This window comes from Panulirus ornatus, chromosome 69 (assembly GCF_036320965.1).
Source record: "Panulirus ornatus isolate Po-2019 chromosome 69, ASM3632096v1, whole genome shotgun sequence".
Classification (NCBI taxonomy): Eukaryota; Metazoa; Arthropoda; class Malacostraca; order Decapoda; family Palinuridae; genus Panulirus; species Panulirus ornatus.
The window spans coordinates 19,895,484-20,176,212 of record NC_092292.1 but is presented as its reverse complement, the minus strand read 5'-3'; the positions used below and the strand labels follow the sequence as shown (position 1 = coordinate 20,176,212).

Genomic DNA, 280,729 nt, shown 5'->3' with positions numbered 1-280,729 from the left:
TCCTGGTGCGGGAAGACCTGTTGAAACTACTGCCTGGCTTCAACATGCTCGCCTGAGGAGAAGATAAGCTTTCAGATTATGGTGGAAATTACTTCAATTCACTTGAAATATATCAAATAGCACAAAGAACTGAGAGATGTTGTCTATAAGAGAGCAACGGGGATATTACCAGACTTTAGAAAGATGACTTACAGTGAGAGGTTAGAGGCCATATAAATCTATCCATCATGAAACAGAGAAGAGTAAGAGAGATGACTCGACCAAAACCTTGAAGTTTCTAAACCAGTTTGATGATGTCGACAGTGAGCAATTCTTCGGAATCTGCAAGGATAGTGCACCCAAAGGCCACAACAAAAGAAAATAGTGAAGCATTTTTCAATGAAATAGACAAAGAAATACTTTCATAGAATGAGATTGATGGATGAATGAAATGAGCTAAATGATGAGATTGTCGTTGAAATCTCCCGAGAGGAGTGGAAGCCCGAGCGGTTAGGGTCCTTGGCGAGTCTCATCTGCCTCACAGTCTGGACGCTCTGCCACATACCCTCCACATTGATCTCCTCATAACGACTAAACACCCATCATGGACCTCCCCTCCTGGAAGATTACACATTAAGTAACTCAACAGACTAAGTTTGACACCATATCTATCATACAGATTGCCAAGCTATTTTGCGCTATTCTTTTCATCACATTATCTAATTACTCTTAAATTACAAAGTTTATATTTCTTTCATGTCTGTTTTTATCTCATAGAAATTGAAAAAAGATCATTTATCAAAACTGTAATTATCTGTAGACAGGTTAATGCCTCCCCAGGTATCATACAAGGTTTTGATTTTCATGGTTATGAATACCCTCAGTAATCAGTGGTTGCTCAAAATTCAATGATGAATAAAAATTCTATATGAGAATTGCGTCCATTTTGCTCGCTGTGAAACATTTAGGACAAGGCTAACTGAGTGACGAGAGTGGATGGGTGGCCGCCCCGGCAGTGATGCTCAGTATTTATGACCATCAAAGATCTCCGTGAGAATTCCGAAAAAAAGAATAAGAAAGGATCCTTTGAGTCTAATTTGGTAATAAAACTACCTCTTAATCAGCTTCCCCCATTTATTTCCCATTCATTTATCATTTAATTAGTGCTTCCTCAGGCGGTATGTTCTGGAGATTTCAACGCTATAAATAAGTAGTTATCCAAATTCTTTTATTTTCATTTTTATTTTACCTTTAATAATTTCCGATCTGTTTTCTCTGAATGAGTCCAGGTGTTACCTAAGAACTCTTCTTAAAGGTTTCCTGCAGCCCAACCTTCCGCTACTTCCGGTAGGAGCGAAATATTGACTCCTTTAGAGTCAGTAAGTTTAGGAGATTTCAACGCTAAAATAAATAGCTATCCATATTGATATATTATATTTTCCTTTTTTTTTTTTTTTTACAAGCTCATTTTCCTCTGCTTTAGAAAAAATGTATCAGAGACTGAACCACTGAATAATAATCTTCATTTTCATCCCTTTCTCTGTCCCTTTGAAAAGCAGTAATAGAGGAGGGGAGGATTTCCAGCCTCGCGCTCTGGCCTTCTCTGACAGGCAAGACATACAGTAGTAATCTTTCTCTCCTATGTATATATGCACGTATAGAAATTGTGTGTGTACGTAACTTACGATTAATGTTTAAGGAGGATAACTTTATACTTTTATGTTGAAACTTCCTGGAAGACTTAGCGACCTCTGAGGTAAAACTCCAATACGAGCCCGTTGAGCCTCACGGTCCTAGCGCTATCTTGAACATGTAGTGTTGTGCACGGTACTGCGAGTTAAAATCCTTTATCAGATGCTTTTCTCATCGAGCGTGATACAAGTGGTTCCTTATCTATATTGATTTCGGCCCACCTTCCTATGTGACTCGAAATACATGACCCTTCATAACATACATACAGACCTATTTGAATACTTGGTGAGTGATATCAAATAATAGCTTTCTGAATCTTACGTCCGCAGGGTCTGTAAGCAAAGATTGTTAGCCTGTGGATTTTCGAGGTAGGTCAAAGGTGAATGTTTCCCTTGTCTTGGTGATCTTATCAGGGAAGTTCAAAGGTCATTGTTCTCCATGTACATGTATCCTCACACTTGGGGGCAGAGATCAGCAAAGTTTAGATATTTGTGTTGTAAGTCAGTGGGATAATCAATGGAAGGAATAGCAATCAAATTTTATCATATTCATTTAATATCGATTCACCTTCCAGATACTTTTTATAATGTAGTGCCTATATAATGAAGCTATATTAAACGTCTTCCTCTTCATATATTCGCAATTCTCCTCACTTTAAAAAGAGTTATCAGTAACTATACATGTACTGGGACACGTCTCTAAAGAGCTTACAGCTATGCAAATGTGCTCAACAATTCGTGGGACGAACAGGATGCAAGAACCTGTAAAATTATGATAATATTTCCTCCAGCTTGCACAGTTAGTTCAGCTCTGACCGGCTATCATAATCAAACTAAAATGCTAATTCAAAAATGGATGGAAAGGAGCTTAGGTATTGTAGGTATAATCACGTCATTATGTCATTATGTTTACAGTGGTGGAAAGAATGGCCAGTGGCCTCCGTATTTGCCACATAAGCCAAGTTAATTCACAAAAATATTATAGATATAAATTAGGTCCTATGATAACGCACAACTTTGAGCAAATCAATATTTTAAGCAATTCGTAAAGCTAAAAGGATTATGCACACCTGTCTGAACTTCAGACAGCTAATTATCGTAACATAAGAAATATAAGGTACGCAGGCGTAAGCTACAACAGCGAAGGAAGGATTCACACAAACACGAGCAAGTATCTTCTTGACTTTTACAATGAGACTACCTGCAAAGGTTTATGTGTGCAAGCAATGGATGTCAGGCTTTGGCACCAACAGAGGTGAAGAGGTAGTATATTAGTATTCTACAGAATAGTCTACATATCTATCGATTCATATATAAATATATATATATATATATATATATATATATATATATATATATATATATATATATATATATATATATATATATATATATATATATATATATATATATATATATATATATATATATATATATATATATATATATATATATATATATATATATATCACATGCATGATGATGAACAAAATATTCAATTCGATTTGAAGTAATAATTCGGAAGATATTTTGAGGAACAATATTAATACCAGTGACTCCGACATTTGCATGAAACTTATGGCCTCAAAATCGTCTTTATGCAATAACTTGGCCGTGAAGCTGGTCATTAGGGAGACGAGGCCTGTGTTTAGCTGGGCAGGGTGTGTGGTGACTCCACCCTGCCTGCACGCGCCAGAGATACTGGATGTTCTCTCACTCCCTACTACCCTATCCCTATTTCTCTCTCTCTCTCTCTCTCTCTCTCTCTCTCTCTCTCTCTCTCTCTCTCTCTATATATATATATATATATATATATATATATATATATATATATATATATATATATATATATATATACCACGAAAATGTAGCCATAGACAGTTGTCACACACACACACACCGCAAGATAAACAAATCCTGGGCCCAGCATGGTGGAAGACATCCCACAAGTTTGACACTAAAGAGGGACTGTTATGGAGATGTGAATATTTGGCTTACAAATAAAAAAAGATAGTATGGACGGTGCTAGACAGACCTCAATATATCAAGCTTTTGTTCACTGAATGAGCTGCAAAAGAAACCCTTATACACGTTCCTGCCTCTTACATAATAGATTTAATATAAAGTCTCAATTAACTGTAAAGAATGGTACTAGAAATGAAGCATTAAGATCGTAGAGGTGCGATTACCAATACGCTTTAAAGGATTTACACCTCATCATGACACACCACTTCAGGTACATTTCTTATCAATTTTCTTCATTACATTGATGTATTCCTGTACGCAAGTATAGTAATAGAAGATAAAAGAATAACTGAGCTTTAGTTCATCCGTCGATAGAAAGTATACACACACACACACACACACACACACACACACACACACACACACACACACGCACACACACACACACACACACACACACTATCTATCTATCTATCTATCTATCTATCTATCTATCTATCTATCTATCTATCTATCTATATATATATATATATATATATATATATATATATATATATATATATATATATATATATATATATATATATATATATATATATCTATATATATATATATATATATATATATATATATATATATATATATATATATATATATATATATATATATATATATATATATATATATATATATATATATATATATATATATATATATATATATATATATATATATATATATATATATATATATATATATATATATATATATATATATATATATATATATATATATATATATATATATATATATATATATATATATATATATATATATATATATATATATATATATATATATGTATGTAGGGTAACAAAATCAAACTGAAAATAAACCTTTTGCAGTTAAGCCGACAACTCCTTTTAAACAACACATTATGATGAATTGTTCGACAGCTAATCATAAGGTTTATATGATAATATTAAAAGTTTACAACTCAAAGTGTAGCGAAGGCTTAGAATATGTTAATGGTTATGTGATATACATTTTCATTGGCTTTAGCTTCTTTCTTATAGAATTATATTTTAAAAGTCAATTCCATTATCTTATATTCTCTAAGTCCTAGAGGATGCAGTTACTAATATGATATTTCATCCTCCAGAATGATATACTTTGCAAAGTTTTACATGAAGCTTTCATTTATATGAGAAAACGAGGCACAGATACAGACATTTCGAAAAAATTCTGAAAATGATATTTCTGTTTGAGAATTATCTGGATAAATCACCAAAGTCAATCATGATCAAGAACCAAGTAAGTAAGGTTAGTGCAGACATGAGTATGTCTCTCAGGATGAAAAAGACTGAAACACCCTTGATCGAATTATATGTGAAGTGCTAAAACAAGATGAACGAACAAGTTTATATACACGCACACACACACACACACACACACACACACACACACACACACACACACACATATGTATATATATATATATATATATATATATATATATATATATATATATATATATATATATATATATATATATACAAATCTATTTTCTACCTGCGAATTTTCTCATGAGTTTGTATAGAATGCGATGATAAAAGAATACCTGATTATTTTCTTACATTAGTCATATTCTTTGTTTTATATAATTATTGATTTTCTGTATGTTCCCTGAAATTTAGAGCCACTCGGGTGTTCCTTTTTGGAATAATTGCTTGGATAAAAATTTCACTTAATCTTTTGGAAGCTGGATACTGCTTGTGTGGCTGAAAGGTTGTTGTTTTAATGTGAACTTTAATATTCTCAGATTCTAAGATTTGTTTTTGGATTTCATCTTAAAATAGTTTTCGATCGTAAACATCCTGTGTCATGTAATTCACAAATAATTTGGTGCAAAATTTATTCTCTTATAGCTGATGGCCACGACTGGTTTAGGATAGTATGATTGTTTTCCTATACTCAGAATTTTCATTTTGTACATGTCAGCTTTGATGTTTCCCCTAACTTATATAGCAATAAATATACGACAGAATATCACTGAGGAAAATCAGTTTTTCACAGAAAAATTCAATTGACCAGATAAAGAACCTGTTCACTTTGATGTAGGAGTTAGTGGGAGTGAATATTCTAGTGACATTTCATATGGAATATAACAGAGAAAGACCACATCATAACATGGACATTCAAACGGAGATCTGTGTTGTCTTACCTTTCCCTTTGTCGCCAGGCGAAGAGATCAAGCCATTTGCATCCTCTGCCTGAATGGCCACGACCTCACTGAGCAGACACACCATTTGTCAACAGTACCTTCAAAAGAATAAGTCGTGATAAATACTGAGGTTACATAGTACAAAAAAATATTTCTGGGAGACTCATTGGACTGTAGTAGTCGCTGAAATGGTTGACAACATAATTTTGCTTCAGAAAATGATACTAGAACAGGTAAGGCTATCAAACTTCTGATCATATATCATGATTACTGAAGAGTTAGCTGACTTATTATTGTAGTGTTCTAACAAAGTACAATTGCCAAGTTCTCATTACCAGTTCTTTGTTCAGAAATTTTAAACATCTATAACCCTTTCTATGTTCCACATAATTTTTTAGAAAAAAAGGTCTTATTGATAACCTGGAGTAAAAGAGTGAAGTTTGAAACGAAGACAAGATTACTTTTCCCCCTTTATGTTGACGCGTTCTCTCCGGAAACTGATACTACGAGGCAGCAACAGGAATATCAAGGCCTTGCTTGCTACAGACATATTACTTTCGAATCCATCTTTGCGGGTATCATTCTATGCTTTTAAGTTTGTATACATGCTGACATATGTTCTTACATACTATACTTTATGATATATTCCTCTGCCCTATCATAAATCCTTTAATAACCTTTCTAATGTACGAAGTATACTTTCTGATGTCTCCATCTTGCATTAGTCTTGGTTTAGGCTTGCCACTTTCACAATAATTTCTTACCTTTTCCAACAACTTCACACAACAGCAAGCATAGTCACAGGTATTCATTCTTGTTTTCATTCCTCGGTATTAGACCCGAGTGCAGTATTGATTTTGTTTCCATCCCAAGGTTGGTTTCGCTACCCATATTTGGCGTCCTCTGAAACGACGGAATGAAACTGCGAACTCCATCTGAGCAACGATTCATTCGCTTAACCTGATTATTTCTCAGCTAAAAGTCACTTGCTCTTCGTGGCCTCTTGTCAGAAGTATTTCATACACATTTCGAAATATGAGGAGCTTGCCTGTTGCCCATCAAGCCGGCCCACCAACCCTTTACGGCTACACGTTTAGCTCAGCTTCTCATGACTCCTGCTTGCTCAGGTAACCTAAGTCCCAGGTGGTTCTCTCTAGAGTGAATTATGCCAATGCTAAATTCTTAGCGCGGTTTGACATTTTCTGGTAATTGATATCAACGTTTCTGAATCCATGGAGGTCTGGTTCGAGCTACTGTTGACATTTCATCACATGAATTAAATTTGTCTTCATAGTCACAGGCATCAAACCCCTTAGACATTCACACAAAGTCATGTTTACTTAGTGTCAGTATTCCATTCACTGCCAGCAAGTTAGTGACCTGGTATGTACAGAAAATCTAATTTACGATTATGTTTTAAGTGAATTTCGGTCAGCAAATAATTCTTAAAGAATACGCCTGATCAGCAGGTCTCTGAACATCATATGTCATCTAAAATTCCTGCAGCTTACCTAGGTGTTGGCCTAAAACCTCCCCAGGTGCAGGCCAGCAGCCTGCTCTGATGCTGGCCTACAATCTGCTTCGTGCCAGCCTACACTATGCCCTGATGGTGGCCTGCAACCTGCCTAGGTACTAATCTGCAACTTGCCTGGGTGCTGGCTTGCAACCGGCTCTAGTCCTGCCACCCAACTTTGCCTAGGTGTTGGTTGCATCCTGCACGGGTGCTGGCCTGCATCCTTCCCAGGCCCTGCCCTGCAAACAGTAGGTATAAGCATATGTTATGATACGTTGATATTCATAACTATACCAATATTCTCAAAATCTTTCTTGATATTTCATTACACCCGATACACTGCGAATTAGTTGATAGCAGAGAAAGTCATATCTTGCGTGTACTCAGAAATCAATCATAGTTAAGTATCAACTACTGCATCTGCGTGAAAGGTTCGCAGTCAGAGATCCTAAAGAGAGGTCACCAGAGTAACATAGACTGTAAAAAAAAAAGACAAAATTCCACATTCCACTCCAAAAAGTATGTCAACGCAGGGGTACTGGAGGTTGCCATCGTCAGCAGTACCGAGGAGGTCAATTGGGCGTCTTCAGCAGCACCCAGCGGTAGGTCGGCTTTCCTCAGCAGCATTTAGCAGGTGGATAGCCTTTCTAAGCAGCACCCACCAGGTAGGTCGGCCAACCCAGCAGTACCCACCAGGTAAGTCGGCCGTTCTCAGCAACACCCACCACGTGCGTCGGCCGCCCTCAGCAGCACTCACCAGGTGGGTCGGCGGTCCTCAGCAGCACCCAGTGGGTGGATCAGCCGTTCTCAGCAGTTCCCGGCTGGAGATCTACCATCTTGAGCAGTACCCAGCAGGTGGTAGGGCGTCGGTCATCCTGTGCTGACGTAGAAGGTAGTGTAAATTCCAGCTTTTCCTCGACGTAATGTACAGTTATCACAAGGCGTGATGTAGAACCGTTTCTCAGCGTCCGTGGGCGTGATGTTGAGTCATTCCCCAGTGTTGATATCGGGACCTTGATTTCGGAGCATTTTCTCATCTTGGTATCGGGCCGTTCAGCATAATGTCTGTCCTTTCCCCGTCGTTTTATCAGACCGTTCCAGAACCTGATATGTAAGACCTCCTCCAAGCGTGATCTTTAGTTGTTCATCAGTGTAAAGTTGGGCCGTTGCACGGCGTGATGTTAAGCCGTTCTTCATCCACCATCTAGGGTCGACGCCCAAAGAGATGCGCCAGGTAAGGCCCCCTCGTGTGTTTTTGCTGGTTGGCAAGACCACACTTGAAGCTACAGCTCACTTTAGTGGGGTCATTGGCGCGGGCGTGTCCCTGGCATGGGGTCAGCGAGGGTCTCTCAAGGTCCCACCTCTCCATAATCTCCTTCTAAGGAATCCTTCAAGGATTCTTTAACTAGATATCCGTCGTTCTACAAACTGAACACGTCATTGGTGGAGCACGAGGATTCAGACATAGAGGGTAATGTTTGAAATCATGAAGGTTAAATTGATTTTTCTGTTATCAAATCGTACATATGTTCATCGCCTGGCACAATGCCTAAGATATTGAAAACAAATGAGACTCATTATGAGGAAGAATTCATCATCTTCCTGGCAGAGTGTATCCTTAGTTTAAGTCCGTCTGAAGAACTTGAACAATTTTCTCCAATTATCTGCATCAAGTCTGCCATTACATCCAGGTATCAGTTACGACTTGAGCGACTAGCCGACGAGAAGATAAGGGAGATGAGGCTACATCCGTGAACACGACGACCCTTCTATGAGGACGAGGAGGATAAGGGCAACGACCCTCTTATCGGGTGTCGTGTCCTGGGGCGTAACAGCGACAGCCTGTGATACGAGGAGCTGCAGCTCCTCCTGAGCTCCGGGGTTACCTCTGAAGAGATATCACATACGTTCAACGCTGCCTGTGCCGTCCCACGGGTATTGGCGAAGCACCGGCCATCACTACCAGGTAATAAAAGACGTCAAGCCTTCACAACGCTCCCTGGCCACTCCCCTCCATCAAGATATATGACCATCACACTACATTCTGAAGACGACGTACATTGCTACCATAAAAACAGCAGAGCTGATCCTCCTCCTCTGTTTTATAGGGGCAGGTGAGTCAGACCCACACCTCCGGAATCCCGGGACAGGTGTGTCATCCCCACATCTCGGGGATTTTAAGTGAATAAGGGGAATTAGACCCACACCTCAGGAATCCTGGGGCAGATGTGTCATCCCCATATCTCCAGAATTTTAAGTGAATCAGATGAATCAGCCCCACGCCTCCGGAATCTCCAGGCCACGTGTACCAGGGCGAGGGTACAAATGTTAACCCCACACCTGCACGACCATGGCCACTCGGCTGGCCGGGTTTGCAGCGAGGCATGCGCCAGTGTAGCACCAGTGAGGCGAGGACATCTGATTGGGTGAGCTGGGTCCCGCCCCAGGCCACCACAAGCACACTACCTCCTTCCCCTTCTCACTTTTTTTTTTTTAAGAATTAACATATACATACGATTCATAATTTTCTTGCTTTACCATGGACACAACATGATCAAGGAAATCCAAATGGTTTATCCAAAAACTATATAACTTTTTCAACAGTGTAAAAGAGAGAGAGAGAGAGAGAGAGAGAGAGAGAGAGAGAGAGAGAGAGAGAGAGAGAGAGAGAGAGAGAGAGAGAGAGAGAGAGAGATTGACAACGTTTAGAATAGAATTAAGAAAAGCTTTTCTCACTTTCAATATCAATATTAATGAGGTCTGTTGAAGGACAGAGTACGCTCCCCAGCTTCAGGTTTCCAGGGTAATCATCCATCCCGCTGGTCGTCCTGGAAGATGAGGTCCTCTCCGGCCCGGGGGTCCAGGGACCCAGTCTCATTTGGCCAAGTACCTGGTGCTGTGTGAATCAGCAGCCTTCCGAAAATTAAGACGCTTGTTACCAAAATGCTTGAGATCCAGTCGGATCGTTTCGGACACATTCTTTGAACATACGTCTACCACACACACACACACACACACACACACACACACACACACACGCACACACACACACACACACACACACACACACACACACACACACACACTATAATAAGTATGTACAGACACAAAAGTTTAAAAAGTTGTGTGATACTAGTAATGATATATAGATAGGCAGGTCCAGAAGCTTACTATGTAGATCCCTCTATTTTGTATCTAAACTGTCCTTAATCAAATCTCAATTTTCTGGTTGTCATCCAGATTGATGTGGAATTTGCTCCAGAAAGCTCTCTAAGTGTAACTTCATCACGATTCTCACGGTAGCACAGTGAAGGATTGCTGGATAAACGAAATCTGTGGTCAAGATACGACGAATTTGCAGCGCACATTTCATGTCGAGACACCCACGCCCAGACAAGTTCTGGAAGGATAAGAACAGATCGCTCAGCAGAGAACACTGACACACTCGGACAGCCAGTGATCTAGAGTCCAAAAATTGCCACTTCGCAAACGCTCAGAAGAGCTAAGTCCGTCTTAGTCTTCCGTTAGGCGGATCCCTCTGCAAGAACTAAAAGTGTATCCTGAAGGAATTTAGATCATTCACCCTCTCACACATCAGGACGAAAGGAAATTGACTATAGGAACTACCCACGTGCTATCCAAGAGCTCAGAAGAGAAGGTGGGTATTCTGTCAAGGGAATTCTCCATCAAAATATGCCATGCACACATTGACAACTTTGTCGTCAGAGTGGCTGTTTACCTTACTCGACGTGTTGCCCACATTGACCGTTATATTAATACGGATGATCGTCTGTAATCTACTTTATTTATTCAGTCGGGGGTTATGATAATGAGATCTGTCATATCAATATAATCTAAGTTCCCAAGTATACTCTTAGCCTAATTTCAGATGAATGATGCTATGTTCGTATCCTTTCAATTTTTCTTTCAATAAAAAGTATAGATGTCAAATTTTGTCTACCATCCTAAGTGTTTTATATATATATATATATATATATATATATATATATATATATATATATATATATATATATATATATATATATATATATATATATATATATATATATATATATATGTATATATATATATATATATATATATATATATATATATATATATATATATATATATATATATATATATATATATATATATATATAAATCATCATCTAAGATATAGTAATCAGATTCTCTCTCTCTCTCTCTCTCTCTCTCTCTCTCTCTCTCTCTCTCTCTCTCTCTCTCTCTCTCTCTCTCTCTCTCTCTCTCTCTCTCTCTCTCTCTCTCGTGTTACCACCTGACCCAACCTCGGGCTCTGCAGAACCTTTCTTCTCTGCAATACAGATCATAAGAAATTAGAGCAGCTTTCATCTATCATCATGCTCCTTTCCATAATGAACGATGGTAATTCATTATCCTGGTGATTTCGTTGTTTTTCGTTAATCTTCCTCAAGTTTTCTATGACTTTCTAGTCTATTGTTTGGCCAGTGTTGTCTCTAAGGTATACTATCAATTCTGACCCCATTTGTTTTGTGTGGTTCACTTCATCTGATAGTTTGACTTACGATCTCTTTCTAGTTTCTTACCTTCTAATTCTTGCTTTGTATCAGGTACTATAATTTTCTTGTGTGTGGTTTATAGTTAGGCTTTGAACACAACCGGCTCTTATCATACTTGTCTTTCGGTTAGCCTCTTAGTCCGGCCTCCACCCATGAAACTCTTATCTCTGCTCGATTATTATTCATTAGGTTAGACTCTTCCTACAGTAATTCTTCGGCGAACTTTGCTGCATTCTCTCCTTTCCATTAGCATCTATCGGCTCAGTTTGAAAACTACCTTAATCCTCTCTATCTTGATAACCTTCTCACTTCCTTGATGAAGCAAGTAACTATTTTTGGTGTAGAACGAATTAATCTTTCATTTTCCTTTGGGCTACTTTAGCATTCTAAAGAAGTTCGTATACATAATCTTTTAACAGGAAGAAATGTATATGTCATTTTTTTTTCCTTCAATATTCCTTTGATCTTTATGTTGAGCTACGCTGATACCTGTCCAACCCACTTACGAAGAGCTTAGAGAATTCATTCTCTTTTACTTTCTTATGAATTCCTTATATGTCCAACGCGGTCAACCATGATGGAAATTTAATTGAGGCCGTCTCTATGCATGATCTCAGCGAACAACACACCAGAAATGTAGTTATGAACGCCAAAGTTTCAGGAATCATAGCAAAAGATTTATGTTCGTGTGTATCCTGTCTTCTTTCCACAATGTTTGTTATTTCTCATACAAGCAAGTCACGACGGGTACACCTGCCATTGTCACCATGACGAACATGAGAGACGATCATGACGATATGCTTGTACCTCTGCCTCAACAATATCTTTTTATTTTCCTTGGTTTCCCTCCTTCTCAGAGACACACGTATTTTCTCTGTGGTTATTAGACTATAGTTTATTTCAACAGACTTGTTATTTGCTTCTCCGGTCGATGAAATTGTTTATCCTCGGTGAGAAACCTGTTTCTTTCTCCTACATCGATGGTCTAGCGATTGTTACCAGCACCTGTCTGTGGCTTAGCCATCCTTCTGCTTCATTCACCTAAATGGTGACGGAGATTGTTCCAAGTTTGGGGGGGGAGGGGAGGCGATTGGAGGTAGATGTCAAGGTTATCTGCTCCTCCTAGAAGGTTGTGCGGTTCTTAGTATCTTCAGAATAGAAAGTTTGTCCTCCTCACCATACACTGCAAAGGTCCAAACACTATTAAGGTTTACCTTCAGGAACCCCACCCATTTAGCCTTTGATCTCAGCAAGGACGCCTGCTGTGAGACTGCAAGAGTTGAGGTTACTGGAAGGATTACCTCCACCTCTACTCCCTGACCTGAACAAGGAGTGACCTACGAGCTAAGGGAATGTGGGTGTACTGGAGAACGCACTGGGGCATGACACAAAGATCCAGCAGATGCAGGAGGAGGAGAGGGGGGAAGGGGGGGGGGGGGCAAAAGTAGGCAATGGGTGGGTTTGTTGGGCGAGGGAGAACACACACACTAGGTCAACTGCATGCTTGTTCGAGCTGAGTGGGGCAGGATTTCTACATCAGCTTCTGGTTTTACCCTATATTTCGCAGGTCAGATGAAAATATTTATATAAGAGCAATTCAACAATATCGAAAACCAGAACTGGGTTTATTAATGGGTTTGAACATCTACAAGTTATGATTTTTTTCAGCTCCTTTTGAGAGTTTCTGTTCTTTGTCTTGTTATATCTTATGCTTTATATTTCATATTTTCTGGATTTTTATCATTTTTTCACTAAAAGTGAGTTCTGAATCATTTTAAGAATTTACCTTCTCACGGGAAATATTCATTCTTACTGTTCGAAAAAGTGTGTGTGAGAGAGAGGACGATAACAGAATCTAAGTCCACAGTCATCCATCACCTTCATTACTCTATAACACCATGAACCTGACAGAAGTAGAACTGCTTCTTTCTGACTATTGCAATAGAGTTTGTACAAAGTTCATATATTAAATTTTCATAAAAACAATATTCCTCGACCAGGGGAGCATTGTACGAAGTCTCCTGGGACAAAGGTGTATGATTATTGGTGCTAGTCGTCTGTGCAGGGAGGCTCGTATGAAAATATATTCTGCAACTGGTTTCAAGATGAATGATGATGTGCGAACATTACCGTAGCTCAATGGAGGTGGAGTTTGCCATGTTCTGTCGCTGCTAGCAGAAGCGGTGTTGGCGAGCTCCTGTCGCTGCCAGCAGATGTAAAGTTTATGAGGAGCTGCTGCACCTAGCATAGATGGTGTTTATAAAGTGCTGCTACTGCTAGCAAATGTGGTGTTTCATATGTGCAATTACTGCTAGCAGAGGTGGTGTGTGCAAGATGGTGTTCCTGCTAGCGGAGGTCGTGTTTACATAGTGCTGCTGCAGCTGCTGCTAAAAGCGGAGGTGTGTGTGAGGTCCTGAAGCTGCTTGCAGGAGTGCTGTGTGCAAGGTCCTGCCTCTATTAGCCATTTGGAGAATCCCCGCGGTGTGAGACCCGCTGAGCACTGTCGGCCATGTTGTCTCCAGCCGTGTTACAGTTAGGGATGTCCTAAATTCATGCCTCTCCCATGTTGCCGTCGAATATGTTATTATGGCAATTATGATCCATTCCTTTTGCGTTTAGTTTCTCCTCGAAAAGATAATCCTGGGAGGCTACTACCTATCTGCTGGATACCGTGACATAAATCATACTTGTGATCTTACAAAGGACGTCATACGGTGGTCTGAGATACATTGGCGATATTTGTAATGAGAGAATTAAAGAGGTGGGGCGATGGTGAGGAAGATACAGGATAGATATCCTGAGAATGGTATCTAATAAGCCATTCTCGACCATGACTTTTACTATGAATATCTGAGACCATAATTCATCTTGTTTTGGAAGTTTCCTCCTCTTATGTATGAGGATGCCTGTTTATAGTCATGCATAAAGAGACGTGTCCAATAGTTTCTATCTTTACTACTTTACTTCTAATGACTGTAGCATTTGTAAATTCGTTATGCTTGTTACTTTCAAGGACTGAAATACATAAAACATCCTTAGCAACCCAAAAGTTTGGATAATCCTTATTTTTGGATAACAATCAGTGAGAAGTCAGTCGCTGTTATAGAGGTTACTTAATTATTCTTTGTCAGGTGTCGATGGCCGGTATCGTAAGGCTAGCCGTAGTCTGAACAGTGTTGAGGGCCATACGAATAATAACAACACGTACAAACTCTTCACCAGTCACTCACCGCCTACATCTCCACGTCATAGGTAAGGCGTGACCTTTGACCTCACCTGTGGAACCGTGCCAATTGCTGCCACCCTCACTTTATGACCAAGAAACGGAATCTTCATGCTCTCACCCACTTTCCCGCCTTCCTACTTCATTTTAACAAGTTTTCTTTAACCATTTTCTTTTATCCTCTCTCTCTTAAAGAATTTATTCATATATATATATATATATATATATATATATATATATATATATATATATATATATATATATATATACTCATTTGTGTGTGTGTGTGTGTGTGTGTGTGTGTGTGTGTGTGTGTGTGTGTGTATGTGTGTGTACTTATTTACCGTTTTCCAGCAGGGCGCTGGTATAGATGGGATTGCAGTTTAATTTCCTAAGAAAGTGTGTGTTTATGTTGTTGATTGGCAAGTTGCGGTTTTCAGCGTATGTATAGCTCGTGCCGAGGTTCCTGAAGATTGGTGGAATGCTTGTCGAGAACCATCACATAAGGGCAAGGGAGACAAAAGTTCAGCATTTCAGACTGATGAAGGACAATGTGGCTTCATGAGTTGTAGAGAATGTATGGATAAGGTGTAAGAAATGCCCAGAGAGAAAAAACGACTTATATGTGGTGTTTAGGGATCTGGGGGAAGCGTATTAGAAGGTTGACAGAGATGCCATGTGGAAGGTCTTACGAATATATTTGTGGGAGGAAAGCAGCCAGAAGCAGTGAAGAGCTTTTATCTAGACAGTAAGGCTTATGTGCGAGAAAGAAAAGAGGAGGATCAGTTTGATCCCTTTTTCCAGCCATAGACCGTAGCTTCGTCCAAATCAGTTCAAACTCATGGAAAACTGACACTGAACATCACCTGATAGATATCGCACAACGGCCTCGATTCAGAAGTTATTCAGCAAAATATTCTGGAAAATGATTGACTTATTCGTCCTTTGAGCCACTAATGGTAAGAATGATAGTTCATCATCCAACCACTGCTAAAATCTCGAAAACAGAAAAAAGTACACAGTAGACAAAAACAAGATGCAGGGAGATGACGCCAGAAAATCATATGAAAATAAGTAAACATGTAATGGAATGAAAGGAAAATAGGTAAATGTAACTAATTGCAACCGAACACAAATTCACAGTAGACTGTAAAAATACTTAATACTGATACGGTTGGGTGCCATGAATACTTTTGAGAAATGTTCTTTTCGTAATAGTCTAAGAAGAGGTAGACCAGAGCAGAATCTTAATATGCTTCTGGGACAAGAAACTCGCTATCATAGTATAACTGATGGGAATTAAAGCATCCTTGCTGTACCTTTATTCTTTCGTCAACATTGTTTACGTGTTTCCATATGAAGATATTCAGAAAAGCATACACATAAACGTATAAACGTTAACCAGACTTCACCTGGATGTGGTGATACACTGAGTGAAGAATCGCTTTCAGTGAGGTTGTATCATCCTCAGCAGAATATGTGGAGTGTACTCTCGACGAAGACCTTCTCACTCTAGTAGGGTCTGTCGTTTCCCTGATACTGATTACAGCTCAACCTTGAATTTGCAGAAGCTTCAAAAAAGGAGACGTGGTCTTAAGATTGAAATAGGCAATGATCAATCATTGCTCAGTTACTACGCACTCTTCCCATATGACACACACAAAAAAAGAGGAAAAAATCAACGTACCCTATTTCAATGTAGAATGCGTCTTTGAATCAAAGAGAAGTGTGGTATCAATACGATGGCCATACTTTTTAACATGAGTATAACTACTGTGTTGACTGGAATAACGCTAATTCAGTCATCAAATGTAATTACTTGACCAACAGAAATATCGTTGAACTTTCTATTCTGAAATACACAAAGAATTGTAACACGAATATTAGTAAAGGTCTATATAAACTGGATAGCTTTGTCGTAGGCAAAATTTGTGAACAGTTCCCCGTCCTGTCCACATAATGAAATTTTAAGACAGGCATGATGCCAGACCCGAACACCACCAACCGGAAACACTTGTATACTAATGGTGTCTTAACTTTTCCTCTTCTTTGTATATCAACTGACTGTTTTAAGTCTTCTATCTCATTCTTGTGTCTCCCCTGACGATGTGATCATTTCACGAAAGTGCACTTGGGAACTTATCGTGTTATCGGCAAATACTAGATCATGCGCACCACTGTGAACTTCTGCAACATGTATGTATGTATGTATGTATGTATGTATGGGTGTGTCTGTTTACGTGGCTGTGTTTATATCAAACGTTAATCTTTCACAGCTTCACAGTAATACGAAATTCACATCAGTGAGTAACCCTCTTGGCTCTGTACCTTCTAGGGTTAGGTCAGCTACCATCATACAGACAAGCAATGTTCCATTGCTAAATGATATTTTCTTTATGTAAAGGTCTGTTGTGCAATCCTTGCTCCTAACAGTACAATTGCTAAGAGCGTGATAACAGCAGTACAAATATTATATTGTAAATTGCCATGTTATCAAAGTTATAACGAATATATGTTGGCGTGTTTGTGTACATTTCTTCATGAAAACGGAACTTGAGTTACATGATCTGGAAATCTTTAGACAAAAAAAAATATATATTGTAAAACACTATGGACAGATCGACTCCTGCACATGAACCTCAAAAGTTCGGAACGTTGATTAGACTGATATGTACCTAACAGCAAACTTTCTCATGGCTTTTGTCCAGCTCTTTTTCTAACAATACAGAACATATATACATATATATATATATATATATATATATATATATATATATATATATATATATATATATATATATATATATATACATAAAAAGTAGTCGATAATGACAAATAACCTGAATTTTAGTGAAAATCTTAATTTGCTGAGTTTAATGGTTTGACTTTATGAATAAAGACTTTGACAAATAGAGGTGATTCAGGAAATAATCGATTTTAAATCAAAGTAACCAAAGCAAACATAACGTATCTAATCCCATCATGATCTACGGTTTACATCGCTACCTTTTAAACCATCAAGACGTATTATAGCCAGGGTTAAGCTTGAATGTAGTTTGCAAGCTTACGTAAAACAAAGTCTTTTGTGGTAATTGGTTTTAGACTAGATGAACATTTAGTTAAACTCAACTAATTTAGATATAGGAAAATCGGCTTATTGGGCAAAATGTGAATTATTGATCATTACAAACAATTGTCACTATGGAAAAGAAATGTTTGAAGATGGTATGTATATAGTGTGAGGTGGGTAGACTGGATAAAGGACAGCAGAATCATCAAAGAGAAGTGTGGTATCAAAGTTGGATAACGAGCCGAGAAAAGTGTACTAAAATCATTCCACAACTGAGGATAATAGTCAGTAAAACGACCACAATGGTTGAGCTGTCAGAAACGTAGGGACTAAAGGAGAGCAGAAGGCCAAGAGGGAAAAGTTATGGACAATAGAAAGGAGGCTTTGTGAGCATCAGGTCCTGAAAAATCACGAGGGAGGGAGACACTATGGAGGGAAAGATTTCGATTCATATGGTCTATGGGGGGCGACGTGTAAATAGTGACCTGACCCAGCATATGAAGCTGTCAAGGTAAACCATGTGGTGCGCGGTAGATGACAGGCTCTGGTTTCGGTACATTATACACGACAGCTGGAGAGTGAATGTGTGTGCAAATGAGGCCGTGGTTTGTTTTTTGCTGGCACTGTCTCGATAAAGAAAAAAAGCAATTAGGTATATATATATATATATATATATATATATATATATATATATATATATATATATATATATATATATATATATATATATATATATATATATATATATATATATATATATATATATATATATATGTGTGTGTGTGTGTGTGTGTGTGTGTGTGTGTGTGCGCGTGCATTAATTATCCCTAAGGATAGAGGAGAAAGAATATTTCCCATGTATTACCTGCGTGTTGCAGAAGGCGACTAAAAGGGGCAGGAGCGGGAGGGCTGGAAATCACCCCCGCCCCCCTCCAGTTTTACTTTTCCAAAAGGAAGGAACAGAGAAAGGGGCCAAATGAGGAGTTTTCCCTCCAATGCTCGGTCATCTGTTCTCGAAAGCTACCTCGCTAATGCGGGCAATGACGGTTATGTATGAAATAATATAATGTATGTGTGTGTGTGTGTGTGTGTGTGTGTGTGTGTGTGTGTGTGTATGTGATAGCTATCTGTGATTTCTAGTTGTGTCACCTGGTAGCGAATGGAACCTTGGAAGCGGAAGTCATAGGGTGGGGTAGGGGGATAAGGTTCAGGGAGCGATGAAGAATGTATGGAAGGAGAGAACGTTATTTCGGAGAGCAAAAATGGGTATATGTGAAGGAATGATAGTCAAAACATTATGTGGTTGCGACGCATGAGCTATAGGTATGATTGTGCAGAGGAGGGTGGATGTGTTTGAAATGAAATGTTTGGCAGACGATATGTGGTGTGAGGTCGTTTTATATATATATGTGTGTGTGTGTGTGTGTGTGTGTGTGTGTGTGTGTGTGTGCCTATATGTATGTGAGCAGATGTGTCTTTCTTCGTCTGTTTCCTGGCACTACCTCGCTAACACTGAAAACGACGATCAAGTATGAAAAAACATAGATAGACAAATAGATAGGTAGATAGAGGAATAACTAGATAGGTAGATATGAATGTTTACATGTATGGTGTACAATCTACGCTAAGGCACTCAGTCTGACAACCCTTTATATGAAACCTTATAGATAGCTGCAGACACATATTCACATTCCCTCACAAACTGAAACATAGATTATGCACAGGCAAAATATAGACATACGCTAATATGCTTTCTGTTGTTATTTTCAGGTTTTCTCACCACACGTTTTGCTCCATAAGATGAAGATTGCAGTAATTGCCCCATAATCATTTTCATTTTATTCTTGAAATACACAAGACGTTTTGGCCACAGTTTCTAACAGAAAGCTAGTGTTGAATATGGAATGGGTTTTAACAAACAGTGTCTTACAGAAAATGTTCTGTCTGCATACACACACATATATATATATATATATATATATATATATATATATATATATATATATATATATATATATATATATATATATATATATATATATATATATATATATATATATATATATATATATATATATATATATATATATATATATATATATATGCATATTTATGTATTTTTATCAGATATAACAGGAGACAAACCTGAACTGGGTATAAACCCACAGTGTTATCACCAAACCTCGCACACACACACACACACACACACACACACACACACACACACCGCGCCGTTTGCCGTGTCAAAATGTTTATCTAACTGCATGACCATCCATGTTGGTTGTTGATTTCCTTACACACCGTTCATAGAGTCAGCAGCAGCAGCAGCGGTATCCTGACTTATGGCTCAGCATTTAAGAGCCTTCCAGTGACACATCCCTGTCCAGTCTCGTTCCTTGGCTATAAAGATATACGCATCGCAGTAAACCGTTCGCTTACTACAGTTCTCCTTCAGTAGATAAAACGTTCGACGTCCATGGAAGATGAGCAAACACACTCTCTGTCTCTGTGTTATCTAAGAAGTTTCTTCCGCGGTCATTATGTGGAGAATTATCTCAAGAATTCAAGCACTAAACAGAAATATTCAAACACTAGAATGAGAGAATAAATTTCCGAAAGGTATTTTCCATTGTTGACACTTGTTAACTTGATCAGTCCATCCTGCTATAACGTAAAAGTAAAGTACATTTCTGAAGAACATTGTTTTTCCAAAATTTTAGCAATAAGATTTATGAAACTCAGCCAATGTAACAGATCTCAGTACACAAATAATCAGTTTATAGCATTTCAAAACACTTAGTCTCACTACCTAGAGGAAAAGAACGAGCCATAATGTAATTTCACTTTACTCATGACAGTTTTGGATCAGTGGAATTCGAAACGTCTCAGCATCCATAAATCTGACTCTCTGGAGACTGGCAGGAAAAGAGTCGCGAGTGATGAATTGTCTTCGATTGATCAAGTTCCACGACCTCTAGGAAAGACATGACTAATCGTCAATATACAAATGATGTAGAGGTTTAATATCCACCGTGACCTCCTTTCCCTGCGGCCGTGGGGACCCACAAAGGACAGGCGTCGCCTGCTCCCACGGTGATGAAGCCGGTGTTTTACCGTACAGTTTTGGGTGAGATCTCCCAACATACAGGCAACTCGAAGGAAACAGCGTTTGCCTATGGAGGAGTTCCAATGAATATAAAGAGAAAGCGCTGAACACGTTTTCAGAAATTGTATTGAGAAGCGCGAAATTTATGTGTGGCGTCATCTGGCAACTCACCGGGTCGCTGTTTCTGCCGCCTATATATACTGAGGGCGTAAAGACCTGAAGGCATCAGTTCCTCCAGCTCGCACAACATGAAGCTCGTAAGTAGAAGATGACTGGGACGAGCATTTCCTCAGTGAAGCTTGACTATATACGGGTTTAGGTGGCGTGGTCTGAAAGTTTCTTCTTGGCATGGGTACAAGATAACCATGTCTTATGGCTTCTGTGATTGCAAGTGCCTCTGTTAACAGGATCGTTATCATGACATTCACTCTGAACTTACCTGATCTCAAGAGATCTCTTAAGTCTTCGTAAGTTTTAAAACCTCTGTGTGACGCATCCTCGTTCACCGAAAGTATATCATGTTCCTCAATCAGACTTGTATCAAGTTTTGGTTTTCACGAAACCAAAGACTTCTTCAAAGACTTTATTCGCAGACCAAAACGTGTTGCAGATGCCCACCACACAATATATATATATATATATATATATATATATATATATATATATATATATATATATATATATATATATATATATATATATATATATATATATATATATATATATATATATATATATATATCATTAGTATTATTGATTCAGTAGATCACCAGTCTCCTCCATACGTGTTATCAATAAGTAATGATGAAAAGATAAAACCCCTCCTGAGGAAACCCGTTGTCACCATTGGTAGAGAACCAGTCTTGTTTACATCCGAATTCATCTGTTTATGTTGAGTCTCTCGCTAGCACGGGGGGAGGGGAGGGAGGTTAATTTTCCGTTAGGTTGAGTTCTCAGTTGGGCCAGTTATTTCTAGCTGGGTCGAATTCTTTCTTAGGTGGAATTCTCCGCCAGGTCGAGTGCTCAGCTGAGTCAGGTTTCTCAGCTGGGTCAAATTCTTACTTGGGTCAAATTCCCCACTAGGTCGAGTGTTCACCTGAGTCACACCTGAGGTCACCGTCATCAACTTTCCATGAAGTAATTCGAAATTCTTTTGTTTGGCACAAAATAGATTTAATCTTACAGATCAGTTGATCATGTTGTTGGGTACAGTTTTGCCTCTCATTCCCTCCATAATTTACTGATGGAATATGATAGAGTAAGAAGTAGAGTAACCTTTAAAGGAAAATCACGATTCATTACATTTCTGGAAACAAAAAGAGGTGAGAGCATAGGTCAAGTTTCAAATCCCACAAAGGAATGTGGATGTATCTAATATTGCGTCCAATTAACCACACAGTATTAATCAAACTTCTCGGTTGTTGTTGATGCCTTAAATATAATTACTCTTTTTTCTCTTGCTTGTTTTTGTTGATTATGTCCATATAATCTCGTCTGACGTAACAACACTACCGGTTCTACTGGTCACAGCCACAACGACCACGAGTAGAACGGCATGACGACCAGTAGGACGACTGAATTACTCTTTGCCCATCTAGTCTATGACTGGTCACAAGACTCGAGGACAACTAATGGCATGACACAAGACGAACACCTATGTTGTCGCTGATGTTTACAGGCACGGTTGAAGAACTGCTGGTTACGACAACTGGTACGAACATACAGGCAATCGAAGGAAAACCAGCATACAACAAATCCATCAACCGTAGAAGGATCCTTGTCGTGATTACAACCGATTTATAACCAAATTTCTTAATATCACAACTCATTCTTGACAATCAAACATGCACGTTAATCCAGACACCATCTTGTGTTGATATATACATACATACCACTGACTCCAGCACCCAGTGTACAAACCTCAATCATAACGTATAAATGTCGACTATATATCCACATCGGGCGGGATGCCTTACCCACTTGTCTATGTTTGTCAGGTGATCCTCGTCGCCTTTGTCGCTTTGGCTGCTGCCGCACCCGACCGCTCCTACACAGATGAGAAGTTGGCGCCTATCCTGAAGGACGAGCGGATCCAGGAGGATGACGGGCGATACAACTACGACGTAGAAACCGGCAACGGCATCATTGTTTCCCAGTCAGGCGCACCGAATGAACAGGGAACCATCAAAGCGGCTGGACATTACTCGTAAGTGTTGTTATTCCCGAGTTTCTTATAACCTGTTAAGATCACTGACGCTGGCCGAAAATGAATACTGAAATTCTCACCATCATTCTATGACGCTTCTTTCATACTGTTTTTCGTTCCTTGTAGCTACACATCACCTGAAGGTACCTTCGTGGAACTGAAGTACGTCGCCAACGAGGACGGTTTCCAGCCTCAATCTGACCTCCTGCCCGTGGCTCCCGAGTTCCCCCACCCAATCCCTCAGTTCGTGCTGGACCAGATCGCCTTCGCTGCTGCAGAAGACGCAGAAAAAGCCCGCTCTGGGAGATACGACAGTTAGACAACCACTGAGCACCGACTTGCGACGACTTTCCACCGACATCGCTCCGACCTACATTGCTAGATCATAGGCGACCGTCGTGCACTTCATGCGTACACTTCAAAAATGTCCATTTATGCCTTCTTTAAATGTATAAATGAATAATTAAAAGTAGAAGGATATTCACATTTCGTATCTATTAACCTATTTGATACATTTAAGATATTACCGAAATAGCATTACCTTTACTTTATATATATATATATATATATATATATATATATATATATATATATATATATATATATATATATATATATATATTTATATATATGTGTGTGTGTGTGTGTGTGTATTTCTACAAAGTTTCTCCTTCATTGTGTAATTTATTTGCGACTGATAAGCTCAAAGGAAAAGAGATATGTTTTCTAAAGATATTTTCGATACACACACACACACACACACACACACACACACACACACGCGCGCACACAACACACACACACACACACACACACACACACACACACACACACATTAAGAAATAGATGCACACACATTTGACACATACACTATCCCAAGCATATAATAAACACTCAGAGATACATAACAAAAGCGTTCACATACAATATGTATTGATACGTGCAACTGTGTATATCTATGTGTGTGCTACTGTATGCTTGTTTGTCATTCATTTGTTTATGTGTCTTTCTGTATGCAGTTATGTGTGTGTGTGTGTGTGTGTGTGTGTGTGTGTGTGTGTGTGTGCGTGTGTGTATGTTCCCCTATCTCAACTTATCTGATAAGATAAATGATTTAGTGTCAGAACTATAAAGGTTACCCAGCACTTGCTGAGGAGGGATCTCTCAGGAGGGTGTACCTAGCACTTGCTGAGGAGGGATCTCTCAGGAGGGTGTACCCACCACTTGCTGAGGAGGGATCTCTCAGGAGGATGTACCCAGCACTTGCTGAGGAGGGATCTATCTAGAGGATATATCCAATGTATTTATGGCCATGGTCGTCAGGAGCCACTCCAGGCCCAGCCAGCTGCCTTCTACAAGGAACCGGTCTTCTGTAAGGTAAAACCTCCAGGGTTCAGGTCCTCCCTGAGGTCTTGTGAAGCTTCATTATGCATACGAGGCGGGGGAGGAGGGGTGAAGGGAGGGGTTCTGGAACCCCCCTCTTCCCCCCCCCCCTCTCTCTCTCTCTCTCTCTCTCTCTCTCTCTCTCTCTCTCCTTGACGTCTAATTACTATGAAGTGATTGAGGATATCAGTTAGCGTGTGTTCCTTAGTCCAACATCTGAAAAGCATAACGGTACGACCCTCGACCGCGATGAGCATGACCTTTGACTTAACCCTTAGGGGCCATCATACACAAGAGTCTTAACTAAGTGCTCGAGGATCACAATCTGGTCTTCAAGAAGTCGACCTCAAACATCCTCAACATTAAATATTAAAAGCCCGACTCAACTAATTATACAGGTGATTCTAGTGTAACTGATAGCTACACATATTTAGAACTAATCATTACATTTTACAATGAAAAAAGAAAAAACGCACCACACATTTGGCGACCGGGACGAACTCTCATTTACGAATTCGTTAATTAAGGGTCGTGTCTGGTGTGGGCGAGGGACCCCTGTCGGTAGGTCAGGGAAGGTCGCCATACCCGGACACTTTTGCCAGTAGTCTAAGAGGCGCCCCCTCAGCGGTGGGGTCAACGATCATTCGCACCATTGATCGTCGCTTACTCGACAGGAAGAAGAGGAAGAAGAAGACGAAGAAGAAGGCAGAGAGAGAGAGAGAGAGAGAGAGAGAGAGAGAGAGAGAGAGAGAGAGAGAGAGAGAGGCATAAAGCTTTTACACTGGACGTATGAGAGTATGTAAGCGTCTGTGTGTGAGTAACTACCTGTTTGTAATTATCCATTGGTACTGTAAGTGAAGGGAAGAGAATTCGGCGCTCATGTGTATGTATATGTTGTGTGTGTGTGCAGCTAAATTCATTAATGGTCATACGAATACAAAGAATTAAGCAATGAATAAATGAATATATATTTTTGATAAATCAATGTAAAAAGAATTAATGAATGTACGTTTTTTAATACACATATGCACACAGTTAGATATATATATATATATATATATATATATATATATATATATATATATATATATATATATATATATATATATATATATATATATATATATATATATATATATATATATATATATATATATATATCAGTTTGCTAAAAGAACTGGAAGATGATTACATTATGATTTGAGATCAGATAGCAACTTGGGCCATTCACTTGATCACATAAATGGTTGGCATCTGTTGAGACATTTTGACATGACGGATGACGATTAACTTCTGGTTAAACAGCAACAAAGTTTGTCTAAAGGGCTGTAAAATATATAGAGATTATTTGAATCCAATGAGGCATGACACATTGTAGAATAATATACCATAAATATATTCGTCTTGCTTATGCAAATTCTTCTTCTTCTTGTGTCAGTAAAACTGGAAGTTGTGGGTGACCAGTGTGAGATCTCTCATAATTCACATGACAGTGCAAAAGAACATACGTCTGGCAGGCACAGGTCGCATCTGGTACAAATTTGGTGGTATGGAATGAGGATGATGATAACGTGAGAATTGCTGGAAAATATCATCCCAGACAATATCAGGCTCTGAACTCTTTGAAAGAAAAGTGACGTTCACGGGGCAATTTGATGATTATCAAAAAGTTTTTCTGCATTTTTAGATACATGTGATCTGAAATGGTTTGTGGTCATTCGAGTTATTATATAGGAAAACCTCATAGGAACCTATAGGAAAACCTTATAGAGAATCTAGTATCATTCAGTTTTTCATGCTATAAAAAATGTGATGTAGTTTGGTGAGGGTGTGGAGGTCATTGGGTGACGAACAAACACTGTCGATCTCGAGTGCTAGGGTTACATATGTGCCCCAAGCATTTATACAAACTCTGGCGTCATGGCTGAAGATTCGTCATCATCTGTCTATAAAACGATTTTGAATCATAGTGTAAACATTCCTTTTAAAATTCTTCAATGTAATATTTGGCCAATGTAACATTTACTGTCTTAACAGGTGACCCAGCCCCTCCTTGCTAATTACTAAGCTTCATATATAAGTCAGACACACGTATCGGAACCGTGACTAGCACTGGTGCAAATATTTATCATAATGAGGCAAATGTATATTTATATAACACGATGTTACATCTAGAAACGAGAGAGAGCAGCTGTATTTGAAGATAGGTCATTGAACCTCTTCTGTGAAGGTAGATAAAATCTTCAAGTGATGTATAAGCATAATTTTCGAGCGTGTTAAGTATTCATCTATACTTATCGTGAATATTCATACCTACTGGTGCCCGGGAGCAGTGCAATAAATCAACCAATAATCAGGTTGTATCTGTATACATGTTAAGATAATGTGCACCAGTAGTGATTGATATACAAATATTGTTTTTCGTTATTGGATGTTGGTGTAGACTTGTAAATCTAATACCCTGATCAAGATGGTACGACCCTTGACCTCCACTTACGGTGCGACCCTCGTTATGACCCTTGAGTAAGACGGTACGACCCTTCAGCAGTATGGTCCGACCCTTGAGCACCACAGTACGACCCTTGAAAACAGCTATACGACCCCTGAGTATGATGGGTTAGTCTTTGACTTGACTTTCATGAGCCAGGTCAAAGGCTAACGGTCTATATCGCATATAAGGGTTGTATTCAAGGGTTGTGTTCGAAGAACTGAAGTAGAAGAGGCGGCGGCTGGATATGTAATAGAAAACTGGAGCTGACATACTTATATCTATGACGTAATACTAGTTTGTAATATTGTGTTTGGTGAGAATATCATCTCAGGAGGGTACATGAGAGAGAGAGAGAGAGAGAGAGAGAGAGAGAGAGAGAGAGAGAGAGAGAGAGAGAGAGAGAGAGAGAGAGAGAGAGAGAGAGAGAGAGAGAGAGAGAGAGAGAGAGAGAGAGAGAGAGAGAGAGAGAGAGAGAGAGAGAGAGAGAGAGAGAGAGAGAGAGAGAGAGAGGAACCAGTTCCTTCATATACCAAAGTTCCCTTTTGATAATAGTATTGAAGCAAAGGTTATCAATTTGTCTCACTCGTTGGATCATGTTGAACGTGTACTAAGTATTCCTAAATTGCAAACAAATGCTAAGAGCTCCTTAGGTTAAGCTACTATATATATTCCAAAAATTAATCCTTTGATAAGTGTTTTTATCTGAGATAGATAGTAAGTGTTCCTTAATCTAGATATTTAGTTAAGTGTTCCTTAACTCAAACTATGGATAACTCACCCGGAAATAAGAAAGTTATATATCAGAATAATATTTGTTCATTCTCATAGCACTCCAAACTCGGTATTACAAATGCCATGGGATAGGTTCATTGACTGACTGTATGAATTATTGTCAAATTCTTTTGATTATTCAACATGAATATCAAATTATATAAAGTATAAGGGCAATATGAAATCGAAACGAAGACAGAAAATTATGCAACGTGGTATCACACAAGAACGAGACGATAATTCAGGGACGGAAAAATAACTAGTGTAAAATAGATTTAAACTTAGGTATTGAGAAGTCTGACTTAATAACATTAGTGACCGTGTATAGTGTACTTGTACTGCTAGTCATCCTTAGCTGGTGAAAACAGCACTGCAAACACTGAACTAAATCAATTAACAACAGATGTTGATAGCGGCAGTAAGAACAGTGAAGTGGATCAGGTATCATGAATTGTTACAAGCGGCAGGGAGAACAGTAATGTTGATCTGCTATAATGATCTGTTACTAGCGGCAGTGAGATCAGTGAGGCAGATCAATATAAAGCCGCTTGATACATCATCGCAAAGGTAATGCGAGCAGACCAACCTTGACTATTTGATGTTCCTAGTGGGATTCAGCGACTGGGTGGAGTGCAAGGCTCAGACTTACGTATGAATCATCTCTGTTGAATATCTGTGACGTTTATGATCATGGAGAGTTATAGGTGGTGTTGTTGAGGGATCGTAAACACCAGAAATGTCCCTGGTTATAGAGGATTTCTTCCCAGCACTTAGCCTGGCTCGGAGGCCCACACGCGCTGGACAGTGAGCGACTGCCGGTGGCTAGGTCGTAGACACAGAAAACTTGCATCATGCTGTTTTACCACTAGTTTACAGGTTTATGAGCTACAGTTCCGGGTAAAGTTAAAGAGAACTCTTATGCCTCAAAAATCTTAAGAAAAGTGTGCATCATTTAACCCTGGCTTCAGACCTGAAGTTTAATAAATTAGTTATCAACGAATAAACAGGTTATCATTTCGGAAGGTGGGGATTAAGTATGAAGATTTTTGTGTCGTTTTTCTGTGTAATTTGTTACCTAACACCATTTCCACTGCTTAACATTGTTAAATATAAAATCTTCGGTGTCTCTTACGACAGGTTGGGCACCATTTGCCTGGCTTGTGATGGTCAATTAACTTATAGAAAATATAAGATATAATGAAAATGATTACAGGGTCAAAGACTGACATATACTTAGAACATCATGAATTACAGAAGGTTCGAAGAGTTAGGCAAAAGTGGTTGATAATGGATATTCTTACTTGGAATTCTCACCCCTGGTAACTTGAGCATGAATGATCACAAACAACTTAGAGATAGCAGTCGACTGAGGGCAACTTAAGCACAAGACAGAATCTAATATTTGCGATAAGAAGGACAGAAATGAAACAACATGAAATAAACATGATATGAATGAGGAACATAAGAGAACACTTCGTGCCTATATCATGTGACGCCCACAAGACAGCACCTGGTACCCACACTATGCATGACAACAGTTACTAACTTTATCATGACAGCTGGTAACTTTATCGTGAACATGAGTCCATGGGGAAAATGAAACACGATAAGTTGCCAAGTGCACTTTCGTGTAATAATCATCATTATCAGGGGAGACACAAGAGAGAAATATAACAGTCAGTTCATATACAACGAAGAGACGTATCTAGGACGCCATTTGGTAAATACGTATATGTTACATACCCTCAAGACAGTTTGCACAATAAGGGGGTTCTTCAACGTTCTTTCTCGACTGATTACAGGCACTTGGTCTTATCAGCTCCCAGTCTCTTGCGCCCCACAATGAATCCCTTTCTCCCTGCGGCAGAGTTGCTTCTCCCTGTCTTTTGCAGCTATTACTTTGGAATTATCTCTGGAAAGCAGGCTTCTCTCATGTCTTCTCCACTGGCTTCATCACGCAAATACCCAACAAACCACTCTGTCCCACACCTTGATGCAGACCTCTTGATCTCTCCAAGATTTTCTTGAATTCCTGCAGCTTTCCTCAAGAGGAAGGTCTATCATCAGTGGAAGAATGCCTGAAATATTTTCTCCCAACCACACTCACATTATTTAGATAATAATTCTGGTGCGCGTTCATATGCACTTTATTCGTATATATATATATATATATATATATATATATATATATATATATATATATATATATATATATATATATATATATATATATATATATATATATATATATATATATATATATATATTTGCTTTAGTTCATGTGAAAGAAGTGTTGTTTGAAAAACTATGGTTTTTTTTAGATAATTTGATGTAACAAAATAACTGCTCTTATTACTATCGCTATCTTATTATCCGCGTTTTAAATTCATCATACTTAGTCCTTTAATGATGAAAGAAAACTAAAACGATAATTGATTATATCTCATTATATATAAATTTGACATTTTCATCATCTGTCTTACGAAACCCAAAGAAGTCTACCATTTCCATCAGTGGATTCAGTCATGTCTCGTGTCAGCGATACATCACTCATTATTGCTATACCCGTAGACGTGTGTTGCAACACAACAAGTCGGTAGCCTCTCATGGTTTACACTATCAACGACTATGATTCTGTACCACCACAAAAATGGTTTCCTGGTTCTGTTCTATGGAATTTTATTTATACATACGTCACTTTACACACTGCCTAGATTTGCATTACTGTAGTAAACACAAACACAAACACACACACACACACTGCGATAAAGCGATTGTTTCTTTGTTGATTTCTGCAACTTTTTTATCTCACACGTTCTGGAGTGAGCGGCAACACAAGAGAATTGCGCTTAGCGAGGAAGCGCTACATTGAGTGACCTTAATGCTGCGAGGAGCAGAAGAACCCACGTCTGGCAGATAGTGGCCGGGGCACTTTTTTGGGGCGGAGGCTAGTGTCTCCGGGGCGATGGTACGGGAATTAAAGCATCGAAGTAATAATGATTCCTTTAAGAGTCTCCCACACAAGCTGCGTCATCTGTGCTTGTGTCATCTTGTTCATAGGTGTTACTTTGACCTTATTTGTAAGGTCACCTATACCTGTTCTATATATGTATATATCCTGTGTAATTATTATCACTGTCTCCCTCTTCTAATATTCTCATTTTTATCACATGCTTTGTGTTACCCCAGACTTGAAGCGTCGTCCACTCCTGCAGTGTTGCACACTGGCCGTATCACCAACACTTACAGTGTCGATGATGTATTTCCTGACGCCCACACTTGCTCAGCGACTCGAACCTGTTGTATTCTTAGTATGATTTTCCACATACGCTTCCCAGAAACATATGTGTGATGCTTTCATCGTTAAAGCGTGAAACGGCTAACGCAGTAATCTCTCTCTCTCTCTCTCTCTCTCTCTCTCTCTCTCTCTCTCTCTCTCTCTCTCTCTCTCTCTCTCTCTCTCTCTCCACCATGCACTAATCATGACCTCCTCGAGTGAAAAAAGATTTAAAACATAAGTGAGATTAAACTATGGTTCCTTAAGTGTTTGAAGACCCAGCTCTGTGAGGTGGAAAGGTTACAGGATGAGAGAAAGACAAGAGAAAGAAGAAAATTCCACAATCTCTCTGTGTGAGAAAAGACAAAGGCATTGTAGCAGTCAATCCTCGTACGGCAGATTGCTACAAAAAAAAAAAATCTATGGGAAGCAACAGCCACGCGCTCTCCACGGGACTATGGCTTAGTCACTTGCAGACAGCTCAAGAGAGTAGTGACCGAAATACTGCCTCTGGAACAAGAGGAGGGCAGCAAAATTCAGGCAGATGGAAACGTATGGTTGAAGAATTGACAGGAATTCATAAAGCGGTAAATTTCTGATTCAACTCTGGGTAAGAGGAATATGGATGAGGTACATCCCCCTCATCCCTAAGATTCGTTAACAGTGCTCCATATTCTGACGAACAAAACGCTTGTACAAATGGAAATGCTGCTCACAAGATAAAATGACTATGGCATCTATACAATACTCCCCGCGTTTGGGAAACAGGTTTGCACTGTTCATTATGCGGGGTTTGCCAGATAGAGTGGAGGGTAGGGTCAAGGTCCACGATGTGCGCAATGTGTGTTTTCATACTGCATTATGTAAAGTGTCCTTAAAGCGTGGGACATGCAGATGCTGAGTTCTCAGACTGGATACCTATAACGAGTTGAATAAACAGAACTCGACATATGACCTAAAATTACGTTAAAGCATCCATAGCCCACGTTCAGATATGTGTTTATTTTCCTTACTAGTAATGGTAATGTAATAAAGACCTTATGTCTGACATTCTTTCCCTCTTCTTTTAGTAAGTTCCTGACCTTTAATATGTCTAGGAATGTTGAAGCAGAGAATATGAACATTTGTATCAATTTTTCTTTCGATGAACCTTAGTACAAGTGGCTTGCGAATTTTTCAGTCAGTGTCTCAGGAAAGATTCAAATAAAGTGTAATGGTATTCTATTCCTTATGTAAATCCCTTAATTGATTCACAACCGTGTACACCGCGGCCCATTGTGCTCAACCGAATGTCAAGGGCAGCTCGGCAGACCAGCACTATCTGGTGTCAGACCCTGACATGAACAACACAGGTTTATAAGGTTGAACTGGTCTCACTGACTATATAGAATTCTAAGTATAAACGACATTTTGAGATAAGATTGACAACAAACATTTGCCATTTACATGAACTTGAAAATAATAACTTGTTTAGAAACTTACTGGATCATCATTGTTTGGTGAAGAATCTAGGTGTTTACTCCCTGTGGATTTATGGTTTGTCTTGACGATGATATCACCAAAGTTTATAAATAGCGGAACATAACATCCACGTAGACTATCAGTGGTTAATGCATTTAGGGAATTCTGAACTTGCCTATGATACAAAATTTTCTCATGGAGGAGATTAAAGCCTTATAGGTTATTGATAGATGCCAATAGCAAATAAATCATCTCAAATACTGGAAGCATTAAAACCAGTTTTCTTCCAGTATTTCCCTCACAAGAGCCAGAAATTCCTTAAGGTAAGTCAAGAGAAAAAGTAGTATTAGTCTCACTCAAGGTATCTTACTGATGATACACTTACAATACTTTACATATATGGATATATATTACTAAAAACCAGGAAGTGTGACATTTGTTTCGCAGTTTTGAATTACATTTTGAAATGCTCTCACACATTTACCATCAACCAAAGTGACACAGAGACGTTGTTTTGTTATAATACCTTTAACTATACATTCTATAATCAGATATTTCCTGTGTTTTTTATGACGTCCCATATTTCTGTGAGGTGATCGGTGGCTCCACATTTACTGTAGTGTTAAGTTCGAACGACGAATAACATGAAGTCATAACAGAGATCTGAAAAAAAAAAAATTGACCTTTACTCGTAGCCACCGCCGCTTAGTGAAACTTACCCGAGAGCATCACACCCACTCCCATCTGATCAACAAAAACCGTAATGATACACCGGTAGATGATGGAAGGAGGTTAAAGGTCATGGTAAAAGTGGTGACAGCTCGTCCAGACACAGCTGGAAGTAAGGTCATGTGAGGTACTTCATCCCCCGAGGTCAGGAAATAGCCAGGGTCGTGTGAGTGGCGAGGGTGACCCAACTATCATCCAGCACTGGAATCTTATATAGGAATATAACTTTCGTGGCGAGTGTGTCATGAGAGCACACTGAAACGCTCAGCATGGCAATGTATCTATGACGATGACTGCAATGTGATAACATAAATATTATGATACATCTACAGCGAGGGCTATGCAATGAGACGTGATTGGATGATTCTGTTAATACATGACGAAAATAACTGTAAAGTGAGAGATAACTGAGAGACTGCTTTCTACTTAAAGGGCTTCTTATTTCTTAAGTATTTCATGATACTGTGTCCAGAGACAATAACCTATATCCAATACTTTCTGCTTAGAGTTTGATTACAAGATGTTAGCTACATCTTTTACTGATAAACCATTTAGTAACTTTAATATTCTTTCAAATAGGTAAGAACTGAAGCTACGATTTAGCTTTTGACAAAGATATACTAACGGCTAAAAGTGCCAATTAATCTATATGACAGTGATGGAAATACGACATAAAAAATCACACACTCGACAACCACTCAGTGTCGACTGATGATCACATGCTCGACCATCAGAGTGTGTCGATCGGTATTGAACCCCAAATGACACTTGGTTTCGGTCGTTGCTCTGTGATCATGACTCAGCTCAACACAGTTCTGAACTCCCATGTTTATCCCTTAAATTAAGAGAAGTGATATGTATTCGTGACGTGTATATCAAAAGTCATTGAAAATATTTATGAAAATATCGTCCACACGAATGTAAGAAAAAAATGCTTCCATGGGACGAAATACGATCAAAGATTTTCTATTCAAGGTTCAGCTGCCTGTAAAGGCCTTACCCTCTCAGACTGTCAGCAGTTTGAAGGTGAATCTAACATTCTTATCAGAAATCCGTCAGCGTTAGAATTAAAGGCCTGTAGCGTAATCGTGCTCACCTGAGTGTAAAGTACTTTTCGATATCAATAATTCCTCTTTCCGAAAGAAGAATAAATGGTCTCCTATCGTCAAGACATGATGAACGAGACGAGATGTAGTTACATGAAGCCTTACTTGAGATCCAGCTGACTGATGCCTTTCCTTCCCTTACAAGGCACAGTCATGCTAAGCTTCAGGTCCACCTCAATCGCGATTCTGGGAAGTTGAACCCAAAGATTGAGATGAAAAGCGAGATAATGGCAACTGGTCCTCCCGCTGGGCTTAGAGCTGTGTGCAGCAAAGCACATCATTACCTTGGTCAAATGTCATGGAGATATCTGAGACACTACGATGAATAATTTTGATATATATATATATATATATATATATATATATATATATATATATATATATATATATATATATATATATATATATATATATATATATATATATATATATATATATATATATATATATATATATATATATATATAGGTAGATAGATAGATAGATAGAGATAGATGAATAGATAGATCGTACTGAATAGATTTCCCCCTTTACTTCAGACATATCTAATATCACAGAATGTGGAAGGAGTAACCAGGTTCAAGTAAATGATTAAAAAACACAATTATTACCCACATATCTTTCTCTACATTTCAATTTCAGTACCACAATAGAAACCTGAAATAGCAATGGATATGTTGATAGTAACCATGTACTCCTCTCTTTCCTGGAAAGTGGACGTAACGACTATCATAAGATATGATTTCCAAAAGCTAGGTGTCGAAATCGTTTTTCTCTCGAGGAGCAATTTTGTATATGTAGGAGCCTCGTCCTCCCCAGTATGAGGTACAACATGTGTGTCAAAGATGGCTCTTCTCTCTCTCTCTCTCTCTCTCTCTCTCTCTCTCTCTCTCTCTCTCTCTCTCTCTCTCTCTCTCTCTCTCTCTCTCTCTCTCTCTCTCTCTCTCTCTCTCTCTCTCTCTCTCTCTCTCTCTCTATCTCTGAGCCACAGAGGAATCAGAAATCATCAGCCTTATCAATACTACTTCAATAACAAAATTTTCCTTCCAGGCCTTCTGTCTGTTCCACAGGTATTGTTTCGGCCACAACTCTCATGAAGTGTTTCCTTGTATCCCAGCCACTAAGGTCTGAGCCCCTCGGCATGAGCATGGCTGCTGTTTCCCATAATTTCTATATGAGGATCAGCCACACGAGACGTGACCGTTACCATGTCTCCGTTCATCGTACCTGTGGAATTCTCTTTCTTCTTTCGTCTCTCCTTCTTCCTCAAATCCTAATTATTTCTATCTTTTAAGAAGGCTGACATTAGGGCATTTGTACAAGCTTAGGATCCCTTTATGGGGCTTCTACAACTTTGAGGCTGCGCTATAGCCAGAAGCAGAGAAATAAGTTACTCCTTTGAAAATGGAACATAAAAAGAGAGACCTGGAAAAAAAGATATTTTCTATAAATATTCATATCTAATTCTCACATAAGAGGAAAATGCGAATCAGTTTATCATGGCGTCAGGAACAATCTCGATTATAAGAAAATTATCTCAGTTCAATTTCAGCAAGTTCAGTGTTTGATACCGCTGCCCTGGGTTGTGGTACTCCTGCAGATGTTCATCAGCGCTGCAGCTCCTGAAGATGAATGTATCACGACTCAAATACTCTTAGTCATAGGTTAACAATGGAAAAAGTAACTTTAGGTCAAAGTCAGTGTCATGTGGGAAATCCTTTCATACGCATAAAAACTATAATGACAAAGTTGAAAAGTGTCATGTTTAAGGTCATAGAGAAAGTGGTACGAAATAGATGGTAAAGCCACAGCTGGCAACTACCAGGCTATGTGGCACTATAAAGAAGATCGTTTTGGGCACCTAAGGCATCAGAAGCTCTCCAGATCAGACAAAATGAAGTTTGTAAGTTCATAGATGGTTCCTATGTAAGGTCAGAACTGATATCTTTGTAAGTTCACAGTTGGTGCCTTTGTCAATCATAAAGAAGGAACAGGTTTCGCCCTCCGAGTTCATCTTTTTATATTCTCTTCACTTCATATTACTAAAGTCTCATAGATAATGATAAAAAACTATTACACGTATCATATGATTCAGTAGGCTTGTCATATGTAATGTCTAATCTTGCAAATGACAAATGAGTGTGTTCTGTGGACGTAGAGGAGTTATCCACTAAACTGTCACAGGATGTTCGTCCATCACTAGGATCATCTTCGTTAACACTATGAGTGTTTCTTGTGCAGGTGGTTCTCGCCCTGCTGGCCGCTGTGGCCACCGCTGCCCCACAGTACTCCGCCCCTCAGCCACCTCGCTACGATGACTCTCACGAGGTCGTGGCCATTCTCAGGGACGACCGCGTCATCGAAGACGACGGCAGGTACAACTTCGACATGGAAGCCGCCAACGGCATCGTTGTCTCAGAGTCTGGTGCTCCTGGAGTGAAAGGCGCCATTGCCAGCTCCGGTTACTTCTCGTGAGTACTTGGGTTGTTGCCCAAATATTTGTGTTGCATACCCATTTCTAAGGTAGACATTCCAATGGAGAATATTCATTCGATTTTAGATTATGTTATCAATACAAATTGTTCATTTTCTTACATTAACGCAATTTTGTTAACGACTTTCTGCTAAACTTGGATAAGATATAGATTCATTTGAACAAAATGTTGAAGTGGACTGTTGCACACAACACAGAGTATGACAAGAACATGTTGTTGTAACTTCCATATACAGCTCAGTAATGTCTCTGATTCTCAGCAGCTTTGAATGATTTCATCAGTTTGATATACCAGTTGTTTCCTTACCATCGCATTGAAGTTCAGTTTGAGACGTCATTTGCTAAAACCAGTTTATGGATGATGTAATCTATATATCCAAAGGTGGAACAATTGCGACATTCTGTGGTCGCCTTAATGTATTACAAGCCGAAATTTCTACTACTCTTTTCAAGGATATCAACTTAGATTATCTTCCCATCGACAGTTACACCTCCCCAGAGGGCGTCCCCGTCCATGTGAAGTTCGTCGCCGATGAGAACGGTTTCCAGCCTCAGTCTGACCTCTTGCCAGTGGCTCCCGAGTTCCCCCACCCAATCCCTCAGTTTGTGCTGGACCAGATCGCCTTCGCTGCTGAGGAGGACGCTGCCCGCGCCCGTGGAAAGTCCTCAGTACCTTCTGGCAGCTATGGTGCTCCATAAAAAAGAGCTACGAATGAAAAAATATTGGTGTGCCATCAGCCTACAAACCAGACACACTCGTCCTCCTTTCAACACAGACTTTCCCTGAATTGTTTATTCATTTCATCTTTTATTTATATGTCAAAGCAAAATAAAATAATTTAAGCTCCTACTGTGTTTATCTTCGAAGAATATTTCAAACACATGCAGCTAAAAGGGTGAAAAAAAGCATTGCTTCATGGCACTGAACCGGTTCGCCTCAGTCGCTATGGCACACTGCAGCAGGAAAAGTCAAGGGTTCTCCCTCCTGCTCACATCTAATATCTTCCTCCAGCCACACTCACACTGCATCATCGTTCCTCTGCTAAATAACCTTTATAAAGAGTTGTCTCCCCATCTATGTCATATTCATTCTCCGTCTTTAGGGGTGCTTTAAGTTATATACCTTATATCTTCTTATTTTTATTTCATTGTGCAATCAAGTGGTACTTGCTTCTTGTATATATCAACCAGACCAGAAGGTAAAGGTCTCCTTCAGGTGATGCAAGTGTTGGTAGTGGGACCTCATGCTCTCAGAGATGTGATGGATGGGCTTCCAAAAGCGTTTAGTCGACCCTTCACAGACAACACTGAAGGATCTCTGGGTATTATGTACACACATGATGCAAACAGACAACACCTAAGAACTGAGAAGGTTCCTTCTGTATTATGTAATACCACAACAACTATATCTATGCTGCTTTACATATCTGGTATTCAAGTCTTCTATCCAATAATCAGGATGGTGTTAAAAAAGATACAATTATCATAAGGAAACTGTTGCTTGATCTGACAAGAGAAAAATTAATAACGAAATTATGTGCGGTACTAGGGTTTCATTATCACTTGAAGCACTGAACTAAAGCTTTGTCTATTAGCAAGAAATAGTGTTTACAAATATGCACACCTGAGGAGAAATGATAGCATAAACAATATTTCTGCAAATTCGTATGTATCTGGTGATACATTCTGAACTTTAGTACCCATGATAATAGCTTGAATAGCAACTCTGGAATACGTGAACCATATCATTCTAGCCTTCATATATGGAACACCACAGTAGTGTCGGAACTGAGCTTCGATCCCTCAAATGTCAGAGTTCGAAATAACGTTGCTATCGAATATCCTAAGCAGCATTATGTTCAGTGTGATGATGAATATATAAATTCTTGTGGTAAAGGAGTTACAGTTTATAACTGAATTGCCATTACTCCAGTCAATACAATTGTCATAATTTTTAACATGATTAAACAAAGCACTTGATTCTTGTCCTCTTCTTATACCATATCTATGTTGCTTAAGTCTCACATAAAGATCCATACTAGTCTGCCCAACATAAAACATATCAAAATTTTTACAAGGTATTGTGTAAACACAGCCTGCAAAATTTTCTGGTGAGTTTTTGATTAAAATAATCTTTATAGTATTGTTATTGCTGAAGGCTACATCTACATCAAAGACTTTAAACAACCTGGGAAGTAATGCGAAAATGTCACTAAAAGGGCAGACCTAAGATTCTTGTTATCAAGGAGAGGTTTAGGTTTAACTCTATCAAATTATTTCTTTGCCAATTTTAGGGATTTATAATTGAAAGATCTAGGATACTTGAACTTGGATCCAATATGATATAGAGTGAATAATTTACAAGATTTCCTTTTTCTTCTTAAGGATGTGTCATTACAATAAACAATTATTCAACAGTTGGTCGTCAATATCATTTTCTATCTACCTGCCAGGTGTTCTCTACTCACCAGTAGAATGAAAACCTGGAAGAATTGATGTTTTAGATAAATTGTTTAAACAAATGTTAAATTCCAGTGGCTTTGCGATACCATGCCAAAAAAAAAAAATCAGTTTTTGGTTTTCATAAGTTCATATATGCATTTTTCTACGAAGTGAAGAGCAAAATGACAATAATTTCTTTTGCCGTATGCAAAACATGAATCTTAGTGCTTATTGTTGAACCCTATACATTACCCTTGAGACTTCTATATGTTATTCACCCAAGCCTTTCCATATACAAATGCATATCTATCTAATGTTGTAAACAACCGATAACAGCGTTCTAACCTCGGCAATATAAGTCACACGTACTTCAAAGATCAAATGTAGTAACTAACTGACCTTATCACCCCATGCTAGAAAAAACCATTGATCTCAAAAGTGTTGATCCTTGTTTTCTATCTCTTCCATAAATCTGATTTATATTCATGACAGAGTTATACTAAGTTCCTAAATCTCATTAAGATATAAAATATTCATTATGAGCAGACTTTGGCTGACTCTTCAACCACATGATTTGTGGACTGGGAAGCACATCTGTTTAAGCACCCAAGATATATATTTACTAAATTGCACTGAAAGGTAAAGATAGGTTTGAATAAAAAACAAAAACCACTCTGGTCTAACATGCTACACCGTAAAATCTTGACAGCATAATTCTTATGTGAAAGTACTTCACAAGGTCAATAACATAACGTAAGAAAAAAGTATAGCAGAAGACCTTGCACAGTGAGCTTTGATAAAGTTTGAACCGGAAAACTTTTACCTCCACCGTGTCATGAATCACGAAGCTGCTAGGAGGAATGTGTTGGTTTTGTATGAATAAGATTTATACTTCCCTATGCTTCATGCTTGACTTACTGCCGTATGGAGCTACAGAACTATGACAGGTTTTCACCTGGAACGATTATACCAGCGGTCTGACGTGTGACATCAAAGGTCAACCTGAAAGGAAATAACACTGAGACGACGTCAGCCGTCATCTCTAGCACATACACCGCAAGCTGAGGTCATCACAGATAGAAAAACTATAACGACCGGGTTGATATTGCAAAACAAAATAGAAGGTCACAGACAAACCGGATTGAAAAGGGCTGGGAAAAGCATGACTGGTAACCGCATGGCCAGTCAGCACTATAAGTAGGGTCGGTCATGAAGGCTATGCACCAGAATCCTTTAGCATCCAGCAACATGAAGTTTGTAAGTCCAGCACCTGCCTTACATAAGTGGAAAGGATGATAAGATAAAGCTTTTCACCTTTGACGACATATTCGATAATTTGTTTACGAATATGAGTTGCCTGCTTCTAAATAAACTGGTTTCATGGTTATATTCACGAATTGTTTCTATCGAGCTAAAAAACAAATGTGCAGATAATTAAGATGATTGGAACACCTGGCTATAGATATTTAGAAAAGCCAAAGCATATTTAAGTATAACTTACAAAAATTACGAATGCATTATCTTAGTAGAAAATTATGCAGTGAAGTAATATTTTCCTTACCAACATTTCCTCCGTACATAAACCTGTTGTCATCTGATCCAACATCTGCTTCTGTGTTGTGTAGGTGGTTCTCGCCCTGCTGGCCGCTGTGGCCACCGCTGCCCCACAGTACTCCGCCCCTCAGCCACCTCGCTACGATGACTCTCACGAGGTCGTGGCCATTCTCAGGGACGACCGCGTCATCGAAGACGACGGCAGGTACAACTTCGACATGGAAGCCGCCAACGGCATCGTTGTCTCAGAGTCTGGTGCTCCTGGAGCAGATGGTGCCATCGCTAGCTCCGGATATTTCTCGTGAGTACCACCTGGGTTGTGGCCCAGACTTGGTTTTCATGTACATGGACAGTAAGTAATATGAGCCACGAAGAGATCTCTAAGCCTTATAAGGTATTCCTCATATGTTTGGTAATTACATAGGAAATGATCAAAGTTTAAGATGATATACCCATGATAAGGAAAATTACAATATGTTCGATATACATTTCCAGGAGAAATGCAGGAAAAAACTAGCTATTTGTTACGGATGGTACGCTATTTGTTTCTACATCACTGAAATATAGCATGCTTACTCCATAGCTCTGTAGCATTATCAGGTTTTACATATCTATTAGTGATAACCAAAGCCAGCTTAGTGCCACCACCGTGACAATTCCTCTGATGATGCGATATTTTCATAAGTTACTCTTTCTGATGATAATGATGTGCGTGTTTAACTACACTACATATGAGACGCTAATTGTATTCGCCGTTTCATCCATTAATTCATCCTGTTTAAATGCATATAGTCATAATCGACTGAAAATGTCCTCATTTATTTTCGTATGATGCATCCTGCATCTATTGTCTTCCAAAGCTATAGTATATATCTTTCCTTCACCACAGATACACCTCCCCTGAGGGCGTCCCCGTCCACGTGAAGTTCGTCGCCGACGCAAACGGTTTCCAGCCCGAGTCTGACCTCCTGCCAGTGGCTCCTGCATTCCCCCACCCAATCCCTCAGTTCGTGCTGGACCAGATCGCCTTCGCTGCTGAGGAAGACGCTGCCCGCGCCCGTGGGAAGTCAGCGCCCTCCGGCAGCTATGGTGCTCCCTAGTCAATAGTGATGGATGCCGTGTTGTCTTCCTGCATGTTCATCGATCGTGTACACATTGTATGAAAGCATTTTCTTTGTATTATTTATCTTTTATGTTTTTGTGGCATTTAGAATAAATCTATGATATTCCACTTTGTTTCACTTGGTTCAAATGGGTGTCATCTCCTGACTCGTATGTTAGGATGGAGTCTGAAATGAAAGAAATATGTTCTATTGTATCGCACTAATCCAAACACCGATCACCCACCAGTAAGACGCTAAGACAGGATTTTTTAGTGAGTTCTGACATGCCACAACCGGCCTCTGTCTAGGTAACAGCGTCCATGACACGAGCAGCCCACATAACGTGGCTGCCTTTGATTATCAAAAATGTTGACATCGTTGAGAGAAGCACAAAAATCTTAGTTGCATATCACACACACACACACACACACACACACACACACACACACACACACGCACACACTATATATATATATATATATATATATATATATATATACATATATATATATGTATATATATATATATATATATATATATATATATATATATATATATATATATATATATATATATATATATATATAGAGGAAATGTGTGTGTGTGTGTGTGTTATACTTTGTAATGACTCCAGTTACACTCAGATGTACAATCCGAAAAATATTAGATGATCAATAATCCTCAGTGATCGATTTCAATGATCGTGTTTTTTTGCAATTTCGATTTACTTCGGGTCTTGAGGGCAACAGAAGAGGTCGGTAGTGTTGTGACTGCCTTGATGTCAGCGCTGACAACCGTAAGAAAAGAACATATGTAATGAGGACAGCCACTGACAGCGGAAATGGACAGCATCTACCTGCATCGGTGATGACACCAGCAAACGGCACTGGTGACAGTGGAGGGAGAGACTAGATAACGGAGATAAGTGAGGGCAGCGTTGATGACGAGGGTGATGCTGGCAGGATGTGGAAGGAAGACGAGGAAGCGACAGTCCTGATAGCAATGATCATGTTAACAGAAGGTGGAGAAAGTCAAGGAATCGTGAGGTGGTGGCAGCCATGGTAGCCAGGATGACACTGGCAGGAGGGAGAGGCAGTAGGAGGCCTCGATCTCAAATCAGTCTGGTAGGGTCGATAGCACATGTTTACTACTAACCAGTTCCAATCCCGTTGAAGGTGACCAACAAAGAAGCTTGGACACTGATGAGGATAAACCATCAGTCATGACTTAGGTCAGACAATCAGAGTTAGGAATCGTGCTCTAGTGATACGAAAAATATCACTTAGAAAAAAAAAAACGATGATAGATATAAAGCAATTAATTCGAAAACGTTGATTATTGAGATAAGATCATAAAGTGCAATGATTATCTTATAACTATTCACCTTGTGCACATTACTGAATTATTCACTGTCACAGTCCGAAATATATCAGGAAAAATATCTTTAGGAATTTCAAAAAAGTGATTTGTTTTTTATGAAACAAACTGTAAATCAGGAAGAAATTTCATCTGATTATATAGAATGCCCAAAACAATATAAAAAGGAATTTATTAATATACTTTTGAATGCATTCTGAACTTTGAGTGGTTTGAGCATGAGAAACAATCGGTAGCAAATAAGTCCATATGATCCTAGGCGATCTTGATTAAAATGTAGTTTATTGAATGAATCCTACTGTATAGCCAGGTGTTCTGGCTAAGCTACTGTTGACTATCCTCTCTGTGCATCAGTGTGTTCGTCCATCTGTGTGTGTGTTCAAAATATCTGAAAGAATCTTTTAAGTGGATTTTGCCGACAGACATCAAGAAAAACAATGTAGAACCCTATAGTAAGTTAGACTTCTTCCTCTTCATCATCATCATCATCACCATCATCATCATCATCATCTTCTTCTTCTTCTTCTTTACAAAAGTGATCTCTTTCAGAATACCAATATGTCTAAGTCACGGTTAGCTTAGAAATCTTTTCTTCTAAGTGTCTTTAAAAACTTATGATAATATATATATATATATGATGGAGAAGGGTGAAATATATCTTTCTAAAATATATAAAGAAAATTTTTTAGCGAGGAAATGAACAGCGATGTTTCATATTATATCATGGTTCATCCTTTCCAACTATATCATGCTAAAATCTGCTATACAGCAAACCTGTAATGTATGTATAATGATATCATTCTCAATGCATGCGATTCAGTAGCTTTTCAATCTATAATTTGTCACAGGCTTATAGTGAATCCTTACTATGGCTCTTTGATGTTGCAGAATTATAATAGAGATCTCGCTGTATGATTGACGTCATATTTCTGTTTCATGCGCCATGCTTTCTACAGAAAGTGCTGTATAAACTTTGTGTGTCATCTTTCTGTGGATATCTTTTCACATTCTTACAAAAGTTGTCTGCCTGTCAATTCAGATATAAGCACTATATGATGGAAAGTAATCCTTAATGACTCTCACCTCTATCCTTTAACTTAAAATCATATATATATATATATATATATATATATATATATATATATATATATATATATATATATATATATATATATATATATATATATATATATATATATATATATATATATATATATATATATATATATATATATGTTTGTGTGTGAACAAAAAAACATTCGGCACACAGATGATAAAATGTTACTGCAATAAGATAATGAAGCAATGTCAATGAACATAGGTATACTAACCTAGACACCTGGTACCCTACTGCTATGGGATACGCTGATAGAAGAAAGAGAACATTTCGGAAAAGTTAAGAAATCTTACGCAGAGTTAGCATGAAGTACGAACGGCTTTCGTCATTACTACAAAAACTATAATAACTGTAACGGCAACGATATCATTACTAGAACAGAAGGCCATGAAAACCGGATTGTAGATATCCAGTTCAGTGATACATGGCAACTCGTCCGTCGACCGTCAGTATATATAGATTGAATCATGGAACTTTAGACATCAGAATCTCATAGCATCAAGCAACATGAAGTTTGTATGTACCGAGATTACTTTGGTTAGAGAGTCAAGAACATAAGAAAAATTGAAAGGATTTTGTACATTCATAAATCAGATTGAATACCCTATACGTCAGTCAGTGATAATAAGATCAACTTTCAGAAGAACTTGAAAAGAAATTCATTTCAGCCTATTTGTTGTTTATTGTTTTTGAGAACTATATTTTTGGCTCGAATTCTTTTTAAGAAAACAACCTGAAAACATATTCGTAGAATCGTAGAACATGATGATTCTCAGAAATCTTTCATCATCACCTAAATGGTTTCTATGTGACGGAAGGTGAATGAGCATCAGTCTATTTGATAACACATACAGTATCTTTATCTACAGGTGATCTTCGCCATGCTGGCCGCCGTGGCCGCCGCCGCCCCCGACTACACTTCCCACTCCCGCGAGGCGGCCATCCTCAGGGACGACCGTGTCATCGAAGACGACGGTACATACAACTTCAACATGGAGTCTAGCAACGGCATCGTCGTCTCAGAGTCTGGCGCTCCCGGAGCAGAAGGCGCCATCGCCAGCTCCGGATACTTCTCGTGAGTTTTTGGTACTTGCTCTGTCGCATCCTGTTGATACAGGGAGATTACAAGACATGATTTTATCTTGATACATGACATGTAACCTAGTAGACACAACAAGAAGGCAATATCTCTAAAAAAAAAAAATCTTCAGGTTCGTTTTTTTTTTCTTCTATTCACTTAAGTCAATATCTTATCAACTTTTACGATGAGCCACATGGGAATTTTCATAATGATACATATAACTTGATCCTATAACAATTGTAAGGTGTCTTCTTAATCTCACGTTAGACCAAGTCTTTTATGCGTCTGTATGGTTATATTTATATTTATATCCTTAATTTCAGCTACACCTCCCCTGAGGGCGTCCCCGTCCACGTGAAGTTCGTCGCCGACGCAAACGGTTTCCAGCCCGAGTCTGACCTCTTGCCAGTGGCTCCCGCCTTCCCCCACCCAATCCCTCAGTTCGTGCTGGACCAGATCGCCTTCGCCGCTGAGGAGGATGCCGCCCGCGCCCGTGGAAAGTCAGCGCCCTCCGGCAGCTATGGGTCTCCCTAGTAAACTTACTCATGATGGATGATGTGTCGACTTCCTGCAAGTTCACTGATCGTGTCTTCACTGTGTGAAAGCCTCATTCCATTTATTTATTTTGCTTTATAGAGGATTTAGAATAAATGTATGATATTCAACTTTGTTTTCATTGGTTCATGATTTGCTATGACTAGCATGTAACGATGATGTCACTAAGGGGAGCAAGGTCGGCCGTGTTTCGGTGATCTAGACAATGATCACCTCAAAGATCCTAAAGTATGGTGTGTGAGTGAATTATGAATAGTTTGAACTAGTCTCGTGCGTTAAGAGTTGGATGCGATGGAAATGAAATACTTGAGGGCAATATGTAGCGTGAGTATGGTTGATAGAGTATGGAGTGATTGGATGAGATAGAATCGTTGCAGTAAGTGGAGTATATTTGTGAGAGCTGAAGAGAGTGTGCTAAGATGGCTTGGACGTTATCAAGAATGAGTAATGAGACACTAAGATGGGTATATGAGTCAAAAGTAGAGGGAATAAGGAAACTGGGGAGACAAGAACGAAATGGAAGGATGGAGTGAAAGATGCTTTGAGATTTTGGAGCATGAGCATGCAGGAGGAAGAGTGATGCATGAGATACAGAGAATTGGAATTATGTGGTACACAGGGGATGACGTGCTGTCACTGGGCTGAACCAGGACAAGAGGAGTGGTTAGAGAAACATAGCAAGGTCTGTGAGGGCTGGCTGTGGGAAGAGGGGCTCTTGTTTCGATGTCAAGATTTCCATATCTACTTAAGATGTAAAAGAAATCTTGGTCCACAGAGTAGGGTTAGCTGGACCTGTTAAAGACTAACAAAAGGTCTGATGCATCGCGAACTGATGATAAATTTGTAAGTAAAGATAGACTGAAACACTAAACACATAGTAAATGAGAATTCTTCAGCAATCATAAGTCAGTTATTCAGAAATGGGAATGAGTTCTCAGACAGACGGAAATGTTAGAAAGGAAAACAAATGAAAGATGGAGAACAATATAAAGACATCTATCTTATATACATGTAAAGGTAGAAAGCAAGACAGGCTCTGCATGCAATGCTCTTTCTGTTATATGATGCTTATTCACAGTCTTATTCTACGATACATAAGAGAATAAGTAACTTATGGAATTCATTTCCTTTTCTCTGTATGACACAGATTAAGAGAAAACGTGAGCGAAATGTCAGTTGATTATATAGAATGACCCAGGACAATCATTGTGAAGAATTTATGATTATATCTGTGAATATATCATTAACTCTCTTTGGCCTAAGCATTCAGAAATCATCACTGCTGTTTAACTGATTTTCAAAGCCGGATTAAGGTGTAGTAGGATGGATGTCACGTAGTTTTCTGTGCATGTAAGAAAAAAAATGAGCTTGGCCATAGGTTAAGGTACTCGTGTCTGTCTTTTCTGTATATTCATATGTCTGTCTGTCTGTCTTATTGTCATCAAGATGTCTCAGATACTGGTATGAAATATGCTGAGATATTTTATTAACATGAGGATCGATGAGAGTTGGTGAAACTTTGAGTTGGTGACTTAAGCAGACTTTATCAACAAAACGAATTTTGAAATCCTTAACAGATAATTTCTTCTTCTCCCTCTTCTTCCTCTTCTTCTTCTTCTTCTTCTTCTTCTTCTTCTTCTTCTTCTTCTTCTTCTTCTTCTTCTTCTTGCAAGTAAAAATGTGTTTTGTAGAACTTCAAAAGAAATTTGATAATATGCATAAAGCATAAATAATTCAAAGACGTTTTACTCTGAGAGCTTTTAAAACCTACCCCAAAGATTGTATGAATGGAATATAAGTAATATCATTCCAAATTTATTGAAGTCGAAAAAGAGAAAGAATCATTTACTCCATCATGAGATAAGCAACAATACTGCATATTACGGAGCAATTCATTCTTCATTCTATATCAATCTAAAACTTTGCTATACATAACATGATGCAAATGACTCGTATCATGACATTTATAATCCACTCTGGGCCTTAACTCCGCAATTTATATCTTGTTACACCTTGTAACGGATTTCTTGCTACACTTGCCATGCTGCAGTCTTATGTATATAAGTCTTTTTCATTGGCCTTGGGTAAATTCACGTGGATATTTCTCAACACGTTACCAGGAGCTACGCAGAAAAACAATAACCTACTTGCACAGGAGACAAAAACGTAGACATATGTAGCAGAATGTTTGGGTGGCCATCGTCACTGTCATAAAAACTTAATTATCTCACATGATGTCATTACCAGAAATAAAATGGCATGAAAACCGGTTTGTTGATCCTCAATAAGATGATACATGGCAACTGTCTGGTCTGCGGATAGTATATATACATTGGTTGCAGCAGATACTGACATCAGAATCTCACAGCACCAAGCAACATGAAGTTTGTATGTATCGATATTAGTTTGGTTAGAGACACTAGCTCATAAGAGAAGCTCATAAGAAAACTTAATACACTGATATCTTATACTGAATACAAAATCCGTCAGTCACCCATACAAATTTTCGTCTTAATCTTTTTTTTTTCAATTACTTTGAATCATACGTGCGCAATATTGTAATTTCCAGAACTCTTTTATCATCACCTAAATGGTTTCTATGTGACGGAAGGTGAATGAGCATCAGTCTATTTGATAACACATACAGTATCTTTATCTACAGGTGATCTTCGCCATGCTGGCCGCCGTGGCCGCCGCCGCCCCCGACTACACTTCCCACTCCCGCGAGGCGACCATCCTCAGGGACGACCGTGTCATCGAAGACGACGGCAGGTACAACTTCGACATGGAGTCTAGCAATGGCATCGTCGTCTCAGAGTCTGGCGCTCCCGGAGCAGAAGGCGCCATCGCCAGCTCCGGATACTTCTCGTGAGTATTTGGTACTTGCTCTGTCGCATCCTGTTGATACAGGGAGATTACAAGACACAGTATAATGTTACAGATGATTTGTGGCCCATCAGCCATGCTACAAAGGATATAGCCTTTGAAATAGATGAATTAGTGCAATTGGTAGCAAATGTTAAAAGAAAAAAGTGCTTTCAAATTATTTCCGTGAATAGATTACCTAATTTCAAGCCGTATTTCTACAATGACGGTGTTATGGTACTGCTCCGACATATCACTCTTTTTGTCAACTTTTATTAAGTGCCATCTGCTTAATCCCACGACGATCCTTCATCAGATCTCGATCATTACACTTCTGCAGCAGTTCGTATGTAATACGATGCGTTCATTTCAGCTACACCTCTCCTGAGGGTGTCCCCGTCCATGTGAAGTACGTCGCCAACGAACACGGCTTCCAGCCCGAGTCTGACCTCCTGCCAGTGGCTCCCGCCTTCCCCCACCCAATCCCTCAGTTCGTGCTGGACCAGATCGCCTTCGCTGCTGAGGAAGACGCTGCCCGCGCCCGCGGCAAGTCCTCAGGTCCCTCCGGCAGCTATGGTGCTCCCTAGAAAGGACTCTCATTGTTAAAAGATTTCGGTATCTTGTGCGAAAATGTTTCCCCTGACTATTTATTATTGCGTATCTTTGCATGTTCGTTGTAAAAGAATATTCGTGTAAAATAAATATATGATATGATATTCTGTATAAATACCCATGCCTTTCTAAGAAGAATGTTTTATGATGAACTAGCACCAACGGCTCACAGTGATTTGGGTAAGTGAGAAACATTTGCAGAAGCGCTGGACAACCGACTCCTCCTCAGTACTTACGCAATGGATATTCAGATCCTGGGCATCGTGGGCGTCATAGCTTTGGAGTCATAGGAGAAAAATAACATGACCCATCTCTCTTGTAATTAACCTAAGCCAGATAGAGTAGCTTTATTCGAGTAAATGCATTTGGAATTCTCAAGGTGTCTCTGAGAAATAGCTCTGCTCCATAATATAGACATTCGGTATCAGTTTTCCAGTATGTTGGGTTAGATACTATCTTTTTTAAGGATAATGTTTCTCTCCCTTCTTCAAGTTCTTTACTAATTAATAAAAGACTCCCAGTCCATGATACACCATACCCTGTCAGCCATGAAAGCTCCTCATTAACCTGAAGAAACGGACGAAATCTTTGTCCACATTCAGAGGATCTGAAGTCTTTCTAGCCACATGCTAATCCTCCGTCCCGTTGGTTATAGCTAGATATCCTCTGCTTGCTGGACCTGACGATAGGATTATCTTACCAACGCCTTCACACGTTGGCAAGTTTTATAACCCAAGTATTTCGATCTATAACACGCTCTATTACCCGCTGCTCACTTGTAGCTCATGAGACCATAAGAAATTATCATCACCACAAATGCATTATTAGACCAGTCCCGTCACAGACAACTGAAGCAGCTGAGGTAAGGTATACCAAAGGCCATCGTTTACACCAACAGTGGCACACTCTATAGCAGAAAATCCTCCTCGGTACGACGGCTTTTAAGCTGCCTCCTTATCCTTCATCATCATTCCACTATATATCGATCTGGTCGTGGAGAAACCACACCGTACATTTAATAACGACGCATGACAACAGGTGGGAGCTCATGAACCAAGTTTGGTTCACAACATCGAGCAAAATGAAATTAACATGACATGAGGTCGGTTGGGTCATACACACACATCAGAATCAATTACGAGAGATGTGAGGCTTTAATCCAACTACATATTATTTTGCGTACAACACACATCATTAAGGTATTAAGAGTGATGCTTCCAGACTCGGTAGCTCGAATATCTTATCAATACAGGAATGAAGAAGGGCTATGTGTTCCTGCATTCCTCTGAAGAACAAGATCATAAGGTGAAATTCTTTAACAAAAATAGATTTGAATGATCTTGTGTAGTGATTTATATAAGCTGTTCGAGCATTCTTTACGTAGATGATATTCATACAGTAAACAATATGTAAGAAGCGTCTGTCTAGCATGAAAAGTGAAAGAATGAAAGTTGACATACAAGAACATTTGTCTCTTTCTGAGATGTGGTTCTCACTGTGCTGGCCGCTTGGGCTTCCATCACCCCTCATTCAGCAGACCTTAAAGGCAGCTCGCCACGTTGGTTTTTTTCAGGAGGTTCAGGGCTGTTCTCAGCAACGACCATGACATCCAGGACTGCAACCCACACTACGTCAACTTGGAGACCGGCAGCGGCAATCGTTAGAACTCTGGTATTTCTCGGAAGTCTGCTGGACTTGATCTGCTGGTTATGTTCACGCCACGTTGCAGACGAACGCTCTAGGTCACGACTACTGGCCAGGTCTTCTCAACGAGAGAGAGAACAGCTTTTTTCTTTTTAAGTCGACAAGTGTAGAGAGTGAGGGAAAAGATGGCTCGACGATCATTCTGATTATTCCTTTTTAATCAGTTTTACACAGAGTTTTACAGACTTAACAAACTATTCATTTTGCTAAACTTGAGCTAAAAGAACTGAGCTATGAGAAGAAGACAGCAGTATTACATCTACCCTTAAAAGATAAGGAGAAAATGATAGTTTTCCTTACATTTCATAATGACTGGATGATGGCGATGTAGAACACTTCTTGCAAACAAAGAGAAGGCTCTCGCCCAAGAGGACATAACAAGAAGTTAAAGTAACAGTAGAGACAGCTGGGAACATTGTAAGAAGATTACAACAGCGAAGAAATGAAACAAATTTAGTGAGGACGACATGCTTTATTCGACACCACTGAAAAATGAAATGATGAACTTTTAACCTCATACACTACATGGGCAATTATGAGAGGTAATTGTTCATATCTCTCTCTCACACACACACACACACACACACACACACACACGTACAGCAAAAATAGAGACAAGTTAATCATGAGACAGCCAAGGGACGTCAGGAATCAGGCCCAAATAGGTTCGAATTTTGGGCACAGCAATCAGCAACGACCAGCCCAAGTGTTCATCCATCGGGATGGGGTACCTGGCTTAGTCTGGCGTGTGTCTGTGTGTGTGTGTGTGTGTGTGTGTGTGTGTGTGTGTATGTGTGTGTGTGTGTGTGTGTGTGTGTGTGTACACACATATAATCAAAGACATGGATATATATTCAAGGTTAAGAGACGGGCAACATGAGCGTAAAACTCTCCTGTAACACACAATTAGTAAATAGTAATCACTTTTACACCGCTGAGTTTTTCTGCTATCGTCTTCCTGTAATGTTCAGAACACTACCATCCTTCTTTGGTACATAAGGTCCTATTTTCTCCTTCTCTACCCCATTCCTCAGTGAGGATTCACCCTCCAGGGGTCGAAGAAATGTAACAAAGCAACAGTCAGTGAATTCCACAGTGGAATGATTACAAGTTTCATGAAGACGCAGTCACTATCTTGTTCTTCTTGTTCTCCTTCTTCATCCTTGATGTTATCATTACTATTATCATTGTTATTATCATTATTATCTTATTATCTTATTTCTTTATCATTATTATCATCATTATCATTACTGTTGTTGAAAATTATCATAATCATTATCATTAAAGTCATTCCTCTCATCATCATTATTATTATTGTTATTAATAATATTATCATTATCATCATCATTATAAGTGTACAGAAGATAACATATTTCTCGTGTGGATGTGTGTAGTCATCTTTTTTTATTTTCTCTGTACATTTAGGTGTGAACCCTCATATTTCTACATAATCATCTGTACTGTGCAGTACTAGACAGGTGGAGATTTCTACGTGAGATGACCGGCTGTCTGCACCATGTAGGTCAAGACTACACCTATGCCCGACGGTGGAGCACGTCTTATGAAAATAGTTATCGTCCCTCAGACTTAATCTTTCTCACATCTTACGTTTCTCCTGCTCCTCTCCACGTCCCATGAAGGCTGTATGAATGATACCTCGATTGTATGAAAGATACCTCGGATGTATGAAAAATACTTCGACTGTATGACAGATACCTGGACTGTATGAAAGATACCTCAACATACCACGGTTGTTTCATGGAGAGCGTCCAGTTGCGTGCAGGATTTGGTTCTGTTTGACCTTTGACACAATTCGGACGGTGCGCTCGTTGGATTCCTCACAATCCAGGCTTAGCGTAATTGAGCTTTTGTAGAAAGGACTTCCAATCTGAACCTCAAGTCTGGCTATGAGTTTATCTCCGCTAATAAACTTCCTTAATTGTACGACCCGCTGGCTACCCCTTGATCTATGCCTACCCCTGCAGAAGGAGGACCTTGCCGGAGGAAGAGACGGTCACTCTTGAGCAACCAGCTGACTGATCATTTGTGTGACTCACTTTTTTTTTTCTCTTCAAACTAAAGCAGGTTTGTACCCAGCCTTTCATGGGAACGTGTGTCTCTATTCAAGGTGAAAGTACACACACACACACACACACACACACACACACGCACACTGTATCACTCTCCTCTCTCATCTCCTCATTCCTTTTCCTACCACTGGCACTCATCGTCTGACATAATCGTTGTAGTTTAGCGCTACGTGATTAATTATCACAGGAGGCTCTCATTGTTCCTTGATTAAAGATTGCGAGAGATGAAAACTTCAGAACAAAGTTAGGGCATCTGGATGTCTACAGCAAGATACCCCATGATTCTTTTGCATCTTAGTTCCTATGCACCAAATGCACACAGTATACATTCTTTATAGCCGAAGGCAGGGTTCTTAGATGCCCTAGATTTAGATAAGGCATAGAATAACTGTATTCTTATCTAAGAAATTAAAAATGGGCAGAGAAATGCTAAGAAACCTGACCTAATTCTATATAACTAGCAGGTTAAATGTTGGCTAAGAAAGGAAGGAAAAAGCCTGTTCTCAGTAGGCCACAGTAGGTAAATAGAAAAATTGCTGTTCATGTCAGATGTGCTCCGCGCTCAATAGTGTCTATAAAAACAGAGATGATAGTATAATGACAACCTCGACATTTGTTTCCAGAGATCATCAGGTCAAGGAGAGGCCCGATCACAAATCATCACAGCGTTCACAGCCGGCAGCTGTTGGCAGACGTCCTATAAATAGAGTTGTCTACGGTGCTACAGGCATCAGAAGCTGATAGAAACAGACAGCATGAAGTTCGTAAGTGCCTTAGTTCCCTTGGTCAAACAAACTGAGATTTCATCGTAATTCATGTATAGAAATTGTGGGAGGATTTATGAGGCGGGAGTATAAAAGCCTCTGTAGCTCATATTAATAGTCTGTACATATTGAATTACCTCATTTAGTCTGATACGAGAAAGATGATAGTAATGATATAAAAAGGTTGTATTCCTAAAGACCTCCATTGATATTTCACACAGCATATTTGTTTCTCCTCTATGCATGTTAGATATGAAAGTGCTTTCACTTAGCACTATCGTATGCATGGCACATCTCGAACTGATCATGAACAGATTTAATTACAACCTGCCTGTGTTGTGCAGGTGATCTTCGCCATGCTGGCCGCCGTGGCCGCCGCCGCCCCCGACTACACTTCCCACTCCCGCGAGGCGGCCATCCTCAGGGACGACCGTGTCATCGAAGACGACGGTACATACAACTTCAACATGGAGTCTAGCAACGGCATCGTCGTCTCAGAGTCTGGCGCTCCCGGAGCAGAAGGCGCCATCGCCAGCTCCGGATACTTCTCGTGAGTGCTAGATTCCCATATTTTGTGTCTGTGAATAATCCAATAGTAAGACAGGTTCCTTTTCAAAATGCTTTTCTTTCCTATTATAATGGATCTTTTTAACTTATACTTCGTATTTCTAGCTATGTTTCTCCTGAGGGTGTCCCCGTCAATGTAAAGTTCATCGCCAACGAGAACGGCTTCCAGCCCGAGTCTGACCTCCTGCCAGTGGCTCCCGAGTTCCCCCACCCAATCCCTCAGTTTGTGCTGGACCAGATCGCCTTCGCCGCTGAGGAGGACGCTGCCCGCGCTCGCGGTGAGTCCAGGTCACCATCCGGTAGATATAGTGCACCTTAGTAAGCTCGTCCTCCAGTACCTGCGATGCTCTCCAATAAAGACTTCCTTATTGGAGACAGAGAACGACCCTCGTACAAAAACATCAATTATACGCCGTTGTATAAAATCTATTTATGAACTCGCTGTCTGTATCTATCACTCATTAAAAAGAATATGATAACAATTCTATTACCCTATTGTCAACAGTACTCGGTTTCATTACTGTGTTTTATTTGATCTAAAACTTTTGGTGAATTAACAAATGATTTGAAATCATTCTATTATTTGTTGCATATATATATATATATATATATATATATATATATATATATATATATATATATATATATATATATATATATATATATATATATATATATATATATATATATATATATATATATATATATATATAACCTTATATATCCCTTAGACTCCTTTTACTGGGCTCCCTCGGCTCTTCGGCTATAATTACAAACAGATTGATGACAAACTCTACAGTCAAAAGCTCCTCAATATGATTACACTTAAAGTCTTACCACTGACGCCATTGTACACAAGAATTCATCAGTATTTCATAATTCTCTCTGTCACTGGATGACTGTGGAGGCTTTTGTAAATGAAATATCCACTTATGTTATTAATGAAATGTGATGAGAGTTTCTTGTTCTGGGCGTTGATGCTTCGTTGGGTATTATATCATACTGAGTTAGTTTTCTTCCTTTCTTGAAAGCTACGATTTAAGGATGATGATGATATGAAAAATCTTAATACTCTCTTTACATAGATGATTTAGTGTCCTAAACTATACATCAGTAAGGATTTTTCAGGCAGCCTCCCAGGGCAACTACCATCCACACTTAGTACTGATGATATTGTTCCTAGTACCATCTTGCATCCTGAGTGTCAAAATCACTGGAAGTACATTTAGTTTCGTATGAAGAGCTAAGTTTTAAAGTTAGTCTTAAAATCTTCTAGCTAATTGCACCATACACCTTTCTTGGTCTTTTCTACTTCCCAGCTTGGTATTGTTTCCCATTTCATTCCTTTTCTCCTTTTTGATTAATCTGCACAAATAGGAAATTGCATCATAAGCTCAAACACTCCTTTTCCTGGCCTTCTGGGATGCGAAGAGTCGCCGGAGCCCTGCCTGTCTCCACTACCCATGAAAGGGAGGGTTCAGGCAGTGTCAGTAAACGGCCCCTTCTAATACCCTTGCCCATAATGAACGAACTTTTTGGATTATTCCCCATCCCTATTGTATACCTTATCTTTTTAGCTAATTTTTCATTAAAGTCTCGCAGACGACATCTGTCTGGATTCTTTAACGCAGTTGGGTGTGTATGTACAAGATGCATCAGATAACCTAATAATAAAACTTATCTGATGTTATATGCATTCTTTTATCAAAGACATCCTGCCTACCTTCCTAGCGGTCGACACCTTTATTTTCTTCTTATTCTTGAGTGCTCGTTATTATACCTACTGCACTCTCCATGGCAACTTTCATAGAGTGAAGATTCTTAGTCCTTCGATTGAGATTTGCTTTTGAAGTATCCAGTACATTAAGCTGTCGACACGCAGCACTTCCTGGCCATCAGAGGTTCATCTGTAGACGTGACTGATGCTTACTCATCCCATAAACCTTAATCATACTGAATCATACAGGACGATCCTTCCTACGCCACACCTTCCACGGTACACAAGCTACATATGCAAGGGAGTAGATTTGTTAGTATAGACAGCGACGTAATATAATCGTTACTCATTAATTCATATCTAATGCTCATAATGATGATTATTGTCACCAGTTTCTTTATCATCATTACGGTTACTATTATTGTTCATCGGATTATCAGCGCCTCTATGATGATGGTTATTGTGAGATTTTCGTCATCATTTACAGGAAGAGCAGATACGTTTTGAGATGGAGGGCCTACTTGCTGAGACCATAGCCCCTCAGGGTCTACGACCCTTCTCACGTCAGGGAGATACGACGCCCTTACGTGCGCAGGAAAGAGCGTATGGACCTCCCGTACATCATCATGGTTCTTTTGGGGTCTGAGACAAATATCATGTCAGGTGGGGTCCATCTTAGATTTAGATGAAGCTAAGTAATAAGAGCCATTTCTTTCGATTTCATCATCTTTAGACACTGTCAGCATCTATAGGCGTTGCTGGACTTCACTTGCTCGAGACGATACCGCGCATGAAAAGTCACTTGGAGTACAATCTTGTCAAAAAAAGATAAAAAATCAAACGTTCTACATTTTCCTGCTACTGGAAGTAGCGCATCCTAGAGCTGCAGAAGCTTTCTTGAAAGGTCAAAGATAAAACGAGGACCTTTTTCTTAGATTTTGGTTCTGGGATATATATATATATATATATATATATATATATATATATATATATATATATATATATATATATATATATATATATATATATATATATATATATATATATATAAACTAGTCTGAGCCAGGTACCCATTTTATAGGCCAACCACTACTGGTAAATGAACAGCTGGGTTGACTGTGGACCGACTATCACAGCCAGAAATCGAACCTATGCGTTCGACCCTGGGAGGCCCGTGAATGCGACACGACTAGGAAGGCTAACCGCTACACCACGGGAGTTTATTACAATAAGACACGACGCACACAGCATCCTCCCGAATCTGATGGTGGCCCGTCGGGTGCTGACTGACACAGCCAAAACGTTTGAGTACTTATAAACACAAGTAAGAAAGTATTCTCTTTCTCGCTAGACTTTGACCTTACACTTCTATTCACACACATTTGCCAATCTTTATCATACGTTGCACTTCTCTCTACATATGATACCAATCATTAACATATAACAACATTCACATGAATCGTTATTTTCTTATCCAACAAAAGCATGAATTTATATAAGTTTAATATTAAGCTCAACACAGTTGTTGCCACTTAGATAAAGCGCCCTTTTGTTTCAGAAGAACGGGATTGCTGCCATGACAATACTTGATTATGCAAACAGAATTATCAAGCTCTTATCCTTTTCTGGAAAAGTATTTTTGGAATACTTAGATGACATCTTTAGAAGTGATGTTGGCACCATGTTCATAATGCTTTATAGGTATGTACCTGGACTAAATTCAAAGTTCAAATATCACAACCATGATATAATTATCGGTAATCTTATATGACATTTGAAAATTATTCTTGAGTCTGGACATATCATGTAACGCGTGTGCATCCGATGACCTTAGAGAAAGGTTTTTGTTGCATGTTATAGACGTAATTCAGAGCACTGGATACACAGCGTGCTGCCCCAAGACCCGGAAATCACCCGGAGATTAGTTAAAACCTGCAAGACTCGGTTCCGGTCATGCAGCAACGTGCAGCCTGCATTATCCGGGTCCGGCCATGCAGCAAGGCTGCAGTAGGGTGCCGCCTCCTTGACCCGGGTCCGGTCATCTACTTGACCCCGTTCCAGCCATGCAGCAGGAGTTAGGAGGTAGGGTGCAGCCTACATGACCCAGGAGCAGGCAAGCAAGCAGTGGGTGACCTTGCTTTTAGGGGCGATACTCGCTCCGTGTCAACAACATGTTTTTACTCTCATTTTCTTCGTTAAGTGAACCAGGTTAATAGAGAAGCCCGGAGCTAAACTATCCCCAACAGTTGAGATGGCCTATTGCACCTGATGAGGTAGACTGTCTCCACGAGACATGTAGTGCTTTATGTATAGAAAAATTACGTGTTACATAAAATTATATGAACTCCTAGTGAATTGTGATTTCACCTTAACAACTATCATCAAAGACTATTGTCATCAATATATATATATATATATATATATATATATATATATATATATATATATATATATATATATATATATATATATATATATATATATATATATATATATATATATATATATATATATATATATATTCATACGAACAAAGTGCATATGACTATTCGAATACTATGTGCTCGAATACCCTTCATCTCACGTTGGTGATCAACGGGGTCTACACCGGTCTTTCCCCTATTAAGGGGCGATCATACCTTAGAGGTATCGCCTGTTGCACGGGGGTCCCGGGTTCGATCTTGGCTGTTGGAGGTTTGTATGTTCTATGAAGGTGCGCGTTCATATGCACTTGTTCGTATTCATATACCTCCGCGTTGTACAGTTATGTTCGGTGAAATGCTATCTGCTGGCTATGTGAGCCTGATGGGAAAAGACCGGTGTAGACCCCGTTGCTCACCAACGTGAGACGAAGAGTATTCGAGTACATAGTATTCGAATAATCATTTCCCTATTAAGGGGCGATCATAGCCTAGCAGCAGCGCTCCCGCCTGTTGCAGAGAGGTCCTGGGTTTGATCCTGGCTGTCGGAGGTTTGTATGATATATGCATTTAATGTTAGTATACTTGGACATAGAATTTTTATTCAGTCATGTCTCATCATTGATTATAGCACAATTTACGCTAATGAACTGTTTTGTTTTCTGATTTTCTGATACATGTTCCTTGTTATTGAGAAAGCTGGAAAAATAAGTTACCAAGGTTCATTTTCACTAGATTTTCTGTAGTTACACAGTGGACTTTCGCCTTTCTTCTGGCATCGTCAGACATTTAAGAATTAATCTAACAAAATCTTGAAAAGACTAAATAGATTAATCCTGAGAGGGAAACTAGAATCCTAGATCTCACAGCTTTCTTCACGAAAGAATTTTTAGAGTCAAGAATTAAAGAAAGTGTCGCGCGTCGGAACAGAACATGAATAATGGTACTTTAACCTTCAAATTAAGAGTCAAATGAGCTTTTAAAACTAAACTTTACCTTGTAAAGTGTAACTGGCAACTGAATGCAGGTCGAGGTTTGCTATATATACACTGGGTGGGGATGGTAGAGCATGCAGTCCTCTCGTGCTCCATCCAACATGAAGTTTGTAAGTTAATGATTTAAACTAAGACTTCCTCAGTGTTCCATCTACACTGAAGATCCATCACAGAGTCATGACTGAAAATTGATTTTTTTGTGTATATCACATACTTAGATGCTTCAAAAACATATCTACCGTTTCTGTTACGTTCTAAAGTGCTTGACAGATGAAAAAAGTAGGATAGTTACCGTAAATGTTTATCATCTCAACACAGGACATAAAATCAACGTTTTATGATACGTATCACCCAAACGTTAATGGTCTTTACAGTAAGTTATATCCCTAACTGTGTTTATTATCATGAACGATGAAGTAGCTTGTTACTAACCTTCTGATATCATGTGAAGTAAACTTACTCTGGCATCCATGTTTCTTGGACAGGTGGTCCTCTCCATGCTGGTCGCTGTGGCCTCAGCCAGCAGCCTCTACGAAGCCCCTTCGGCTCGCCATGACTCCTTGGAAGTGGTACCCATCCTGAAACACGAATTTAATGCTGATGACGACGGCAATTACAACCTGGAGGTAGAGACTGGCAACAACATCGCTGTGTCAGGGTCCGGCTCTGCCAGCGGCCCCGATGGCTCCGTGGTCGTGGCTGGACAATACTCGTAAGTATTGTAATTGTTTTCCTATTTCTGTCAAATCTGTGCCTAATGTGATACAGAGGAATCTTTACTTCGTGAGATACATATTTCCTCTCCACAGTTACGTTGCTCCTGACGGCACTGATGTCGTTGTCAAGTACGTCGCCGACGAGAACGGCTACCAGCCTCAGTCTGACCTCCTGCCAGTGGCTCCCGAATTCCCCCACGAAATCCCTCAGTTCGTGCTGGACCAGATCGCTTTCGCCGCTGAGGAGGACGCCAGACGCGCCCGTGAGGGACCCTCCAAGAGATACGATGCTCCATAGGAAGCTTAGTCAATGATGAAGGATTGAATGTCTTCTGAAAGGATAAATGTTACAGACCCACTTTAGTGAGCTAGTATTTATTTCTAATTGCATTTTGTTATGAGAAAATTAAAATTTGCATCATTATATTTTGTTTGATTATCATCGGATGTTTGACTGTGGGTAGCCTGAATCTGTTGCTATGAGGATCTAAGCTAATCATTTCATCGTTGCTCTTGTCGTCTTCCAATCATCTGACAATCTGTGACACAAGTCTAGCTTCCTTAACCTTTCTCATTTGGTTTTTCTGCTTCTCTCTGTTTTTTGTTTATTACTTCATAGCATAATTTCTCTTCCTTCATCCGCGGTAGTTGTTGATGAAGCGACTTTCTCCTTCTATCTTTTCATCATCGGTATCATAAGAGATTCTTCCCTATCACTTATCATTATTCTACCCATTGATCATGTACTTCCTTGCGCTTTGAACTATATTCACTCTTATGTCCACGATTCCACTCTACATATGTCATCTTATCTGACCTTCACTTCTTACTCCTCTACTCGATTTTTATTTCTTGCACTAAACAAATTTCTACTCTTAGTTCTCACCTGTGCAACACCTCGGAATGTGGAAGTAATAATCCCTTGAAATTTAACGTGCAAAAAATGCAATTTCTGTCTATATCTTTCCCTAACTCTTTCTTGTTTCCTGCTGTCAAATGTCAAACAATACAGTCCAATCCAGCAATAAAATAAACATGTTGGCCTAACTGTATCCTCCCTTATGTCTTGGACGGTCAGTATAAAAGGTTCTATAAAATTTGTTTTTCAGAATTTGAGCCTGCTGTGTGTCACAATATATTTTTTTTTCTATGAGAAACAATTTCATACCTACAGAGGTATTATCCGCCACAGAGTAGAGTGCTGCTTGTATACCAATGGTGTTCATTCCTCAACCTCTCTGTTATATAGGCTGGGATCTTGAGACTTCCGGTTTACGAAGTCTTCATCTGTCACCTCCCCATCTACCGTGATCTTGCTACCCTCCCTCTACACTACAGCTCTCGTGAGCACCACCTCTCCACCCCCTCATGTGTTCCAGACCCCTGAGACCTTAACCTGTGACACACAAGCGGCCGGTACTTCTCGTTTCCAGTTTCCAGTTTTTAGACAAGAATTAATTATTGTATCCCTTCTCAAAATGGTGCCAGCAGTGCCAGGAGGAAACATGTATACATGTCTAGTTTATCTTTGCATTTGACGGACCTAATAGGCTAAGGCCACTTAGTGATCTTACCAGTTAATCTTACAATATATATGGTTGGAAGAGAAGAGTCCATCTAATAAATCAAAACTTTCTGCCGTGTTTTTCCTTGACATAATCATCATCTTTGCAAATACGGTTGTTTTTTCCTCCCTCAACAGGAAGCACTGTAATTATTTGATGGTTTCTGAAACTTAGGAAAACTTGTGTGTTTAAGTGGAGTCAGAAGGTTCAAGGATATCCTTACTTGCTCTGTTGAACACCTCCTTTAGTTCTCCCAGCTGTGTCGTTATAAGGTGGAAAACCAAGCGGAGAGGAGGCAATGGTGAGTTTTTTAAGAATATGTATACTCTTCATCTCAGACACAGGGGGGCAAAGAGTCTTGAGATAACAAAGGTTGCAGAAGCAAAAGCCAGAAGACCTTATCAGTAATGGTATTGACTTGTTCCCTCCGGCTTATTTTATTTTATAAAGTAAGACCGAGAAGCGTAATGAGCCGGACAGGCTAGCTGGGTTTGGGGTCTAGTGAGACAGTATTATTGGTTCGGTTGATGAGAACGTTACTGACGGTGGTCCACGTCTGGAGGCTATTGTTATCATCATCATAATCATCATTGCTATTATATTATGATTATTGTTATGATCATCATTATCATCATTACTATCACCATCATAATATTTATCTACTATCATTATCATTGTTATTATTAATAGCATTATCATATATATATATATATATATATATATATATATATATATATATATATATATATATATATATATATATATATACATATATGTATCATTAGGCCACATTCGTTCACACTCAGTCTCTAGCTGTCATGTGTAATGCACCGAAACCACAGCTCCCTTTCCACATCCAGGCCCCACTTTCCATGGTTTACCCCAGACGCTTCACATGCTCTGGTCCAATCCATTGACAGCACGTCGACCCCGGAATACCACATCGTTCCAATTCACTCTATTCCTTGCACTCCTTTTGCCCTCCTGTATGTTGAAGCCCCGATCACTCAAAATCTTTATCTTCTGTTTCTCCTTTTAGAAAGTTAAATACAAGGAGGGGAGGGTTTCTAGCTTATCGCTCCTGTCCCCTTTAGTCGTGGGAAGTATTCTTTCTCCCATATCCCTGGGGATAGGGGAGAAAGAATACTTCCCACGTATTCCCTGCGTGTCGTAGAAGGCGACTAAAAGGGGAGGGAGCGGGGGGCTGGAAATCCTCCCCTCTCGTTTTTTTTTTAATTTTCCAAAAGAGGGAACAGAGAATTGCGCCAGGTGAGGGTATTCCCTCAAAGGCCCAGTCCTCTGTTCTTAACGCTACCTCGCTATCGCGGGAAATGGCGAATAGTATGAAAAAAAAAATATATATATATATATATATACATATATATATATATATATATATATATATATATATATATATATATATATATATATATATATATATATATATATATATATATATATATATATATATATATATATATATATATATATATATATATATATATATATATATATATGAATGTGTTGAATGAAAGATGGGACCGTACTCCTCCCTGTCTGACTCCTGGTTTTACTTGAAACCACTCACTGTCAGTCTCCACAGCCTTGACTTTATACCCTTTTGGATCGTATAAACATTTCTAGATTAGGAGGGAAAATATGTTCAGGGCAAGAAAAATAATGAATATATATATATATATATATATATATATATATATATATATATATATATATATATATATATATATATATATATATATATATATATATATATATATATATGTATATATATATATATATATATTGTTGAAGAGTTTTGATTAACGTAAATTGCTAATTCAAAATCAGTTCCGAAAGAAAATAGATTTTATAGGCCAAAGGTTAAAAAGCACATCGCTCTCGTGAAAGAATACAAGTACTGAGCCTCTGACCTTCATACTGAATGCTAAATTAGTTTCTAGAAGTAACCAGTGTTTCATAAAGTGCAACTGGCAACTGAATGCAGGTCGGCTGGCTGCTATAAATACTCTAGCTCGGGATAGTTCAGCATTCAGTATCCTTCAACATGAAGTTTGTAAGTTAAGAATTCTAACACTCTCTCACAGAGTTCGATTTAACTAAATGTTCATCACATAGTCATGACTACAGTTACCTTTTCTGTGTGCATAATGAAAATCATATCCAACAGTACTTCATTAAGACACTCTCTGTTTCTCTTATGCTTTAGATATTTTTCATTGCTGAAAAGTCAGAATTGAATAGCTTAGAAGTTTATTACCGTATCACCAGGAGGTATGTACATATTTCAGAACATGACGGCTTTGAAGGTAAATGGTCTCTAACGTGAGATACGTTCTACAGTAGAATATGTTACCTTGAAAGTTGACGTAATTTGTTATCAAACTTCCGGATAATGTGAAACAAACTCTCACTGTGGCATGTTTCTTGGACAGGTGGTCCTCTCCGTGCTGGTCGCTGTGGCCTCAGCCAGCAGCCTCTACGAAGCCCCTTCGGCTCGCCATGACTCCTTGGAAGAGGTACCCATCCTGAAACACGAATTTAATGCTGATGACGACGGCAATTACAACCTGGAAGTAGAGACTGGCAACGACATCGCTGTGTCAGGGTCCGGCTCTGCCAGCGGCCCCGATGGCTCCGTGGTCGTGGCTGGACAATACTCGTAAGTATTGTAATTGTTTTCCTATTTCTGTCAAATCTGTGCCTAATGTGATACAGAGGAATCTTTACTTCGTGAGATACATATTTCCTCTCCACAGTTACGTTGCTCCCGACGGCACTGACGTCGTTGTCAAGTACGTCGCCGACGAGAACGGCTACCAGCCTGAGTCTGACCACCTGCCAGTGGCTCCCGAGTTCCCCCACGAAATCCCTCAGTTCGTGCTGGACCAGATCGCCTTCGCTGCTGAGGAGGACGCCAGACGCGCCCGTGAGGGACCCTCCAAGAGATACGATGCTCCATAGGAAGCTTAGTCAATGATGAAGGATTGAATGTCTTCTGGAAGGTTAAATGTTACAAACCTATTGTAGATAATACTATTTATTCCCATTCATATATTTTATGAGAAAATTAAAAAAAAATATGCATCACTATATTTTGTTTTATTATCAGCAGATGTATTACTTTTTCTGTTTTCAAATCTATCGCCATTAGGGATGTAGATGAATCTCTCGTCGTGGTACACGAAATCTCAAAGCAATGTCAGGTTGTGGCATAAGTCTTTGCCTTATGAACTTCTTTACTTGACATTTTTTGGTTTTCCTCTTTCTGTTACTACAATGCTTCCCTTCTAGCTATACAATCACGGTAATAGCGACTTTTTGATCTCAGTCTTTGAGCAGCGGTGTCCCTCAAGGTTCTTTCCCGTAGCCTACTTTCTTTCTATCCATAAATGATCTTCCTTCACCTCTCATGCCATCCCTCATGTCACTTTCTCTCCCCTCCTCATTCCATTCTTTTTCTTGCCCTGAACATATTTTCCCTCCTAATCTAGAAATGTTTATACTATCCTTAAGGGTATAAAGTCAAGGATGTGGAGACTGACAGTGAGTGGTTTGAAGTAAAACCAGGAGTCAGACAGGGAGTACTGTCCCATCTTTCATTCAACACATTTTTCGAGAAATGTCTAAGAATATATATGCGTAAGAAAAGATAAAAAGGCAACATTGGCATATGTTGATGACGTAGCTAATATGATTGCAAGTAAGATAGGCTTTCAGGACGCAATGGACAGATGGTCAAATTGTTTGAACAGAAACGTTATGAAAATCAGTAAAAGTATAATGACAGTGATAGATATTCTAAGAAAAAGAAAAGTCTGTAAAGACATCTAGATAAGAAACTACAAGTGAACTTGATCATTAATGTTGGAAATCCTGCAGCAAATGGAAATAACATCAGAATTATCAAATGCAAAGCAAGAGTCAGTAAGTTTATGCTGAGATAAAACTCTCCCATCGAAATGCAAAACACACTACACCAGGACCCATCCAAATTATGGATCTGAAACATGGGTCACTCACTACCAAAATAAGATTTCAAATCCAAGCTGCCGAAGTGAGAGAACTGTGGTTAATCAGAGAAGATACAAGAATGGATAAGATGAAAAACTTCAAGATAAGAGAGGATTCAAACGTTACATCTGTGTTAGGTATAACTGAAAAGAGCAAGCTATGGCAGTATGGTCATGTACAACTAATGGAAGACATGAGATATGCCAAGAACTGCTTGAACTGGATTACCTAAGGAATATATTCAGCAGGATATCCTTGAATGAAACGGATCAAGGGTATCTAGACCCGTTTGAAAGTAGAGGAAAGGCACTGTCAGAAGTTGAAGAAAATACAGAACAGAAGGACAGGAACGAACTGTGAAGATTGACTTGGGAACTGACGATTGACAAATAGGTATGGGGTAGACTTGTCTTTCGAAAGCTGAAGAAACTGTATCCCGTCTTGTGTCCTTTCACATCATCAGTCGCTGTCAGATAATAAGATATTCGATGCTGATTGTCATGATTCATTCTAAATCTGAAACTCGTAGTTATTGATCTTTAAATACCCAAAGAAGGAGAACCCATTTAGTTGAACCACATACGTAGATACAAATCCCACGAGCGACAAAAAGAAATCAAGCTAATATTAATGTTGATTCAGTTATTTGATTTGATCACTGAAAGATATCTTCCAATAAGGTATAATTACCACCATACCTTTCTAGACATCATAAACTACTTACACAAAAATGTACGAAAATGGTCAATGAATATAATGCATTTAAATGAAAGAGTTATGCATTTCGTGAGGTAATTCTACAACATATTGTATGATTACCCCACCAAATACATAACTTTTTCCTTTAAATGCGTTATATTCATTGTCGTGTTGACCAAGAAGGCAGAACTTGTCGAAGCGACAGTGTAACACATTACCTTTTGTTTTGAGTTCATGTTATGAACATAGAATGAGCAGGTATGTACACTTCTGAGAGCAGGAGACGAACCCATGACATGTACATTGTGCATGACTAACCTTGGCCTGGGTCTGGCCTGGCAGCTAAGCGACCTTTCCTCTAGGAGAGACGGTCACCCACGGAAACAAGAACAAGTTAACTTTGGCATCAATGTCCCGTTTTCTTTGATACGTAGAGCATAAATGAACAATGGATTTGACCACTTGTGCAGGCAAGATACGCCATCAGGGGCATTTAGATATCTATTCACTAGCCTGAGTAGATAATATATACATATATATATATATATATATATATATATATATATATATATATATATACGAATATGGAAAGCATAATGCTCTCCAGCAGCCAGGACTTGAACCCAGGATCTTTTGAACTCCTTTTAGGGTGAGGTTTTCGACGAGACTACTCCTCTCCGGTCACTAACGATAATACAACCCCACCGGTTGCTTCTCACCTGTGGCGTAACCACCTGCAGGCGAAGACCGGCAAAACCAAAGGTAAAGGAGGGCAACACGTGGATCAAAAACTTGTTCCATACAGTATGACCTCGAAGCCGAGTGCCAGCGGCAAAACTTTCAACCAGAAAGTTGTCTTTCACGGTGTCCGTAGCAGGCGTCTGCGTGTCGGTTGTTGCTATAAAGTCGGTGGCTTAGGTGGCAGAACCGTCATTCCACCCACCACTATCCAACATGAAGTTTGTAAGTGACTCAGGAAGAAGTTATTTCTTTGTTGGAGAGAGATAAGGATATTCCTATTTATAATGATATTCATAGCATGTACTGCATGTGTAGATAATCTGGGGAAAACTCACATAGTGTCTAATACACAGATATATAAACATATATGCAGAGATATCAACAATAATTGATAAAGTGACTTTTAGTGTGCATAAGTTGGTTATTCAATAACGTTACATAAACTTGTGGCTCCAAGTCACGAGAAGTTTTCATCAGTGATGCAAATATGTTTATATCCCATATCTAAGTTTATACATCCCCGTGTGTGTATAGCATATATCGGGATATAGTCACTTGATAGACAGAGGGTAAAAGTAGAGTTATATTGTGAGGTATACAGCATGAAAGAATACATAACGACCTTGACATTCAACTTCAGAAGTCTAGTCAGATGGCAGACCCACTAACGAACGCTCCGTGTCTGTTACTGCAGGTGATTCTCGCCGCCTTGGCCGTAGTGGCTACCGCCGCCCCTCAGAATTACGACTCCTCCTCCTCCAGCGTCGAGGTGCCCATTCTGAGACAGGACTTTGTTCTTGGGGACTATGGCAAGTACAGTCTTGACTTGGAGACAGGCGACGGCGTCCTCTGGTCTCAGTCCGGCTCTCCTGCTGGTCCCACAGGCGCTGTGGCCACGTCTGGACAATTTTCGTAAGTACTGTAAATATTTTGGTATTTCTGTTGGTTAAATTCTTGCCTCAGATGTTATATGAATATTCTAAACTTATGGAATACATGATGTGTTTCTCCACAGCTACACTGCTCCTGACGGTACACCAGTCAAGTTGATATTCGTCGCCGATGAGAACGGCTACCAGCCTCAGTCTGACCTCCTGCCAGTGGCTCCAGCGTTCCCCCACCCAATCCCTCAGTTCGTGCTGGACCAGATCGCCTTCGCCGCTGAGGAGGACGCTGCCCGCGCCCATGGAAAGGTCTCCGCGTCCTCTGGCAGCTACGGTGCACCCTAGTGGACTCTCGATAAAGAACAAAAAGTACCATCCCACTTAAAAGTCAAATATCAAGAATGTATTGGAGTGTTATTTATTTATACTGATATTTTTCTCATGCGAAAATATAAACACATAATTCTGTATCTTTGTGTTATTACCTTCAAACGTGTAAGACATCCTCAATCCGCCTCTGCATAACTCTGAACATAAAGTCGTTGCTGACTACACAAATGCCAGCAGTTTTATGTACTGGTTTTTGCAGACGACTTTAAGATAGTCATGTTAAGTGATTCATCCACTGTTAAACTGCAGAGGAAATAATGTTCAAGTAAAGAGATTTCCCGTGCCATTCATACATTCGCTCTATATATAAACTGGTATGAACATGACATTAAGACAACAATTTATGTTTATAAGCGGATGTCTATCATCATTGGAATATGATTTAGGAAATATGAAATATATATCTTGTAGCACGTTTGAAGAGGTTCTGTATGATTCAAAGTGCTAATGATACATTTACAAAATCATTAACTTCATTACTGTGGGACCTAATGATATCAGACTTACCCAACTTAAACGTTAATAAGACCATTATGATTGAGTAGGTTCAGGATGAATTTCATCATTGCTAATCTTATTTTGAAAATCTAAACAAATAGAAAAAGAATCAAATATATTATCTACTTAAACAGTTGTCTGTTGCGAATCCTTCACACCGTCATTCAAGTTCATATTCACTGAATCAATGAAAGTTATCCACGTTTTAGCACTCATGTTTCACGGTAATGTTTCACACCTTTCACATTAACTGAGCTACGGTTTTGAATCAGAGTTATGTTTTCGACGGCAATTTCAGGTTAGCAATCTATCAATTATATGTATGATTACCTCACGATCTCTGTGGGAGTACCATTGTTGGCTTCCTCCTCCGTCCTTGTGGACGGAAGGATATTCCTCATCATTAACTCTGTGCTTCTACTGGTATCTGATGACACTTTCATGCTGTCGTATGTTACATGATACATCGTAATGTGGTCTTGTTTTTCACTTACTGAATCAGTTAATGTCTCTCCTGCGTCACGACACATTCAGGAATATTTAACTCTCGGGTTATGTGTCATATATGGTTCACTGAATATCCAGTTCAGGTCGGTTTTCAACACTGGATGCTTCTATTCTGGCTCGTGGATGAGACATTTTGCCTCCCATGAAGGATGTATGTGACAGTCTCAGGATGAAAAGTATCAGTTAAATGGTTAAGGCGACCGACTTATATAACAGGTCATTAGGCCAGGCATCTTTTCTTGTTTTTTTTCGATCGTGTGACCAGATTGTCATCATATTCAGCACAGAGCACAGACAGTATAGGAGACATACTTACGTGTTCTATTTACATGTATACACACACACACACACACACACACACACACACACACACACCTACACACACACATCTTAGCCTAAGCCAGGTACCCACTCATCGATCAGCCTGGAGGGGTAGATGAACACCTGGGTAGGGTGTGGGTCGAGTACCACGCCCAGGATTTGAACCCATGCAGGTCTGAATCATTGCGGGCCCGTGATGATTCATGTCGAGTGTGTATCCGCCTGTCTTCCTGTGTGTGCTTTGTGTATGTGTGTGTGTGTGTGTGTGTGTGTGTGTGTGTGCGTGTGTGTCATGTGGCGGTGCCGTACGAAAACGTGAACACTTGCACGGATAAATGTACGGAAGTCCATCTCACTCTTGTCTGGCAACCCTGACCAGAGTGCCCGGCGACCCATGACCTGCAACTGGTCGTGCAACGGGTGGGTGACCTCCCCCGCGGAGGAGATGGTCGACGTCGGGCAGCAATTTTAATTATCCTGGACCTTACTGACATTTTCTGTGATAAGTAGACCAGTGTGACACTCGATACTGGATGCAGTAATCTCTCTCTCTCTCTCTCTCTCTCTCTCTCTCTCTCTCTCTCTCTCTCTCTCTCTCTCTCTCTCTCTCTCTCTCTCTCTCTCTCTCTCTCTGTTCAGTGGACCTGGAGAAGCTGAGAGTGACTCGACCATGAAAGGAGTGAAATATAAGGTAGGACTCTCTCATGCACGATACAGTCTCTCCCATCCAGTCTGCCGTTCTGTCTGGAGCTAAGCTTGTCTCTACGAACTACTTTGTCCATTTAACAACTCTGTATTTTGACGTCGTCAGTGGAACAGTTGCGCTGGAATATGAAGCATAACGTATCGTGAGACGAAAACAATAGAATATACGTTTAATCAGACGAATAATGACGACATATTTCAGGCTAAAGTGAGTTTACTGATGACTCAAATGGAATGTGGTGAGAAAATAGTTACCTTAGACAAAGGCCCATGGCTGATCACTTGCTACAGAGAGCGGGGTATGAAGTGGCTATCTATGGTCAGCTGTGGAGTAGAGATTATTGTCTATGGGATAATGTTATGGATCATTACACCATAATGTTGACGACACGATGGATGGGAGGAGATACGCTGTGGTATGAGGGTCTTCGATTTTCAAAAAACTCGTATCTGTGTGAATCACACAGCCAGCTTGCTTCATGAAGCTGAGGAATGTAGACCTGAAGAAATTTAGGTACATGATATACTGGATGACCTTGCTAATAACAAAGGTTTGTATTCTGATGGATGGCTCTAAGAAATGCACAGATATGCTTGGTCCAGGCCAGCTCAACAAGCCCTGCAGTTACTGTCATATATTATATGTATGCATTCTTCACCAGTGCAGTTTGAACAACTTAGGGAGTGTGATTATGAAATCATATATATATATATATATATATATATATATATATATATATATATATATATATATATATATATATATATATATATATATATATATATATATATATATATATATATATATATATATATATATATATATATAAAGGCCACATAGGTAGGTGAATCTATGAGAGCAATAGTTCCTAACCTTGACTCACACGGGAGTGATGTGGTCAGTGTCATGTCTTGCCTCCTTGGGCATAATTATTGAGCTCATGATGAGCTGTGAGTAATGAGCAGTCGGTCCATGTAGAAGATCACGTATAATCATGCATAGCATTTAGACCAAATCAAGGTCTACATCGTGAGGGAGCCATCATGTATAATGCAGTGGAGTCAAGGGAGGCCATTACGAGTGAATCTGATAGATGTTCTCGTATGTCTATTTGTTATAATATTACTATGAATGATGTAGGAACATCTTGAACAAATGGGATAAACGTCTGACTCTCTACAGCCACACTGCCCCAAACGGCATTCTCACACGTGACCTCCTGGCAGTATGCTCAGAATTCCCCCAGTCGGTATTTCAAGGCCAGGATGGACCAAGTGGCTATTGTTGCAATTTGTGTCATCTTGGCTGATCTGGCAATCGAAGAAAAGTGAACTTGTACCCTCTAGTCTTTTTAATGATTCTGAAAGCATACTGCAGGAAACTTTTTTCGTTATTTCAAACTTATATATATATATATATATATATCAGCAACCTCACGGTTGCTATGATCTTAAATTCTCTTACAGAGACTTCAGTTCATCTCCACCGAATCATTTATTGACACAAATCACACAGTATGACGAAGATTCCTCAACATTTTACAAAGAAATGTAACAGACTATTTCAAGGCTGGATTTTGACTATGGATGACATCAGAAACACGAGAGAAGAACAACAAACAGATGAATTATGAAAAGCAAAATTCTTTCATACAGCCAATATCTTTAACTGGTCTCCATCTCATCAGGTACAGCCAACCTACTTTGCTCGTAATAAATGTATCTTACTGGTTGATCTACATATTTTTTCCTACGTTTCCTTGCGACATCTTCCAACACACATCAGTGGAACGTTAATGTAGAACATTGCCTTCAGATCCATTTCTAATGAGTAATATCAGTAGGTATTTCTACTGCTCAGAAAAGAAATTTGTCACCAGATCAGATGTGAAGGTGGTGTGAATAAAGATCTTGGTGTTCTAAGAGAGTCCTCTTCATGTGTGAAGAAAATGAATAAGATGTGCATATATGAGTGAGTCATTGATTTTAGAAACTTTAAGCTCCTCAAACTTACCATGAAACTTGGGAATGATGTGAAACCTCATGGAAAAATTTGGCTACTCAATGTGGGCCACTTTGATAATTGTTCTCTTCTTGCACCTCGAAGCTTTGGAACTCTCTACCCTCTCATTTATCTCCTAATACGTATGACCCGGCACATTCTGAAAAATTAAGTTTTTCATTTCCCCAAAATTCGTGAACATTTTTCCTTCTCTCGTATTATTCCCTTTCATTAACCTCAATATATTTCATATAAGGCCCGGCCTTGTTGTGGACTTTTCTCCGCAACTGAAACCTCCAACGTAAAAAGAAATAAAAGATAGACGAATGAATAGAAAGATTTATCTATTGATTGATTGAGAGATAGATAGATAGATAGATGGATAAACATTGTCCCAAACAATATTCACTACACATTTCATTAGTTTTCCGCAAGACCCCTTACAGCGCGGCTCAAAAGTACACCATAACTCCTGAAAGCTGTTTTACATTCCTAATAGAACCATTCACTTCCTGCAACTTAAACACAACATCTTACGAAAATTGGAAGACTATTTTTTCAAACACTAGGAGATAACCTAAATATTACGACTTGTGTGTGTATATATATATATATATATATATATATATATATATATATATATATATATATATATATATATATATATATATATATATATATATATATATATATATATATATATACATATATATATACATACATAAGAAAGAGAGTATCATCATATCCAAAGAATGCTAAATGAAAGTAAAGCTTGATACTTGCTTCACATTCTTTCATCGTGTGTCGAAGTAGTATAGTTGAACCATCCCCCCATTATTAATTAGAGTAACATATATTTTAATCTATCATCCTTGCCTTTATCAGACCGACGTAATTGAAAAGCAAGCCAAGTGTCTGAAGCTTCACCAGTGTAAAAAGATGATTGTTCATGTGAAAGGGGATGACTCACCTTGCAGTCTCTAAGGCTGTCTCACGTCGGAATGTTTCGAAACACCACCTGAAGTGTATCGAGCAAGTGAATCTGACTCTTTGCTTTGGTAATATTCGGATTGTAATTATGTAACCAGACGTCTTGACCTTGTATTTCATGACTGTGAAAGCGTGAGAAAAAGTTGGCTAAAAAGAATTACTGGCAACCATAAGCCGTTGGGTGAAAACCATAAATATTGAGTTTGAATCTTTTCATTGTGGATATCCACAATGTATGTGTAGATGGTCTTTTGGGTGTTTAGATGTGCAGATAGCAGAGGAGAATACAGAGACATTTCAAGAACGCGTTCTGTTAAACCTTTTACAAACTTACTCCTAGTAAAGTTAAGTAAAATAATGTAGTTTCAAACTGTGGATTTGAAATATTGTTTCTTAGGAACAGCGAGGATAGAGTTCTTAATCATAATGTACTTATTCTCAAAGACTTCCAAGAAGTTGAATAGTTTTGATATTTAGTGACATCTGACACATCACGATCATCTTGGTTAAGAAAAAAAAAAAAATGCAATACAAGGTAAACGTTCTAGATAATAATGGCTCACAGTTCAACACTTTAAGTCATTACACACTTGGTGATAAAGAATGAAACACTCGAGAGTTGGGTCAGCGACGGGGGAATGAAAGAGTCTACGTGTGTTGGAGGTGACGCAACAGCACGACTCGAGGCAGTAATTGGACCAGTGACGTATTTCTGTTCCAATATCAATAAGATGATCTGTTGCACACACACACACACACACACACACACACACACACACACACACCTATATACATGTATATGTATCTACAATTCTTTAAAGACAGAGATGACACAGACAAAACATGCCCAAATCAAAGGTCATCCCAGATGAAAGAAATAAAGAGCAAAAGAATGTAGACATTAACCAATGTTCTGCAGGTGTCTGTAGGCCTGACCCATAAAAGTAGAAAGGTTCAAGGAAGAGGAAGAAGACAATAGGAGGAAGAAGAGGATTCCACAGATCGAGGGAAGACAGAGGCATCATTACGGTCAACCCTCCTGTGGTCTGTGTATATTTGTTCTGTGAGAGGAATGATAAGCCAACGTGAGAAAATTTTCACAAACACCATTTTGCAGCTACGTGAAGATTATTGGAGTAGTCTGTATCATGATGTAATTACACCTAATTCATATATATATATATATATATATATATATATATATATATATATATATATATATATATATATATATATATATAGAATTTATGAATCTAAGAATATTTCTATTTTAGTTATACCTAAAGTTCATCAAATAGCAGGACTCACATTACATTGATCTTGTGCTGAACAAAATTCCTCATCACATTCTTTCGTGCAATGATATTCATCCTCTTGAAGTAGTGGTGTTCACATTTACTTGTACATATTTCTTCTGTATTCATAATAGTGCTTACGACAATTTTGTGCTGAAAAAAAGGGAAAAATGTAAATCATACATTGTCGACAGACTATTATGTTTCAGGAGCCAATCTAACTAGTGACATTTCCAGAGCAAGAGGGCCATAGTGATGTAACGGAAATGTTAATCAAAGGGGAATGGAAGATAATGTGCAGCTCAAACACGCAAGCTTTGCTCTCGGAACCGTGAAAATCAAGTTCGTTGGAAATTCTGGTGTAAAAAGTTGCCTTCCAAAGTGAAACTGGCAACCCGAGTGCCGGCGGCTGGGGACTATATATATGCCGACCCAGGAAAACACTAGGCACCAGTCCTGCACTGCACACATCATCATGAAGGTCGTGAGTAGATCCACTGTATCACTCTTATGCCTGGATGGAAAGCCAGAAAAATGTGATACTAATATATATATATATGAATTTCCTTTGTGTTCAATCTTTATTTCTTCGTGTTAGTAGAAGATTAAGACACTATCGTAAAGTCTCGATAAAGCTCTTCCTTAATCTGAGTCGTTAAGAAAATATCAAAACCCGAGACTTGCATAAAGTATATTTTTGGTTGGTAAACAGCCGAATGGACAACGAAAGGAAGTCAATCGCCTTCGAAAGAGATAACTCGATAGGTAAATTATTCATAGATATAGGAGCGTGATCCACAGACAGCCTCTTGTGTCCACTACCGTCATTCATTTCTGATCTTCAGGTAATCCTCGCAATGTTGGCCGCCCTGGCCACCGCCGCCCCTCAGTATGAAGCCCCAAGAGCTCCTCGTTACGAGTCCCGTGAGGTGGTGCCCATCTTGAAGGACGAGCGCATCCGTGAAGACGACGGCAGGTACAGCGTGGACGTGGAGACCGGCAATGGCATCATCTTGTCTCAGTCCGGCTCTCCTAGCACCGCCACTGGCGCTGTGGTCAAGGCTGGACAATTCTCGTGAGTACTATATATGTGAATGTCATGATATATCATCATTCTTACACTATCATCTAAAGATGCAGAACTACACTGTATTTCTTTGATACATAACATTTGTCAACAGCTACACTGCTCCTGACGGCACTCCTGTCCACGTGAAGTTCGTCGCCGATGAGAACGGCTACCAGCCTCAGTCTGACCTCCTGCCAGTGGCTCCCGAGTTCCCCCACCCAATCCCTCAGTTCGTGCTGGACCAGATCGCCTTCGCTGCTGCAGAGGACGCCGCCCGCGCCCGCGGCAAGTCATCCGCACCCTCCGGCAGCTATGGAGCTCCCTAGATGTCCAACTAGTGTAACAACAACCCTGCATCATTATCTTATACCTTACATTTCTAACTTATTGAAATGCATCTATATTTATCTGCATTTGTTTTCTACACAATACATGAAATAAATTCCCAACTGCTGTTTTTGTTTTTTCTCATTTCTGTATTTTCTTAGTTTGTTTTTTTTGCAAATTGTCTGAAATATGGACAAGAAATTCATTAAATTCATCATTTATAGGATAACAGGAATGATGACAGCAGCTTAACGAAACAAAAATAGCTGTTCTTTTCCTAATGGTGAATATAAAGAGTGAGTCTGGTGCCAGAGGGTAGGTGATTACCTAATTGTACTTGCCTATTTGTGCTGTTCGGGTAGGGTGTTTTACTTACGTGGGGCCCCATCTCTCGAACATTTTCAACCTTCATAAAACCCTTTAGGTTTATGTATACTGTCTGCATCAACCATGCCCTCAGGCAATATGTTCCATTCATCCACCACGGGTTAGGGAGGTAACTCGAGTGTGGTAAAGTGGGAGCAGCAAGTGACATGGTCTGAACTGAATGGAGCGGTGTTGCACAGAGTAAGACTGAATTATCGACTGTAAAAGCCTGATTTTATTTGACGTATTGCTATAGTTTAAACAAATCTGAATGGAAAATGTTGATACTAGGTAAACTACGGCTGAGCGTAGTGCCCCAACGAATGACATCTACTAAAGTGAGGCCAAAAGTAAAAATGACAACGCCATCCCGCAGTAAAATCGAGGCCTTCCTGTGAAGATCTGGTACCGAGAATTACGACTTCCTTGAAGATCATTCATTGTCCCTGTATACCTAATGTCAGTCAGGTGAGTCTGGCTTCGTAATGAAACAGCTCCTACGAAGTCTTATTGATCTGAATATAACTTTCTTATTTAATGAAAGGATGAAACAACTAAATGAACCCCTCGCTTGTACCTTATGCAAGGGACTGACCTGGGTACTCAGCTACATCAAACCACATAAGGTAAAAATAAACTTAGGTATCCAGTGTAATGCTGATAGCAGTGAAAAAGGTGAAGAAATATGACTGTGGCAGGGTACAGGGGATGATATACTATGGGCGTTGGCGTGCAGAGGTGGGAATATTAAGGAAGTGATAGGCAGAGGGTCAAGTGACGAGAATTGAGGCCACAGTTCATCGCGAAAGTAAATGAAAAAATGTGAATTTTGTCTCAAGAATTCCTGTAAACCATGATGACCTCGTATGGCAGGACGACTTTTTCTTTATATATATATATATATATATATATATATATATATATATATATATATATATATATATATATATATATATATATATATATATGATCGATTATCTATATGGTATATAAATGAATTTATGTTAGGAGCTACCATAAAGATCTTCAAGCACTTATCAGATTTGTACTTGATATTCGGAATATATATATATATATATATATATATATATATATATATATATATATATATATATATATATACTTATACAGAGAGTGTGTGTGTGTGTGTGTGTGTGTGTGTTTGTGTGCGCGCATGAACTAGTTCCTGTTGATGTATGTGTGAGAATATTTCATGTGTTTTCAAAAAACAAGGTACAATTCATCCTCATCGATCTATTTAGACGAAAACCAGATTTTTTTCAACGTGTCTCTAAAGAGAAAATAGAAAGTGAGTTTTTCGTTGCCGTGTACACACAATTTCATAGAAAAAGTCAGGTGAAAGTAAACCTTAATGTTATATTTGAATATTATAAATATGCGAAAAACTCCCTATCTCAAGGTAAGTGTTGTAAAAAGTCTTTCCCATAATCCTACCAGCATTGATTAGGTTACTCTTGCATGAAGTTAAGTGGAAATAGACTAAGTAGCTTAACAAAACAATACCTTTTTTAAGAAATGGCAGATATAATAACTGAATGAACAATCGATCTCGTATAATCTATATGGATTTGATAGGTTCAGGTGAAACATGAAAAAGAGTATAACCAGATTCTGAAACTTTTGCAAGTAGGGTTCTTTTGCTATACATGCCGTAGGTAGTTCAAAGTGCATATACTTTTTAGAAATCTTTGATGTGATCTACAACAACAGAAGTTCTAGGAGAGCATCTTATGTCACAGATGTATTTGACAGATCCCTACTTGAAATTTTATCATACAAAAATATTTTTCCATGCCATTCGTTTGAGCCAGTGTACTAACTGTGGGCTATGTAGGATCATAACTCCAAATGGTTTAATGAAAATATCTAATATCTTAGTATCCTTCTCAGCCATATATATATACACACATATGTATAAATATATATATCTATATATATATTGCTAGAAAGGATTATCAGGCTTACATAATGTTTACTTCTAAAATTGAACGATATAGTGTTATTATCCTGTATGCACACTGTTATGGTCTATTTAAACCCAAATAAAAACCCATTAAATGGGTAGTTGCTATGATCGATATAGAGACTGTACTACAGTAGTCTGGCCATAGCCATTTTTATTCATTGGACTTTACTGGGGATATCGAGAAATCTTAATACAAGAATTTCTTCCTGTAAGATTATCCTTTAGACTGAATATGTCTGCTGTTGCAATGAATGTACAATTTTGAGTTGAAAGGCAATAGTGTGGGCGAGACATATGACCTGTTGTGACCTGACCTTGAAAATATGATATCATTGGGAAATATAGGACAAAGGTTACTTCATAGGCAGCAAGTGGCAACCGCTTGTGGGTGGCTAGACACTATATATACGTTTACTTGGGTCCTGCATGCATCAGTCTGCAACCACAACAACCATCATGATGCTTGTGAGTATTTGAATAGTTGGTTCTACATAGAAAAAGTGATATATATATATATATATATATATATATATATATATATATATATATATATATATATATATATATATATATATATATATATATATATATATATATATATATGTGTGTGTGTGTGTGTGTGTGTGTGTGTGTGTGTATTGCCTTTCTGACCCAGGATACCCTAGTACCATAGGACCCCTGCAGTCTTCAGTAAACCGGTCACGTCTCACGCTCGGTGGGCGGGACCACAGGTCAAAGAGTGTGATGACGTTGCGTGTATGTCTGTGCAGAGTGAGTGGAGGACAGTGTTCAGTGTATTCAGTATATGATATACGCAATCTAAGCATGAGGGATCTTGTGATATGATGATTTAGTGTTTGTAATTTTTGAGAAACTGGTAGTGTCCAGATGACAGACGAGAAAGTGTAACTCACACATGCCTGAGGAGTGTAGGTTTAGACAGGTGTATGTCTGGTGGACTGGGCTGGGATAGCGTATCATCTATGGCTTATCGAATTCTTACGGTTTATATATATTTTGCCAATGCTGTGCTTGCTATTGTGAGGGAGATCTGTAAGTATAGCTTGCTGAAGTGTGAAGTAAGCGCTCTGTTTTACGTGGTTTGCAGCTTTGTAAAATTTGCCTTTGAAAATCCCCAGATAGGTGAGGCATAGTTTAGGGTGGAGCAGACGAATCCTTTGTAGTTTTAGAGGATAATAATGTTATGGTAAAGCAGTACAACTATTTACGTACGTTTGCCATGGAATATTCAGCTTTATTCTCAACATGTTCCATCGTACTAAGCCCCACTATCTTTGGTGTGTTTCACAGGTCGTCCTTGCCGTGCTGGCCGCCGTGGCCACCGCCGCCCCCCAGTACGCAGCCCCTGACCCTCCAAGTCGTTATGAAACCTCAAGGGAAGTGATTCCCATCGTGTCGGACGACCGCATCCAGGAAGATGACGGGAGGTACCACTTCGAAGTAAAGACTGGCAACGGCATCGAACTGTCTCAGTCCGGTTCTCCCGACGGCCCTGAGGGTTCTGTGATCAAGTCTGGACAATTCTCGTAAGTATATTGATTCCTCTATTTTGGAGTATCGATTAGTTTATCCTTCCTTGGTAAGACGTGGATATATCCTCCTGTGTGCGATACCCTTATTCTTTTCTTCCTTCTCTCTCTCTCCACAGATACACTTCTCCTGAAGGCACTCCCGTCGTTGTGACATTCGTCGCCAACGAAAACGGCTTCCAGCCTCAGTCCGACGTCCTGCCAGTGGCTCCCCCGTTCCCCCACCCAATCCCTCAGTTCGTGCTGGACCAGATTGCCTTCGCTGCTGAGGAAGACGCTGCCCGCGCCCGTGGGAAGGGATCCGTACCTTCCGGCAGCTATGGCGCTCCTTAGTAGATGTCTTCCTGATGTTGAAGTTGAGATGCCTGCATAGAAGTCTCTTGTTTGAAGCAAATCAAGTTTTAGGATTTCTCTAGATGTAAGAGGGAATGTTTATTTATATATTTCTATTTGTTATGTAATGCATAATAAAATTTCAAGCTTCATTCTTTTTGTAATTTCTTACCTCCTGTAGCTTTTGATGTTGTTTGCGACTACATGATATATGACCTGCAGGAATTTATCTTCCCTTTCTTTTTAAACATACTGACACAAGCCGGAAGCTACAGGAAATGGAGGACTTTCGTTCGTCAAACAATTTCAGGCCAAGAGCTGCTCCTCACTACCAGCCCATTCCAAAAGTCCAAATTCTCATCCAGACAGAGTCTCGCCGATTATCTAAGCTCCTGTTACCTCCATATCGAAAAGTGAAAGGAGGAAGTCTGGCTTAGGGAACGTACCTAGAGTTTTTGCTCGGCATGGAAATCGATCCCAGGTTATCTTGCTTTCAAGGCTAGTCCATTGATCACAACTCAGAGGTATATTCATCATGATTAAGTCCGAATTCATCCGCAAGCTTGATGAAATGATGAACGCTAAAACTCAAGTTGTGTGACTATTACCTCCATCAACATCAGCTGAATTCATGTTACGATACTTGTTTGTATGGGAAACAAGGATAAGAAACCCATTACATTAAGCAAACCATTAAGCAAACAAACTCTCTCTCTCTCTCTCTCTCTCTCTCTCTCTCTCTCTCTCTCTCTCTCTCTCTCTCTCTCTCTCTCTCTCTCTCCATGGTGGTCATCACAGTAAAGTGATATTATGGGGAATCGGTTTGCCTCATCCCGGCTTGTATGGTCTTGTATTTGAACACTAAACCTTGCAGGAGAGACCTTTATTAACAGTCTTATACAATAAACTTTCTAGATAAGGCGCTGCTAAGAATTCACCTCTGATATCATTATCAACCTTGTCCTCATATCTGTACGTTAGCGAGAACTTAAAAAATCAAAGACCCACTCAGCCTCACTCAGCATAACAGTTACACTATCATCTTGAAGGCAATAGTGAAACGTGCTGAACTAGGAACTACAAATGTATATCGTTGTAGAAAGGAATATTGATGCCATGATGATAGGCATGAGTGTTATCGTATGTTGAAGGTTTTATGGAAGATAATCAGCCAGCGATGATAGGTCTTTGTAAAGGTCCGCCAGTGGCAGGGTATAAGGTGCTACTCGAGTTACTCAAGAGAATCTTATGGATCATATATCCTCGACCCAATGTGGATATTTCACAAAAAATGTACCAATGGGAGCTGAAGGTAAGCAAAAAGAGGTCTGTACGTTGACAAACTACTCATGAAGTAAAAACAATGGAGATAAGAAACATCTGGAGGATAAAGCATATTCTAAGGATAACAAATGACTCTAATACCTTTAATACCTCTCGGTGTTACAGATATACTAAGGTCTATGGTCCTATATCCCGGTTTGTGTACCGATGATACATCAAGCGAACCGATAGGATGGAAATCTCCCCAGAAGCAATCCTAGTCATACCTCAGGGGACAGCTTTGTCCAGTGTTGTGAGCAAGTTTAAATCGAAATCGCCTATTGCAGAAGTAGTGAAGGCAATGACAGTTATCTTGCTCATTTCACTGTACTGCTGTTATCATATGGTAATCGATTGGAAGACTTCCTCGTCCATGGCGAAATTCATAAGCTTTGGTTAGGGTTTCAAATGCACTTACTTTAAAAATGATAAGAAGGTAAAAGATCTTGTTGGTGACTGTTTTCAAGCATTAGAAATGTCTCAAACGTTTGTGAACTCATGATCTATAAGGCCTATCAATAGCACGTAATGATACGATGGTGTTGTCAAAGTCTCATCCAAGTTAATGTGGTAATATCTCGAAAGTGTCACCAGATCGATTCTTGATTATATGTCCCTAACAAGAGCTCCTGGCTCAGAACTGATATGAAAACCAATAAGGGTTTGGAGGGACAATGCTGAAGGTCAGGGTACGTAAATCCTTCTTTCGTGGGTTTCCATGTTACGGGACATCAACAAGCTGATATTATCGAAGTTTGCATACAAAACTCACTAACTCAAAGATGAACTAAGTAAAATATGTTTTTCTAATGTACCACAATCAGGTAAAGACGCTGGAAAAATTACAGAGACCATTTTATGATGAATGATAAGACCACGACTGGATAACCATCAAGAGTACAGTGGGACGACCACAAAGACTACCAAGGGAAGACTGCCAAAACAATGATGAGAAGACTAGTAAAGCCACAACTGAAAGACTTGCAAGACAACTACTGAAAAGCATTTAAAGATCCCTGAGACTCTAGAGAGATGTGTGGTATAAGTGTCCTTCACATTAGCCAAATTTAGAGCAGGTTGGGAAGGAAGAGAGGAAAGGTCATCTGCCATAATGTCTTTAAGAGTTGAGGAAATATGAGTGTATGTGTGTGTGTGTATGTGTGTGTGTGTATGTGTGTGTGTGTGTGTGTGTGTATGTGTGTTTGTAATCCAAGTAGGAAATTTAACTGAGTAGTATTGGAATTTACAACAGTACTGTATTGTGAAATTTTTATTCCATTATTGGTTATTATCCTCATGTCATACAGGTCACATACAGCTACAAATAAAAGAAATGCATGATGAATGAGACATTAAGTAATTCAAGTTTTTATTTTGATTCTATAAATACTTACATGACAAAGAAATAAACACAGACTAGTTCAATCAGTTCGGTAAAACAGACCAGCTTAATCAGTTCGGTGACAGACTGCATATATTAATCCGTTGAAAAAGTGGACTTCGATGTGAACATTTCACAGTAGTTCGACTGGTTACTGAGGAGCATTATAGCTGGCGGAGGGTCCTCTGGACTCGCCGCGGGCGATGGCGGCGTCTTCCTCGGCAGCCTTTGCGATCTGGTCCAGCACAAACTGAGGGATTGGGTGGGGGAACTCAGGAGCCTGTGGCAGGAGGTCAGACTGAGGCTGGTAGCCGTTCTCGTTGGCGACGAACTTCACAACGACGGGAGTGCCGTCAGGAGCAGTGTAGCTGAGGAAGGATATGAAATGGTTTAGACACGTTATATACTCTCACATACGAGCCAGTGCCAAAATCAACCAAGAAGAACCTGAAAACTCAGACTTCACAATACTCACGAGTATTGTCCAGCCTTGACCACGGCGCCCTCAGGACCATCAGGAGAGCCAGACTGAGAGAGCGAGATACCGTTGCCAGTCTGTACGTCGAAGCTGTACCTGCCGTCGTCCTCAAGGACGCGTTCATCCTTTAAGATGGGCACCACCTCAAAGGAGTCACTGTAGCGAGTAGGAGGGTCAGGGGCGGCGTATTGAGGGGCGGCAGCGGCCAATGCGGCCAACATAGCGAGAATCACCTGCAGAACGAGACAGAAATGCTATCACAGAGGAACATGATGTGATATCGTGAAGTATATTATCATATTGATGCTATCACAGAGGAACATGATGTGATATCGTGAAGTATATTATCATATTGATGCTATCACAGAGGAACATGATGTGATATCGTGAAGTATATTATTATATTGATGCTGTGTTTATCATGCAATGCAACTGCAGGTGGATCAGGTCTGTCTTATGAATGATATGTTCCATTTTGAAAAGTTAGAAATGAAGCAGTCACCATATGTACCAGGTTGTGGTAATGCCACCTAGTTTTTGAATGGATGGATGTGGGTTAAAGAATGGTGTAGGGAAGGAAAAGAGACCAAAGCTGATGAAGAAAATACTAATAGGACGACTTGTGAATGTGTTTTCGAAAGAGAAATGGGCGAAGATAATCTGTCCCAAATATCTGAAGGAAAATGTAAGTGAAGAATCAACACAATGAACATACACACACACACACACACACACACACACACACACACACACATTCACACACACAGACACATTCACACACACAGACACATTCACACACACAGAAAGATGAAAAAAATCCGTTACCGTATTTTAAGCATTTGTTATTTGCTTGTCACCAGACACATATGGTGCAATACTCACAGTCTGCATGGTGTCTGGTGCGGAAATACACTGACACCCTCTGCGCCTGAACCGACATATATACGTATTCCCAACCACCCACACTTGTTGCCAATTTGCCTCTGGAAGGGAGATCTTATCCTGAATTTCTCAATAACCAATGATTTTCAGGGTCATGACATTTAGGTCCAGGTTCGTCGCCAATTCACTGCCCTTCTTACTCTTTAGAATTCATTTTTTCTGAGAATCGTATTTTACTTTCAAAATACAGTGATCCAGAAATTCAGAATATCTACATGGATTAGAGGACTATGGACATTCTGAATACTAATTCTGTTTCACTTGAATATGATACAGATATCAAAATATTCATTTTAAGTCTGGTAGAAATTTCTTTATAAAATCCAAACAGATGACCCGCTGAATAGGCCTCATGATTATAACAGATTAGTTAGATTATTTCATTTACAAGTTCTACCAACCCTTTTGTTAGAATATAAAATATTCGTAACTTTCCATCATTCAGTCCTGAAATGTAGCTAGAGAGAGAGAGAGAGAGAGAGAGAGAGAGAGAGAGAGAGAGAGAGAGAGAGAGAGAGAGAGAGAGAGAGAATGCTTAGCCATAGCCACTTCCTTTCCAGTCAGTATACCGTAGAACATTTTCTACGTTTACAAGTAATATTGACTATAGTTAATGATATTTTCTACGAAAATAAATGTGAAATTAATTTGTGCGTCTTTCCCCCGTTCAAAATCTTACATCTCATGCAACGATGTATGTCCATGTAGCATTGCAATGATAAAGTTTACGAGATTACATAGGTAGGCAGGCAGGCTATAGCTTGACGGAAGGCTGGGTCACAGGTTCAGACAACACAGTTCGGAGATATGACGAAGTACAGTTTCACAGGTCAAGATTACACAGGTCGGCAGGTATGTCAGGACGTGGTGGGGTACCAGGTCACAATTCAAAAGTCCATTTCATATGTATTGTTTCAGTTCAACTGATGTTCCCACCTCGAGCTGTGAACTTCCTATAGATCTTCTTCCTATGATGTTCTTTTTATAACACATTTGTTATAATCAAGATTTGCATTACGTGCGATTAATAAAAAATTATCTGAGGACATAGATACTATGAAATGATTATACCGTCAGATGCAAGGAAATACATTTTTCCAACATGAAGGGCGACAATGGAAAACAAAATAGAAATTAAGTAGTTACTAAACAACGACAGCAAGAAAAAAATCATAAAGGACATCTGGAAAAGGTTGAAACTTCAGCTGTTATTTACGAAAAGACAATCAAAAGACAGATCGACAGTGCCGATCATTAGGCATCGAACCTCTGATATGAGAAGCAAAATTTCCTGTAAATGTTAAAAGGAAAATGGTACTGACTGGTCCAGCCGAACAACACCTCCATGTGGTTTTTACTCTGGCCAACATAGCCACCGCTGCCCCACAATACCTTGCTCTCAGGCAGGTACAATTTCAGCGAGGCTCACCTGCAGCGGCCCGACCCAGGGAGGGAGACCTGGCAAATCTAATGACAACAAAGTCTGTGTCGGCTGCTCTCGCAGTGGCTCGCCAACTCAGGAAATTATTTTCTCGGCAGGATTATCTTGTTGCTTTGCATACTAAAGATAAAGCAAGAGTGAAAGGATATGATTATACATTATCTTACTTTCCAAGAGTCAATTCGCTGTCCTATCGAGGTTGAGAGTTGCAACATAAGGGACTACTTTCACTGTTATTTAATATCTACCTACATATGCACACACAGTTTTGGGCTGTCTTTCCCAGACCTCTGCTGGGAGAGTGGTGGGCGTGGCTAGAAGGAGGTCACAGCTGGGTCAGGTGAGAGGATGCAGGACCATTGACTCAAGTCTGTCAGCAGAGTTGTAAGAAAAGGGTTTCTTAAGTATTGTTTCATGAATTACAAGCTGCGTTGTTTAAGAACCTGTATAAACGTATTTACTAATCTTTTGTATGATCTGTATTTCAAATCTGTTGAGATATGATAATATTGATGCAGTAATTCATTTGCTTATTTGAAGAACACACACCAGCCACAAAACTACAGTTATTTCTATGATAAGTTATGCTTCTGTATGTAACTGCCTGAAAACAAACTTGACGCATTTCACATCGGAGGACGTCCATCCGAAAAGTGGTAATGCGACATTTGACTCGCCAGAAACGAATATCAGTCATCCACTGAGCGTGCAGCAAACCTTAAACATACACACGTTTCGTCCGTCTATTAATGGCCAGAAGGAAAACACTGGTAACGCCGACTGATTCGTCAGGTGGACAAAAGACGGTCGGGTTTATCGAATTAGTGACTGGCTTGTCTGCTCCGTCAACGCCTGCATAACACCGCAGTGCAATAAACTTTCCATGATTCTACACATCAACATTTTTCTCTAAGGTTAACGAATAACTTAAGTTTCTCATCCCATAGGAATCCCATCTTTGATTTAAGGCGGAGGACAAGGGGCAGTCAGGCCTTGGACATTTCTACCCTTAAAGTGTTCTCAAAAAGAGTCACCAGTTGGGTAAACCATGAGACTGCAACACTATGATGATATCATTAACCAAGAGCAAAAGTTTGTATGCGATGCATTACACTGTATGAGCCTCGTAAGGGTTCGTATGAGATCCACCCCTCCGCTTGTACCAGGCAAACACCGAGCGGAAATACCACAGTGCTAAGGTTACTGGGACCATTAATCTTTCCTCAGCCCTATCTTATAATGACCACCAGCAGGTCACTTTCTCTGCGGCGTCCCTTTCATGAGGAGTCAGCCTTTCATTTGTTACTTCTTGCATACTCTTCATCTCGCTCTTGATATTCTCAGAAGCGCTAAATCTTACGAGAGCCGCATCTCTGCCTGGCACCGAGGATCATCATCACTGTGGACTTGTTCACCAACATCTTACCTATACCATCTTATGCATACTCGCATACACATAGTATATATATATATATGAATATATATATATATATATATATATATATATATATATATATATATATATATATATATATATATATATATATATATATATGAGTGTGTGTGTGTGTGTGTGTATGTCATTCTTAGACTCCTCTTCGACCTAAGCGAGGTAACGTCAGATACAAAAGAACAATGGTCTCATTTGCACATATCCATTCTCTAACCATCAGGTATAATGTACCATAACCGTAGTCTTTAATCCAGAGCCAGAAACCAGAGACTCTTGCATGGCTTGTCTTGACATATTCGGCATCTTTCCCAAGCTCCCTCATTTTCGCTATCTCTCTTCCACATGTCATTTCCTCCTTTTCGGAGACCATCATTCGCCTCCACTAAGACATGATCAAACACTCTTCTCAGCACTTTCACATGCAACAAGCTCTCCTGTGCAAATCTTGTTAAGTATCACATAATACACTGATCCCTGACTACGTCCAACCCCACAAACCCGCGTAAACGAATGTATGCCTCGTTTTTAAACCAGTTATTCCCAGTCATTATTTCCCTTTCAGCACACAACTCTATAAGATCTTTCCTATTTCATTTACCCTAGATAATCCAACCCTTCCCTAATCATTTCCTTAATAGTCACAGTTAGTAATTTAGCATTAAGATTCTCTGGCAACAGAATTCGATACCTTGCACCCAAACTGCCGAAGCACTCATCCAACTGTTCGCAAATAGATCTCCTTTCTTCTTCCCTCCTCTCACTTCCAGGTGCACAAGCGCTAACAATCACCCACCTCAAGTAGTCTACTTTCATTTAACCACGACAGTTCTCAATGCACTTCCTTACCCTCCTTAAGATAGTCCCAAAAAAAAAAAAAAGAAATATATATATATATATATATATATATATATATATATATATATATATATTTTTTTTTTTTTCTTTCAAACTATTCGCCATTTCTCGCGTTAGCAAGGTAGCGTTAAGAACAGAGTACTGGGCTTCTGAGGGAATATCCTCACCCGGCCCCCTTCTCTGTTCCTTCTTTTGGAAAATTGAAAAAAACAAAAACAAGAGTGGAGGATTTCCAGCCCCCCCCGCTCCCTCCCCTTTAGTCGCCTTGTACGAAACGCAGGGAATACGTGGGAAGTATTCTTTCTCCCCTATATATATATATATATATATATATATATATATATATATATATATATATGCTCGGGTGAATAAAGGAGTTAAATGTCTATACGTTCGACGATAAAAGAATATGAAAAAAAAAATTGCTTGATGGTGGGTGCCAGTGTCAGGCAATTAGATATATCCAGTGTGAATTATGTACATTAGATATCACGTTAGATATATATATATATTTTTTTTTTCTTTCAAACTATTCACCATTTCTCGCGTTAGCAAGGTAGCTTTAAGAACAGAGTACTAGGCTTCTGAGGGAATATCCTCACCCGGCCCCCTTCTCTGTTCCTTCTTTGGAAAATTGAAAAAAACAAAAACAAGAGTGGAGGATTTCCAGCCCCCCCGCTCCCTCCCCTTTAGTCGCCTTGTACGAAAAACGCAGGGAATACGTGGGAAGTATTCTTTCTCCCCTATATATATATATATATATATATATATATATATATATATATATATATATATATATATATATATATATGCTCGGGTGAATAAAGGAGTTAAATGTCTATACGTTCGACGATAAAAGAATATAAAAAAAAAAAAATTGCTTGATGGTGGGTTCCAGTGTCAGGCAATTAGATATATCCAGTGTGAATTATGTACGTTAGATATCACATGGACGGTGAGAGAGAGAGAGAGAGGCCCACAACGTGTAATCATATAATGCATTGCTTGCCTTACGAAAAACTATTCCATAGAATAACATTATAATGACTGCATGAAAGAGTGGCAGATGATGGTACCTGCCAGTTGCATTGTAGAGGCAACTCGACTCTGAATGTTTTTTTTTTTTTCATAACTTTACGTCTCACACCAATCTATGCCTCAAGCACTACGGGGTATAACTATGTTGAATGTTAGTCTCTTGTGTTTTCCAGGGTAGAGAGATGTTGCAACATTGGGCTTCTTACTTTCCCTGTCATAAACTTTACTCATATATCCACACGCAGTATCTGTTTACGAGTGCACAGCAGGGTAGGTGGCGCGCATGGTGGGAGGAAAGTGATAGGTGGGTCAGGTCAGAGAATGCAGGACCAATGAACTAACTCCGTCTGCTGCTGCCGTGTGTGTGTGTGTGTGTGTGTGTGTGTGTTGCAGATATATGATACTAGTAGTTTTTATTGTTTCTTGCTGCGTTTCTGTAACTTAGTTCCTTCATGTTTCTCTTTTCTTCTATGAATTAAAGTTGTAAAGTTTCTCTTGTGAACTTGATGAATGAACTGAATCACTACTGCCAACTGGTTCCGGATAAGAGAAAAAACGAGTGTCTGAGCTTCATGAATTTTACGTCTTTCTCTTTCTCTCTCTCATATATATATATATATATATATATATATATATATATATATATATATATATATATATATATATATGTAAATTGATAGAAAGGCTGATACAGAGACATGTTTTACACACACAACTAACGTTTCGTCAATTCAGACTGCAACACTCATTGCCTTGGACAACTGTTTACATTATAGCACCGACCTACAGTATTTTTGTTCAGCTTTGGAAACAAATTAGAGCTTCACACTAACACTGAATTATGAACAAATCCAATTAACTCTATATGAAAACGATAACACGATTAGAGATTCAATATAGAGGCAAAAGCAAAGAGCATCTGGGTCACTGACTACAATAAGAAAATTGATTACATTTGGCTTAATGATTGATATAAATCTTTGGTAGATTACTTCTCTCTCGCCAGCATAGCCTAAATATCATCATTATCGATAGAAGTTAACAGGAAGAAAAAAAATAACCAATTATAATTATGTGGAATGTGCAAATACTGACGCTAGAGTTGATTCTAGATACAAAATCATAAGGATTGTCACACCTCTAACCTTTCTGGCCGATAGTCGTGACGCATGATCATGACCCATTGACCTGTGAAAACTCAGTATTATAATCTGTATTGTATCCGATGATAAATTATAATTGTTCTTAACGAATGCATTATCATTACTATAATTAGATATTCTGTTTCCTAGACTATACATGTGAGAGGCAGCAGATCAGCATGTTCATACAGAAACGTGTGAAACATTATGTAATAAATTCAAAGTTATTGCGTTAGCTTCCAGATGTCTTGATAACACAGTTGTCTCATGACGGTACAACCCTTGAACACGACGGTACGATACTCGAGTACGATGGTACGACCCTCGAACTGCGGTACGATCCTCGAGCACGACGGTACGACCCTTGAACACGACAATACGACCTCAAGCACGATGGTACGACACTCGAGCACGACGGTACGACCTTCGAGCACGACAGTACGACCCTTGAACACGACGGTACGACCCTCAAACACGACGGGACGACCCTCGAGCACGAAGGTACGACCCTTAAGCACGACGGTACGACCCTCGAGCACGAAAGTACGACCCTTAAGCACGACGGTACGACTCTTAAGAGTCAGATCAAAGGCCAAAACACCATCTCCAAGAGCCATGTCGTCGTACTTTAGGGTCGTGCCGTCGTGTTTCACGGTCGTCCCGTCGTACTTAAAGGTCGTACACTCGTGTTCAAAGTATCAATCAGCCACATTTTACTTGAGTGGCTTTGGAGTGCATCACTGGTATCTTCCTAAATATTTTAAAGAACATGTTACCAAATACCTTGAAAGTATTAGATAAAATCCACGATGAATTTCCAAATCATTCGTGACGTCTGTGACAATATCTCGATGTTTTTTCAACGATCCTTTGAAATTCATGAATTGTCATAATATATCATTATTTTCCCTAAAGTACACATTGCATAGATTGTGAAATATGAAAGAATCAGTACGTAATTCTAACAGGCTGAGGAAACACTCTTGACTTCGTTCTAGAATGTAAACTTTCGGGACGAGTTATAATAAAGTTTGGAAATAGCACAACTCACAACTCCCCAAAAAGTTATCAGACATGACAAGAAATATTCCCTGATGCCCTGGAAAGATCCAAATAATCATAAGTATTTCTTTTTCCCCTTCCATTCGACTATGTTTCAATATACTCCAGGATATCATTCTGGCAATATTCTAATAGTGGTAATGATAAGAATCTTAACCACACACGTGTCAATAGTCCACTAGGAACCAAGTGCCACTGCCGCTCATCTAACTTCATATAACAGTCTACTTTCAATCGCATGAAATTTAGGTTATTTTCTTAATTTCTTCTCTTTTACCCTAAATGTACCATGTGATATTTTGATACACGATGTGTATAAGTTCTTGTAAGGAGATAGAAGAATATCACCTCAGAAACGAAAAGTAATGGGATGAAACATTAGTTAAGCAATAGTTTTGACAAGCGGCTCACCCAACACTTGTTGTGCACCGTGTCAATTTCCTCATACATTTTGAAACATAGTTCACATAATCCATTGCTCTCCTTTGTATAGTTACTGCTTGAATTCTTGTGCTAGGGAAATGTAACATGAGGCACTTGCGGTATGTGTATGAAGAATTCTTTGAATAGAAGTCTCCAATTTTCTCTTTTGAGTGACATAATGTAGACTGGTATTTTTGACAGACAGCTTTGATAGATTGGGTCAACCTGTGTGACCTAGCTCTCGCTTTCTCTCTCTCTCTGGCTTACTACAACTGAGGACTGAAAAAGAAGCCATTATACACATGGTCTATACACAATACATGTGCAATATATATATGATACATGAGCAGTATACATATGATGCATGTGTAGTATACACATGATACGTGTGCAGTATGAATTCAGTACATCACCGATGGCATTTGCACATATCACATTGTATTGAATAACCAAATCCATAATAATGCTTGTATTCATAACGCAATGAAAATTAATGGTGACAACTTACCTATTTTCTTTTCACTTAAAATAATAGGATACACTGAGACTAAACACAGTCTCTTAAACACTTAGATCATTACGTCAGGAGGAATATCCAATGAGGGTGATCTTATATTTTTCCTCTAATAGTACCTCCTGACGCCTAAAACATCATTCATATATATATATATATATATATATATATATATATATATATATATATATATATATATATATATATATATATATATATGTATATATATATATATATTGTGTTTTTGCGTGTGAGTTTGCCTTTGTGTATATAGTTTCATGTTATTATGATAATAGTGCAAATATTTCATATCAACGTTTACTACCTAAAGTAATTTCAGGTCGCTATTGTAGTGATTGCCAGAGTTGCAAAGATAAATGATCCTAGGCACTGACTGACAGTGCTGATCCAAGACACTGACGAAGGGGATGATAACAGTATTGACCCGAGAGCCTAAACAGTGGTATATCAATCGGTGATTTAAACTACTGACTATAAACTGTGATGTAGGGAATAATGACCCCTGAATGATGTAATGTAGTGACCCCAGATGATGATGTGGAGAGTAATGGCTCTAGACTGTGATACAGAGAGTAATAACCCAAGATCGTGGATATTGACCCGTAGTGAATGACAAAGCAGAATAAACCAGACCAGAAAATTTTTCAGAAGTGTTCGTCTGAAGTATCAACCTATCGATTCAGTTTTTGTCACAGCGACCAGTCTCTCATGCACGGTTGAATTGCGTCATTGTCCCGGTTCTGGCCAGTGGAGGTTCAGGTAATTCACTTTATATCTGGAAATATATTTCGTCATTTTTCTTTCTTTTTTCTTTTGTAGGAGAGAGAGGAGGCGGCTACCCTCTCTCCTTTCCGTAGATACCACCATCCTCCACCCGGGAGCTCCTGTAGGAGGGTTCCTGACGAAGACGTGTAAAATATTTGCGATGATAACCACTCCGAGATTCATAAGTGGAACGAATAATTTCATATTCAGTTTCATTCTTCTGACCTTGATTTTATAAAGGTCACTCTGGATTTCCAGTTTTTCCCTACTTGTAAAGAATTTTGAATTTGCACAGGGTTTAGATTGTGCACATATGTATACATATATACATATACACACATATATGAAATTTGTCATCGCAATTAGGAAATAATGCCACAGACATTTAAAATATCAGGATTCTTCATGGGCTTGTATAAACAGCGATACACCGTTACGTCAGGTTTGGCGTCACAATGATCATCCATCAAGGTTTACGATATTACATGAATCAAGATGCGCTCAGCCTCCCTTGGGGACAAGACAGTGTTACCGTTATAACCGGAAAGTTGTGTCGTGAAGAAATCCTGGAGCAAAAAGTTGTTACATAACTCTAACTGGCAACTCATGACTGAGTTTGGTGACTATATATAAGTCAGTCCAACACTGTGCAGATATAGAGCAGTTGATCTTCTATATCAACAGTCATGAATTTTGTGAGTACTACTTGCTTGCTTGCCTTCATTAGATTTGGCAGAATGAAAATCATTGTGATGGGTTGCCAACACCTTTGAGACTAAGAAGATTCACGGTTGAGATATTTATTCACAATAATGGTTTATGTCACTCCAATATGAAACGATTTGTTTTTGTATCATTGTGGGTTTCATACGTAATGTTTGAATATCTGTATAGTCTTAATCGCTTAATATCCCCAATCATTATCATTTGCATGATGAAAAATACTCATGACTGATCGGGTCACGAATTCTCCCGCCGTTAGCTCTTCGTTTTCGACTATATTTCTAAGTATCTCATGTCTCTTCATGTTGAGAGGTTGCTGCCTTTTTTCTTGTATAGTAACGGATCTGGAACGGGCAAAAATTAACTTGCTCTCCTGGTGGCCACCTCAGACAGAGGAATATGAATATTTCATAAAGGGAATAAAGAGATTGATTAAAGCTCTGTATCCACTGGTAGACCTGGCCTCATGTGGTGTTCAGACATACAGAAATGAATGGTTGTTACAATTGGCACATTATGACGCTTCCTTGACAAGAATGCTTAAACGCAATCTATTATTCCTTTATCATCCTGGATTCGTAAAGACATTCTTAACACTGTTTTAAAGTACTCGCGTTAAAAAATGTGATTGTTCACAACCACAGAGAGCGTCCTATGTTAAAGAAGCGACTCATCTTTTCATGGTATAACTGTTGTGTTTCTCACATAGGTGGTCGTTGCCTTGTTGGCCGCCGTGGCCACCGCCGCCCCCCAGTACGGCGACTCACCTGAGCGTTATAGTTATTCTGACGAGGTACCTATCCTGAGGGACGAGCGTGTCCAAGAGCCGGACGGAAGGTTCACAGTGGACGTGGAGACTGGCAACGACATAACATTGTCTCAGTCCGGCTCTCCTGCCGGTCCTGATGGTTCTGTGGTCAAGTCTGGACAATACTCGTAAGTAATTGAGGAGGGTTTGATACTGAGATATTTGGTGATATGGTTCTAGACTGACAGGATACACGTATATGACATTTTCGTTTGAAACTCTTCCTCTTTCCAACAGCTACACTGCTCCTGACGGCACTCCTGTCGTTGTGAAGTACGTCGCCGACGCAAACGGATACCAGCCCGAGTCTGACCTCCTGCCAGTGGCTCCCGAATTCCCCCACCCAATCCCTCAGTTCGTGCTGGACCAGATCGCCTTCGCTGAGGAAGAAAGACGCAATCAGAGATCCGAACCCTCCACCAGATACAGCTCACCTTAATAGAAAAAAAAAACTGCTCTTTCGCTGGCTTTACGGTGGACTCAATTATGCATGAAACCCTCCTACTCTTGCTATGGTAGTGAAACACACACAGGAAAATAACCAGTTTCGTAACTTTTGCATACATGGGGTCTCCTCACTCAACACATAAACTGGTGCACACAGACTGGTAAAGCCCACCCTTGATCAACACCTCAACCAGCCTCAAGACGCTATTATACACCATCCTCCTGTCAACTGCTTACACTACATACAGACGCAACAAGTTAACAAAATTACAAACTTCCGTAAACAGTAAAACTTTTTCAAAGTATCTACGAATGTTCACTATAGACTATATTTATTACAAATGTCACATTCCAAATCGTAATCATTTTTATCTCTGATCATGTCCACATGTATAGTACCTGTTACATTATGTAAGCGAGCTTTGAATAAATCATATCTGATTTCTCGAATTTGAATATATTCAAAAGGTTATGAAAGATAAGTTTTCTAGATGCCTAGATGAAGGACAAACACTGACACTCGCATACACACACACACACACACACACACACACACAAATATATATATATATATATATATATATATATATATATATATATATATATATATATATATATATATATATATATATATATGTTTAAAGGGTATGTTTGAAGAATTGTGGTTCCAACAATGTTATATGGTTGCGAGGCGTGGGCTATAGATAGGGTTGTGCGGAGGAGGGTGGATGTGTTGAAAATGAGATGTTTGAGGACAATATGTGGTGTGAGGTGGTTTGATATAGCAAGTAATGAAAGGGTAAGAGAGATGTGTGGTAATAAAAAGAGTGTGGTTGAGAGAGCATAAGAGGGTGAATTGAAATGGTTTGGTCACATGGAGAGAATGAGTGAAGGAAGACTGACAAAGAGGTTATATGTATCAGAGTCCTGGATGTGGAAAGGGAGCTGTGGTTTCGGTGCATTACACATGACTACTAGAGACTGAGTGTGAAAGAATGTGGCCTTTGTTGTCTTTTCCTAGCGTTACCTCGCGCGCGCGCGCAGAGGGGAGGAGGAGCCATTTCATGTGTGGCGTGGTGACACTGGTAATGGATGAAGGCGGTAAGTATGAATATATACATGTGTATATATATGTATGTGTCTGTGTATGCATATGTATGTATATGTTGAAATGTATTGGTATGAATATGTGCGTGTGTGGGTGTTTATGCATATACATGTGTATGTGGGTGGGTTGGGCCATTCTTTCGTCTGTTTCCTTGCACTACCTCGTTGACGCGGGAGACGACGACATAGAATAATGAATATGTATATAAATATATATATATATATATATATATATATATATATATATATATATATATATATATATATATTGATTTCGACAAATGCTTGTTCTCTGGTAGCGTCTGTGTGGTAACAGTAGTGAAGATGGTTGACCAGTGGTATCATTAAGTTGTCTTCCTTATTCAGAGCTGCTTCCTGGCCTCTTGCAGGAAGTACTGCAGCAATCTAGACATGAGCGCTAGATCTAGTTTTTATGACTGACCTACACCGTAATGGTAAGAAGGATAAAGATGCGTCGTTTAATCTTATCTGTGGGTTAAAAATTCTTTCCTTCCAATATAGCAACATATATATATATATATATATATATATATATATATATATATATATATATATATATATATATATATATATATATATATATCATAAAAACCTCCAACAGCTAAGATCGAACCCGGGACCCCTATGCAACAGGAGGGAGCGATACTGCTTGGCTATGATCGCCCCTAATAGGGAAATGACCATTTGAATCCTATGCACTCGAATACCCTTCGTCTCACGTTGGTAAGCAACGGGGTCTACACCGGTCATTTCCCATCAGGCTCACACAGCCGGCAGATATGATTTTACCGAACCTAACCTATTAGGGGCGATCATAGCCTAGCGGTAGCGCTCCCGCCTGTTGCACAAGGGTCCCGGGTTCGATCCTGGCTGTTGGAGGTTTATATGTTCTATGAAGGTGCGCCTTCATATGCACTTTGTTCGTATTCATATATACATGCGAGTGTGTTGCAATCATTATCTCCATTATCCTGATTACTCTAGTCAGGTTCATTACTATGTCAGTGTTTGGGATTTCAAATTATAAGAGAGTAATTTGCTGTCAACTATCATCATAATCATCATTATCATTGTCAGTGTTATCTGTGACGCTCTTCAATTTCATTCATGATAACACAGTGTAACTGCTGTCATTATCATCATAGTGGCGAGGCTTTCATTGTTAAAAGATTCCTGTCACTATTATCATTGTCATTATCATCATCATTGTCATTACGATCAGTCTGATTATCGTTACTGTCATTATGATTAGTTATATCTTTATCATCCTTATCTTATAATCATTACCACTGTTATTATTTTCATTGTTTCTGGTATCTTTACGAAGATCTTGTTTTTCCTTTACTAGTATCATTAATACTGAGCTTTTGATATTGATTCTCATTCATTTATTTTCTATCAATAGTTTCACTGTTATAACTCCATTCATGCTATTATCACTGATATCAATATTACATTGAACATGATACTGGTACAGTAACTGTTGTCTTTTTAGAGTACTCCCTCCCTTTAAACTTTCCAATTTGAATGTAGATTTCATATGTTCTGTAAAGGTTTGGGAGTTCCTTACTTTCTGCCAGATACCCCAACACTTACATACTGTGCCAGTCCCTTGGCAGTGCGAACTTTGAGGCTTGGCAGACGCCGGAGAGCCAACACCCTGTGTAAGCTGTTCGAAGCTGCTCGCCTGGTAGGGGCCGAGTGTTGCGACACGACAGTCCTGGGCGGGAGAGACTAGGTTTCTCCATCGCCTGGCACATCACATAGAGTTACACCCACCTACCTCTTCCTCCTCCTCCTCCTCCTCCTCCTCCTCCTTCTTCTCCTCCTCCTCCCAAATCCTTTCACTGCAGACCTTTCACTGCCAGTGACCCCACGTTACACACAAAATGTCTCGTGAGATATGTTTTTGAGGAATGCGGTGGAGAAGTGTTTGCTGGAGATGAGCAGTTTTCGTATCACCAACGGGAAAAAGATTTGTTTATTGGAAAAGAAACTGTGATTGAGGTGCCCCTCCAGGTCATGCATGGATGATGTAACTTTTTTTCACTTTGCTGACACTCTCGATTTTGGAAATGTGTGGGAGATTCATCCCAAGAACAACACTTCATAGAATCTGATTGCGTAACTTGGATCTAAGACTAATAAGCTATCTAATCAGTTAGAGTTAATTAGAATACTTTATAGTTCTTAACGAAAGCTATGAAGTCTCGTGCAAGGGAAGGACTCCGAGTTAATATCACGTATGTTAGATGGAACCCTGGTTTGTGTACAGTATGAAAGGTTCCTATTTGGGAGTTGACGTACAAATACACTGACTGTCAAGAATATAAATATAAATGAATGAATAACAAAAGAAGGATTTGTAAATATGAGAAAATACAGAAAAATAGTATAAGATGCAAGAACATATGAATAATGTAAACAAACACGCACGCAAACACATATAACCTACACACACACACACACACACACACACACACACACACTCACATTCACAAATATGAATATCCAAATGCACGTGCATACAATTATTCATATCCAACACACACACACACACACACACACACACACACACACACACACACACACACACACACACACACACACACACACACACACATTTTATATATATATATATATATATATATATATATATATATATATATATATATATATATATATATATATATATATATATATATATATATATATATATATATATGCACAATCAAGTACACCCACTGATAAATCTTTTAAACCTTTCTATATATCTATCTCTTATCTTTATCAATTCATAATTCATCTCTCTCTCTCTCTCTCTCTCTCTCTCTCTCTCTCTCTCTCTCTCTCTCTCTCTCTCTCTCTCTCTCTCTCTCTCTCTCTCTCTCTCTGCAACGCTATGCTTGACCACGGTTTCGGGACATCACACCTGAAAGCTGGAGAGTGGGTATGTGCAAATGAGACCATCGTTATTTGTTCCTAACGTTACTTCGATATGGCAGTAGAGGGAATTAGGTGTAGAAGAGAAAAAAATGTATAAGTGTGTGTGTGTGTGTGTGTGTGTGTGTGTATGTGTGATAAACTTACACATATACATGTAATTTCCATACGTCTCTTGAATCATATCGTATTATCGTATTAGATAATGATAACCAGTAACCTGTCTCTATCCCCCTAGTTAATCTTATGGTTGACGTAACTCATATAATGCTAGAGATAAGAGGATATTCAATTTACGTACTGAAATATATATTAAAGCAAGTGTTAGAACATGTTCTAAAGCCTCCCTTGGCTCCGAGCCTTGAAGATTACAGGTCTTGACAAGATCTCCTACGAAAAACTTGATCCATTTGGTGTAGCCGGCAACTCATGGAGACGAGAAGAAGACGCTATATATAAAGAATAGAAATCCATGAAGCTACAGGCGCCAATAAAGCACTGACCTGCACGCAAAAAAAAAAAAAGAAGAAAAAGCTCCACACCTCCGCTGACTTCCAGGCTCTAAAACGCTCTTACCATTTTTTGTTTTCAGGTTTCCAGTCTTTCTCTTTATCCCCTCACGCCCAAGAACCCCATAAAAGACGGGCAAACTCTTCCAGTTACTAAAGCGAGTTCCTGCAGCCTCAACACTGAAATGCAGCCATTGTCAGAGACCCAACAACTGGGTCTAGACCAGCATCAATACCGTAGCACCACTCCTTGAGCATTTGTGAAGATTATACGTATTTACATTTTCGCTGAAACGTATATCAACTGAGGACTGGCATTAGAGCTTTGCATAGAATCCACATGTTTTTTTTCAGTACAATTAGCATGACAAACCAAGGTGATTTGCATATCAAGAAGGCAAGTGATAAGCGTAAAGCTTACATTTCATATTCGATAATTGCCATGACACTGATCAAGTCGGTATCTGAATAGTTGCTCCACACTTTAATTTTACTGTACTCTCTCTCTCTCTCTCTCTCTCTCTCTCTCTCTCTGAAGAATCAGTTAAGTGATCACCGCCAACGTCTCACAGGAATCATAGTTTTTGTGCAGATATGCAACGCCGCATTTATGGTTATTCATGTTACCTGAGACTGGATTTAGTACGGCCAGTCTCAAGACACTTGAATCTTTTATGGACGACCGTGTAAACTAGATTTCGTTCTCTCTGACGGTGAGAAATTTTGAGAAACATCCTCGTGCAGCAGAGGAAGTAAAATCAGGTTTCTCAGTATCATCAGATTCGCTCAGGTAACAAGCGCCAGATGCCACCGCGGCAGAAGACACTGAATATAAAATGATTCCTGACAGCTTATGCGATGTATCGTCTCTTGTGCTAGTTATGAAGATGGCTTCAACCCGACATGGTGGCCGCTATCGCCCCAACTACGTCGTCTCAGACCCTCCAACTTACCTTAGGAGATTTATATGAAGAATAGTTCATAATGAGGGGAGACAGTGTCTGTCCACGAGGGCGACAGCAGGTACAGCCTGGTCATGGAGACTGGCAACGGTACTGTCCTGTCTGTCATCTTCACCAAACGTCACCGAGAGTATTGTGGTGAAGGCTGCACAACAACTGTATCATAACTCAGGTTTTTTTTACCGCAATTCATATCTCTCTAGTCGACATGATCAACTTATGCGTGACTCTTTCTTGATGCACTCTACAATTGGGCTGCTCGTGACAGGAAACCCATTGTTTCGAAGATCTGACTTCTTCCCATTGGCTCCAGAGTTCTCCCATGCAGTCCCTCACTTCGTGCTGAACCAGACCGTCTTCACTGCTGAGAAGGAGGATGCTCCTACCCGCGATGATGCTACTGTGCCCTCTGGGAGGTGTAGTTCTATATGAAAACCGCGAAAATCTACCGACAGATATTCCCTACCTCAGTAATATGCGAAGAAGGTAATAGTTACAGAAATCTAAAATCTACATCTCGACTTTATGCAGTCATTTTCGTATCATTCTTTTCTGTCTGTGCGTTCAATTGCTAGATATTGAAAAAAGAACTGTATTCATAGGGTATAATCAAGTTATATTTCTTGAAAAAGAAGAAAGAAAAGTGGGATCAAATTTATAATGAAAACACAGATCACTTGTTGCAAGTATTTCTCGTTCGTTGGTAATCTCCGTCTTACAGTAGCATAACTTGCTCAGATCAAGGGTAAGGTTATACATGCAGAATACGATCATCATAACTAATATTGCCACAATTACCGTCATTATTAAAACTGTTGCCTCTGTCATTTATCATTATTATCATGGTACTGTTATAACCAATGTCCTGATTATATTTTTGGCCATCGCGGTAGCTCTTCCTCATACATTGTGTGTGTGTATATATACAGGGTGTCCCCCAAAAAATGTACTCACTTTTTGACACCCTATAACTCACTGAATTTTTTCTTTTTTCAGATCCAGTTGATCCTGAAAAAAAAAAAATCAGAGTTATACGGTGTCAAAAAGTGTGTACATTTTTTTGGGAAACCTTGTATATATATATATATATATATATATATATATATATATATATATATATATATATATATATATATATATATATATATATATATATATATATTACTGTATGGCGATGACGTATCTCTTATTACCCAGTTTTACACTAGAAGAAGGAGTTTAACACTCTCTTAACCATTCTTTTCTGTCGTAGTCTCTTTTATTGCCATCTGCATTCACTATTTCTTCACGAAGCTTGTTTAGCTCATCCACTATTCTATTACTGTAGAAGTATTCCTTGACATATTTTCTGACTTGTTTCTTGCTCATTTACCTATTGTGTCCTCTAGTTGTTTTCTTCCTTCGTGTATTAAATTACAGTGCAATATCGACATCTTCAAACAGAGTTTGGAAAGTAACCTCCTCTCTCTTTGTCCTTTTCTGTTGTGCTTACGTCTGTTGCTGTTATCTCCACTCGACAGTTCAACTCTCTCACTTCAAAGATAAGCCATTCTGACAACACGTATAACTTTAACTAATGCAGCCAGAAATGCATAAATTGATTCGATTTTAATCTGAGCCGCAGACGTAATGCCTGTCATGTCCCACTGCATGCATATGAAAGCAAATGCATGATGATAATCCATAACCTGACCTCAATTTACTGTGATTCACCTCTTTGGCTTTGATATGGTCGGATTTCGTGTCAGGCATCTGACTTAAGCATAAACCTTTCTATCTCTGTCGAGAAAACACAAGAGATAAATGAATGAGAGAGAGAGAGAGAGAGAGAGAGAGAGAGAGAGAGAGAGAGAGAGAGAGAGAGAGAGAGAGAGAGAGAGAGAGAGAGAGTGTTCGCATGTTAAGTTTGCCTATCTGTGGTGAGTGTGATCGTCAATGTGTTTCTTTTTGTCTATGATTAAAGTATGTGTACTTGCCGTTTCGTTTGTACGTGTGTGCCTGTGTATATATGTCTGCATACAAATGTATGGAGTTCATGGTGTGTGTCTGCGCAAAAATGAGGTGTGTCCGTCTGTTTGTGTATACTCTGTACACATCTATTTATTTTCATTGTCATACACATATACAACATACATTTGGTTACAGCCTCCAGTCATATGTATAATGCAAGTCTTCTCTTTTCATTCACATGAATTCCTCCACAAGATGAAAGTGAGCGAATAACACTTGAATGCAAGAACCGGTTTAGGAGTTCATTTCCATGTGACTCATACCACAGACCATGCTTCATGCAGGAACCTGAAACAAATCCATCAAATATCAAGGCATCTTTCCACCCCATCGTCAAACTTGATGCACCAGTTAAAGAATAGAAACCTTTCCTTAATAGAAATAAGCATGAAATGCCTCATGTGTTCGTGTAATCATGAACTGAAAATAGGGTCACGGAGAAACTGGTTAGGAAGGAAGACCATCTAAGGCAAAACTGGCAACTGACTGCCAGCAAACCTCGGCTATAAATGCAGACGATCTTCATGCCACATGTATCAGTTCTTCCCTGAACCAAGCAGCATGTACTTCGTAAGTATAAGAAAAATTTCAGGAGTTTAAAATCACGGGAAAGGATGTTCCCGAGCAACATCGTGAAGGAAAGCCCGACTCTCTACCTAATCTGACTCAGTTTCTTCCTCCTGTGTTATTACCACGGGGCTCCTTAACCCAGCTTATCAGAGAATCATCTGAGATATCTTAGTGACTATATGGACAAAAATATAGTTTATCATGATTGAGAAAACAGAAATCATATTCCTATCATTACGGAGTTGATTTTGTGTACAAGACAAAATAGAAGCATTAGTCCAAATATTGCCAAGTTTCAAATACACATCATATTTATCAAGCGCTTTCTCTATACGATAAAACATATGTAGTCACGTAAGTTCTCTTACCTCTCTTTTACGAAATGTGAACAAAATTACTTTATCAAGAAGGTACTTCTCATGAAAATACACCATGACGGACATAATTCTAAATTTATTGCCAGAAATCAATTTGCACAGACTGATTCGAGAGTAGAGTCTGGCTTACACTACACCTGAGGCATAGAGCCAGAATAAGTGTGTGTTTCATTTTTTCAGGTGGTTTTCGCCTTGCTGGTAGCCGTGGCCACCGCCGCCCCACAGTACTCTGAGTCGTCTGATCGCCGCGAACTCCCTGATGAGGTGGTGCCCATCTTGAAGGACGAGCGTGTTCACGAGGAGGACGGACGGTACAGCTTGGACGTGGAGACTGGAAACAGCATTTTCATTTCTCAGTCTGGCTCTCCGGGGCCTGAGGGTTCTGTGAACACAGCTGGAGAATATTCGTGAGTATTATTGTATTTTTTATACCGTAGTCAACATCACTCTAGTCCGCCGTGATTATTCCCGATTAATAACACTTTTTTTTTCTCTTTCTCTACAGCTACATTGCTCCTGACGGCACTCCCGTCGTTGTGACATTCGTCGCCGACGAAAACGGCTACCAGCCTCAGTCTGACGTCCTGCCAGTGGCTCCCGCGTTCCCCCACCCAATCCCTCAGTACGTGCTGGACCAAATCGCCTTCGCTGCGGAGAACCCCGAGGAAGAGAGAAGTGAAGTTAGAGATACATATAACTAAAAATGGTGATTAGAAGAGCGGCTCTTTTGTGTTCTCGCATGCAATGCCATTCATTACAGGAACAGGCACTATGTACTCATAATCACCCACTGTATCTATCATAATATTTACTGTATTTATGTATGACAAAAGTAATGAGATGCAATAACAAATGCCTTGTGGATTTTCTTTGTTTTCCTGTAAGGATCGCACCTGAACTTGGGCTATGATGAAATAAACCTATCAGTAAGAATTGTTGCTAACATCGAAATCTTTGTTAGAAACCCTGATGCAAGAGGAGGTCGTTAGTAATATGTATACTTGCTATATGGCTGATCAGCGTTGAGTCTTGAGTGATGAAGGCCTGATATGTAAACTACCATCAGAATGGTTGGCTTTACCGGACTCGCTGGCATCAGGCAACACCTTCAGTATAATTTCCTGGTTCGAGTTCCCACAATCGTCAAAGTAAGAAAAAAAGTATGATATCGTCAAGGACCAGCTCACTCCTCCCTCTAAATTTAGCAGTCTTAAAGCTGCAATAACTCCATATGAAAATTGTATAATAGTGTTAGATGATCTTTGTAAATGACTTAGTATCTTAGTGGAAAAAGAAATAAAAGAAAAATACAGCGAGCAGGTGCAACGAGGTTTAGGCTGGTAACAGGATATACAATAACAGACAGCTGGTGAGAGGAACTCAGGGAAGCCTTTCCAAATAATTCAGTGAGGGAGGGTCGAATGATCGTGGTGACAGGTGAGGACATTGCGAAACCAGCGTTAGCAATGTTGTGGGCAAAATGCAGTATAGGGTTTAAGGTGCGACATTAATTTTCTTGGGCGACATTAATTTTCTTGGACTTACGCCAGAAACAATGCGTTACAATAACTTTTTCTTGAGCATAAAATAAGCCATTTTCACACATGTTACATTCGTGACAACAGACAATGGATATGTTTAAGGGTCGATGGACTGGAGAATATATGATGTAAAACAGTAGGGGAAAACTTCAGCCGAAAATCATAAGATATCGAAGAAATGCACAACGCCTGAAAGGGACATCTGGACTTCTGGAATACGCAAGAAGTAAAGCGGGAGGAAGCGTTATGGAAGGTGTGGTTAGAAGGGAGACTTTGTATGATGTGTCGCAAAATATGATGAATCAAATGAGGGATAATCCTAGAGAAAATGCTAAGCACGGAAGAGCAAACATATATCGTCTGAGAAATAGTTGTGTGAAATTGCTAGCAAGTTGAATGGAGGAGGAGAAATCAATGAGAAAATCAAACAGAATTGAACAAGTGAATGAAATGATTAATGCAACCAACTGATAGCTATGAAAACAGAAGGCACTTATGCTTGTGAAAAATTAGAATGCAACGTCAAAAGGGAAACTTAAATCAAGAATGTGAGACCAGTTTCATTAAAATATAGTAACATGTTGCACTGTAGTGAACTACCAAGAAGGTTTGTGAGGCAAGTGGGAAACAGCGGGCTGTTACAATATGTTGTTGGTAGATTATCATAATCTAAGCTAATGATGTGTTCAGGAAATGGAATAACTGTTCTGATGAGCGGGTGTGTCAAGAAAGGTGAAAAATATACAGATGTACGACGCGGAAACGAGGGGGCTAGAATATTGCAAGGGTTGTCTAGGGTAAGCGCCCTTTATAAAAGCAATGATAGCATCTTGTGAAAGAAAAGACTAAAGGATGAAGGGCCTTGTTCGTTATATCTCTACATAATGATAAAGGCGTTAACGTTAAGTATTATAATCACAGAAGATTAATCTGTTACTTACGGATGTGTCGGAATCTGTGGGAGGACAGCTAAGCTTGCCCTCATCTGTGATAGTAAAAACCTGAGTACTGATTAAAGGAATTATGATGTATCAGAGTATGATCAGTGGTGGTGTATGAGTGAGGAACATCAGCAATAGAAAGAGAAGAGAACAAAATAAACAGAAACATAGGACAGGATAAGAGCGTTATATGAAAAAACTTGAAAAGAATAGATGCCGGATGAGAATGAATGAGGAAGGGATAAGAGGAGCATGATCAAGTATGAAGAGGCGGTGTACAGTGAAGGAATGAGGTGGATCAGCTGGGTATTAGTGTGAAGAGGAAAATAGAGTTATGCCAAGGTGTGAATGAGCGTCTGTATAGAACTACTATGGTTTCATGTCTCTACACTTACGAGGCATCAGAGAAAAATTTGCTTGCAGAATATTTTTTATATTACATTGATTTTTAAAGGTTTCTGTTCCGTGTTTTCAATTTGTCTGTACACGTTTTACTTTATCAATAAAGCGTGATTTGATTGTCTTCTATCCATTTCAAATCTATCTTTGAGATACATGACACGTTTCGGGTACACAAGCATTGCCCATCTTCAAATTTGATTTTAAATGATGCAACACCATATAAAGAACAAAACAGAAAAGAATCGCATCTTGAAGCGTTACAGATGAGAGCGGTGATGTGTGTGTGTGTGTGTGTGTGTGTGTGTGGGTTTTAGGTCCCAGGTCTAGGTTTCCTCCAACTCGTTTGTCCCACCGATGTCCTCCTAAAAGGAAAGTGTATTTGTGATGTTTGTTCATACCGGTTTGGAAGTTCATGGCAATCCTATCAAGTTCCTTTATATGCATTTTCTTAAAGACACTATGATTGCTACTGCAACCTCCCGCATTAGTCTTTAGTTATATATCAATGTAAGATAAGCGTTGTTAGTCTAAGGAATACTAAATGACACGCAGGTCAGGAGAAGATCAACATATCCTTCTCACGAATGATAGGAAAGTAGACTCAGATAAAAACTAGTCATGGTTGTATACGTTACAAGGTACGCTTGGCAACCCTTGCGTCCCTCCAGACGCCTGCTATAAGTAGTGATGGTCCTCACGTTTTGGGCATCAGTTCTCGTCCCAACCAAACAACATGCAGTTCGTAAGTGCTTCAGGTGCCTCTTAGGCTATAGCATGGTACAGGAAAGATGTTATAATACTAAAGTGCATGCAACACACACACACACACACATTACGGCTCAGTCTTCTGTTCCCATGCTACCTCGCTAACGCGGGAAATGGCGATATTGTATGAAAAATTTTTTTATATATATATCTATATATAACTGATAGAGGTCATGAGCTTTTGGAATGTTGAATGTTGGATGAGTTTGCTGGAGGGTTTTTGCGAGAGTGATGAGGAAGGGAATGAGAACAAGTACAAGGAAAGGAAAAAGGTAGCAGCTACTGGGGTCAAATATGAATTACGTTTGTTATCCTAGGTATTTCTGGCTGTGTTGGTCGCCGTAGCCGCCGCCGCCCCACAGTACTCAGAATCACCCGCTGCTCGTCATGACTTCTCGGATGAGATCCCCATCCTGAGGGACGACCGTGTCCACGAGGAGGACGGACGATACAGCCTGGACGTGGAGACTGGCAACGACATCGTCCTCTCTCAGTCTGGCTCTCCCACCGGCCCTGAGGGTGCTGTCGTCAAGGCTGGACAATACTCGTGAGTATTGTTAGAAAATTAGGTATCAATGTCTTGAGTGATATCACTTGTCCTATAATATAATTTCCTTTGAATAAACATTCATCCTCACTCCACAGTTACACTGCTCCTGACGGCACTCCCGTCGTTGTGACTTACGTCGCCGACGCAAACGGCTACCAGCCTCAGTCTGACCTCCTGCCAGTGGCTCCCGCCTTCCCCCACCCAATCCCTCAGTTCGTGCTGGACCAGATCGCCTTCGCCGCTGAGGAGGACGCTGCCCGTGCCCGTGGTGAAACTAGAGGCTCATATGATTCAAAATAAGGAATGATAGCGCGGCTTATATGTTTTCTCATGCCCCGTCGGTCAATATACGAACACTCTATTCCTGAAATAATCCTATGTATTTATTACCATGTTTTCTGTATCTATGTTTGACAAGCGTATTAAAATGCGGTAGCAAATGAATAATGTCTTTCATTCTGTTTATCGTTTCGGATCGCTAGTGCTCTTACCTCTTATAATATAAGAAACAATAATCATTGTAGTGAAGCAAGTATCCACAACAACTATGTTGATACAACAATCTGCTGCTTTCAGCATCTCTTACCTTTACCTGGCTGATCTTCTCCCCTTAGATATATGTTAGATATACACAACCATCTCATCTGATGGATATCAGAATTAACAAGACGGAATGGTTTCACCTGATTCCCCATAGTGATGATATTCTTATGAAACAACAGGAGAAGAATGCCTAGATGTACAGAGGCCAGAGCAGAAGAGAGAAAGAACCATACTTATCAAATCTCCAAAAACTTGCGAGAAAGTAAGAATCAAAGTAATTAATCGAAATAGTCAAAGTAGCGATACATGAGAGAGAAGAGCAGGATTGGGAATTACAAATTAAGTGATCAAGGATTCGATGGGTTTACAACTTCAGATACATCAGAGATGATATTACTGAGAATAGGTAAGGGAACGTTCATCTGCATGGTTTGCAAATCTAGGGATGTTTATGAAAAGTTAGAATTTCTGAAGATGTGGCAGAGGAAAAACATGACGAATCCAAATATATGGAAGCTAAAGTTAAGTATGGTATTATGATTATAAATGGCGAAATTTATGCTAACACCTGAGAGGAAAATGAAAAAGAACGCACGGTACGAACCGAGTTTATAAGAGGGACATCAGGATTAGAGAGAGATAAAATAATTAGAAAGTGAATTCTCAGACGAGAGGGCATATACGAAGCTTGAACATTAAGATGAATTAAGAAATCATCGACTCTAAAAGTGATGAAGGAATGAATTATAGTCACCTCTGTTGATTTTCATAGTGTTGCCATCTTGGTGAGTCCCGACGTTGCTGGAGGAGGCGAGATGCTGAATGTTGAAAGTGCAGCTTCACTAGAGATGTTACAATTAATGATAGGAGAGGAAAGAAGTGAAGGAGGTATATGGATGAGTGACGCGTTAGTGTGAAGAAGCAAATAAATCTACACCAGGATATAGACGAATCTATAAGATACCTTGGCTGAATATGGAGAAGTAGATTTACTTTGTATCAAAGGCTAATCCTACTTAATCATTTATACGATTGACATACACACTTATAGTTAGGAGACTGCATACGACACCTGCAAGTGGTAACACCACGATGGAAAAGTCACCCACGGCAAGACCTTCATCTTCAGAGGAGGGAAAACAAGTCAGCTCCGTCGAAGGTCTTTTTTGCTCCAAAGCACGACTCTATCCTCCCGCTGGATGTGTGATGTCGCTATGGCTGTAAATAAGAGGCTCAATGAGCGAGGTTAAGTTGCATAATGAGCGAGGGTAAGTTGACATAATGCTGGGAATAGGGAGACCATGGAAGTGAGTCACTTACTGTTGTAGATGACACAGTTCTGTTGATAGACTACAGAAGATAGTGACTAAGTTAGGAGAATGTGTAAAAGTATGAACTTAAGAGTTGATGCCAACAAACGTAAGGTAATGAGGCACATTAGGGGAAGAAGCAGGATGGCCTGACTGTGATTTTGAACTCGGAGAACCTGGAGGAAGTAGGTACTTGGGAGTGGCACGTTTCAGGAGATGGAAGATGAAGTCAGTCATGGATTGAGGCAGGGCGCAAAGGTCGTAAATGTAATAAGTAAAAGTGTAAGGAGGGAGAGATCAGTTATTGTCTGGTTGAGCAAAGGTGGGCATTGTTGACTTATAGAGCACTGATGGTATTGTACTCCAAATGCAAGGAATTGAGAGAGGGCGGACGTGTTGAAAATGAAGTGTTTTAGGATGACTTGTGGTTTCAGGTGATAATTAACGGAATGACAGCATAAGAGCGATATGTGATTGAGAGAGATGACAAAGATGTGCTTGAATACTTTGGACTTGTGTGTGTGTGTGTGTGTGTGTGTGTGTGTGTGTGTGTGTGTGTGTGTGTGTCTGTCTGTCTGTCTGTCTGTCTGTGTCTGTGTGTGTGCGCGTTTAATCTAGTTTTGAAATTTCCAAAGATGACCTCAGATAATAGAATGTTTCTAACTCTCCTGAAACTAGTTTGAATGTTCATAGCAAATTTATGGGATTTTTTAGAACATTCTCATCTGCATTTTCATGAATGCAACAACAACCTGGAGTACCTGTAAAGATGAGCTCATAAGAGAACCGCCCTTCATTTACTACCCCAATGACACGAATGCCTAAAACAGAACAACAAAACCTTGTTACCCAAAAATACTAAATTAGGATCAGACAAAAACTTGTTATGCATATTTATTTTGCAAAGCAAGTCTGGCAACTAACGTCCATCAGACGCTCACTATAAATACTGTCGGTCTTCACGTTGTAGGCATCAGTTCCCACCCCAGCTAAACAACATGCAGTTCGTAAGTACTCAAGCAAGAAGTCACCTTCTTCGAGGCTGTATCATCTTCAGAGAGAAAAAATGAAACATTATGTGTCGTCCAAGAGATTTTCCCCACCAAAATAGCCGACTTTATCATGCCTCCGTCAACTTAATGATAGAACACGAGAAAATTAAGTCAAATGTGTTTGTTATTCCAGGTGGTTCTCGCTGTGTTGGCCACTGTGGCCGCTGCCGCCCCACAGTACACCGAATCTAAAGCCGCTCGCTTCGAAGCCTCCCCCGAAGTGGTGCCAATCCTGAAGGACGACCGTGTCCAGGGGGAGGACGGTACCTACAGTCTCGACGTGGAGACTGGCAACGACATCGTCCTCTCTCAGTCTGGCTCTCCCACCGGCCCTGAGGGTGCTGTCGTCAAGGCTGGACAATACTCGTGAGTATTACAATTCAGTTTTGACATCTCGTTCAGGTTAACTTTTCCCCAACTTAATGCATATCTCGAACTCCGCCTGTTTGTGGCTATAACACATGTAATGAGCCACCTTCAGTTAGGCTCACATCGTAGTAAATCTTGTCGAGGAACTTCCCACTCCAAAGGAGTTATTCATTTTGTTATTACTAATTGTAACGCAGGTTCATGGCTGCTTGGAGGTAAATATTAATAATAAGACATTTCTACAGATACGTCTCTCCTGACGGCACTCCTGTTCATGTGACGTTCGTCGCCGATGAGAACGGTTTCCAGCCCCAGTCTGACGTCCTGCCAGTGGCTCCTGCATTCCCCTTCCCGATCCCTGACTTCGTACAAGAGCAGATCGACTTTGCTGCACAGGAAGATGCTGCCCGAGCCCGCGCTGAATCTAACGGCTCTTCTGCCAGATATAATGCTCCTTAGTCACAACGTTGCAGATATATTGTTCCCATAAATCTTGTCGCCTAATATCTGACTGCTGTGTATAGGCCTTTTGACTCTGTGTATGCTTTTGCATTTCTCTGTATTTAAGTATGGTAAGCATAGTAAAATGCAATAAAAAGTGCAAAGAATATTGTTCTTACTTCTCCCACTAGGATCGCCAATGACTTGGTTGTATCTATGACAAATCAAAAACAGTTTACAAGAGAATTGGGAGGATGTTCATTTTTGTCACTGACTTCCAGTGTCAATCTTTCCATTCGTTTTTTTTTTCATATTTGATATCATTTTCCCTTGTTTTCTCTGGAATTATAGGAATTATAATACAAACACTGTTAGTGTATTTATTATCACTTGGTCTGTTGTTCGTAATATGTCGAATTCAGTCCTGGCAAGTTTGGCAGGTTCCAAAATGCATGTTAGTCGATAGTATGATTGTAGGCCTACAGTTGAAAAACAAAACATAACTGGGGCAAGAGACTTAGATGATCTAAAGACTATGAAAGCTGTGTAAATTAGCTTTAGGAAATGCTATCAGAATTCTAGAATTTATTGGTAAGGCATTGGAATTTATGTTTAAAAAAATTAATATTGATTCTTCAACTCAATTATCCCTGCTCCTACTCATTACTGTAGTCAAATCTTGTCGTCCAACATGAACAGACATAAACTGAATAGTAAGTACAACAATCAATTACCAAGATGATTCCCGGACTGATAAAAAAAACCTATGAAAGCTGTTTAAACATCACTTATTTACCTTGGGAAATAAGATAAGAGATGATCTAATACCGATATTCAATGTTTTCGACAATCCTAATCTACGCACCTAGTGAAGACAAAATTAGTCAGATTTCACCTGCAGTGATAGATACAAATTCCTGAATAAGCAGGGGCTTTTTACTTCAGCAAGATATATTTCATGATTTGCCAACAAAAGTAGCTAAAAACAATATCACAGATTTGGTTAAATACGTATCAAAGGAACACTTTGCTTCTAGTCCTCAAATGGCGTGATTTTCTCCTTTTTTACGGCACCTTTGCATCTCTGCTCTCTCCTCACTAAACTCTGTGTTTCTGATCTCTACTGCTATCACAAATTGCTTCGAAAGGACTTAACTGTTTGTTCCACTTTTCTCTCCATTGTGTTCCTCTCCACTATATAAGACAATCTTTATTTGCTATGTTTTAAACAAATGCCTTTTATTTAGCAAGATTTAGAATACCTCCAGTATTAAGAAATTAGCAAGAAAGTCATCATCTACTGTTCTAAGTATCCCTCTTGAGCCAGATTAATACATACGGTCATGACAGTAGGCGGGTATGGTTTGCGGCGACCTTCACCATTTTACGTCAATACATTAAGAAAGGCAATGGATCTATCCTCGATAAGCCTTTCATGAAAGGGTTCCCGATTCTATTTTCCGGCCATTCTTGTATATAATATACAAGACGATAGTTCTATCAACTATATGTATAGTAAAGTCATTCGATTTACCTTTCTATTATTTCTTATAAACAGCAAATGGTATTAAGTTATAACCACACACTGAGATCTAAATCTATAAAAGATTCACTGACCTCCTATGAACCACAGTCTGGACCTTCATTAATCTTCTTCTTTTCTTTCTCTTCTTCTTCTTCTTCTTCTTCTTCTTCTTCTTCTTCTTCTTCTTCTTCTTCTTCTTCTTCTTCTTCTTTTCCTTTGGCTTTTCTCTTTTTCTCAGAATCCGTGCATAATTTCCTTTCCCTTCTTTTCAAAAATGATAATCCTTGTGGTTTTGCTCCATCATCTATGTTCTTCAGTCATCCCACGATAGTGATATTTTTTCCTCAACCTGTAAGCCTCTTCACTCTTTAGGCCAAAGAATCCACTGAAATTACTTCCCATCCTCTTCCTCAGATTCCTTTTTTTTCTCACACAGAACATACTTCCTTTTTTAATTTGGACCTATATATCATACATTATCCAATAACCTGAATTTTTCCTACATTGCAGAAAGGAAAATTCCATCTAAATTCTTAAATTTCTACTTGTTTCTGACTATCAGGTATCAAAACAATGACAATAATCATCACTATACGGAAATCATTTAATGTATAACCATATCTTTTACTCCATCTTGGATACCCATATAGTAAACATCACAAAATCTTAGCCTCCCACAATCTTGGGATTTTGTGTCGATGCCACAGTTATTTTCTTCTGAGAAAGTGTTCCATAAGTAAAGAGGGTTCATTAGCTGCCAATGGGGCAAGCAATCATGTTATACAATCTCTCAAAAGGAGAATTTTACTTCCGCTGTAAGCAAAAGCAGGCAGAGTACAGTGCACATATATATATATATATATATATATATATATATATATATATATATATATATATATATATATATATATATATATATATATATATATATATATATATATATATATATATATATATATATATATATATATATGTGTGTGTGTGTGTGTGTGTGTGTGTGTGTGTGTGTGTGTGTGCTATAAGTCGCAGTAATTATGGGCTCATACAGATGACCTTTTCGAATAAACATATATTTCTAACTTTTCCTAAATAAAAAAAGTTTGACATTTCAAAATAACTTTCCGAAGTATTCAAACGACCATTCACATGTAAGAGAGCCGCCTTTTATGTACTGCTACAAAGAAGACCAATGGCGCACAACGTCCAGAGAAGACCATAACAATCCCTGTTACGAAAAAATACATAATTAAGGTCAGACAAAAACTTGTTGTGCATATTTACCTTGAAAAGCAAGTCTGGCAACTAACGTCCATCACACGCTCACTATAAATACTGTCGGTCTTCACGTTGTAGGCATCAGTTCCCACCCCAGCTAAACAACATGCAGTTCGTAAGTACTCAAGCAAGAAGTCACCTTCTTCGAGGCTGTATCATCTTCAGAGAGAAAAAATGAAACATTATGTGTCGTCCAAGAGATTTTCCCCACCAAAATAGCCGACTTTATCATGCCTCCGTCAACTTAATGATAGAACACGAGAAAATTAAGTCAAATGTGTTTGTTATTCCAGGTGGTTCTCGCTGTGTTGGCCACTGTGGCCGCTGCCGCCCCACAGTACACCGAATCTAAAGACGCTCGCTTCGAAGCCTCCCCCGAAGTGGTGCCAATCCTGAAGGACGACCGTGTCCAGGAGGAGGACGGTACCTACAGTCTCGACGTGGAGACTGGCAACGACATCGTCCTCTCTCAGTCTGGCTCTCCCACCGGCCCTGAGGGTGCTGTCGTCAAGGCTGGACAATACTCGTGAGTATTACAATTCAGTTTTGACATCTCGTTCAGGTTAACTTTTCCCCAACTTAATGCATATCTCGAACTCCGCCTGTTTGTGGCTATAACACATGTAATGAGCCACCTTCAGTTAGGCTCTAATTGTAGTAAATCTTGTCGAGGAACTTCCCACTCCAAAGGAGTTATTCATTTTGTCATTACTAATTGTAACGCAGGTTCATGGCTGCTTGGAGGTAAATATTAATAATAAGACATTTTTATAGATACGTCTCTCCTGACGGCACTCCTGTTCATGTGACATTCGTCGCCGATGAGAACGGTTTCCAGCCCCAGTCTGACGTCCTGCCAGTGGCTCCTGCATTCCCCTTCCCGATCCCTGACTTCGTACAAGAGCAGATCGACTTTGCTGCACAGGAAGATGCTGCCCGAGCCCGCGCTGAATCTAACGGCTCTTCTGCCAGATATAATGCTCCTTAGTCACAACGTTGCAGATATATTGTTCCCATAAATCTTGTCGCCTAATATCTGACTGCTGTGTATAGGCCTTTTGACTCTGTGTATGCTTTTGCATTTCTCTGTATTTAAGTATGGTAAGCATAGTAAAATGCAATAAAAAGTGTAAAGAATATTGTTCTTACTTCTCCCACTAGGATCGCCAATGACTTGGTTGTATCTATGACAAATCAAAAACAGTTTACAAGAGAATTGGGAGGATGTTCATTTTTGTCACAGACTTCCAGTGTCAATCTTTCATTCGTTTTTTTTTCATATTTGATATCATTTTCCCTTGTTTTCTCTGGAATTATAGGAATTATAATACAAACACTGTTAGTGTATTCATTATCCCTTGGAGGTCTGTTGTTCGTAATATGTCGAATTCAGTCCTGACAAGTTTGGCAGGTTCCAAAATGCATGTTAGCCGATAGTATGATTGTCTGCATTGAAAAACAAAACATAACTGGGGCAAGAGACTTAGATGATCTAAAGACTATGAAAACTGTGTAAATTAGCATTAAGAAATGCTATCAGAATTCTAGAATTTATTGGTAAGCCATTGGAATTTATGCTTAAAAAAATTAATATTGATTCTTCAACTCAATTATCCCTGCTCCTACTCATTACTGTACTCAAATCTTGTCGTCCAACATGAACAGACATAAACTGAATAGTAAGTACAACAATCAATTACCAAGATGATTCCCGGGCTGATAAAAAACCCATGAAAGCTGTTTAAACATCACTTATTTACCTTGGGAAATAAGATAAGAGATGATCTAATACCGATATTCAATGTTTTCGACAATCCTAATCTACGCACCTAGTGAAGACAAAATTAGTCAGATTTCACCTGCAGTGATAGATACAAATTCCTGAATAAGCAGGGGCTTTTTACTTCAGCAAGATATATTTCATGATTTGCCAACAAAAGTAGCTAAAAACAATATCACAGATTTGATTAAATACGTATCAAAGGAACACTTTGCTTCTAGTCCTCAAATGGCGTGATTTTCTCCTTTTTTACGGCACCTATATGCATCTCTGCTCTCTCCTCACTAAACTCTGTGTTTCTGATCTCTACTGCTATCACAAACAGCTTCGAAACGACCTAACTGTCAGTTCCACTTTTCTCTCCATTGTGTTCCTCTCCACTATATAAGACAATCTTTAATTACTATGTTTTAAACAAATGCCTTTTATTTAGCAAGATCTAGAATACCTCCTGTATTAAGAAACTAGCAAGAAAGTCATCATCTACTGTTCTAAGTATCCCTCTTGAGCCAGATTAATACATACGGTCATGACAGTAGGCGGGTATGGTTTGCGGCGACCTTCACCATTTTACGTCAATACATTAAGAAAGGCAATGGATCTATCCTCGATAAGCCTTTCATGAAAGGGTTCCCGATTCTATTTTCCGGCCATTCTTGTATATAATATACAAGACGATAGTTCTATCAACTATATGTATAATAAAGTCATTCGATTTACCTTTCTATTATTTCTTATAAACAGTAAATGGTATTAAGTCATAACCACACACTGAGATCTAAATCTATAAAAGATTCACTGACCTCCTATGAACCACAGTCTGGACCTTCATTAATCTTCTTCTTTTCTTTCTCTTCTTCTTCTTCTTCTTCTTATTCTTATTCTCCTTCTTCTTCTTCTTCTTCTTCTTCTTCTTCTTCTTCTTCTTCTTCTTCTTCTTCTTCTTCTTCTTCTTCTTCTTCTCCTTCTTTTCCTTTGGCTTTTCTCTTTTTCTCAGAATCCGTGCATAATTTCCTTTCCCTTCTTTTCAAAAATGATAATCCTTGTGGTTTTGCTCCATCAGCTATGTTCTTCAGTCATCCCACGATAGTGATATTTTTTCCTCAACCTGTAAACCTCTTCACTCTTTAGGCCAAAGAATCCACTGAAATTACTTCCCATCCTCTTCCTCAGATTCTTTTTTTTTTTCTCACACAGAACATACTTCCTCTTTTAATTTGGACCTATATATCATACATTATCCAATAACCTGAATTTTTCCTACATTGCAGAAAGGAAAATTCCATCTAAATTCTTAAATTTCTACTTGTTTCTGACTATCAGGTATCAAAACAATGACAATAATCATCACTATACGGAAATCATTTAATGTATAACCATATCTTTTACTCCATCTTGGATACCCATATAGTAAACATCACAAAATCTTAGCCTCCCACAATCTTGGGATTTTGTGTCGATGCCACAGTTATTTTCTTCTGAGAAAGTGTTCCATAAGTAAAGAGGGTTCATTAGCTGCCAATGGGGCAAGCAATCATGTTATACAATCTCTCAAAAGGAGAATTTTACTTCCGCTGTAAGCAAAAGCAGGCAGAGTACAGTGCACATATATATATATATATATATATATATATATATATATATATATATATATATATATATATATATATATATATATATATATATATATGTGTGTGTGTGTGTGTGTGTGTGTGTGTGTGTGTGTGTGTGTGTGTGAGTGTGTTTGAGTGTGCGTGCTATAAGTCGCAGTAATTATGGCTCGCACAGATGACCTTTTCGAATAAACATATATTTCTAACTTTTCCTAAATAAAAAAAAGCTTGACATTTCAAAATAACTTTCCGAAGTATTCAAATGACCATTCACATGTAAGAGAGCCGCCTTTTATGTACTGCTACAAAGAAGACCAATGGCGCACAACGTCCAGAGAAGACCATAACAATCCTTGTTACGAAAAAATACATAATTAGGGTCAGACAAAAACTTGTTGTGCATATTTACCTTGAAAAGCAAGTCTGGCAACTAACGTCCATCACACGCTCACTATAAATACTGTCGGTCTTCACGTTGTAGGCATCAGTTCCCACCCCAGCTAAACAACATGCAGTTCGTAAGTACTCAAGCAAGTAGTCACCTTCTTCGAGGCTGTATCATCTTCAGAGAGAAAAAATGAAACATTAAGTGTCGTCCAAGAGATTTTCCCATCCAAAATAGCCGACTTTATCATGCCTCCGTCAACTTAATGATAGAACACGAGAAAATTAAGTCAAATGTGTTTGTTATTCCAGGTGGTTCTCGCTGTGTTGGCCACTGTGGCCGCTGCCGCCCCACAGTACACCGAATCTAAAGACGCTCGCTTCGAAGCCTCCCCCGAAGTGGTGCCAATCCTGAAGGACGACCGTGTCCAGGAGGAGGACGGTACCTACAGTCTCGACGTGGAGACTGGCAATGACATCGTCCTCACTCAGTCTGGCTCTCCCACCGGCCCTGAGGGTGCTGTCGTCAAGGCTGGACAATACTCGTGAGTATTATAATTCAGTTTTGACATCTCGTTCAGGTTAACTTTTCCCCAACTTAATGCATATCTCGAACTCCGCCTGTTTGTGGCTATAACACATGTAATGAGCCACCTTCAGTTAGGCTCTCATTGTAGTAAATCTTGTCGAGGAACTTCCCACTCCAAAGGATTTATTCATTTTGTTATTACTAATTGTAACGCAGGTTCATGGCTGCTTGGAAGTAAATATTAATAATAAGACATTTCTATAGATACGTCTCTCCTGACGGCACTCCTGTTCATGTGACGTTCGTCGCCGATGAGAACGGTTTCCAGCCCCAGTCTGACGTCCTGCCAGTGGCTCCTGCATTCCCCTTCCCGATCCCTGACTTCGTACAAGAGCAGATCGACTTTGCTGCACAGGAAGATGCTGCCCGAGCCCGCGCTGAATCTAACGGTTCTTCTGCCAGATATAATGCTCCTTAGTCACAACGTTGCAGATATATTGTTCCCATAAATCTTGTCGCCTAATATCTGACTGCTGTGTATAGGCCTTTCGACTCTGTGTATGCTTTTGCATTTCTCTGTATTTATGTATGGCAAGCATAGTAAAATGCAATAAAAAGTGTAAAGAATATTGTTCTTACTTATAGACTTCCAGTGTCAATCATTTCATTCGCTTTTTTATATTTGATATCATTTTGCCTTGTTTTCTCTAAGAATATAATCCAAACACTGTGAGTATTATTGATTATCACTTGTAGGTCTGGGGTTTGTAATATGTTGAGTTCAGTCCTGGCAAGTTTGGCAGGTTTCAAATCGTAAAGACAGTTAATAGTATGACTGCTTAGTGTTGAAAAATAAAACATAGCTGAGGAAAGAGACATATGTGATGTAAAGCCATGCAAACTGTGTAAAACAGCAGAAAGAAGTGCTGACAGATTTTTAGAAATCATGGGTAAGGCAATTGGGTTTTTGTCGAAGAAGCTAATATTGACCCTTCAACTAAATGATTCCTGCTCACAGGAAACAAATCTTGTCGCCCAACATAAACAGACATACACAGAATAGAGAGTACAATAACCAGTTACCAAGATGATTACCGAACTGATGAACAAACCTATGAAAGCTGTCTAAACATCATCATTCATATACCTTGGGAAACAAGTTAAGAGATGATCTAATACCGATATTCAGTGGCTTCGACAATCCTGATCTACGCACCTAGTGAAGACTAGATCAGTCTGATTTCATCTGCAATAATTGATGCAAACTCTTGAATAAGCTGGGTTCATTGTTCAGCAGGATATGATATTCAGGCGATAGTTCTACCAAATATGTGAATAGTACAGTCAGTGTAATTATCTTTCTCATATCTCCTAAACAACACTCATCGGTATTAAATCATAACTACACACTGAAATCTAAATCTATAAACAGTGTGCTGACCTATCATAATCCGCCGTCTGGAACTTCTTTTCTTTCTCTTTTTTTTTTTTCTTCGTCTTCGTCTTCTTTGGCTTTTTTGGTTCTCTTAGATTAAAATGTATACTTCTTCTTCGTTGGGGTCAGCAGCCTACAGATATATATATATATATATATATATATATATATATATATATATATATATATATATATATATATATATATATATATATATATATATATATATATATATATATATATATATATATATATATATATATGTACGTGTATCCCTGGGGATAGGGGAGAAAGAATACTTCCCACGTATTCCCTGCGTGTCGTAGAAGGCGACTAAAAGGGAAGGGAGCGGGTGGCTGGAAATCCTCCCCTCTCGTTTTTTTTTTTTAATTTTCCAAAAGAAGGAACAGAGAAGGGGGCCAGGTGAGGATATTCCCTCTAAGGCCCAGTCCTCTGTTGATAACGCTACCTCGCTAATGCGGGAAATGGCGAATAGTACGAAAAAAGAAAAGAAAGAATATGTACGTGTAGTGACATTGATAATCTCAGCGTGGAAAACGAGCTGATGGCACTTTTAGCTAAGAACCGGTTTAGAAATGCATTGCAACTCATCTAGTTTTTATATGTCTGTTCCCTGAGGCAGTGTGATGAACAGTGTACCATCCTACCTACTTAATAAACATCGTGGTACAGAACAGGTACCATTTATGTAATAGTATAGAGAACGGTATACATATGTGTATATATATATATATATATATATATATATATATATATATATATATATATATATATATATATATATATGTGTGTGTGTGTGTGTGTGTGTGTGTGTGTGTGTGCAAGTAATCAATCAGAAAATATGATAAAACATGGTTTTCGAAATATAGTAATTCAACCGAACTTGAGTTTAATCAATAACCGCATTCATTCGAAGGGGAAAAGAAGAGTAAAACTACACCATCTTCATATCAGTAGTGGATCTACGAGTGCCGTTAACAAACAGGTATCAGTCCACGATACTAGAAGACCTTGAAATCTACGGTATTGTCCCATCCTGCCTCGAGGAGGAAAAAGATGATTTTAAGGATCATCTCTGGTTGAGTCAGTGATGAAAAATGTGTCTTACGAATCTAATATACCTGGGTGATTCCTATGGTCCCGTAAGGAATTTTTAACTCGTTTGAAGAAAATCACGCCAACTGAAATAAGGTCTAAGTTCCTTGTCTAGATAGACCGATCGCTCTGCAGCTTTAGCTACAGCTTATCTCTCATTCAACAATACTGCGAATATAAACGCAACGAAAAAAAGAAAAATATCTTCCTCCTCTACAACAAGAATATTGTCACAAAATCAACAGGACATCCAACACTACTAAGCTTTTGTTTTCTTGCCAGTTTCAATTTACTTAGACTTTCGACCGGTTTTGCATGGGAAGTCGTCTCCCTCTCTCTCCTCGATTCACTTCATGTCAGGGAGTGGGTGTCTGGTATTATCGTGGATGCCGCATGAAGTATGCGTGGTTACTCTGAGCGGAAATGGTTGTACTTATAGTTTGTGCATACATTATATGCGCGGGTAGTGCCTGTAGTTTAGGTCTGAATGAAGGATGTGTGTGGGGATGTTGATTATAGATCCTGGTATATCTTTAGGTAATGGTATGAATGTTGCTGATGGATGTGAATGTTCGTCGTGGGTGTTGGGTACGGCTCAACGTGGGATGACTGGGTGAGTGGCTGTATGGGTGAAAGTGAGTGGAACGTGTATCTATATGAATAACAAAATCCATTTCCAACCACAGCTTATATGAATAAGTCCAGTGCAAGGCAACTCAGTATATGGTACATGTACAGCGATGCAAAACAATTCTTTTTCCTTATCCTAGATTGACATGAATTCTATCCCAGCCTGTAGATTCGCAGGCCGCAACGACGGCACGTATACAAGACTACTAAAACTCTTTGATGATTCCTCCAGCTCTGCTAACCCTTTCTCTGGGACGACCAACGGTACCTTCTCTCCTCGCCTTTCACTCACGGATGCATCGACCTTTTCTAAATCGGGCAGAAAACCGCAACTGACTTCCTTCCTGCCTCTGCACCACAACCAACAATTCATGTGCATTTAATGTCTAGTTTACGTCATCTCCCGTTTGGTATCATGTTATGTAAGGGATGACGAGACCATCTTCACTGAAGAAGCTTCACCATCGTGTTCAGTATGTGATTTGCTCCAAACGTCTGCAACATCTGAATTTCGAAAGATTCTCAGATTACAAATGAGAAATTATACCAAACTAGATTACTGAATTAATGATAAACCGGCCCGGAAATGAATTATGATAAGCTCTGATGTATACCTTTAAGTAGAATTACCGCAGCTATAGTTTGATGTTACCGAGATGTCGTCCTCCGCTATGCCCCACAGAATCTCTCATACGACCGTAGGCGCGGGGGATTAATGGAAGCTTGGGGTCGCTAGGAGCCTTATCTTTTATGATGTCATCTGCTGAACTTGGCCTTGTAAATCCTCGTCAGGAATTGGAAATATGAAATTTGCTGCTCGTTCTGAGAGGGACCCACTGGGACAAAACCTGCTACTGGCAGTCAGCTGACACATTATCACATTTCGTAGTTACATCAGACAGATGAGCCGAATGCTCATTGTTCAGACCAGTGTTGAGCAACCTGATGCACATCGGTATGAATAACTAAACCCTTCAAGCTGTTCTCAAAAAATGATTCTGTATCCGATATACTTACATGCAGAGATGTGGCACCGTTGCTTATATGGATGAGAGAAGTCCCGCCGGCAGCTGATGGAGTCCCATTCCGTTGCGTGGTAAAACTTCGTGATGAGAATACCGGCGTCAGCGGCATGTTGCTACGGGAAAGGAAGGAATGACAGTGAAGGGAAGGGGAGGCCTATGGACCAAGGGCGTCTCTTCCCGCTGGTCACTGCCGGGAATGCTGTCCAGGGAGAGAGCTCAACACTATATAAGCCCCAGGTACTTTATCTGGAGCACCAGATGCTGGCGACCGCCATCAACATGAAGATCGTAAGTGTCCAGCTATCTGGTGCTAGTGGTGTAGATTGAATGGGGATTTTGATGTATCCTCACACACTCTGAACTACATCGTCTTGGACGAAATTTAGTACTCTTTATCTACTCTTCACCGGCGTAGAATATAGTCAACATGACTTTATAAATTGAGTTATAGAGTGAAAAACATCTTCGCTATTTTCAACTTGGTTTCGTTATAATGGTGCGAAATATACTGATTGATCCGCCACTTTTTTCCACTCAAAGCGTTACATATGATTAGGTGTTTACTTCGTTTTCTTCCGTTGTAATGAAAATCTGTTACTACTCATTCACTTGATATAGCCTAATGCGCTGGTAACCTTGTTACCTCAGGTGATCTTCGCTGCCTTGGCTGCCGTGTCCGTCGCCGCCCCACAGTACGGCTACAAGCCTCCCGAGCCCTTCTACGTCACCCCAGCAGCCTCCAACAGAGCCTTCATCGTCGAGAGTGAAGAGGTGATTCCTATCCTGAGGGACGACCGTATCCACGAGGACGACGGCAGGTACACGGTGGACGTGGAGACTGGCAATGGCATCGTCTTCTCGCAGTCTGGTTCTCCTAGTGGTCCCGAGGGCGCTGTGGTTAAGGCTGGATATTACTCGTAAGTATTATAACTTTAAGAGATGTACTTCTCTCGTAAATGAGTCTTTGTAAGTAGAATAGGAGCTTTTCAATGAAAAATAATGCATGTTTGTGTCTGCGCAGCTACACTGCTCCTGACGGCACTCCTGTCTATCTAAAATTCGTCGCCAACGAGAACGGATACCAGCCCGAGTCTGACCTCCTGCCAGTGGCTCCCGCGTTCCCCCACCCAATCCCTCAGTTCGTGCTGGACCAGATCGCCTTCGCCGCTGAGGAAGACGCCGCCCGCGCCCGTGCTGAGTCAAGGTCCTCAGCTTCCGTACAGGCCCCTCTATTTACATATAGCCAACCTCAGTAGCTGCTGTTGGCTAGCATCTTCACTCTCAGGGCGACCAACTATTGACAGATATCTATTCATTCACTGTGTGTATATGGATTTATGGACCTCTAACTTTGTACACTTGTAAAATATATATTTTTCGAATCTACACTGAAATTGTTTTGCCCCTTTTTTTCTTGAGTCAATTAGATCCGTGACCATCTGTTACTAAGATTAGTTGGAAACTTGAGTGAAAGTGTAGAAGATAAATCTGGAATTCATAATTGATATGAATAATGAGTGTGAAAGTAGAAAATTACTTGAATTCCAAGAACTTGTTACTCATATCTTTGACCTTCAAAAGAGGTTATTGTATGGGACCCATTTCTCATATATTTCCTAAAGAAGAATATATCTGTCAGAAGTGTAGGGAACAAGGGGAACGGGTACCAAATTGGAAATGGCTGGATAAAGAAAATTTTGAGCTATCGAGGCTTGAACATGTAGGAGGGTGAAAAGAGTGTAATGGAAGGGGTGAACTGAATCGTTGTCACTGGAAGAACAGAGTGCAATTTCGTCGAGAAAATTCTCACTCCAAAAGAGTTAATCATTTCCTCGTTATTTATTGTAATGAAGCCTTGAATCTGCAGGAGCCCTGGGGCTATAGAAATGAATCGTATATGTATGAGTATAAATAATGAGAGAGAGAGAGAGAGAGAGAGAGAGAGAGAGAGAGAGAGAGAGAGAGAGAGAGAGAGAGAGAGAGAGAGAGATGGATGAGGAGAGGGATGCGCAATTGAATATCATGAGAGAAAGCCTTAAGGAGTGGCTTGTGGCATTTCTTACAGTCACTGAAGCGGACAGTGTGACCACAACAAACACAGTGCAACAATTTCCCAAGACTTGAAGAAGAGAGGAAATGACTGAATATGTGAAGGGCATATGAGGACAGACCAAGGGCAGGTCAATACTGGGAAATGGGTCTCACTGTAACCTCTCTGCTATTTAAGCTCCGGCTGACGCCTGCAGAGCATCAGTTGCTTCCTACAACTATCAACATGAAGTTCGTAAGTATCTGGTATCCCAGCAGCGTATGGTCACTCGGCGCGTCACCTGCGTCAATTGCATTTGACCTAATTTTTCCTCTGTATTCACTCATTAAACTTCATATTTTCACGTTTTGGTACTTAATATGATTAAGTCTAATTACGGTTTTCCTTTTGATTTGACGAAGAATCGAGGCTGTACATTTCTAAGTTTTTAAGTCCAAGTAAAAAGTATTACAGAGGAAATTACGCATTTTTGTCATTTCTTGTCGTCACCGTTACTACGTCAAGTACTCAGCGCCAACCCGGTATCTCAGGTAATCCTGGTTGCTATGACCTCCATGGCCGTCGCCGCTCCCCAGTATAACCCACCCGAACCCGGACCTACTTCTTACGTCGCCGAACCCGCTGCCTCGAGCAAGACTGCCTCCATCGACTTCATCGATGTGGTGCCTATTGTGATGGACGAACGTGTTCATGAGGAGGATGGAAGATACAGCTTCGATGTGGAAACTGGCAATGGCATCAAGTTGTCTCAGTCCGGTTCCCCCGATGGCCCCGAGGGCGCTGTGGTCAAGGCTGGACAGTACTCGTTAGTTTTTTTGATACATTTTCGTTCGTTTTCCTGTACTGAAAATGTTTAACAATATCGGGATTACTGTACGATGTTGATTCATGTACGGCTTGTGTGTCTACAGGTACACTGCTCCTGATGGCACTCTTGTAGAAGTGAAGTTCGTCGCCGACGAAAACGGCTTCCAGCCTCAGTCTGACCTCCTGCCAGTGGCTCCCGCGTTCCCCCACCCAATCCCTCAGTTCGTGCTGGACCAAATCGCCTTCGCCGCTGAGGAAGACGCCGCCCGCGCCCGTGCTGAGGCTACTGAGGTGAGGGCCTCAGCTTCTATTGCCTCTCCCTCTCTCACCTACGGCAGCCCTTAGTAACGCCTTGTGGATATCAGACATGTGACTCAGATTATCATTAGCCACTTTCATATATTTATTACATTTATTCTATGTAAAGTCTTAACGATGTGGCATACATGTGCAATAAAGAATTCTTGAAACATCATATTTTCTACTCCGGTCTACTTACGAGAAGTATAGAACTGAAACTAAAAATTCAAGCGGTGTACACGTGAATAATGTATAAGGAAAACACAGTAGCAATCCAAGATGTCGTGGGAGATGTAGGCTGAAGTAATTTGATGTGTTTTCTGTAACAAGGACATATTTTCAAAGCCAGTCATCCCAACACATTCAAGACGAATTTGGCACGAAGGTATTCCAGGTATTCCAGTTCTTAAATTCTTTGTTTTACTTATACTTTATCACGCCAGCTTCGACTGGTGGATTCTTGGAGACCATGATTCATAGAATATGTAGGAGACACTGAATCTTTGTGGACTATAACGTTTAAACAAATGAAGCTTTTCAGACGGACACAGTCATGGCATTGTATGTTATTTGGGACTCACTCTTAATATTACACATGGGTAAAGAGTCTCAAGATTGGCCTCTTCAGTTTTTAGCTACACAGTGTGTCGTCTTCCCCCCTCATATTGTTCAGTATATACCAGATCCCGTAATCCGTGTTAGTACTTGTATCTGATTCCTTATATTGACATCCGAGAGCCTGAATCTATATCTTTTTGAAAGGCACATATCTCTTTATAATGTCTTCAACGTTAAGTACAAACAGGACAAAAATATTGAGTACTTCAGTATGTACATGTTCACATGCATGAAAGTATCGCACTAAAGTATCGCACTTCAAAAATCTTCTTGACTTTAGGAGTTTTGTTCGTATGTCTGCGACAGATTATCATTCGTTTATATAAAAAAATATAAGGCACATCTCTCTCTCTCTCTCTCTCTCTCTCTCTCTCTCTCTCTCTCTCTCTCTCTCTCTCTCTCTCTCTCTCTCTCTCTCTTGTGGCTTTTAAGTCTAGGCGATGCTTACCAGAGAGAAAGTTCCGCCCGAGGCCAGACGGACGGACGCACGAGACAGTACTTCTGCTACCTTGCCTCCCGCCCCTCCGTTCTTCGGCAGGTGTGCTAAGGCTACTGTATCTGTTGTATTGGATCTGACCCTTGTTAAGGATATTGTCCGTGGTTAGTTCTTCCCCAAGTACGTAGATCAGCATCTTAACTGTGTGTGACACTAATAACCTTGACTTCTTATACACCAGCAATGCCTTCATTGTGTATCATTCTGGTCACTAAGAACTTCATGGATTACGTGTTGATTCCTCACCCCCTCAGCGTAACACCATAACTTAAAGGCTCTCTCATCACAAGACTCTGAGCTCCAAATGATCTTCATACTCAACTAGAGAACAGGAGATTCCTCATGTCATGGAGACTAATAAAAAAGATTCATATGCATTGCTAAGGTATATTGTGACACCTTCATAGAATGTCTCGCTGGCAGTGAGATTTATGAATGTCTCTGCAATGGGTTATCTTGTCAAGGGCCATGAATATGACTGAAGGTGTCTGAAAGTTATGTATATGATGAATGCTACGAGACGTGCATCAGCTTCATGTGAAAGCTTATGACCCGCTTGTACAGCTTGCTGCAGCGACACTTATCATGAGAATTAACCTCGCGTGTTATTAGCCATTCGGAGTACGTCTGACGCACACAAAGCCCTTCCTCAGCCTCTAAGATGTGCATGATATACGTGTCTTGAAGGTAGCGGGAGCGAGACGAATGCCTCTTTTGTTAATCATTTTAAGAAACTATGCTTTTTTCTTTTGGATGTACGACTAATCATAGATGATTTTTGTTTTCCAAGATACAATACAAAATAGTGTGTGGCTATTTCGTAGACACAGCGTATATTTCGATGGTAACGTTGGGCAGAAATCATACATATCGTCTTATGTTATGAGCCTCATGTTTCTTTTCGTGCCTTTATGCAATATAGACCAAGACAACTGATGAAGGAAAGAGAAAATGTTTCTAATCTTACTCATTTTATGTATTACATCACATCTTTCTCATGCCGTCAAATGTATATATGAAATAGATACATGAATATGTTGGGTGTATGATTTTGAGCAGAAGTTACTGTGCACTGGCGTAGGCCTGGGAGGAACCAGAAGCGGCAGCAGAGGCTTCGTTGCGAGCGCGGGCAGCGTCCTCCTCAGCGGCGAAGGCGATCTGGTCCAGCACGAACTGAGGGATTGGGTGGGGGAACGCGGGAGCCACTGGCAGGTAGTCAGACTGGGGTTGATAGCCGTTCTCATCGGCGACGAACTTCAGCTCGATAAGAGAGCCATCAGGAGCAGTGTAGCTGTGGGATGAGAAGAACATTCATCATCATTTATTGTGTTTGTGGTTAAGGCGTTAGAGGAACGGCTACATTCAGCACTTGGTTTGACATATACAGTTATGGTTTATGCAATACTCACGAGTAACTTCCAGCCTTGACCACGGTGCCTGTGGAACTGACAGGAGAGCCGGACTCAGACAAGATGATGCCGTTTCCAGTCTCCACGTCCACGCTGTACCTGCCATCATCTTCTTGCTCCCGCTCGTCCTTCAGGATGGGCACAACCTCGACGAGGTGATCGTTGCTGGAGGCATCGTAGGTGGGGACTGGCTCTTGGGGTTTGTACTGGGGGGCGGCGACGGCCACGGCAGCCACAGCAACCAGGATCACCTGGGATACAAAGGTGTTTAAGTGACTGTGTAATTCACGGTGCTCGTTCTCCCACGCTCAACCCTCACTCTGCCACCGCCTTCCTTGGAGCAACATCTAAAATGTATTTGATTTGAATGATTCATAAATCATTTATAAGAACTAACAGCTAGAAAAGCATAACCATAGTAAGCCATACGCAAACACACATACGTACCCATGGATATATGGAGACACATACAGTCATACAAAATGCCCAAACGTCAACAATCGAAGTATTTTGAATCAAGCTGCTTGAAGTTTTGACATATATAATCGTACACACATACGTACACATACACTAAAAAACATATGAACACTAAACAAACATGGAAAAACATTAGCGAATAGCACCCACCCACCCACCCACACACACACACACACACACACACACACACACCAATACTCGCTTTTGCACATCCTAGAAAATCGAGGAACTTGATTCCCTTACTCATCTCATTACACACATCAAGCCAACAACAGCATTCGAAGCGCGAGAGATCAATCAGCTCTTGCAACACCCTGGCTCTTATCACTATGACCACAGCAGCGTCTTCAGTACTCACTAGCTTCATACCGGCGGCCGGAGAGAGACTCACACACCCTTTCGCCAAGGGAGTATATATACACGGGAGAAAGGGTGCCCTTGGCGATGACATCCTCACCCTTCTCTCCTGTCATGCTGGTCCTCTATCTTAACTGTGCTTCTTACGTGACGTCTGGTTCCCAACCGTTGAATCCGTCTTCTGTTGATGTTATGTGGTTATAGAGGTAAGGAGGGCTGCTGAGGATTTAGGAAATTTGTATTCCTGTGAAGTCCACCGCTCCTCCCTGTATGATGTCATAGCCGGAGCCGTGTTAAATGATATATATATATATATATATATATATATATATATATATATATATATATATATATATATATATATATGTGTGTGTGTGTGTGTGTGTGTGTGTGTGTGTGTGTGTGTGTGTGTGTGTGTGTGCGTGTGTGTGTGTGTGTGTGTGTATCATTAAAGAATAATTAGGAGACTATATTTCTTTTACGTTCAGAAAGTGTAATTCTCAGGCAATGCATGTGGCATCATCAGGTGGCCAGTTAGCGTGGGGTGCATAATGAGGCGTTGAGGCCGGCACAGGGTGGGAGGCTTGTCTGCAACTGTCCTCCCGCGTGCTCCCTCTTGCTATGCCTTTCATCAGTAGTCTGCTCCTTTGTGTCGACCGCTTGGAAGCAGACCTACCTGGCGGCACTGCCCCTCACATCTCGCATCCATCATCAAGATTTGTTATACTTCAAGCGTGTAGACCTTGCCTTAATGAGGTTCTACACTCAGGCACTTATCTTATGTCTCTCGGCGTACGAGTGTGTTCGGCGGACGAAATCACCTCAAGGGGCGTCTGGCCATTACAGGCGCAACACCTGGCTGAGCAGTGTGTAATGCAACAACGTTTTACAAACCTATTCCATTTGTAAGATCCGTCAGCTGTCGTCATCTGTTCCTCCAAAGAAATACAACTCTTTTGAGATCTGTCGACAACATTTGTCTTTTTGTTATCCGTCATAAGGGATTCAAGTGCTCCTTGAAGGAGTAGAATGTTTACAAAGAAATACAGTATAATCCATTTCGGTAATGTGCATCTATATTTTGAAAAACCATTGATTTTTATGCAAAAAAAGATGCTAGGTGTATTGGGCAAGGTCAATATAATCATATACTCTTTGTTGTTGAAGCAACATGCTGATTATAAATGTACAAATACGATATTTTTTTCCTGATAAGATTAATCGAATGATCGTTCCTGGGCTTAGAATCAATAGGTAAGTTATTCAGATTTATTCGATCATCACACAGAGAAAGACCATCATTCACGTAAATTCTAATATACACCAAAACACATCTGTCTACCTGTATCAGACAAATTCAATACCAAACGTTTTAGTAGATAAGTGAAAGATATATAAGGAAATGGATACCAGGTTCCAGTAACGAGGTACTACTTCAAGACTGAGAAAAACGCTAAAACTTACAGATAAAGAGAAGTTACGTACTAAGAACGTTACTCAAATCAAAACCTTCCTCCTGTAAAATAGAAAAGTACCAACACACTCGCCTCCGAACATCGAGCTGCGGCTCCTGACTTGCACAGCTACACACACAGCATACTAATGAGCCAGGGAGACTTGTGCCGTGAAATCCTAAACCAGTGAAAATCAAAATCTTAACTCAGGGCTACTTAGATCATGACACGTGTCAGGTACTGCAGTACCATCTTAGTATCCAGTTCAGTGTACACGTAGTCTCGTTGTAAATGTAGACTTTGTGGTCCTACGGTTCATATAATAGTGTGATGAGAGTACCAGAATAAAAAAATGTCGTGACTGTACAACCGTCGAGAGTCGGTGTACTATGTGCGAGGAGCAGGAGGTGTCCAGGTAATCAATATCCAGCGACGCTAATCTCTACCAACGGTAAAAGAAAATACATTATTTTTTCTCAGCGACCACCACTGTGCGACATCGTAAAGGTAGCGACCACCACTATGCGACGTCGTAAAGGTAGCGACCACCACTGTGCGACGTCGTAAAGAAACAATATCCTGCAGGAACAATGTCCCAGATTCAATTAAGCTAATCATCTAATTCATATGCAGGTGAGACAATAAGGCCTTATCATAACTAATAAGAATATCTTTAACATATTGTGCGATGATACGCATTTGTAGGACAAAATATACCGAGATAGAAAATGGATATATGAATTGTCTTTTGGAATGATTTTCCTCTGTTTAAAGACAACGCAGCAACACTAATATTTGAATCAGTTCTGCAGCTTCTTGTAATAATAATGATAATGCTGTGCAGTTGGTTAGTTTGACCTATGCAGACTCCCACCACAGATGGAGCCAGCAGTTACACTTCCCTCAGGGAACCTGGGGGGAGGTTGGCAGAAGGCCACCCCAAAAGCGGAGATAATTAGTGCAGAATTATCCATGCTACATCAATTTTCTGTTCTAGGTTCGCACTGCCTTAAAAACAGAGTAGGTAAGACTCGTCTGGAAGGAGCGCTCTGAGGGCAAGCCTGCATCCCCCATCACTTTCTTCTTCTTCTTCTTCTTCTTCTTCTTCTTCTTCTTCTTCTTCTTCTTCTTCTTCTTCTTTAACTGTTTTTTCCTGTAGCCCCAGAATGGCAACACACGCAGCCAGCGCTGCCTGGGCGAAATAACAGCTGAGCAACAGACAGAGGGAAGACTCTAAGCGTTTAAGAGAGTGAGATATATAGGTTCAAATATTTCGGAGACAGAAGTAAGAACAATATGGTGGTAGTTGGATGGGTGGTATCAGTGCGTGCGTCTGAGACGAAAGGACAGTGTGTGTTCTTAGCAGAGATGAGATAACCTACCAAGGAAAAGAGGAGATAAGGTTATACTGAAGCAGCTACTGGACATGATTTTAGGTCAGGGGCAGAAATATCTACCGTTAGAAGACGTCAAATCAGAACATATCCTTGCAATAAGGGTACGCCTGACTACGAATAACAACTTGCAAGCATGCCGCTCAGATATCAAAAGTAGTGGGGCGAAATACCAGCCACAGGATTAGCTTAAGCAATGCCGACTACAAACTGTGAGATCTACAATATCCAGCCAGAAATAAATGAGGAAAAGGCTATTTGTAATGATTTAACAAGACCAAAAAATATTCTGCTTCTTTTTCCAAGAATGAGGTGATATTTACTGTCAATGATAGATAGAAAGGTTTCAAATCAGATTACATCGTTCTGTGTTGCTCTGTCTTTTCATAAATCATTTTCAAGATGTGTTCAGCCATGTTCCTTTCATACTTTGAGAAACCACTCCTGGGCTCGATACACATGAAATAGAGTATTTATGAAGACAACTACAATGGGAGACATAGAGAGCTTATGATGCAACATAATATATTATCATATTTCACAGGTACACCAATCCATACATACATTACATAAGCAATAAATAAGTACAGGTCATTTGAGATCTTTAGAGTCGAGCAACTGCTGTTAAGGATTCCTGTAGGTTGGGTATGGGGCAGGAGCAGAGGCCGAGGCCCTCACATCAGCGGCCTCGGAACGGGCGCGGGCGGCGTCTTCCTCAGCGGCGAAGGCGATCTGGTCCAGCACGAACTGAGGGATTGGGTGGGGGAACGCGGGAGCCACTGGCAGGAGGTCAGACTGAGGCTGGTAGCCGTTTGCGTCGGCGACGAACTTCATTTCTACAAAAGTGCCATCAGGAGCGGTATACCTGAGGAGAGAGTATACTGAGTATGACATACCATACTTTAGTGCTATCAGATCAAGAATCTAATCTGTTAACAATTACTCACGAGTATTGTCCAGCCTTGACCACAGAGCCGTCGGGACCAGTGGGAGAGCCAGACTGAGACAGGACGATGCCATCGCCAGTCTCCACGTCCACCGTGTACCTGCCGTCCACTTCGAAAACACGGTCGTCCCTCAGGATGGGTACCATCTCCTTTGCGACGTCGGAGGCAGATCTGCCGGAGGCGACAGGGGCACCATATGCAGATCTTGGTTCAGAGTGAGTGAACTGTTTGTCAGCAATGGTTACGGCGGCCACAGCAGCAAGGATAACCTGAGGGTAATATGGTGATATCTGAGTTTTCTTCATATTTCTGGTTTATTCAGGACCAGAAATATGAGTCCATTTTGCTTACCAATGATCTATATCATGAGTAAGGCTCCTTAACTTAATGATTGCATGTAACAGCATATTTTGTTAGTGGTAAACAGCAACATATCATTGGTCCTTTTCAGGATGTTTGTGACAGAGAGATCGGAACCGTAGAGTTTAGTGGAGAAACGCCGGTAAATTTCACTTGTGCACAGAAAATATCAGCCCTGGATTTGAAATGGAGTGTTGGTGAAGCGTATCCCTAAGCGCATCTACAATATTGCTTATTACTTAGAGGTGAATCATTCCACATGTTGATAAAAATACTCTGCTTCAGTCGAATCAAAACGTTTGTCTACATATGTGATTTTTGTAACGAGATGATTCATGACGTGAGATCCATAAAACTCCTCAAACTTCCAACATCACTCGGTATATTACGGTATGTATGAAGGAGTTAGATAGTAAAATACAAATAATATATTTCATTCAACAAATGAAAAATCTGTATTGATCAGCACCTAACAATTTGTCACTAAGTGTTCACAGTGTTTAATACGACTAAATCCGTATTCAAAAGCCAAAACACTTCATAAGGTGTTACTGAACACCAAGAGGGACCAGCGTGTCTTCAGGTCCACTGAGCCAAATGCCTTGGTCACTTACGAACTTCATGTTGGTGGTTGTGCTTCTCAACTGATGCTCAAGAGGGTTATGCTTGCGGTTTATATAGTGGTGGCTGCTACTCGACCCTTCCCTTGTGCTGACCCGCAAGGAAGAGGCGCCCTTGGACCATCCAGACCCGCCCTATGCTAGTGCTTCGTCATTCATGTCACTTGCTCTCCGAAAACACTTGCGATTTTTGTACTCCTTTACTCTCTCTCTCTCTCTCTCTCTCTCTCTCTCTCTCTCTCTCTCTCTCTCTCTCTCTCTCTCTCTCTCTCTCTCTCTCTCTCTCTCTCTTACAAAGCATTATCATCATTAATGATCAGGGCATTATCCCCATGCACTGCACGTGACCAGCGATCGTACATGTCAATATTTGCACACTGATCATGTTTCAGTGAACCTTAGCTTAAGTAAAAGTTCACCTACATTGCTGAACAAAGGACATTCAAAACTCATTATCGCTTAATCTAACCGCGATTGAAATAGAATATGACAGGAGAATAACGAGGAAATAATGAAATCACTTCGAAGAGAACAGCGAGGGAATCAGGACAGAATAATACAATTCACGAAATAGAATCGAAAAGTGCTATTTTAGAATGTAAACAAGTTGATCTGGTACCGGTTGTTACTGTTGTGTCTCCAGTTTGTCTAATCTTGCTGGTCAGCAGTTTGAACTGCTCTGGTAACAGCTCTTGCTATTTCGTCTGCATGTTATCTACCTGCTTCCTGTTTTACAGTTTCGATCGCCCTTTTTCTGTTCATAGTTTCTGTTCCATTCTGTAGTTCATGAGTTTCCATAGCACTGGTTGTAACTATTGCAATATGTCTTCTTTTGCGTTGGTTTCTTAAAGACTTTGTTTTCTTAAGAGCGATCAACAAAATAGTTGAGAAGAGAGTTATTAGTGTTGAGAGATAATCATAATGACAAAAGTCTGAATGGTATTTGGGGTAAGTTAATCATCATAATGATAAGGAGTGTTTACATGTCTGTCTTTGAACTCTACATTATTTGGGAAGTTAACAAAACACTTGTTTTTCTTTATGGTTTTCCGCTTGCTTACATCATTATTAAGATGCACAGGCACATGCGCAAGCGCTTATGCACTTCGGTTTGTATACCATACACAACACTTCAAGGAGACTTTGATCATTTCTAGGTTCAAGATTCAACACCCGAGAGTTCACATTGTATGAATGCCAGATTTTCAGGTCTATAGGTTCCTTCCCCTTAGAGCTAAAACTCGTAAACACAAGACAGCCACGGTCTTATATCATCACAGATGTATAGCAGTTATCGTAATTTGCTGAGATTATTGTCTCATATCCGTAGACTTTTCTCAGCCACACGCCTTACCAATGTCCTCGGTCACTGCGCCAAGGTTTTCGTCTGCGATAACTTACTTGTTTTAAGCAAAATCAACAACTCAGAACTCTAAGCCCATTCTAGTTTCTGTAGTTATTGTATGCATTCCATACACAAAACTTCAATGAGACTTTAATTATTTCTAGATTCAACATCTAGCTTTGATATTTGACTGAGATGTCTGTACCGTAAGTAATTCTTGAGAATGAGACGAGAGAAATGAAGACGTGTGTTCTCCACTGTTGACATTCTGTTATTTACCTGGTTAAAGCTAGAGAAATAACACGACACCACCTGACGACCCGTCACATGGTTGAACATACAGAAGGTTAGAATTTCCTGTTTCTTCTTTTCGTACCTTTCAATCACGACACTGAAAGAAATACATCACTTGAGTAACCTTCGTACGTTACAAAACATTCACGATAACCCTCACTCAGTCTGGTATTCTTTGGACTATTCTATATAAATTCGAAGGCAAGGATTCTACATTGAATGAGGCAGAGAAATATCAGAATGACTCTGTGAATACTTAAAACTTTACTGTCAGTCGTAGGTTTTATTATTACAAAGCAAAGAACAATTCTTGTCCTGAAATATAGGTGTTTACTAAACGGTACAGGAATACTAGCTATACAGACTATAGATTTAGTATTGTTGATATTCTAACGACCGTGAAATTTCGTACACTATATTCAATAGTGAAACGAGGCCAACAAACCTTTACTCCTAAGCAAAATGGGGCATCATGTGTCCCCAGTACAAAGCTTCAGGCTGCTCTACATCAAACGTAAAAGAACTAAGTTAGTCACAACCTGTGACATCAATTCAGAGCAACCAGGCTGTTCGAAACTTCGAATTATAGTGACGGGTAGAATAGAGAAACAAGAAAATTAAGAAAAAGTTTAATTTCTGATACTCCATGGTACTTCATCCAAGGTACCGTGGTACCTCATTAGACATTCCATGGTACTAAACAGCAGTACCCTTCATAGTGTCCACTAGTTTGCTTCATTTATTGATTCTATTAAAATGTAACTTTACAGGTTATAATTCCGAAGCCTTGTGCTGTAGGTCGACATAACATCCAAGACTAGCGTGGCAAGCATGCATTTTAGCACCCGACAGGCACGCCTCCTGAACAGGAAAAATATCCAAAGACCCGATGATTTTCTCTGAGCTGATAGTTGGCATTCTGCCTGCCGGCGGGTCCAGTTGCATGGGATTAACTCCGGTCACTACTTCTTTATCTACAGTCATCCTCCTCAAGCACGATAACTGTTACCTGCCTTCAAGACATCCAGCTGAAATTTCCAATCTCCGCACCAGGGTCCTTTGCCTTCATAGTATACTTTTAAAATGTAACTAGTTAGCTCCTTGCAAGCATGGATGAATGGCTGACTCTACGTGGATGCAATGACACAATCAGCATTCTACGTGGGTGTTATACAGGAACATACGAAGCACTGTACGTGGGTGTTGTACACTAGCACAACCAGCATTCTACATGGGAATTGTGCACTTATTGTGCATTCTTAGTGACATACGCAGCACTCTACGTGTGTGTCATATAATGGCACAACCAGCACCCTTTGTGGGGGTTATACAGTGACACAACCAGCATTCTATGTGAGGGTTATGCAGTGACACAACCAGCATTCTACGTGGGGGTTATGAAGTGACACAACGAGCATTCTACGTGGGGGTTATGCAGTGACACAACTAGCATTCTACGTGGGGGTTATGCAGTGACACAACCAGCACTCTGCATAAGTGTTATGTGGTGATGCAGCAAACATAGCGGATTCAGAGCCATTATCTGCTACACGCGAAGTATTCGTAAGATATTTGATGAAGGAGTACCAAACGTAGCTGGCATACAGGCAAGAAGCTTAAAAAAGAAAGGAGGTTTTTTCAAAGATGCTAAAGAGTTGTGAAATGATAAAAAAATAATTAGTACCTAAACCTTACGGTGGTCTATATAATCCTACCTGTTAAGATAATTGCACTTGAATGATAGCAACCCTGAATAATTTTCCATAAACAATTTCCTCAAGGCTGAAGTCCGCATTCGTTTTGGATTAAAGAAAATGGACAACAAAAGATGAATGCAGCTGAGCAAACAGAGGTTAGAATCATTCTGGAAATCACAATATCAAAATGTGGAGAGATTTTATTTTGAATATATGGATAGAAGAACTTAGATCTGGTCTGAGAAACCAGATGAAAATGCAGTGTACTCAGCCATTACAACCGGGGCAAAAACAAGGTTACGACTCACAAATGCCAATATACCAAGGTACTACTCCCTGAACAGGAAAATCTGTTAGGTTAACGCATATTCTCTCTCTCTCTCTCTCTCTCTCTCTCTCTCTCTCTCTCTCTCTCTCTCTCTCTCTCTCTCTCTCTCTCTCTCTCTCTCTCTCTCTCTCTCTCTCTCTGGTAATAGTACAGATAACAATGGTCATGATGATGATGATGATGATGATGAAAATGTTGCAGATAAATCTAAAAGAAGACAACCATGAAGTACAAAAGAAGAAAAGAAACGTCCTTCACTGGGGAAAGAATGATAGTTATGAGGAAAAGTCAGGGAACCTAGGGAAAAAAGAAAGTTTTCATAATTTCCCAGCCATTCATTAGATCTCATATATATATATTAGCGACTTTTTCTCCTCGTGATTGCGTTCGACATTTGTGAAGTATGATGTCAGTACTAGTTCAGCAATACGCTGATTCACAACTGATTACAATATCTGACCTTGCCAGCGCTAGTCATCACGTATATGGAGCAGAGATATTGGCGGGCTAGAGATACTATCATGCCCACCTTTATAAATGTTCCTGGCCGTCTCGAGGTACATAGTGTATGCCATATATGTGGCATGTCTCTAAAGTACCTTGGAAGACGGGGAGGTAATTGGGAGCATCCTGGCCACTAGCCAAACCCGTCCTCAGATGAATATAATCGATATATGTTTACCCTGGGGTAGTACACGCTTCTCTCCCTCCTAATAAGACTGATAAATATAGATAAGAATATTTCTATCCACTTAAGAACGATCTTATCTCTCCGTTTTTCTAACGAGCGTAATAACTGTCGTTTGCGAAGAAAAGAAAAAGATGGAAATGTATCAGTGAAGTCTGCACCATTTTTCGAACCGGCATAATATATGTCGTTTGCAAAAAAGAAAAAAAAAATGCACGATCTTCCGAACGTATAAATCACGTCCACATCCATGTTACATTAAATGATCGGAAATATCTATAATTCCTGAGCTTCTTATGTTCAGCGGATAGGAAAAGTGGGTCGAACGGTCAAGGTTTCATGCAAGCTCGTCCACCACAGCTGTTTAGATAGTGAGACACAATGGAGCCTCTCTATGTATGTATGTCTGCGGAGGGGTTCTCCTTTGTGGCGGGCTCTTAAATGAGTCTCTTTTTTTTTTCTCTGGTTTGGAACACCAGTGTTATACATTCGAGCGATCCCCAGCCATCCTGACGCAAGAGACGGTGCTGCATTTCCTCTCGAACGTTTCCTTTTTGCGTGCTGAAAGCTTTTCTAAACCACTGTGGTTTATGTGTACTCGCATAAACGGCCCGACCGTCGGTCTCTCTATACCTTTTAGTCCATGATTCTCTCTCTCTCTCTCTCTCTCTCTCTCTCTCTCTCTCTCTCTCTCTCTCTCTCTCTCTCTCTCTCTCTCTCTCTCTCTCTCTCTCTCTCTCTCTCTCTCTCTCTCTCTCTCTCTCTCTCTCTCTCTCTCTCTCTCTCTCTCTCTCTCTCTCTCTCTCTCTCTCTCTCTCTCTCTCTCTCTCTCTCTCTCTCTCTCTCTCTCTCTCTCTCTCTCTCTCTCTCTCTCTCTCTCTCTCTCTCTCTCTCTCTCTCTCTCTCTCTCTCTCTCTCTCTTTGTATTCAAGCACACACACACACACACACACACACACACACACACACACATATATATATATATATATATATATATATATATATATATATATATATATATATATATATATATATATATATATATATATATATATATATATATATATATATATATAAAATGAGAGAGGGAGAAGGATAAATAGACAGAGAGATAGATAGACTTGTAAATATGTAGATAGATAATAAATTCAACTATTTATCTATTCATTTATGTATACCTACACGTTTATACTCTCCAACTGAAAACAATTAGTGAAGACCAATTAGAGTACTAATTCGCGTGTAAAGTAAAAGACTAATTGATAGTCGGTTCTACATCATATTTGAAAGGCCAACATGATTAAACTATATTCATGGCTGCCCCCAAGCGTATGTTGATTAGTGTATGATCTTTCTACACTGGCCAAAAGGTTTAAAAAAAAGTAGTAATGCAAAGGATATACCGTGTTTACCAGATATATAATCCATGAGAATTGAAAAAGATTATTCATGAAGTTATTGTCAAAGTTGTTGAGACAAAAAAAGAAAATAGCATCTCAAATTTTGCTCCAGATGGACAACCTACGTAAACTAACTTCTGAAACTCTCTTAACTGACGACCAATAAGGCTGATCCGTGAATACCTGGCAGCTTCTGGTAGGGAAGTGAGGCATCTAATTAGAAACAAGAATAGCAACCTACGAGACGGCAGGAGGTGGAGGTGTACAGTTCAGTGCAGAGGAGAAGGTCTGGCCAGAGACGGGTTTATTTGGTCCATGACTCAGTCAGGCTGGTGGCCGATCAGTCTTATCTAAAACCAGATTTGTGGCAAATCCTGTGACACGTTGTATAAAAAGGAAAATGGGGTTAGATTTACTTTGTCCCCTGCTTCTTCAGGCATGTTCACTTTCTACTGGTTGTGAAAGAAATAAGAAGTACACAGTAGAAAATGGTGTGGGGTATGATGGAGATCAAGAAAACACTGGATATTGATAAGAAAAAACGGTAAACTAAAAGAAAGGAATGAAATGGAATGAAGAGGCGAAAGGAAGGCCAGTGTTAACAACTAGAGCAACAAGACCAAAAATAAGAGATAGAAAAAGGAAAGTAGTTGCAGCGCCAACAGAAACGGAAACAATGGTTAATGTCATTGGTAAAAATATCTTAAACACATTCATGAAGAATCCTGTTTTACTGATGATAATCAATACAAGATCTATTCTAACTAAGATATTCTAAATCGTCTTCTATGCTGCGTCTCCTGGTCAAACTCCAGGACCATATAATGATATGTGAATTATGAGTTCAGGTATAATGTGGCCAAGAGGGTGGCCAACCCTGGCCACTGGTGGAGTGAGTCACCTGGGACGTGGTGTCATGTTTGCTTGAAAGGTGAGGGAGGAGGGGAGTGGGGGGTTTAGGTGTGGAGGAAGAGGGGGAGGGGGGGATGTTTCATGTGCACACGAAGACTGATTTAAATTTTCAGATAATTTCGTTCTAGTTGGAAAGAAATGGGAGAGTAATGATACTACAGAGAGCAGAAACACAAAAATACCGATTGTTCCCCAGGAAAAAGTTCAATACATACGTAAATATTCAAACAACAGAATACCTCGTGAGTTTACTATAGCAAGTTTCAAGTTTTGATAATGAAACTAGCAAACAAAATGCAGCCAAACAAACCACTCACAAGTTACAGCGAAAGTGATGTGTATCAGCGCTTCAAATAATTCTTTAAACCTTAAGTTTTTCGCATCAGAATTGTCATGCAAAATTATCAACTATTCCAGAGCAGAGGAGGAACACCAACCAGAAAAACCTATTCAATGTTTGCAGTCATATATTATGAGCTTGTGTAGTGGCAGGGACGAACCAAACGACCGGTCTGAACGTAGTCTAACCCGTCCTCAGATGTCCAGCCACGCGAACACCAACCCGTCAGATAATTTTCAATTCTATTCAAATGAACGACTGCTTATATATATATATATATATATATATATATATATATATATATATATATATATATATATATATATACCTGGTGCCCAGCAAACGCCTGACATATCTATAATCGGTTTAGCTTTGTCTCTAACTGTTTGATCAAAGTTCCAGCATCTACTGTTATCTCTTGGTTTGTGACTGAACGTAATGCAGGCTACCCTTAAGGCTCTTGGAAGGTTGATATGTGAAATAAGATTTTCAACGCTTCATATCATTTCTGCCTTTCGAATACAAAGATGATCTGTCCATTGTAGGTCTAATGTGGTGGGGAAACCTGTGAAATAGTTCCGCCTGGATAAGTAAAATCTTTAGGCAAATGAGCATCAAAATTGATATGATAATCATAATAAAATAGATTTTACGACGAGAAGCAAATATGTTTTCTTAAGTCTTGTAAGAGAAACAGAGATTTTATAACAGTAGCTTTATCAACACTAATACAGAGATCAGGCATCTTGGCACCCGCATGATGGAAGTGAGACTTACAGGATTAAAGTTCTTGAAATGTGTTCCGAATCTCCTTATCAACATGTCACAGAAGGCACTAGAGCCTATCCCACCATCAATACAAAATTTTGTTTTCATGGATAACATGCTGGGACCAGAACACTTTAACTACAGTGCTCCACAAGTGTAAATACCTGGTAAATGGATAAATGGCAGAGGAAAGAGAGATAATGCAGATGCCAAAAGGATATACAAAGATAGAATATACTTAGAGCTAAACAGAAAGTTTAGGAGCAGAAACTGAACGGTAGCAGTTTATGATGTGGGGTCAAAAGATGGATGTCAGCGGCTGGAGAAAACCAGAAGGGGTTTGATAGATGCCAAAGGGCTAAGGCGAGCAGACAGAGGTTGTAGTGAAGATACGAAAGCCTTGCTTGACGGAGAGGTAATACATTGTGTCAAAATCGTCTGAAACTCTACGAGAAACTACAGATGAAAGTATCTTACATGTCATACTCAAATTAGAGTTTACATCATCAGTCTGATTCCCTTACTTTATCATCCCTATAGTGTACTTAAGGAGTCCAGATGTCGTGTGACATGCCTGATCTTACACATGTAGAGCTAAATTACGAGAAGAGAACAGCTTTAGACGTATCTATACCAGGAGACGGATGGCCAAGGGGAGGCATGACAACTTCGTTCCAAGTTCTTTAGTGGAACCTGTTATACTCGAGCAGTTCTTTATAACAGCGAGAAACCAATTAATCAGAGTCAAGAAAATGCAAGCCATCATATATATTCATAACAGTAAGGTGGTGGGCATATGGAACGAATGCAAGAGGAAGGTACGTGACTATAGTGACCCATGAAATATTCAAAAGTTGCACACGACACAAATGAAAGGTTAAGAAGGGGAGGGGAGGAGGGGGGCAGGAGTTCAAAACTCCCTCCCTGTTTACCGTTAAACATCCACGATGGCTCAGTCAAAACCACACGTAGGTACTCTTACAAACTCATGCATATACACGCATAATATATATTCATTTACTTTCGTAATATAAAGAAAAAGTAACTTTTCATCTCAGTTTGTCGGTATTTTCCTAGCGACCATTTTTCTCGTTCAACAATGAACATTTCCTTAAAAGTAAGCGATCGTAATTGGAACCTGCCTTTTGTTACAGAGTCACTTCATTGTGCCGGTCATACTCCCTCATCCCATCTTTTTATAAGAGCATATCAAGGCCTAACAGCCTTTCCCGATGCCCCAGTCCGTACATTTATGAATTACCAGATATTTCAACCTTTTGTTTTAATGGCATGTGAGATAAAGTCATTATGAGTCACCCTGTCCTCTGGGTTAATGTGGTATCGCTCTCTCACGAAACAAGAAGTCCACATGTTGGGTAAAGTATTTAGGACTTGTGCTACTTTCGCTGTGAATACCTCAGTGTCCAGGTGTCCCCGAGCTGAGGCTGCCGTCTCATGCAGTGACCTCATGTCAGGGCTGCTGCTCTACCTTGAGAGAGAGAGAGAGAGAGAGAGAGAGAGAGAGAGAGAGAGAGAGAGAGAGAGAGAGAGAGAGAGAGAGAGAGAGAGAGAGAGAGAGAGAGAGAGAGAGAGAGAGAGAGAGAGAGAGAGACAGACAGACAGACGGACGGACAGACTTATAAAATTCGATTTTTTCTCATTAGTTAGACGTTCACTTATATCTATATCTGGTAAATGTATGAAATGATGCCTTTTGACAACATCCCACCTTGGAAAAGTGACATTATTGAGAATCAATTCTTCCTCACTCTCTTCAAGTTCCTCAGTCTTACTGTAATTTGCAGGCTCAGGTTCATGTTTTTAATATTGCACTTTATCAGTTAGTGGTACTTGAAACACTGATCAACTAATGTGCTAAATATACTTACCGTGAGGCGTTAAAGCTCAACATCAGAGTTAATGTCATTTCTTTACTTGACTGTTATCAAGTTAATTAACATTACTGCTTCCACGTAGCGCTATTAGTCTATAAGAATGTTATATGATATTGCCCAACCAAGGATATCTTTAAAAGGTTCTTTACCTCAGACTATTACTCCTCTGAACGAACTTATATGAAATGGCCGTGTTGAGGGCATTCAGTTGTCCCTGCCCAGTCAAGAACCAAAGAAAAAAATCATGGCAGTAGAAGGTATGGCGAGCTTGAAGAGAAGTGACAACAGGAGAGTTGATAAGACGGAAGGTTTCTGATTCCAATCTGGTTCAGAAAAAGGTGGAGGAAGAGCCATCCCGGATATGCGTGCAGTACTCGATACTGGGGCGATTGAACGCACTATAGATATGCAACACCTGCTCTTAAGAAAAATAAAAGCAGTGCTTATACAACAACCTCAGGTTGTACGAAGCCGGTTTTGTGACTTTTATAATGTGGGGTTACTATGATGGCAAGGCGGTCATGTTTATGCCCAACATATGAATGCTACTGCAAGGTTGCATTGAGATGTTTTGAAACTGAATGCTGGGAAACGAGTGATAATTTTGTAGATAGATATAAAAAGATACTACGTTTTGTATCTGCTGAAATTAACCACGTAACTGGTTCCCCATTTCTCAACGATGCTGTAGCAGGTCTAAAGTAAGAGACGATATGTTTTCAGCGCGACAAAATGAAGTACATCGGGTTGAGGAGTCTCACTTCATTCAATATGGTATAATCCATATTTCTTTTACGAAGATGTTAATTCTCATGGTGAATGGGTACTTTGATAAAAGACGCTTCCTTAGTAATTTACTTAACATCCCTTAAGAGTGTAAACAGTACTTGTTAGATAGTGTTCCTGTAAGTTAATACATGCATACATACATACATACACACATATATATATATATATATGTGTGTGTGTGTGTGTGTGTGTGTGTCTATCTGTCTGTACTGAGTGAACGCAGGAAGCTAATCATATGACACAATTGCAGTGTCTTGTATATCAGCCTAGGTAAGAGGTCTGCCTCGTGCGTGTAATGTAGCATACATTATGCATCCCGCCAGTCACAAACATGAGAGGTGAACGCAAGAGTTTTGGAGAGAGGAGCAAGTATGCAGTCTGTTGTGAATGAGAAGGCTTGGGAAGTGTCACTTGCTCTGACACACTCCTCGACCTCTGCATGTCCTTCCTTGACCTGGTTCTACCGGTAAATTGATATGGTACCGATTGTGCTTCTGTCGGTGAACAAATGAACTGACTTCACTAAGAATAAGATTGTATACCACTCCATGCATTCTGTAGGGACTGCAATAATCACAAGATCTAAGAACTTGATTCTTCTCATAATTTGCCACAAGCTTAAGTTTAATCTTGTAATATATCTGTCTCGTCTCGCAGAAAAACTCAAACTGTTACTTTCACAGCTCTTAACATTTTCACTTTGACGACTGAATAGGACAATCTCCTGTTGGAAATATAAAAGTCTTGGCTAATATTGCTCTTCAGATGCCTTCTATAAAGCACTGTGAATTACTTTAAGAACAATATTCAAAATAAATTTTATTGATGTGTATCGTTAGTCATATGAAACTTGTTTTGCTCGATATTCAAAAGGAAAAAGAGATGAAGACAGAACTTGTGTATCAGAACTGCTTTATTTGGTTTGCACATGACACCATTGGTTAATCAATAAATACAATAAATATACAGAGTTTGGTCATCTTCAGCATCAGGTGGTTGGCACAAGGCAGTAGTTTCTATTTGCTGGAGTAGGATTTGAGCTCCCCACGGGCGCGGGCAGCGTCCTCCTCTTCAGCGAAGGCAATCTGTTTCAGCACGAAATCAGGGATTGGATGGGGGAACGCTGGAGGCACTGGCAAGTAGGAAGACTCAGGCTGGAAGCCGTTCTCATTGGCAACGTATTTCAACGTTACTACAGAGCCATCAGGAGCGGTGTAGCTGTCAAAATAACCATTCACTGTTAGAAGTCCGACAGACGTTATAGTATATAGAGGAAGATTACTGTTATAAATGAGAAAATTAGGCCTTTCATAATGACTCCTATTGTGTTCCCTCATGTAACAGTGGGTTCGTAGTCCTGAAACAATCCCTGCGTTAGGGTCAAGAAGCAATAACATCTGCGAGTCTCTCTCTCTCTCTCTCCAGCTGCATGAGAAGAATGTTATCATAAAACTTTGAATTTTTCATGAGATGTGTGAACACTGGTACTCCTTCCATATCAGGAAGACAGTTATCCTATGTTAATTGATTGCAAAGAATGTTTAATTTCCCGGGTATGGTGAGTCTTCATAACTTTCCATAAAGAAGAACTTACTTATCAATAGACTATCGTGATCTCTGAGATCTCAGACTTACGAGTAATGTCCAGCCTTGTTGATTGCGCCCTGATCTGTGTTAGGGGAGCCGGACTGGGAAAGAACGATGCCGTTGCCAGTTTCAACTTCATAGTTGTACCTTCCGTCGTCCTCTCGGATGCGTTCGTCCTTAAGGATGGGTGCATTCCTCTCACTCTCATAGGAGTCGTACTGGGGAGCGGCAACGGCGACGGCGGCCAAAGCGAGAAGGATCGTCTGGAACAGAGTTTCCTTGAGAAGTCGAGGAATTTCTCATACAGGGAAAGAATCGCATATGACAGTCAAGTTACCCTTCATGAACTGTTGTTAGTCATGTGGAGGGAGATTGTTCAAAATATCATCATGGCTCTATAAACTCAAGCGAGGAAAGTATTTCCTGGTCAGATGGGTCAATTCAAATATTCGATGCATCTGTACAGAAGGAACCATTACGCTTCTGCTAGTCACTCGACGTCCACAGAGCAAAAACACACATAATGATATATTATCCAATTATCAAAACACTAGACGGTCAGCTCCCTGTCCAGTGACCAAACAGTCAGTAACACAGGGCAATGAGAGTAGACAGTTAGCCACACTATCAAGTTCAGATAGTATATCGAGTGACAGTAGCTGGTCAGCCACGCTCCCTAATAATAAAAGGTGTATAGCCACGTTCTCCGGTGACAACAGACCCGAACTGTCCAGTGACAGTGAATAGACAGCTGCACTGTCCAGTGACAGTGGATAGATAGCTATACTGTCCGGTGACAGAAAATGGTGAGCCACAGTTCCTCGTGACAGTGGATGGTTATTTACACTTTGAAGAAGCAAGTGTACTCAGCCACAGTGTCTCCTGACAGTGAGTGGTTAGCTATACTGTCCAGTGACAGTAGCGGTGACCTATACTGTAAAGTGACACTGGGCGGAGACCTTTACTATCCAGTGAGTGTCAGTGATCAGCTACAGTGTCCAATTACAGTAGGTGGTGGGAAACACTGTACAGTGACAGTTGGTGGTGGGACAAATTGTTCATTAACGATAAGTAATCAGCCACACTGTCCAGTGACAGTGGGCGGTGACCTACACTATCCAGCGACAATGAGTGCCCGACCACACTGCACCCCAGTCAACACTTCACTACTGCAGTGTCGCCCAGAGAACAAAGACTCACCAACTTCATGCTGGCGGGTGTTGTGGTCAGCGACTGATGCCAGAGACTCGAGCGCCGGATCTTTTATAGCGGGCAGCCTGGAGCGGTGCCTGGTCACAGCTCCCAGGGAGGGAACGCCCTTGGCAGCCACGTCCTGCCCTTCACTCCTGCCCTACATCCTCGCCCTGTCCACCTGGTTGTCCACAAAATCGGTATGACTCGTCCTTGTGGTCTCAAGGCACTCAACCCTGTCCTCATCCGTGATAACATTCGTTTCCTGATAACGTCTGCCAGCATCTTCCTACTCTTGCCATCATGAGTCTTTGGTGTACTTCCTTAATTGAAATGGACGACCGCATCGTCTGGGTTATAATTAGATGTCATTAGATACTTGAGAAAGTTATAGCACTCTCAACAGAATCAGAAACTGGAGGCGTGACATTTATTAAAGAAACATTTCTCTTAGCACCCATCGGTCAATAGTGCCAAGAGGTCACCATTCTAATCTCTGATCATAATTTCAATATTCTAAGCTGTTATTGAGACGTGGTTGACAATGATAAGAGAAATAAAGCATTTATCATTTCTAAATACTACAAGGTCATAACATTACGAAACATGATCGGCCAAAGAAAATGACATTCAGATCATTGAAAATGTATTCGGTAGACAATTTTCTCTACAGCTCATAATACTCAAGCCCGTGGGACGTAAACATGACCAGATAAGATCTTCTCATGCGAAAGAATATTAGGATGATCTGATAATGCCTACAAGGCAACAATAAATATATTAGTATAATTTATCATTAACCGTATCATTACGAACACCACTTACCTACCTTGCTATCCAACAACATTCCAGCACCTTACGTATCAAGGACTCGGCTAAGAATTCTTACTGTGCCAGCCTCTGCTGCCTTCTGGATCAGTTCTGGACTCAAGCCAATATTCCAGAGTTAATACGTTTATCATCAGTATTATAACTATCAACAATACTGTTATTAGTATATGATGTAGTTATCTTTATCATCATCATCGGTGATAATAGTAGCAGTAATAGCAGGAGTAGAAGTAGTAGAATATAGTAGTAGACGAAGTAGTATTAGCAGTAGTAGTATCAATAGTGGTAGAAGTAGTGGTCGTATATTATTATGTTGTTGATATTGTTGCTGTTGCAATTACGTTTTCTCGGTACTGCGAACATGACAAAGACAATGGACTCATAGGAATATGTATATATATATATATATATATATATATATATATATATATATATATATATATATATATATATATATATATATATATATATATATATATATATATATATATATATACATATATATATATATATATATATATATATATATATATATATATATATGTGTGTGTGACTGATGTTATAATTCACTACATGGATCATTATTCCCTCCTGCAACTGTTTCTTTCGTTACTTCTACTTCTACTGGTACAAAAGATGTTACTGATACTGATAATGCAACTTCTACTGTAGTCATCTCGACTTCGGAATCACAGAAATTTTCTTATGGCAATGTTGATCACGATATGAACAATGATAAGTATCATAGTTACTGGCATTATCATAACATCAGTTATCATAAGTATCATTATAGTTGTACGACTCAGGGAAAAAGAGGAACCCCCCCAAAAAAAAACCCAAAAAAGATGAATAGATTTATAAGATAAGAATCAAACAAGAACAGCTGAAAATTCAGAACCAGCTTACCTTCCTTGTGCGTCCAGTCTCGCCATCATCAACATCACCATCAATGCACCGATTAGCGAGAGAGGACCTTCCTCCCATGTACAACCACTTTAACCATTGTACCCATCAGCCAGTGGAACGCGTCGTCTCCAGAGTTCGAATCCCAGACTAATATCTTTAATATCTTTTCTTCTTTAATCTCATATCATCATCACTTGGTAATTCAACAGCCAAAGTTCTTCTCAAAGAATGTTTGAAGAATATTCCAAGTAAATGACATTTTATGTATAGACGTATCTTCTTGTGAAATAGTGTGACCAGATGACACAATTCATGCTGGATCATACTATTATTCTCTCTGTCAGTTAGACATCGGTTTTCTCAAGGGGTCGATATACCGTATGCATCATAGTTAGAGTCACCCTCAAACACTCTGCTCCCATTTCAGTGGGTAAGTCTAATGTGCACCTTTTATGGGGTGTATCTTTCCAGAACTAAGGGTTACCCCCCCAAGGATGATGGCAAAGGGCAAGGACGCCCAACTCTCCGGGATGGTCTTGAAACCACTGCTCACCGCAGTTGTATACAACAGTGGAGGTAAATGTGTTCCAGGACTCCAGAAATAGTGAAGATCTCAGACAGTGAAGAGGTTGGTTGTACGCGGGTCTGTAGCTTAGACTGAAGGAAGCGTCGTTACTATGAAACGAAGGATATGAATTAAGAAAACATTAATCCATTCATAAAGTGAGAACTCGAATTTGTCCTTCCTTCCTTCGTCATTCAAAGATCTCACTGGAAGTTTGGTTGCAGACGGTCATGCCGGTGATTCTGGTTTATAAACTGGTTGATGGAGGAAAAAACCGTACGAGAGACCAACCACCCCATTCCTTCACACCTTCTGGGTGCCTGACATTCTACCAGACCCCCACCACACTCGCCTGCCACCTCTCCTGCTTATCTTAACGATGTAAGTTATATTACAAGTGATAATAAGGATTGTAGTACAGGATGGTGGCAGGGACCCTCGCATAAGGTTGAAAACAATCATACGCGATGCAAAAAAACCATAATTCATATCACTACGCATAATTGCAGACGTTACCACATAATAGCTTACGTCAGTTTATTCCTCATCTTAATCCAAATTTGAATATGGAACATTATAGAATTATCTTATGTAAATTCATATCTGATTCTTCTGCGGGGAATGTCTCCATTATTTCTCCGGTTAACAGCTAGTGAAATGTAGTTGATCTTTGTGAGTGAATATTCTTTTGGCACATAAGATCATAGGGATAAAGAAAATATCTATCATGAGTTACAATATTCGTTCTGAGTCTACTATATTTCAAGTACATTTGAAAGTTCAAATTTCATGTGAGTAGACTCGTCTAGTTCATAACATCAATCCTTGTGTGTGTGTGTGTGTGTGTGTGTGTGTGTGTGTGTGTGTGTATTGAGGCCGAGGATGTTCACACATCTATTGCACAAATACCAGAAATGTTACTGAGGTCTCTATATAACATCTAGTCTTGTCCTAAGAATGAATAACTCACTGGTAATGACACTGATGACGTGTTCATGAGTAAGTATAAAGGCTTCTAATATTTCTTGTGTTAGTCAAATGCCACCGAGAGTACCTTCCTCTTTCTTGACACAGATTTCACCGTCTGGTAACATTACTCGGTGTCCTTATGCTCACCAAGGGAACCCAGCAGCATCGCCTTGCTGCTGAAACCATCTGGCCGCTTGCATTACGACCAGACATGACCCAAGAAGGCCGTCCAGCAGGGGGTTGTGTGGTAGGGGGTGAGGTGGTACAGGGGATCAGATCTCGCCACTTCCTCGCCACGCCCATTGGCAGACTTCCATAAGCTGGCGTGACAAAACCCTCTCATCGAGATGTGTGACCCGGGCATGTCTCCAAGAATCAAGCCAGCTATTCATACGTGTCCAAAAGATTTGCATAAATTTTTGGCAAATGTTGACTTTACTGGTTCCCTCATGCAATCAAAGTCAAATAATTTTGAAATATTAACAAATGAAAGATGCATCTTATGTGAATGTATATCTTTATTGTGATTATATATATATATATATATATATATATATATATATATATATATATATATATATATATATATATATATATATATATATATATATATATATATATATATATATATATATATATATATATATAATGATATTGCTCAACAACATCTTTCAGAAAGGGTCTGGTGGTACCCATGACCCATTTTCCAAGGGCTCCTGCAGCTCCAAGATTGCGCTACACTCAGTTGCAGTTCTTTGGCGAGATTGTACTCTATTTCGTCAACCCGACGATGATACAGCCTCGCCAAAAGATAACTTTTCACTGGCGGTGCAGCCTTAAACATGCAGTGTAGAGAGGCAGAGAGAGAGAGAGAGAGAGAGAGAGAGAGAGAGAGAGAGAGAGAGAGAGAGAGAGAGAGAGACAGACAGACAGACAGACAGACAGACAGACACAAAGACAGACAGACAGACTGACAGACAGAAACTTCAGAAGAGCAGAGTTTGCATAAGGTAAAACGTATGGTTAGCATAGGAGCTTTGATTCTCAATAAGGAGCTGTCGTGAGAATCAGAGTTGTGGCGTCGCAGGGAACTGATTCTCTCCTGAGGATCAGTGTTGTGCCGTCACGATGAACCGATTCTTCTTGAGGATCAGTGCTGTACCGATTCTCTCCTGAGGATCAGTCTTGTGGTGTCTGAGGGAATAAATCTGTCTTAAGGATCCTAGACATTCACTCCTTCGGCTGACAGTCGTAAACTAACGACACGACGTATGTTGCTCGTCGTGAATCAAGTCTTTGAACGCGACACTAATGACCGCCAGAGGTCCTTCTTTAGTTATACAAAGAGGTCACTTAAATCTTCGGAGTTGAATTCATATTGACATGAATAACTTTCTTGATTAGAAAAGTAGTAAAGGATACTTTAACATAGCGAAATATTTATCTTAATGATGGGCTCTTGAAGCCACGAAAGCTTTCGAAGTTTTTTTTTTTCCTTATCACCTGACACTGAGGTCGTATGTGGTCATGAGTGTCTCAGGGAAGAAAGAAATGAGAGTGCTCGGTCGAGGCAATCTTCTGCGAGCAGTAGCCGGTCGTGTCTCAGTCCACCGCTCGTCTGCTTCAATAATTGTCCAAGCTTAGCGGCCCAGTAATGAACCAGACATTTTATTTTCTTCATTTTACAGTAAGGAAAAGATTTCCTTCTGCTTCTTCTGCGAAGTAAAGGAACGGGTCGTCAGGAGGCCAGGTGGTGGGCAGTAAGGGCTTGGGTGCCTTTCACAAGGTCTTCACAGGTGACAGCGATTTCTATTCTGCAGACTCCTAACTTGTATTTGAAATGCGTGACGTTACTGCTATGACCGACTGTTGCTTTTTTTTTATCACCCAGACGCAAGGAAGGACGGATGAATCATGGAGAAGTATGAAAGCTACGGTTCGTGATCATCCAATCAACCCAGCATCACTAAACTGATTTCTTACTTCGATTACTTAGTCGTCAGGATAGATAATGCGGGTTTTTCGTCCGACAGAGAGTGCAAGACACAGACATATGACTTTGCTCAACCAGGCACGTAGGGCAAGAATAGAAACATCTAAAGAGGAAGGAAGGACGTATATGTGGTAGTGCCTGGACAGGACCTTGGCCCACCGCCCTCCACGGTCACCTGCGGCAACCCTGTGTGCTCACCTCTACACCTCTGGAATCTGAGGCGCGTGTGTAGTAACACCCACACCCACGTGCATGATGTGCGTGCATTGGAAACTCATATTTACTCACATACACACACACTCACACACACACACACGCACACACATTACAAATATATATATATATATATATATATATATATATATATATATATACATATATATATATATATATATATATATATATATATATATATATATATATATATATATATAGATAGATAGATAGATAGATAGATAGATAGATAGATAGATAGATAGATAGATAGATAGATATATCAGTACATGTTCACTGGCATATACTGATGAAATTCTCTGACGGTCGGAAGAAAAACAGCATTCCATGGGCCTGACTGCCGCTGATAACGTCGGAGCCGCCTACAATTCAGCTGAAATAAAAACTTAAACTGCACCCAATACATAACCTCAGCCCCAAAACAGAACCATGTATAGCTTAACATACGTATGCATGCACACTCCCACATACACTCACGCACATGTATACACATACACAGGTAAAGATGACGTTTGAGCCTCACGAGCGTTGAATACTTAACAAATAGATGTTTACAAACGTTTCACATACTCGCGACATACATCTGCAGATGGACATATACGCACATATGCATCAGATACACAGGTGAATATGTTTCGGCGAATATACCAGAGGCTCCTCCCTTATTTATATCAACACAAACGTAAGTTGTTCTTGCAGTTTTTCTCTAGAGCATAGCTCAATGTGTGTATGGATTCTTCATTTGTAAGTACACAGCCGGTGAATTATGAGTAGAGTGAGTAATTTTGTATATATATATATATATATATATATATATATATATATATATATATATATATATATATGTGTGTGTGTGTGTGTGTGTGTGTGTGTGTGTGTGTGTAGATGTATAGAGACATGACAGCCTCTCGGACTAACAACATTAATATCGGCGCCTCATTATGCATGAGGAGCCAGGCTGTGGCCGGGGACATGTGTCCTCTCTCGCCACCAGATGGACTATGTGCTGGGCGTTCCCTCGGTGGCTCTCGCCCTGATCCTTCTTAATTAAAGTCAGAGGTAAGGGCACAATCCGGCAGACGCCTTGACCCACTAAGACGTCCCCGTTTGGATCGAAGAGCTTAAGGAACATCAACTAAGATCTTTCCGTGCAACAGAGAATTACTCATATTCTGCTCCCAGGCAAACTAACTGTGTGTGAGGGCACGATCTCTGAAGTCTCAAACGAACTTAGAGAAATAGATTTTGAAATATATAACAAATCTTGATCACAAGATTCTCAAACGATATCAAGGAAACAAAAACAGTAATTGTGGGTATAATAAACCAGCCACACCTAGCAGTTCCCTTTTAATGCACAACGTCCACCATGTTTCTCGTCCTAATTCTACGTCTTGGAAAATGACAGAAGCTCTGCAGCGGAGAGAGTTTCACCTGAAAAATGTTGCCAGTGCCGAGAACTGGGGTCAGTCAGCGAGGATCACTCTGCTGAGCGTTGCTTTCTGCTAGTGACGGCTCAAACCGTCATCACCCGTCTATACCCAAGTGTCACTTAGATTAATCAACCGAAGTCTTTCACTTTTAACATTTCATACAATTGTAAGTTTCTCTGAGGGTCTAGAAGAGGCATCACGCTGGTCTTTCATTTCAATTCATTGTCTTCTTATAGACAACCGTGCCTTTCGGAGCATTGAACCCTCTGTGATAACCATCACTTGAGTGCACACTATATAGTAAGAGCTGAAGACAGATCCTCAATGAGGTGATCAGTGCTGGGAATGACGACTAGAGTTATCTCTCATCATATCCGACGTTGAAAACTTAAACCAGTTTTTATGAATAGTATACCCAGACAAAGCATGAGTTTTCTCTTTATGCAAAACTAGCCCGTGATAATAAGATTACCAGATTAGCATTCATACATTTTTCCGATGCATTTTAAAACGCAGATGACCTGGGTGACAGGATGACAGATGAATGGCTCACACAGAGAGCAACACACTGACCGGAGGCAAGGGTCTGGACTAGGCTGCTTGGGAGGAGCCTGTTCCCCCCACACTCCCTCCTTCCGAGCACCAAGAAAACAGAAGCTACACATATATACCAGGAGACTTAATGTCCCCAACCCACATGTTACCTCGGCTGACACTTCTTAAGATCCCACTGGCAACGGCACACCCTCAACCCGTTTATGAGAGTGTGCATATGTTTGTGTGAGTGTATATGCATATGTGTGTGTGTCTGTCTGTGTCTGTGTCTGTGTGTGCGTGTCTGTGTGTGTGTGTGTGTGTGTGTGTGTGTGTGTGTGTGTGTGTGTGTGTGTGTGTGTGTGTTCATATGAATACATGTGTGTGTATATACTCATATCTAAATACACATGCATTTACACTTATAATCATATGCACACATTGATAAATAGATTGGGAATGTGTGTGAGGGTGTGTTTGTGTGTGTTTATATGAATATGTGTCTGTGTAAAATGTGAGCCTTTTATAAGTGGTATAAGTTGTATGTGGACCCCATAGTTTGAATTTTCTGTGTCAGAAAATACTTTAAAGTTCTGCATGTTAACTCTTCCCTTACCCACTTTATTTCATTCACCTACAACTCTTAAACTATCAAAGAACGATTTTCTTTTTCTTTTTTCATCTTGCTACGTGTTATGTCCTCTGGTTGTTCTATCTTCGCATCTTTCGAAGAACGGTTCATTGCTGACGTCATCAAACTGGTTTGAAAATGTAAAGGTTGTGCTTAAATCTCCCCCTAACTCTTCTATCACTTATGATAGACAAATTTATGGATACTAAATTCAAACTGTAACACAGCTTTCTTAACTCTGACGCCATCTTTGTTGCCCTTCATTGAACATTTTAAATTTGCTCTTTGTGCTTCTGTAAGTGCGATGACCACACTCAAGAAACATCAGTTGTACTCGTGTGTGTGTGTGTGTGTGTGTGTGTGTGTGTGTGTGTATGTGTGTGTGTGTGTGTGTGTGTGTGTTGGAACATTCTGTGACGGGAACTGTGTTTCATCCCAGTTTACAGAAAGTCACGTTCATTATACCCTCTTATCAGATACAATCTTTCATCTATAATTACCCCGAGCAGTGGAATACATGAATCACATTTTCTATCCAATTAGCATCTGAGCCTGCAGTAAGGACTCGCACACATAGAGAAACTGGAATAGAAATTATATATGATACTTATTACAAGAAACAGCCAATTAGCAAATTACAGTAAGGTGACTTGGTTCTTGTCCGACACAATACTAGGTAATGGTAGGATCAGAAAATAATATGCAAGTTCATCCAGTTTTCACTTGCTTGTTTGGTCCAGGTTTGGCATCGATCGTATCAGGAGCCACCATTCTCAGTTCTCTGAACCAATCACTAACCAGTCACCTTTGCTGTCTCAATTGATCACCTTGTAAACGTCTCTACTATCTCAGCCAACCGGTAGCCTCATACCATGAGCGTTTTGACCAATCGCTCGTCACATGTCTTAGCTGTCTCCATGTATTAGCAACCAGATACTGGAACTGGACGCGAGAGTGGACACGCACACACACACGCGCACAAGAGATAGAGCCCCGCGAGTGCAAAACTCTCTCCTCAAACAATACAAATTGGTGATCACATACGGGCCTCCATGGCGTAAGTATATATAACTTAAGAAACGGAGCGAAATAAGTTTAAAACTGTATCCCGCAACACACAAATGATAAGCAGGAGTAGCGATCTCACACACACACACATAAGCTTAATCAAAGTCTGTGTGTGTGTGTGTGTGTGTGTGTGTGTGTGTGTTTTGATTGTGTGTGCATTTGTACATGCATATATGAATATGTTTGTGTATGTGCGTGTATTCATCATCATAAATGTTGCTGTTTATGATGGCTCCGGACTACAAAGTAATCACAAAAATTCATCGCGCTAACTCACTGAAAATGAGTAAACACTCTAGATATTTTCCCTCATACACAATAGACCCTCACTCAACCTCACCAGAGACCGGAATGGCGCGGGAGTAAGTCATCAGAAGATATGATGGTTCTTGTAACAGCAGAAGAAACTGATCATCTGGTTGATGACAGTCGCTGGCAGGTGATGGTTGCCGTGACGAACTGCCGGTCTGCAGAGAGACCATGAAAATACCTGAGGAAGATACCGACTGATTAGTCATGTATATACCTGGAACGAGACCATAATTCATGGCACGTGTCAGCAGGGTGTGGGGATCATCACCCGAGATACAAGCAAAAGCAGGTTGCAAAAGCCTGCGGGTCGAACACTTGGCAGCTTCACCCCCTGGAGGAGCAGTAAGCCCTCCATATTCAGCTTCGGGTCACAAAACTTGACACTCCTTCGAGTCTGGAATGCTCAGGTTTTCTCATATAAACCCGTCTACCCGGTGATGACGTGGTGTGTGTGTGTGACTGATTTCTCCAGGCGAGTATTGCCTACCTTTTATGTATCTCACTGGAACTTATATTCTTTTATTCATATAAACTTATTATATTCACGGCACAAGATAAACTGTCGCTCACATATGGCGTCATCGAAGCAACAAGAATGATATCATCTGTTCTTTCTCACAGCTTTGGACTTGTATTCACATGTTCTCAATTCCCTGAAGAAGTTATATGATGAACAAGGCGCCTCACTGTTCTATTTTCCTTCACCCCATCGTATCATTAAGAACTCTAAGCTTCATGCCACAGTTAATTCTCTGATAGGTAACTTGTGTTCCCAGTTCAGTCCAGTCTTGGAATGCTCAGTAACGTGATTCCTCTAGCTTGTTTTTCTCTGTCATTTCTTCGAAGTTTCAAAATACATAATCTTAAATGTAGTCTTAAAAGCTTCTAGCTTAGTTTTTGCTCTTATGTCTTAGATATTTCAAAGTATTTGATCTTAAATACAAGTTTATAGATTCAATTATTTTGGCAATAGTTTACATATATCTCAGCTACAAAAGTATCTTTCATACTTTATCTCTCATCATTGATGAATTAACAATAGTCTCTCTTGATAAACTCAAACCATTCTCGTTTAGTATATCGAGACCGTTAGATAGAAAGTCCCTATGTCTCTTTTTAATCATGATCAAACTAAATTTTTGAAGCATAAATCAAGTGTCCGGAGAGTCAAATGGAATTCAAAATGTAAGATATCAACATACGTATCTAATTAGAGTTTAATGAAGTTATCAAGTCTTGTTCACAATGCATGCAAATGAGTAACATTGTATAATTATTGCCCTCAATGTAGATTAACGGCTCTAAAACACTTCCTTTCACTCATGTTCATCTGATCTAAGCTTCTCATTTATGTTGACAGCCTCTGAGTTACCCTTTAAGTCAATTACTTTCTCTTGTAGTATGTTAATGTCAATAAAGATATCGTATCTAATCCTGTTATTTCTTTTAGTGTTGTATACCACGCCTTTGACGGGGTCTGTTTTCTTGGCGTTCTATGTAAAGACATTCTTTACATCTGCACCTCTTGAATGTCGTTCTTATACAAACCACTTATGTCAGCGTTTCCTGTGGTGCAATAGTTATTCTATCTAGTGCTTAATTTGAGAGCCAATTTTGGTCACAGGAATGTATTGAATTATTGGATCGTGTTACGTAATCACTTGATTTTCATTCTCACAGATATATTTGTAATCTTTAATTTTTTCTGCTCTAACAATGAAGTTTAAACGAAAACAACACATGTACAAAAAAAAAGACTGCAACACGCTTCAGGCAAATGACTGGTCCAAACACACATAACACGAGGGTCGTGGTCAGAGTTTACGGCCCTCACAATGCCCTCCCTGCTTCGAGGTGTGGGAAAGACGCCTCCCTCCCTCACCAGGTCTCCCTCCTTATCCAGTAACATAACCGTGTAGAATAATCTTCTTGTCCTCTTACACCACTTATCTAGAGCTGCTTATCATACTGGTCCCCCTGGCTCTCCTCAGCCATCACTTGGACCTTTGGAGAAGAAACTGCTGCACCATTCTCCCCACCGTCACCTCTTTCAACTAGAGGTTCCTGGCCCCTGGGTTGCCGTTCATCACTACAACCGCACTGAATGTACTGGGAATCGTGTACACAACGATAAGAGCAGCCAAGTTCCAACCGCAGCGGAAGTTTTAAGATATCCCATTACGTCGGTGCAAAGAATGTCCTTTCTTTACTTTCTGCCAGGGAAAAATATTACATGTACAGGTTTGGAATTTACGAAATTAATAAAGTTCAACCGCATCGGGATATTTGTAAAAAGGCCAACTGCCTTACTAGTAGCTTACGCTATCATCTACGTATATACGTCGCATCTTATGAACAGAACAGTTCCCTATTGACAGACAACTTGAGAGAAATAGGGAGAAAACTCAGCATAGTGCACGTAGGTTCTGCATACGGTCGTTGCTGACGAGCTACCTCTTGCCTCTTGTTTTATGCGCTTCACGTCCTTCAGCACCTGTGATCTTGACCATGATCCTCTCTCTCTCTCTCTCTCTCTCTCTCTCTCTCTCTCTCTCTCTCTCTCTCTCTCTCTCTCTCTCTCTCTCTCTCTCTCTCTCATGAGAAGCTGACGTAATCCTCTCTATAGAATCCCCTGCACACATGACATTCACTTCTCATTGATATTCACTGAATTATCAACTCACCAAAAAATCATATGTTCATATGTATATTTCTTTTTAGGTGAAAAATCTCTCCAAGATATTTGCTAATCATTTACCTACTACCAGTGAAGATGAGCGTCCACTTTTTACTCACAGGTTTCTGCAGGAGTTTTTGTGCTAACGTAGGGGTGTATGGGATGGTCAGGTGCTGTGAGGGTGGTAATCAAGCTGTTTTCGCTCTCCGCTCCTCAGCAGGAGACATGTATGTACTACACCAGATGATTACAAATTGTCACATTGTTGTGGACAGTGAGTAATTTCCCATTTGTCTTTACGTTTCAGTCATAAGTTAGTAATAACTTAGGCGTTATGTATATGCATATACATATATACATACATACATACATACATGCATACATACATCATACATACATACATACATACATACATACATGGCACTAGCAAAAACATGCCCTATCATTTGAAAGGTAAAATGTGGGGAGTCTATCAAAAAACTAAAAGGCGGATTAATTTGAGCATCGCCTGTGTTTGTAGATCCAACTATTGAGTGTGGAAAAGTGGAGTAGAAAAAAGATGATAGAAGAAAGAGAATTCCAGAGCTTCGTTTGGCAGTGGCTGAAACACTAGCTGTAGAATATTGAGAAAGTACATCGTGACGGTCGGATGAGATGGGTGAAGAGAGGTGATGGAAAGGAGAGTTAGAAGATAGATGGAAGAAAGGCTGCTTTAGTTAAAAGTACAAAACTGCTTTTAGAGTTGATGAGGTACTTGTGTATGTGGTATAGTTACCCAGTTTAAAGTTAGTTGTGGAACCTATACAACAACATCCCCAACTGTGAGGAAGCAGATTTGTAACCTTCGTCATGTGGGTCTCCAAGGTGGAGTGAGGGACATGGTTTTGCCTGACACGTCTAAGTTGATAAAGGAGCAAACTGAAGTTTTCTCAGATTTGATGATCGAAAATCAGCGTTACTTCGAAAGAGTTATCGGTAGAAGTTCTGTTTTTACATTATTGAATATAACAAAGACGATTCGTCCCTATTCATAATGTTGCATAAGTCCTAATTTTGAGTGGAAATGCGTTTACCACGACAATCAAGGATAGGTATCGGGCTGAAGAGGGAAGGGAAGGTGAGTTGAGGAATTGTCAGCGTAAGACTAGGTGGCTTTAGATGTTGAAAGATTTATCAGGAAGAGACGAAAGAGCGACACCGATTGGACAAAACCCAGAGGGACGCCACAGTTGGCTGGATCAGAGGAGGAATTCATTGCATCAGTGGCTACTGCGATGGAGCAGTTGGAAAGAAAACCTATGCAGTAGGGTACATAGGAATGCAGACATATGCCACACCTTGCCTGATGCACTGGAGATGCCGAGGGTTACGACAATAGATTCATTAAGAACCCACGAGAGAGAAGGGCCAGAGGTGGGTCACTTGGGAGATATCGCCATTAGTTTTTGCACTGCGAGAGTCATCATGGTGATCTGAAATGAGGAATAAGGTTCTTACTGCTTCAAAATCTGCGAGAATCGAAGGCAAATTTCGAAGGCTTTGTAGACAGCTGAAGAGACGGTGGTGTTTGGGGCGATAAGTTAGATGAGTTACAACGGTTTCTTTTCTAGTCAACGAGCTAGACCAAGGAAAGCTTCCAGAGTGAAGATAAGAATTAAGGTTCTGGGCAGAGGCGAAATACATGAGCAAGGATTAGAGGGATACGCCTTTGAGTCGCGCGGAATTATACTATCCAACCCATACACCTCGCCCACTTGTGGCTGGGAGAGGAGCCAGTGGACCTTGGACGAAGAAAATGTACGAGAGGGGCACAGGTTTACCATGGGAGAGAGAGAGAGAGAGAGTTCAGATGTAGAGTCAACTAAAGTGGAAAAAAAAACTATGGTGTCGAAAAGAGTGGCGTATTCACTGGAGAGTTTACTACAGGTTGATGAGCTTTGTGAGAGGTTATATATGTGTGTGTGTGTGTGTGTGTGTGTGTGTGTGTGTGTGTAGAGGAGCGCTTAGTTCTACGAAAATCGACGGTGCGATGATTCTGTACAAAACTGTAAGCGGAATGAGAATGAGGAGGGAAGAGTTTCTTTGTTCGATCCGCCATGTCTCCGACGTGACATGCATGAGAACAAAAGCGATCAAACCACAATTGAGGAGAAAGACACTTAGTATATGTATATATATATATATATATATATATATATATATATATATATATATATATATATATATATATATATATATATATATATATATATATATATATATATATATATATATATATATATATATATATATATATATATATATATATATATAATATATATATATATAAGATACACTAAGATACTCTGCAGAGACGGTGTTCTAAGTCAGTAGGGCTTTATCGACATGAGAGCTGACAGAAGTAGGCTATAAGAAGCCTCTCGTCAGCCAGCGAGGGAGGGCAAGGACACGGTCAAGAACAAGGGACGGTGGTCAGGGACTATATAAGACACGGCAGAGGACCTCACACATCAGTACTGGTCACCAACACTCAACATGAAGTTTGTGAGTACTGTGCATATGGGTAAACCCTCACTATGCTCATAGTGTAACCTTGGCTTCCTATCATCATCGAAGACTTAGGTTATTCAACTTATGTTATCATTTTTGTACAAGGGATGTTATCTATAAGTCTTATCCTATCTTCTCAGGTATCACAAGAACAGTACTTTCCCTTTTAGGTTATTCTTGTCGCCGTGGCCCTCGCCGTCCCCCAGTTAAGCTACAGTGCCCCAACTCTAGCCTCCAGTGAGAAGATGTGGTGCCCATCCTGAAGGATGAACGCGTCCATGAGCAGGACGGAAAGTTCACTGTTGACGTGGAGACTGGCAACGGCATCCGCCTATCTCATGCTGGTTCTCCCAACACTGACACTGGCGCAGTCATCCAGGCTGGACAGTACTCGTGAGTACTTTTGGTCCAATCATTACAGAGAAGAATTATATCAATGAAAGAATACATACAGATAATAACAAGTTTATTTCCTTGTAATAACTAACGTTTGTACATCCTTACAGGTACACTGCTCCTGATGGAACCGAGGTGGCACTCAAGTTTGTCGCCAACGAGAACGGCTACCAGCCTCAGTCTGACCTCCTGCCAGTGGCTCCCGCGTTCCCCCACCCAATCCCTCAGTTCGTGCTGGACCAGATCGCCTTCGCTGCTCAGGAGGACGCCGCCCGCGCCCGTGCTGAGGGCTCTTATGAAGACTAAACAGACTACAGTTATTGTCTATTTTCATATTCAAGGTTAACCTCAGGTGCTGTTCTACAGCGACAAGTGATAATAATTCTATTTATTTTATGAATAAACAAGTCTTCAAAACTATGTATGTGTTTGTTATATTCATCCCGGAGACATTGTCAACGTTTATCATCAATTTCTCACCGTCATATTTATCATCAGCAAATATGAAAGTTTCTCGCAGTCGCTCTGTCAATGTGTTATTCATTTCTTGCATGACACTTTTTCCTCATTTCTGCCCAGAAACATCACAAAGCTGTTATGCGTAAAGTCAAACGCATCTTCATACCAAGAAACTGTGCTGCTTTGACTTTTCCTTCTCCATATAATTCTCTTTGGTCCAATTTCCAAAAGTTTATTCAACTCATCCTCTCCTCTTCTCTTCCAATCTAATCAATCTATAACTAAGTCTCCTACTCAGACTCATCACGGTCTTCTACGCGACTCACTCCTGATCCTCATCACTCAGGAAAATGAATCAATCTTCATTCATTGCCCTTAACATCAAAGTATATGACAGAGTGTGCCATAAGTATTTTCATTTCTAGACTTCCTTCCTTTGTCATTTTTGCTTCTCTCTGTTTTGTATTGCACCTCCCCTCCCCGGTCGGCCATCGTTTCCTGTGAACAGTGGTACCCCTCACCGTCTTGTCCTATAGTCTGCTCTCCTCCTTCTCTCCATTATTGATCTCTTTTCTTCAACCCTATTTACTTTTGTGCTGATGATTTCTCTTTTCCTCATTCAGCTTAATTTCCCACCTTTTCTCAGTCAAATGCTCGTTTTTTTCCCTGCACTAAGTTCATTTTGTCTCGTGATTCAGACCAAGGAAAAACATTAAACTGGTTAGACTTAGTAGAGCAAAAGCCCAATTTTTCTCCATATCAATCCATAAATCTCACTCGTTCTCCACTGTTGAAATCCAAAACATCGCGGTTCAAACCTTGCAATATCGAGATACTGGTCAAAGCCTAAAAGCTCCACTCTATCCTAGAAGCCCCACAAATTGTACATCATAAACTCTCCTTCTCAGAAGCTCGGTGTGTTGCATAGGCACCGTAATTATATCTCTTGTCAGCAGATATTCCATGTATCCAGGGGTCTTATTTGCCCCGGTAGTAAAACGTCTCGCACAGCTAGAGTGCCTCATCATCCACCTCCCTCAGACAGAGTGGAATCAAGAACGCTCCACCTCAATACTTGTCTGACTGATCATCTCTCTCCAGCTATCCCTTTTTGTTTGCTGTCACATTCCCGTTCTCTCCTTGCTCTATGGACCACTGGTCTCGTGAGTGCTCCGCCTGTGCCCCTGCTACTGAAGCATCATAGACCAGCGGTATTCGCTTATCTGCTGTTACTCTCAGAGATTCTGTGTAGGCAACAGCCACACGGGGATTAGCCGTTATGCTACCTATCACTTTACTAAAACTGTGAAAGCTGCGGAATCCTCTGCCTTCTTTAGTCTTTCCCTTTCCCTAAGATCTTTTCAGCTTTGAGTGTCAGGGATACAAACACTCGAGTTAAAATCAGTCTCACTCTTTATTCTTCCTTTTTCCATGTTTTTGCCATTGCCTTACAGTTCCCATAAAAATGCTATTTATATTATCGAGTATGTATCTGGATAGATAAATAGACAGATAGATGGATAGGTAGATGAATTCATATATACAGAATGAAAAGAATGAAACCACGATCGAACTTTGATATACACCGATGTTATATTAGATACTGATTGACACAAATGTTTCAGTTCTCGGAATCATCCAAATACTCATTGTGAACAGAATGATGAAGACAGATCAAAGAAATGTGTTACAAATATGAAATTACACCACAATGGTCATGAGTTCTCAATATCTACAAGGAATGTTCAGGTCTCCGAAATGGAATTTGATGAAATTCTATGAAATCTAAGATCTATTCCGTCTATTTCGATCGGATTAGAGAAAGGCTTGTTTCGTGGCCCCCATAGAGGTCAGCTGCCTGTCCCTCAGGACCACTCACAAAAAAACACTCTGCTCCATGGAACAAAAACCAGACATGACCTTCGCTGATAAAGTAGATAGACAACCAATGATATTTATGAAAGTATTCTAATGGGTGTAGGCAACCATGAATTACTTATGTATAAATCTACAGAGAGAGAGAGAGAGAGAGAGAGAGAGAGAGAGAGAGAGAGAGAGAGAGAGAGAGAGAGAGAGAGAGAGAGAGAGAGAGAGAGAGAGAGAGAGAGAGTCTTTCCTCAAAGTGTGAGTTGTGTTAATGGCAAACTGCTGTCATTGTAAGAACTGACAGGAGAGGGGTGAGAGAGGCTTCTTATCAGCCAGGGAGGGAGGGCAAGGACACGGTCAAGACCAAGGGACGGTGGTCAGGGACTATATAAGACACGGCAGAGGACCTCACACATCAGTACTGGTCGCCAACACTCAACATGAAGTTTGTGAGTACTGTGTATATGGGTTAAATCTTATAATCTAGTACCAATCATATTCACCATTTTCAAGGAATTTGGTCTTATATAGAGTAAGTGGTATCATTTCCTCAAGTAATGTCTATCACATATGTCATTTTCTCAGGTATTCCAAAATACTATTTTTCCCTTTTAGGTTATTCTTGTCGCCGTGGCCCTCGCCGTCCCCCAGTTAAGCTACAGTGCCCCAACTCTAGCCTCCAGTGAAGAAGATGTGGTGCCCATCCTGAAGGATGAACGCGTCCATGAGCAGGACGGAAAGTTCACTGTTGACGTGGAGACTGGCAACGGCATCCGCCTCTCTCATGCTGGTTCTCCCAACACTGACACTGGCGCAGTCATCCAGGCTGGACAGTACTCGTGAGTACTTTTGGTCCAATCATTACAGAGAAGAATTATATCAATGAAAGAATACATACAGATAATAACAAGTTTATTTCCTTGTAATAACTAACGTTTGTACATCCTTACAGGTACACTGCTCCTGATGGAACCGAGGTGGCACTCAAGTTTGTCGCCAACGAGAACGGTTACCAGCCCGAGTCTCCCCTCTTGCCAGTGGCTCCCGCGTTCCCCCACCCAATCCCTCAGTTCGTGCTGGACCAGATCGCCTTCGCTGCTGCAGAGGACGCCGCCCGCGCCCGTGCACAGCTTGATGACTCACACGAGGACTAGTTCTACCCATAACTCCGACTCCCCCATTCAAGGTTAACAGAGTAGCTGATCCTCATATAGCAACTAAGGACTCATGACTATTTATTTTCAAAATAAACACATCCTTATAACTATACACGTGCTGGATTTAATCTCATCCCAGAATCACTGATAATGATGATGATCAGTCTGTTATCATTGTCACCAGCAACACCTGCTGGAGATTACCTGGTTGTTTTTTTTTAGATATGAGTAAACAATCGCCATAAAAATGGACAGAGTAATTATGTGTGACAAAGTTCCTTCTTCTCTTTGTAGTTGTTTATCTATTGTTTTTCATGTGTATTTTGCGTCATATCCTACACTATGGAAAAAAGTTTGAAACAGATGAAGGTAGACGAGACTGTGTGGGATACAGTCTCTTTTGCTTTAGAAGAAATGAATTATCTCGTACATCTAAATAATATTTTAAAGACCTAAAAGATTTGATAACCATAAGCCATCATCTGTCTCTCAAGGTGAGGACTGAAAAACATCATCACTTGAACAAAAACAAAACAAAAAAATAAACTAGCGTTCCTATTCGTTGGCTCCACTGGTTTTAGCAACAGTCATTCTCTCTGCTGCAGCTCGTTCATCTGTCTGACAGCGGAGGTGGACGGCTAGTTTTTGCTCAGTGAAGCAAAGAGTTTTTGTGGCAAAGGACAGTTTACAACAGGTGGTAAAAGTCTGCAAAGCTGCTTTTATTCTACAAAACTTTGGATAATTGATATTAAAATCTACACACACACACACACACACACACACACACACACACACACTTCACACACACACTTCACACACACACACACACACACATATATATATATATATATATATATATATATATATATATATATATATATATATATATATATATATATATATATATATATCAGTTTCAGTGGAATTCAAACCTTTCAGAATTCAGGGTGTGCTCTATTGAACTTAAACATGTCTTCTCAGTAAACAAAGAAACATCAAGGTTTCACTTAACCAAATTCATATCTTTTCTAAATTAATTTCATATCAACGTTAACCCACATTCTTGCAGAATAATGTTACTGACAAACTATTTCTTTACGAGAGTTCGACAGCCGAATCATTTTACTGTCTGTATCCCTGTCTGATATGTATTATTGTAAAGGTTTCTTTTTAATAGTTATAATGTTTAGGCATTTGATTTCCAGTGATAATATGAGATCGAAAACTTACTGAGCAGCTAAAATGATACTGGCAGCCCCTTTGAAGCATTCTGCTTTTCAATCAACAGTACAAATCAAAACATCTTAAGTAATCATACCAGATTCAACTTAAGTTAGATGCTTGGCTGGTAATCATATAGCAGATACAGTTAAGATCAAAGCTTGACTGGTAATTAATAGGTGTTGTAATGACTGCCCCTTGACACAGCACCAGGAAGAAAAAAAAATTAGATAAATGAATCGCAAGTAAGTCAGAAATACACATTGTCACTATAATTCATCTTCAGGCATCTAATTTCCGCTGGTGTAACAAGAATTTCTCTTCGCTTTATGCAAATTATATATTTTTCATTAGTGAGAGCCATCATTGTAATCTACAGTTTCGTCAAGAGTATTCAACGAGATATTGATAAGCTCGGATCAATGAGTAAAGTCTCCTCGTGTTGGTTTTTTAAATTAGCTTCAAATAATCGTCTGCTACAGGTTCATGGCATTGGTATGTGTACCTTGGGCCATACTAGTGGGCAAGTCTGAACTTAACGTTCGCAAAATATTGATGAATATGATATATGAACATGAAAATCACATTAACCAGGATGCCTATCTATGTTCAGTGACTTATAATCATTTACATTTTTTTTCCTACACCTGAACTTTCAATCTAGGTACATGGCCACCAAGACTTTTACATAATTTCAATTGTTACAAACAAGATATATATATTCATGTGTCACGTGGAAACTTTTAGATTATATGATAGCCAGAGAAATCTTTATCACAAAGAATTATAACGTTTCTCCCATAATTCTTGCATTGCTCAAAACATTGTAGGTTCCCTGACCAGATGATGTTTAATGAGATAAAAACACTTAATGGTACGCTGCGCAAATTAACCTTAAGAAGATTTGGAAGCTGCTAAGAATGAAGGGAGTCAAGCTCAACTAATGACCCTGTAAGACATATCTATGAGGCCAGACTCGCTCAGCACAACGGTTAACAAAACTGTCAACAAATAGATCAAACTCAGTGACAAGGAAGAAGTCAAATTTTGATGGATGATTTCTATGTACAGACAACTTTGCTGACACTTAGTTCTCGAATTAGCATATAAGTTTACGGTCTTGTGACATTTATCGTATGACGATTCACCTCAAGTAAAGGTCAAATAGATTGTATTTACGTAACAGAACGATTTGTCCCCATCATTAAATTATGGGAGTGACTATTGCTATTACACAGAGTCAATATCCTTTCATTCAGGTAGCAGGGAAGATCATGTGTTGTGTCATGTGAGACAGAGTTATTGTGAGAGGAATACGTAATCACACTGTATGCAGGACCGAATCTTTCTCTTCTGTGTATAAACAACGATTTATCTATGACCACAGCTTTCCATATAGAGCACTTTATCGCTTCACTATAAAGGGAATTAAAGTGAACGCTGATCACAGAGATAACCTTTTGATAATGTATTCACTCCAATTATGCAAAATCATGAATTAAAAAAACTTACCTTAAGATTATTTAGATGCAGAGAGAATGAGAGAAGAGAGAAAGGGAGAGTGACAGAGAGAAATTATCCATATGCAAGAATAAATACCCCAAACCGCTTTTCATTGTCCTTCTGAATAATTCTTGATCACAGTTGATCTAAATATCCAGATTTCAAATCATGCCCTAAAAGTCACGAGTCAACAAATACACACACGTAGCGTTTCACAAATGTTAGACATAGCGGCTTTAGATACTTAACCTACCCTAATAATTTGTTCTGGAATGGAGAAAGGAGTTTTTAGTCGGCTATCATAGAGGTGGGCCGCCTTTTTCCATAGGATCAACACGTGCCATAAAAAATAACACTTTCATACGTAAGCGAATACGGCACGCGACCTTCACGACCAATTAGACGTAAGAAGTGCAACATTAAGTGAAAGTATTCTGAAGAAATATATGCAAATGATCAGGAATTAAATGTATTTATCTTTGACATTATATATCAATAAAGGAAATGGAAGTGTCAGGTTGATGAAGAGCCTATCGAGGAAGGCAGGATGTGAACCTGATCAGGGATTGTATACATTATGGAGATGATCTGTATGTATTAACCACGAGCCTTCAACCAATAAAGTTTGTAAGCGCTCTATATGTGTGTGTGTGTGTGTGTGTGTGTGTGTGTGTGTGAGTGTGTGTATAATACCTACATTGTTATGATTATTTCAGTGACTCATCCATGAGGCTTATGAGACAAGCTATGTTCATTACATGTTTTTCTAAACAGTAAGGAAGGCATAGTGGACCTCTAATAAGGGCCTTCAATGTCTGTATAAAACATATAAAACCACTTTCACACTGAACGTGAATAGTTGATCATTATCACGACGATATCACAAAATTATGCTGTCATGATGGCGATCACTGTGGCGATAGCTGCTTCCTACTTCAGCTATAGTACCCCAGCTATCGAGTCCAGCTAGAAAGTGGTGACACCCGTCTTGAGGGTAGACAGTGTCGACGAAGAGTTTGGAAAGTTCTGCGTTGGTGTCCGTACAAATACCAGTGACATTTATTGTGAAACCTTCTATCGGGTCCGCTGAAAACACATTTGTATAGAGTTAAATGTTTTCGCAGATGATGTGTGTTGAGCTAAGGAGAGGAGAGATAAGACCGTGCTCATAATCTGAAAAAAGAAATGCAAAAATCTTATTAGCAAAAAAATCTCTTATTTGAAAGCTACATCTCCTTGAGGTTACAGCTACGTATATTAGCAATATGTTTCAGCTTAGACACGAGAGATAGTGACCTTTGCCTAGTGCCCATACTCGTCAACCATCATACCCTTCTAGGCTCCCAGGAAGCAAAAAGTGGCCACCCACATCTGTTGCCAAGTTACGTAAATGACTCTCAACGTAGAAAACGTACAGTCTATGTAGATACAGAAAATAAGAGTTTGTCAAGATGACAGGTACCCTCTCGCCTATCGTTATAGACTGATTCACGCAGAAAATAAAGTAGCTACATAGGCTACAGTGGGGAAGGTATCAGCCAGGGCTCAGGGATGGCAAGGTCACGGTCAAGACGAAAGGGGCGGTGGAGAGGGACTATATAAGACGCGGTACAGTACTTCACACACCAGTACTGACCACCAACGCCCAACATGAAGTTCGTAAGTATTGTGCAGTTCAAAAATTCTTCTCAGTAACCAGACAGCCCATCTCTGATTTCTAAGGTGCCTTTTTGAAATTTTCTTTTCCTCTCTTCCGTGGCACCTTTTTGAATGAAGGCTTTACTGAAAGTTCATCACCTGAATTTACTCATTAATAGTTGGACTTTCTACTGCAGGTTCTTCTCTTTGCCGTGGCTCTCGCCGCCCCACACTTCACCTACAGTGCCCCAACTGGGGAGTCCAGCGAGGAGTTCGTGCCCATTGTAAAGGACACTCGCTACCATGATGAGCATGGAAACTTCCTCGTCGAAGTAGAGGCTGCCAACGGCATCGTACTGTCACGGTCTTACACTCCTGACGATGGCGTCGTACAGCAGGCTGGACAGTATTCGTGAGTATTATGATGACTTTCTGTCACTTGATCAAAAGTATATATGGCTCTCCATATGTGCACATTCATAATGCTTCACCTTTTCTCTGAGTAACAAATGTTTTTTGTTATATAAACAGCTACACTGCTCCTGACGGCTCTCCCGTCGTTGTAAAATTCGTCGCCGATGAGTACGGCTACCAGCCTGAGTCTGACTACCTGCCAGTGGCTCCCGCGTTCCCCCACCCAATCCCTCAGTTCGTGCTGGACCAGATCGCCTTCGCTGCTGCAGAGGACGCCGCCCGCGCCGATGATTCTCATGAATCTTAGTGGACCAGGGTTTTTCGATCCTACCCCTATGACGAATGATCCCAGTAATTGTTATATAGTTACTGTAAATACGCATTCTTATATGTTATCAAAATAAATATTTATCAGGCTTATTCATTTGTTTTCAGTTGGTAACCAATAATGAATGATACGCCATATGGCTTCCAGAAAAAAAAAGTACTCGTTTGATTATTCGAGTGTAAAGATTTTTCCACACCTGCAGACTGTTGAATCAGTGACACGTTTCTCGTGCAACAATTTCAGTGTGACATATTTTTTCTTTAGTAGACATGTGGCAAGAATTTGGTCATACTTTATTTTCTATAAAGATATGAGTTACAGGAAAAAGTTCTATGAATTCTCTATCCTTGTCGTGAAACAAGTTCTACCAAACTTGAGTTTAGAAATGCTTTTAAAGAATACGTTCATTATGTATCATGTCCACTTCAGATGAATAATTTCAGTTGATACACTTAATTTCTTTCTTTCTTGTATATCTAAAGTGTACATTTCCTATATGGGAGTTACTGAACTATCAAAACTTCAAGAATTTTATCAAATCCAATCAACTTCTCTTGATCATACTGTGGTATTGGTTCTTTTCTAATATTCTTTATGTAACTTCTGCCTCATATTTATTCCGTCATAGCACAACTTACGTCTCTCATATTCCTTATGTAACACTACATGGCTGATCTATTATGTGATCTACAAAATTGTACAGCCATGGAGTAAAAGTAATCGCAAAGTTAGATACTGTATGAAAATAGAAAAAGTTCTACAATGATTATATGCAAATGGGATTTAGCAAACAGCTGTAGAAATGCAGGTGTTAGGCAACCCATACAGTCTCGTATGAAGTACATCTGCATAGGTCGGCCTTGCTGGGAGAAAGGCTTGCTTAGTCAGCTACCATAGATGTCTGCTACCTGTCCCTCGGTACCATATTGCATCACGAAGGTCACTTCTGCAACAAGGAACACCTGGACATTATATTGCAGATGAACTGGATAAAAGGCTTCGAAAATTAAAGGAGAATGTTCTGGCAGACATAAAACGCCTAAAAGTTGTTTGGCTGGTAATTCTGGCTTGAGGCCTATCGACTGACAAGATCATTAAAGCCGTCAATGTCAAGTTTTTACCACCAATCGCAAAGAAATTGAACACTTTCTTCAGGAGTTCAAGATAGTATTAAGGCCATACACGCACTCACAACATTTCGCGCCCTTCCCTGACTGTAAGGTATATCTTCACGCTTTAAAACTAAAAGATAATGGGAAATAAATAAAGATTATGGGAAATAGCCATTGCTGGAAAAAAATTTAAAAAGAAGAAAAAAAAGAGAAGTCCATGAGGAATATATCATCAGCCATTTGTGAATGGAAAAGTCATTCTTAGAAAGAGGGACCCTGAAGCTCTTTCGACATTCAACGACTTTTTCTCAATCGCTAATCAAATGAGAAAGATCAAATATATGCAGTTAGACCATTTAGCTGGAAATTAGTTTGCAGAATTAGGTTTCGCAGCCCAAGTACCCTAGGATGGTTAAGAACATGAACGTCAGATTCACCTGGGCAAACTGGCTTACCCTACTCCTATGGTACCTGAACCAGTCAGTCATCCAATTCGGGCGCGACTGAACTACTTTCGCCAGTGAGGAGGGTGTTGGCCGCACCCATTATATGGGATCCATTGAATCCTAAGTAGTTTGGTGTCCACAGCCCTGTCTGGATGTCTGGGTCACCCATAGATTCTTCGTGAAAACAAGAAATCAATTCTGGATATCACAGCAAGTCACATAATGAGAGTATACATCCTTTAATCTTAGCAAATTAGATTTTCTTAGTCTACTTTAAAGAAAGTGATATATGTGATATATGTTATCCACGTCACTTAAAAAGACAAAATCTATTTCTGTGAAGTAATAAGCTTGGCAATCGCTTATCTACATTTTGTGAAATATCGATTTTCAAAGAAAATGAAAAAAAGACATTTCTGCAACTTTTCCTTTCATACAGTTTCATTTTTTCATTTCTCAGTAGTTTCCCACCTTGATCTCTCACAGCATAATGAAACTACATAAGTATTTTCGCAAAAGAAGAACCAACATCATTTTATCAGTACATATATATATATATATATATATATATATATATATATATATATATATATATATATATATATATATATATATATATATATATATATATATATATATACGAGCAAAGTGCATATGAACGCGCACCTTCATAGAACATAGAAACCTCCAACAGCCAGGATCGAACCCGGGACCCTTGTGTAACAGGCGGGAGCGCTACCGCTAGAATGTATATATATATATATATATATATATATATATATATATATATATATATATATATATATATATATATATGTGTGTGTGTGTGTGTGTGTGTGTGTGTGTGTGTGTGTGTGTGTGTATCTATATAATGGTCACATCATTAGGGGAGATACAAGAGATATGAGTCAGCTGATATAGCCTGAACCAGGTACGCATTATATCGACCAACCCCATGGGTTGGAATGAACTGCTGGGTTGCCTGTGGATAAACTGTCGAACCACGATTCGAACCTATGAGCTCGACCCTGGGAAGCCTATGAATGCGTCACGGTCAGAAACCCTAACCACCGCGCCTATAAAGGACAACGGATCAAAGAAGGAGGGACGGGGACACATTCAACCAGGGATGGGAAGGTCATAGTTAAAAGGAGATGGTAAGCAGGGACTATATAAGACACGGCAGAGAAGACTACACATCAGTACTGACCACTAACAGTCAACATGAAGTTTGTGAGTACAGTGTCCTTATCATAATGAGTCGTTTTATCACTGATGTTTTTACTTCTTGTTCCCTGAACAATATCTACATTAAACAAACTGTAGAAATGTACAAACTCGTATGATGAAAGTCACATTTTGTATGGTAGGTGCTGCTGTTCTTCGTGGCCATCGCAGTCCCCCACTTCGGCTACAGCGCCCCAACTGAAGACTTCAGTGATGAAGTTAAAGTGGTGCCCATACTGAAGTACGAGCACGTCCCAGGAGATGAAGGGAACTTCAACGTCGAAGTAGAGACCGGGAACGGCATCGCACTTTCACGCTCCTACTCCGCCGACGATGGTGCAGTTGTTCAGGCCGGACAGTATTCGTGAGTATCAGGATAGGTTCATAGACTACCATCTAATTCCATACTGAAGCTTATTTCATTGCATGCAGTGGAAAGGTTAGAACTAATAACCTTTTTTTTTACACAAACAGGTACACCGCTCCTGACGGCACTCCCGTCGTTGTGAAGTTCGTCGCCAACGAGCACGGCTTCCAACCCCAGTCTGACCACCTACCAGTGGCTCCCGCGTTCCCCCACCCAATCCCTCAGTTCGTATTGGACCAGATCGCCTTCGCCGCTCAGGAGGACGCTGCCCGCGCACTAGCCCTCTCCGGGGATTCTGATGAAGTTTAATAACTCAGAATATATATATTTATATATATATTTATTTATCTATTAATTAAAATTGTTCAAACATGCATATGTCTTTTTATTTGTCTAACAAAAAGTAAACTCCTTATGTCTCTTAAATTTTCACTACTCTTTTACAATAAATGCAAACTGCTTTCACTTCCAAGCAATTCACAGATCTTAAGCTATGCACCGTAACGAGAGAGAGATATAACAAGAATGCCATTTATTCATACATCAGTTCCACGATAACATAAGATTTCTATATACCACACGTGAATGTTGGAAACTATCGATGCCAGAGTAAGAAAAAAAATTGATAACCGCTGATTGTTTTCCAACGTTTTGTGGCGGATGCTTAACAGGACATGGGCCAGCAGATGCACTCAAAGGTCATGAATCATTTGAATATGAGCTAGAAGTGTCCGAAAATAACATATCTCATTATCTTTAGACATGTGCTGGAAATGAGATGTTTGAGGACGATATGTGGTGTGAGGTGGTTTGATCGAGTAAGTAATGCAAGGGTAAGAGAGATGTGTGGAAATAAAAAGAGCGTGGTTGAGAGAGCAGAAGAGGGTGTTTTGAAATGGTTTGGGCACATGGAGAGAATGAGTGAGGAAAGATTGACCAAGAGGATATATGTGTCGGAGGTGGAGGGAACGAGGAGAAGTGGGAGACTAAATTGGAGGTGGAAAGATGGAGTGAAAAAGATTTTGTGTGATCGGGTCCTGAACATGCAGGAGGGTGAAAGGAGGGCAAGGAATAGAGTGAATTGGATCGATGTGGTATACCGGGGTTGACGTGCTGTCAGTGGATTGAATCAGGGCATGTGAGGCGTCTGGGGTAAACCATGGAAAGTTGTGTGGGGCCTGGATGTGGAAAGGGAGCTGTGGTTTCGGGCATTATTGCATGACAGCTAGAGACTGAGTGTGAACGAATGGGGCCTTTGTTGTCTTTTCCTAGTTCTACCTCGCACACATGATGGGGGAGGGGGATGGTATTCCATGTGTGGCGAGGTGGCGATGGGAATGAATAAAGACAGTGTGAATTGTGTGCATGGGCATATATGTATGTGTCTGTGTGTGTATATATATGTGTACATTAAGATGTATAGGTATGTATATTTGCGTGTGTGGACGTGTATGTATATACATTGTGTGTGGGGGTGGGTTGGGCCATTTCTTTCGTCTGTTTCCTTGCGCTACCTCGCAAACGCGGGAGACAGCGACAAAGCAAAATAATAATGATAATCTATTCATAATGTTTTGAGTTTCACCTATGCAATGTCGCAGTCTATTAACATTTTGCTGAGATATACCACGTGGTTTCGGTAGGTATCAAGTCCGATCTCAGTCCTGATGATATACACTGTCAAAAACCAGATTTCAAATACGTTTTCCAACTGATTCACACTGAAGCATATAACAGTAAAGGCCCGTAAACAGTCAAGATGCTTATTCATTAACTTTTTCCTGATGTTTTTTGAAAACGATCGGTTATAGAAAAATATCACACAAAGAAATTCTATCCAGTCGAAGAAATATCCCGTCAAAAGAAAAAAAAGAAAGACACGTAAGATTCATACCCTATTCCATCGTGCTTGGCGTGAAATATACAGGAGAGTTAACTGAAATTTAAAACAATTTTCATTTGGTGCAATAAGAATGATAACTTGAGATTCCTTAGGAATATACTGATTGGTGGCATACTAGAAAACATACGTATGCTTTAAGAATCTTTATTTTCAAGACATACATCACGAATAAATATATTGAACATCTTTACAACGATTTCTGTAGCTGACTACACAAATGAGGAAATATAGGAGATCTGAGTTATCAATCCTCATCAGAATCTCGGTCAGCGTCCTCCTGAGCAGCGAAGGCAATCTGGTCCAGAACGAACTGAGGAATTGGGTGGGGGAACGCGGGAGCCACTGGCAGGTAGTCAGACTCGGGCTGGTAACCAAACTCGTTGGCGACGAACTTCACAACGACTGGAGCGCCATCAGGAGCAGTGTACCTGTATATACAACAAAAAAGGTGTTAGTGTTACCTTTATTTATATGTACGGTAAAATGGCACGAATATTAACGGTTAAATATCATTCTATCAAATGTATCCAAAGGTTATCTTGATACTCACGAATATTGTCCAGCCTGAGTTTGTGCACCACTGTCAAAAGAGTAGGAACGTGAAAGTGCGATGCCATTGCCAGTCTCCACTTCGACGTTCCTATTCCCTCCTGGTCCATGGACGTTGTCGTACTTCAGTATGGGCACCACATTAAGCTCTTCACTGGAGTCTCCAGTTGGTGCACTGTAGCTGAACTGTGGGATGGCGATGGCCACGGTGAACAAGAACACCTGTCACGAAAGATATTACTTTTGTGTGAGTGTACAGATTAATTTTTTACAGCATGCTAAATGTAAATATTTTTCACAAAATAGATTAAGATTAACACGCATATTCTTTCATAGAGCGACCCATTATGAAGACAACACTGTACTCACAAACTTCATGTTGACTGTTGGTGGTTAGTACTGATGTGCAAGCTTCTCTACCGTAGCTTATATAGTACCTGCTTGACGCCCCTTCTTTACACAGTGACCTTGCCATCCCTCATTGTCCGGCAGATGTTTCCCCGTCCCTCCCTTAACTCTAGTATTCTTATATCAGTACATCATTATAGGTCAGTGTGTCTGTTTTCGTGATGAATGACATGATTTATCAATCAATATATATATCATTGTACAATGGTTTCTGTTACTACTGAGGATTTTCATGTAGATTGCCAACAGATGTAGGGATCCACTTTTTGTTTACTTCGGTTGAATGAGCGGTGGTTAACTATTGCCTTTTCAAGATCTGCAGCAAACAGAATTTGGACTCCTTTTACAGTCGCCTAATCAATAAAGCTGAAAACAGCACATACAATGCTATATAGCCATCTCCCCAAGTGGCAAGTCATATTTCAGCCATAATGGCAGCAAACACACTAACTTAGAGTTATATACTACAAAAACAAAAACTAAAGAACGATGGAGAGGAAAACTTCTAACCAGACAATCAGGGATGACAAGGTCATGGTCAAAAGGAGAGATGGTAAGCAGGGACTATATAAGACACGGCAGAGAAACTTACATATCACTACTGACCACTAACAGTCAACATGAAGATTGTGAGTAGTGTGTATATGAGTTACTATTCTCAGCATGTAACTTTATAGCAAACATTTATGTGACTTTCCATTTGTCAACAATTTTTACTTTAAACAAGAATATGTCATTTATAATAAAAACATACTAAAATTTCCTCTTATAAACTCGTATGATAGAAGACATGTCTTATATGGCAGGCGCTCTTCTTCACCGTGGCCATCGCCGTCCCCCAGTTCAGCTACAGTGCACCAACTGGAGACTCCAGTGAAGAGCTTAATGTGGTGCCCATACTGAAATATGACAACGTCCATGGGCCAGGAGGGAGTAGGAACGTCGAAGTGGAGACTGGCAACGGCATCGCACTTTCACGTTCCTACTCCTTTGACACCGGCGCACAAACTCAGGCTGGACAATATTCGTGAGTATCAAGAAAACCTTTTTGATAGTATAATACAATCATATCTAACTGTAGATATTCATACAGTTTTACTGTAATATAACTAAATGTAACAATAACATCCTTTTTGTTGTATATACAGATACACTGCTCCTGATGGCGCTCCCGTCGTTGTGAAGTTCGTCGCCAACGAGTTCGGCTACCAGCCAGAGTCTGACTACCTACCAGTGGCTCCCGCGTTCCCACACCCAATCCCTCAGTTCGTTCTTGACCAAATCGCCTTCGCTGCTCAGGAGGACGCTGACCGAGATTCTGATGAGGACTAATGACTCAAGACCTCTAGGATAAATCACATATGATTTTGTACTGCTACCCGATATATATTTATTCCCTGTATATTCTAAAAATAAAAATCAATCAAACGTGTCTATGTCTTTTAAGCTGCCTAAAAAAAAGTAACCTTCTTTTGTCCCTCAAATCTTCAAACTTCTTTAACGCTGAATAGAATTTCCTTTCACTTTCAAGCAATTCATGTATCCTACGCTGTGGAGAGAAATATATAGCATAAACGCCGTTTATTCATATAAAAGCTCCATCACAAAATAAGATTTCGATGTACCATACGTGAATATTGGAAACCATCGATACCAGGGTAAGAAAATTAATTACTATTAACAATGGCTGTTTTATGGTCTTCTGTGACGGATGCTTTTCAAAACATGAGTCAGCAAATGTACTCAAACTTCATGAATCGGTTGATTAAACCATGAATGACCGAAAACGCTGAATTCAATTTCCTTGAGAAATTTATAATCTACTAATATTTTAACAATATTTAGTGCTTCATCCGTAAAATATCAGAGTTCATTAAGATTTTCTTTGAAAATATCATATGGAATCACGAAACTTATTATTGACTATGTAAAAAAATGACGACATACGTGGAGCTATTTCGATGATAACAACCTTATCAAAACTTTTCTTTATACATCTGTTAACAAAAGAAAGTATATTGATAAAAAGAATGTCAATACTTACCCCTGCAATTCTTGTCCATTTATATACCGATCCACTCCACACTGATTAACAAAATAATCATTACATGTTGCTTCTGACGGTGGGAGGATATAAAACTGTGATAATTTGAATAATTCAGCAAAATTTTAAAATGTAATAAATTACATTTTGTTTACAAATGTATGCACATACGGACAGGTTTCGATACGATACTAACACGCAAAACTTTGTGTTCAGAGTCCAGTTTGCTTGTTCTTGTGATTTAGTGTTGGTGTATAGGTTTTGCCCTAAAAGGTATAGAAAATGAAGTAATATTTCACAATTAGTTATTGTTAAATTGCGTATGTGAAACTGTTAAAAATAGATAACATATATTTCTACCTTCAAAAAGTATGTCTTTCCAGTACGAACTCTGTTTCATCGTGTACAAATTGTTTTCCTTAGAAAAAAGGAAGAAGTAGCAGTTATACACAATTATCATAACATTGTATATAAACCTATCATTCCCAGCATCTGTCGTAAAACGCACGTAATATAATAAAGATACATTTTATTGGTATCAAATTTTTCAGTCAGCAATAACTTCGAAAAGTTTTATTTTATACTTATATTAGTACATCTAAACAATAGCTATTTTACCTTCGATCTTTAGAAGCACATTCTTTGTTGTTGTTCATTACCGTTTTGAAGATGTGAAATGATCTCGTCATATTATGGATAAAGAATCTCGAGATTTGTCAATTCTGTGTTTTCAAACCTATAACTCGGAAAGCATATGGCAATACAACAACTGTAAACCAATCGGTGCTGCTTTATCACTGAATTCTTTTTCCGCCTGTGATAATGAAATTTTACAAAAGCCACACATGATACATAGGAATCATACTTAGTCGTGGAAACATCGTAAAATGATAAGAAGAATTCTAATCACACTTTCGTTTGCACAGCTTGTGGCGAAAGATCTACCGAATATTTACATGAAAATGATAATAGTTTTCAGTTAGTATAATGACAAAGTTAATTTTCAGTTCCTCAGGAAACTACTTATTGCTGGCGAACTAAAAAGACGCATGTATGTTTGAATAACCTTTATTCTACAAATAAACGTGCCGAATAAATACAGTGGACATTTGTACAGTAATCCATGGGAATAAATGCAAGAGACTTAAGTTTCTAATCTTCTTCAGAATCACTGTCAGCGTCCTGCTGAGCAGCGAAGGCGATCTGGTCCAGAACGAACTGAGGAATTGGGTGGGGGAACGCAGGAGCCACTGGCAGGTAGTCAGACTCGGGCTGGTAACCAAACTCGTTGGCGACGAACTTCACAACGACTGGAGCACCACCAGGAGCAGTGTACCTGTATGTACAACAAAAATGGTGTTAGTGTTACCTTTATTTATATGCACACTAAGATGGCATGAATATTGATAGTTAGATAGTCTATTAAACTACCCAAAGGTTATCCTGATACTCACGAGTATTGTCCAGCCTGAATTTGTGCACCACTGTCAAAAGAGTATGAGCGTGAAAGTACGATGCCGTTGCCAGTCTCCACTTCGACGTTCCTATTCCCTCCGGGCCCATGGACGTTGTCGTACTTCAGTATGGGCACCACATTAAGCTCTTCACTGGAGTCTCCAGTTGGTGCACTGTAGCTGAATTGGGGGGCGGCGATGGCCACGGCGAAGAAGAGCACCTGTCCCGAAAGATATTACTTATCGTAAGACTTTACAGATTAACTTTTTACAACATGCTAAATGTAAATGTTGTTCACAAAATATATTTGATTAACACAAATATGTCTTTCATGAAGCGACCCATTATGAAGACAACACTGTACTCACAAACTTCATGTTGACTGTTGGTGGTTAGTACTGATGTGCAAGCCTCTCTACCGTGGCTTATATAGTCCCTGCTTAACGCCCCTCCTTTACACAGTGACCTTGACATCCCAGTTTGTCCGGTAGATGTTTCCCCGTCCCTCTCTTAACTCTAGTTTTCTTATATCAGTACATCATTATAGGACAGTGTGTTTCTTTTCATGCTAAATCACATATGGTTTGTCAATGGTATATATAATTCTACAGTAGTTTCTGTTACTGCTGAGGTTTTTCATGTAGACTGCCAATGTAGGTGTCCACTTTTTGTTTACTGCGGTTGAATGAACGGTGGTTAACTGTTGCTTTTTCAAGATCTGTATCTAACAGAATTTGAACTCCTTTTACTGAAAACAGCTCATGAAATACTATATAGCCATCTCCCCTAGGGGCAAATCTTATTTCAGCCATAATGGCAGCAAACACACTAACTTAGAGTTATATACTACAAAAACAAAAACTAAAGAACAATGGAGAGGAAAACTTTCAACCAGACGATCAGGGATGACAAGGTCATAGTCCAAACGAGAAATGGTAAGCAGGGACTATATAAGACACGGTAGAGAACCTTACATATCACTACTGACCACTAACAGTCAACATGAAGATTGTGAGTACAGTGTATCTGACTTACTATTCTCAGCATTTGTGCTCATATCATCAGTTTATCGCAAAAATTTTTGCGGCTCTCTATTTCTCAACAATTTCTACATTAAACAAAAGTATGTTGTTTATATTAGAAATACAATAGATTTTTTTCGTATAAACTTGTATGATAAAAGATATGTCTTATATGGCAGGGACTTTTCTTCGCCGTGGCCATCGCCGTCCTCCAGTTCAGTTACAGTGCACCAACTGGAGACTCCAGTGAAGAGCTTAATGTGGTTCCTATACTGAAATACGACAACGTCCATGGGCCAGGAGGGAGTAGGAACGTCGAAGTGGAGACTGGCAACGGCATCGCACTTTCACGTTCCTACTCCTTTGACACCGGCGCACAAACTCAGGCTGGACAATATTCGTGAGTATCAAGAAAACCTTTTTGATAGTTTGATAAAATGATAAGGTAACTGTTAACATTCATACTGTTTTCTTGTACATATAACTAAATGTAACAATAACATCTTTTTTGTTGTATATACAGGTACACTGCTCCTGATGGCGCTCCCGTCGTTGTGAAGTTCGTCGCCAACGAGTTCGGCTACCAGCCCGAGTCTGACTACCTGCCAGTGGCTCCCGCGTTCCCCCACCCAATCCCTCAGTTCGTTCTGGACCAGATCGCCTTCGCTGCTCAGGAGGACGCTGACCGTGATTCTGATGAGGACTAATGACTCAAGACCTCTGGGATAAATCACATATGATTTTGTACTGCTACCTGATATATATTTATTTCCTGTATATTCTAAAAATAAAAATCAATCAAACGTGTCTATGCCTTTTAAGCTGCCTAAAAGAAAGTGAACATCTTTTGTCCCTCAAATCTTCAAACTTCTTTAACGCTGAATAGAATTTCCTTCAATTTCAAGGAATTCATGTATCTTACGCTGTAGAGAGAATTATATAACAGAAACGTTGTTTATTCATACAAAAGCTCCATCACAAAATTAGATTGCGATGTACCATACCTGAATATTGGAAACCATCGATACCAGGGTAAGAAAATTAATTACTATTAACAATGGTTGTCTGATGGTCCACTGTGACGGATGCTTGGCAAAACGTGAGTCAGCTAATGTACTCAGAACTCATGAATCAGTTGATAGTAAACCACGAATGTCCAGAAACCCCTTATTTCATTTTCTTGAGAAATCTATAATCTACTAATCTTTTCACAATATTTAGCGCTTCATCTGTAAAATATCACAGTTCATTAAGATTTTTCTTAAAAATGTCACATGGAATCTTGAAACTTATTATTGACTATATGCAAAGTATAACAACATACATCTATTTCCATGATAAGAACCTTATCAGAACTTTTCTTTATACATCTGTTAACTAAAGAAAGTATATCAATAAAAAGAATGTCAGTACTTACCTCTGTAATTCTTGTCCATTTATACACCGATCCACTCGACACTGATAAACAAAATGATCACCACATGTTGCTTCTGACGGTGGGAGGAAATAAAACTGTGACAATTTGAATAATTCAGCAAAATATTAAAAGGTAATGAAATATATTTTGTTTACAAATATATGCACACTCGGACAGGGCTCGATACGATACGAACACACAAAACTTTGTGTTCTGTTTCCAGTTTGCTTGTTCTTGTGATTTAGTGTTGGCTTATAGGTTTTGCCCTGAAACGTAAAAAAAATGAAGTATTTTTTACATTTAGTTATCGATAAATTACGTATGTACAATAGTTAGAAATAGTTAGAATATATCTTTATCTTCTTGAAGTATATCTGTTAAGTACGAACTCTGTTTCATCGTGTACAAATTATTTTCCATAAAGAAAGGAAGGAGTAGCAGCTATACAATATTATCATAGAATAGTATATAAACCTATCATTCCTAGCATTTGTCGTAAAACGCACGTAATATAATAAAAGTACATTTATTAGTATGAAATTTTCCAATCAGCAATAACTGCGGATAATTTTATTTCATACCCATATTAGTACATCTAAACAATAGCTATTTTACCTTCGATCTTTATAAGAACATTCTTTGTTGTTGTTGATTACCGTTTTGAAGATGTGAAATGTTCTCGTCATATTATAGATAAAGAATCTCGAGATTTGTGAATTTTGTGATTTCTAACCCATGACTTGGAAAGCATAAGACAATACAACACCTGTAAAACAATCGTTGCTGCTCCATCACTGAATTCTTTTTCTAACTTTGATGGTGAAATTTTGCAAAAGCCGCACATACATAGGAATCGTACATAGTCGTGGAAACATCGTAAAAAGATAAGTATTCAAGTCACACATTCGCTTGCACAGCATGTGGCGAAAGATCTCCTGAAGATTTTTGTGAAAATGAAGACAGTTTTCAGTTAGTATAATACCAACGTTAACTTTTAGTTCCCAAGGAATTTACTTCTTGCTGGCAAACTAAAACTACACATGTATGTTTGAATAACCTTTATTCTACAAATATACGTGTCGAATAAATACAGTGGACATTTGTACAGCAATCCATGGTAATGAATGCAGGAGACCTAAGTTATTAATCCTCATCAGAATCTCGGTCAGCGTCCTCCTGAGCAGCGAAGGCGATCTGGTCCAGAACGAACTGAGGGATTGGGTGGGGGAACGCGGGAGCCACTGGCAGGTAGTCAGATTCGGGCTGGTAGCCGAACTCGTTGGCGACGAACTTCACAACGACGGGAGCGCCATCAGGAGCAGTATATCTATATATACAACAAAAAAGGTGTTAGTGTTACCTTTATTTATATGTACAGTAAGATGGCATGAATATTAACAATCAGATATCATTCTGTTAAACTACACAAATGTTATCTTGATACTTACGAATATTGTCCAGCCTGAATTTGTGCGCCGGTGTCAAAAGAGTAGGAACGTGAAAGTGCGATGCCATTGCCAGTCTCCACTTCGACGTTCCTACTCCCTCCTGGCCCATGGACATTGTCGTACTTCAGTATGGGCACCACATTAAGCTCTTCACTGGAGTCTCCAGTTGGTGCACTGTAGCTGAACTGGGGGATGGCGATGGCCACGGCGAACAGGAGCACCTGTCGCAAAAGATATTACTTTTATCGTACGAGTTTACTGATTAAGTTTTTACAGCATGCTAAAAGTAAATTTTGTTCACAAAATATGTTTGATTAACGCAAATATTTCTCTGATGAAGTAACTCATTATGATAAGAATATTATACTCACAAACTTCATGTTGACTGTTGGTGGTCAGTACTGATGTGCAAACTTCTCTACCGTGGCTTATATAGTCCCTGCGTAACGCCCCTCCTTTACACCGTGACCTTACCATCCCTTATTGTCCGGTAGATGTTTCCCCGTCTCTCCTTTAACTCTCGTTTTCTTATATCGGTACATCATTATAGGACATTGCATTTTTTGTCATGGTGAATGATATGTGATTTTTCACAGTTATATATAATTCTACAGTAGTTTCTGTTACTGCTGAGGTTTTTTATGTGGACTGCCAACAGATGTAGGTGTCCACTTTTTGTTTACCGCGGTTGAGTGGGCGGTGGTTAACTATTGCCTTTTCAAGACCTGCAGCAAATATAGGTTGGACTCCTTTTACTGCCGCCTAGTTAAATGAAACTGAAAACGTCACACAAAATACTGTACAATCATCTGGCCAAGTAGCCAGGCATATGTCAGGCATAATGACAGCAAACACACTATCCTAGAGCTATATACTGCAAAAACAAAAACTAAACAACAATGAAGAGGAAAACATCTAACCAGACAGTCAGGGATGGCAATGTCATGGTCAAAAGGAGAGATGGTAAGCTGGGACTATATAAGACACGGTAGAGAACCTTACACATCAGCACTGACCACTAACAGTCAACATGAAGATTGTGAGTACTGTGTATATGAGTTATCATTCTCAGCATTTTTGTTCATGAGTCACCTCATCACAAAAACTTGTGTGACTCTTTCTGTTTCTTAACAATTCTAACATTAAAAAGATATCATTCATATTGAACATATACGAAATTTTTTTTCTTATAAACTCGTATGACAAAAGTCATGCCTTATACGGCAGGCGCTCCTTTTCGCCGTGGCCATCGCCGTCCCCCAATTCAGCTACAGTGCACCAACTGGAGACTCCAGTGAAGAGCTTAATGTGGTGCCCATACTGAAGTACGACAACGTCCATGGGCCAGGAGGGAGTAGGAACGTCGAAGTGGAGACTGGCAACGGCATCGCACTTTCACGTTCCTACTCCTTTGACACCGGCGCACAAACTCAGGCTGGACAATATTCGTGAGTATCAGGATAACCTTTGGGCAGTTTGATAATACTGATATCTAACTGTTAATGTTCATGCCATCTTACTATACATATGATTGATGGTTACACCAACACATTTTTGCTGTATATACAGGTACACTGCTCCTGATGGCGCTCCCGTCGTTGTGAAGTTCGTCGCCAACGAATACGGCTACCAGCCCGAGTCTGACTACCTGCCAGTGGCTCCTGCGTTCCCCCACCCAATCCCTCAGTTCGTTCTGGACCAGATCGCCTTCGCTGCTCAGGAGGACGCTGACCGAGATTCTGATGAGGACTAATGATTCAAGACTTCTGTGATAAATCACATATGATTTTGCACAGCTATCCAATGTATATTTATTTTCTGTTTATTTCAAAAATAAAAATCAAGGAAACATACCTATGCATTTTAAGTTATCTAATAGAAAGTACACTCATTTTGTTTCACAAACCTTAACTGTTCTTCAGACGTTGAATAAATTTGCTTTCACTTTCATGGAATTCATAAATCTTACGCCATACACTGTGGAGAAAAATATATGACAAAAACGCCGTTTATTCAAAAAAAAGTTCCATCACAAAATGACATTTTGATGTCCCATACGTGAATGTTGGAAATCATCGATACCAGAGTAAGAAAATGAATTGATATCAACAATGGTTGTTTTGTGGTCTTCTGAGATGGATGCTTGGCAGAACGTGAGCCAGCAAATGTACTCAAAGCTCATTATCCCGTTGATAGTAAACCACGAATATTCGAAAACAACATATTTCATTTTCTTGAGAATTATTCAATATACTAATTCATTCATATTTAGTTCTTCATTCGTAAAATATCACCGTCCATTAAGATTTTTCTTAGAAATATTTTATGGAATCGGTAGGTGTCAAGTCTGGTCACAGATCTGGATGACGATATACTCAGTCAAAAGGTCTGGATGATCTGCAGGTTTTTTTAATCATTCTAACTGTGATGACAATGGCCATTTCTAAAAATATTTCAAAGACAGAGAAACAAAAGCTCATAACATTCGCGAAACTTATTACTGACTATGCAATAGATGACGACGTAGGTGGAGCTAGTTCTATGATAATAAATCTTATCAGAACTTTTCTCTACACATCAGTTGATAAAAGAAAGTTTATTGATAAAACTATCAATACTTATTTTTGTAATATATGTCCAGTTATACATCGATCCACTCTACACTGATATAAAGATCATCACAAGTGCTTCTGACGATGCGAGGAAATGAAATTGTGAAAATTTGAATAATTCAGTAAAATATTAGGTGCTAGTAAACTGTATTGTGTATACTAATACATGCACACTTGGACAGGACTCGATATGATAATGAACACACCAAACTTTGTGTTCAGTGTCTAGTTCGCTTGTTCTTGTGGTTTTGTGTTGGGGTATAAACTATACATTGAAACGTATAACAAAAAAATGAGCTAATATTTCTTTTTCATTTAGTCATCGATAGTTTACGTATGTGAAATTGTGAAAAGAATGGATAGCATTTTTGTTTCTTATCTTCTCAAGTATTTTTTTTCCAATACGAACACTGTTTCAACATGTACCTCTTATTTTCCACAGAACAAATAGCAAAAATATCTGTTATACACCATTATCATAAAATGATACATAAACCTATCATTTCTGCCATTTGTCATAAAACGCACGTAATATAATAAACATACATTTTTTGGTGTTAGATTTTCAATCAGCGATGACCGGAAAAATTAATTCAATACTTATATAAGTACAACTAGACAATAGCTGTTTTACCTTCTATCTTCAGAAGCACATTTTTCGTTGTTATTGTTTCTTAGCGTTTTGACTATGTGAAGAGTTTTCTTTATATCATACATAAAGAATTTCGAGATTTGTGAATGATAAGTGTGTTTTCTAACTCATGACCCGTAAATCATATGACAGTACAACACCTGTAAAACAATCTGTTGCTTTATCTCAGAAATATTTTTACCCAATATTACAACGAAATTTTACACAAGCCACACATCATACATCGGAAACGTACTAAGTCGTGGAAGCATCGTAAAAAAAATGAGTATTCTAGTCGCACATTCGCTTGCACAGTTTGTGGTGAGAGATCTACGAGAGAGTTACGTGAAAATGAAAACAGTTTTTAGGTAGCTTAATGAAAACGTTAACTTTCAGTTCCTAAGTGATTTACATATTGCTGGCGAACTAAAAATGCACTGGTATGTTTGAATAACCTTTATTCTACACGTATACATTGTTAATAAATAAATTGGACATCTGTACAGCAATCCATGTGAATAAATGCAGAAGACCTGGTTCATTAGACCTCATCAGAATCTCGGTCAGCATCCTCCTGAGCAGCGAAGGCGATCTGGTCCAGCACGAACTGGGGGATTGGGTGGGGGAACGCGGGAGCCACTGGCAGGTAGTCAGACTCGGGCTGGTAGCCGAACTCGTTGGCGACGAACTTCACAACGACGGGAGCACCATCAGGAGCAGTGTACCTGTATATACAACAAAAAAGGTGTTAGGGTTGCCTTTATTTATATGTGCAGTGAGGTGGCATGAATATTAACAGTTAGATATGATTCTATTAACTATCCAAGGATTATCTTCGTACTCACGAATATTGTCCAGCCTGGGTCTGTGCGCCACTGTCAAAAGAGTATGAACGTGAAAGTGCGATGCCGTTGCCAGTCTCCACTTCAACGTTCCTACTCCCTCCTGGCCCATGGACGTTGTCGTACTTTACTATGGGCACCACATGAAGCTCTTCGCTGGAGTCTCCAGTTGGTGCACTGTAGCTGAACTGGGGGACGGCAATGGCCACGGCGAAAAAGAGCACCTGTCGCGAAAGATATTATTTTTATCGTACAAGTTTACAAAGTAAGTTTATACAGCATGTTAAATGTAATTGTTGTTCACAAAATATATTTGATTAACAAATATTTCTTTGATGAAGCGACTCACTGTGAAAAGAACACTGTACTCACAAACTTCATGTTGACTGTTGGTGGTCAGTACTGATGTGCAAGGTTCTCTACCGTGGCTTATATAGTCCCCGCGTAGCGCCCCTCCTTTGCACCGTGACCTTACCATCCCTTATTGTCCGGTAGATGTTTCCCCGTCCCTCCTTCTTTAATTCTGGTTTTGCTATATCAGTACATCATTATAGGTCAGTGTGTTTGTTGTTATGATTAATAGGATATGATTTGTCAGTGATATAAATACTTCTACAGTGGTTTCTGTTACTGCTGAGGTTTTTTATGTACACTGCCAACAGATGTAGGTGCCCACTTTTTGTTTACCGCGGTTGAATGGGCGGTGGTTAACTGTTGCCTTTTCAAGATCTGTAGCAAACAGAATTTGGACTCCTTTTCCTGCCGTCTAGTCATATAAAACTGTAAAGTCACACAAAATATCATTTAACCATCTCTCAAAGTGGAAAGGCATATTTCAGCTATAATGGTAGCAAATACATTAACCTTGAGTTATATACTGCAAAAAAAAATACTAAAGAACGATGGAGAGGAAAACTTCCAACCAGAAAATCAGGAATTGCAAGGTCATGATCAAAAGGAGAGATGGTAAGCAGGGACTATATAAGACACGGTAGGGAACCTTATACATCAGTACTGACCACTAACAGTCAACATGAAGATTGTAAGTACTGTTTATATGTGTTACTATTCTCAGCATTTGTGTTCATGAGTCACTTCACCGAAAATTTTTCGGTGAATCCTTCTGTTAACTAACAATTATTCCATTAAACAAAGATATCATTTATATCAAACATACGGCAGAATTTCTTCTTATAAACTCATATAACAAGAATCATGCCTTATATGGCAGGCACTCCTTTTCGCCGTGGCCATCGCCGTCCCCCAGTTCAGCTACAGTGCACCGACTGGAGACTCCAGTGAAGAGCTTAATGTGGTGCCCATACTGAAATATGACAACGTCCATGGGCCAGGAGGAAGCAGGAACGTCGAAGTGGAGACTGGCAACGGCATCGCACTTTCACGTTCCTACTCCTTTGACACCGGCGCACAAACTCAGGCTGGACAATATTCGTGAGTATCAAGATAACCTTTGGATAGTTTGATAAGATAATATCTAACTGTTAATATTCATGCCACATTACTGTATTTATAACTAAAGGTAACAATAAGACCTTTTTTTCCTGCATATACAGGTACATTGCTCCTGGTGGCGCTCCCGTCGTTGTGAAGTTCGTCGCCAACGAATACGGCTACCAGCCCGAGTCTGACTACCTGCCAGTGGCTCCCGCGTTCCCCCACCCAATTCCTCAGTTCGTTCTGGACCAGATTGCCTTCGCTGCTAAGGAGGACGCTGACCGAGATTCTGATGAGGCCTAATGACTCAAAACCTCTGTGATAAATCATATTGTACTGATACCCGATACATATTTATTCTCTCTGTATATTTCAAAAATAAAAATCTATCATACATACTTATGCCTTTTAAGTTGTCCAAAAGAAAGTACGCTCATTTTGCCCCGCAAATCTTAACAGTTCTTTTTATGCTGAATAAAATTTGTTTTCACTTTCAAGCAATTCACAGATCTTACGCCCTTCGCTGTGGAGAGAAATATATAACAAAAATGCCGTTTACTCAAACAGAAGTTCCATCACAACATAAGATTTCGATACATTATACGTGAATGTTGGAAACCATCGATACCAGAGTAAGAAAATGAATAGATATCAATATTGGTTGTTCTATGGTCTTTAGTGACCGATGCTTGGCAGAACGTGAGCCAGCAAATGTACTCAAAACTTATGAATCCGTTGATACTAAACTGGGAATGTCAGAAAACTATATTTCAATTTTCTGAAAAACATATAAATCTTCTAAGGAAAATATCACCGTCCATTAAGATTTTTCTTAGAAATATCATATGGAATCGGTAAGTGTCAAATTTGATCACAGGTTTGGATAACGATATACTCTGCTAAAAGGTTTGGATGATCTGCAAGTTTTTTAATCATAATAACGGTGATAACAATGACCAGATCTCTGAAAAATTCAAAAGAAAGAGCAGCAAAAGCTCATAACTTTCGCGAAACTTATTACTGACTATGCAAAAAAATGGCATAAGTGGAACTAGTTCCATGATAAGACTCTTATCATAACTTTTTCTATACATCTATTGATAAAAGAAAGTTTATTGATGAAAAAATCTAATCCTTACCTTTGTAATTCTTTTCCATATATATTGTGATCCACTGTGTTTCATCATGTGCTACTAATTTTCCATAGAAAAAGTTGCACAAGTAGCAGTTATACACAGTTGTTATAAAGTGGCATATAAACCTACCATTCCCGCCATTTGTCGAATAACGCATGTAGTATGATAAAGATATACTCTAATCGTATTCATTTTCTTAAATTAGTGATAACTTCGAAAATTCTATTTCATACTTATGTTAGTACATCTAAACAATAATTATCTAACCTTCGATCTTTAAAAGCACATTTTTGTTGTTATTGTTATTTACCGTTTTGGGGATGTAAAATGTTTTCTTTATGTCATACGTAAAGAATTTCAAGATATCTGAATTCTAAATGTGTTTTCTAACTCATGACCCACAAAACACATGACAGTACAACACCTGTAACACAATCGGTGTTACTTTATCGCTGATTTTTTTTTCCCACTGTGATAACAAAATTTTACAATAACCACACAGTATACATAGGAATAGTACTTAGTCATGGAAACATCGTAAAAAGATAAGAGGTATTCTAGTCACACATTCGTTTGCACAGCATGTGGCGAAAGATCTACTGAAGATTTACGTGAATATAAAAAGGGTTTTCATTTAGTATGATGACAACGTTAGCTTTCAGTTCCTAAGGAATCTACTTGTTGCTGGCGAACTAAAAATACGCATGCATGTTTGAATAACCTTTATTCTATATACGTGTCGAATAAATACAGTGGACATTTGTACAGTAATCCATGGGAATGAATGCAGGAGACCTAAGTTATTAATCCTCATCAGAATCTCGGTCAGCGTCCTCCTGAGCAGCGAAGGCGATCTGGTCCAGAACGAACTGAGGAATTGGGTGGGGGAACGCGGGAGCCACTGGCAGGTAGTCAGACTCGGGCTGGTAGCCGTATTCGTTGGCGACGAACTTCACAACGACGGGAGCGCCACCAGGAGCAGTGTACCTGTTTATACAACATAAAGGCGTTCGTGTTATCCTTGGTTATATGTATAGTAAGATAGCACAAACATTAACAGTAAGCTATCATTCTATCAAAGAATCCAAAGGTTATCTTGATACTCACGAATATTGTCCAGCCTGAGTTTGTGCGCCACTGTCAAAAGAGTAGGCACGTGAAAGTACGATGCCATTGCCAGTCTCCACTTCGACGTTCCTACTCCCTCCTGGACCATGGACGTTGTCGTACTTCAGTATGGGCACTACATTAAGCTCTTCACTGGAGTCTCCAGTTGGTGCACTGTAGCTGAGCTGGGGGGCGGCAATGGCCACGGCGAACAAGAGCACCTGTCACGGAAGACATAACTTTTATCGTATGAGTTTATAAGATTTAGTAAATATCTTAATATTTTCATTGTAGATGCTGCTTACAAAACAGAATGTGAGAAATATAATTGAAAAGACTCCTTATGATGGATGCACAACTGCAAAGAATTCTAATTCATATACACTGTACTCACAAACTTCATGTTGACTGTTAGTGGTCAGTACTGATGTGGTGAGGTCCTCTACCGTGGCTTATATAGTCCCTTCTCAACGCCCCTTCTTATGACCATGACCTTGCCATCCTTGACTCTGGTTGGATGTGTCTCGGCCCTCCTTTGATTGTGTTTTTGTTATAGCAGTGTATGATTATAGTTTAGTGTTTGTTGTCATTATGGCTAACACATGCTTTGTCAATGGTATAAATGTTTTTAGAGTTGTTTCTGTTAATGCTAACTTTTTTATGTAGCTTTCTAACGGGTGTCGATGTCCACTTTTTCTTTAACGCGTTTGAATAGGCGGTGGTCAACTATTGCCTCTTCAACCCCTGCGGTAAACAAAGTTGGACTCCTACACCAGATCCATTGTTACATAAGCTGAAAAGTTTCAGAAGAATACTATCTAGATATATCTAAGAATAAGATATTACTTTACCGTCGTAATGGCAGCGAACACACTAACCTGCACTAGCAGAAATAATTTTCAAAGAAGGATTGAGAGGAAAACTTCCTAACAGACATTCAGGGATGGCAAGGTCATGATCAAAAGGAGAGATGGTAGGCAGGGACTATATAAGACACAGTAGAGAACTTTACACATCAGTAGTGACCACTCACATTCAACATGAAGTTTGTGAGTGCAGCTTTTTTTCAGTATCAGTCGCTTCAACAACAGCATTATGTTTAACTTATTCTGTTTTGAGAGCAATATTTACAATAAACGTATGAATATTCTTCTTATAGATTCGTACAATAAAAGATATATCTTTCACTGTAGGTGCTCCTGTTTGTCGTGGCCATCGCCGTCCCCCAGCTCAGCTACAGTGCACCAACTGGAGACTCCAGTGAAGAGCTTAATGTGGTGCCCATACTGAAGTACGACAACGTTCATGGGCCAGGAGGGAGTAGGAACGTCGAAGTGGAGACTGGCAACGGCATCGCACTTTCACGTTCATACTCTTTTGACAGTGGTGCACAAACTCAGGCTGGACAATATTCGTGAGTATAACCTTTGGATACTTTGAGAGAATGATATCTAACTGTTAATATGCATGCCATCTTATTGCACCTATAACTAAAAGTGACACTAACACCTTCTTTGTTGTATATACAGGTACACTGCTCCTGGTGGTGCTCCCGTCGTTGTGAAGTTCGTCGCCAACGAATACGGCTACCAGCCCGAGTCAGACCACCTGCCAGTGGCTCCCGCGTTCCCTCACCCAATCCCTCAGTTCGTGCTGGACCAGATCGCCTTCGCTGCTCAGGAGGACGCTGCCCGCGCCCGTACCCTCCACAGAGATTCTGATGAGGTCTGATGGCTAAGGTCTCCTACATTTTCCCATCCTTGTGTCAATCACAAGGAATGTTGTACAGTAGAACGATATATTTATTATCCATGTATATTTCAAAATAAAGATGTATAAACTGTAAAGCATTAGTAAATATATTCCTTAGAACCCTGAACGTATCATTCTTGTTGTAGCCGTCCTACGGGTCTTGATCTGACTGGAAGTTTTAACACAAATTCCAAGATACCACATCACAGCTGTCCGATCACAACTGTCCGAAAACATATATTCTCTCCTTGAGACTCAATGTATTGGTGATTTTTTTCATGACTTCTCAGTGTGTTATATATGCAAAAATGGGAAATTTTCCACAATCTTATTGTTCATCTTTATAATAATCCCGTTTAGCAGATTTCAAACCCTATTCATAGGGAAGTTGACGATATAAACTGATAAAAGTTCTTGATAATCTGTGAGTTTCTTGATTATATTGATGATGTTGACAATGGATAGCTCTTTTGGAAATATGCAAAGAAAGAGCAACATGAGGTCATAACAAAATAACTATTCATGGAACTTTTTAGAAAATATTAGAAGAATTAAGAGAAAAGGTTTACGAGTTCAGCAATACAAATCTAATTAGAACGCTTCTCTCTCAATCTGTTAATGAAATAATGTTTACTATTACAAAATTTCAATACTCACGCTAAGAGTTCCTTCGTATAAAGGTTCCACTCCACAGGTTTCTCAAAAATTCAGCATAGTTTTGTTTCTGACGATAAGACGAGGTATGATTTAATTCCCTAATTAAGATGATGCTAGTAGACTGTAAATTCATCATATAGCAATATACCTTTCGTGGCAAATGTTAAGGATAGTTCTACATATTCCATATAACAAATGCAAATAGCTCCTGTGAATATGAGTTTTTTACGGAAAGAAAGTGGTATGAGATGTAAATAGAAGTTCATTGGAGGAAATAGAATTTAAGAGGGTGGGCGTTAATGATAATACTTTTTCTTTCCAAGGTTCACTTTCATATTTGTGTCATCGACCAAAAAGTAGTATATCACTATTTCTTGTTACAATGATATATTCCAATGTAAAACTTACACTGCACAGTGAATGCAGATGGGCGCGTTAACAATGTATCTAGTCCAGTCTGAGTGTGTACATATCTGTAAACACATTACATTTTATGAAACGACTTTAAACCACCAACTTACAAAGGAACTTAACTAGAATGTTACATGAATTTGATATAAAATTCATGCGTAGCAACAAATGACTGATAGTGAGAGTGTGTGTGATAAAATAACATCTGTGAAATATCCAATCAAGCTTAAGTTAGCCATGAAAAAAAAAAAAGGAGTTTCAGCGAATAATTTTTCACCCTAATTTGCAAAATCAGACACAAACCGTACGGATAATTATCTATCTAGAGGAGCCAACAATTCTTATTAGTCTCACCCGATTAAAAGAAGGTACGTCCTCTCACCTATTATAGAGGTTAGGCGACTATGGCTCAGAACCACACCCTCCTATAAAAAGTTTCTCTGATGCAAACGATGCGAATTACATAAACGACAAGCAACAGTAAGTGAAAGTGTTCTTGGGAAATATGAATAGCGTAAAAAGATGATAATCTCGTTAATAAAGAGAGGGGTAAAGCAGACAGGAACTATAGATGGTACAATAAATTGGCTCCCTTGTCATTATCACCCACCAAACCTCGTCATGAAGTTCATGAGAGTTGTTATAAGTTCATTTAACACGTACATGGATGATGTCCTTTATCATTTTTATTATATAGCTGAAAGAAAGACTTTTATCTTAACATCTATTATCTTATCTTTACACGAAACGCTGATATTCAACATCTTAACTTTACAAGAACATCACCTGTGACAATCGGCGACCTATCCTTCAGTCCTAGAGCCACAAATGTAAACTAAACTTTAAAGAGGACGGTTACTTTAATGAGAACATGAAGACTGGAAAAGAAATCAGTTTGTCTCAGGTCAGCTGTTCCAGTTATGTAATTAGCTCAATAATCCACGCTAGATAGTGTCTCTAATCTACTGCTTTACGACATCTATACAAAGATGATGTGTCATTCATTTCAGGATCATATAAACGTAATCTTATTTTTGTCAATTTCTACTTCATATGATAACAGTTTACTCAAAGTAACAAGTTCGTCATTGATTAAAATGGCCGTCAGTCCGCAACCAGAACACCTGGCATTAGCTGTGCAGTTACCCTGCCCTATCACTTCCTTTGCCCGGAGGCCGTACAAGTCAACTATTACCTTATCTTGACCTTCAGCAAACAAAAAAAAATGGACGTTGTCGAGCTACTCAAATAACCCCAAACGCATTAGGGAAAACACAACAAAACTATATATATATATATATATATATATATATATATATATATATATATATATATATATATATATATATATATATATATATATATATATATATATATATATATATATATATATATATATATATATATACCACCGGCAAATCATATTTCAGATTAGAATGGCAGCACACATACAAGAATATACTGAAATACTTCAGTAGAATGTCAAAAAATGAAAGAAGGAGGAATGGGGATATTTCCAACCACATAATTAAGTATGGTAAGGTCACGGTCAGAAGGAGAGATGGTAAGCTGGGACTATATAAGACACGTAAGAGAACCTTACACATCAGTACTGACCACTAACAGTCAACATGAAGTTTGTTAGTATTGCACATACGAATAAGATATTTCACGTTCTTATACTCTCTATATATGTAATCTGAACTGCACGATTCGGTTAATCGTTTAAAACGTATATATATATAAATATATATATATATATATATATATATATATATATATATATATATATATATATATATATATATATATATATATATATATATATATATATGACTGAAATTTTATTTTGTGAACATACACAAAAAGATAGTATTTCTATTCTAGGTGTTCTTGTTCGCCGTGGCCATCGCCGTCCCCCAGTTCAGCTACAGTGCACCAGCTGGAGACTCCAGTGAAGAGCTTAATGTGGTGCCCATACTGAAATATGACAACGTCCATGGGCCAGGAGGGAGTAGGAACGTCGAAGTGGAGACTGGCAACGGCATCGCACTTTCACGTTCCTATTCCTTTAACACCGGCGCACAAACTCAGGCTGGACAATATTCGTGAGTATCATGATAACATTTAGAAAGTTTTGATTACTTTTATCTGATCTTTCAGTCTCATGATTTATATGCAGCATGTATGATCCTGGTAACACTGGCTTTGTTGTATATACAGGTACACTGCTCCTGATGGCGCACCCGTCGTTGTGAAGTTTGTCGCCAACGAGTTTGGCTACCAGCCCGAGTCTGACTACCTGCCAGTGGCTCCCGCGTTCCCCCACCCAATCCCTCAGTTCGTGCTGGACCAGATCGCCTTCGCCGCTCAGGAGGACGCCGCCCGCGCCCGTGCCCACCCGAATGATTCTGACGAGTCTTAATGACTCCGGCTCCATACTCCTTCCCACCTCTAATGGTTGATCGATGAGATTGATGTACAACTTTCGGATATATTTATTCTTTCTTCAAATATTCAAAATAAAAGCGTATGAAACGTATACATGTTCTTCTTAGTAGACCATAGTCATAAAACTTGAAAACCCTCACTTCATCATATCGAAGTAGCGTCAGGAGCGGACGACTGGGCCTGAAGAAAATTCCTCGCTTGGCTTCTTCCGTTCTTTCCTTTGAAAAATTAATAACACAGGAAGGGAGAGTTTCCAGTTCCAGCTACTGCCCCTCCTACTTCTATTTGTACGACGCACTTGACGTATATGGGTTGCATTTTTTGCCCTACCACAAGGAATGACTTGCCTCTTCCAGTCTACTGATGCAAGAAAGTTTATTGACAAAAAATATCAAAACTTATAATGTTATATCTTAAGAGGATCTGAGAAAGAGAGCGATGCAAATGTTCCTATCAAACTTTGAGGAAGGTCAAGGCCATCGTTATTACGAAGGACAAATCTATGGAGCTATACTGCACTTGCTGGCACTCTGGTTGGGCAACAGCGAACTATTCCGTAATAGATCACCTGCTAATAGTTCCAGCGTTTCCTTGCCCAGTTATTTCCTGGTGAAGTCTAATAGCTCTGGCCACGTACCCCTTCCCACCTTTATGCTTGTTCACTGAGATTAACATACAACACTCGAAAATATTCCTTCTTTGTGTATGTTTTCATACTTACAAAGATCAAGCATCTAATTGTCTTTATATCAAACCTGCCATAATCAGAAACTATATGACTCTTCAGGTCACATTTTCGTTTAACTAGATTAAAAAAGTACATTCCTATAGATTTTACGTCCCACATAAGCCAGAGGAATATCTTTTATAAAGCAATATTTCCACAACTAATTACTATTTCCTATATACCCTGCATGGTTGCAGTGCTGAGAGTGTCCTTTTCTCTGGATTCTTCAGTCATTGAATAATGGCGCATTCTAATAAATCAAACAAATTGCTGGAGCTATGTTCTGTAGAACACCTTAGATTGACCGTTTTTCTCTATGATAAAGGATCACACTGTGATAAGTAGATCTGCGGAAGTTTATTAAGAATCAATTGTAAAAGTTATGCCAAAATGGAGTGAATCATTAGAAGTCTGCTTTGCACTGAAAAACAGTAAATTCATCATATATGATAATCTTGAGATATGAGGTAGTCATTGATATACTGATACATACGTGTCCATGACTATATTGACAAGCCATTTTCTAGACGAAGACTTTATTCATCATCCCAATAAAACACAGCCTAAAAGAATTCGATCAGTTAACCATCCATAAGATAGGACAGGAAAGAACGTCCCAATATGGCATTTCAATATACATGTGAAACACTTTAGACACTGAGCAGCTACTACTGGTGTAGGTAAGTTTTGCCTTTAGCCACCGACCAGACTGGAAAGAATAAAACACGCTAAAAATAACCATCTAAAAGGCATTCCAAACTCCAAGGTATACCACAGTGGTCATCAACGTGCACATGTATATAAAAACAAGCGTTTTACAAATATGATTCATGTCCAAGATACTTTTAAAATCTATGTCTGTCTGCATAGTTCCACCTGGATTAGAGAAAGGCTTGCCTATAGAGGTTAGATACCTGTCCTTCTGGACCACACTGCACTACAAAAACACCTTAACGTAAGCAAAAACTGGACTTGACCTCCGTGATGAATAACTTTCAGCAACTTTAAGTGAAAGTATTCTGTAGATAGATGAATGATGAAGGAAAAAATAAGGGCAATAATCCAGCCACATTTTGATAATCTTGGGAGGAAAGTGACTTCATTTTCAGAGGATGAGAAAGAGGGCGAAGCAAAGTTATCTTCCCAGAGAGTGAGAGAGGACAAGACTATCCTTAAAATGAAAGACAAACGAACAGAGATTATGTCAAATTCCGTGAACAAACTCCCTCATCGTTTTCAGCCTCCAATATTCATATACGCATGAGCACTGATACATATGCATCTAAACCGTACATCATTTAATACAATACATTTTCGCAGTACTTATTTTCTACATAGAATTTGAGGTTCTAATTCTACACACACAATAGTAATTCTTCATTTTGATCATATTAAGAAGATGTTAAGACTGATTTGAATATTGGCAAATAACCATATCAGTGGCAAAGTGCATCTACATCATGTGACATCAGCATCATAACAATATATCAGGGTTTACTTCCCCTTCAGTTATACTTCACCTGACGGAAGTCTGTTGAAGTACATCTCGTCGCCAGTAAGCACAACCTCCACCCCCAAATCAGGTCATCTGGCACTTGACCGGGGATTACCCTGCCCATTCACTTTCCTTACTTGGACCCCCACACAAGTCAACTACTCTATGGTCATTTATCTCTTTTGCAGGTGTTGTCAATCAAACCTAATCCAAATGCAGTAAAGAAATTGTATCATATACTATGGGTTCGTGCGGTCATAAGGTTGTGTGCAAAACTTATAGAGTAGGTAAAATTTTATTAATCGAAATGGGAACTCATGTAGGGTCAAAGACACTTATTTTGTTTGGTAATGTGGTTGAAAGATCGGTACAGGGACACAAGGTGTGTGGATACCCTTTCTCACATGATTTCATGATATAGGCAGATTCTATTTGCGCGACTAGATCAGCTTTTCTTCTCAGGAGAGGATACTAGCGAAAGAGCTAGAAGCGTTACTTACAAATGATGGAAGAGCACTCCTAGATATATCAAGAAATGTATATCCAGCATATCTCATACCTGGCGACGATCGCATTAAACCAGGATAGACGTATCCTGGCGCTGAGTGGAACCCACGCTAAATTTGTTTCGTGCTTAGCAACTGAAATGGTACTTGGTCATGGTATACCTCAAGTCAGTTGATGTGAAATATGCGGAAACAGTTAGGAAAAGTTGCATTTCCAGTCATAGGTACATATTCTTATAAATGTTTGGAGGATATATTTTACAAAGTATTGGAAGATACTAACTTAAAGAGATACAAAACCATTATATGTTAATCTGAGAAATGTAACATCTTTTTAGAAAAGATGATTTTTTGACGAGATTTTATTCTGACATCATTTTACAGCTAGGTATGTCAGCCATAAAATTCAGTCTAAGTCAGAGAAAGTTTACTTCAACCGGCGAACCCATACAGGTCAACTGCCTCCCCTTCATCAACCGATCCAAACAAAAAGTGGACACTGACCACTGTTGCCAAGCTACATCAGTTACTCCTGACGTCAGAAAGATATACTATACTATACCTCCTTATACCACTGGACAGTGTATACAAATGTGCATCATTCTTATTAGTTTGATAATGGCACACACTGTAGCCTATAGTGACAAACTGATTTAAAGAGAAACGAACGAACAGAAGGGGTAGCGGGAGAACCTTCTTTCAAGGTCACGGTCAAGACAGAAAGGGCGGTGGACAGGGACTATATAAGACACGGCAGAGGATTTCACACATCAGTACCGACCACCAACACCCAACATGCAGTTCGTAAGTACTGGACATATGAAAGAATGATTTATGTATTCAAATTCCCTTAGTTTGTGCTCTCGTTGTCTGTTAATCGATACAACTACGTTTTATCTTAATCCTTATTTGTTTCTGGAAACATTCTTACATTAAGCTTTTAATTAAAGCTTAAATATTGATTCATGGTATTAACGATGATACTTTCTACTGCAGGTGCTTCTCTTTGCCGTGGCTCTCGCCGCCCCACACTTCACCTACAGTGCCCCAACTGGGGAGTCCAGCGAGGAGTTCGTGCCCATTGTAAAGGATACTCGCTACCATGATGAGCATGGAAACTTCCTCGTTGAAGTAGAGGCTGCCAACGGCATCGCACTGTCACGGTCTTACACTCCTGACGATGGCGTCGTACAGCAGGCTGGACAGTATTCGTGAGTATTATGATGACTTTCTGTCAGTTGATCAAAAGTATATATGGCTCTCCATATGTGCACATTCATTATGCATCACCTTCTCTATGAGTAACAAATGTTTTTTGTTATATAAACAGTTACACTGCTCCTGACGGCTCTCCCGTCGTTGTAAAATTCGTCGCCGATGAGTACGGCTACCAGCCTCAGTCTGACTACCTGCCAGTGGCTCCCGCGTTCCCCCACCCAATCCCTCAGTTCGTGCTGGACCAGATCGCCTTCGCTGCTGCAGAGGACGCCGCCCGCGCCGATGATTCCTACGAATCTTAATAATTCAGGACCCTCCTTCTACTCCCCTCTACGGCCAAGCACAATGATTATTATACAGTTACTGTATATATTTATTCTAGCTGTACATTTTCAAAATAAACGTTAAGCAGACTTAGATGTATCTCTTCAACAGGCCAACAAAAATAACACTTCTTGTATGGTATCTTTTCAGTAGATTAGAATTCTAAGAGTCATTCCACACTCTTAGTTGAACGTGTTATTACCATACCTGTTTTTACGAAATAGTTTTATGGACACAGATGCTTCCAGATTTTATCATAAAAGAATAAGAAAAAACCATTGTTCATAAGATTTCACAGGCTTTACATTCATACTGAATGTTGCTTGATAAGGAAGAAGATATCCGTTATGATGCCTCCCATATATGTATCAAATGTACATTTTCATCAGTATGACACTACCCATGATAATTCTATTCCTCCATTAAAATCAAGCGAAATATCTAATTGCTTGTAATAGGTAATGAAGCTCCGTAGGTATTTCATTGCATGGTAATGTACGATATGAACATATTCTGCCACATCCGTAGGACGAATTAGGATGTAGATGTACCAAAAACACAAAGAACAAATTGGAATTCATCTCTCGCATAGTGTTGATGAAATACAAATTGTATAACCAGGTAAATCGTATTAATCGTGACGATGGTATTCGTTCACATAATACACTACGAACACATAGTTAGCTTTACGTATGAGGAACACTCCCATCCAGGCCTTAAGTATTCAGACTTTTTCACATTACAGTTGATAACCATTCCTGATGTGTTCCGGCCTTATTCAACAAGGTATTAAGAATTAGTTATATAATCAAATAATTCGTGTAAACATCAACAAGAAAGAGATCCTGAATAATTAGGAACTTTTTAGTATATAGTCATAAATGCTTTGGCTTTCTGTTTACTTCCATCTTATGATTTTAATGAGATAACAGCAGTTGAGAAGATTCGTTGCATTTCAATGCTACTATCTGGATGCTTTTAATCAATTAAGTAATCTGAATATACATGAACTTCAGTAAAGAATTCTTCCCTTAATCCCAGAATGAAATGATGTCGTTTATCACCGTAGAATTTCATTGTAGAAATCTGTAGTGATCCACGGACCATCATAATTTTGAGTGTCTAAATCGAAAAGATTACACGGGTGTGAGTACTTGTAATCCTAATATGACCACTAGAGGCCATAGTATGAGTATGCAAGACCTCAGTCTGAGATCCTAATTCACTGATGTGAATGGTACTGAGGCTTGGATGGAGATGCTGAGGTTTTACTGTGAGTTTATGAGGCCCTGTTATGAGTATCTGAGATTGTGATAGGAGTACTTAAAACTCTGGCCTAGATACATGAGATCCCTGTATAAGCTCTTAAGGCTTCGCTGTGAGACCTTTACGTTGCTGTATGAATGTTCATGGCTCCGTTACCAACATTAAAGGACAACCAGTACATGACTTAGATAAAAGTTATCCACCATGTAATGAAAATGCATGATAGTTACGTCTTACCCACAGAAACGTACACAAATGAATACATGCATTTATATATATATGTAGTACAAGTTAATTGACAGTTTTCATATTTGCATGTGGTTTTCCATACGCAGAACTTATACTGAAGGCATCAAACGTTAGGTTTTTAAGCATCTATGTCTAAAGGTACCAGTGTGATTGTAAATCCATTACCTCTTTATGACGACTGAGTGTAATTAAACCAGATCATTCATACGTCGTAGTTAAGTCATGATCACAAAATTACCAACATGAGGATTCTCATGTTACTGAACAATGGTTGGTTAGCTGACTTCTATACTGTCTTCCTGATGTTAAGCTTTGTGGTTTTGATGTGAACCAGTACTAAAAATCTTTCACTTAAGGGGAAGAAGCAGTTCAAAGAAATTCTCGAATGTGTAATATCATCTTCACAATAAAAGTGGCACAATGACTCTGCCATATCACATGAACTTAGCCTTTACGAGTATTCGCACCTTGCAATTACTACATTTATTAAAAGAATGGCGATGGAAACACAACAGAGAATCTTTGTATCATCAGTGACGATAAATATAAGGTAGACTTAAAAGGTGACCAAAATATATATGCATATATCTAATGAAGAATTTATTATGAACCTTAGATACATTTTGAATGCATTCTTAAACGCCAGCGTCACAGTGCTGGTGTTTGGAGGGGTGGTCGTGTACCCGGGATGAGGGCAGATAGTTTAACCTCTTCTAAGGACTTAGAAGCATTCATCGTCCTCAACAGCACATACTGTGGGATGACTTGAGAATCCCTAAAGTCACTGGCAGAAAGTCAGACAATGCGGAAGCCTCTCTGGCAGGTGGAAGGGCTAAGGCAAGTAACTGGTTTCGCTGGCAACGAGTCGTATTACCACAGACTTACGTACAGGAGCAGTGTGGCTGGAGTGACATCAAGACACGATTCACCGTCTTTAAGAAAATGAAATTAGCATTATTCTTATTACATCTGAATTAGAATGACTAGTCTGAAGCAATAGTGTTATTTTATTTATATCAAATTTTAAAGAATCACATCCAACGCCATACCATGATGACCTCATGAATATACACTAATCAGGGCATTCTGACTGTGCCATAGGCTTTATGTGTTAACCATTGACCCTTGCTAGATAGATCATCCAAGTTTTAGAGGAACTGAAGTAAAATCTGTTTTGAGTATTGAATACTAACCCACTGTCATCATTGCGGGACGCAGCCTCAGGTAAACAGAAGGCTTTGTCAGACTCCATTTCAGCGCTGTACCGCCCGTCCTCCTCGTGGGCGTAGTCGTCTGTCACAATGGCCATCACCTCGACCTCCAGGTAGGATTCCGCAGGTGACGGCCACAGCCATGGCGTCCAGGATGTCCTGTGAAAAGATAATATGTATTGTCTTTCATGTTATATATATATATATATATATATATATATATATATATATATATATATATATATATATATATATATATATATATATATATATATATATATATATATATATATATATATTTTTTTTTTTTTTTTATACTTTGTCGCTGTCTCCCGCGTTTGCGAGGTAGCGCAAGGAAACAGACGAAAGAAATGGCCCAACCCCCCCCATACACATGTACATACACACGTCCACACACGCAAATATACATACCTACACAACTTTCCATGGTTTACCCCGGACGCTTCACATGCCTTGATTCAATGCACTGACAGCACGTCAACCCCTGTATACCACATCGCTCCAATTCACTCTATTCCTTGCCCTCCTTTCACCCTCCTGCATGTTCAGGCCCCGATCACACAAAATCCTTTTCACTCCATCTTTCCACCTCCAATTTGGTCTCCCTCTTCTCCTCGTTCCCTCCACCTCCGACACATATATCCTCTTGGTCAATCTTTCCTCACTCATTCTCTCCATGTGCCCAAACCATTTCAAAACACCCTCTTCTGCTCTCTCAATCACGCTCTTTTTATATATATATATATATATATATATATATATATATATATATATATATATATATATATATATATATATATATATATATATATATATATATATATATATATATATATATATATATATATATATATATATATATATATATGCTATTTATTTCAGTATCTCATTGTCCCGTGCAGTGTTTAACTGTCATGGACTATCTCCCGAAACCAGACACTGCCATGAATAGTCAAGTACCACAGACTACTCCTTGGTCTGCCTATCTAAACTGCTTCATATGTCATGGTCCAACCCAATGACAGCACGTCACCCACCATAAGCCACTCCTTGGTCTATCTTAACCTCTTCTCATTCCCTGGTTCAGCCCATTGACAGCACGTCGTCCCCCATATACCACATCGATCCAATTTATTCTATTCAATGCACGTTTCTTTTCCTCCTGGATGTTCAGGATTTGATATTCGGAAGCCACCTATACTCTATCTTTCCATCCCCTCGATATTACCCTTCCCACGCTCCTTCCACATATTAAAGACAGATCCTCTGGGCCAATCTTTTATCATTCATCATCTCCCTATATCAGAATGATACAAGAGATCATAAACAAAAGTACCCCTTCTTATAAAAGATAACGCCGAATCCTTAGCATTCAACCTTGCATACTTAGTGGCAGCACTCACGATCTGCATGTTGAGAACTGCTGGTTAAAGCTGGTGTGTGACCTGTCTTATATACTCCCTTTCCTTCAGCGTCCCTTTTCTCGACCATGACCTCTCCCTCCATTCCTGGCTGATGAAAGGTTAGCTCTACTACAAGTTAGGTTCCTCCATACCAGGAACAACTACCTTACAGGGTAACTAAAGGTCATTTATTTGTTTGACAGAGCCGGTGGCCGCCCAGTTTTTGTTCGCTGTAGTACAGAGTTTATGAGCTCAGGTATGGTTCGCAGGTAAGAGGTCTGATAAGCTGTGCATCCAGCAAAACGTTTATGATCCATGACAAAACATTTCTCTCGCTTGAACGCTCAGGTTCAATGAAAAAAATATTAGTCGCGTTGCATAAAAATTAAGTTGTGCATGAAGGTGCATAGAGCAAATTAGGAGGATTTTCTGAGTCCAGCTCTTAAGACAAAAGTTAGTTAGACTAAACGTAATATTAGGTCAGCTGAAAGGATACTTTAACTCCTTTCAGACACATTCGTCATATAGATGTGTAGAAAGAATCATTCTCCCAAAAGAAAGTCGATATTAGCTTAATGGGAAAGAAATGAAGGCATCAGAAACATACCATGAGGAATTCTATAGTCTTTTTAAGAACGTCCCAGACTGTGAATCATTTATCCATGTCCAATAGTATGAAGCAGACAAAGGCTCCTGCGACTAGAGCCAAAAGGAGTCAATTGTCTACCAAGCATCTTGAATATGAAGTGAGTGAACACCCACTACTGTAACCTGGATGCATAAATTATCCAAAACATTTAGAAAAACATATTTCAATATATATATATATATATATATATATATATATATATATATATATATATATATATATATATATATATATATATATATATATATATATATATATATATATATATATATATATATATATATATATATATGTGTGTGTGTGTATGTGTGTGTGTGTATGTGTGTGTGTGTGTGTGTGTGTGTGTGGGTGTGTGTGTGTGTGTGTGTGTGTGTGTGTGTGTGTGTGTGTGTGTGTGTGTGTGTGTGTGTGTGTTAGAGAAAGATCGTACTTTAGCCATAATGTTGGCAAACACTATAGCCCATAGTCACAAACTGATTTAACAGACAGTGAGGGCAGGAGAGGTCACGGCCAGAGTGAGAGACGGTGGAGAGGAACTATATAAGATACAACGGAGTTCACACATCAATCCTGACCACCAACAAGCAACATGAAGTTTGTAAGTACTTTGGACACACAGAGGGAATTCTGTGGTTTCGATTTTTACGCTAGCGTTCACTTCGTCTCTTAAAATTTCTTGATCTAATGATACATCATGAACCAATTCTGCAATGAACATTCGCTGAAACCTTACGACATGGAAAAAATTTGCAATGACAGTGATGCTTTCTACGGCAGGCGCTCCTGTTGGTCGTGGCCATCGCCGGCCTCCAAATTACACACAGTGCCCCCGCTGTAGACTCCAGCGAAGAGATCGAAGTGGTTCCCATCCTTAAGGACCAACGCGTGCACGAGGAGGATGGCAGGTTCAACGTCGAAGTGGAGACTGGCAACGGTATCATCATGTCGCAATCTGGCTCCCCCGATGGTGCCAGTAACGCAATCATCCAGGCTGGACAATATTCGTGAGTAATGAGATGATTTTGTTTATTTGATGTGAATTTCAGTTGATCTTGTACACATTCATCATTTCCTTTTATGTTAATCACTCGTTATTTGATGTTTATATAGCTACACTGCTCCTGACGGCACTCCCGTCGTTGTGAAGTTCGTCGCCAACGAGAACGGCTACCAGCCTCAGTCTGACCTCCTGCCAGTGGCTCCCGCGTTCCCCCACCCAATCCCTCAGTTCGTGCTGGACCAGATCGCCTTCGCTGCTGCAGAGGACGCCGCCCGCGCCCTTGCGAAGGACTCTGATGAATTATTATAATTCTGGCTTCATGCCAGTCAGAACCTCTGTGGCCGATCTCACTGACTTTTACAACTACAAGGCATAATGATCATTCATGTATATTTCACAAATAAATTCCCTCATTAGATCCTTTCTGTCGTGTTAATAACTCAGCAATAGTTACACTTATGGACTTTAAAAAAAAAAATTTATCGTCATATCAGTAGGTCAAAGTTACTTTAGTTATTAAACAACTCATAAACATGAATTGACCCATATCCCTGCTGAGAAATATCACTGACGTGTCTCCTTTCATATGATATTTTCATATTAGTCTTTTTACTTTCCTTCTTCAAATTCATATGTGACTGTTTTATTCCTCCTGGTAGTAACAATAGGCAAGCGGAGTCCGATAACACCCCAATCATCATTATCTGTTATGTATCAGGAAGAGAATTACTCTTAAGACTGATCCCTCAGGCATTCCACTTGTTACGTCTAATTATTCTGAGGCTTGGCCATTAATTCTACTGTTTCTTTATGGCCAGAAAGCCAGTTTTCTAGTCGCCGAAGTACACCATCACTTGCATGTAACTTTGTATTTGCTGATGATCTTTGGTGACGTTCTTCATCGAATGCTTAATGAATGTGTGAATAAATGACATCAACATTGTCATTAATATTGATCGTATAGTAATCAAAATCTGACCGATTTATCTAACATGAAAGATTGTATCGGGCACGATGCTGGGACTCTATTTAGATGGCATTCTCCTACATGATTTACAGTCTCGTCTCAAATGATGATTTTCATACGTTTGCCAACCACAGGCGTTGAACTATCTGGCACATTTACAGTCCAGGCGATTTTTTTTTTCCCATTGGAAGTGTCTTATGCAAAGAGTAATCATAGGATTAACTGTCTTACCGCTAATTCCTTCAGTGTTCTCACATACAACCTTCCCTTGTGTTCCAGAGTGATAGAAAGTCAATATTACAATTCGTCACATTCCCTTTTATCGGGAACTACTCACCTCCTGATTTCTTTATAGGTCATTTATCTCTTGGATAGCGGCGGTGGGTGGCCAGTTTTTGCCCAGCTTAGTTACGAGGTTTTATGCAAAAGTATGGGCCAGCGTGGCTGTAAGGACGTCTGCTGAGCTATCGACCTTGGATACCTTGATATGATTCACATCGTATTCTATGGGTGTACATCAGTACTAAGAGATCGATCGCCCAAACAGTTATGTTTAGCGGCGACTGTTTCGTCTGAAGCAGATGTCGTAAGATACATAATGATTGAAGATATGATATTGAAACTTAGGTACGATTAAGTTGGTTAAGTGAATTAGGTTAAGTCAGCCAAGGTTAGGTCATACTTGATTAGGCTAGTAAGAGAAAGACATGCAAAACTCCTCCAAATTACATCAAACGCCTATATAGATACCTTGAATAGGAGGTCCCAAGTAAGAGTAACGTCAGGATTCACTTGTCTGGTAGACAGTACCTAAAGAAAAGACTTATTGGTACATTCCGCATAACAATTTGAATGAAAAATAAAACTATGATGAAATCCTGTCCATCAAGCAAATTTGATTTCATTAATGTGCGCGATCGAATATTTACAAAAGATAGTGAATAGTGACAGTGAAAGAAAGACACCTAGAGCAGAATACAATTTTCTTAAAAGTCTTCTAATGTTCTTGGAAAATATCATATTTCAATGGTATTATCCCCGTAGCTGATAGAGGTGTTTCGCTCTGCATTAGAGAGGCTTCCTTTATCTCTGACCCATACAGGTCACACTGTCAGCCCATCTAGGCCCTTGCCAGACAAAAAGTGAAGGCCATCCACTGTTGCCAGGCTAAGATGTGACTCGCAATATTCAAGAGAACACACTGAAACAACTCTACCAGTGGCAGGGCATCTTATAGTCACACTGAGAGCACATCATCCATCCCATAACGTAAGTAGTTTATGAGATGAAGAATATTTACAAAATACGATGAAGGGTAAGCTACAGTGCAACCAGCGTAAAAGAGAAAGGTCAAGGTTAGAACCAGGTATGGTGACGGGGACTATATAAGATGCAACGGAGGACTTCACACACCAGTACTGATCACCAACACTCAACATGAAGTTCGTGAGTACTTGGCGTAGAGATACAAGCTACAGTTCATGTGCATCTCAGCAACTGTGTTAAGATAATCAGGGCTCATTTCTTATCCTGAAGTGGACTGTTCTTATTGTTTCTGGCATGCCTAATACCAAAAATTGAAAAAGTGTCTAATCTTTCAAATCATTCAAAGGTTATTCAGCCAATTTCAATTAACGTATAAGGTCATACCGTATATAAGCTGTCGAAAGACAACATAACCTTGGATAAATCAGATATCGATATAACCAATTATATTTTGTTACTTTTGATTACTTAAACTTCAACCTGATGATCTAATGTATCATTTTTTTCCTTGGTAAGCATTGCTGCATATAAGAGACTTTTGTGATTGAGTGCAGTGAATTTCACCAAAATTCAGGTCTTCTGGAAAAAGATTAATTACTCATGAAGCCTATTCGGCCTTTCCAATATTACATTCACATCATGATAGTCTATCTAATCATCATGTTTTTTCTTTCTTTCAAGGTGCTCCTGGTTGCCGTGGCCCTCGCTGCCCCACAGTTCAGCTACAGTGCCCCTACTTTCGACTCCAGCGAGGAGATCGTGGTGGTGCCCATTCTGAAGGACCAACGTGTCCACGACGAAGATGGCAGGTTCAACGTCGAAGTGGAGACTGGTAACGGCATTGCCCTGTCACGGTCCGGCTCTCCCGTTGGTACTGATGACGCAGTCGTCCAAGCTGGACAATACTCGTGAGTATTAACCTAACTTTTGTTTATTTTAGTGGAGTATCATCAAACTTGTTTATAAACATTCTCATTATACTAATTCAATTCTACGACAGTAACTCATGTTTTCTTACATTCAGCTACACTGCACCTGACGGCACTCCCGTCGTTGTGAAGTTCGTCGCCGATGAGAACGGTTTCCAGCCTCAGTCTGACGTCCTGCCAGTGGCTCCCGCGTTCCCCCACCCAATCCCTCAGTTCGTGCTGGACCAGATCGCCTTCGCTGCAGCAGAGGACGCCGCTCGTGCCCGTGCCGATCTCCACTCCTCAGAAGAGATTTAAGCTCCCGTCTCCTTTCCGAAGCCCAGTAGCTTTCAGAGCTTTCCTCAGAAACTGTGAAAATACCTAGACTTATTTATTTCTTCAACATTATCAACAATAAAGAAATGGACTCCTAAATACCTTCTATGACTTTCCTGATCAGTTTAGTCATATTCATATTGGTTGAAAATTATTCCGAAGTTTGATATCCCATTATGCCAATTCATAGATATGCATGTCGTAGGGAAACTAAGATACAGTGAACATATTAAGATATTTTGAAAACCATCGCTCCAGACTGTATCTTACCAACGATTTCGTTTTCCTCACCGTGTCATATATGAGTGTTGACTTTGTTTCTCCATTGCAACAGTCAGCGCAGTAACTCGTTCTTCTTCTTGTAATATTCAATATCAGGTCAATGCCTGGAACGATCCCATTATCATGAAGTAGATAAGTTAATACCTTTACAGTCCTGATACTGGCAGGCGTTTGACAGAGTTACCACACACAATACAGACATCCAATACAATTATATCTTCTCAAAACTTTCAGTTTTTAGTGATGGATCTGGGAACAGTTTTGGATTTAAGATAAGATTTTATGTGAACGTTATGAAATCATTCATATGACTGATGAACTTTCATAAATGGTTAACGAAAATTGTTATTGGCTCTGGTAAATATATATATATATATATATATATATATATATATATATATATATATATATATATATATATATATATATGTATACATTTTTTATCTTATCATGCTTTGTCGCTGTCTCCCGCGTTAGCGAGGTAGCGCAAGGAAACAGACGAAAGAATGGCCCATCCCACCCACATACACATGTATATACGTACACATACATATATATTGAAAAGGATCACAATTTTGCGCGTGATCAAGATATTCCTGAGTCCACGGGGAAAATGAAACACGAAAAGTTCTCAAGTGCACTTTCGTGTAATAATCACATAATCAGGGGAGACACAAGAGAGAAATATAACAGTCAGTAGATATACATCGTCTCTTCGATGTATATCTACTGACTGTTATATTTCTCTCTTGTGTCTCCCCTGATGATATGATTATTACACGAAAGTACACAAGGGAACTTTTCGTGTTTCATTTTTCCCGTGGACTCATAGGAACGCACATATATATATATATATATATATATATATATATATATATATATATATATATATATATATATATATATATATATATATATTACCAAAGATCAAAATTTCACATCAAAGACATCGATCTTTAATTTCTAATTTCATTTGTTCAGCACACACACACACACACACACACACACACACACACACACACACACACACATGTCCTCACACTTCTTGACCTATAGACCAGACCGGTAGACGTGCCCGGCTTATTTACAGATGCAGGAGGTTCCTGAGACAGAAAAGTTAGCTCATCACTTGAGTCATAAAATCTCAAAAATGGTGTTAAGATTATGTGAGAAATACATCATTGCTTTGCAAGAAAATTTCCAGTGATTTTTTAGAGCAGTTGTATCTCTTTATCACCTATGCTTTATGGCATGTACTTTCTTGCGATAACAAGATAATCTACATTAGGAAAAACATATATTGTGTTAAGAGGACCAAATATTTATTCTTTCCAATACATAGAAAATAAATACATTCAGATATTTCCACATTCACTTGGGCGATTGCAAAAGCTACTCTGGGTAGAAAAAGGGGAAGACGTGAGCTTAAACCTCTTCTGAGGAGTCTAATTCAGCGATGGCGTAGTAACGGGTAGGGGCGGCAAGGGCCACAGGGGCCACAGGAGCAGCAGGGGCGGTGTAGGCCGTGACCTGGAGCTCTTCTGAGGAAGAATCCAAGCCAGCACGAGCTCGGGCGGCGTCCTCCGCAGCAGCAAAGGCGATCTGGTCCAGCACGAACTGAGGGATTGGGTGGGGGAACGCGGGAGCCACTGGCAGGAGGTCAGACTGAGGCTGGTAGCCGTTCTCGTTGGCGACGAACTTCACAACGACGGGTGTGCCGTCAGGAGCAATGTACCTGTGGAGTCGTAAGAAAAAGAGTTGAAAGTATTTCTCTCATAGAACTGGTTCATATGTATTGAATATCAAATCAATCTTAAGTCATAGAAATTACTGAAAAAAGAAACAATTAAAACACTTACGAGTACTGTCCAGCCTTCGTGACAGCGCCATCATTACCGTCAGGGGAGCCAGACTGGGATAAACTGATGCCGTTGCCAGTCTCTACATCGTAGTTGTACCTCCCGTCCTCCAGGTGGATGCGTTCGTCCTTCAAGATCGGCACCACCTCAACCTCTTCACTGGAGTCTGCGGGCAGAGCACTGTAGTGGACTTGTGCCACTTCGACTTCCTCGCTGGAGTCTGGAGGAGGAGCACTATACTGGACGGGCGCTACTTCGAACTCCTCGCTAGAGTCTACAGGATGACCGCTGTAGTAGACGAGCGCCTCATCAGATTCCTCGCTTGAGTCTTGAGAGAGGGAGTAATAGCCGTACTGCGGGGCAGCAACGGCCACAGCAGCAATGGCAGCGAGGATCACCTGCAAACCAAACATCGAATCATTGATCGCGTCAAATTTCCTGATCGAGAATCTATTCATTATCAGAGTTAATGCAAAAGATGATACAAGAAATTCTGTATCAGAAAATAAAACTAATAGAAGTGGATCATATAACTGGCTATACTTACAAACTTCATGTTAGCTGTACGTGTTTAGGTACTGATGGCTGAGCATCAACACGGTGTCTTATATAGTGACCATAGACCGCCTGGCCACTTCGTAACCATGACCTTGCTCCTTCCCATACATAGTCCCTTTCTCACTAGTAAAGGCTGTGTTGTCCAGTTTTTCTAGGCTCCGAATCCTGTTTTGTTTGGAATTTTTTTCACTAAAGCTTGGTCCTCGAGGTCAGACAAGGGTCCCACTGCCCTTGATGGAAATCAATGTAAGGTGTGCAGGGTGTGAATTTAGCTTTCACAATTCTCATTCTGAAGTTACATTTTGACATAGATTCTGGCATTACTGCATTCCGTGCCGCAGTCTTCACTGCGAATATGATTAACAGTAGCTGCGTTTTCTTACTGATCCCTTACGTTCAATGATCCTACATCCTAGATTGCTACTTGTCTGACTAGTATATTCCCTATTACATTCTCTATAAAGAACATTGTATACCACAAGATTAGATTATACATCAACTCGATTTTTACTTGTGTTACTGTGACAGTTGAATATTATCATACTCTTCTCATTTGTACGTAGATGTTGAAGAAATGAGACGTGGCCTTGATGTACAGCATTTTCGAACATTCTAACCCCTAAATTCTAGAGTATTAAGGTTTTCAGAATTATGAGTACCTGCGTTTGGTCGATTAGAATGTCTAATACAGGAACCAATCTGGAAATCTTAACTTCTCAAGTTGGTATTATGTTATCTCCCAAACAAAATGCTATGGACTACATATTCTCTGGGATCTTTAGAAGTAATCTATAGTCACCCATTCAATTTTCCCTTAGTTTGACAGTCGATGCATTAAAAGTTTGCGATGATACACTGAACAAGTCTTTCTTTAGGTTAAACTCTTTCATTCCAAACACTAAGTTTAAGGTAGAATGGAATACAGTGATATACAGAATATATACCTGCAAACTTTAGGATCAGAAAATCTATATGAAATTCCAACTCAAGAAACTAGGATTTGTTCTCCCGTAAAGCATTACATTAGGCCAAAATAAAGCTATCATAATGCTAAGATTCCTAACACTCAAGAATTTAACAACAGAGAATCTTTGAAAAAGAAAAGACCACATGTTTCCTATTCATAGATCTATATACAGGTAATAAAACATAATAATATCTAATTATTCTAATAACAAAAGCAAATGTCTTCTCAGTGAATACCAAAGAATATCCCAGGAAAGTATTCCTAGAGCATAAAATCTTCCTCGCAGACGGTGTAATGAGGTATATATGGGTCAACATGGTCATACCATAGGCACTAGGGTCCTTGACCCCAAAAAAGCAATTACTTAAGGTCACGAAAACTACATTATTTTCGATCACTGTTTGTAGTGTGGATTACTTTATGGGAAGGAGTGATTTCTCAATTCTGTATGAGCCAAAATGTAGCTTTCTGTTGACTTAATGTCAATATATAGAGACCCATGGTCCTGACTGAACTACAACCTTGAAACTGCAGGAATCCCACAAAAGATAAGATCATACCCTAATAATGTGAAATAGAATCATCTGTCTCATGTCTCTTAGGTTTGATTTTTGGGCGTTTACCTCACACTTATATGTGATAAAGATTTAGTATGTCTTAATGTATCTTTTTGTACTTATACATACACACATCACATCAAGATTTTACAGATATTCAGTGTATGATAAGAGGATTATCCCATCTACGTCATAAACTGAACAAGAAACAACAGGAAGAGTAAGAAGGAACAGTTGATGGGAAATAATCTGCTACGATGGATTTTCCAAAGTTTTGACCATGTATGCTTTTTTAAATCACGCATTTCCACAGGTTTAATGTAATCTATAACCATAATGGAAATATAGACTTAAAAATCATTTCCAGCCTACAAAAGTAGATCTATATCAAATAGGAAAGCCAAAAATGGTAATCAGGAGTCCGGTGGTTTATTCACGTAAATACATTTAGAATAAATAATTCATATTTCCACATTTACTGAGAAAGGCCGCAAAAGCTGCTAGGCTTTAGATTAGGATGGAGCTTAGTTCTCTTCTGAGGAGTCAAAATGAGGGCTGGCGTAGTAATGGGTGGGTGCGGGGGACAGGGGCAGGGACGATGGCGGTGACCTCGACCTCCTCTGAGGAATCCAAGCCAGCGCGGGCACGAGCGGCGTCCTCCTGAGCAGCGAAGGCGATCTGGTCCAGCACGAACTGAGGGATTGGGTGGGGGAACGCGGGAGCCACTGGCAGGAGGTCAGACTGAGGCTGGTAGCCGTACTCGTTGGCGACGAACTTCACAACGACGGGAGTGCCGTCAGGAGCAGTGTACCTGTGGAGTCATAAAAAGTACAGTCAATAGATATCTATCACACGGTTCCCAAGTTTCGAATGTTAACCATCATCAAATCAGAAATACTTTAGAGAAGCTGATACTTACGAGAACTGTCCAGCCTTGTTCACAGCGCCATTATCACCGTCGGGGGAACCAGACTGAGATAGACGGATGCCATTGCCTGTTTCCACTTCGAAGCTGTACTGTCCATCCTCTTCGTGGACGCGAACGTCCTTCAAGATAGGCACGAACTCAACCTCCTCGCTGGATTCTGTCTTGTAGTGGACGGGAACCACTTTGACCTCCTCGCTAGAGTCTGCAAGTCGAGGGTTATGGTGGACGGGCACTACATGGATCTCCTCGCTGGAGTCATCAGGCAGGGCGTAGTAGTTGAACTGAGGGGCGGCAACGGCCACAGCGGCTACTGGCAGCGAGGATCACCTGCAAATCAAACGTTACTAGAACTGTTGATCCTGTTAGACTTCCGAAACAATTTCATTCAATTTCACAATGAACATACACTCTTTGAAAACTTTTAGATCGGCGTATAAAGCCAACAGTACAGCAGTAAGTATTGTCCAGTACTTACAAACTTCATGTTGACTGTGTATGGTTGGTACTGATAGGTAAGCATGTGCACAGCCTCTTATATAATGCCCTTACACTGCCGACCAACTCACGACCATGACCTTGCTCCCCATCATTTGTAGTCCTTCTCTTTCCAGAGGAGGCCGCCTTGTCCAGTTTTTCATGGCTGCAACTTTTTTCCTGCGAAAGAATTGTTGTCATGGTCAACACTCAACCAAGATACAGCCTCTCAACTGAAAAGAAAAAATCTGGATAACTTGAAAGATGAATAAATAAAGATATGAACGTTATCAGTTATGGAATAAGAGAATGGAATTGCGTAATGAAAGGATAGCGGACTTTCTGAGCATTTTGCTGGTAAACTAAGAAAGCTCAAGATCAAGTAGGAAAAGCCTGGTCTCACAAGGGACGTGTCTAGTCCTGTCACAGGAGTCATTCTTGTCCGGGGGAAAAGACATCGACTCTGTACTCCTGTCACAGGAGATAAGTGAGATTCTAATCCTACCATAGGAGACTCTTGATGCTCTCCTCCTGCCACAGGAGACTAGTGTGGATCCAGCTATCTCACACTAGAGACTGTCATTGCATACTGTGAGAGTAACCCTCCAACAGAATCCAGCAGTACGATTTCTCTTAGATGTAAGTATTAGACGAATTGTAGTTCAGCAAGAAACAATACATATCGTATCATCTTTACTTCGTCACTGGTAAATCCTTCCTTTGATAATTGGTGCTATTCGTTGTTCATACTTCTTTTAAACCTGTATTATACCTTTAAGATACTAAGGTAACTTAATGATGTAGTTACATCTAGACAGTGATGGTTTCAGTAAGAGATTCTATTTCTCCTTCAATAAAAAGAATTGGTTGAACCATGAACCACTTTCATGCTTTACATTTCCGTCAGTTTTCCTAATCTCCGTTTCCATGTCTTCCTATATTTTTGCAGCATTTAGCTGATTTCAGTCATTTATTTACTTCTGATTAAATGTACTGTACTATAGCAAACCAATATGATGCGATAAGTATATATTGATATACATATTTCCCTTCCCAGAGACAAACTTTACTCTTGAAATGTTTATTCTAGATTCTTATTAATGCATCATCAGGAACAAACGAACAATGACACTACTTGTACACATTCATTCTCTAGCTGTCATATAAAATTGATCAAAACCAAAGCCATCCATCCCACAGCATTAATAGCATGTCGCCACTCACATACCATATCAATTAAATTTCACGTATTAATAAAGAATTAAGAAAACTACCCCTTTATCTTTTGCCTGTCGTATCAGGAGACTAATAGAGGTGGAATCAGGTTCCTACAAGCAAAGCCAAAGACGTTTAAGCTGGAGTGTCCACATGTGTGTGGTTGCACCCGGGAAGAAGATATGAGAGATAAATGCTATGTTGACGAGTAAGGCCTGGCTGTTCTTGCTCAGAACGAACCAAAGAGAAGGTAAAGGTGGAAGACTGGTTTAGGAATATCAAGGGAGTGAAGTTTAGAGTTGGTGGAAGGACAAGACTCTTATCACTAAAGAATTCTAACAACAATCGTGAATGGAAAGAAAAGAAAGATTGGATCATTAACGCCGTTCACCACACGTAACTTCACCCAAGACAGCAATCTTCCCTTGAGGCAAAGGAAGGAAATATATCCCCAGCGCAGAATGGTCGTCATTACCTTTTCCTTAAGCATTCATATTTGCTGTCGACACCGTAGTATTTTGGAGACAGGCTAATCCACTATGCAGATGAGGAGCTTTAGGATTATGGCTCTTGATCTAAATATCCCTACTATCACTTCACAAATCTTATCAATGGCAAACTTTTAGCTGTCAGGCTTTCACATGTCTTATCTTGTTTCTTCCTAGGGCGCTGCTTGTCTCATTTGTCTTTTTCCTGTCATTTCCCTTTCAATGTTTGAGCCATCTGAGCCCACTTTCATATGGGCAGAAGTTGAGTCACATTTATCATAGCTAAGACCTCACGTGTACTGATTGCTAAAACAATGATAACTGAAAGGGTCAGAATTTTGTCTCGACTTGTTACTATATGGTTTTTTTACTTCATGTATATTTCCTTAGGCTAGTCTGGAATAGAGCTTAAACGGGTAGGAAATACAAAAGTGGTATTTAGGAATTCAATTCTTTATTCTTTTTAATACATAAGAAATAAATAATCTTAGATATTTCCACATTTACTGAGCGCAGGCAGAGGTGTGTGGGAGCTTAGTTCTCTTCTGAGGAATCAAAATGAGGAGGGGCGTAGTAATTGATGGGGGCGGGGGCAGGGGCAGGGACGAAGGCGCGGGTGCCGACCTCTTCTGAAGAATCCAAGCCGGCGCGGGCACGAGCGGCGTCCTCCTTGGCAGCGAAGGCGATCTGGTCCAGCACGAACTGAGGGATTGGGTGGGGGAACGCGGGAGCCACTGGCAGGAGGTCCGACTGAGGCTGGTAGCCGTGCTCGTTGGCGACGAACTTCACAACGACGGGAGTGCCGTCAGGAGCAGTGTAGCCTGTGGAGTCATGAATGTTATATAGTCAACAATATTTGTTACACGTTTGGTTCGTATGTTTCATGTATCATGCTTCTTTAAATAGAACAAATTCTTTAGAGAGCTTAACACGTACGAGTACTCTCCAGCCTTGTTCACGGCGCCAGTATGACCTTCGGGGGAGCCAGACTGAGAGAGACGGATGCCATTGCCAGTCTCCACTTCGAAGTTATACCGTCCGTCCTCTTCGTGGACGCGAACGTCCTTCAAGATAGGCACGAACTCGACCTCCTCGCTGGAATCTCCCCTGTAGTGGATGGGAGCCACTTGCAGCTCCTCGCTAGATTCTGCAGAATGAGAGTCGTAGTGGACGGGCACCACCTGGAACTCTTCGCTAGAGTCATCATGCAGGGCGTAGTAGTTGTACTGTGGGACGGCAACGGCCACAGCGGCTACGGCAGCGAGGATCACCTGAATATCAAATGTCAATATAATTTAGGTTCACTAGTACATCTCCAAACTGAAGGTCTACTCCCCTTCAAAATTATCCTCTAAACATTTCCAAAGTCTTTCCATCAGTAACTCGAACCAATAGAGCAGGAACATGCCTTGCAGTACTTACAAACTTCATGTTGGCTGTACGTGGTTAGGTACTGATGGCTCAACACCTGCATCCCATCTTATATACTGCCCATAGACCATGACCTTACACCTCACCGCGTTCGGTCCTTCTCTTTTTATTTGGGACCGAGTTGTCAACTTTTTCCTGGCTGCAGCTCCTGTTTTTAAGGAGAGTTTGGTCTTCGAGGTCAGGCATTCAGATAAGAGATTTGTACCAAATTGCTACATGTTTCATGATGATATATATTCAATATTTTACATATGAAAATGAACTATATAAAGGTTCAATTCAACATATTTCTTATCGCAAGAAAAATTCATAATTCTTCTAAGGATTTTAAGTCAACTGTCATTGCATACTACGAGGACTTAGCATCCTATGGAACCCAGCAGTTTAATGATGCTTCTTAAGTCCTTAAACATAATTAATAGATGAAATATGGTTCAGCAGGGGACAATACATTCAGTATAATTTTTTTCGTTACCTAGTCAACGCCAAATCTTCCTGTGGTAATTCTATGATATTGTGGTTTTACAGTGTACCCAGTCGGTTTTATAGATTATCTACGCTTTTTCTTAAACCTATGAAATACCTTTAAGACACTAAGGTAATCAAATGAAGTTACATCTAAATATTGAAGGTTTCGGATGAGAAAAGATTCTATTTCTCCTTAAATAGAGAGCAGGTTAACCCATTACCCATTTTCGTGCATTATATTTTCGTTAATTCTTAAAATATCTTCTTCCATGTCATAGATTTCTATTCAGAAATAATGACAAGAAAAGATATCAAGACATTAACTAACAGTTTTGACGACCACGTCTAATCATCCTCCCTCGTCAGGGAAGAGAAGGGTTATACATAGTTTTCCAAGGTCAGGCATTAGAATGTTTCGGTTGTTAATTACTATGTAAATGAGTTTCATAGATACCTTTATAGATAATACAATAAACAAATTAATCAGTAGTAAATTACATTTTAAAAGGTTACATATGAAGTGAATGTCTCCCTAGATGAATAAGCTTTACAGTTAAACACCTTATTTGTGTTAACATGAGGAAAATTAATCCCTTTATCGGAATGAAAGCTTATCTCTTAAGCGATATCTGGTAAAGTTTTCATAATCTTGTGTCCCCGTAAGTGGTCAATCGTTATCAGTATAAGAAGTAATGAAGCAATGGAGGAGAGCGAGGTTGCCTGCCAGAAGTGAAGGCAAGGACGCTGGCATGATGAGTGGTGGTGGTGCTGTCCATTTACACGTAAATGTATATGATTTGCTTTGTATATACGGAGGCCTTGACCTATCAAAGTACTTCATGTCTGTGATTAAATGGTAGTTGTTTTCAAGGACATAAAGGATAGAATACAAGTGAAAGAGACACTCATTACCCTACTATCTCCATACTACATTAACACCTCTACTGCCCTCTACCCTACCACTACACCAATACACTGATTGCTGTATCATCCAACTCAAGACTTTGACCATAGTGCCACACCCCTATTGTTACCTTCAGTGTCTTTCTCTAGTACCTACTCCCATACCTCGCTACTCTATCATAACAGTAATCAACAACAGACAGCTGTTCCCGTTACTATCCTCAGTTACTTTGTTATTCCAATACTCTCACACCCTCTCAGATATCCCTTTTCTTATGCCATTCCTTTACTCAAGTACCGTACTCAGTCATCCCCCATGTTACGCCATTCTCAGTACTGGACCACACCCACCACTACGCTCACGGCAATGCCAACTCCTCTCCTCCGCGTCCCCAACCACGCTGCCACCCTAGGTGTTGTACCATTTCCAGTCCTCCTCCACATCTTCAACTATGTTACCACCACTACTCTTACAGACCACTACACTGCCACAACCTTCTTACCACTTAGTATTACAGCAGTGAAGCTGTAGACTATCATAGTATAAAAGCGACAAGAACTGTACAAAAAGCTTAACCATGATGAAAGGTTATGATGAACATAAGACTTCTTAGAAAATATGGAAAACTCACATATTTTTTCACACAAGGGTCAAAGACTGGAACAAACGTATGAAGACTAATTGCAATGGATGTAGTTAATCATTCATACTTATGAATTGAGGTAATGACATTCTATTTGATGAGAAAGGTTTAGCAAAACGTTTGTCGACTCTACCAAAGAAGTTGGCCAAATAGCTGACGAAAAGGCATTCCATTCAACTGACAAATATGATTTCATAGGAATTAAGTTATTGGACAGTTAAGACATCTTTCGTGCGAATGAAGAATACGAACAGAGAAGATAAATAATATTGCATGTGATCATGGTGGTGTAAGTAATTCTGCATCGTATACATGTATCATCCGAGAAGGGGAAATCATGGGAAATATTATTGTGCTACAGAGAACGGGTTAAGGCAGATATCTTGAGGTGGGTTTGGTCATGGAGGGTGGTTGCATGATGATAGGCTGGCACAAGAAAACATACATCTGAGCAAAATGGAAGGAGAGTGAGAGGAGGAGAACCGACATCCTGCAAAGGGAAAGGGAGGCTATGTATCAAGAGGGGAGCCCAGACAGGTTTTAAAGGGATAGATCATGCTTGAGAGGCTTTTGTGCCGTGGCTGTATCAACGGTTAGAATAAGAATCAAGTTAAGATAACGGAAGATATGTCCAGATGCTGCTTCTCTCTCTCCAGAACAAAGGAAGGAACTTATTACGAACTCTTATTCCTCCTGACATTACTTTCCAGCTTAAGATTCTGAAACGATACAGCCACAGACTTCTTAGTCAATGTTCCCGGAGGCCGATAGCATCCCTCAACATCAGATGCTGTCTCACTATAGTAAAAAGTGGACGCATTTCATTAGACGACATGAGGTAAGCAAATGTTTTTGTACCTCACAGGGGTAAGAATTTACATATACCAGTTTTTTGACTATATTTTACATAGCAAAATCAAATGAACTCCACGTGCAGAACAGATTCGAAGCACGTTCGAAGGTCCGTGATAGGGCTACTGGGGTAAATGAGTTGGTTAAGATCAGGACATTAGACTCTGGAGGAGGTGAACTGTCAGGTGTAATGGTAAGACTGAAGCAACAGTATCTACCCGACGACAAGGAACATGAAGCATGTAAATACACTAATTCTTGTACTTTGTGCTATATTCGTTGAGCTATGTTCATTGTACACATTGACCTGCTGTATTGTGATTAAACATACACATAGAAATGCAGAACTGATTCTGTCAAAGGTAATTTTCGCCAACGTGGCCATCGCCGCCCTCAAGTACATCTATGGTCTCCTGGATGATTGTGTCCACGAGGAGGCCGGAATGTAAACTAGGAAGTGAAGACTGGCAATAGCATCATCCTGTCTCAAATCCAGCTCTCCAAGTGCTGACCCTGTGAGCGCTGTGGTCAGGGATGAACAGTTTTCGTATCAAAAATTTGAAGATAATCTTCATTTTACAGTGAACATAGCCACTATAACAGGATTAAAGGTAGATAGTTAGAGTGCAGCTATTCTTCCAATCATCCTCTTCAGCTACACTGCTCTTGACTGCACCTGCAGTCATTGTGAAGTTTGTTGCTGACGAGAACGGGTACCACCCCAATCTGACCTCCTGCCAGTGGCTCCCTAGCTCCCCCACCCAATCCTCCAGTTCGTGCTGAACCAGATCGCTTTCGCTGCTCAGGAGGACGCCGCCCCTGGCCCCGCCGGCTTGGATTCCTCAGAAGAGGTCGAGGACACCTCCTTCCGTCACTGCCCCTGCCCACTACTGCAGCCGAACTTAGTAACAATTGTATTGCGGTAATGTAGATGCTTATCAGTTGAATATCAAGTAGATAACAACATATAAAATTCTTTCTATCTGCACCTCAAATCCCTACCATACAATTTATGGATCAGTAAGATTTATCTAGAATGTTATTAAGTGTTGATAGCCCATTGCTATTCCTTCTATCAAAGGAAAGACTAACTGGGCACAAATACAATGGTGTGAATATAATGAGGAAAACCAATGAAGAGAATCCATTTTGACATCTTTATATGAACCTTTTGACCATTATTTTTCTTTCAACTTTGAATGTGGTCTATTCAATTATCAATCAATTTTGAATATGATACGAGTGGGAGGTAATTCCCGTGTACACCTGTAAGCCTGTAAAGGAATGCTGCTAGAAAATGGGTTATTCATAACTGTTTTATGTATGATTCATATACTCACAAAGCAGGTATGTAGACGCCATTCTGATTTCTACAACATTCGTTGGTTACCAAGACGTCCAGAAACGTGACCAAATACACTTATCACTACACATTCAATAACACGTGAAGCAACATAGTGCTGAGCAAATTGTATCCCAAAACGTATCAAGACAAATGACGATACACAGTTAATGACACAGAACAATGATATAACATATCATGTAACATAACATATTTATGTGTGTATAAAGACTAGACTTACTAATCGACAGTCAAAGAAATTTCAAGCATTTCAAGCATGAATTTTTCTGTTTCGAAAATTGGAGTAAACTGTTCATAGAATGATTTGTTATATAACAAAATTCACCTCAGTCCAAAGTGCATGCATAATGCTACTGTTGTGTTAAATGAAGCACAGGAAACGCTCGACTAACGACCATCAAATGATGCCACAAAATTTAGTTGATGATTAAGTTTCTATCTCAGAGCCATATGAAAGATGATCACACATCGTAATATGAGAAATCGTGGCAAAGAAAACAATGCTCGGAGATCCAGAATCTGACTTAAGACTTGTTCATGAATACACTGATGCCTCCATAACGAGATAACACAAGAAAAACTTGAACAAAAACTAGACAACATGGACACATTGTAGCAATATAGAAACAGTAACTTTATGATTATGGTTATGCATGAATTAACAGACGAACGTTTAGTTTTTGTCATAACATTTCGAAGATTGTAAATCAATATAAGATCTCCGTGAGACGATCAGGGGACTACCTAGTGTCTGTGGTGACGTCCGAGACCTCGCCCCACAGCAAGAAATCTAGACGACGGGAAATTCTCCAGGACTTAACAGTCTTCAGATTTCTCCTGTGTGAAGAATCCCCTTCGACTGCATCTTGTGAGAGCCTTATCTTATAAAGCTCAGGTGTGTCGTGCCTTGATGAAAAGCAGGATTAGATAGTCTTTAGAATGACTAAAAAGCAAGCAAAATATGACTCCCTAGTGCTCGTAGTATGAATGCGAAAACTGAATTGTGAGGAAATGTTTATCTACTGTGGTGTCCAAAAGTTGAATTCAACTGAGTCTGAGAAGCACATGATTATTCTTGTATTCTGATCCCCAGAGATAACTGAGAAATAAACTTATGAGTTCGTATGTTGTCAAGAACTGATATTTCGTAATGAGTTGAACCATTATGTGTTATTTGCGGCATGCGTTTCCTTAGGATAGAAGGTTATCAAGTTAAATCAATTAGGGAAGACAAATATGATATTAAGGAATCCAGTTCTTTATTCTTTCTAATACATACGAAATAAATAATATTGGATAATTCCACATTTACTGACGGCTGTCGTAAAAGGAGGTGTGTGGGAGCTTAATTCTCTTCTGAGGAGTCAAAATGAGGGGGGGCGTAGTAATGGGTGGGTGCGGGGGCGGGGGCAGGGACGAAGGCGCGGGTGCCGACCTCTTCTGAGGAATCCAAGCCGGCACGAGCACGAGCGGCGTCCTCCTTGGCAGCGAAGGCGATCTGGTCCAGCACGAACTGAGGGATTGGGTGGGGGAACGCGGGAGCCACTGGCAGGAGGTCAGACTGAGGCTGGTAGCCGAACTCGTTGGCAACGAATGTTAGCTTGACCGGTGTGCCGTCAGGAGCGGTGTAGCTGTGGAATTATGAAAATTGTGTACTTAACGAAATTCAATAAAAAAACAGTTACTTCATTTCATTATGTAAGATTCTTAAATGCATTAGATTCTACTATAACGTTTATACTTACGAGAACTGTCCAGCCTTGTTCACAGCGCCGTTGCCAGCGTTGGGGGTGCCAGACTGGGATAAACGGATGCCGTTGCCAGTTTCCACTTCGACATTGTACCGTCCGTCCTCTTCATGGACACGATCGTCCTTCAAGATAGGCACGAACTCGACCTCCTCGCTGGATTCTGTCTTGTAGTGGACGGGAACCACTTTGACCTCCTCGCTGGAGTCTACAGGTCGAGGGTTATGGTGGACGGGCACTACATGGATCTCCTCGCTGGAGTCATCAGGTAGGGCGTAGTAGTTGAACTGTGGGGCGGCAACGGCCACAGCGGCTACGGCAGCGAGGATCACCTGCAAATCAAACATATCGATGAAACTCATGTCGGGTATTCTGACTACGGATCTGCTCACTTTCAGAACTGATGTAAGAACTTGATCACATTTTATATCAATAGATAAAACCAATAGAAGCGGCCCATATAGTTCACAACACTTACGAACTTCATGTTGGCTGTACGTGGTCAGGTACTGATAGGTAAGGCACGAACACCGTCTCTTATATAGTACTAACCCATAGACATACCGGCCCCTTCACAACCCTGACCTTGCTCCTAACCACTAGCTGATGCTCACCCTCCTTGCTGCCCAAAGTTGGCTTTCGTTTCATAATCTTAAAATATATGGATGGAGACACTGTGGCGACTGCATATAATGGATGCGAGGTAGTTTATTGCTTTGGGGTACCATATGAAGGTTTAACATTCACCTTGTTGGGGAACTTTTTACATTGTCCAAATTACGGTGTACTCTATCATCTGTTATAAACTCGTCCATGGACGATCTACTTATTTTCACCTCCTCACATAACCACACCTGCATTTGCGGTTGATGTGGGAGATATCCAAATGTTCCTTTATCATTTATTTCCCTGAGCTAACTTTACTCATTCGGTGAATTGAGGTATTTCAAGTGAGAAATTACGAAGAGTCAAAAGACAGTTGCAATATTAACGGCTCCACACTGGAATTATAGTCCAATATAATTCAAGGATACGTTTTCTTAAGAGAATATATATATATATATATATATATATATATATATATATATATATATATATATATATATATATATATATATATATATATATATATATATATATATATATATATATGAATGATAATTGGACGATTGTTCTTGCGTGAGCCGTTCGTATAGTAGTATCTTTTGATTAATCCTTACTTTCTTTGAGATGTTTCTATAACCTCTGAGCAAATAGCCAAAGGAAATAGAAGGTGAAGAAGTATTACTGATCACCGAGTCCAAAACGCAAACACATGGATGGATGATTAGATAACTGAAGATAAGGAGATTGTTCACTACCATGCTTATAACACACGATGAAGGAGGCTGTTCACCATAAAAACTGGATAAAGCAAAAAATCCCTCAACAAGGAGAAGGTCAAACCTCCATTCAGTATCCCTGACCTATGAATTAAGCCACAACCATTATATGCAGTATGTTTCCTCCCATACATTATAGGGCCATATAAAAAAAAATCACCAACAGCAAGGTCGGTGGTGAGGAGCAAGGCCATGGTCATGAAGGGGCTGTTGGTCTTATGGTCAGTATATAAGAGACGGTCTGATGCTCAACCTATCAGTACCTACCTACCTACAGTCAATATGAAGTTTGTAAGTACTGCTACCACATAATGCAGATTATGATTATATTTACTGATATATGAGGTTTTGTGTAAGATTATGTGAATTCGGAAAAGGATTAAATCCAGAGTTAAGAAATATGAAAAAGAACTTCAACTCTACTAACATTTGATCTGCAGGTGATCCTCGCTGCCGTAGCCGCTGTGGCCGTTGCCGCCCCTCAGTTCAACTACTACGCCCTACCTGATGACTCCAGCGAGGAGATCCATGTAGTGCCCGTCCACCATAACCCTCGACCTGTAGACTCTAGCGAGGAGGTCAAAGTGGTTCCCGTCCACTACAAGACAGAATCCAGCGAGGAGGTCGAGTTCGTGCCTATCTTGAAGGACGTTCGCGTCCACGAAGAGGATGGACAGTACAGCTTCGAAGTGGAGACTGGCAATGGCATCCGTCTATCTCAGTCTGGCTCCCCCGAAGGTCATACCGGCGCTGTGAACAAGGCTGGACAATTCTCGTAAGTATTAAGATTTCTTTAACTTTATAAATAAAAGATTTTTGATATCCGAAACAGATAACCCAGGTGTGTGAAAAATATTTTTGACTATACTTGATTTCCACAGGTACACTGCTCCTGACGGCACTCCCGTCGTTGTGAAGTTCGTCGCCAACGAGTTCGGCTACCAGCCTCAGTCTGACCTCCTGCCGGTGGCTCCCGCGTTCCCCCACCCAATCCCTCAGTTCGTGCTGGACCAGATCGCCTTCGCTGCCAAGGAGGACGCCGCTCGTGCTCGTGCCGGCTTGGATTCCTCAGAAGAGGTCGGCACCCGCGCCTTCGTCCCTGCCCCCGTCCCCGCACCCACCCATTACTACGCCCCCCGTCATTTTGACTCCTCAGAAGAGAATTAAGCTCCCACACACCTCCTGACCCCCGGCAGCTTTTACGACAGCCCTCAGTAAATGTTGAATTTTCTAAGATTATTTATTTCGTATGCACTAGAAACAATAAAGAACTGGATTCCTTAATACCATTTTTGTCTTCCCTAATTGATTTAACTTTATAACTTTATATCCTAAGGAAACGCATGCCGCCAATAACACATAATGGTTCAACTCATTACGTAATATCAGTTCTAGACAACATACGAACACATAAGTATATTTCTCAGTTTTTGAGCTTCCTCTGTTATCTCTGAGAATCAGAATACAAGAATAATCATTTGCTTATCGACTCGGTTGAATTCAACTTACGGCCATCACAGTAGATGAATATTCTCTCACTACTCAGTTTTCGTATTCATACTACGAACAGTAGGGAGTCATATTCTGTTTCTTAACCATTTTAAAGACTACCTAATCCTGCTGTTCACCATGGCACGACACACCTGGACTTTATATAAGGCTCTCACAAGATGTGGTAGAAGAAGATTCGTCACATAGGAGAAATCTGAAGTCTGTTTAGTCCCGGAGATAGAGAGAATAAAAGTCTGACTCTAAAATCTTTTCATGTCGCTTCTCGTCTTATGTACTTCATAGTTCGTTGAGTTTAGTGGAGTTAGTTGGATGATACTTTAATCTGAAAGTCCATTATCATATTTTTTTGTCCACAATATGAGACGAATTATATACCAACACATATGCTAGAAGAATACAGAACAAAAGGGCAAAAGTTCTGCTGGTTTTATTTCGTACACAAAACGCTTTTTGATAATCACTCTTATCTGTCATAATCTCCCCTTCATTACAGAATATGCTGCTTTAATCAAAATCGTTGTTTTTGTTATCCTTTCCTGACAACAGTGATAGATTTAGTAAGCGTTCCTCTAATTTGACAGCAGTAAGTAGAGCGTTGGCGTAATGATGATACATCTGAAGTCCTGTTGGTTTGCGTTAAAGAAAATCGTGTGTATAATGAGTAAGTCTGCCCTTTTGAAGATACTAAGTGTGAGGGGTATCTGCGAAGTGACGCTATAGATGTGATGAGTAGGGATAATTCTAGCAGGAGTCGAAGAGGATCATCGCACAGAAGAAATTAAAGAAGTTGTGTTTGGTTTCAGAGAGCTTCTTGTCCCAGAGATTCTTTGCTGGGGAGGGAGGATGGGCCACACCCGTCACCAATGGTCTCCCCGTCCAATACTTGATTCACAGTCTTCGAATAATTTCAAGTACTGAATAACTATGTTTACAATATCGTTAGGTCTTTGACTATTAATTCATGAATAACCACAATTATAAAGATACAGTGCATATATATATATATATATATATATATATATATATATATATATATATATATATATATATATATATATATATATATATATATATATATATATATATATATATATATATATATATATATATATATATATATATATATATATATATATATATATATATATATATATATATATATATATATATATATATACACACTGGTATAATTTCCATGCTGTGCTATCAAGTTTTTGTCCATTACAAATCCAGTTTACGTCCTTTGTTACGTTTAGTCATGGAGAAGGTGACAGCCTCATTAAGCCCTCATTAGCCAGATCCTGACTCTCATTTCGTAGTTTTCTTTGCCAGCATTTCTCAGATTTTGACGTGTGATCATCTTTCTTATGACCATGAGATAAAAACTTAGTTATTAACTGAATTTTGTGGCATCCGCTGAGGGTCATCAGTCAAGAGTTGACTCCACACATTGGCTAGCGTGGCGTATTCACTTCTCTGGCGGGTGAATGTAATTATATCATGAATTGCACCAAGACCAGTTTGAGCTGATTTTCGTGGCTGGAAAATTCACGCTTGAATTGCTTCTTGTGTTCTTCGATCGCCGATAATGGAAACCCGTCTTTATGCAGAGATAAATGTGTTGCGTCGTGTGATATGCTTCATCTCTGTGTTGCATCCCATAAATATGTTGCGTCTTGTATATTTCTTCAAATTGGATATATATATATATATATATATATATATATATATATATATATATATATATATATATGATAAAGATAATCTCAAGATAAAACAGTTTTGAAATTAAAAATTAAGAAATGAAAAACGATTCGTATGCGGTAGTTAAAGTTGATGTAATGTCTTTAAGGATACAGTTTACAAAAATATATTAGCAGAGCCAGATAGTTACTTTGTGTCAGTCTTGTTTTTCTAGTGCAGCTCCACCTGTCTTGCCAGCCGGAGAGAGACCACCTAACGACCATTCTGTGGTAAGACGAAAAACTAGTCAAGTTGCGCGAAGTCATGACGAGTTGATGTCTGTTACTGAGGAGAGGGCCGATGCTACAGTCTACCAAGCAACCTGTTACAGACATGGCGTTATGTCGAAGTAGTGCTCCCTAGTAAAGCGTATTCGACAGTCCAAAACTGCCTTTTGAATTACACGACATTTGAAATACACCACAGTTAGAAGTTCATGAAAGATTGTAGAAAAGAAAAAAAATCTTTAGCAAGAAACACCATATCTAGCGTGGTAAAGACAGACTCACAAGGATAATTCAAGAATGAATATTCTACGACAACGGAGTGAAGAATGTCTAAAATAAATTTGTTATCATCGTTTTGTCATTTTGTTTATACGTATTTTTGTGTATCTCGTCTTGTGTATAGCCGAATAAAGTATGGTAAAAGTGGAGTCTTACTTTTGAAATATTTCTAGTCTTACATATGTAAGGCCGGTTATTCATAAGGCTTGAGTACGATAGGATATAGATATACCTTGTGCAAGATATGATTTATTTCATTTAATAAATAGAATAGAGAATAAATATCCCATATATCATTGCAGTAGAATGACTAAGGAGCTGCGTAGGAGTAGGAGGGGGCCACGAACTCCTCTGAGGAGTCAAAACCACCACGGGCGCGGGCGGCGTCCTCTGCAGCAGCAAAGGCGATCTGGTCCAGCACGAACTGAGGGATTGGGTGGGGGAACGCGGGAGCCACTGGCAGGAGGTCAGACTGAGGCTGGTAGCCGTTCTCGTTGGCGACGAACGTTACCTTGACCGGTGTGCCGTCAGGAGCAGTGTAGCTGTGGAATCAGACAAAAATTAAGTTTATTCACCCTGAGGTAACTCATATCCTGACTATATAATGCAACATATTTCAGTGAAATTTACCTAATTGTAGAGAAGTGTTCCTACTTACGAGAAGTGTCCAGCCTTGTTCACAGCGCCGTTATCACCAGTGGGGGAGCCAGACTGAGATAAACGGATGCCGTTGCCGGTCTCCACTTCGATGTTGTACGTTCCATCGTCCTCGTGGACGCGAACGTCCTTCAGGATGGGCACCACCTCAATTTCCTCACTAGAATCTACAACCGGAGCGTGGTAGCGGACGGGGGCCACCTTGATCTCTTCGCTGGAATCTTCGTGCGAGACGAAGTAGTTGTATTGGGGCGCGGCGACGGCCACGGCAGCCAAGGCGGCAAGGATCACCTGAGACCAAACGAAGGGAATGAAACATCTTACCACACTGCCTTATCCTTATCACGTTAGGAAAAGATACATATAGTACCACAGTGAAAGGTTTTCATGTAAAGTGAGGTAATACTGCATTCTTGGGAAGGAGTGTATCTTTCAAAACCACGGTACTCACAAACTTCATGTTGACTGTTCGTGGTAGACACTGGACACCTGAGCATCTCCGCCGCATCTTATATAGTGGCCTGCCGCTAGCGGCCTTCCTCTCGATCACGGCCATGTTTTCCATAACTTTCCGACCATCACTCGTCTTTTTGCCGCTTCTTGTTTAGTTTTTATCCGTGCCCTTAATCCATACAAGCTGAATGAACATAGACACTCTATGTATCATAAGTGTAATGTTACTATGTTATTGGTGGCAGGTTCTACTTTCTCTTTATAGGGGAAGAAATGGCGTTAACCAGTTTTTATGGAGCACAAATCTTCTTTATTACGCTACATGTACGGTGTTTCAGGGTTATCTTGCATGTGAATTATCTATTCTTTCATGCATACCCAGCCATCTATATATGCACGTGCATCTATGAATGATCTGGTGAATCGTTTGTGCATCTGTTGTCTTCTTGAAGTTATTCGTTGATTCAATTTAGAAATACATTACAATCTCTTATTTATTCATTGTTATCTCTTGTTAGTCTTGTTACTTGGAGCACAAATTCTTCGCAAAACATGGAAATACTCTATATTGTAAGAAATAGTCTAATTCCAAACAGACACGCCAACGAATCGATAAACGCATAGGAAGACGCACACTGTATATATATATATCATCGCCATGCTTGAGGTATACAACTGCGTGTACCACCTCAACAACCATTATCTAAGATCAACGCTACAGTTTGTTCTACATATCAAAAACTCATTCGAAACTCCTTAGAAATTGAAATGAATACCTGTCGTCTATCACCAACCCAGTATTGCAGGTTAATGCAGAGCTGACTCGGCTAGGGAACGCTGGAGGGCATATTTCCACATGGTGCTGCTTTGTGGCATCTGGTAAAAGTAGATCCTTGCTGACTATCGATTAAGGAAGTTTTTTCCGCGTCTACTGTGATCATAGACATGTATTAGGGGTCAAGACAATGGATGATGGTGATATTAGACCTTATGTATTTGCGCAGCGAGATGTTTTCGCCAACAACACTCTATCGTATCCAACATGTAATTTGTCAGTGGTGTGGGCTGACGTTCACGTGTGTACCGATGGTGTGAGTTAGATTCTGCAAGCAACAAATATCGATTTGTTACCGCCATTTGTTTTTCTTTTTTTATGCAAGTGAACCTCGCCGCTTTGGCCCCTATGGCAATCGCTGCTCCTCAGCACAGTTACGACGTCGCATATGCAGACTCAAGCAAAGAGAATGGGGCAGTTCCCCTCCCGGAAATTACGACGTGGACGTGGAGACTGGCAATGGCATCATCCCGACCCAGTCTGGCTCTCCCACCAGCACTGAGGGTGCTGTGGTCAAGTGCGGACATTGCTCATAAGGAGAAAGAATTGTCCGATTAACTCCATATAGCGTATATGTAAAGTAAAAGTTATATGAATTATATAAGAAATCTACAAGTTGAATCTAATGCCATCCTTCCAAAGATCTCCACAGCTGAACCGCTCTTGACGGCGATCCCGCTGCTGTCCTCTACGTCGGCGACGCACACCAACCTCAGTCTGACCTCCTACCAGTGGCTCCTGCATTCATAATCATAATCCTAAACCTAAACCATTTTTGTTTATATGCTCCATAGACGTATCCTTATGTATCTAATAAAACCCTCCTGCCGCGCTCAGGAATCGCACCCGAGCGCACCCGAATGGGCACAGGCGTGACTCGTGGGAGGCCCATATATACATATACATTACTGTATGTAAATTCAGAAGTATTCATATATGAATGTATTTATGATGTGCTTCTAGGCACACATACAGACATATTGGTATTGCTGGATACATAGATAATAAGATGTGTTTGACTGTGAAATTGTAAATCTGTTTCTGGAAAAAATTTAATATTTCAAATACCATGTAATCAAGAATATTCCATACGAACATAGAAAGGCTGGAGAATTTGTCAAGGAAATCCATATGGACATCTCTCACTATGGAAGTGTTTTTCGTCAGACGGCAAAAAAGTCGACTCTTCCTAACCTTATGATCATAGAGCCTCCAGCACTGCAGTACTCTGGTTGCGTACAGGTTTCGTGGAAAGTTCAAGGTCACGACAATGAACGATGGTAATAGTGCACTATATAAGTCCAGGCTGCTAGAGTCTTTCATCAGTACCACCCTACTGCAGCCAACATGAAGTGTGTAAGTAGGATCGTCTGAATCCAAATGCTTATCGTTTGTGTGAATTCAAACATGTGAGCATTTACAGAAAGCAAGTTTTGAAAATGCCATTGTTCATTCATTATTTTTTTTCCTCCTCTCATCTTTAGATGATCCTCGCCGCCTTGGTCGCTGTGGCCTTCGCCGCCCCCCATTATGAAGCCCCACATGACGACTCCAGCGAAGAGATCCCCATCCTGAGGGACGACCGTGTCCACGAAGAAGACGGAAGGTACAACCTGGACGTGGAGACTGGCAATGGCATCGTCCTGTCGCAGTCCGGCTCTCCCACTGGCCCTAAGGGTGCTGTAGTCAAAGCTGGAGAATACTCGTGAGTATGAATGTGGACCAAAATAGTACTATGTCGTCCATGGATATAAGATGAACAAAAAGTCAAATGAAACGTACCTGCTGCGTTTGTAACCACATTTCTCATAATTTCCACAGCTACACTGCTCCTGACGGCACTCCCGTCCTCGTCAAGTTCGTCGCTGACGCAAACGGCTACCAGCCTCAGTCTGACCTCCTGCCAGTGGCTCCCGCGTTCCCCCACCCAATCCCTCAGTTCGTGCTGGACCAGATCGCCTTCGCTGCTAAGGAGGACGCCGCCCGCGCCCGCGCTGGCTATGATTCCTCAGAAGAGGTTCAAGCTCCTACCCGGTACTACGGAAGCCCATAATAACCTCTGTGCTGTGTCTGCCTCTAAATCTATCTTAACTTATGTATATTCTTCAATAATATGTTATATGCAAATTACCCTGACTTGTTATTTTGATCTCATTCTTCTCCGTTTTGAATATATCGGCGATACAGAAAACCTTCTTACCCCCTTTATTTGTGGTTGACAAGCTATAATAATTTTGTCGTAATCGCGCGCTTGTAGACAGATTAGCTTGCTCTCTATAATTTTGCAGAAAACGTACCGTCATGGTATCGTATAAAACTTGAGGCCAAAATATCAAACACACTGGCCCAATCCTGCTTAATGCCATACCGAACGCACTACGTTGCATTAGTTTATGGTACTTGTTCTGTATTTTTGGGCATCACGAATTCTAGGTACATACATATCTTTCCGAATCGGGTTGAAGCATGGTGATTACAATATCAAATGATTACATCTCAAAATATCTCAGGTAGGATGAACCTGCAGAACAAAATGAAAATTATAATACATGACAATACGAAGGTAAAGATTAGTTTTTTTCCTAATGCTTTAAGAATAAAGACCAGTTGTTTTCTATCCAGAACACTTACGGTGCACTTCTAGTTAAGTTTGTTTGGGTTTACGTCCCAAGTATCTGTATATTCTGTACTATCTGATTTGGTCAATAGAATGCTATTTGTCCGTAATTATAGCAGGAAGTTGGACGTAAGACGGGCATAAACACATTTGATCTTTAAGTTCAAAGTTTTTCCAGAGTAAATAGGAAACTCTTGAGATAGTCAACATAAATATAAAACAAAGATCTCAGCAATAAATTTATTACAGTTATCTTATCACTATTTTATATATATATTACATACTTTTGTTACTCATAAAAAGATATAGTTTATAAGAGGAAGTTATATTATATACGAAGACAGATTTTCCTAATTATCATACACCTCATTCTACTGATCATAGAATATAATAAAAAACTTATAAGTGCAAGGGATTGAAGTCTTTAAAGCACTTGTATTTACGAGTGTAAAAACCTCTCCACATAATTTACTGAGACAAACCTACTCTGATAAATTTCATTGGTATCTAATACTGGCAGTCATCTTCACTACTTTTTTGTAATTTCAGGAACGCCTTTGTAAAAGGCGTGTCCATATTCAGATGACATCAAAACACTGAGATAAGAGCAAGAAAAGAATATATATATATATATATATATATATATATATATATATATATATATATATATATATATATATATATATATATATATATACATATCATACAGTCGGTAGACTCAATACGCAGGATGGCAAAGACACTCCATAAGTTTATTATAAACATACACACAATAATCCCTACATCGATAAAAGAAATTGAGCTCCAGCAGATAACTAGCGTTCACGTCTAAATGTTTTTTTCTATACCCAACGAACCCAAACACGCGGCCACGAACCTTTGCTAAGATAGCATACTAAAATCTGCCACACCTACCTAAACGTCCATCATATTCTTTTCTTCATATTCTCCACAGCAAAGTTTCAACAGTCTGCCTGCACTCATTGAAGCTGGGTCCTTTACAGACCCGCAGTCTATGTCATGAGTATGTGTGCCTTTCAGTTATCGCTCTGACAAAACTCAACAATTGTCTGAGTGGAGTCTGAGGATTTTTTTTTCTTATAGCTGCGGGTGTGGCGAGTGGGTGGTGGTGACCAGGAGAAAGCCGAACAGATGGTCAGCCTGAGAAGGAATGATCACTCCCTCCACACCTTACTGTATATATTGTTCCTTCTTCTTACAGTTGTTCTCTCTGTGATACACATCCACAAGACAACAGAAACAAGCATAGAAATTTTTTCTTAAATCTGTATTAATGTAGGGATGATAGAGCCAAAATAAAAAGCAAATAGAAATAGGAATGACAAAACTATAGACAGATCGTCCATACGAGGCTTTTGAGGTCAGAAGAAATTGGTTGTTAATCTAAAGGATATTTGATTAGTTTCCATTCGAGCTACTTGGTTGTTAGGTACTTTTGATAAGGTGAAGATGTGCTGTTATATAAACATTACAGACAACAACTTTCATTCCAATTATCAAAAGTCATGTCAGAATTATCTTCATGCAGTTGTCTTATTCATATCATTAGTTACTCACTGTTTTGGCATTGCCATACCTAAAGCTACCTATTCGACCTTGTATCTGTGCTCACATGAATGGTAATGTCTTGATTTAGTTGGAAACTTCTTGTATAAAAGTGTTAAGAAACAGGAACGTCTAACAAAAATGCCAAAACGTGTCTTTCGTTATTTCAGAAATTATAACAAACATCCAGCATTCAGGTTTACATATATACGGAACCAGTGAGAATATAAGAATTATCATTACAACAACGACACACCTTAGTCAGCCTGCAGCTTCAAGGATGCGTTCCAATCAGTAGCAGGAATAGGATGGACACACACACACACACACACACACACACACACACACACACACACACACACATACACACAGAGGGCGAGAGGCCTAATCTTTGAAAAAAGAAAAAAGTGACCAGCTTAACAAGGGAATGCCTCAGGGCGTATTTCAGCATGGTACTGTTTTCTTTTTTACTACTCGGCAAAAAGTTGACCCTTCCTTCCCATGGGCGAAATCAGAAAATGCCTGGTAGGCGAACACTCGGGTCACTGAAGTGTTTTCGGGTAAAGGTCAAGGTCACGACATTGGACGATGGGGGTAGTGCACTATATAAGACCGTACCTCCAGACCCTCTCATCAGTACCACTTTACTGCAGCCAACATGAAGTCTGTAAGTAGCTGTGTTCAGTGTTGGTTCAGATTCAAACTGGTCATGTGTTTACAGAGAAGCAAATGACTTTGTCTTTGCCCTTCTGTCACCTATCTATTTGTTCTGTCTATTTGTTCTATCTATAGATGATCTTCTTCGCCTTGATCGCTGTGGCCCTCGCCGCTCCCCACTATGACGCCCCAGATGATGACTCCAGCGAAGAGATCCCCATCCTGAGGGACGACCGTGTCCACGAGGAGGACGGAAGATACAGCCTGGACGTGGAGACTGGCAACGGCATCGTCCTCTCTCAGTCTGGCTCTCCCACCGGCCCCGACGGTGCTGTCGTCAAGGCTGGAGAATTCTCGTGAGTAGAAATATTCATGGAATCAATCCCATATCGTTTACGTGTATAAGAAATACCAGAGGATTTCATCTGACCTGTGTCTGATGTATTTGTAACCACATTTCTAATCATTTCCACAGCTACACTGCTCCTGACGGCACTCCCGTCGTTGTCAAATTCGTTGCCGATGGTAACGGCTACCAGCCTCAGTCTGACCTCCTGCCAGTGGCTCCCGCGTTCCCCCACCCAATCCCTCAGTTCGTGCTGGACCAGATCGCCTTCGCCGCTGAGGAGGACGCTGCCCGCGCCCGTGCTGGCCATGATTCTTCAGAAGAGGCTCCATCCCGTTACTACGGAAGCCCATAAAGAATCTTGTGCAGAACCAACCACCAGACTTATTTATGATTATAGATATGCTTATTTAAATATATCTCGCACATAATATCATGCCTTTTTATTTATATCTCTCATTGGCATCCATTCGCTTACGTTGTCAACATAAAGTATTTATCCCACCACAATACGAAGTGTATGTGGGACATGTCGCTACTATTGAGTCTTTATGAATTGAAAGCTAAGTTGCAGAATAACTCAAGAGCAACATACGAAAGAAACTTCATACTTACACCACAGTTAACTCTTGTTAGGTCATGAAGTTGTATAGATTTGTACATTAACACGGGAAAAAAAAATTTCAGGTGTTATAACTCAGTAGTGTTGAGCCATAGGAGCTTTATGATCATAACATACGTGCACAAGGAAGAGCATTATATCACTACACATAATATTTCACCTATTGATAAGCTCATCTATTTTCTTTATCTTATATTCTTCTCGTGACCGGATACTATGCAGTGGAAGTGCTTTTACGGTAATGGATGGTGAGAACGGGTTTTTGAATGGAAAATAATCTGCAGTGAGAAGAACAGATCATTTACAAACATGATCATTTAAGGAAACACAAGAAAAACGTTTTCCACTCCACAGAAAATATACATTGGTTGTTATACAATCATGACGTTGGTAGCACATTTGAATATAAGTAATAGGTTTCACAACACCTGGAATCACATAATTTTCACACCTTAACTAAGAACATTCTTGTTATCCTTGAGACTGGGGAAACATACTGAAGCTAGGCGTACCATTATCAAGAGAGCAACTGGCAAATCTAGATTTACTTTCATGAGTGACGACTAAGTATCTTTCAAACCCAACAAATGAAACAGTCGAAGCTCTTGATAGAAGTGATTGATATGAATAAGGCCTCTGTTAAACAAGTAGAAATGGAAGGCGAAATACTGGAATATCCAGGAAAATGTTCAGTAAGATAATTAATGATTCATCTTACTCAGGGTTGGATGGAGGAGTTTAGCAGAAGTCAACCTCACCATCTCGTAGAATAAAAGCATTATACCTGTTTTTCCCTTAATCTCTCCATACACGTGTATATGGTGTTATATGGTACACAGTAGAACATGTTATAGTGAATATCAGGGTACGATTTTAAGAAATCTTTAAGGAACTTGAACTTCTACTTTTTAATGTAAATGTTGATCTAAACAATAGGGAAAGGGTTCCATAGACCGAGAAGATGGTAAGATTCTCTGAAAGAACAGGTTTGCAAGGCTGCCTGTGTTTGGTGTTGCTGGGAAACGAACTATTATGTGTTATGTTAACCGATGCATCTAGAGATGTATTTGTTCAGACAATTTTCTGGCAAAAGCTGACACTGACCGTGTAAAAGAGTGGCTGTTAACTGTTACTCAAGTTCTTTTTTCCCACTTAAGCAGGTAGTTGCCCATGTGCCATTTGATATAAATCTATAAGTAAAGTCTTGCAAGATGAATTTTTTGAGGGTAGACGCACAGACACTAAAGCCGAGCAAGCTTGTCATCTATAGCTGCAGTGTATCTGTCTCTGTCTTACATCTACAGTCACTAGTCTCTCTCTTCCTGGAGGAGATGAAACGTATCGAAGCAGCAGCAAAACCCAACACAGACGTCAAAGAATTGCTTTCACTATTCTGTGCATCCAATGTTGTTTGAAATATTCTGGCATGTGTTACCATCGGTGTTGATAGTTCATTTAGTCCACCTGGGAGTTTATAGTAGAGTTTACAAACCTTCATAAATGTTTATTTCGTGACTATTGTTGTCTAATTCCCTAAAGCATTGAAGCTATGTGTTATCTGCACTTCATTGGATATCTGTTCTATACGTTGGTTTTGTATAAAAGTATGATTCATTTAGTAGTATATATTAGATACCACAGCACAGATGAAACGCAATTCTGTCTGCAGACATAACTTATGCGTCACATGCAGTCATTCATCACCAGGTAGATGATATGCATAATTATGCTAAAGCAGTCATATCCAATGTCCCTTGTAGAGGAAAATGAGAAAAATAATGTAGAATTCTCTTAGTATAATACGTTCATTTTCAGTATCCATAAGTAATAAATTAGTCTTTTATTCGGCACAGTATAGAAGTTACTGTGGGCTTCCGTAATAGCGAGATGGAGCCTCTTCCGAAGAATCTCCGCCAGCGCGGGCGCGGGCAGCGTCCTCCTCAGCGGCGAAGGCGATCTGGTCCAGCACGAATTGAGGGATTGGGTGGGGGAACGCGGGAGCCACTGGCAGGAGGTCAGACTGAGGTTGGTAGCCGTTCTCGTTGGCGACGAACTTCACAACGACGGGAGTGCCGTCAGGAGCAGTGTAGCTGCAGAGAATTTACAAATGTTGTAAAAGAGTTGCATGTACATCTTACAGTAGATTATATTACATATTTCTGTACTGCCAGTCGATACGATGGGTATGATACTCACGAGAACTGTCCAGCCTTAACCACTGATCCGTCGGGACCGTCGGGAGAGCCAGACTGAGACAGGACGATGCCATTGCCAGTCTCCACGTCCAGGTTGTACTTCCATCCTCCTCGTGGACACGGTCGTCCCTCAGGATGGGCACCACCTCGATCTCCTCGCTTGAGTCTACATGAGGAGCATCGTAGCTATACTGGGGCGCAGCGAAGGCGACAGCGGCCAAGGCGGTGAGGATCACCTGAGAACGAAGAAAGGATTACTCACTGCTATGAGTAACTGATCACAGAGCTCCATAGCATAAGTGAACACTGGAACTTTTGACTGAAGAACTTACGAACTTCATGTTGGCTTCAGGAGGACGTAACTGATACCAGACCCACACCACCCGAACTTATATAGCCCACCGCTGCCATTGTCCAATAACGCGTCCTTGACATTTCCCCCTACAACACGCGCGCTATCATCAGTTACACCTAGATAAGGTACCGTGCTTCAGAGAGCGAGAAGAATTTACTTTCATATTCTTTCGTATTCTCTGGTAAAATCTAGTTACAAGTGTGTGTGTGTGTGTGTGTGTGTGTGTGTGTGTGTGTGTGTGTTTACGGACTCCTCTAGCAAGCGTTAAGGTCGTGAGCGGAAAGACACCATTAAAGTGACTGTATCATCGTCAACAGGCGGAAAAGGCTAGTGTCATTAAGAGCCTCCTTGCCACAAGGCAGTTCACATTATCCTCCTCCTCCAAAGTTGGTCACAGCCTCAAAGATCCAGTCCTCCAGATTTTTCTGACATAATACAGGAGGTATGTATATACCTGTCCTAGCTCACATATTTTCATGATAATCTATGGATTTAAGCTCGTATAATTTGCATGCATGCATAATGAAAAGATGCGTGCTTTACAAGTATGCATTTTCCGATAGTGTATTTGCCTGTCTCTTTTTATTTTACTGTGTGCCATTCTCATTACTTTGCATTTCCTTGAGTTGAATCCCATCAAACATACATCAGTTCAATTTTGTGGTTGTTTAGTTCCCCTTGCAGGTTGATACACGTACTGATGATTCGTCGACAAAGAGTACCCAAATTTAACTCTTAAGTCTGATTTCAGGTTACACGAAAATAGAGAAATAAATAGCCCTCCCGACACCACACATGCAAGGGTAACATCTTTATACCATGTTTTGGATCGTATGTAGAATATCAGGCTACGAATAACTAGCTTACTGATAGCTTGGAAAGTGGTTGCCCATATGGGCTGAAGCCATGTGGTTGGCCAAGGGATGTGGGGCAGCAGACAAGTAGCGAATAACGGGTCATGGCTACAGCGCTCGCTCGACCTCGCCCGCCTGTTGCGTGATGGGCTCACGTTAAGCGTCGGTAGCCAGTGGGTGAAGTTCTGGAGAGATCGTTAGATAACCGATGCAAACAGCGGCCCAGTTAAAGTCTTGATAACTTCTCTGACGATGGATCCTGTTATGCCTCTGAGCCGAGACTGTGACAAACTTGAAAATTGTACTTCAAGATGGGGCTGATTATATGATCAACAGGTATACCACACTCGTCAAATATAACACAAAAATACCACACTACAGACAGACCAGCCGGAAAGAAAGCTAAGTATTAAAGAAGTGTATAGAGCAGGAAAACAAAAAGAGGATAATTGGAGATTAGATCCCTTTGTTACGCACTGCAAAAAGGGATTTTCTTGCCTTCTGTAAATTCGCCAGGCTTTTGCTTGGCATGGACCCCTGCCATACTGACAATCCGTCCTCGACAGCTTTTGAAATGCCTGGAGTTACAGCACAGGATTCCTATTAATCCCTCCTGGTGGCTGACCAGGCAGAAGGAATCTAGATAAGGATATTACCAGTGGATCTTTGCTAGTGTAGTCGTTATTCGTAACAAGTGAAAGTCCAGCGCTTCCGGCCAACATCCAGGGTCAAATATTGGCTCATTAAGGGTCATCACAGGAATTTCCTGTATAAAAAGAAGTTATCATGATACACTTTTACTTTCACAGATATGAGAAAGAAATTTATACACTTCATCTTCTCCGATGTTATACAATTACTATACGAAAATGATGATGCTTAAAGAGATGTGGATTTACTTCATAACATCTTATACCTTTACTGCTTGCTGATAAGAATATATACGTGGACTTACTTCCTCTATATTTCATTCGGAAGTAATTGTTACTCGTATATCTAGGTATATCAGGGGCTTCCAACCCCTTCAATACATGAGGCAGATTGTTAATCTATATAATGATTCGTATCTGCTCTTCAACTTGCTAAGGTACGAATGTTAAATGCGAATATGAGAGAGAGAGAGAGAGAGAGAGAGAGAGAGAGAGAGAGAGAGAGAGAGAGAGAGAGAGAGAGAGAGAGAGAGAGAGAGAGAGAGAGAGAGAGAGAGAGAGAGAGATCAGTGCATGATGAAAGCATATTCTAATAAAGTCCACCGCATTGTTACAGTTGTTACCTTTCTGAACATATACTTATCAAGGCTCTCTGTATTTCAGGTGGATGACCGAAGACAATTTAACCATTGTTTTCTTTTTATTTTTTGTCTTGTTTACGTCCAAATAGACAGAGATACTGTTAGGTACCGCTAACTTTTCTCCTTTGATGTTATAGAAAGAGGGAAGGAATAGTTGCTTGAAGGAATATAAGGTGTGAATGAGGTCATGTCAACAAGTGTTCAAGGTAACATTTTCTATCATAATGAAGTATCCTAAGACATTTCTTGTTCTCTTCATTTGAGACAGCATTCAGCAGCAAGTTCAAAGTCACTGAAATATTTAGGTCATGACTCTGATGTGGTCTCCTGACCTGATACCTCTGTAATGTTCTCCTGACCTGAAATATCTGTAACAGTCTCCTGAAATATCTGTAACAGTCTTCAGAATTGAGACACAAAACCTGCTTACGCAGTAAAATCATTTCCTGAACATGAGAACAGTCACATAATTGTTTTTTTTTTACATTTGCTGATATATGTTTACTAGGTTATTCATATTCCTCTCTAAAAGTGACTTCTCTCTGTCTTTCGAGTATTCTATTTAAAGGTTAACTTTATGTTGGCATTCTTATGTCGTGCAGATGAATACGCCAGGAAGATTGAAACGAGGATAAGAAAATCAATTGCATTTGTTCTTCCAGTGAAATTCAACTCATCCAACATATTTACATTAGTAACTGATAAACTTTGTAGCTTCAGCATGCCATAAGAGACAGAGTGGCCGAAAAACGTGAGGTATTTGGAACTGACACCAAGCGGCCCCGACCTCTTTTAAGGAATCAGTGCCGGAGTTTGCGTGGGCAGCGTCCTCCTCAGCACTGAAGGCCATCTAGACCAGTATTGGTTTAGAGAACTCGTGGAGCTATTGGCAGGAGGTCAAACTGAGGCTGGAAGGTATCTTTATCAGCGAAGAATTTCACAGTGTTAAGATTGCTGTCATGAGTTGTGCATTTGTGTAGAAGGAAAGTGAACCTATGGCTCCACAATCGTGGGACAGGTACTATTCACCCTTGACTCTAGTGATGTCTGTAAGATATTTTATGAATCCACACATACTCAAAGCATTGCCCATTCTTCACTGCAGCATCCATCAGGATTATCTTCAAATCGAAGTGAGACAGAAGGATGTCTCTGCCAACCTCCACCTCCGCGTTATAAGTACCTTAAGGCCTCCTCCTTGGCTGTGGTAGAGAGGTAATAACGCCCAACATCCATCGTAGGACTTACAGAGCTGCTGTGTCCATGTATGTGCCCTTGACCTCCTTCCTACATAACTTGCACCATCTGGAACGGTAGCTAAATCTGCCGAACTCTTCTCTCCTGGAAAGAAAATTAAAAGGTCAATCTATTACCATATATGACACGAAAGCATGTCTTCGCTTCATCATTATGATGGTGTTGTCTAGTCCGTAAGGTATATCGAAGTCTTCCATTCTTTTATTTTTTGTTCCGGTTAGTTCTGTCGGTTGGACCAAAAGCCACAGGCATGTAGCTCCGCACGTGAGCGTCGGCAGAACTTCCTCCGTCCGACCTCTATGAAGGTTCTCTGGTGAAATACGATGAGGTATATGGCTCTGGACACACCCACATAATCATCCACTGTTTCTACAGCTGACCAGCGGAAGGTCTTACTACCGACTAGTTGGATAGATGCTCCGCGGGACATCCAGGTCTTACCCCCACTGAACCCTCCATCAAGCCTTGTCAGATGTGCGTGTCATTATGGCAAACAATGACCAGAAAACGTTCGGTTCTTTTCACCTTGTGAAGCTTCAGCCTCTGATGAGAGGCGTTCATGATCCCTCGACTACCGCAGTAGTCGTCTGCCAAGAGTTCATGTACCGAGGAAGGTTTTTGAAAAGCCAAAAAAGCCGAGCCATTCACTTAACTCTTCAAGAAAATGGACGTTTCCTCCAGGGTTTTATCATTTCACATCCAAATGACCGTCATAAGTGATTCTGCAGTCCTTCCGACGACTGGGTACCGTTTAAACATCTTTCATTTACTTAATTTGCCTCCACTTTACCCTTTGAGTGCATCCCCCTAAACAACTTTGAAGAATTTAATTTTTCCTGTAAATTCATCATTTCTCCTCTATTCTCGACACAAAATAAGCCCCAGCCTTTATCATAAGCAAGGCTTTATCTTTCACGCGTAGATATCAAGCGTCGTGCCCGGCTGTTAAATGTTACGTTGACACAGAAAAAAGTAACCCGATTATATGATCATTAATCTTGACACACTTATCTGTCGCTTGGCTGTGAAGGTCTATTGACTCCATAAAATTAATCTTTTTACCTGTCAGTTTTGTGCCCTCACATCTATGGTTGAGAAAACTGATACAGCGAAGATATTACGTGGTATCAATACTTACCTTGTAGACAGTGTTGTTATACTAATCCTAAAGTATAAGTATATGAATGTATATATATATACATATATGTGTGTGTGTGTGTGTGTGTGTGTGTGTTTGTGTGTGTGTGTGTGTGTGTGTGTGTGTGTGTGTGTGTGTGTGTGTGTGTGTGTGTGAATATATATTCACATTAATATTCTTGCAGATATGGATAGCTGGTTTTTTATGGAAGGGTTAGTCCTTCATTTCAATCAGATGTGTGTGTGTGTGTGTGTGACTAAGGCTGATGCAGATTCAGAACCTAATTTGTTCATGTAATTTCCCGTTTCTTGCTCCTGTCGTGAGGTATACTGAAAATGTAGAAAATTAACTTGAAACCAGTGAGAAAAAGCTTTTCATAGATTATGAGATAATGTAGACAAGGAAGTGCCAAAATGTATGCATATGTACAGGAGATAACATCCACATATCATTTCCCTAGTTAAAGAAAATTGGTTGGAAGCCGCATTTTATGAACGAAACGTACTGTTATGTTAATATTGATGATGTGTGGTCATATATTAAATTCACAGTAAGACAAGCATTTGCATGTCATTAATTTTCTTTGACTGTCAAAAGGAATGTAGGAATGATTTGTCTCTTGAGCTGTATCATCCTTATTCCTGTTTTCAGACGTTTCTTGCACTTCCATCCCTCCGTCATCTTACATTAGAGGAAGTTTTCTTATCAATTGTATTCTACAATCATCGGACATGAAGCTAAACACTACACACTTTAACATTAGCTTTAATTGATACTAGTGATGAAATCTATCAACTTCTGAACACCTCTTCTTTCCTCTTCCCCACATGTGTACCCATTAAAGTTGGACATCAGTACCTGCCGCACTCTTGAAAATAAGTACTACAACTCCATGAAATATCTCACAAATGTCACACACTGTCCATGATAATGATATGGCATAATGGGGCCAGAATATCCGAACAGACGAGGAGATATATTTGTCGAAAGGTAAGTAAAGACAAAATCTTTCTTAATAAATTTTCTAATTTCAGTATAAGTGCAATAAATAGAGGGAGATTACAAGAGAGCAACGCGTGTTGGAAAGGCAAGTGATTAGAGAGCACCATAGGATCGCTCAAAAGAATCATCGCCACGGGCGCGGGCGGCGTCCTCTGCAGCAGCGAACTCGATCTGGTCCAGCACGAACTGAGGGATTTCGTGGGGGAACTCGGGAGCCACTGGCAGGAGGTCAGACTGAGGCTGGAAACCGTCCTCGTTGGCGACCCAGGTTACATGGACGGGAGTGCCGTCAGGAGCAGTGTAACTGAAAAAAAGTTTCCATGTTTATCAAGTCTAAACTACTTAGTCTCACTTACGAAACCAATTCTTTTTCTTTTTTATTACACATGTTTTAGATTCATATTGCTTGTGGATCATTTATAAACTGACTGAAAGGTTATTACTCACGAGAATTCTCCAGCCGATACGATGGATCCTTCCGGCCCAGCAGGAGAGCCGGACTCAGACAAGGAGATACCATCCTCAGATTCCACGTCAACACTGTATGTGCCGTCCTCCTCATGAACACGATCGTCCCTCACGATGGCCACCTCATGAGTGTCATGGTCATATTCAGGCTTTGGGGCGGCAAAAGCCACAGCGATCAAAGCGGCGAGGATCACCTGGAAAATACACAACGGCAGCGTTTGTATCTTTGATTAAAAGTAAGTCTACAAAGGGCACCTTTCAAGGAACAGTTTCCCAGACAAAATTTGGATGACGCCTGTCCTTTAGCATGCGCACACGTTCAGAAAGGTCGCACTCTGATAGGTTAGTTATCTGTCTAAAGTTCAACTTGTATAACCTGTGGTCGCACGGGCAGCTTATGGCAGATGTTATAGTCAAACTATTCGGTATGAGGCTACATTGCAAGACTGCTGACTGTGGATTAAACAACACACTTAATTTACAGACTGTCGTATTCATACACACATGTATGTACAAGTGTCTGTACATGTGTGTGTACATGTGTGTGTACAGTTGTGTGTACAATCTTATTCAGAGCGTTCATTGAAATATTCGATCTCAGCTCTTATTTTCATACTTTTTTGCTTCAGAAAACAATGCAGAGGACTCCAACACTTACGACCTTCATGGTGAGTGTGCTGTGGATGTCTGGTGCCTGAGACTGTCTCTCCCCGGCTTTTATAGTGACCAATGTCCCTCGATTTGCTCCTCTGACCTGGCCGAACCCACCAGCAAGCACGACCTTCACCTTCGCTTATATGTCTTTGTAGCACAGCTCCTTACATATGCTACTGACATTTGTTGTCCTGGTTTATTCATAGACTCGTTGTAACTTAAAGCTCTTGTAAATAGATACGGTAAGAATGCGGGTCACTGAACTTATTTATCATTATTTTTCTGTTTGTCGGCGTTCTGCTCTATACATACAGAGGAAGAGTACTGGTTTTCCCTTTTTGTGGGATCATTATCATAGCATTCTACTTCCAAAAGTTATCCAGGATTCCCGCTTATTAACTTCATTTTTTTTTTTTTTTTGCTATTGACAGTTAACATAAAAGCATCAGCATATACATGTCTAGTTGCGATTTATCCGTTCGTATTTAAGAGAGGCATCAGAGGCATTTATAAAAGGAAATATAATACCCTTTACTAAAGCCTCTTCCGTAAAGACATTTCCACCTCCTAACTGCATCTTTACCGTATAACGTAGTTACCTACCCTTAAGTCTGCTCTCTCTCTCTCTCTCTCTCTCTCTCTCTCTCTCTCTCTCTCTCTCTCTCTCTCTCTCTCTCTCTCTCTCTCTCTCTCTCTCTCTCTCTCTCTCTCTCTCTCTCTCTCTATCTATCTATCTATCTATCTATCTATCTATCTCAAACACACTTAACTCTTTCCACTTGATTAGTTATTTTGTAGTCACCGAACTGTAAACACACATATCGTGCATATCTGGTTCATTTTGACATAAAACTTTATTTCAAGCTGTCGCCCACAGGTCATATTCTGTTGTCATGCACTGTTGCCGCCAAAGATTATAGGAATATATTTTCTGAAAGACAAACCTGCAAAGGATTTGTGGACGTCGGTACAGACGAGGATAACGGCGTACGTCTTACATAGGAAGTCGTTGCATAATTCTTCGTTTCTGTATTTATATGTTCTATCAAATTTGTGTTGGCTGGAAAGGGGGAATCAGAATGAGTAATTTGTAGAAATATGCAACATGGATAACATTTTATATTTCCACTTGAAGAATTGTCTTTGCTTATAAAGTTTCCTGTTGCAAGGTACTGACTGATGAGCTTGTTAAAGAGAGATTGTATTAGGAGAATTATATTTTGTCCTACTCTGTGGTACTACGTGGTTGCGAGGCATTCGACGATTGTTCTGATTGCGGCTATATTATATGTGCTTTTGACAAGGTGGATGACCAGAAAGGTGAGGAAATGGTCGAGGAGGAAGACTATGATTTGGTTGTAGAGGTTACTAACGAATTAATCTTCTTATCCAAACCTGGTACCAGTATGTTATTTAAGGGCATTCAGCTTTGTTGCATCCTGTGTTTGATATCTATGTTGCGTTCATTTAATTTCATTTGTCACTCTTCTCTTTATCCTTCAACTTTCTTTCAACATCTCCTTAAGGAGCTATATCCCTTCCAATTGTGATCTATTATCATTCTCAACTTTCTAGTCCAGCTCTCGGCTCCACACATTAAGACAACCATCATTGTATATGTCAGATCTCTTATATATAGTTGTAGTATACCCAGTAACGAATAATTCATTATCGTTAATACAAAAGAAATAATTCAGGAAATCTTCCCTTCATCATCTTTGAAAGCTGATAAAAAATTGATTCAGTAACAGCACTAGAGATGTAAACCTCTTCTTACCTCTCCAATTTAAGATATAAGAGCCAAGTACATAGTTTCTTTTCCCCATCTGAGTTGAGACGAACGATGGCATACAAGAGTGCGATAAGAATTTATCTCTTCCTTCACTGTGTGTGGAAACTGATGTAATTCAGACAAATATTTGCCGCCTGTCCAAAACTGCGATCAGAGAATCATTTAGAATATTGTGTCATTCCTGAATGATAATGCTAAGGTAATAATTGGACTAGAAATTTTCATCAGCAATGCTCTCATTAAAGGCTCTTCCCATAACTTTTTCCATCAGATAAGCAACAGAATTAAGAGCTCAAGGCTACACTACACAGATACCAGAAAGATGGCTTTCATGGTACAGATGTTTGTCTTAACATCTTACGACACAACCCCACCTGTCTCTACACTGAAGAATTTGGTTTCGTCTGCTAAACCCTCAACACTAGAAGATATCTGCGCGTTAAACATTTCCTTTCATTCTCTCATTCATACCATTAACTTGATGATATAACAGGAAATGCAGAAAATAAGAAAGTAGACAAGTTGATAGTGCTGACAGAGGTAAAGGAAAATTTCAACTTTTACTTAACAAACTTCTATATTCAGTATAACTGCAACAAACAGAAATGATTGAAATACAATGATGAATTTATAAAGTGTCTAAGTCGTTAAGGAGAGCTGTAGAATCCAGAGGGAGCTTCAGGGGACTCGTCAGAGTACTCGCCACGGGCGCGTCTGGCGTCCTGCTCAGCAGCGAAGGCGATCTGGTCCAGCACGAACTGAGGGATTGGGTGGGGGAACTCGGGAGCCACTGGCAGGAGGTCAGACTCAGGCTGGTAGCCGTTCTCGTCGGCGACGTACTGGACACGGACGGGAGTGCCGTCAGGAGCAGTATAACTGAAATGGTTTAAAGTTTATCATTAGTCAATTAACACTTAGTCTTATTCATGCAACCAATTACTTTCCATTATATAGGTTTCGGATTCAAATTATACTGTGAATAACAAATCAACCAACTAGAATATAGTTTCTTACGAGTATTCTCCTGCATTCACTATGGCGCCCTCTAGACCAGGGGAGCCTGACTGAGACAGGTGGATGCCATCGCCAGTCTCCACACTGTAAGCGTATGCACCGTTGTCATCCTGAGTACGGTCGTCCCTCAAGATAGGCACCTCATCAGACTCATGGGAGGCATATTCAGCCACAACCACGGCGGCCAAGACGGCGAGAATCACCTGGAACATAAAGAACATTAGCGTTGGTACTTCTCATTGATATCTACATATCATTAAGCACAATATACAGTGATCATGACACTGTATTGTGCAGTCTTCAGGTGATTTTATCATGGCCGTCTGATATTATTCATGATCAAAAAGGTCACACTATGATAGGTTAGTTGTCTGTTTAAAGTTAACCTGTATAACCTGTTACCGTACGCGCAACTTGTGGAAGAACTTGGTGGATCTGAAAGTCAAACAGTTTCGAAAAAGCGGTGTGTGTGTGTGTGTGTGTGTGTGTGTATTTGTGTGTGCAACAATCTTGTATGCGTTCACCACTGAAGTGATTTTATTTAAGAAATTAACCTATTAACATCAACAATTATTCTAATACTTCTTTTCAAATGATACAGCAGAAGATTCCATTACTTACGATCTTCATGGTGAATGTGTTATGGAGGTACTGGTGCCTAAGTCTGCCGCACCCTGGCTTTTATAGCGACGGTGAACCAATGTCCCTCCGGTTGCACCAGTTACCAGGCCGGGTCACCAGCAAACACGACCTTCACCTTCACTTTTGTCTCTGTCACAACACATTACTGATGCCACTGACATTTCTCTCTCTGATGTATATACCAGTAGACTGTGACTTGTGACTTTTTATAAGATACTGAGAAAACAAGGATCATTGAACTCCTTAATTTTCTACTGTTTGTGTTTTAAATACAGAGGAGAATCTCTTTTGTTATCTTTAAATACATTATTGTCTACCATATTTGATAATTTCACGGTGAACGTCTCAATCATATGTCCAACTGTTGGCTACAGCTTTCCAAAATGTTTCAGCAAGTTCACATGTGGATGTGATCCAGGAATTCACATGTTTGATGAGAGAGAGAGAGAGAGAGAGAGAGAGAGAGAGAGAGAGAGAGAGAGAGAGAGAGAGAGAGAGAGAGAGAGAGAGAGAGAGAGAGAGAGAGAGAGAGAGAGAGCCTGACTCCTTCTTCGTCCCTCTTTTTAATGACAATAGTTTTTGATACTTCGGGAAGGGTATCTACGCCTCTACCTCAGCTCTAACCTGCTACATCGTCTCCATAGAACTGGTTGTTGGGCTTTGCGTGAGTGCTCGGCTGGATTACGTCCATAGGAAGTGTGTATGCAGCCATATCCTCCCATAACTAAAAATAACTGTAAACTATGAAGTTTCTAAAATTTTAAGTTGTAGGAATCACTCAGAACAATGTCCTACGCCAGCGCTATTCAGCTGACGGGCCGCGGGCCAAGTCCGGCCCTTAAGTGGTTTTTCATTGACCCTTTGACAGACTCAGGTGAATTAGAATAGATCAATGAAATTATTTGTTTATTTAAGTGCTTACGACATTTGTACATAGATAAATTTTAATGGTGACCAACTGTATTGATTAGCTGAATGAAACGTGATCAATTGTAAGAATTAGTTAACTGAAATGTTTAGAGAAAAAATATGGAAGTAAAATAAATGTATGGCTCATCCATCAATTTGAGCTTCATAATACAGCCCTACTCCTCACGTAATTGAATAGCCCTGACCTACAACAGCGTCTTATTCTTTGAATTTCAACACTCTTACTCTCTCCTTCCCAAGTAGGCATTCCCCTGCCACACAGAAGTCTTAAAATTAGTTCTCTAAAATCCTTCCTCATGAACAGTTACCTGTTGTTTTAACTCCTGGGTGGTAGATGTTTGCGCTCGTGTCAGACGTTCTCGTCCCTAATATGTTCATCTCATTGTTTTACTTTCCTTTTTTTACCCGACGTCTCCAGCGCAATGTTGAATATGGAAGTCGAAACTGGTTCACTCGTTCTGGTAGAGTAATAACAAATCTGAAATTCCTGTTTCTTCCATTAACCCAGACTTTCCTGTTTGTTTCTCTCATTGTTGTATATCAAGAGTTTTTCTTGCGATTTTGATCCCCGCCTGAGGGGTTTCCCACCTTTGTTACCTGTGAACTACATCTTTTATCTTCTCATTCTTTTGGTCTAGGTCTGATAAAAACCTTCATCCACACTGCTGTAGATAAACTACAGACAACACCACATCGATAACTGGCTTGCGTGATCCTGGTGTCAACTTTTCAACACATTCCTAAGTACGCTTACAGTGAGGAAATAGGGCTAAATCTATCGTACTCTCAGCATTTAAAACATCTTATCATTAAAGTTTTCCTCCATACATTAGAATATTTCATACTAGTATCTCGATGACACGATCAAAACTGAATATACAGGAACAGAGGAAAGGCACGTTAATGGTGATCGAAAAAAAAAGAAGGATAGCAAATCCATGGTTTTGTTATGGAACTTATATTTGCAACATAATTTACAATAAATAGAAAATAATCTCAGGGCGACCATGAATGTTAGAGAGCCATGTTATTAAGGATTGCTGTAGAACTGGGAGGGGGCCTCATCGGATTCCTCTGACAGGTCACCGCGGGCGCGCTGCTCAGCAGCGAAGGCGATCTGGTCCAGCACGAACTGAGGAATTGGGTGGGGGAACTCGGGAGCCACTGGCAGGAGGTCAGACTCGGGCTGGTAGCCGTTCTCGTTGGCGACGAACTTTACATGGACGGGAGTGCCGTCAGGAGCAGTGTAGCTGAGGAACGTATAGGTGTTCATTAATAGTAGACCAACACTTTGTCATTCATATATATTATGTAATCATATTGGTTGAGTGGATCGCACATCAAATAAAAGATTGATACTCACGAGTATTCTCCAGCCTTCACAATGGTGCCCTCAGGACCCTCAGAGCCGGACTGAGACAGGTAGATGCCGTCGCCAGTCTCCACGCTGTAAGTGTAGGTACCGGCCTCATCGTGAACGCGGTCGTCCCTCAAGATAGGCACCTCATCAGACTCATGGGAGGCGTATTCGGCCACAGCCACGGCGGCTAAGACGGCGAGGATCACCTGTAACATAAACAGCACTACAGTTAGTATTGTTAAAAAAAAAAGCGACTTTACAAATGGCATAAGACATCAATAGCAACCCCACCTGCTAAAGAGCTTTGAAGTATGATCATGTAATCACATAATCTCTACTTATCAAAAACGTCTTGTAGCTGTACGAGCAATCTATATCAGAGTTCACTGGCTGTTTACTCAAACGTTTCTGCGTGAGGCTATACTGCATACTAGTTGAATCTGGAGTACACGTAGAATTAACATTAAGATAAAGTTGCTCACATTTACATCATTAAAAGTTTTATCTACAAAATACATCATCTGCCCACTGATTCTTAGAATCATATTGAGAAAACACTGCAGAAGGGATCCGACACTTACGATCTTCATGGTGAATGTGCTTTGGGGATACTGGTGCCTGGAACTGCTTCGCCCTGACTTTTATAGTGGCGGTGCAACAGTGTCCCTCTGGTTGCACCACTGAGTAGGCCGGGTACACCAGCAAACACGGCCTTCACCTTCACTGCTACTATCTCTAGCACATCACCTTACCGATGCTACTGACATTTGCTGTCTCACTGCATTTAGCAGTGTTCTATGATTCGACCAGGTTTTACAGGCGCTGAAAGAGCCAGGATTTCTGAACCTTCAGATTTTTCTCATTCGGTTCATTACCTGTAAAAAGCAAGAGAATTCTTTGTTTGGAAACAGAGGATCTACTTATCATCTTGTTTTTCCATTTCAATAGTTTTTGCAGCACCAAAGAGACAAATGATTTTGTTTTATTATTAGTCCAACTGCTTGTTTCTGCTACTTATGTATACACACACACACACACACACACACACACACACACACACACACACACACACATATATATATATCAAAACGCACCATATCTTGCCCTATCTTACTGGCCCAATGATCCTCTTTTATGGAGCTTTCACAGAGTACAGTAACGTTTCTCGCTTTAGAACGAAGGCAGAACAATTAAGGATCACGTGTTCAGTGTTCTTAGTGTAGACGTTTGTCTCTTGGACGATAGGGGTCCGGTGATATGTTGATGTTAGTGGTACTAAAGAGATGGAAGGTATCTGATTCTGACGAGGTGCAATGTACGCGTCTGGGGAGTGTCGTTTCAGGTGGTTGCATATCTAGTGGAGTGGAGCTATATTAATGGTGGTTGTCTAATGTTTGTCGAGTCATTATGGTGGAAATATATTTTGTCAATATTGTGTTTGTTGGCGAAGGGGGTAATTCATAAGTAGATTCTGGAGTGTACGGGAGTGGTAGACTTTATATTTTTCTTTGAAGGATGATGATTGATTACGAAATCGTTTGGATGAGAAGACTCTTGTGCAGTGGCAATGAATCATGTGCCAAACATGCTCAGGAGGAACTGCTTTGGAAGTATTATTGTTTCCATTTTGCAAGTATTGGATACTTGTGGTTGTTATGCAGTCAGTGATTGCTCTGTGTGTCGCGCCTATTGTGGTTTGAAGTTTTTGGTGTCAACTTTTGAAGTGCGGAAATCATATATCTATATTTACTCTAGCTCCCTCGAAACAATTTTTTTCCGCCTCCCTCCCTCAAGAGTAGTTCCCCGTAGTCTGAACTCTTGTGTGGTAACCATCTGGCTTGTTATCATAAATTTTCTCATCCAGTCAACCCATTTCTTTCAGGGTTTTTCGGTAGGTCATCTGTCTGACGCTCTCCAGGTCATTGCTAGGAGGAGGGAGGTCGTATCCGGTTCATTTGTTTAACGTACCCAAGCCACCTTCAGGTCAACGAATCCTATGTCAAATGAGATTCGAAACTTCCATACCTTTTCCTGTTAGCTTAAAGAACCTATCGTACTTTTGTCCTGTCCATACTCAAGTTAATCGTAAAATTAAGGTTACTTGATAATTTGTGTCGTGTAAAAAACATACTCATAGATCTTAGCAATGTTTCAAATAAATGATGCTCCTCTATAGGCTCTCACCTCCTAACATTCCCCCTTTTTATGTGTATACCCGTTGTGATCAGTCATTGGCACAGAACTCCTTATCTATACTTCTTTATATTGTTTCTTGTAATATACCATGACTAGGATCCTGATTAGCCTTCCTTATAATGAAGAAAAATGATCAAACAGAGACTCAGTGGAAGATTTAAACTCCTTTTCCTTCACACAAATCGTTTGACAAATTCATTAATCATTATCAAACAGTTCAATAGTTTCTTTTTCCGAAGTCATTAGTTTCCGGTTATCATATATAGATTATTGATCTGTTATATTTATAATGTGCAAATAGTAATGGAAAAACATAAGGTCATGTTGATATTGGTTGTGTATTCATTCATCAACTGTATCTTTATCAATAAAAATTCTTCCCAGATTTTGATGTCATGCAATTGCCATTGTGCTACCCAACTTGAGAGATGATCTAGTAATACGAGTGATGATCTTATCAACTTTATTACAGCCCCCGAAGTTGATGTCTTCACTAGAGAAGCAGATTATGCATCGTGCACTCAGGACTGAGTCATCATTCAAATTAGATATCTTTCACAATATGATTTACGTCAATATTGATAACGAAGGGTCAAATAAATATCCAAAATTTGCGTTTATGAAACTTGTACTTCAATATAATTACAATAAATAAAAATGTATGTCAAGGAAATCATCAGTGTCAGAGAGCCATGTTATTAAGGATTGCTGTAGAACTGGGAGGGGGCCTCATCGGATTCCTCTGACAGGTCACCGCGGGCGCGCTGCTCAGCAGCGAAGGCGATCTGGTCCAGCACGAACTGAGGAATTGGGTGGGGGAACTCGGGAGCCACTGGCAGGAGGTCAGACTCGGGCTGGTAGCCGTTCTCGTTGGCGACGAACTTCACATGGACGGGAGTGCCGTCAGGAGCAGTGTAGCTGAGGAACGTATAGGTGTTCATTAACAGTAGACCAACACTTTGTCATTCATATATATTATGTAATCATATTGGTTGAGTGGATCGCACATCAAATAAAAGATTGATACTCACGAGTATTCTCCAGCCTTCACAATGGTGCCCTCAGGACCCTCAGAGCCGGACTGAGACAGGTAGATGCCGTCGCCAGTCTCCACGCTGTAAGTGTAGGTACCGGCCTCATCGTGAACGCGGTCGTCCCTCAAGATAGGCACCTCATCAGACTCATGGGAGGCGTATTCGGCCACAGCCACGGCGGCTAAGACGGCGAGGATCACCTGGAATATAACAACAACACTGGTGTTGGTGTTGCTCTGAAAAGCGACTTTATAGAAAGTTTTATTTCTCTTGCTCTGCTTGTAATTAGAGCTATCACTACCTGTCTGTCTGTTTTAACATTCTAGATATGATCAGTAATGAAATGATATTCACGTAGTTAATCATCCTGATCACTTATTAAAGCACTTATACCGGAAAACCATTGCAGAGGACTCAAACACTTACGATCTTCATGGTGAGTGTGCTTTGGAAGTACTGGTGCCTGAGACTGCCTCGCCCTGGCTTATATAGTGACGGTGAACCAATGTCTTTCAGTCTGTTCATCTGACTAGGCCGGGTCCACTAGTAAACAAGGCCTTCACCTTCATTGATCTGTTTATAGTTCAGTACCTCACCGATGCTGTTGACATTTGTTACCTTGCTTATTTACGAGTTAACTACCATTCAAGTAAGTTAGACTTAATCATTGAAAATAGGACTACTGAACCCACATGGTATCAAAACTACCCACCGCCCTCTGATTTGTATAAATCTACAGCCCAAGAGCAATGGGTCATTGGAACCAGAACATAAATCTTGTAATTTTGCTTTCACATTTCAGTGGTCTTTGCCGTACAGTTAAAGTTTATTCTTCATTGCTCGTCCAACTGTTTGATATTGCATTGTTACATACAAAGATATGAAAATACGTATTCAAATATCGTTGAACCTGTCATGTGCTGAAAGGGAATTAACAGCAGCTATATAAGATAACAGAAAACTAACTTGTTTTGTTCTTATAGAAATTTGTAAGATACCTGACGATCGGAATGGCGACAGATTCAATCAGCATGAGAGATTGGAACACCAGGCGACACATCAACACAGTACAATGATGTGACGACCTGCATCACATAAACCTTATCATCCTCCACCACCACACAGCCATCCACAATATCTTCCTACGGAATAGATCATCGCAGAGTTATCTGCTACGTAGCCTGTCTAAGGCTATCTAGCACTTCCCAATTTTTTTCAGAGTTCTATTTCCGAAACTGAGATACCGTTCCAGATCCTAACTCTTATGTGTGATTTCGGGTAAATGAACTAAATCTTTGGGAAAAAGAAGACTAGAAGCAAGGAGATGAGGAGCAAAATAATGGCTCAGTTCTTACTCTTTGGACTTAAACACAAGGACAATAAAACCCAAAAAGTTTTTGCCAGCGCTTTAATTAACCACAACTGCTTCGTTCTACAGAATGAATCCCTCGAACAAGTTTCACACTAACCCTTCTACACCCATCCTTTGAAAAGAGATGATGATTTCAATGTGCTTTACGTGTATGACAAGAGCTATTCCTCTACATTTCCTCTTTTCTCCTTGATTCATCTGTGTTACCTTCTGCCTCACTGAAGCTAAAACAACAATGAGTCATGATGTTCTCTAGTCTTCACAGTGATATTCAATTTGTGTTAATGAAGACAAAAAAAGTTTTTCTCAGTCGTCTGTATGTATTTTCTTTCGCAAACCGAAAGTTTGTATTTCTGTAAGATAATCATACGCAGATATGCTAAACCAGTTTCACAAGACTTTCAAACTAACGTCTTTAAAGATTTGCTTGGAAGAAGTTGCTGGAAAACCACATTCCTTCTTAAGCAAATGAAAGTTTTCACTTACAACACTAGAATAAGAAAAAAATGATCCATGGGGTCTTCCTTCGCGTAAATTTTCTACTCTAAATCCTTTGACATTTTCTGCTCTAGCGTTGCATCAAGTCCTCTTTATAAAAAGTCAATAAAAAAGTCACAGAGACTTGTGTGATGTATAAGTACATATTCTTTCCCTGCAAAGGATCTCTGTTGTGTATTGTTTTGCAATGCAGACTTTTTCTACATGCCAAGGACTGTCTTCCAGAAAGGTGGTGTAGAATGCATGATGAATAACTAGCATATGAGTATCAATCTTGGAACCGAAAACTGATACATTCTCTCAAAAGTTTTTATTGAATTTCATGTATGATTCCATAAAACATAATCTAATGAAAATCAAATCAGTATCTACATAGCTTTATTCTTTTTTTCAATTTTCTTCTATGACCCATCTATCAGTCAAAGAATCTCTTCCTCCTCTGTGATGGTATCTGAATTAAGATATATATTGCTATTTTTCTTTTATTTGATCCCTAATCATCCAGTAAAAGTTACTCTAGGGATACTGGAAATATGGTATTATCACCAAAGGATAGAGCACCAGGTTGATGTTCATAACAAATACCATCATTTGCATTATTACAAATATAGGCTCTTCCCTTGATTTTCATTTCTTAATCTTTATCAAAACACAAGTTAATAGTAACACTACATGTATACAGAAGTTGGCCTTCGTGTTGCAGATGTTCATACTGTTACGTTGCCAATTTGTATCTGCGGTGGAGGAGCAGGTTCTATCTTTAACAAACTCAAAACTGAGTACCTCAACGCATTTAAGGTTTCGATGAAAATATTTGTCATTCATGAGTGACATGATAGCATGATGATAACATAATACCTGGGACGAAAGGAAAAAGTTGTGCCAACACCAGTTACAAGGGAAAGCAAAATCGAGAGTCTCTTTGCTATAGACTATATATTTTCAACATAATTTCAATAAATACAAATGACTTTCAAGAGAATAATTAAATTTGGAGAGCCCAAGTCATCAGGGAGTGCCATAAGCCTTAGAGGGACTTTCATCGGACTCCTCCGACAGGTCACCACGGGCGCGGGCGGCATCCTCCTCAGCGGCGAAGGCGATCTGGTCCAGCACGAACTGAGGGATTGGGTGGGGGAACTCGGGAGCCACTGGCAGGAGGTCAGACTGAGGCTGGTAGCCGTTCTCGTCAGCGACGTACTTCACAACGACCTCAGTGCCGTCAGGAGCAGTGTAACTGAAGAGTATCTCAATGTTAATTAACAGGAAACGGCTCCTTCGTCTTTCTGTGCCATCATTCTTCATACTTCATAAGCATTTATTGCATCACGCATCATATAACTGAAAACGTATTACTCACGAGTATTCTCCCGCCATCACTACAGATCCGTCGGGCCCGTCAGGAGAACCGGAGTGAGACTGAACAATACCGTCGCCAGTCTCTACGTTGAGACTGTACGTACCGTCCTCATCGTGGACGCGGTCGTCCCTCAGGATGGGCACCTGCTCCAGACTGTCGTGCTCGGCGTATTCGGGTCTTGGAGCGGCGACAGCCACAGCGGCCAAGGCAGCGAGGATAACCTGGAACAAAAGCAACACTTGGCATTGGTATTGTTCATAAAAACGACTGTACAAGAGACGCAAGATGCTGTAAACTCGACCCAACATGCTTCACAGTTTTCAGTTATTGGCATCATTACCCTGTTGTCCTGATTTTATTCTGAAAGTCAGGCACAGTTAGGTCAAGTTAAGTAGTCTGCCTAAAGTTCAACTTATATGGCCTCTAGCCGCACACGCAACTTGTGGCAAACCCGCTGGATGCGGACAGTGTTAAAAGTCAAACTGTTCAATATTAGGTCACACTGCGTGGGAGCTAACTCAGGATTAAATACTGTAGATTACAGTAAATACATATAATACATATAATTAGTGTGTGTTTGTGTGATTGTGTTTGTTAAAGAAGAAATGAACAAGCATTCCCACACACAGCTCCCGTTCACTGTTTTCAGTAAGTCTTGCTATACGCTATATTCCCGTCAATGATGATGTATGTAGAACTTCAGCACGCACTATCCTCGGTCATACATATCATACCTGAGCACACACTCTGATGCGTACGTAGATAACATAAACTGTAGAGGACTCCAACACTTACGATCTTCATGGTGAATGTGCCTGGAAGGTACTGGTGCCTGTAACCGCCTTGCCCCGGCTTTTATAGCGACTGTGTCGTAGCAGTGTCCCTCAAGTTGCTGCCAGAACTAGGCCGGATTTTACCTGTAAAATACACGACCTTCACCTTCACATATACATCATGACTCGGCACCTTACTGATGTCACTGACATTTACTCTCTCATCGTGTCTGTGACTCGAAGCCTTACGCTTAGTCACGAAAAGCAGCAATGGCACTCGATCTTGTTACTGATCAATCCTGAGTAGTCGTGTTAGTTTATGATGCGTATAAAGAACCAGATCGCTTTTGTCCCACTGGAAATACAACTATGGTTCCTGGTATAGTGTTCCCATCAATCACTTAGCTTTACCCAGCAGTCGGATAGCTTCTTGTTCCTATATGAGAATACATGTCAATGCCCCAATACAGGAAAATATGTAATATACATCTCTTGATGTATATATATATATATATATATATATATATATATATATATATATATATATATATATATATATATATATATATATATATATATATATATATGCAAAAACGGAACTTATAGATGTTACCTTAAAGTCGGCTATTTACCATGTCAAAGGTGAAGTTATTATCTTTAATGGCGTTGAGGTTAACGTGGAAGGTTGAAAGGTGTGGTCCTCAAGACGTAATTACCTACCCACATTATATACTGTTTCTTCCTTACCATTTTCTTCTTTGTATATGTACCTGAGACACCATGTTAAACCATCAACATGATACCTAACGTCTACAGCACTGTGGACTGATATCGTTAGCAGAGTCAATACTGAATACTTTATCTTGAAGCAAAAACCAGTGTCGCCAGGACTGCGTTCATTGTTTTGCCAACGAAGAAAGTGTCCTTTTACATATTTATAGCCAAGACATCATTAACCTTCAAGAAAACTTGTATTCATATAAATCTAAACTATAAAACATTCCTCGTTTCTTTCTTAATCAGCGAGGAACTAACGCCAACTTTTTTTCGTGAACGTAAAACTTATGTGACATTGTCATCCAGTAGGAAAAAGTTTTCTTTACAGACGAAATTGTCTCTTGTTGTCTCATAGCTACTTTACATGTAAGTATCTATGGAGGTATAACAAAGGTCAATGTCCTTTGTAGTGACAGCAGATATTTCAAGATCATTGATGTCCTTTAGCAATTGTGAGGATATTTTCTACTATATATAACAGTGATGATGGCTGGGTTTTTTGTGCTGCTTACATGAGTTACACAACTGTTTTTGTGATTACGGCTGGAGGAGGTTATGGAGGCGATGTCACTGCAACTCTTAAATGCCAGGGGGAATACCACGATTTAGTAGTGAGGCGTGAGCCGGTGTACCCTGATCATTTAGCAAAGGTCAAGGACATGTTTAGTATAGGTTGAACCCGGCCTAGTTAAAGGACCAGCTCAAGGGACACTGCACCCGACTATAAAAGCAGAGGGCGAGGCAGACTAAGGCACCAGAACCTCCGAAGTCGCCTCACCATGAAGCTCGTAAGTATACGAGGCGTCAAGAATGCTGACAATGTACTACCTTGCCTACACTGTGTTGCCCGACGCTTGATCAGTCTTATCAACCACATTAGCAACGTCATGAATGATACAGATAACAGTAACTACGTGGCTTATTACAGATAGACAGATCAGAGAGAGAGAGAGAGAGAGAGAGAGAGAGAGAGAGAGAGAGAGAGAGAGAGAGAGAGAGAGAGAGAGAGAGAGAGAGAGAGAGAGAGATTTTTCCAGCATGATTCATCTGGTTTTACTTTCACTTGGAATGTTTTCTCACCTAATACAACAATTTCGTAATTTGTGTTCCTATGAAACTTATGTGTATAAAGTAATTCAGTGGTGAAATGGGTTACAACTTTTGTCTTAGCCAATCATTGCATCTTTGTGTGTACCACAGGTTATCCTCGCTGCCTTGGCCGCTGTGGCTGTCGCCGCTCCAAGACCCGAATACGCCGAGCACGACAGTGTGGAGCAGGTGCCCATCCTGAAGGACGACCGCGTCCACGATGAGGACGGTACGTACAGTCTCAACGTAGAGACTGGCGACGGTATTGCTCAGTCTCACTCCGGTTCTCCTGACGGGCCCGAAGGATCTGTAGTGATGGCCGGAGAATACTCGTGAGTAATACGTTTTCAGTTATATGATGCGTGATGCAATAAATGCTTATGAAATATGAAATATGAAGAATGATTTCATAGAAAGACGAAGGAGCCGTTTCCTGTTAATTAACATTGAGATACTCTTCAGTTACACTGCTCCTGACGGCACTGAGGTCGTTGTGAAGTACGTCGCTGACGAGAACGGCTACCAGCCCGAGTCTCCCCTCCTGCCAGTGGCTCCCGAGTTCCCCCACCCAATCCCTCAGTTCGTGCTGGACCAGATCGCCTTCGCCGCTGAGGAGGATGCCGCCCGCGCCCGTGGTGACCTGTCCGATGAGGCCCCCTCCAATGCCTACAGCTCCCCTTAGAAACCTGATACTGTCTTTAACTGACTTGTGGCATCCTTAATGTCTGTAGACTTCATTTATTTATTTCAGAATAAATCTGGTATATCCATAAACTCATTGCTCTTATCATAATCACAATAAGTCTACCACGCAAATATTTCATATCCTCATTGTTATTGTTTACACAAAGGTATGTGGATATAGGACACGTCTGTACACATGATAATCTGGCTGAGTCATACCACCAAAGGCCATATACATAGTGGGAATGATTGTAGTTTTATAATTATCTCAACACCTTGAAAGGGCTAAAGATTTTTCGATTAGTAGTTATATCTGAACACTAATGGCCTTAATGACCCCAGGGAGTTGATAAGCCCAAAGCTCATCTAACCAAATAATCAACCTGCGCTTCAGGTAAAGACATTGATATGAATGACTGTTAGTAAGCTTCAGTAACTAGCCTGTCCCACATCTCCAACTTCACGCGATTTTAAGGCCTTTGTTGCTATACTTCTATCCGTCCTAACTCCAATCTTCCCCTGTGGAAGATGAGAGTAAACGGTAAATATGTATCTTGAGGGATGGAGAAACCAGTAAGCTTCTACAGTAACAAGCATCATGGATAGTGAGTACGGATGATACTGATGCGAAGGTACACATCACCCTGGCTTTTATAAGCAGTGGTTCAGCAGTGCCCTTCCCTCTGAGCCTGTCACTACGTGGGTCTGACAATGAGGACACATGACCCTGACCGTCACTCCTTTGTGATAGATGAAGCACGCCACAAGACTGACGCTGTGGCGGCAAGTAATGTAGTGGCGTAGTACTACTCACTTGTTCTTGCTGTGACACGTTTTCATTTCCACTGTCCCTTTCATAAGAGAGATCGTAGTAGCTCTTATATATGGATGTACTAAGAACATTATCTTAAAAACTCCTATACTGTCACCTGACTTTCGAACAACCACAGAAACTTCAGGTGGTCCTGATGATCGTATTGTTTCTAACGTCTGTCCCGTCCACCTCCAAAATCATTTAGTACCACCATAATACCAAAACATGAATATGGTGGTCGCTGGCAGCGCTACCCCTACCACACTCCTATACAGCATGTCTTCCTGCCCCGAGCTTGGAATATGTCTACTGCTAAAAGACTTGCTATTGGTACTTCCAAACACCGTCACACGTACGAGAGATCCGTCACCTGTCTTCAGGCTAAGTTTGTATCTCCTTACCACATGAGAGGAAGATTTAAGGATTAGGAAATTTGACCCGTGATCTGACCTTCCATTCGGGAATGGTATTTGAAACTTGTTTGCAGGACGGACGTTGAAGCAAGAACACCACGCGATCTATATCTTAATTCTAAACAGGGACTCATTAAAGAAGTGAAAGCTATTGTGATCCAACATTTGTAATATATTTAGGATGATTTCAAATATTCTCTTCATATCCAGCTTTACCTGAGACAAGAAAATAACATCCTTTGCATATTTTATCTCTAATCTCCCTAGCGAAGCACATGGAGCTCCTCAGTAAGGTGGGAAACACACCTGAAAATACGTAATGCACTAAACTGTCCCTCACTCTATGAGGTAACTCCTCTCTCTCTCTCTCTCTCTCTCTCTCTCTCTCTCTCTCTCTCTCTCTCTCTCTCTCTCTCTCTCTCTCTCTCTCTCTCTCTCTCTCTCTCTCTCTCTCTCTGCTTGACGTCATGTTGCTGCTCCTTAACACGTGATCACCGTCCACAACCTCGTCCTGGTTGTAGCGAGGGCATTCCACACCCTTTGTACCCACGTATCCCTTTACGGAGCTGCCGGCCCCACAGGGTACAGGCCCCACGGGGTACAGGTGTCGCATCTCTGAATCGCTTCAGAAACCTTTCATTACATTTACAAACATCTGCAGATGACGTATAAAGTATTCCATGCATGATATTGTCATAAATCTTTGTGGATAGGTTGATGACGAGTACCATATGGCACACACATACACACACACACACACACACACACACACACACACACACACACACACACATTAATATCTACGTATGCTTCCTCTCCTTAAGTACAGCTACAGATCTACTTATCGGGAACATAAGTAAAGCTTTATTGGTAACTCAGTATAGTATTTCAATATATTTGTCCCTTTTTTAGTAGTGAATTGGAGAAATTTTTGGTAATTTTATTTAATTATGATTTCAAGCGCTCGCCATATCCATTTTCCACGTGAGTTATTATGGTCAATCACTGAGACTTCCTGAAAATTCTTGTTGCTCTTCGGAGACAAGATGACGATATGAATATGCTAACTATGTTCACACGATTAGTCTTAGAACGGATAAAGGACGTAAAAATGCGTTGCACAAACAATAGAATTCAAATAGTAGTGGACAGATACACTGTCATTTCTAAGTTGTGTCACATCTGTCAGAAGTGACGGTCAGGGTCATGTGTCCCCACTGTGAGACCCACCCAGTGACAGCATCAGCTAGAAGGGCACTGCTAAACTACCACTATAAAAGCCAGGACGAATTGGACCTGGACATCAGTATCATCCCAACACACTAACCATGAAGCTGGTAAGTGCTGGAGCTCCAGGATAGTTGTTTATGGTTCGCTATCCTCGTATCCTACACTTAATCTAGGATATCAAGACGAAGATTCAGTACAGATGAAAGTGATAATGTCTTTATGATAACTTTAAGATACAAGATTGAATAGTTCTTGCGAGTCGAGTGCATATTACATAGCATAAATATCAGGTACTAGTGGAAGAATCGAAGAAAAAATATAGCTAATGTAACTCTTGCGACACAGCATATAATTACGATGCTTCTTTATGTAATCCAGGTGATCTTCGTTGCCTTGGCCGCTGTGGCTGCCGCTGCTCCCAGACCTGATGAGGAGGAACTCATCTCCGCCGAGAGTGTGGAGGCTGTTCCCGCTGAGAGTTTGTTTGTTGTTCCCATCCTGAGAGACGAGCGAGTTCACGAGGAGGACGGCAGGTACAACGTGGACGTGGAGACTGGCAATGGCATCGTCCTGTCTCAGTCTGGCTCTCCCAACGGCCCCGACGGCTCTATGGTCATGACTGGAACGTACTCGTAAGCATCCCGGGCTCTGAATCTTATGTTTTGGCATAATACTAATCAAAACTGCTAGTTCTCTTAAGAAATGTTTAAAGTGTAAGTGATGCCATAGAAAAAAGTTCTAATAAAAATGCCCCACAGGTACACTGCTCCTGACGGCACTCCCGTCGTTGTAAAGTTCGTCGCCGATGAGAACGGTTTCCAGCCTCAGTCTGACCTCCTGCCAGTGGCTCCTGAATTCCCCCACCCAATCCCTCAGTTCGTGCTGGACCAGATCGCCTTCGCCGCTGAGCAGGACGCCCGTCGTGCCCGCGGTGACTTCTCTGAAGAGGAATCTGATGAGGTTCTCGTCCCAACCCAGAGTACCCTACAATAATTTAGACTTTTAAGAATACTCTGTAAACTTTCAGTATTCCTTTGTATTTATTCTTATTGTACTGAAAATAAAACTTTCTAAGCTCATATTTATGTTTGGGAAATCTGCATCCAAATGGGTTGAAGAATAATGCCCACATTTTTACAAACTACTAACAAAAAAAAATGTAGAATGTTAGTATTGTGTTTGAAAACACAGCAATACTACCTGGTCTATCTACTTCACATAATACTGTCAGAACAAAAAGTGGTTGAGGAGGAAAGTGAACGTCGACCACCGTTGCGAAAAAATCCTCAGACAGTACCATTAATGATCAAATATAAAGTAAAGGAAAAAACTATAAACTCTATAAGGACATTTACGAGTATCACATCTGAGACAAGGACTGCACGATCATACTCGAGACAGTTGATAGAGGATCACACAGAAGACAAGCATTCGAGGATGATATCAGAGACTTCTCCTGGAGGATCACATCTAAGACAGTGACTGGGAGATCGAATATCAAAGAAAAACGAAGAAATGCATCTTAAACAATCTATGAAATATGATATCATGATGAATGAGAAGAACCAAGTTCATTCCGTCGATATTTGATAGCAGCCAAAAAAAGTTCAGGAACAGTACAAGTTTACAATAAATTCTGTACTACTTCAGTTTAATTTCGACCTGAAACACCTTAAGTTTTGATTCATCCAAAAACATCACTTGTGAGGATCATGTATGATTAGATCTACAAATCTCGACGAAAAGTTAATATAAATGACAAAAAGATACAGTGAAATATCAGGCAAGTAGTTGAAGCGCATGTCGAAGATGATGGTTATCTGGCCTCTTTATTGTTAAAGAATAAGGTCTGCCACACACACACACACACACACACACACACACACACACACACCACACACACACACACCACACACACACACACACCACACACACACACACACACCACACACACACACACAACACACACACACACCACACACACACACACAACACACACACACACACCACACACACACACACACACCACACACACACACACACACACACCACACACACACACACAACACACACACACACACACCACACACACACACACACACCACACACACACACACACACACACACACAAACCTCACATTAGGCCACAACTAGATCATAATTCTCATAACTAATGTGATATACGAACCGGTAATGTAGCTTGAGTTCCCTGGCTTAATGGTTATGATGAATCATATCCTTTATTGATTTGTAAGCAGGAAATTGAAGGACACTCTTTACCTAAAGTCCCAGAACCAGAAGATAATGCTGTTCCAAGACCGTACGTTTTAAATTCCTTTGCTTTTCCCTGTAGGCTGCAACACTGCTTTAATAGTCTTCAACTCTGTCCAAATATGCGTCAGACAAGGTGGAAGCACATGTGAGGTCGGCCCACGCCAGCTGCCTGCCCCTCCTCCAGGCATATAAGGTTACATCACTCGGGCGCTCCCCATTTCCAATAGGCCCGAGGAGCTTGGAGATCTGCATTCTTTCTCTTTGCCGTTTGTTCCTCTGGACCTTCTTGAAGGACTCTAGATCCAAGCAATCACATATCGTTCATCATTCTTATCTCTAATTATAGTGTATCGAATTATGATCGTCTCTGGATTAGTTACCTTTGTGATAGATGCCCTACTGCGGTTTATCTGATATGGCAACCCATGACAAGTCTGAATGTTCGTAGTCGTCTCTATCTTTCCAGTGGCACACGAATGGTCCAATGACAGGAAGCTCTTGCTTTCAGGCGGTCGAGAACCTTGCCATCAGCACTATACTCACTGACCCTCCAACGCTCCAGGAACTGCCGAGTCCAAGTGGGTAAAGATATCCATTCCCTACCGTTACTCCCTCCTGGTGCCATCATTCCCTGTTGTTACTCCCTCCTGGTGTCATCACCCGACGTTTTTTCGGGTTTGCATCCATATCAGGGAGTTGCGGACCCTATGTGATGCATCTCTGGTCTCATCTCGTCAAGGGAATGTCCTCGACAAGCCTCACATTATAACTGAACATACCTCACCCGTGTCGACGTTCGGTAATAACCCTAACATACCTTACGTAACAAGCAAAAAAACAAAATGCGTTAATCACATACATTTTATGAATTGAACGACACGTCCAACAAAAAAGGCGAAGACTTCGCTCACCTATCCAGATGCCCTCCTTATCCCCAGTGAGTTTGACTTTCATCCTATGATCTTTTTTATAGCACCTTGACCCTGGCGATGGTCTGCCGGGCTGGGTACGCCGTCACCTGACATGTGAACACCACGTGAGGACCTCATCTGAGCCACTTAGCTCGAGCTGAAGGTCGACATCACACCAGTATCAGGTTAGCAGGGCTAACAGCTAACAGAGTTGGCCCACGGGGGAGGGGACTGAATTAATGACACCACTAAGAGGAACGGCGGGGCGCCTGTGCTTCTGTTCTGCAGGCTCCTCCTTGCTACACCTTCTGCACAAGAGCAGACAATCGCTCATGTTTCAACTGATGTCAGCATTTCCCTCGTGTTCTTTCATGTTTTAGTTGTTTAAGGAAAATAAGTAGGTGTATTCGATTATCAGGATGCCAGTATATAGCGATTATTGTAGGAAATAGGCCAAAGCCAGGTTTAGTGTGTCGTTACCAAACCCTACTGGCTGGGAGTGGCTGGCAAAAGGTACAGGTGCCTCACAAAGGGGTCAAGGGGATCTTCGTACCAAAGATTGGACACACTCAACGGGTCGTCTTGGGCACAAGGTCAGTGGGCAGAAGCTTGTTCAGGTGGGTCACGGGGCGTGTTGGTATGTTCTGTTGGGGTCACTCTGGACTGACAAGACGGGAGACAAGCCCTCACTAACTATATAATCATGCCGAAGATAATCATATATGTACAAAATCATAAATCTTTTCCGCCTTTTTTCCTACCAAAGCAAAAACACAACTCTAAGTTTTTCCATGTAACCATTACAGTCAGAGAAGCTCTCATATTTCACTCCATTTTTTCCTCAGTCAGAAACAGTTATCGTTTTTCTTCCATCATCTCAATCAACCGTAAATCCTTCTCTTCCCTTTAACTGTATATTACACAAATGAGCAATAACTTAATCACATTATGCAATATAATCGATTCATTTCATACACGTCATGTTTTCCTTTAGGGATCACAAAGGTGTGGCACTTGAAATAAGGTCACAAGGGTGTGACCCTTGAGATAAAGTCACAGAGGTGAAACACTCGAGGTAGCCACACGGGTGTGACACGAGATAAGTTCATGAAAGAAAAATGCGACATTTGGCAAAGGTCAGAGATGTGACGCACAAAATGAGAGTATGAAGACATGACTATAAGGTGGGTACCATATACCAGCTCTGTCTTACTGACCGCTAAGTGCTCCTGTGGTAAGCGACTGGAGGAAATCTGTAGTGTAGGTCGTGTCATTTGCGGCCGAGAGAGAGAGAGAGAGAGAGAGAGAGGGAGAGGGAGAGAGAGAGAGAGAGAGAGAGAGAGAGAGAGAGAGAGAGAGAGAGAGAGAGAGAGAGAGAGAGAGAGAGAGAGAGAGAGAGAGAGCATGTTCATGTGAAAGAGCAAACATGTATGCAAGCATGAGTCACATTCTTCGATGGATATGCCCAAGATGAATCATTGTTACATTCTTGTTAAAGCAATGAACGGAACCTGGCGACAAGACAGTGCACCAGACACACACTGATGCCACAACACATTACGAGGACCACCAGCCGTATGGGACGACCTGGCTGGGGCGGCGGTGAACATATTAAGGAGAGTAATCATGAATATCTACAAGGGTTATACACAGAGGAAAAAAAAAAAATTATGGATTATTTTTCAGTGAATCGCTGCCTTAGACCTCATCATCCTTTCCTCGGGAAAGGTATGATCCCTCCAGTCAACATGGCCGATGTCCTTACTTCACATTTAGCCACTGAAGTGACATATACAAGAAGATACTGAGAATGAGACAGTCCTTTAAAGCTGGGAAGATAATGTATCACATCATAATCTCAGGAAGGTGGAGGTATTTTGAAGTCTTTCATAACTTACAAATACCCTGTTTAGCTCAGTTTGATATATGTACGAATCTTCTCGACGCATGAGTGTGTTAGCATACCTGCTGGCCTTTGCTTTTTGATAAACCAGTCATGATAATCATTACCATAACTCATCAAGAGATGTTGACAAGGAGTCACTGATAACACAGGCTGTAAGGGGTCTGGTTGACGCCCGCCTGCCCACACCCTCAAATTATCAGAGTAATAATGCGGGGTCTCTTGTGTAATAAGGTCTATATTGAGTGTCTTTTTATTGCTTTGGGAGGCTATGAAAATATGCCAGTCCTGAGCACTACATTAGGGAGTGCTTCGAACCGTAGTGTATTTATATAAATTCAAACGGAGGCGGGGTTGGGGGAATCAAACGCTAACGTCTTCTATTGGGAAACTTTAGTGTACATTCTTTTCAAAAGTGTTATGTATGTAAACATTTTCTAAACGCCAAAATAAAGGTATTAAGAAACATTTTACTGACGTAGAATTATCAAAAGATTCCAGCCATTTTTAACTGCGAGGTGGGCGGACAGCATTCATGTGGGGGAACGAAGAGAGGAGCATGTTTACACTCTGTTCTCAACGACCTGACCTGTGGTGAAGTGGGTGAGAATCGACACGATAAGAGGCCAGGGCAGGGAGCGGCCACAGGGCAGAGGAGGAGAGAGAGGAACGAGATCGGCAGGGGATGTGGCGCGAACAAGGGTTGTGTAGAGGTGGTAGTAATGGTGTGGCCAAGTGAGGTGTTGGTGTGGCGAAGACCATTTGGTGATGGTGTGACAAGGACCTTGTGGTGATGGTGTGGCAAGGACCTTATGGTGATGTTATGGAGAGGACCTTGTAGTGATAGCATGGAAAGGACCTTGTGGTGATGGTGTGGCTTTAAAGACCTTGTGGTGATGGTGTGGCCAAGTGAGGTGATGGTGTGTATGGGTCAGAGAATGTTTGAGTTGTAAATCACAGGTACAGTTGCCCTCTGACACTGCAACAGAACGGGATCACTATGACGCAATATCAAAAGAATTCTTACCTCATGAGAACTACAGCAAAGCACACACACACACACACACACACATACACACACACACACACACACACACACACACACACACACACACACACATATATATATATATATATATATATATATATATATATATATATATATATATATATATATATATATATATATATATATATATATATATATATATATATATATATATATATATATATATATATATATATATATATATATATATATATATATATATATATATATATATATATATATATATATATATATATATATATATATATATATATATATATATATATATATATATATATGAAATCTTTTCGAACGAAGCTTAAAATGTTCATATGATCTAATATCTAGAAAAGTATAAGTCACAGTGCTGGGCTTCCACAGTAAGAGACTCCGATCGCAGAGTTCGATGTTTGGGGTCATGAAAGATGTATGAGCAGTGTATTTCGAGAACGAGTTTGATGAAAAGTTTATAATCCCTGCCATATTGTGCTGGATCCCCTTATAAGAACTCTTGTCTTAGGATCTATTTCTTTTTTCATGATAAGGTTTGTTCTTTCCAAGCTGTTTAACGGAATGAGGAGGATGTAACCGGTCGTTCGAACCCCTGTCCTGATCGCTGTACCGAACAATGTCCAGCATGAACCGGTTTCCTTTGGCTTATCTCGTCCACTCTGTTATACCTGCTACTGGTGGTGATAATTCCCCGTCTGTCTGTGGGTATTTTCATCTGCTTATTCCCATTTAAGGCTTTTTACGTTAACGCGTTTACTCCAAGGGCAAATTTCTTTGCTTTTCACGAATGATGCCATAATCTGGGTGACTTTTCGTTGGTGTGTTTCTGTAGTTTCTTATGATACGTTTAAGAAATGAAAGCAGTTGCGGCGATACCATAATTTGCATTTATATCATGGCTGGCATTAATCTTCATTTTGACGTTGATGAAGAAATCCAGTCATCCCAATTAAGGCGGTGGAGATTACCGTAAAGTACCCCAGCTGGCGAGAGGAGCTGTCTGGCGTCCACCTCAGCAGCATATGAATGAAGGAGGCACGTTCCCCACACAGAGAACCACGTCTCTCATTCCTCATAAGAAGAAAACCTTTTTTTCTTTTTTTCTTTTGTGTTTCTAAATCTGGTAAAACCCAGTTAATGAGAATAATTCTGGGAGTCGTTTGTATGACAATGGTTCCCAATGAGAGGGGCAAGATCAGGTTTTAGTGTACATAAGAGTGAAAGTTCCATCGCTTACTGCTGGAGTTGCCCATCTGGACCGTCTCTTGTAGGTCTGAATCATTCTTAATTGCTAGTTTGTGTTCTTCAGCTAATGGTCTGGCTAAACTGTTTCACACTACGTCCTCATGAGCGTTTGTGGCTTTGTGTTTATATATATTCTTTATTTTCTCCTCCCGTTGGTGAACTCAACAGTGAGCTATAGAAAAGTTATCAAAATACCGATATTATATAAAATGTCACATAGAAAGTATAAATTTCATCTCAATCAGATATCTTTCTCCTGGACATGATACATATTTGCAGATGATTTCAGAAAATATTCATCCTGGTCGATTTTGAGGTTAGATAACTACAACATAAGGTAGAGTTGCTGTTCGACCACCGCCTCTCTTTTCCTAAGTTCGATTATGTGTTGGGTATCATCACCGTGGAATCGTCATGATGAATAAGAATCTGCGAATCAATAATTGTTTTCTGGCTCATTAGTTTAATGATTATATTTGCGCCCTCTGGCCCGAGGGAACCATTATCTAGAATATTAGGATGACATTAAGTGTAATAAAGGCCTTCATCATCGTATTTTCCAAAATCAGATTGTTCTTCTTGATCCATAAATCCTGAAGCATTTTTCACCTTATTTTGCTCGCCTTTTTTTTCCTAGCATAATTCAAAATATCATTAGTGCAATCTATCATATTGAATGTTGAGCAAGGGTCTGAAAGCTTTATTTTCAACAGGTAGTTATGAAACTGGGTCTTGAAAAAAAAAATTGTGATAAATATCTTTATAGCCCGAGACTTGTGGTTCTTCGGTACTGGTGCAAGAGCTATAATCCTGATAATGACTCTACTAAAGATAATAATCTCATTATTTTCCAGTACTAAGCCAAAACGTTTCTTTGCCAAAAACGAATTGCTCTTCAATGAATTCTTTTGAGGATTTCAGTTTTGGTTTATGATGGAGAGTTGTCGAATCCAGAAACTCAAATGGTTTACCAACTGTCGCAATAACCAAGTGAGAGGTAAAATCCTTCAGTGTGTGATATACAGAAGTATAGATCCTTGAGGGGATTAGATGGGTCCTCTTTTTGAGCAAAACAAAAAGAAGAAAAATTACTTAAGGGGCGGAGAGCTAATTAGTTTATCATTAGAACCACACCTCAGTGAAAGTTGTTTAAAGAGATCATTGAACTGTACCATTCGAATAAATTGCGCAATGTTATCAAGGATACGAACGTGAAATGCTACGCCTCTGACAACAGTTCATTACAGAAATGAAAGAAAATTTTGCTGGATGTTTAGACCTTATGTTTACAAACCGCGTGATCCCACGGGAAAAGAGGAAATAGGAAATAAATTAAAATGAATAAAAAAAAGCAGAAAACATGCATGTTATTACTGGTGTCACTTTATTGTGTGAATCAGTCAGAAGGGAGAACCTCGCTAGAGTAACAGCGACCCTTCCAGCGAGGGGCACCCCCGTGCTGGGCCTTGTCTGCCTTTACTCTGGTAAAACACCAACAGTAATCCTTGTTAGCAGTAAAATCCTTTAAAGGAAAGTACAAAGTACAAATCTCCTGTTACACCAATTGTTTACAAAACTATGAAATTCTTGTGCACAGTTTTCTCACAAAAAATGTAGAGATAGATGTATTTCTTTGAAATACTCTTGAAAAAAATTTTCGCTTCTCCAAATCAGCAGGAAATCATGCAGCTTTATTCGCACTCACATCACAATTCAGATAAAGGAAAATATTCTGTCAGGATTAACATCAGTCTGATGTTAAGTACAGAAAGGGTCAATGCATCTTTGTTCTCTCTTGATGCGTAGCTGAGATGCAAGAATCCTATAATATATAACCAATTAGAGTTAAACTCATATGTAGATCCTAAAATCATTGAACGCAGGGGATTCTCGTTTTACGTAAGATATGTAAAGAATAGTCTACAAGTAAAACATTGTTTCCTACAAGCCCTCCGACGTTATCAACCAAGTGATAAACAGTAGATGCACTTAGCAAGACAAGCTACCAGGAAATACACTCAGCTTAACAGATGCTAAAAACCCGAGACCCAACAACTGGAAATACACTCAGCATCACCAGATGTATACAGCATTATCACTTACCACAAGAAACAGCAAGTATCACCAAGGTATATGACCAGCATCACCAAGAGCTACAAATACAGCCAACATCACCAAGAAATATTTTCGGTATCACCAGAAGATAAGATGACCATTATCACCAACCGAACCGCAGGTGTTGGATGGGCAGGGCTATATCAGGTGTTCCCATAGTGACCCAGATGACTTCTGACGTGAGCTCAGGTAAGCGGGCGCTCAGGCAGGAGAAACGGACCAGCGGGCGAGCCTCGCTCGGTACGTTAATCCCGTTCACCTCTACTTTCCCAGCTTGGCTTGGAGAAGAGGAAGGCTAACAGAATAGGAAAGGAGACCATCTTGACGTAGGAGCAAGGCGGTGTGTGGGAGCAGTACAGATACGAGGAAATTCCACCTAAGGTGGAGCGAGGGTTAGAACAGGTGTGGCAAGTATGGCGTGGTGCATACAGACGAGAGTGAGGAGGTGTTTAGAAGGTTGCTCCACCAGATCTATTGAGGTGTCTGACATCACATACGATCCTATGGTGTGTGATCCTTCTTAACCCTACAGCGTGAGTGAACAGATTACTAAAACGCTGTATGCATGTGTGTGTGTGTGTGTGTGTGTGTGTGTGTGTGTGTGTGTGTGTGAGTGTGCGCGTGTGTGTGTGTAGACGATGATTTAGTTCACCTCATAACCTCTGCTCATTCTGTCCGATCTTGCCCAACTACAAAAGTATTTCACTCTTTTCTTCGTAGGTTGTCTTGTAGAACTTCAAACTTTCATTTTGTTTGTTATCCCCGATCACCACTCTCTCTCTCGTCCCTGCTGTGAGGGATGCAACGGGCGATACACGTGGGCTGGAAGACGAGGTGAATGTCGAGTACGGTTGTCCATTTGCTGGACGGGGTGGAAGCTAACACGGTCGCTGCATGCAGATGATGCTGCTGCTCGGGTAGATGAATCAGAGGAGGAGCTGGCCAGAATGGTAAGCAGCTCTGAATACGTTCACAGGAGATCGTTATGTCTGGAAAAGGTAAACCATCCCAGTATACTAACGGTCTGAGAGAGATGGTTGAAACCACAAGACCAAGCTGACAGTGAGAGAACAGAACACACCCCAGAAAAAAAGATCGGAAAAAGAAGAAAAAATTGAGACCGAGCAAACGGATTGGCGGGGAAGAAATATATTGTCATGTTCCGGGAAACAGGAGGGGGAGCAGCATGCAGCACAGAGGGAGGTCCCGCTCGTGTAGGTGCCAGCAGTGACACAAGGTGGAGGACACCTGTGTGTACACTTACCCCAGATACGTACTTGACTAACGCCGTCCTCTGCCATTATCTTTCGAGCTATTGATCATCGATTGTATCGTGTCATCGTTCATCATTCTATCATTCAGAACACAGGGAAATTCATCCATGGAATGTTGTCCATTCTATCAGACTGGTGAGGCAACCGTTCTCTCTGTTTGGTATACCGTACTATCATCTGCAGGTCGAATCTGCAAGAAGTTCCATTGGTGTGTGTCCCTCTGTCAAAGAAAACATCACAAAGAAAAACCAAAGAACAGTAGCAAACTCAGCCGTAGTAGAGTGAGTGACCAAATCTTGCCCTAAATGTGGTATTCTTTTTACGTTTGAAAATTAGGAGATCAGGGTCACAGGATCGTATACCACAAGCATAACAAGAGGAATGTGGTTCATTGTGCCCGTGAACTCTTATTGCAATGATGCAACTGGACACAAGTACTGTAACACTATATCTGCGACACAAAGCCAGTATTTGCAAGTTGAAAACACCTTCGATATTTCTTCGAAACAAAAATAATCACGTCAGTTCTCCAGCGTGTTCCAGTAGTTCATCTTTAATCAGTCTAACAATTTTCTGAAGTACAACAACTTCGTGTGACACATTTCCTTCACTGGGTCAGAACTCACAACTATTACTCCAACACTCCTCCACCCACATATCCACGACTGCTCCAGATCTCCCTCAGTACTTCAACACTTCTTTCACACAAATGATACACGTTCAATACTTGCACAACACTCCTCCAACACTTTATCTGATCATACTCTGTCCATGACATGTCTTTAGCTCAAGAAGCAAAAGGTCAAGGTCACATGATGACCTGATGCTCGAGTGTGGGTGAGGGAGGGTAAAACACGGTCTAGTTCCTCTCTCTCTCTCTCTCTCTCTCTCTCTCTCTCTCTCTCTCTCTCTCTCTCTCTCTCTCTCTCTCTCTCTCTCTCTCTCTCTCTCTCTCTCTCTCTCTCTCTCTCTCTCTCTCTCTCTCTCTCTCTTCCCATACACTCTCGATCGTACTTCAAAAAATAAGTCCAGAAGCTGCAGAAATATCCCAAAGATGACCAATCATTTGCCAAATTAGTGGGTCAATTGGTCAAGGGTTGTGTGTGTGGTCTTGCATGGGTGAGCACTTTGTTCGAACATGATCTACTTGATGTACGAGTCTCTTGACCTCCTTTATCTTTGCCCTATCATTCACCCTCCTTGCATGATTTCGCAATGATCTTGATCATTTCTCATAAATTTCTGATATATTCTTACTCCTTGTCTGGCCAATGAACCTCCATTTCCCTCGTGTTAAGATATTCCTAGAATTCCTAGAATTATACTCCTTAGTTATCTCTCAGAACATTCCCTTTATTGCACATCTTTCATGGCTGCTTTCACGCACTTCTTGCTGAGTCACCATTCTAAGTTACCACTCTTGGCACTATATTCTAGATTATCCTTCAAAATAAATCTCTTTTTACTATTTTCGTAGACAGCGTTATCAAAATCCTAGCACTAGGTTACTTCCTAGCTCTCAAAACATCCACCTCTAGCAAAGTTTTCCTAAAAGTCTTTCAGACTGCTACCCAATAGCCCCTCAAAATACCCACTTGCTCGTGCTCTTTATCTAGTGCCCTTCGAAGCGCTTAACTTCCAGCCCTCCTTGAACCAGTTTCCTCACCGCCATGGACGATAGTTCACACATAACTCTACTTTCCACACTGATCCTTGCAACACTCTCTTCTTGGGATCGTTTCCCTTTCGTTCTAAACAACAGCCACGTCTTTACTCTGCACATATCCCTCACACCGTCCCATCTTGTATGTCTTGCCCCGATGGATCATGTTACACACTTCTGACGAAAGTTTACAAGTCCTTCCTTTTCTCTCATCTGTTACATAAAGTATCTTAACTGGTTTTATCTTCTTGTTATCTATTCTTTCTTTGGGACTATATATTCCATTGGCATTCAATAATCTCCATTATGTATGATTCATTTGTTTTTTCACACTATTCCCGTTATCTCTCGGCTGAATATATCCTCCCGTACTCATCTCCTCCACTTGACCTAAATTCTAATCCCCCTCTCTTAAGCCAATGTTCCCACCTTCACAGTCGACCAAGTTCTCTTCCTCTGCCCTCCACAATTTAATTCCTTCCTCTCCTCCTGCATTCAATAGTTCCTGATTTATGCCATCATTAATGTCCTCCACCATCGCCATAACCTCCCTTTTCCATCATCTTTCATTTACTCCTTTCACTTTGGTGTTTATCTTTCATATCGCAAGATCAGAACAGCCAATCCTCCAGTCATGTCCTCTTCAGGATCTTCCTTTCTCCGGCCATAAAGTCATTAATAATCCACCTAGACTCTTAACCACTTTATTAGTAGGATCAATGAAGACAAAAGAATTTAAAACTTCCTCTGGCGGTTCCTTGAGCAAGGTGCTCCGTTCTTAACACTTGGATCCATTCAACCCAGCCTCCATCAGCCCTGTAGCCTTACTCCCACAGCCCATGCTAGCACCAGCCTCATTCCTCCAGCCCACGTCAGCCTTGACCCCCCCCCCCCCGACAATTCTAACCTCATTATCCCTGGACCTTACCGTCCCTGCCTTTATCATCCATTTCCTTTCATCCAATCATAATTACACTCTGCTTCACAGCGTTCAATACCCTGTTTCTTTTCGTTTCCCATCCTTTACTTACACCGCCCATTCTTGATAAGAAGAATACCAGATGAGGTTGTTCACTCCTCGTGAAACAAGTTTTTGTCTCGGCTTGTGAAAGGATAAAATCAAAATGACTAACTTTTATGAGTACGCTCCGCCTCTCCTTAATAGCTGGGAGAGTCCCTTGCCCTTCTACAGTACCTGGGCATTGTCCTTCACCAGTGGTAAGAGCTGGTTATGGTCCCAGCCGGGCCCAGTAGCTGGATATGTACCCGACTCCTTCACCATGGGGTAGGTGTGTCATCATATCCTCCCAGGAGCTAGGTGTGTTCCCTGCTCCTCCCTATAACACCTTGGTACGTCCTCCTCTCCACACCCTCGTGCCCTGTACTCCAGCATGTGGGTGTCCTCCACCCCACTTAAGCAGCAGTCTATCTATATACTACACCCTTTACCAGCCGCTAGATGAGTCCTCTGCTCCTTTCCAGGGAATGAATACGTCCTGTGATGGAGTTTCGTGTATCTTC

The 280,729-nt window shown here is 40.0% G+C and overlaps 50 protein-coding genes and 2 pseudogenes across 55 annotated transcripts; 35 read left to right on the top strand and 17 right to left on the bottom strand.

Moving 5' to 3' along the window:
- The first annotated feature begins 21,471 nt into the window (after window positions 1–21,471).
- LOC139747660 (uncharacterized) lies at window positions 21,472–37,950 on the top strand. Its single transcript, XM_071660226.1, has 7 exons — window positions 21,472–21,590; window positions 23,331–23,539; window positions 23,666–23,856; window positions 31,374–31,495; window positions 36,535–36,660; window positions 36,999–37,228; window positions 37,737–37,950. The coding sequence occupies exons 1-7, from the start codon at window positions 21,582–21,584 to the stop codon at window positions 37,948–37,950; spliced, it is 1,101 nt and encodes a 366-aa protein (XP_071516327.1). The 5' UTR covers window positions 21,472–21,581.
- Window positions 37,951–40,861: 2,911 nt separating this feature from the next.
- On the top strand, window positions 40,862–42,476 carry LOC139747703 (cuticle protein AMP1A-like). Its single transcript, XM_071660305.1, has 3 exons — window positions 40,862–40,950; window positions 41,319–41,548; window positions 42,137–42,476. Exons 1-3 carry the CDS (start codon window positions 40,903–40,905, stop codon window positions 42,345–42,347), a joined length of 489 nt encoding a protein of 162 aa, XP_071516406.1. The 5' UTR covers window positions 40,862–40,902; the 3' UTR covers window positions 42,348–42,476.
- Window positions 42,477–45,264: 2,788 nt separating this feature from the next.
- LOC139747705 (cuticle protein AMP1A-like) lies at window positions 45,265–46,590 on the top strand. The gene is made up of 3 exons (XM_071660309.1): window positions 45,265–45,360; window positions 45,714–45,919; window positions 46,249–46,590. Exons 1-3 carry the CDS (start codon window positions 45,352–45,354, stop codon window positions 46,457–46,459), a joined length of 426 nt encoding a protein of 141 aa, XP_071516410.1. The 5' UTR covers window positions 45,265–45,351; the 3' UTR covers window positions 46,460–46,590.
- A 2,188-nt stretch (window positions 46,591–48,778) lies between these two features.
- LOC139747518 (cuticle protein AMP1A-like) lies at window positions 48,779–50,059 on the top strand. The gene is made up of 3 exons (XM_071659916.1): window positions 48,779–48,868; window positions 49,143–49,348; window positions 49,719–50,059. The coding sequence occupies exons 1-3, from the start codon at window positions 48,860–48,862 to the stop codon at window positions 49,930–49,932; spliced, it is 429 nt and encodes a 142-aa protein (XP_071516017.1). The 5' UTR covers window positions 48,779–48,859; the 3' UTR covers window positions 49,933–50,059.
- A 4,320-nt stretch (window positions 50,060–54,379) lies between these two features.
- On the top strand, window positions 54,380–65,606 carry LOC139747659 (uncharacterized). The gene is made up of 7 exons (XM_071660225.1): window positions 54,380–54,515; window positions 54,860–55,065; window positions 55,188–55,400; window positions 55,914–55,995; window positions 64,528–64,569; window positions 64,949–65,175; window positions 65,273–65,606. Exons 1-7 carry the CDS (start codon window positions 54,507–54,509, stop codon window positions 65,475–65,477), a joined length of 984 nt encoding a protein of 327 aa, XP_071516326.1. The 5' UTR covers window positions 54,380–54,506; the 3' UTR covers window positions 65,478–65,606.
- Window positions 60,243–61,354, top strand: LOC139747516 (cuticle protein CP14.6-like). Its single transcript, XM_071659914.1, has 3 exons — window positions 60,243–60,324; window positions 60,700–60,926; window positions 61,024–61,354. Exons 1-3 carry the CDS (start codon window positions 60,289–60,291, stop codon window positions 61,226–61,228), a joined length of 468 nt encoding a protein of 155 aa, XP_071516015.1. The 5' UTR covers window positions 60,243–60,288; the 3' UTR covers window positions 61,229–61,354.
- A 2,495-nt stretch (window positions 65,607–68,101) lies between the features above and the next one.
- Window positions 68,102–69,319, top strand: LOC139747517 (cuticle protein CP14.6-like). The gene is made up of 3 exons (XM_071659915.1): window positions 68,102–68,189; window positions 68,662–68,879; window positions 68,983–69,319. Exons 1-3 carry the CDS (start codon window positions 68,181–68,183, stop codon window positions 69,194–69,196), a joined length of 441 nt encoding a protein of 146 aa, XP_071516016.1. The 5' UTR covers window positions 68,102–68,180; the 3' UTR covers window positions 69,197–69,319.
- A 6,577-nt stretch (window positions 69,320–75,896) lies between these two features.
- Window positions 75,897–77,082, top strand: LOC139747514 (cuticle protein AM/CP1114-like). The gene is made up of 3 exons (XM_071659911.1): window positions 75,897–76,043; window positions 76,405–76,634; window positions 76,741–77,082. Exons 1-3 carry the CDS (start codon window positions 75,984–75,986, stop codon window positions 76,952–76,954), a joined length of 504 nt encoding a protein of 167 aa, XP_071516012.1. The 5' UTR covers window positions 75,897–75,983; the 3' UTR covers window positions 76,955–77,082.
- A 2,613-nt stretch (window positions 77,083–79,695) lies between these two features.
- LOC139747515 (cuticle protein AM/CP1114-like) lies at window positions 79,696–81,355 on the top strand. Its single transcript, XM_071659912.1, has 3 exons — window positions 79,696–79,773; window positions 80,620–80,855; window positions 80,978–81,355. The coding sequence occupies exons 1-3, from the start codon at window positions 79,735–79,737 to the stop codon at window positions 81,189–81,191; spliced, it is 489 nt and encodes a 162-aa protein (XP_071516013.1). The 5' UTR covers window positions 79,696–79,734; the 3' UTR covers window positions 81,192–81,355.
- A 2,516-nt stretch (window positions 81,356–83,871) lies between these two features.
- On the bottom strand, window positions 83,872–85,305 carry LOC139747685 (cuticle protein AMP1A-like). The gene is made up of 3 exons (XM_071660277.1): window positions 85,256–85,305; window positions 84,371–84,606; window positions 83,872–84,263 (listed from the first exon to the last, which is right to left on the bottom strand). The coding sequence occupies exons 1-3, from the start codon at window positions 85,262–85,264 to the stop codon at window positions 84,047–84,049; spliced, it is 462 nt and encodes a 153-aa protein (XP_071516378.1). The 5' UTR covers window positions 85,265–85,305; the 3' UTR covers window positions 83,872–84,046.
- Window positions 85,306–94,679: 9,374 nt separating this feature from the next.
- On the top strand, window positions 94,680–96,450 carry LOC139747693 (cuticle protein AMP1A-like). Its single transcript, XM_071660291.1, has 3 exons — window positions 94,680–94,724; window positions 95,462–95,688; window positions 95,798–96,450. The coding sequence occupies exons 1-3, from the start codon at window positions 94,716–94,718 to the stop codon at window positions 95,997–95,999; spliced, it is 438 nt and encodes a 145-aa protein (XP_071516392.1). The 5' UTR covers window positions 94,680–94,715; the 3' UTR covers window positions 96,000–96,450.
- Window positions 96,451–104,071: 7,621 nt separating this feature from the next.
- Window positions 104,072–105,370, top strand: LOC139747511 (cuticle protein AMP1A-like). Its single transcript, XM_071659902.1, has 3 exons — window positions 104,072–104,129; window positions 104,687–104,913; window positions 105,012–105,370. The coding sequence occupies exons 1-3, from the start codon at window positions 104,091–104,093 to the stop codon at window positions 105,205–105,207; spliced, it is 462 nt and encodes a 153-aa protein (XP_071516003.1). The 5' UTR covers window positions 104,072–104,090; the 3' UTR covers window positions 105,208–105,370.
- Window positions 105,371–108,033: 2,663 nt separating this feature from the next.
- On the top strand, window positions 108,034–109,152 carry LOC139747687 (cuticle protein AMP1A-like). Its single transcript, XM_071660279.1, has 3 exons — window positions 108,034–108,132; window positions 108,473–108,702; window positions 108,801–109,152. Exons 1-3 carry the CDS (start codon window positions 108,124–108,126, stop codon window positions 109,003–109,005), a joined length of 444 nt encoding a protein of 147 aa, XP_071516380.1. The 5' UTR covers window positions 108,034–108,123; the 3' UTR covers window positions 109,006–109,152.
- A 2,353-nt stretch (window positions 109,153–111,505) lies between these two features.
- LOC139747717 (cuticle protein AMP1A-like) lies at window positions 111,506–112,583 on the top strand. The gene is made up of 3 exons (XM_071660323.1): window positions 111,506–111,565; window positions 111,744–111,976; window positions 112,225–112,583. Exons 1-3 carry the CDS (start codon window positions 111,557–111,559, stop codon window positions 112,436–112,438), a joined length of 456 nt encoding a protein of 151 aa, XP_071516424.1. The 5' UTR covers window positions 111,506–111,556; the 3' UTR covers window positions 112,439–112,583.
- Window positions 112,584–115,262: 2,679 nt separating this feature from the next.
- On the top strand, window positions 115,263–116,357 carry LOC139747713 (cuticle protein AMP1A-like). The gene is made up of 3 exons (XM_071660320.1): window positions 115,263–115,335; window positions 115,514–115,746; window positions 115,995–116,357. Exons 1-3 carry the CDS (start codon window positions 115,327–115,329, stop codon window positions 116,206–116,208), a joined length of 456 nt encoding a protein of 151 aa, XP_071516421.1. The 5' UTR covers window positions 115,263–115,326; the 3' UTR covers window positions 116,209–116,357.
- A 2,701-nt stretch (window positions 116,358–119,058) lies between these two features.
- Window positions 119,059–120,153, top strand: LOC139747718 (cuticle protein AMP1A-like). The gene is made up of 3 exons (XM_071660325.1): window positions 119,059–119,131; window positions 119,310–119,542; window positions 119,791–120,153. Exons 1-3 carry the CDS (start codon window positions 119,123–119,125, stop codon window positions 120,002–120,004), a joined length of 456 nt encoding a protein of 151 aa, XP_071516426.1. The 5' UTR covers window positions 119,059–119,122; the 3' UTR covers window positions 120,005–120,153.
- A 3,783-nt stretch (window positions 120,154–123,936) lies between these two features.
- LOC139747525 (cuticle protein AMP1A-like) lies at window positions 123,937–125,118 on the top strand. The gene is made up of 3 exons (XM_071659927.1): window positions 123,937–124,020; window positions 124,381–124,649; window positions 124,754–125,118. The coding sequence occupies exons 1-3, from the start codon at window positions 123,991–123,993 to the stop codon at window positions 124,986–124,988; spliced, it is 534 nt and encodes a 177-aa protein (XP_071516028.1). The 5' UTR covers window positions 123,937–123,990; the 3' UTR covers window positions 124,989–125,118.
- Window positions 125,119–125,978: 860 nt separating this feature from the next.
- LOC139747526 (cuticle protein AMP1A-like) lies at window positions 125,979–127,059 on the top strand. The gene is made up of 3 exons (XM_071659928.1): window positions 125,979–126,016; window positions 126,313–126,587; window positions 126,694–127,059. The coding sequence occupies exons 1-3, from the start codon at window positions 126,008–126,010 to the stop codon at window positions 126,932–126,934; spliced, it is 525 nt and encodes a 174-aa protein (XP_071516029.1). The 5' UTR covers window positions 125,979–126,007; the 3' UTR covers window positions 126,935–127,059.
- Window positions 127,060–128,957: 1,898 nt separating this feature from the next.
- Window positions 128,958–255,253, bottom strand: LOC139747524 (cuticle protein AMP1A-like). 3 transcript variants are annotated; one of them, XM_071659926.1, is made up of 3 exons: window positions 255,105–255,253; window positions 254,527–254,729; window positions 128,958–129,294 (listed from the first exon to the last, which is right to left on the bottom strand). In XM_071659926.1, exons 1-3 carry the CDS (start codon window positions 255,111–255,113, stop codon window positions 129,066–129,068), a joined length of 441 nt encoding a protein of 146 aa, XP_071516027.1. In that variant the 5' UTR covers window positions 255,114–255,253; the 3' UTR covers window positions 128,958–129,065. The 3 variants fall into 3 exon arrangements, with proteins under 3 accessions (XP_071516027.1, XP_071516025.1, XP_071516026.1); XM_071659924.1 differs by lacking the exons at window positions 254,527–254,729; window positions 255,105–255,253 and adding exons at window positions 129,413–129,663; window positions 130,248–130,385; XM_071659925.1 differs by lacking the exons at window positions 128,958–129,294; window positions 255,105–255,253 and adding an exon at window positions 254,106–254,413 and having other exon boundaries at window positions 254,527–254,753.
- Window positions 133,581–135,046, bottom strand: LOC139747527 (cuticle protein AMP1A-like). Its single transcript, XM_071659930.1, has 3 exons — window positions 135,016–135,046; window positions 134,042–134,310; window positions 133,581–133,959 (listed from the first exon to the last, which is right to left on the bottom strand). The coding sequence occupies exons 1-3, from the start codon at window positions 135,022–135,024 to the stop codon at window positions 133,719–133,721; spliced, it is 519 nt and encodes a 172-aa protein (XP_071516031.1). The 5' UTR covers window positions 135,025–135,046; the 3' UTR covers window positions 133,581–133,718.
- LOC139747710 (cuticle protein AMP1A-like) lies at window positions 146,373–148,403 on the bottom strand. Its single transcript, XM_071660316.1, has 3 exons — window positions 148,265–148,403; window positions 147,113–147,327; window positions 146,373–146,695 (listed from the first exon to the last, which is right to left on the bottom strand). Exons 1-3 carry the CDS (start codon window positions 148,271–148,273, stop codon window positions 146,494–146,496), a joined length of 426 nt encoding a protein of 141 aa, XP_071516417.1. The 5' UTR covers window positions 148,274–148,403; the 3' UTR covers window positions 146,373–146,493.
- On the top strand, window positions 162,944–163,774 carry LOC139747529 (cuticle protein AMP1A-like; annotated as a pseudogene).
- LOC139747696 (cuticle protein AM1159-like) lies at window positions 165,995–166,948 on the top strand. The gene is made up of 3 exons (XM_071660297.1): window positions 165,995–166,128; window positions 166,295–166,518; window positions 166,632–166,948. The coding sequence occupies exons 1-3, from the start codon at window positions 166,120–166,122 to the stop codon at window positions 166,831–166,833; spliced, it is 435 nt and encodes a 144-aa protein (XP_071516398.1). The 5' UTR covers window positions 165,995–166,119; the 3' UTR covers window positions 166,834–166,948.
- LOC139747697 (cuticle protein AMP1B-like) lies at window positions 171,085–172,032 on the top strand. Its single transcript, XM_071660298.1, has 3 exons — window positions 171,085–171,219; window positions 171,396–171,610; window positions 171,730–172,032. The coding sequence occupies exons 1-3, from the start codon at window positions 171,211–171,213 to the stop codon at window positions 171,917–171,919; spliced, it is 414 nt and encodes a 137-aa protein (XP_071516399.1). The 5' UTR covers window positions 171,085–171,210; the 3' UTR covers window positions 171,920–172,032.
- LOC139747546 (cuticle protein CP14.6-like) lies at window positions 174,607–175,466 on the top strand. Its single transcript, XM_071659955.1, has 3 exons — window positions 174,607–174,731; window positions 174,869–175,089; window positions 175,200–175,466. Exons 1-3 carry the CDS (start codon window positions 174,723–174,725, stop codon window positions 175,399–175,401), a joined length of 432 nt encoding a protein of 143 aa, XP_071516056.1. The 5' UTR covers window positions 174,607–174,722; the 3' UTR covers window positions 175,402–175,466.
- LOC139747589 (endocuticle structural glycoprotein SgAbd-8-like) lies at window positions 177,124–178,062 on the bottom strand. Its single transcript, XM_071660035.1, has 3 exons — window positions 177,914–178,062; window positions 177,546–177,766; window positions 177,124–177,423 (listed from the first exon to the last, which is right to left on the bottom strand). The coding sequence occupies exons 1-3, from the start codon at window positions 177,920–177,922 to the stop codon at window positions 177,240–177,242; spliced, it is 414 nt and encodes a 137-aa protein (XP_071516136.1). The 5' UTR covers window positions 177,923–178,062; the 3' UTR covers window positions 177,124–177,239.
- LOC139747547 (endocuticle structural glycoprotein SgAbd-8-like) lies at window positions 178,523–179,384 on the top strand. Its single transcript, XM_071659956.1, has 3 exons — window positions 178,523–178,581; window positions 178,759–178,979; window positions 179,101–179,384. Exons 1-3 carry the CDS (start codon window positions 178,573–178,575, stop codon window positions 179,282–179,284), a joined length of 414 nt encoding a protein of 137 aa, XP_071516057.1. The 5' UTR covers window positions 178,523–178,572; the 3' UTR covers window positions 179,285–179,384.
- On the bottom strand, window positions 181,049–181,967 carry LOC139747522 (endocuticle structural glycoprotein SgAbd-8-like). Its single transcript, XM_071659923.1, has 3 exons — window positions 181,820–181,967; window positions 181,451–181,671; window positions 181,049–181,332 (listed from the first exon to the last, which is right to left on the bottom strand). Exons 1-3 carry the CDS (start codon window positions 181,826–181,828, stop codon window positions 181,149–181,151), a joined length of 414 nt encoding a protein of 137 aa, XP_071516024.1. The 5' UTR covers window positions 181,829–181,967; the 3' UTR covers window positions 181,049–181,148.
- Window positions 182,407–183,280, top strand: LOC139747591 (endocuticle structural glycoprotein SgAbd-8-like). The gene is made up of 3 exons (XM_071660037.1): window positions 182,407–182,462; window positions 182,653–182,873; window positions 182,997–183,280. The coding sequence occupies exons 1-3, from the start codon at window positions 182,454–182,456 to the stop codon at window positions 183,178–183,180; spliced, it is 414 nt and encodes a 137-aa protein (XP_071516138.1). The 5' UTR covers window positions 182,407–182,453; the 3' UTR covers window positions 183,181–183,280.
- Window positions 184,934–185,856, bottom strand: LOC139747588 (endocuticle structural glycoprotein SgAbd-8-like). The gene is made up of 3 exons (XM_071660034.1): window positions 185,710–185,856; window positions 185,339–185,559; window positions 184,934–185,217 (listed from the first exon to the last, which is right to left on the bottom strand). Exons 1-3 carry the CDS (start codon window positions 185,716–185,718, stop codon window positions 185,034–185,036), a joined length of 414 nt encoding a protein of 137 aa, XP_071516135.1. The 5' UTR covers window positions 185,719–185,856; the 3' UTR covers window positions 184,934–185,033.
- On the top strand, window positions 186,275–187,191 carry LOC139747590 (endocuticle structural glycoprotein SgAbd-8-like). The gene is made up of 3 exons (XM_071660036.1): window positions 186,275–186,377; window positions 186,566–186,786; window positions 186,908–187,191. The coding sequence occupies exons 1-3, from the start codon at window positions 186,369–186,371 to the stop codon at window positions 187,089–187,091; spliced, it is 414 nt and encodes a 137-aa protein (XP_071516137.1). The 5' UTR covers window positions 186,275–186,368; the 3' UTR covers window positions 187,092–187,191.
- Window positions 189,023–189,943, bottom strand: LOC139747571 (endocuticle structural glycoprotein SgAbd-8-like). Its single transcript, XM_071660005.1, has 3 exons — window positions 189,796–189,943; window positions 189,427–189,647; window positions 189,023–189,306 (listed from the first exon to the last, which is right to left on the bottom strand). Exons 1-3 carry the CDS (start codon window positions 189,802–189,804, stop codon window positions 189,123–189,125), a joined length of 414 nt encoding a protein of 137 aa, XP_071516106.1. The 5' UTR covers window positions 189,805–189,943; the 3' UTR covers window positions 189,023–189,122.
- On the top strand, window positions 190,419–191,276 carry LOC139747540 (cuticle protein CP14.6-like). The gene is made up of 3 exons (XM_071659945.1): window positions 190,419–190,465; window positions 190,655–190,875; window positions 190,998–191,276. The coding sequence occupies exons 1-3, from the start codon at window positions 190,457–190,459 to the stop codon at window positions 191,179–191,181; spliced, it is 414 nt and encodes a 137-aa protein (XP_071516046.1). The 5' UTR covers window positions 190,419–190,456; the 3' UTR covers window positions 191,182–191,276.
- Window positions 192,722–193,559, bottom strand: LOC139747593 (endocuticle structural glycoprotein SgAbd-8-like). The gene is made up of 3 exons (XM_071660038.1): window positions 193,516–193,559; window positions 193,122–193,342; window positions 192,722–193,001 (listed from the first exon to the last, which is right to left on the bottom strand). The coding sequence occupies exons 1-3, from the start codon at window positions 193,522–193,524 to the stop codon at window positions 192,818–192,820; spliced, it is 414 nt and encodes a 137-aa protein (XP_071516139.1). The 5' UTR covers window positions 193,525–193,559; the 3' UTR covers window positions 192,722–192,817.
- Window positions 194,134–194,982, top strand: LOC139747539 (endocuticle structural glycoprotein SgAbd-8-like). The gene is made up of 3 exons (XM_071659943.1): window positions 194,134–194,170; window positions 194,315–194,535; window positions 194,651–194,982. Exons 1-3 carry the CDS (start codon window positions 194,162–194,164, stop codon window positions 194,850–194,852), a joined length of 432 nt encoding a protein of 143 aa, XP_071516044.1. The 5' UTR covers window positions 194,134–194,161; the 3' UTR covers window positions 194,853–194,982.
- On the top strand, window positions 197,543–198,483 carry LOC139747538 (cuticle protein CP14.6-like). The gene is made up of 3 exons (XM_071659942.1): window positions 197,543–197,581; window positions 197,829–198,049; window positions 198,165–198,483. The coding sequence occupies exons 1-3, from the start codon at window positions 197,573–197,575 to the stop codon at window positions 198,364–198,366; spliced, it is 432 nt and encodes a 143-aa protein (XP_071516043.1). The 5' UTR covers window positions 197,543–197,572; the 3' UTR covers window positions 198,367–198,483.
- LOC139747569 (cuticle protein AMP1B-like) lies at window positions 201,793–202,751 on the top strand. The gene is made up of 3 exons (XM_071660004.1): window positions 201,793–201,924; window positions 202,117–202,331; window positions 202,451–202,751. Exons 1-3 carry the CDS (start codon window positions 201,916–201,918, stop codon window positions 202,638–202,640), a joined length of 414 nt encoding a protein of 137 aa, XP_071516105.1. The 5' UTR covers window positions 201,793–201,915; the 3' UTR covers window positions 202,641–202,751.
- On the top strand, window positions 207,954–208,883 carry LOC139747537 (cuticle protein AMP1A-like). Its single transcript, XM_071659941.1, has 3 exons — window positions 207,954–208,059; window positions 208,239–208,465; window positions 208,572–208,883. Exons 1-3 carry the CDS (start codon window positions 208,051–208,053, stop codon window positions 208,768–208,770), a joined length of 435 nt encoding a protein of 144 aa, XP_071516042.1. The 5' UTR covers window positions 207,954–208,050; the 3' UTR covers window positions 208,771–208,883.
- On the top strand, window positions 211,340–212,037 carry LOC139747536 (cuticle protein AMP1A-like). Its single transcript, XM_071659940.1, has 2 exons — window positions 211,340–211,602; window positions 211,719–212,037. The coding sequence occupies exons 1-2, from the start codon at window positions 211,355–211,357 to the stop codon at window positions 211,918–211,920; spliced, it is 450 nt and encodes a 149-aa protein (XP_071516041.1). The 5' UTR covers window positions 211,340–211,354; the 3' UTR covers window positions 211,921–212,037.
- LOC139747532 (uncharacterized) lies at window positions 213,532–214,666 on the bottom strand. The gene is made up of 3 exons (XM_071659934.1): window positions 214,627–214,666; window positions 214,080–214,477; window positions 213,532–213,955 (listed from the first exon to the last, which is right to left on the bottom strand). The coding sequence occupies exons 1-3, from the start codon at window positions 214,633–214,635 to the stop codon at window positions 213,646–213,648; spliced, it is 717 nt and encodes a 238-aa protein (XP_071516035.1). The 5' UTR covers window positions 214,636–214,666; the 3' UTR covers window positions 213,532–213,645.
- Window positions 216,642–220,730, bottom strand: LOC139747533 (uncharacterized). Of its 2 annotated transcripts, none has more exons than XM_071659937.1 (3): window positions 220,689–220,730; window positions 220,203–220,537; window positions 216,642–216,972 (listed from the first exon to the last, which is right to left on the bottom strand). In XM_071659937.1, exons 1-3 carry the CDS (start codon window positions 220,695–220,697, stop codon window positions 216,705–216,707), a joined length of 612 nt encoding a protein of 203 aa, XP_071516038.1. In that variant the 5' UTR covers window positions 220,698–220,730; the 3' UTR covers window positions 216,642–216,704. The 2 variants fall into 2 exon arrangements, with proteins under 2 accessions (XP_071516038.1, XP_071516036.1); XM_071659935.1 differs by lacking the exon at window positions 216,642–216,972 and adding an exon at window positions 219,704–220,086.
- On the bottom strand, window positions 226,166–227,264 carry LOC139747534 (uncharacterized). The gene is made up of 3 exons (XM_071659938.1): window positions 227,154–227,264; window positions 226,673–227,007; window positions 226,166–226,558 (listed from the first exon to the last, which is right to left on the bottom strand). Exons 1-3 carry the CDS (start codon window positions 227,160–227,162, stop codon window positions 226,273–226,275), a joined length of 630 nt encoding a protein of 209 aa, XP_071516039.1. The 5' UTR covers window positions 227,163–227,264; the 3' UTR covers window positions 226,166–226,272.
- On the top strand, window positions 228,266–229,333 carry LOC139747535 (uncharacterized). The gene is made up of 3 exons (XM_071659939.1): window positions 228,266–228,348; window positions 228,498–228,832; window positions 228,939–229,333. The coding sequence occupies exons 1-3, from the start codon at window positions 228,340–228,342 to the stop codon at window positions 229,222–229,224; spliced, it is 630 nt and encodes a 209-aa protein (XP_071516040.1). The 5' UTR covers window positions 228,266–228,339; the 3' UTR covers window positions 229,225–229,333.
- On the bottom strand, window positions 232,052–233,061 carry LOC139747699 (larval cuticle protein LCP-17-like). Its single transcript, XM_071660300.1, has 3 exons — window positions 232,927–233,061; window positions 232,477–232,766; window positions 232,052–232,360 (listed from the first exon to the last, which is right to left on the bottom strand). Exons 1-3 carry the CDS (start codon window positions 233,038–233,040, stop codon window positions 232,129–232,131), a joined length of 636 nt encoding a protein of 211 aa, XP_071516401.1. The 5' UTR covers window positions 233,041–233,061; the 3' UTR covers window positions 232,052–232,128.
- LOC139747701 (cuticle protein AMP1A-like) lies at window positions 235,086–235,893 on the top strand. The gene is made up of 3 exons (XM_071660303.1): window positions 235,086–235,119; window positions 235,248–235,468; window positions 235,585–235,893. The coding sequence occupies exons 1-3, from the start codon at window positions 235,111–235,113 to the stop codon at window positions 235,814–235,816; spliced, it is 462 nt and encodes a 153-aa protein (XP_071516404.1). The 5' UTR covers window positions 235,086–235,110; the 3' UTR covers window positions 235,817–235,893.
- On the top strand, window positions 238,525–239,382 carry LOC139747698 (cuticle protein AMP1A-like). Its single transcript, XM_071660299.1, has 3 exons — window positions 238,525–238,613; window positions 238,739–238,959; window positions 239,079–239,382. Exons 1-3 carry the CDS (start codon window positions 238,605–238,607, stop codon window positions 239,302–239,304), a joined length of 456 nt encoding a protein of 151 aa, XP_071516400.1. The 5' UTR covers window positions 238,525–238,604; the 3' UTR covers window positions 239,305–239,382.
- LOC139747576 (cuticle protein AMP1A-like) lies at window positions 241,353–242,160 on the bottom strand (annotated as a pseudogene).
- LOC139747577 (cuticle protein AMP1A-like) lies at window positions 247,668–248,912 on the bottom strand. Its single transcript, XM_071660012.1, has 3 exons — window positions 248,790–248,912; window positions 248,111–248,325; window positions 247,668–247,967 (listed from the first exon to the last, which is right to left on the bottom strand). The coding sequence occupies exons 1-3, from the start codon at window positions 248,796–248,798 to the stop codon at window positions 247,757–247,759; spliced, it is 435 nt and encodes a 144-aa protein (XP_071516113.1). The 5' UTR covers window positions 248,799–248,912; the 3' UTR covers window positions 247,668–247,756.
- On the bottom strand, window positions 251,136–252,353 carry LOC139747528 (cuticle protein AM/CP1114-like). The gene is made up of 3 exons (XM_071659931.1): window positions 252,213–252,353; window positions 251,592–251,794; window positions 251,136–251,453 (listed from the first exon to the last, which is right to left on the bottom strand). The coding sequence occupies exons 1-3, from the start codon at window positions 252,219–252,221 to the stop codon at window positions 251,225–251,227; spliced, it is 441 nt and encodes a 146-aa protein (XP_071516032.1). The 5' UTR covers window positions 252,222–252,353; the 3' UTR covers window positions 251,136–251,224.
- A 2,076-nt stretch (window positions 255,254–257,329) lies between the features above and the next one.
- LOC139747549 (cuticle protein AMP1A-like) lies at window positions 257,330–261,915 on the bottom strand. Of its 3 annotated transcripts, none has more exons than XM_071659960.1 (3): window positions 261,779–261,819; window positions 257,751–257,953; window positions 257,330–257,637 (listed from the first exon to the last, which is right to left on the bottom strand). In XM_071659960.1, the coding sequence occupies exons 1-3, from the start codon at window positions 261,785–261,787 to the stop codon at window positions 257,418–257,420; spliced, it is 432 nt and encodes a 143-aa protein (XP_071516061.1). In that variant the 5' UTR covers window positions 261,788–261,819; the 3' UTR covers window positions 257,330–257,417. The 3 variants fall into 3 exon arrangements, with proteins under 3 accessions (XP_071516061.1, XP_071516059.1, XP_071516060.1); XM_071659958.1 differs by lacking the exon at window positions 261,779–261,819 and adding an exon at window positions 258,180–258,307; XM_071659959.1 differs by lacking the exons at window positions 257,330–257,637; window positions 257,751–257,953 and adding exons at window positions 260,541–260,860; window positions 260,984–261,204 and having other exon boundaries at window positions 261,779–261,915.
- A 1,264-nt stretch (window positions 261,916–263,179) lies between these two features.
- Window positions 263,180–264,400, top strand: LOC139747686 (cuticle protein AM/CP1114-like). The gene is made up of 3 exons (XM_071660278.1): window positions 263,180–263,321; window positions 263,734–263,954; window positions 264,085–264,400. Exons 1-3 carry the CDS (start codon window positions 263,313–263,315, stop codon window positions 264,302–264,304), a joined length of 450 nt encoding a protein of 149 aa, XP_071516379.1. The 5' UTR covers window positions 263,180–263,312; the 3' UTR covers window positions 264,305–264,400.
- A 2,336-nt stretch (window positions 264,401–266,736) lies between these two features.
- LOC139747715 (cuticle protein AMP1A-like) lies at window positions 266,737–267,842 on the top strand. The gene is made up of 3 exons (XM_071660321.1): window positions 266,737–266,870; window positions 267,142–267,395; window positions 267,522–267,842. The coding sequence occupies exons 1-3, from the start codon at window positions 266,862–266,864 to the stop codon at window positions 267,754–267,756; spliced, it is 498 nt and encodes a 165-aa protein (XP_071516422.1). The 5' UTR covers window positions 266,737–266,861; the 3' UTR covers window positions 267,757–267,842.
- Window positions 267,843–280,729: the final 12,887 nt, after the last annotated feature.

Excerpts from the sequence above, each read along its gene's own strand:
- LOC139747547 (XM_071659956.1), top strand. Across the intron at positions 178,980-179,100 it reads ACTCAGGCTGGACAATATTC|ATACACTGCTCCTGATGGCG; the intron begins GTGAGTATCAAG and ends TTGTATATACAG.
- LOC139747713 (XM_071660320.1), top strand. Across the intron at positions 115,747-115,994 it reads GTCAAGGCTGGACAATACTC|ATACGTCTCTCCTGACGGCA; the intron begins GTGAGTATTACA and ends ACATTTTTATAG.
- LOC139747515 (XM_071659912.1), top strand. The coding sequence starts at position 79,735 with ATGCATCAGTCTGCAACCACAACAACCATCATGATGCTT. Across the intron at positions 79,774-80,619 it reads CAACAACCATCATGATGCTT|GTCGTCCTTGCCGTGCTGGC; the intron begins GTGAGTATTTGA and ends TGTGTTTCACAG. Across the intron at positions 80,856-80,977 it reads ATCAAGTCTGGACAATTCTC|ATACACTTCTCCTGAAGGCA; the intron begins GTAAGTATATTG and ends CTCTCTCCACAG.
- LOC139747703 (XM_071660305.1), top strand. The coding sequence starts at position 40,903 with ATGAAGGCTATGCACCAGAATCCTTTAGCATCCAGCAACATGAAGTTT. Across the intron at positions 40,951-41,318 it reads CATCCAGCAACATGAAGTTT|GTGGTTCTCGCCCTGCTGGC; the intron begins GTAAGTCCAGCA and ends TGTGTTGTGTAG. Across the intron at positions 41,549-42,136 it reads GCTAGCTCCGGATATTTCTC|ATACACCTCCCCTGAGGGCG; the intron begins GTGAGTACCACC and ends CCTTCACCACAG.
- LOC139747532 (XM_071659934.1), bottom strand. Across the intron at positions 213,956-214,079 it reads ACGAAGGCTGGACAGTACTC|GTACATTGCTCCTGACGGCA; the intron begins GTAAGTGTTTTA and ends ACGACTCCACAG.
- LOC139747591 (XM_071660037.1), top strand. Across the intron at positions 182,874-182,996 it reads ACTCAGGCTGGACAATATTC|GTACACTGCTCCTGATGGCG; the intron begins GTGAGTATCAAG and ends TTGTATATACAG.
- LOC139747697 (XM_071660298.1), top strand. Across the intron at positions 171,611-171,729 it reads CAGCAGGCTGGACAGTATTC|CTACACTGCTCCTGACGGCT; the intron begins GTGAGTATTATG and ends TTATATAAACAG.
- LOC139747693 (XM_071660291.1), top strand. Across the intron at positions 95,689-95,797 it reads GTCAAGTCTGGACAATACTC|CTACACTGCTCCTGACGGCA; the intron begins GTAAGTAATTGA and ends TCTTTCCAACAG.
- LOC139747549 (XM_071659958.1), bottom strand. The coding sequence starts at position 258,278 with ATGAACAGACTGAAAGACATTGGTTCACCGTCACTATATAAGCCAGGG. Across the intron at positions 257,954-258,179 it reads GCACACTCACCATGAAGATC|GTGATCCTCGCCGTCTTAGC; the intron begins GTAAGTGTTTGA and ends GTTATATTCCAG. Across the intron at positions 257,638-257,750 it reads GTGAAGGCTGGAGAATACTC|CTACACTGCTCCTGACGGCA; the intron begins GTGAGTATCAAT and ends TACGTTCCTCAG.
- LOC139747588 (XM_071660034.1), bottom strand. Across the intron at positions 185,218-185,338 it reads ATTCAGGCTGGACAATATTC|ATATACTGCTCCTGATGGCG; the intron begins GTAAGTATCAAG and ends TTGTATATATAG.
- LOC139747660 (XM_071660226.1), top strand. Across the intron at positions 23,540-23,665 it reads AAAGCGGCTGGACATTACTC|CTACACATCACCTGAAGGTA; the intron begins GTAAGTGTTGTT and ends CGTTCCTTGTAG. Across the intron at positions 36,661-36,998 it reads GATCAGACAAAATGAAGTTT|GTGGTTCTCGCCCTGCTGGC; the intron begins GTAAGTTCATAG and ends TTTCTTGTGCAG.
- LOC139747525 (XM_071659927.1), top strand. The coding sequence starts at position 123,991 with ATGCTGGCGACCGCCATCAACATGAAGATC. Across the intron at positions 124,021-124,380 it reads CCGCCATCAACATGAAGATC|GTGATCTTCGCTGCCTTGGC; the intron begins GTAAGTGTCCAG and ends TTGTTACCTCAG. Across the intron at positions 124,650-124,753 it reads GTTAAGGCTGGATATTACTC|CTACACTGCTCCTGACGGCA; the intron begins GTAAGTATTATA and ends GTGTCTGCGCAG.
- LOC139747717 (XM_071660323.1), top strand. Across the intron at positions 111,977-112,224 it reads GTCAAGGCTGGACAATACTC|ATACGTCTCTCCTGACGGCA; the intron begins GTGAGTATTACA and ends ACATTTCTACAG.
- LOC139747687 (XM_071660279.1), top strand. Across the intron at positions 108,703-108,800 it reads GTCAAGGCTGGACAATACTC|TTACACTGCTCCTGACGGCA; the intron begins GTGAGTATTGTT and ends CTCACTCCACAG.
- LOC139747546 (XM_071659955.1), top strand. Across the intron at positions 175,090-175,199 it reads GTTCAGGCCGGACAGTATTC|GTACACCGCTCCTGACGGCA; the intron begins GTGAGTATCAGG and ends TTACACAAACAG.
- LOC139747518 (XM_071659916.1), top strand. Across the intron at positions 49,349-49,718 it reads GCCAGCTCCGGATACTTCTC|CTACACCTCTCCTGAGGGTG; the intron begins GTGAGTATTTGG and ends CGTTCATTTCAG.
- LOC139747659 (XM_071660225.1), top strand. Across the intron at positions 55,066-55,187 it reads GCCAGCTCCGGATACTTCTC|CTATGTTTCTCCTGAGGGTG; the intron begins GTGAGTGCTAGA and ends TCGTATTTCTAG. Across the intron at positions 65,176-65,272 it reads GTCGTGGCTGGACAATACTC|TTACGTTGCTCCCGACGGCA; the intron begins GTAAGTATTGTA and ends TCCTCTCCACAG.
- LOC139747686 (XM_071660278.1), top strand. Across the intron at positions 263,955-264,084 it reads GTGATGGCCGGAGAATACTC|TTACACTGCTCCTGACGGCA; the intron begins GTGAGTAATACG and ends GATACTCTTCAG.
- LOC139747699 (XM_071660300.1), bottom strand. The coding sequence starts at position 233,040 with ATGGAAAACATGGCCGTGATCGAGAGGAAGGCCGCTAGCGGCAGGCCA. Across the intron at positions 232,767-232,926 it reads GAACAGTCAACATGAAGTTT|GTGATCCTTGCCGCCTTGGC; the intron begins GTGAGTACCGTG and ends GTTTGGTCTCAG. Across the intron at positions 232,361-232,476 it reads AACAAGGCTGGACACTTCTC|CTACACTGCTCCTGACGGCA; the intron begins GTAAGTAGGAAC and ends CTGATTCCACAG.
- LOC139747718 (XM_071660325.1), top strand. Across the intron at positions 119,543-119,790 it reads GTCAAGGCTGGACAATACTC|ATACGTCTCTCCTGACGGCA; the intron begins GTGAGTATTATA and ends ACATTTCTATAG.
- LOC139747710 (XM_071660316.1), bottom strand. Across the intron at positions 146,696-147,112 it reads AACAAGGCTGGACATTACTC|CTACACCGCTCCTGATGGCT; the intron begins GTAAGTCTGAGA and ends TTATTTTGACAG.
- LOC139747522 (XM_071659923.1), bottom strand. Across the intron at positions 181,333-181,450 it reads ATTCAGGCTGGACAATACTC|GTACACTGCTCCTGGTGGTG; the intron begins GTGAGTATCAGG and ends TTGTACATACAG.
- LOC139747514 (XM_071659911.1), top strand. The coding sequence starts at position 75,984 with ATGCCGACCCAGGAAAACACTAGGCACCAGTCCTGCACTGCACACATC. Across the intron at positions 76,044-76,404 it reads CACACATCATCATGAAGGTC|GTAATCCTCGCAATGTTGGC; the intron begins GTGAGTAGATCC and ends TCTGATCTTCAG. Across the intron at positions 76,635-76,740 it reads GTCAAGGCTGGACAATTCTC|CTACACTGCTCCTGACGGCA; the intron begins GTGAGTACTATA and ends ATTTGTCAACAG.
- LOC139747569 (XM_071660004.1), top strand. Across the intron at positions 202,332-202,450 it reads CAGCAGGCTGGACAGTATTC|TTACACTGCTCCTGACGGCT; the intron begins GTGAGTATTATG and ends TTATATAAACAG.
- LOC139747589 (XM_071660035.1), bottom strand. Across the intron at positions 177,424-177,545 it reads ACTCAGGCTGGACAATATTC|GTACACTGCTCCTGATGGCG; the intron begins GTGAGTATCAAG and ends TTGTATATACAG.
- LOC139747516 (XM_071659914.1), top strand. The coding sequence starts at position 60,289 with ATGCAGTCCTCTCGTGCTCCATCCAACATGAAGTTT. Across the intron at positions 60,325-60,699 it reads CTCCATCCAACATGAAGTTT|GTGGTCCTCTCCATGCTGGT; the intron begins GTAAGTTAATGA and ends TTTCTTGGACAG. Across the intron at positions 60,927-61,023 it reads GTCGTGGCTGGACAATACTC|TTACGTTGCTCCTGACGGCA; the intron begins GTAAGTATTGTA and ends TCCTCTCCACAG.
- LOC139747526 (XM_071659928.1), top strand. Across the intron at positions 126,588-126,693 it reads GTCAAGGCTGGACAGTACTC|GTACACTGCTCCTGATGGCA; the intron begins GTTAGTTTTTTT and ends GTGTGTCTACAG.
- LOC139747511 (XM_071659902.1), top strand. The coding sequence starts at position 104,091 with ATGTATCAGTTCTTCCCTGAACCAAGCAGCATGTACTTC. Across the intron at positions 104,130-104,686 it reads AACCAAGCAGCATGTACTTC|GTGGTTTTCGCCTTGCTGGT; the intron begins GTAAGTATAAGA and ends TCATTTTTTCAG. Across the intron at positions 104,914-105,011 it reads AACACAGCTGGAGAATATTC|CTACATTGCTCCTGACGGCA; the intron begins GTGAGTATTATT and ends CTTTCTCTACAG.
- LOC139747540 (XM_071659945.1), top strand. Across the intron at positions 190,876-190,997 it reads ACTCAGGCTGGACAATATTC|GTACATTGCTCCTGGTGGCG; the intron begins GTGAGTATCAAG and ends CTGCATATACAG.
- LOC139747577 (XM_071660012.1), bottom strand. Across the intron at positions 247,968-248,110 it reads GTATCGGCTGGAGAATTCTC|TTACACTGCTCCTGACGGCA; the intron begins GTGAGTAATAAC and ends ACTTTTTTTCAG.
- LOC139747685 (XM_071660277.1), bottom strand. Across the intron at positions 84,264-84,370 it reads GTCAAGGCTGGACAATACTC|CTACACTGCTCCTGACGGCA; the intron begins GTGAGTATTGTG and ends ATCCTTCCTCAG.
- LOC139747536 (XM_071659940.1), top strand. The coding sequence starts at position 211,355 with ATGTTTTTTCTTTCTTTCAAGGTGCTCCTGGTTGCCGTGGCCCTCGCT. Across the intron at positions 211,603-211,718 it reads GTCCAAGCTGGACAATACTC|CTACACTGCACCTGACGGCA; the intron begins GTGAGTATTAAC and ends TCTTACATTCAG.
- LOC139747538 (XM_071659942.1), top strand. Across the intron at positions 198,050-198,164 it reads ACTCAGGCTGGACAATATTC|GTACACTGCTCCTGATGGCG; the intron begins GTGAGTATCATG and ends TTGTATATACAG.
- LOC139747705 (XM_071660309.1), top strand. Across the intron at positions 45,920-46,248 it reads GCCAGCTCCGGATACTTCTC|CTACACCTCCCCTGAGGGCG; the intron begins GTGAGTTTTTGG and ends CCTTAATTTCAG.
- LOC139747533 (XM_071659935.1), bottom strand. Across the intron at positions 220,087-220,202 it reads AACAAGGCTGGAGAGTACTC|CTACACTGCTCCTGACGGCA; the intron begins GTACGTGTTAAG and ends TGACTCCACAGG.
- LOC139747528 (XM_071659931.1), bottom strand. Across the intron at positions 251,454-251,591 it reads GTGAATGCAGGAGAATACTC|TTATACTGCTCCTGACGGCA; the intron begins GTAAGAAACTAT and ends AAACCATTTCAG.
- LOC139747535 (XM_071659939.1), top strand. Across the intron at positions 228,833-228,938 it reads AACAAGGCTGGACAATTCTC|GTACACTGCTCCTGACGGCA; the intron begins GTAAGTATTAAG and ends TGATTTCCACAG.
- LOC139747527 (XM_071659930.1), bottom strand. Across the intron at positions 133,960-134,041 it reads GTCAAGGCTGGACAATACTC|GTATACCGCTCCTGATGGCA; the intron begins GTGAGTAATTGT and ends CTCTCTCCTCAG.
- LOC139747537 (XM_071659941.1), top strand. Across the intron at positions 208,466-208,571 it reads ATCCAGGCTGGACAATATTC|CTACACTGCTCCTGACGGCA; the intron begins GTGAGTAATGAG and ends ATGTTTATATAG.
- LOC139747590 (XM_071660036.1), top strand. Across the intron at positions 186,787-186,907 it reads ACTCAGGCTGGACAATATTC|GTACACTGCTCCTGATGGCG; the intron begins GTGAGTATCAGG and ends CTGTATATACAG.
- LOC139747696 (XM_071660297.1), top strand. Across the intron at positions 166,519-166,631 it reads ATCCAGGCTGGACAGTACTC|GTACACTGCTCCTGATGGAA; the intron begins GTGAGTACTTTT and ends ACATCCTTACAG.
- LOC139747517 (XM_071659915.1), top strand. Across the intron at positions 68,880-68,982 it reads GCCACGTCTGGACAATTTTC|CTACACTGCTCCTGACGGTA; the intron begins GTAAGTACTGTA and ends GTTTCTCCACAG.
- LOC139747698 (XM_071660299.1), top strand. Across the intron at positions 238,960-239,078 it reads GTCAAGGCTGGAGAATTCTC|CTACACTGCTCCTGACGGCA; the intron begins GTGAGTAGAAAT and ends TCATTTCCACAG.
- LOC139747534 (XM_071659938.1), bottom strand. Across the intron at positions 226,559-226,672 it reads AACAAGGCTGGACAGTTCTC|CTACACCGCTCCTGACGGCA; the intron begins GTAAGTATAAAC and ends ATAATTCCACAG.
- LOC139747715 (XM_071660321.1), top strand. Across the intron at positions 267,396-267,521 it reads GTCATGACTGGAACGTACTC|GTACACTGCTCCTGACGGCA; the intron begins GTAAGCATCCCG and ends AATGCCCCACAG.
- LOC139747701 (XM_071660303.1), top strand. Across the intron at positions 235,469-235,584 it reads GTCAAAGCTGGAGAATACTC|CTACACTGCTCCTGACGGCA; the intron begins GTGAGTATGAAT and ends TAATTTCCACAG.
- LOC139747539 (XM_071659943.1), top strand. Across the intron at positions 194,536-194,650 it reads ACTCAGGCTGGACAATATTC|GTACACTGCTCCTGGTGGTG; the intron begins GTGAGTATAACC and ends TTGTATATACAG.
- LOC139747571 (XM_071660005.1), bottom strand. Across the intron at positions 189,307-189,426 it reads ACCCAGGCTGGACAATATTC|GTACACTGCTCCTGATGGTG; the intron begins GTGAGTACGAAG and ends TTGTATATACAG.
- LOC139747593 (XM_071660038.1), bottom strand. Across the intron at positions 193,002-193,121 it reads ACTCAGGCTGGACAATATTC|GTACACTGCTCCTGGTGGCG; the intron begins GTGAGTATCAAG and ends TTGTATAAACAG.
- LOC139747524 (XM_071659924.1), bottom strand. The coding sequence starts at position 130,340 with ATGTCATCGCCAAGGGCACCCTTTCTCCCGTGTATATATACTCCCTTG. Across the intron at positions 129,664-130,247 it reads CGGCCGCCGGTATGAAGCTA|GTGATCCTGGTTGCTGTGGC; the intron begins GTGAGTACTGAA and ends TTTGTATCCCAG. Across the intron at positions 129,295-129,412 it reads GTCAAGGCTGGAAGTTACTC|CTACACTGCTCCTGATGGCT; the intron begins GTGAGTATTGCA and ends CTCATCCCACAG.